The sequence below is a fragment of the Pan troglodytes genome, chromosome 1 (assembly GCF_028858775.2).
Source record: "Pan troglodytes isolate AG18354 chromosome 1, NHGRI_mPanTro3-v2.0_pri, whole genome shotgun sequence".
NCBI lineage: Eukaryota > Metazoa > Chordata > Mammalia > Primates > Hominidae > Pan > Pan troglodytes.
In genome coordinates, this window is record NC_072398.2 from 141,681,412 (window position 1) to 141,940,333 (window position 258,922).

Genomic DNA, 258,922 nt, shown 5'->3' on the forward strand with positions numbered 1-258,922 from the left:
TTGGTTATTTCTTGTCTTCTGCTAGCATTGGTGTTTGTTTGCTCTTAGTTCTCTAATTCTTTTAGTTGTGATGTTAGATTGTTAACTTGAGACCTTTCTAGCTTTTTGATGTGGGCAAAGCTTTTTGATGTCTCTGCATTTAGTGCTATAAATTTCCCTCTTAACGTTGCTCTATCTGTGTCCCAGGGATTCTGGTGTGCTGTCTCTTTGTTCTCATTGGTTTCAAAATCTTACTGATTTCTGCCTTAATTTCATCATTTACCAAAGAGTCATTCCAGAGTAGGTTGTTTAATATCCATGTAGTTGTGCTATTTTGAGGGAATTTCTTAATATTAGTTTCTAATTTGATTGTGCTGTGTCTGAAGGACTGTTTATGATTTCAATTCTTTTGCATTTGCTCAGGAGTATTTTACTTCTGATTATGTGATCAATGTTAGTGTACGTGCCATGTAGGGATGAGAAGAATGTGTATTCTGTTGTTTTTGGGTAAAGAGTTCTGTAGGCATCTATCAGGTCCACTTCATCCAGAGCTGAATTGAGGTCTTGAAAATCTTTGTTAATTTTCTGTCTCAATGATCTGTTTAATATTGTCAGTGGGGTGTTAAAGTCTCCTATTGTTATTGTGTGGGAGTGTAAGTCTCTATAAAAGCCTCTAAGAACTTGCTTTATGAATCTGGGTGCTCCTGTGTTGGGTGCATATATAGTTAAGATAGTTAGATTTTCTTGTTGAATTGAACCCTTTAACATTATGTAATGTCCTTCTTTGTCTTCTTTGATCTTTGTTTGTTTAATATCTGTTCAGAAACTAGGATTGCAACCCATGCTTTTTTCTGTTTGCCATTTGCTTGGTAGATTTTCCTCCATCCGTTTATTTTGAACCTATGTGTGTCTTTGCATGTGAGATGGGTCTCTTGAAGACAGCATGTTGATGGGTCTTGGCTCTTTATCCAGCTTGCCACTCTGGGTCTTTTAATTGAGGCATTTAGCCCATTTACATTTAAGGTTAGGATTGCTATGTGTGGATTTGATCCTATCATGTTGGTAGCTAGTTATTTATAGACATGCTTATGTGGTTGCTTCATAATGTCATTAGTCTGTGTACTTCAGTGTGTTTTTGTAGTCACTGGTAACAATTTTTCCTTTCCATATTTAGTGCTTCTTTCAGGAGCTCTTGCAAGGCAGGTCTGGTGGTAATGAACTCACTCAGCATTTGCTTGTCTGAAAAGGATCTTATTTCTCCTTCACTTATGGAGCTTAGTTTGGCTGGATATGAAATTCTGGGTTGGAAATTCTTTTCTTTATGAATTTCTTTAAGAATTCTTTAAGAATTGAAAGTCTTTCCCCAATCTCTTCTGGCTTGTGGGGTTTCCACCCAGAGGTCCACTCTTAGTCTGATGGGCTTCCCTTTGTAGGTGACCTGGCTTTTCTCTCTAGCTGCCCTTAACATTTTTTCTTTAATTTCGACCTTGGAGAATCTGATGATTATATGTCTTGGGGATGATCTTCTCATGGAGTATCTTACCGGGGTTCTCTGCATTTCCTGAATTTGAATGATGGCCTGACTTGCTAGGTCAGGGATGTTCTCCTGGATGGTATCCTGAAGTATGTTTTCCAACTTGGTTCCATTCTCCCTGTCCCTTTCAGGTACCCCAATCAGTTGTAGATTCAGTCTCTTTACATAATCCCATATTTCTCAGAAGTTTTGTTCATTCCTTTTCATCCTTTTTATGTATTTTTGTCTGCCTGTCTTATTTCAGAAAGATAGTCTTTAAGTTATGAGATTCTTTTCTCTGTTTTGTCTATTCTGATATTAATACTCATGATTTATTGCATTGTGAGGTTCTTGTAGTGTGTTTTTCAGCTCTAACAAGTCAGTTATATTCCTCTCTAAACTGGCTATTTTGGCTATCAGCTCACACATTATTTTGTCATGATTCTTAACCTCTTTACATTGAATTACAACATGCTCCTTTAGCTCAGTGAAGTTAGTTATTACCAACATTCTGAAGCCTACTTCTGTCATTTCAGCCATCTCAGCCTCAGCCCAATTCTGAGCCCTTGCTGGAGAAGTGTTGCAGTCATTTGGAACAAAAAGGGCCCTCTGGCTTTTTGAGTTTTCAGCATTTTTTCAATGATTCTTTCTCATCTTTGTGGGCTTATCTGCCTTTGATTTTTGAGGTTGCTGACTTTCAGATTTTTTTTTTTTTTTTTTTTTTGGTGGTGGTTATTGTTTTCTGTTTGTTTGTTTTTCTTCTAACAGTCTGGCCACTCTTCCATAGGTCTGCTGTGGTTTGCTGGGGTGCTACTCCTGACCCTAGTTGCCTTAGTTTTTCCCGTACCTGGGGGTATCACCAGTGAAGGCTGTAAAAAAGCAAAGATGGCAGCCTGCCCCTTCCTCTGGAAGCTCTGTTCCAGGTGAGACTGACCTATTGCTGGCCCAAGGGTGCCTGTAGGAAGTAGTTGGAGACCATGGTTGGCAGATCTCACCCAGTTAGGAGGAACAGGATTAGGGACTCCCTTAAAGAAGCAGACTGGCTGCATTTTAGTAGAGCAGCTGTGCTGTGTTGGGGATCCCTTCAGCTCCCAATTGGTTTGGGCTCTCCAAAGGACACAGGGTGGACTGGCTGAGAAGCCTGAATGGCCAAGGTGGCAGCCTGCCCTGACCCTCAGGCACTCTGTCCCAGGGAGAAATTAGGGCTCTGTTGGCTGGTAGAATATGGGTGAGGGTGGCTAGAGGCCCCAGCTGGGAGAACACCAGTGGGAGGGCCTGCCCTGTAAGAAGGAGTGAATCAAGGTCCCGATTAAGGAATCAGTCTTGTCACACCTCAACAAAACAGCTGTGTTGTGTTGGGGAACTTCCTCTGCTCCTGTCTTCTTGGATTCTCTAAAGCCCACAGGCTGGAATGGCTGAGTTGTTCAACCAACCCAGGTGGTGGCCCTCCCCTCCCCTGGGTACTCCATCTTATGGGGAGATCAGAGCTCTGTCCATAAGAGGTGAGGGCAGGCTGGCTGGAGGGCCTGGCTGTATGGTCCTGCCCATTGAGGAGGAATGGATTGGGCCCTACTTAAAGAAGCAGTCTGGCCATAATCTGGCAAAGCCAGTATGCTGTGCTGCTAGGGGGACCATTACTTGTCCCAACTGTTTGGACTCTCCAAAGCCTATGGGCTGGAACAGCTGTTGACCAAACAGCAGAGATGGTGCCCACCCTTCCCCCTGGGGCTCCATCTGGTCTCAGGCAAGCTCCACCCTGTTGCTGGTAGCTGGCTGGAATTCCAAGCCAGTGGGTCTTATCTTTTCAGGTGCCGTGGAAGTGTGGCCTGCAGAACAATGCTGCTCAGCTCCCTGGATTCTGACCACTTCCTAGGGGTATGTGCAGACCTCTTGCCTTGCCTGAGTTGCAAACATGTTTGTTGGAAATCCCAGTGCCGGAGTACGTAAAGCACCTGGGTCTCTGTGCATGCCTGAACAGCTGCTCTGCCAAGACTCCACATAGCTCAGTGTGTTGGACCTAAGGCCCTGGTGGTATGGGCTCACAAAGGGAATCTACTGATCCATGGGTTACAAAGATCCATGGGAGAAGCCTGGTTTCCTGGGGTTGCACAATCAGTCATGGCTTCCCTTGGCTAGGGATGGGGGTTCCCTTGGCAAGAACCTGGGTATTTCATTTGAAGGTGCTGTATTCACTCACCTTTTTTGTTACTCTCTGTGAGTGCTGTGGACCACAGTTGCTTCTAATTGGCCATCTTGGACCCTGCCTGATGTTCTACCTTCCAAATCTTTAAAAACAATTTTCTTAACCATATTCATCATGGTTTTTTAAAAAGTACATGTTTAGTAACCATTATTTGTATCTCATGTGGGTCTACTTTCTTATTTTGCGTATGTGTCTTGCCTCATGATATGTCTTATTACTTTCAATTATTGGTCATTCAAAATTGTATTTGAAAATTATAGAGATTGTTAGACGTTTAGAATGATGTCATGTTCTGCTAGAAATGATTTATGTTTACAAATCCAGATATATATTCAGGAATTAGTGTATTAAGCTGAATATCAGTCCCTGCAAAGCCCTGTCAATTTCTAGTATTACCTTCCTCCTACTGTAGTGCCCTTTAGGGTTCCAACAAAAGACCTGTAGTCCATCAGGATCCTCAATCCTTGGCAGGTCTTGAACCCCAATTTTGTCCTACTAACTATGAAATCTGTTTACATCCTTGCTTAGCTTCTCAGCCCCTCACTTGTGTCTCCTGGAATTGGCAGATATCCCTAGGGGAAAATCAGCCTGAGGTACCTGGTTTAACTCTGGGTTTCTCCCAGAATTTGGCCACCTAATTTTTCTCTATATTTTTAGTCCTTAGATGCTGTGAGATCCATGTTTGCATAAGCTTTTTCACTTCTTTTTATCTGTTCTCAGTGGAATGATTGGTCTGATTACTTTGTCATTACTAGATGAGTGTGTTTTACTTTTTTATTGAATGTCCAAAATATGGTATACTCTCTATAAAAAATCCATATTTATACCTATTCTGATTTTGAATAAGGGAAGACTATTGAATGAATTAATGAAATATGGGGGTTTCACATTTTATTTCTCTGGACAATGTTTTATTTACTTAATTAAAGGTCTCTTTTGTGTATAATGCTCTGCAAACAAACATTTTAATTGTACAGGTATGTTTTAATTTTTTCTATTCTATTTGTAGTTCAAGACTTGACAAAAATGTTATTTTCACCATGAACCTTTTTTTGATATCTCCAGGCAAAATAGTTGTTTTCTCTTTAGGATCTCCATATTTATTTTACAGTCTTGAAATCACTGTAACCATCTCTGTGGTTTATATCTGTTTTATTTCTGCTATACAATTAAGCTTAGGAAGAAGAAATTGTGTATTACCAAAATATACACATTCCAAAATACCTAACTTTTTTTTTTGCATAGAATGAGAACTTAGTATATATTTGGAAAATAAATAGATGGATGAATGAATAATAAATAAAGATGCTGGAGTGCAGTGAAAGGAATGTTAATTGGAATAAGAAGAGGTAGGTTTACTTGTTGTCTCTGCCTTTGGGCAAGTGTTTTAATGTTTTCTCAGTGCCGTTATTTGTGAAACTGAAGTAAATGGCTACCTCAAGGAGTGTTGATCTCTGCCCGTGGACAAGTATTTTAAATGTTTTCTCAGTGTCTTTATTTGTAAAATGGGAACAAATGACTACCTCAAGGAGATCTGAAACTTAAAAACATAAGTGCACATTTATCTTAATGTGCATTGTAGAATAATATACAAATATAAGGTAGCCACTTATATTTTAAAAACCTGTGGTGGTAGGGGTGGGGAATATATGCCTGTAAAGGCATAAAATATCTTGAGAAGAGTACATAAGCAACTGTAGGCAGAGAAACTGGATAGAGGGAAGACAGGTTAGAAATTTGACTTTTTATATTATATACCTTTTGAATTTTGAACCACATGCTTATGTTAACTACTAAAGATAAAACAAATTGGAATTTAAGAAAAATATAGTATATTATTATTTCATTTTGTATCAGAGAACTCCATTCAGCAAAATCACTTTTTGTGCTGATTGTAATGATTGAGATTCTTATCTAAATAATTAATTTTACAGATAAAGATTTATATAGTTGGCAAATTTCTTTGCTTTTCTTTATTTTTTAGAAAGTTCATTGTCTCATTTTTTTCTTTTTTTTTATTATTATACCTTAAGTTCTGGGATATATGTGCAGAATGTGCAGGTTAGTTACATAGGTAGACACATGCCATGATGGTTTGCTGCATCCAACAATCCGTCGTCTACATTACATATTTCTCCTAATAATATCCCTGCCCTAGACCCCCACCCCCCAACAGGCCCCAGTGTGTAATTTTCCCCTCCCTGTGTCCATGTTTTCTTTACTTTTAACATTTGTTTTCTAGCTCAGAGCTTAGGGCATACATTGATTATTTCTTAAATTTGTTATATCACTTAGGTTTGTTAGATTAATACATAAATAGATTTGGAAGGGTCAAAAAGCTAGAGATTTTTGGAATGTGAGGTTCCTTGTCATTTAATAGAATTTCAAGATATTTCCTGAATACTCTGATACAAATAGACCTTTTTTAGAGAAGAAAAGTTAGGGAACTGCAGTTACTCATGTATGCTTGGAGAGGAATATTGTCCTCATGGGTTGACCTTGTAGCACTGGCAGCAATACATGAGACTTAGAGGAGACAGCACTCTCAAACCATCCTAGTCAACCATCAGCTCTAAAGATAAATAGAGTGACATATGAGGCAGACAGAAGGCTTTTATTTCCAGAATTTCTGCAGAGGTTTTTGGAGTAAACATTTTGTGCATTTAAAATGTCTCTTAATATTCAGGAATCTTTCTTAGTCTTTGGTTTTGTCTATATTGTGGCCATTTCTAATTTCACCAGATGACCATGGAAGGTTGGTTGGAATTTGGAATGCAGCCCAGGGAAATACTGCTCACCTAAGTAGCTCTTGTTTAACTTTAGTGGAGGAGAAGGTAAAAATGAATGCCCACTCTGTGGATGAAGGTAGGTTTTGGAGCTCATTTATTCATCTCTTTCCCAGGTTGGCACGAATTAAAATAAAAAAATTAATCTCACTCTGTCTCCAGCTATTGTAAAACAATTTCTGATTTTTGTTTGTCTTTTCTTATTCTTTTTCTCAAACTCTGCAGCTTCACTAAATTTAATTTATGATGTTTTAAACTAAATAAACTGAAAAAGACTTCGAGATGAATCATTTTCTATTTATAATTTGTTTAGGTATCCCAGTTTTTCAATCATATCTCTTGAAAGACTCAGGATTTTTATCATAACCTTTTAAAATTTGGTATATTACCCTTGAGGGGTAAGTGCGATGTTTGCCTAGAATCCTGGAATTTATGAATTTAAACAGCAAAAATAAATAACTACCGGCATTATATTAACAAAAGATTTATAGTCACCACAAAGCTGCAAACAATAAGATGTTGTTATTTAGCTTCAACTTGATTAAAAAACTGAGCAAGTGATTATACATTCATGGCTTTTGCTCCTGTAGCTCAATGTGAAATATAGTATGGGAACCAGTTTTCTAGGTGTTTCGGTTACCTATTATATATAGTTTGGGGTGGTTTGTTACCACCCCATCAGCATTGTTCTGAAGCTGCAATGAGATGGGCAATATAAGGTCTATAAGCAATCAATTATTATGAACTATTATTATTATCTTCCCTTATGATTTCAAGCACATTTATAACATAATAGTTATTTTAACTTGTATTTTCCTAGGCTCCCTGTAGTTTAAACAGCCAGGTTGATGATGATGCCCTTTACTAAAATAGAAGGAATGAGACAAAAATATGTAATTTTGCAAGGAATGATTCTAGAGGCTGTTAAGAATGTGTATGAGCATATATTCAATTGTTCATGTATACATGCATAGATTTAATATATGCAGATGTATTACGAGAGAGAGGGAGAGAGAGAAAGAGAGAGGGAGATAATGAGAGAGAGGTAAGGGGTAAATAATTTCGGAGCCAACTATCCCAGCTGATAATGCATAACTAAGACCTTCATTACTCTTTTCTCTTGAAGACAGAAATTTTACCTTATTCATCTTTATGGTTTCTCTAACACACAACATTATCTGTCAACTTCATGTGGCAGGGCATTCATAATTTTTTTTGCTAAACTGTACTAACATATTCCAGCTAGAGTCAGCATGAGAAATAATCTGGAGACAATTTTTGAAGCTCCTCATTATTTCACAGATTCAGTTATTCCAGGTTAAACCATGCCTTTCATTTACTGAGTGTTCTAAATATTCTTCTTTGCTTTCTCAATATGGTAACAGAGCACAGAGAAATGTACAATGTGAGTATTCTCTTTGTTTTCTAAGGTCAATAACTTCTTTTAGAACTTGAAACAAACGTGTCTGTTTTGTCATTTATTAGTATTGTCCTAATTTATATTTATAATTCATAAAATGTTTTATTAGTCATTTCAGAATTTGATAAAAAAATAAACCTTTTAGGTATCACCATTATACTCATACAATCAGTAAGGAAGCATGCTCAGAGTTTAACCATTCAGCTAGTGCATGGTGGAAGTAGGACTTAAACTTTTGTCTTCCAACTTCAGGATGTGTGCATGGCAAGGGCTTGATCAGGAAAAAGCAACTTTGGGGATGTATATGAATTTAAATCATTCCTATTACCTTGAATAAGTTGAAATGATCCTGCATATTTCAAAATGTCTAATTAAAACACTTTAGAAACATCTTTTTTTTTTTTTTTTTTTTTTTTTTGAGGTGGAGTCTCGCTCTGTCACCCAGGCTGGAGTGCAGTGGCGCTATCTCGGCTCACTGCAAGCTCCGCCTCCCGGGTTCACGCCATTCTCCTGCCTCAGCCTCCCAAGTAGCTGGGACTACAGGCGCCCGCCACCACGCCCAACTAATTTTTTTTGTATTTTAAGTAGAGACGGGGTTTCACCGTGTTAGCCAGGATGGTCTCGATCTCCTGACCTCATGATCCGCCCGCCTCGGCCTCCCAAAGTGCTGGGATTACAGGTGTGAGCCACCGCTCCCGGCCAGAAACATCTTTTTAAATGTACCACCTGTGATTCTTCAGCAACATTTATGATTATTTTAAATACACAGGTTATTAATTCATAATCAAATTGAACTACAATGCTAGTATAAAAAATTGTCAACAAATAAATCTATCATTAAAGGAAATTTTTTTAAAGTTGTTCCTTTGGGGCTAGTTAATGTATAACATCTTGAAAGTAAAATAATTTTAATTCTAGCAAGCTAACAATACTATATCAGGTTAAGAAACTATTTTGACTACAATATTGTCTTTACTCATAAACACCTATCTTGGCATATAGAAAATTTCATTAAAAAGACTTTTTTTTTTCCTTCAGCAATTGATAACCACAGTACAAAGCTTTCTTCCACTGTTATTTTAAAATATAAACCTGGCTTGTAGCCAACACCAACTAACTTGAGACAGAGCGGGAGGTTATTAATGTTAAGCAAATGGAGATTCAATCCTGATTTTCAGAATTTGTTTCTATAAAGCAGAGAATTATACTCAGTATGAAAGTACCATGCTGTTTTTTTTTTTCAGCCAAGCAGAGGTATGCCCAGCATTTTAGAAACCACAAAATAAACACAGAGACTTTTGTACAAAATAAAGAAGGATATATCCATTTATCATTGCAAAGAAGGGTTCAAATATTTTTTAAGTTTCATCATGACTTCTTGTAACACATGGGTCATTTAAAATATATGTTTTTATTTCAAGCTCCTTTTCATTACTGATTTCTTAATTTATTGTGGCCAAATATATACTCTATATGACTTTGTCCCTTTGAAATTTGTTGAGAATTTATTTTGAGGCTCTGTTATTACATACATAACAATTTAGAGCCGGAGGAGAGAGGATCAAAAAACTACTTATCACGTACTATGCTTATTACCTGGGTGATGAAATAATCTGCACATAAAACCCCTGTGATAGGCAATTTACCACGTAATAAAACTGCACATGTACCCCGAAACCTAAAATAAAAGTTAAAAAAAATTTAGAAATATTTTGTCTTTCTCTTGAATTAAAACATTTATTTCACAATGGCCATTTTTATCTCATTTCCCTTTTGCTTATCTTCTTCCCCTTCCTGCTTCTCCTTTTCTCCCCTCTCCTTCTTCTCCTCCCACATACCATACATACATTGTTCTAAACAAACCAAAAGAAGTTGCATTTTACTTACAACAAAAGTTAATCCAATTGCTCTGAAAGAAAATTTAATGATTTATAAAACCCAGGTCAGTCTCAAACAAAAAAGAACCCATGTTACATTTCCACATGACCCACACGATAGGTGCATTCAGGTAGTAGAAGCTTAGTGGTATGGCCAGTTTGCTATGGCACACAGCTCTTTCTTTGTGGTTGATGATGTGTCTACTAACCACATAATATCTTCATTACCAGTATCACAGAGGTATCACCAGGAAAACTACTTGTGTGACCTGTCCTAACACAATAATTTTTATTTTTAATTGTTCTGGATTTATCCTTCTCACAGAAGTTTCGATATTATACTGAACTTCATTCAGGACAAAAGGATGCTTCCCTAGCACAGCAGGGATGTGGTTTTGTGGTTTTAACATGAGTTGATGGACTGGCTATTATTCTAGATGCTGTTATCCATGATCAGGATTTGCTACAGTTGTCATTCTGGACAGCTATTGATTAAAGCCTCTTTGCTTACCAAAAATAGAAAACACACGTTTATTGAGCGAGCCTTCATCCTGTGCCAGGCCTTATAGAAGTGTACATCACAGAGGTATTTAGTCCCCAATTTGTTTTGATAGTTCTGTCTAAACTTTTAAAGAAGAAGCCAATTTGGATAACACAAATGGTCATTGCTCAAGTAAAGCTGAAACACCCTGTCATTTATATGTTCATAAACACTTGCAAAATACTTTCTATGAGTTCCCTAACCCTCAGGATGATGCCAGGGGCAGGTATTATAATTGAGAGCTTCTAGTAAAGGGAGTTGAAGTTTAAAGATATTAAGTGATTTTTCCGAGATCCCTTTAGTGGTGGTAGAGTAGGGTGCTGAGGAATACTGGAAAGGGCATGGCATCAGAGAGACCTGAATTCAACTTCCACCGTCTCTGTCATTTCCTGCGTTACCTTAGACAGGTTCCTGAAATATATCTGATCCTGTTTTTCATATTCCTTGGCTTTGACATGGGGTTCTTGATGGGTTTAAATTAACTAATGAGTGTGGAAGTGTCTGCAACCTGAAAAGTGTTGTCAGAGTGTGAGTCACTCTTATTTAATCTTTAGGTAAGTGATTACAGTGTCACAGACCACATTTCAAGTCAGACAGAACTAGTTGTAACTAGCATGTGCTGCATGAATTTGAGTGTGTTACTTGAGCTCTCTGGGTATGTGTCTCCTCAGCTGTAAAATATGTGTCATAATGCAACCTTGTGTATTGTGAATATTGACCAAAGCCACAGAAGTGAAGCGTGGTGCACAGCTCACAGGAGGCACTTGGTGAATGTCAAGGCTTCTTTTTCTAGAATCAGCCCAGTGTCTGTATTGGGACAGCACCATCTCCTTAGGAGAGCACTGCCTGCATTAGTCTAGCACAGGAGATCTGTAATGGACTATGCGGGCCATTCCATGGATAAGTAATCTGACCTAGAGAGGTGAACTGACTTTTTCAGGTCATAGAGCTAATGGCAGAGTTGAGAGTTGAACTGCATTCTGATTTCAAATTCAGTAATTTTTTTAACATTATTAACATTTTCAAAATTCAATAATACATTTTAAAAATTGTCCTTGCCCTGTAAAAGTGATTTGTATTAAGAGCACATTCGTATATGTAGATAGCATTGCTAGTGCAGGTGAATCAAACCTGAATTGTTCTACATCACAAATAGCCAGTATAGAAGTTTAAGTGCAGAAAGATTTCTTTGTATATCTTGGGGTATTCTCTGTAACAGAACCACAGTGCTCCCTTGGAAACAAGGTGTCCACTTTTAATGTCTACATTTTACTTGATTTTAAATTCTCTATAGCTATTACTTCAGAGACTTATACTTGTTGACAGCTATGTGTAGTGGAAAGAGCCTAGCACTGAGGCGGTCAAGAGATCTGGATTCTAGTTCTGGATTTGGCATTACTTAGCTATTGTTCGCTGTTGGAAATGTAACTACTACTCCTATGACAGCTTGAAATATCTTGAAGTGAATCTGAATGATTTCTAAGTGTATTAGTTTCCTGTTGCCACTGTAACAAATTACCACAAATTTAGTGGTTTAAAGAACGCAATATAAACTCTTACAATTCTGGAGGGTGGTCAGAAGTCCAAAATGGGTTTCATTGGGCTAAAATCAAGGCATTGGATTCTTCTGGAGTCTCTAGGGAAAAATGCGTTTCCTCGCCATTTTCAGCCCTTAGAGGCCCCTGCACTCCTTGGTCATGGCCCCTTCCTGGGATCACTTCCACCTTTTGCTTCCATCATCATCATGTCTCCTACTCCTCTCTGACTTCTCCAATGTCTTTCGTGTAAATACCCTTTTGACTTTATTGTGCTTCCTTGCATAATGTAGGAGAATCCCCTCATCTCAAGATCCTTGACTGGATCACACCTGCAAAGTTTCTTTTACCATACAAGGAAACATTCAGAGGTTTTTGAGGTCAGGATGTGGGCACATCTAAGGGGCATCATTCAGCCTACCAAAGAAACCACAGTGGTCAATGATGGATGATTGGGGAATGCGGTCAGAAAGAATGAACTTATTTTTGGTACCTTCACTTATTTCTTGAATATATGAACAGATAGCAGATAATATAGTGTATGAGATTCAGAGTCATGTAGACCTGCATTAAAACCCCAGCTATACCACTTACTAGCTGTTTGACCTTAGGCAAAAAATATAATTTCTCTGAGTTTCTGCTTCTTCATCTGTAAAATGGGAATAATAATATGAATTCTATATGTCTGTGCGTGTTTTTGTGTGAGGATTAAAATAACATATGTGAAGCGATTAGTACAATAACTAGTACAGATCAAGGTCTCAGTAAATGAGGCTATCACAACTGAAGCTGAGCCTTGCTTCTAACTCAGTGTACTTCTCAGTATTTATCTGTGCAAGGGACCAGTTTTGTTTACTGTTACCTTAATTTTAATATTTTTATCTTTCCCCTCCAGTTATCATTCCCATTTCTTCCCCTGCCTTTTCAATAAGTCCTGTTTAACACACTTGCTATGTGCCTTTGAATGTACATATTTTATGTAAAATCATATAGCATTATTTTATATGTGTGTGTTTCTAATTAAATGGGATGTAAAATACATTTAATGTTTCTTATTTTTTTCCACTCACTTTTGTGTTGTTCAAGATTTGTCCATCCAGCATGTTAGTTTTCCTCTCTGGCTATGGTCATCTAGGGTGCTTCAGTATCCCCTGCCATAGGTGCCTATGCATTTACATGTCCCTGTAGAGAAGTTGGAAAGAGTTGCTCTGGGATATACATCCAGCAGTTGGAAGAAGGCTTATGGTACAAGTATTGCCAGATTGCTCTCTAGAAAGACTATACCATTTCTTCTTCTACCAGAAGAACAAATGTTCTTGTTTAGCATCGGTTTGCTGACATTTAGTGTTTTCTGACTCTGATTTTTTTTTTTACAGGTGATAGTTACAAAGTGGTGTCAGATTTATTTTTTAATTTTTTAACACTAGTAGGGTTGAGCACTATATATTTACTAGTTTTCAGGTTTTTCCATCCTATGGATACAAATAGTATGCATAATTTATATGGATATAAATTATTTGCTCATTATTGGCTTAACTAGCTTTTTGTTTTAGTTGCTTGTTAATTTGTTGGTATGTTTTGAATGTTCTAGATATTACTTCTTTATTGGGTTAATACATTTAAAATTTCTTGTTGAAACCTCTCAGGCTTTTGCTAACTTTATCACATATATATGTATATATATATATTATAATGTTATATATTCTACATATACCCAGATGTAGATATTACATCAATTTTAGGTGCTGTAACTAGCTTTGCCAAGTCATCTGTATTTTATGGATTTGAGGGTTCCCTTAATGAAAAGAAATTCAACGATTTTCCCTCTATGATGTGTAATTTTTTTTGGAGTCTTCTTAAAAAGATCTTTCCCACCCAAGATAAAAAAGATTCTTTCCTATATGGTCTCATTTGGCCTTTCTGAAAAGTAACCAGTTGCAGAAGATGCTCAATTAGGTGAAATTAGTAAATATAGAAGAAGCATCAGTTGATTACTGTAGCAGTTCAACACTAAGGAATATGATGGTTGGTTTGGTTAAATTTTACTTAAAGTGATTCAACTAAAACTTGGGGGGAAAAAATCTTAGGTCAACAATTAGTCGGTACTTAGTCTCTGCCAGGTGTGGACTGAACTATCCAAAGCGTGCTGCAGTCGGAAAGAGCCAATGGGAGAAATGAGGCAAGGGTCATGCTGAGTTCAGCCCAGAATTTGGGGCATGCTCTACAAAACCGTGCTGCCTAGGGCTGGCCACAGAGTCACTGGGGGCAAAAGGACTAACAAAACTGTAAAAGTGTGTGTTGGGGTAACAGCCATTTGAAAATGTTTTAATGGTGATAAGAATGCATGTGTCAATCATGGATTAAGAGAATGATAACACTTTGCAGCAGATTTTAGACACACACTGCTTGCTTATGGCGAAATTCCTAGAAAGTTACCTGTGGAGCTTAATAACTTCTAGTCACTTCCTAGTTACCTGGAACCTTTTTAAAGGAAGAGATCATGTATTACGTGTTTGACTTCCTAACATGCAGCACAACACCCAGCACAGAGTAAATGCTTAGCTAACATTTGCTAATGGGATAACAGCAGCAGATTAGTGCAGGGAGCACCTTCATCATCTGTCTATGCTGTAAGGCCACTCAGTCTGAAAGATTGTGTTGAAATAAGTTCACTGGAAAAAACCCAAAGCCTTCCAAAGAATACTCAGTCACTTTCATGGTTAAAACTGTAGAAAAGTGCAAAGCACCTAAAGCCATAGATGAGTTTTTGAGCCTAGGTAGCTGTCACCTAGCACTGGCTTCAAAGGAATGACATTATGTAAGACAGAGTACAAATTGGGGATGGGAGTGTGGGTGTAAGGGCAAAGGTAAAGGAAGGAGGTACCTTAAAGGAAAAAGAAATTAGAGTACCTTGAAGGACAAAATTAGAGTACCTTGAAGGACAAAATAGATGGTTCTGTATCAGTGGATATTCAGACTTCTGGGCCTCTTGGACTCTGAGAGTGTTTCCTTTACATTTATCGCATATGGCAGTTCAGAAGCAGTAAGTACATGATCTTTGTTGTTGTTTTTAATCAACTTTATTTTTAGAGCAGTTTTAGGTTCACAGCAGTACTGAGCAGAAGGTACCAAGATTTCCCATGTACCCACTGCTCCCACACAAGTATAACCTCCCCCACTATTCATATCCTCCTCTAGAGTGGCACTTGTGTGACAATTTATGGACCTCCATTGGCACATCATTATCACACAAAGTTCATAGTTTGCATAGGGCTACCCTTGGTGTTGTGCATTCTATGGGGAAATGCATAATGTCAGGTGTCCATCATTATGGCATCATACAGAATAGTTTCACTGCCTTGATAATCCTCTGTACTCTGCCTGTTCGTGCCTCCCTTCCTTTAACCCCTAGAAATCATTATTCTTTTACTGTCTCCATGGTTTTGTACTTTCCACAATGTCATATAGTTAGAATCACATATACCCAGCATTCTCAAATTGGCTTCTTTCACTTAGTAATATGCGGGTTCTGGTGGATTCGGATTTCCTTACCTCTTTCTTCTACTGCCTTTGGCTTATCTGCCCTGAATCTCTTCCTATAAACTTTCACCTTTGCAAACTTTTTTTCTCCAGGCAAAATCTTTCACCTCTGGAAGCACAGTGTGTTGCCTCTTGGAAATCCAGTCTTATTCCACAAAAGAGAAGTATGTAAACATAGCTGTTTATTAATTCTCTCTCTTTTTCTCTCTTTGTCTTCCTCCTCCCTCCCTCTCTCTGTCTCCCTCTGTACCTCTGTGTTTCTCTCTGTCAGTTCTGTAAGGATCAGTTCAACTCTCTTAAAATACCCCGGCTGTCCTCATGTGGACATCTGCTGAGAAGCACGATGTCTTCGAAATTGATGGCCAAGTGGTTAAAGAGGAATTGGTGGAATTATCACCTGGCTCCCACCAATGGGCTTCTTGTGAGTTGCCTTCATCTCTGGCTGCTGCCAGGACTTTGACCTACAGTCACAGCTTTACCAGGTCTTTGGTTTAATTTGATAGACTCAGCTCGTTTCCTGGTGCTGGTAGCATATGAGTAGTTCTTCCTTATTTTCTTGTCTCAGTACCAAGGTCTGTAGTCAAAGGAGAAAGTAAAAGCAATTTCTTCATTAAAGTGCATGAAGCTTCTCCATGTAGAGAGTTGATAGCTCTCTTTGGAATGGAAAGAGCTGCCACCTGTTGGATTGTTTCTAGATGGGATCAGGATGGTCCTTCTCTGGTGTCCAGATTGACCTTCATCCTGGGCACCAGAGAGTCTCTGTGGGCTCTTTCTGCTGTTGCTTTATTTTTCCTCTAGGACTGGCCAGAATTCATTTTTTGAAGTTAGAAAAATAACACGTGTTTATTTGTACAGCCTTTAAGAAAAGCAGATAGTGAAATAAAGAAAATAAAAGTGACCCATGAATTTCAACATACTGTCATACTGTTAATAGTTTGTGTTGTCATCCTATATGTGTATATACTTCTTAGAATCATTGTATCCCATTGTAGATTAGAAGTGGTTTTATACCACTCTTTACACAAAACAGCATATTGCAAGAATTTTTCTATGCTATGATGTATAATTGACATCATGTTTTTAATGTTATTCAGCATTTCTCATATTGGCATTGGTGCTTTTGCACTTGGATTTCCTTTTGTGAGGATAGGAGGATTTGAAAGGTCTTCCTTTGGTTGGTTTCTTGTTGTCATGCAATCCTCAGCCCAAATACCACCACCTTAGCATGGCCTTCCTTTGTCCTCAATCTAAAGAGTCTCTGCCACTTGTCATTTCCCATGCCATAAGTCACTCATCCTCTGAAATGATCTTGTTCACTTATTTGTTTGCTTGTGTTGGCTCTGCCCTGTGTAGAATATGGGCTTCCTGAGAGCTGAAACCTTCTCTATCTTTATTACTACACATCCTCGGGGATTAGAATAGTATGTGATGCAGATAATTTCCTCAGTAGATATTTGTAGAGTGACAGACTGAATCCACTCAGTTGCTGCACCAATGTACCAAATGCATTCAAGCAATTTCTTATTGCCAAGATCTCAATTGTACTGTTTTTTTCTGATTATTTTATCTGATTATTAGTGATATTGAGTGCCTTTTCAATATATTTTCAAAATATTTTATTTCTGGGTTCTCTATTATGTTTCATTGGGCTCTCTATTCTGTTTCATTGGTTTGTTTTCCAGAGACAAGGTTTTCCTCTGTCACCTAGGCTGGAGTGCAGTGCAGCAATCATAGCTCACTGCAGCCTCGAATTCCTGGACTCAAGCGATCCTCCCACCTCAGTCTCTCAAAGTGCTGGTATTACAGGAATGAGCCACCATGCCAGGCCCATTTATAATACTTTAACATTACAAGAATGTCTTTGTGCAGTAGGACAGATCTTTTTTTCCTCTCAACATTTTAAATTGAAACATTTTAAACATCCAGATAAGTAGAAAGAATACAGCAATGAACACCCACATAACTTTGATCAAAATTAAAAGTTGGTTAATATTTTGGCACACTTTCTCTCTGTACACTTTCTTTGATGAACCATTTAAAAGTAATTTGAAGACTTTGTAATACTTCATAATTAAATATGGTATTAAAAAGAGTTTGAACTTAGTTTGTCTTGCAGGCTGTGATTTAGTACAGTTCATCTATTTTGTGAACCATAGTACTCTTTTGTAAGTAATGGCTTTTATTTTAAGTATCAATTTCCCCATTTTGACCAGCTGCAAACAGGAATATTTATTTATTTTTAAAACAACTTCATTGAGGTGAAATTGATATATAACAACTGCACATATTTATTATATACAATTTGATAGGTTTCAATGTATGCATATACTTATAAAATCATCACCACAATCAATGCAATAGATATATCCACCCTTCCAGAAGTTTCCTTGTACCTCTTTGTTTGTTTTGTAGCAACATATAACATGACATCTAGCCTCTTAACAAATTTTTAAGTGTATGATACTGAAACTTTATACCCATTGAATAACCACTGCCAATTTTCCCTTCCCTCAACTCTTGGCAACCACCATTCTATTCTCTGCTTTTATGAGTTTCACGATTTTAGATTCCACATATAAGTGAGGCCATGCAGTATTTGTCGTCTGTAACTGGCTTTATTTGTTTAGCATAGTGTCTTCAGGTTTATCCCTATTGTTTCAGATGACAGAACATTCTTCTTTTTAAAAGCTAAATAATATTCACACACATTTTTATCCATTTTTGGATATTTATGTTATTTCCATATCTTGACTATTGTGAATAATGACTATTGTGAATAATGATTATTGTGAATAATGAACTTGGGAGTGCAGCTATCTCTCCAGGGTCCTGGTTTTTCTTCTTCTGAATGTATACCTAGAGGTGATATTGCTGGATCGTGTGGTAGTAATATTTTTAATTTTTTGAGGAAGCTTCATAATGTTTTGCATAGTAGCCACACCCTTGTACATTCTAATCAACAGTGTACAAGGGTTCCAATTTCTACAATCATTATCAACACCGTTATTTTTTAAAGTTTTTTTTTTTTTTGATGGGGTCTCACTCTGTCACCCAGGCTGGAGTGCAGTGGCATGATCTGGGCTCACCACAGCCTTGATCTCCCCAGACTCAGGTGGTCCTCCCACCTCATCCTCCTGAGCAGGTGGGACTATAGGTGCAAACCACCACACCCAGTTAATTTTTGTATTTTTAGTAGAGATAGGGTTTTGCCATGTTATGCAAGCTGGTCTTGAACTCCTGGGCTCAAGAGATCTGTCCACCTCGGCCTCTCCAGGAGCTAGGATTACAGGCATGAGCCACTGTGCCTGGCCTATTTTTTTTTTTTAATAGTAGCCATCCTAACAGGTGTGCGGTGATGTGTCACTGTGGTTTTAATTTGCATTTCTCTGATTATTAGTGATATTGAGTGCCTTTTCAATATATTTTCCAAATATTTTATTTCTGGGTTCTCTATTCTGTTTTATTGGGCTCTCTATTCTGTTTCATTGGTCTATATGTCTGTCTTTATGCCAGTTCCATACTGTCTTAATTACTGTAAATTTGTATTACATTTTCAAATCAGGAAGTGTGATGCCTCCAGCTTTGTTCTTCGTTCTCAGGTCACTTTGACTATTCTGGGTGTTTTGTGCTAAGCTCTTGGCTTGACTTCATGGACCATCCAAGATATGCAACCCCATAATTAACACATTTTCTAGTTTCCCTATTTAAAGCTTTAGACATCTTGGGGCTTTGCTGATCCTGGAGAGACTGATCCTCCCAGGGCTAGCCAGTTTTTAGAGATACTAAGGGATTCTCCTGCAAGTGTGCCTTTCATATGCAAACCAACCAACCTGGAGCCCACACCCCACCACTTTCTCTGTTGGCTCTCACACTCTGGGCCACTATCCATCTGCGCTACTCACCCAAAGGCCAAATACCGGAAAGTAAGAACAATTCCTCTGCCTCAGAGCCCACTGAAATTATTCCAGCTAGCCAATCCTAAACCTGCTTGCCCTGCTAGTTCTAGTTCACAGTTGCTCTGAATAGCATCCTTGACTGTAACTGGAACCACCTGGAGGTGGAGCAAGGCTTTAAAACACTCACACTCAGCCTCAACTCTAGACTTACTAAATCAGTCTCTGGTGATGGGTCAGAGCTTGAGTGTAAGGATTTTTAAGGAGAACCCCAGTTGATGTTTAAGAGCAGCAAGTATTAAGAATTACTTATTTAGTCTTTTGACTTCTAAAGGAGGCCTCCTACTAGACTCTTTACTTTAGAAAAGCTCTGGTCTTTGACCTCTGTCTGCTTACTTCATAAATGCCTTCAAAACTGAAGGTTGCCACCATGGCACATGTATACCTATGTAACAAACCTGCACATTCTGCACATGTATCTCAGAACTTAAAGTATAATAAAAATAAATAAATAAAATAAAAAGCAAAACAAACAAAAATCCCTGAAAGTTCATTCCCTTTGTTGGCAAATGCTATTAGGAAAAAAACAGCTTCAATAACTCCACTTAACTCTTTGGTCTCCCACCTTCCCTTGGAATTTGGTCTTTAAGATCACTCATGACAAATTAGTCCATTTTTAATACTGCTTTTAAAAATATTAAACATTTTTAAATCCAAAATTTTACATTTTTTTCAGCACAAATCTTTGTCTGCATAGATTATTCAGATTAGTCTACCACACTCCCCAAATCCTCAGCCTAAGTTATTGCCAAAACTCGTATCTGCTCATTCTGCCACTTGCTTCTATTCTCAAATCCATTTAGCAGTGCGGCCATAGCAGACAGTTCCAGCAGCTGCTATGTCCTCTGTTGAGAGTCTTTCTCCTTTACTTACTCAGGTTTTTGTTCAGGCTATGTAAGGCTGCCTCTTTTGCCCAAGCACAGCTTATAAATTCAGAGGAGCTAAAGTCCCTGAGGGGAACTCTCAACCAATGGAAACTGGGTTGTTAAATAAATACTCCACATTGTCCCTCAAAGAGACAATTATGAAATGCACTCTATATAATTCTTCAGAATATCCAGTTTGGGATTGATCTCCAGTTGCTCACAATAGTAACCAACTCATTAATTCGCCTTTTTAGCTTTGTCCATGTGTTACTCTCCCTTTCCCTGGCTTCCTGTCACCATTTCCCAAATAAACTATACACATCCAAGTCTTTCCTTGTTGGAGAGAGAAACCAAATAAAAACACATTATCCCCATGGGAACCTAAGACCTTACCATTTCTTTCATCATTTCAATTAACCTTTAAAAAACCTCCATCATAGTCATGTTTATGTTAGAAAATGCATACAGTGTTCTCAATGTATGAATTTGATTTATTTATATAGCTGGATTTCAACTTTATTATAACAAATTTTATTGTGAATTTTATATTTCAAATATATGTTTATTATTTATTTTATAATTAATATATTACCAAAATTCATTTTATAATAAATATTTATATTAATACCATTATTTATAACACATTTAATCAATATTTAATAAATAATACATATATAAAGTTTATATTTACAATAAATATTAATATAGTAAACTTTATATATAAAATTTATTTCAAATATTTGAAAAATAAATTTGATTTCACCATAATTTATAATTTATTATGAATTTCTATAAACTCTATATTGCCATCAATAAATTTCCATAAATTCTATACTGATATCTATATATTCTATATTGATATCACTTTCCACAGGAAAATTCATTCGTATATTACCAAATAAATTACCAAACATAGCCACATGATGGCAGTGCCTGCAAGCGCTTATCTCTTCAGTGTAGGCATGATACATCCATGATAACACTGCTGTTCCTTAATCTGTGTTTGAGGTGAACAGGCCGTATCTAGCAAATGCAAGCAGAAATATCTCTGCAAAATCTGTATTTATAACTTCATCATTGTCCACCCCGCTAGGACTAGCCGGAGTCATGACATACATCCAAATGTTAGGCTTTCTTGCTCACTCACAGGGGCCTGCAGACCTGGGCAGGTGTCCCCCTAGCCAGACCAGGTTCTTCCTCTTTACTACTGATTTTGTTCCATCACCAAGTATTACTCTGTGGCTTATGTAGGAGCTGTGGGCAGCGCTATGCTGTTGGGAGTTAGACAATTAATTGAGCATACATGTCAATTCATTGCTCAGGAATCCAGGCAGAAATTCACTTGACTGATAGTCAGATAGACAGAGTAAACACATTTTTTGTTGGTATCTCTGCTCCGATGAGAATTTTTATATGTTGTTTGATCCAAATCACCTTAGAAGTAGACACTTAGACTGAGAGCCTGGAACTGATCCACTAACTTGTAAGATACCTGGGCTGGTAATAATCCCTTGCATATTGTTCCATTAACTTTACCTAATCCAGGGGTCAGCAAACAAGAGATGGGCCAAATTTATCCCACTGCCTACTTTTGTAAATAAAGTTTTATTGGAACACAGCCACACTCATTTGTTACATATTGTCTATGGTTGCTCTGGAAGAATAGATTTGACAGAGACTTATGGTATGCAAATCCTAAAATATTACTATTTGGCTTTTAAATTTTTTCAGAGATGGAGTTGCCTACATCTGGAGGGTAGTGGATGGCCTCAAGCGATCTTCCTGCCTCAGCCTCTAGAGTAGCTATTACTCCTGGTGCATGATAACATGCTTGGCTTATTTAGCCTTTCATGAAAAAAGTGCAAGAGTTTGAGCAAAATGTTAAGGATGAGCCTCTCTAGATATGCAATTAAGGATTAGTCATTTTTGTCTTTACTTGTCTTTATTTTTTAATTATTTTGTTGTAAAATGATTACCTGCTGAACTAGACATATATATGAGTATATACATTCATATTTATATATTGGTATGTTATATATAATTAGCTCTTAACAAGAGAGTTCACTTGTCCCTTGAAGCTTTGAAGCCAGGCATTGACTTCTCTTCTCTACTTATGAAAGATCATATTTTATGTGTATATATATACATATATATATGTATATATGTATATATATATCCATAAAACACACACATACACACACAGAGTTTGGACTATATAGTTATTTTTAAGTAATAAGGATCAGCCAGATAGGGACTAATTTTATTTCTAATAGAGGCGTATACAGCTCTTACTCTGAAGCTTTCCAAAGTGTGACTACTAGAAAGATAGAAAAAAAACGCTCTCTTCAGGTTATGATTGCCTAGAAGCTCCTTGACAGCGACGGTCTTGCTTTCTGCATTTTTGGGCCTGCTGCAGGGCCTGATAGAGGTAGCCATGCAGGCGCCCACCATGGCTCTTTCCAGGCCAATCACTGCTGCCCTGAGATGATGTTTGGGGAGCAGCACATCCAGGGGGACGCAGCATGCCTGGCTGTCACCGCTCATCTGTCATTGGTTTAAGTGGAGAAGCTGAGCTTCCCCAGAACTAAAGCCAGCCACAGACTCCTGCAGGCCAGGCAGCAGGCACCCTGCCCTTCCTGCCCATTCCTCAGTTGCCACTCTTAATCAGAAACCAAGTCTTGAGTTAGGGACTAAGTTGCATTTAAAAGGAAGTGAACATACCTGCTCTACAGCACCGCAGGTGCAAGAACAGTTTTCAGTTGCCTCACTCACCCCTTGGTCTCTTTCCTCACTCTACTTTTCTTTGTTCCCCATTAAAGGAAGAAAAAATAAAAAAGCTGAGGGAGCTAGTTATTTCCACAAATGAGATGGTGCAACAAAACTAAACTTGAATGTAAAATTAATCCATGCTATTGTTGAAGAGTTTGCTAAGACATGCCTGAATCATCTGATGTGAGTTTGAGGATGGGTGTTGGGTGCAGGGGTGAGAGGAGGTCAGAAAAAGCCATAGATACTGCACAGTCACACCTTAGCAAGCACAGTCCTGTCAGATTGCTTTTGTCTTCTGTATCTTGGAAGGCTTCACGGGCTTTCTTCTTGATACCTCTCCCAGTTGGCTTTAGTTTTTTTAGTTTAGTTTTTTCTTTTTTTGGCACAGAAGATAAAATCCACAGTAGAAACATAAAGCTCTAGAAACCAATAATATTTTTAAGCATTTTCTTCTAGTTAGAATTCCTGGGTTTTTTTTTAGTGTACAGCTTTTGACATTTTAAATATGTTTCCCCCGTCTCCATGACTCCTACCTCCCACCACAGGCATACCTAAAGGTATTGCAGGTTTGTGCCAGACCACTGCAATTAAGTGAATATTGCAATAAAGTGAGTACACAAAACTTTGGTTTCCCAGTGCAACATGGAACTTACGTTCACACTATACTGTAGTCTACTAAGTGTGCAATAGCATTATGTCTAAAAACAAAATTACATACCTCAATTTAAAAATACTTTATTGCTGAAAAATGTTAATAATCGTCTGAGCCATCAGCAAATTGTAATCTTTTTGCTGGTGGAGAGTCTTGCCTCAATGTCAGTGGCTGCTGACTGGGGTGGTGGTCACTGAAGGTCAGGGTGGCTGTGGCAAATTGTTAAAATAAAATGACAGTGAAGTTTGATGCATTGACTTACTCTTCCATTACAAAATATTTATCTGTATCATGAGATGCTATTTGGTATTATTTTACCCAGTTTTAAAAAAAATGGTAGTCAGTCCTCTCAAACCCTGCCACTACTTTATCAACTAAGTTGATGTAATATTCTAAACCCTGGGTTGTTGTTGCCACATGTTCATACCATCTTCACCGGGAGTAGATTTCATCTCAAGAAACACTTTCTTTGCTCATCCATAAGAAGCAACTCCTCATCCATTCAAGTTTTCTAATGAGATGCAGCAATTCAGTCACTTCTTCGGGCTCTAGTTACAATTCTAGTTCTCTTGCTATTTCCGTCACATCTCCAGTTACTTCCTCCACTTGTGTCTTGAATCCCTCAAAGTCATCTATGGAGGTTGGAATCAACTTCTTCCAAGCTGCAGTTAACATTGATATTTTGACCTCCTCCCATGAATCAGAAATGTTCTTAAAGGCACCTGGATGGATAAGTTTTTTTCAGAAGGTTTTCAATTTACTTTGCCCAGATTTATCAGGGGAATTACTACTATCTATGTCAGCTATAACTTCACAAAATGTATTTGTTAAGTAATGAAAATTGAGAGTTGAAATTATTTCTTGATCCATGGGCTACAGAATGCATGTTGTGTTAATAGACATGAAAACAACATTAATTTCCCTGTACATCTCCATTAGAGCTCTCAGTTGACCAGGTACATGGTCAATGAGCAGTAATATTTTGAAAGATATATATTTTTTCTGAATTGTATGTCTTAACAGTGAGCTTCAAATATTCATAAACCATGCTGTACACAGATGTGCTGTCATACAGGCTTGGTTGCTCCATTTATAGACCATAGGCTGAGTACCTTTGGTATAATTTTTAGGAGGGGTCTTAGGATTTTCAAAATAGTAAACAAATGTTGGATTCAATTTAAAGTTACCAACTACATTAGCCCCTAACAAGAGAGTCAGCTTGTCCTTTGAAGCTTTGAAGCCAGGCATTGACTTCTCTCAACCTATGAAAGTCCTAGATGGCATCTTTTCCAATACAAGGCTGTTTCTTCTACTTTGAAAATCTGTTGTGTAGTGCAGCCACCTTCATCAATTATCTTAGTTAGATCTTCCGGATAACTTGCTGCAGCTTCTACATCAGCACTTGCTGCTTCATCTTGCACTTTTCTGTTATAGAAACAACTTCTTTTCTTAAACGTCATGAACCAATCTCTGCTAACTTCCAAGTTTTCTTCTGCAGCTTCCTCACCACTCTCAGCCTTCACAGAATTGAAAAAAGCTATAGCCTTGTTCTGGATTAGGGTTGGGCTTCAGGGAAACTTGTGGCTGCTTTGATCTATCACTAAACTTTCCACTGTTACTAAAGCTGTCTCCACTAAAATGTTAGTGATAAAAGACCACAAAAACTTTCTTGCTATTAGTCATTAGGATGTCTCACTTTCTCATCATTCATATGTTCACTGGAGTAGCACTTCTAATTTCCTTCAAGAACTTTTCTTTTTCATTCACAAGTTAGTAACAGCCACATGAGGCCTATCTCGGCTTTACATGCCTTCCTCACTAAACTTAATCATATCTAGCTTTTGATTTAAAGTAGGGGATTTGCAACTTTTTCTTTCACTTGAGCACTTGGAGGTCATTATAGACTTATTAACTATCCTAATTTCAATATTGTTGTGTCCTAGAAACTATGGTTGCCCAAGGAGAGGGAGAATAGCAGGGGAATAACTGGTGAGTAGAGCAGTGGGAACACACACATTTTTAAAGTTTCTGTTTGTGGTACACCAAAACAATTCCAATAGTAACGCCAGTGATCACTGGTTGCAGATCACCACAGCAGGTATAATAATAATGAAAACGTTTGAAATATTGTGATAATTACCAAAGTGTGACACAGAGACTTGAAGTGGACACATGCTGTTGGAAAGATGAAACTGATAGATTTGCTGTACACAGAGTTGCCACAAACCTTCAATCCGTAAATACACAAAGTCTGTAAAGTACAATAAAGTGAAGTGCAATAAAATGAGGTCTACTTGTACATATGTATGTATTCATATATATATATGAATACATACTATATATATATACACACTATATATATACTATATATACACACTATATATATACACACAACATATATATACACAACATATATATATATACACAACATATATACACACACACACACACACACACACACAAATCTGTGGCACAATGGATGTTTAGAGTTTAGAGTTTATTTGAGGAAGAAAACATGAATTGGAAAGCACCAAACCCAAGGAAGTTCAGCATTAGGATGACAAAGCATCAGAGGCAAGTATTTATAAGGCAACTGTGGAAGCAAAATAGAGAAATTACTTTAGCAGTTACAAGATTGCCTTTTTTAGTTTACCTTGTTGGAAAGTCTCTAGTCATGTAATCATACTTTATTTCACTGCTTATGACTGAGTCGGGGCAGAAAAACTTCTACCTCCATCCTTTTAGAGTCCTTGGTGGGAGAAAAATTGACATAAGTAAGATTAAGAGGAAAGACACATAAGATGTTTTACATGGCATGAGAGCCATGTAAAGAAATGAAGACCCAAAGAAGTGTTTAGAATTAGTTACTCGTATAGTGGATTAAACAAAGAACAATTGGCAGTGAAGAAGTAGCTAAATTATTTGGAGAGGCTTAAAAGATAAAACTATTTTAACAAGGTCTGTACAGAATTCTCTTGGTTTCAACTTCGCATCCTGAATACAAGGATATTGCCTTTCCTTCTAGTATAGAGAGTGTGTCTTTTACATGGGAGTTTCATATTCTGCTTTTAAGAAACAGCATTATGATCAAACCCTGCTTTTTTTCTAGTGTCTTTAGCTTAAACATTCAATATGGCAGAATAGCATATTTTAACTCTTTCAGTTGGCTGAGCTTAAGCTTTTTTTTCTAACATAAGCATTTGCCAGAAATTACCCAAGTTAACTTTTCACTTATGTTTGCAGTTTAAGTAAGGTTAAGGCTATTTTTAAGGCCCAGTTAATTTGTTTGCTCAGGGATTTTTCATGCTCAGTGTCCATTTTATTTTATTTTTTAAATTTATTTTTTAATTTTTGTAGGCATAGAACAGGTATGTATATTTATGGGGAACACGAGATACTTTGATACAAGCATGCAATGTGTAATAGTCACCTCTTGAAAAACTGGGTATCCATCTTCTCAAGCATTTATCATTTTTTGTTTCAAACAATCCAATTACATTCTTTTAGTTATTTTAAAATGTACAATTAATTATTGACTATAGTGCCTGTGCCTGTGGTGTATTACTCAAGAAATCTTTGCTCAGCCCAATGTCCTTCATAGTTTCCCCAGTGTTTTCTCTTAGTAGTTTTATAGTTTGAGGTTTTGAATTTAAATCTTAATCCATTTTGATCTGATTTTTATATAGAACAAGAGTAGGGGTCTAATTTCATTCTTCTGCATATGGATATCCAGTTTTTCCAGGACCATTTATAAAAGGGACTATCCTTTCCCCAGTGTATATTCTTGACACCTTTGCTGAAAATGGGTTCACTGGAGATGTATACACTTATTGCTAGGTTCTCTATTCTCTTCCATTGGTCTCTGTGTATGTTTTTATGCCAGTACCATGCTGTTTTGGTTATATAGCTCTGTAGTATAATTTGCAGTCAGGTAATGTGGTTCCTCCAGTTTTGTTCTTTTCACTCAGGATAGCTTGGTTTCTTTTGGATCTTTTGTTGTTTCATATAAATTTTAGGATTGTTTTTTCTATTTCTGTGAAGAATGTCCTTGATATTTTGATAGAGAGTCTATTGAATCTGTAAGTTTCTTTAGGGAGTATGGACAGTCGATTCTTCAAATCCGTGAACATGCAATATCTTTCTATTTTTTGAGTCCTCTTCAGTTTCTTGCATCAACGCTTTATGGTTTGTGTTGTAGAGATCTTTTACTTCTTTGATTAAGTTTATCCCTAGGTATATTATTTTATTTGTAGCTATTGTAAATGAAATTACTTTCTTAATTTCAGGTTTTTTGCTATTGGTACATACAAATGCTACAGATTTTTGTATGTTAATTTTGTGTTCTGCAAACTTATTAAATTTGTTTATTAGTTCTAAGAATGTTTTTGTGGAGTCTTTAGGTTTTTCCAAATATAAGAGCATATCAATTGCAAACAAAAATAACTTGACTTCTTCCTTTTCAATTCAAATGCTCTTTTTCTCTTTGCTTATCTGAATGCTCTAGCTAGGACTTCCAGTACTATGTTGAATAACAGTGGTAAAAGTGGATATGCTTTTCCAGTTCCAGGTATTGGAGGATAGGCTTTCAGTTTTTCCTGTTCAGTATGATACTAACTGTAAGTCTGTCATATATGGATTTTATTGTGTTATGTTCCATCTATACTCAGTTTTTTAAGATTTTTTTTATTGTGAAGGGAAGTTGAATTTCATCAAATGCTTTTTCAGCATCAATTGAAATGATTATTTGCTTTTTTCTTCATGTAATATATATGATGTTTCACATTGATTGATTTGCATATGTTGAAACATCCTTGCATCTCTGGGATAAATCCCACTTAGTCATGATAAATTATTTTTTTTGATATATTGTTGAATTTGGTTTACTAGTGTTTTGTTGAAGATTTTAGCATCAATTCATCAGGGTATTTAGAAAGTGACAGAGCAAGATGGCTGAATAAAACTCTCCACTGATTGTCCTCACTGCAGAAACAACCACATTTTAACAACTACACACAAAACCATCATCATAAGAACCAAATATCAGGTAAGCAATCACAATATCTGGTTTTAGCTTCATATCACTAAAAGAGGCACTGAAGAGGGTAGGAAAGACAGTCTTCAATCATCAGTCATCAATGCCTTACCTCCCCGATTCTGGAGAGAGAATCTGTGTATTTGGAAGAGGGCAAGCACAATGACTAAGGGACTTGGCATTGAACTCAGTGCTGCCTTGTCATAGTGGAAAGCAAAATCATGTTGAACTCAGCTGGTGGCTGCCCCATGGAGGGAGTATTTGGATAAACCCTATCCAGAGGGAAATTGCCCATCCCAGCAGTTGGAACTTTAGTTTCTTGGCAAGCCTCACCACTATGGGCTAAAGGGCTCTGGGGTCCTAGGAAAACTTGAAAGGCAGTCTAGGACACAAGGGCTACAATTCCTAGGCAAGTCTTAGTGCTAGGCTGGGCTTAGAGCAGGTGGACTAGAGTGGCATGTGATCCAAGGAGATACCAGCCAGGCGGCTAAGGGAGTGCTTGTACCTCCCCTCCTCCATCCCCAGGAAGCTCAGCTCACAGCAATGAAAGTGACTCCTTCCTTCTCCTTGAGGAGAGGAGAGTGAAAAGTAAAGATGGCTTCATTTTGCATCTTCAATACCAGGTCAGCACAATAGGATAGGACACAAGCAGAGTCTTGACCCCTATATTTCAGGCCCTAGCTCCCATACTACGTTTCTAGATATACCCTGGACTAGAAGGGAAACTGCTTCCCTGAAGAGTATGACCCAGTCCTGGCAGGATTCATCACCTGCTGACTAAAGAGCCCTTGGGACCTCAATAACCAAGGGTGATACTCAGGTAGTATGTTATGGGCCTTGGATAAGACTGGAGATGCCCTGGTTTTAGGTGAGACATAGCATATTCCCAGCTGTGGTGGCTATGGTGAAAGACTCCTGCTTGAGAAAAGCAGGGGGAAAAGCAAAGAGGACTTTGTCTTGTACCTGAAGTACAGCTTGACCCCAGTGAGGCAGAGCACCTAGTGGGCTGTTGGGATCCCTGAGTCCAGGCCTAAGCTTTTGGACAGTATTTCTGGACCTGCCCTAGACCAGATGGGAGTCCATTGCAGCGAAGGGTGAGTCTCAGGCCTGGCATTCACTACAAGCTGACTGAATAGCCCTTGGACTTTAAGTGAATATTGGCAGTGGCCTGGAAGAACTCCCCATGGGCTGGTAGTGGTGGTGGCTATTGAGAGAGGCTCTTTTGCCTATGGAAAGGGAGGGAATAGTGGGAGGGATTTTGTCTTGTGGGTTGAAGGCTAGCTTAGCCTCAGTAGACTAGAACACCAGGTGAATTTCTAAGATTTCTGATCCTAATCCCTGGCTCCCAGACAGCATCTCTGGACCCACCCAGGACCTGAGGGAACTTGTTGCCCTGAAAGGAAGAACAGAAATCAGACTGGCTTCACCACCTATTGACTGTAGAGCCCTAGGCCCTTAAGTGAACATAGATAGTTGCCAAGTAGTGGTTACAGTGGACCTTGGTCAAGACTCAGTGCTATTCTGGCTTCAGGTCTGACTCAGTGCAATCCCTGTGGTGGTAGCTACGGTGGTAGTTGTGTCACCTCACCCCTAGCTCCAGGTGGCTCAGCACAGAGAAAGACATACTCCATTTGTTTGGGTGAAAGTAAGGGGAAAGAACAAGATTATATTCCTGGCAATCCAGATAGTTCTTCTGGATCTAATCCATGACCATCAAGATGGTACCTTGGAGTATGAAAAAATCACAGCATTATTGGGGCTGAGGCCCAAATTCCTTTGAGTACCGGAAAAGCCTTCCAAAGAAATATGGGCACAAACAAGCCCAGACTGTGAAGACTAAAATAAGTACCTAACTCTTCAAAGCCCAGACACTGACAAACATCCACAAGCATCAAGACCATCTAGGAAAACATGGCCTTACCAAATGAACTATATAAGGCGCCAGGGACGAATCCTGGAGAAAGAGATATATGACTGTGGAGACAGAGAATAAAAAATAGCTGTTTTGAGAAAACTCAAATAAATTCAAGTTAACACAGAGAAGGAGTTCAGAATTCTATCAGATAAATTTAACAAAGAGGTTGAAATAATTAAAGGGGATCTAGCAGAAATTCTAGAGTTGAAGAAAAATGCAATTGACCTACTGAAGAATGTATCAGAATCTCTTAATCGCAGAACTGATCAAACAGAAGAATGAGTGAGCTTGAAGACATATTATTTGAAAATACACAGCCAGAGGAGACACAGGAAAAAGTAATGCCAAAGAATGAAGCATGCTTACTAAATCTAGAAAATAGCTTCAAAGAGGCACATCTGAGTTATTGGCCTTAAAGAGGAGGTAGAGAAAGAGATAGGAGTAGAAAGTTTATTTAAAGGGATAATATTTAAGAACTTTCCAAACCTAGAGAAAAATATCAAATTCAAGTACAAGAAGATTATAGAACACCAAGAAGATTTAGTCCAAACAGTACTACCTCAAGGTACTTAATAATCAAACTCCCGAAGGACAAAGATAAAGAAAGAATCCTAAAAGAAGCAAGAGAAAAGAAACAATGTACAGTAGAGCTCCAATACCTCAGTCAGCAGACTTTTCAGTGGAAATCTTTTCATTGGAAATCTTGTAGGCTAAGAGAGAGTGGCATGACATATTTAAAGTGCTGAGGGAAAAAAAATACTTTTACCCAAATTAGTATCTCCAGTAAAAATATCCTTCAAGCATGAAGGAGAAATACAAACTTTCCCAAAGAAACAAAAGCTGAGAGATTTCACCAACATCAGACCTGTCCTACAAGAAATGCTAAAGGGAGTTCTTCAATCTGAAAGAAAAGGATGTTATTGAGCAATAAGAAATTGTCTGATATTACAAAACTCACTAGTAATATGAGGTATACAGAAAAACACAGGATATTACCAATAAAAAATAAGAACTACAACAATTATTCAAGACATAGATAGTATACTAAGACATTAAGAGAAACAACAAAAGTTACAAAGTGGGGAGATAAAGTGTAGAGTTTTTATTAGTTTTCCTTTTGCTTCTTTGTTTATGCAATTAGTGTTAAGTAGTCATCAATTTAAAATAATGGGTTATAAGCTAGTACTAGCAAGCCTTATAGTAAGCTTAAATCAAAAAAATATACAATGGATACACAAAAAGTAAAGAACAAGAAATTAAATTGTACCATCAGAGAAAATCAATTTCAGTAAAAGGAAGACAGTAATAATCTAAGGAAGAAAAGAAAAGACTACAAAACACCAGAAAAAAATAACAAAATGCAGGAGTAGGTCCTTACTTATTAGTAACATTGAATGTAAATGGACTAAACTATCCAATCAAAAGAAAGAGTGCCTGAATGGATTAAAAAAAAAAAAAAAAAGAAGCAGGCTGAGCGTGGTGGCTTATGCCTGTAATCCCAGCACTTTGGGAGGCCAAGGCAGGCAGATCACGAGGTCAGGAGATCGAGACCATCCTGGCTAACACAGTGAAACCCTATCTCTACTAAAAATACAAAAAAATAGCCAGGTGTGGTGGCAGGTGCCTGTAGTCCCAGCTACTTGGGAGGCTGAGGCAGGAGAATGGCATGAACCTGGGAGGCGGAGCTTTCAGTGAGTGGAGATCGCGGCACTGCACTCCAGCCTGGGCGACAGAGTGAGACTCCGTCTCAAAAAAATAAAAAAATGAAAGACCCAGGCCAGGCGTGGTGGCTCACGCCTGAAATCCCAGCACTTTGGAAGGCCAAGGCTGGTGGATCATGAGGTCAGGAGTTCGAGACCAGCCTGGCCTACATGGTGAAACCTTATCTCTACTAAAAATACAAAAATTAGCTAGGTGTGGTAGCAGGTGCCTGTAATCCCAGCTACTCCAGAGGCTGAGGCGGGAGAATCGCTTGAAACTGGAAGGTGGAGGTTGCAGTGAGCCAAGCTTGTGCCACTGCACTCTAGCCTGGGCAACAAGAGTGAAACTCTGTCTCAAAAAAACAAACAAACAAAAAAACAAAACAAAACCCGATGATCTGTTGCCTATTGCCTACAAGAAACATACTTCACCTACAAAGACACACATAGAATGAGAATAAAGAAGTAGAAGAAGATATTCCATGCTAATGGAAACCAAAAAAGAGCAGGAATAGCTATACTTATTGTGATGGTTAACACTGACTGTCAACTTGATTGGACTGAAGAATGCAAAGTATTGATCCTGGGTGTGGCTGTGAGGGTGTTGTCAAGGGGGATTAACATTTGAGTCAGTGGGCTGGGAAAGGCAGACCCACTGTTAATCTGGTGGATACCATCTAATCAGCTGCCAGAATGGCCTAAGTATAAAGCAGGCAGAAAAATGTTAAAAGATTAGACTGGCCTAGGCTCCCAGCCTACATCTTTCTCCTGTGCTGGGTGCTTCCTGCCCTTCAACATCAGACTTTAAGTTTTTCAGCACTGGAAGTTTGACTGGCTTCCTTGCTGCTCAGCTTGCAGATGGCCTATTGTGGAACCTTGTGATTGTGTGAATTTAATACTCCTTTATAAACTCCCCTTCATATGCATATCCATCCTATTAGTTCTGTCCCTCTAGAGAACCCTGACTAATACAGATTTTGGTACTAGGAGTGGTTCTAAAGGAACAGAATATTAAGGATGGGGTTCTTTTTTGGTTTTGAGGTTTCTGGAGTTGGCTGCTTAATATGATTAGACCCCAAAATGCTAAGGACTCTACTTCTAATAGTATGGAGAACACTGATAGTCCTTGGCATGAACTGTTTAGAGAGTTATGCAAAATAAATGCATTTGATACTCCTGATTCATTCCTTATGAGAGGCAAGGAGTTTAGTGATTCTATGCATAATAACTTTGACCATTTGTGGAGAACCACAGAACATAATGAAGCTGGTTAGTTGCTCCTAAGTTTAGTGGACAAAGTGATGAAAGTAAATGATAAATTCAAGGCTTCTGTCTCCTGGATTCAGAAGCAGATACTGAGCCTCAAATCTGCTAAGACTTCCCTGAGTAAGAGAGTTATCTCCTATAAAGAAAGAGCTGAAACTGTGGAAAAACAGACAAAGCTCTTATCATGCAAGTGGCTGACCTGCAATGAAAGGTGCATGCACAGCCTCATGAGGTGTCTATTGTTAAAGTGAGGTCATTGATTGGAAAAGAATGGGAGCCTGCGACTTGGAATGGGGACATGTGGGTGAACCCTGATGAAGCTGGAGACACTGAATTTGTAAACACTGATGAAACATTTTTGCCAGAAGAAACAGCTTCCCCATCCCCAGTAGTGGCAACATCCCTTCCCGAACCCATGCTGCTATCAGCCTTTCCACATTTGTCTAAGGAGATGAACCTTGTGCTGCCTGAGGCAACAGTGATGGCCTTCCCTGAGGCAGTTGCCAGGCAAGATAATGTTGATTCTCCTCAGGAGCCTCTCCCAACACACCTGTTTGCTTCCAGACCTATAACTAGGTTAAAGTCCTGGCAGGCCCCTACACGTGAAGTTGGGATTGTGACCCATGAGGAGGTGTGCTACACTCGAAAAGAACTGCTTGAGTTTTCTAATTTATATAAACAAAAATCTGGAGAACAGCCATAGGAATTGTTATTAAGGGTATGGGATAATGGTGGAAGGAACATAGAGTTGGATCAGGCTGAATATATCGATTTGTGCCCACTAAGTCAAGACTCTGCATTTAATGTTGCAGCTTGGTGAGTTAAAAAAGGTCCTAATAGTTAATTTGCTTGGTTAGCTGAAATATAGATTAAAAGATGGCCCACTGTCAGTGAGCTGGAAATGCCTCATCTCCCTTGATTTAATGTATGGGAAGGGCTCCAAAGGCTTAGGGAGATTGGGATGGTGGAGGGGATTAGTCACTTTAGACCTACTCAACCAAGCTGGGAGGTTTCAGAAGATATACTCTTGATCAATGCCTTGCAAGATTTGTGAGGGCAGCACCTGCATCTTTGTAGAGCCTCATAATTGCTCTTCTCTGTCTGTCAGATATAACAATGGGAACTTCAGTCACTCAACTACAAAATTTAAATACAATGGGAATAATTGGATCCTGAGGTGGCAGGGGCCAAGTGGCAGGACTCAACCATCAAAGGCAAGGTGGGTGTAGCTACCGTAATGGACACAAGAGACAAAGTGGCAATCAGAATAGTCTGACTTATGTAGAGCTCTGGCATTGACTAATCACAGTGTTCCTAGATGTGAAATTAATAGGGAGCCTACTGCATTCCTACTTAATTTATATAAGCAGAAAACTTCTCACCAAATTATAAAGACTAATTTGAAGTATAAAAACAGAGAAGCATGGCCCATCGATCAATTTCCAGACTTGAGCCAGTTTACAGACCCAGAATTCCTTGAATAAAGGGGAGGCTGGGTCCCCTTGAGGAAGGACCCCATTACACTACTGACAATTTATGCAGTGAATCAATCTTTCATCCTTCTCCAAGGAGACCTCCAGCCTTTTACCAGGTTAAGTGTGCATTGAGATAAGGAAAATGGTCAGACATTTTGGGGACTACTGGACACTGGCTCTGAGCTGATATTGATTCCAAGGGACCCAAAATGTCACTGTGGTCCTCCAGTTAAAGTAGAGGTTTATGAAGGTCATGTAATTAATGAAGTTTTAGCTCAGGTCTGACTTACAGTGGGTCCGCTGAGTCTGCGGACTCATCCTGTGGTCATTTCCCCAGTGCCAGAATACATACTTGGCATAGACAGACTTAGCAGGTGGCAGAACTCCCGCTTTGGCTCCCTGACTGATAGGGGGGAGGGCTATTATGGTGGGAAAGGCCAAATGGAAGCCATTAGAGCTGCCTCTACCTAGAAAAATAGTAAATCAAAAACAATATTACATCCCCGGAGGGATTACAGATATTAATGCCACCATAAAAGACTTGAAAGACACAGGGGTGGTGATTCCCAACACATCCCCATTCAACTCTCCTATTTGGCCTGTGCAGAAGACAGATGGATCTTGGAGAATGACACTGGATGATTGTAAGCTTAACCAAGTGGTGACTCCAATTGCAGCTGCTGTACCAGATGTGGTTTTATTGCTTGAGAAAATTAACACATCTCCTGGTACCTGGCATGCAGCCATTGATTTGGCAAATGCCTTTTTCTCCATTCCTGTCCATAAGGCTCACCAGAAGCAATTTGCCTTCAGCTGGCAAGGCCAACAATATACTTTCACTGTCCTACCTCAGGGGTATATCAACTCTCCAGCTTTGTGTCAGAATCTTGTTTGAAGAGACCTTGATTGATTTTCACTTCCACAAGATATCACACTGGTCCTTTACATTGATGATATTATGCTGATTGGATCCAGTGAGCAAAAAGTAGCAAACACTTATTGGTGAGACATTTCATGCCAGAGGACAGGAACTAAATCTGATTAAAATTCGTGGACCTTGTACCTCAGTAAAATTTCTACAGGTCCAGTGGTGTGGGGCCTGTTGAGATATTCCTTCTAAGATGAAGGATAAGTTGCTGCATTTGACTCTTCCTACAACCAAGAAAGAGGCACAATTACTAGTGTGCCTATTTGGATTTTGGAGGCAACACATTTCTCATTTGGGTGTGTTACTCCAGCCCATTTATTGAATGACTCAAAAGGCTGACAGTTTTTTGTGGGGTCCAGAACAGGAGAAGGCTCTGCAACAGATCTAGGCTGCTGTGCAAGCTGCTCTGTCACTTGGGCCATAGGACCCAGCAGATCCAATGGTACTTGAAGTGTTAGTGGCAGATAGGGATGCTGATTGGAGCCTTTGGCAGGCCCTCATATGTGAATCACAGCAGAGACCTCTAGGATTTTGGAGCAAGGCCCTGCCATCTTCTGCAGATAATGACTCTCCTTTTGAGAGACAACTCTTGGCCTGTTACTGGACTTTGGTGGAAAATGAACCTGTGACTATGGGTCATCAAGTCACCATGCAACCTGAACTGCCTATTATGAACTGGGTGCTTTCTGACCTATCTGGCCACAAATTGGGTTGTGCACAGCAGCATTCCACCATCAAATGGAAGTGGTATATTCGTGATCAGTCTTGAGCAGGTCCTGAAGGCACAGGTAAGTTACATGAGGAAGTGGCTCAAATGCCCATGGTCTCCACTCCTGCCATCCTGCCTGCTTTCCCCCAGCCTGCACCGATGACTTCATGGGGAGTTCCCTATGATCAATTGACAGGAAGAGAAGCCTAGGGCCTGGTTCACAGATGGTTCTGCATGATATGCAGGCACCACCCAAAAGTGGATAGCTACAGCACTACATCCCCTTTCTAGGACATCCCTAAAGGACACTAGTGAAGGGAAATCTTCCCAGTGGGCAGAACTTCGAGCAGTGCACCTGGTTGTGCACTTTGCATGGAAGGAGAAATGGCCAGATGTGCGATTGTATACTGATTCATGGGGTGTAGCCAATGATTTGGCTGGATAATCAGTGACATGGAAGAAGCATGACTAGAAAATTGATGACAAAGAAATATGGGGAAGAGGTATATGGATGGACCTCTCTGAGTGGTCAGAAATTGTGAAGATATTTGTATTCCATGTGAGTGCTCACCAACAGGTGACCTCAGCAGAGGAGGATTTTAATAGCCAAGTGGATAGGATGATTCGTTCTATGGACACCACTCAGCCTCTTTCCCCAGCCACCCCTGTCATCATCCAATGGGCCCATGAACAAAGTGGCCATAGTGGCAGGGATGGAGGTTACGCATGGGCTCAGCAACATGGACTTCCACTCACCAAGGCTAATCTGGCTACAGCCACTGCTATTGGACCTCTTCTATCATGGAAAGGGTAGAGATTGGTCCTCACTGGAATAGACACTTACTCTGGTATCAGGGGAACCCACCCCCAATATTTCAACGTAGGTTCTTTCTATTTTCCATAAGTGTCAGCTGGCTGAGAAATAAAGAGAAAGAGTACAAAGAGAGGAATCTTACAGCTGGGCCTCCTGGGGTGGCATCACATATCGGTAGGACTGTGATGCCCACCTGAGCCACAAAACCAGCAGGTTTTTATTAAGGACTTCAAAAGGGGAGGGGGTGTATGAACAGGGAGTAGGTCACAAAGATCACGTGCTTCAAAGGGCAAAAAGGAGAATAAAGATCACATGCTTTTGAGGAAACAGGACCAGGGCAAAATCAGAAACTCCTGATAAGGGTCTATCTTCAGCAGTGCACGTATTGTCTTGATAAACAACAGAAAACAGGGTTCGAGAGCAGAGAACTGGTCTGACCTCAAATTCACCAGGGTGGGTTTTTTCCCCCACCCTAGTAAGTCTGAGGGTACTGCAGGAGACCAGGGCATATTTCAGTCCTTATCTCAACCGCATAAGACAGACACTCCCAGAGTGGCTGTTTATAGATCTCCCCCCAGGAATGCAATTATTTTCCTAGGGTCTTAATATTAATATTCCTTGCTAGGAAAAGAATTTAGCAATATCTCTCCTACTTGCACGTCCATTTATAGGCTCTTTGCAAGAAGAAAATATGGCTGTATTCTGCCCAACCCTGCAGGCAGTCAGACCTTATGGTTGTCTTCCCTTGTTCCCTAAAATCGCTGTTATTCTGTTCTTTTTCAAGGTGCACTGATTTCATATTGTTCAAACACGAATGTTTTACAATCAATTTGTACGGTTAACACAATAGTGGTCCTGAGGTGACGTACATCCTCAGCTTATGAAGATAACAGGATTAAGAGATTAAAGTAAGATAGGCATAAGAAGTTATGAAAGTATTAATTTTGGGAACTGATAAATGTCCATATTAAAATGAAATCTCCACAATTTATATTCAGAGATTGAAGTAAAGACAGGCATAAGAAATTATAAAAGTATTAATTTTGGGAACTGATATATGTCCATATCAAAATGAAATGAAATCTTCACAATTTATGTTCCTCTGCAGCAGCTCCAGCCGGTCCCTCCATTCAGGGTCCCTGACTTCCCACAACACTCTGAATATGGGTTTGCCTATCCTGCATGCAATACTTCTGCCAAGGCTACCATCTGTGGACTCACAGAATGCCTTATTCATCGTCGTGATATTCCACACAGCATTGTCTCTGACTAATGCACTGACATTACAGCTAAAGCAGTGTGGCAGTGGGCTCATGCTCATGGAATTCACTGGTCTTACCATGTTTCCCATCATTCTGAAGCAACTGGATTGATAAAATGGTAGAATGGCCTTTTGAAGTCACAGTTACAATGCCATCTAGGTAACAATACTTTGCAGGGCTGGGGCAAAGTTCTCCTGAAGGCCATCTACGCTCTGAATCAGCACTCAATATATGGTACTGTGTCTCCCATAGCCATGATTCATGGGTCCAGGAATCAAGTCGTGGAAATGGAAGTGGCACCACTCACCATCACCTCTAGTGATCCACTGGCAAAATTTTTGCTTCCTGTTCCCACAACATTATGTTCTGCCTTCCTAGAGATCTTAGTTCCAGAGGGAGGGAACTTTGCCTCAATTTTGCTCCAGATCAGATCAGGCACAGGAGCAGGGAGAGGCCAGACAGCAGGAACAGGCATTTCCAAGCCTGCAGGGGCAAGGGGGACTTGCTGGGCCCCCAGGAGTGCAGAGATTCTTGGGTGGCTGCAGCTGTGCCTGGAGCTCATGCCTGCTCCTGGTTCCCAAGAGCACAGGGATGTCCAGGCTTGGAGCCATTGCTGGGCATGTGCAGCTGTGCCCACGGAGCCTGAGGCTCCTGCCCAGCCAACTCAGAAGCGGGCAGGCCTTCCACCTGTTTCTGGTTCCCATCGGCTCTGTGGAGCATGCAGCCCCGGCCACACCTCCCCGGTGCAGCCAGTGTCATGGCAGCAGCCACTCTAGATGGGCCATGGCTGCCATCATTAGGGCTTTACTATACACATGTTAAAAAGTAATTAAACTTGGTTCCTACCCTCCTGACATTAAAAACCGATCAATTCCAGATGGGTTATAGATATAGTTGTGGAAGACAAAACAATCAAACTTTTAGAAAAAAATCAAAGACATTATTTTCATGTTTTCCCAGTTGGGAAATGTGATACAAAACTATTAAGTGTAAATAAAAAATCAATACATTTAACTATGTTAAAATTGAGAACTGCTATTTATCCAAAGATACAATGAAGAGACTGAAAGGCAAAGATTAAAAAAAGACTAAAGATTAAAAAAATTAAATATGTATATACACATGAATGGAATATGTAAAAATGTCTTCAAATAAAAAAAAAAGGACAATTCACTAGAAATAGAAGAAAAGTCTTAAACAGTCTCATCCCAAAGAAGATACCCTAATAAACAGTGGACATGAACAGGGGCTCAACTTCCCTAATTATCTCTCATTCTCAAGGAAAAGCAAATTAGACTGTGAATAAAATCTACATGTACCCACTAAGATGACTACAATTCAAAAGGCTGACATATCCAGGTGATAAGGACAGTGTGCAGCATCGGGAATTCTTACATATTGCTGGTGAGAGTATAAATTGTGACAATTATATTAAAAATCTATTTGATATTATCTACTATAAAGTGAAAAATGCATACTATATATTTTATAATTCCACTCCTAGTTATCTGTAGTGACATATTATTACAGAACGCAAAAGTTTGCATGAATTTCAACACATAATATTGAGTTAAGAAGTCAAACAAAAAACAAAACATGGTATATATTTCAGCTTATTTAAAGACAAAAAGCAGACAATAACAATCTGTGATGTTCCAAGTCAGGTAACATTTCTGTGTTAGTATCTACTATTGCATAAGAAATGTGCTCCCAAATGTAGTGACTTGAAACAGCACTGATTGTCTCATATTTTCTAAAGTTCACAAGAATCTTTTAGGTAAGGTTTAGCTGTGTCTTCTTGGTGGTTTCTCACAGGCTGCAATCAAAGTGCCTCCTGGGCTTTAGACATCTCAAGGCTTTTCTGGGGAAGAATCCACTCCCCAAACTCAGTCTCATGGTCATTGGCAGGATTCATTTTATCATTAAGTTGTTAGACTAAGGTCCTCAGTTCCTTTATGGCTGTCTACTAAAGGTCATCCTCAATTGCTAGCCATGTGAGCTTTCTGCCATGATAACTTCCTTCATCAGTATGAGCAAGCCATGAAAGAGAGGGAGAGAAAAAAAGAAAGGGGAGTAGAAAGAGAGAGTGAGAGAGTGTGTGAGCTAATGAGAGAGAGACACACACAGAGAGTAAGCAAGTGATAGAGCACATGGGCTAGCAAGATGGAAATTTGGATGATGCTATGACTAAGATTCTGAAGGTATTTGGCAAAATTTAGTTCCTTTATTTAGTTCCTTACACGATGGTGCGAGAACAGACATACTTCTCAAAAATCATCTACTGTAAGATTATAATTTGCATATTTTTCCTTATGTATGTTGTTTTTCATTTTATTTTTAAAAAGTAAAAGTCACTAAGACTGGAGTAGAACCAGAAGGACAAAAGTGAACACAGTTAGCAAATTAGGAATCTAGTATGGAATCCCAGGTGAATGACAATATGGACTTAGACTAGAAAGGGTGAGGTTTTATTCACCTCTAGGTGCATTTCCAATTTAGAGCTAACAGGATTTGCTGTTGGAGTGAATTTGAGGACAGAGAGGAAAATAGGGACCAAGGATGGGTTAAAGCAATTATATTTACCAAGATAGGGGAGACTGTGGGAGGATGAGGTTTAGGATCACAGGAGAAATCAGAGTTTTGCTTTGGATATGTAAAACTTGAGATTTTTATTGGACATCAATATGGGAATGCTAAACAGGCAGTGAAGTTAGAGCCATAAATTTGGACACGTTGAATAGAGATTTGCTGAAGCCAAGGCAGTGGATTAAAGAAAAAAAAGGCTCAAAAACTGAAGAGCTATAATATTTAGAAATTAAGAAGTAGGAAGAATTCAGAAAAGGAAATTGAAAAAGAATGGCCAATGAGATAGAGAAAAACAAAGACTGTGTGCTAGATAAGCAGCCCGAAATATGAAATGCCTGAAGAAGGAAGGGATGCTTATCTTTGTCGTATTGCTGAGACATAACATAAGATGAGAATGGAGAATCGACAATTTGACATATCGACATGGAGCAGGTAGGTCATGAGAGGGGCTGATTGTGTGGGATGCTTGACAGTGAGATTATGGAGGAGGTTTAGTTACTGTAAAGAAAAGGTTGAGGCTGAGGTGAGATGATAGTGAAGACTTCCTCGGAGGTCAAGTAGCTGAGATGCTGGGGTATTAGATCCTTGTCTACCACATGCGAAAGGCCCCGAAGATTAACAACAAGAGTAGTGGTAAAGAGAGGAAGAGGCAGGTGCTAAAATATTCAGTGAATAAAGGGGTTGGGAGATCCAGAATACCTAGAGCAAGGGAGTCGTGAGTAATATAGCCTGATGACATGTGTTTCACTTTATGTGTTTTGTTGTTTTGTGGGTTTCCAGGAGATTTAGAAGCTAAAGAAAGAGGACAAATGATTTGGAAGCAAAGATAAGAAGGAAGAAGGGTATATAATCTACATCACTTCGAGCTCTGTCACATTAGGAATATAGAGGAAAAGCAGGGCGTCGCCCCTAGAGGGAGGTGCTAGCATCTCTGCCACTCCTCAGTTTGTGAGCTTTCTATACCTTATTTCATCATCTTCTCAATGAGCACATCAATATCCAATTCATATTGTTTTGTGAGGCTGATTGAGATAATGTACACCGAAGTCTTACCTTATTTTGAACACTGAATATTTAATAACAGTTTCAATTAAGTATTAAATATCAGCACATTTCCTAAACATGATATTTAAATATACATTCTTTCTAAAAAGGTTTCCATGGCACAAAATTTGTAATAAGGTGTGAATGTGTGATCTTTTGTGTTGTTATCATTAATATTTTTCCCCATATTTTCTGATGGCATGTAGAGAATCTGATCTGTTTTCTCTTTAGCATCAAATGTCTCCTTTAGCATTTTTCAGAGAAACTCCTTTTTTTCATGTATCCTTCTCATCCAAAACTCTGGAGCTGAATCTGGGTTAGTATAAATGAGAATCAGCACACAGAATTTACCTAACGTGTTTTATTGGTGTATGTGTTTCAGGTTTGCCCCATTAGACAGAATGAGCACTTTATAGTCTACAGTTGGGAGAGATGTTTTCTTTCCTTCTCTGTGTGATTAAGTAAAGCCCATTGCCCCAGTTGTGCTTGCCATTAGGCATACCCACAGGGTGGGCCTGTCTCAGAAAGAAGGGAAAAGAAAGGGCAGCAGAGCAGAAAAATAAAAAGAGCTGTGTCCTTGTTAACATCACTAGGCTGCTGAATCAACGCCTAGACTTCCCCTAATGTAACATTTTTTTTTCTAATTGCTTACCCTGGTTTTAATTGGGGTTTCGGTTATTTTCAGCAGTCTTCCTGCTTTCCCTCCATAAAACCCACCAAATAAACAAAATGGGTATAAATACAGAAGGCAGTTCATTATGAACTTTTTTTGATCTTAGCTTTTTCATTGGAATTCTCTTTATTCTGTGTTTAAATCCAGCTCTGGACTAACGTGTTTTCTGGGAATTCCAGAGAAGCCATGGTGCTGCAGTTTCGTGTTGACAGGAAGAAGCAGAAACTGACACAAGACACTGGAGGCCTGGTTCTGCCAGTTGACGCTGTCATCTTGCCTGCTTTCCATATATGTTTACTCTGCTTGAGTTTTCAGTCCTGACAAATTAATGGGCACAGAGTTTGCCCTCATTTTCTAATCCAGTGTATTCTGTCAGTTCATTGCTATGTATTTTAATTGTATTAAAAGTCATAGTGCATTTGCATATTTTAATGAAAATACTAGCTTTCTTTTAAAATAGAGTAAAGCTTATTTCCATTATATTTTTGAGCCATTTTTTGGTCAGAACAAATGTATTACTAATTTTCTAATAAGGCTCAATGTGAAATCCAGCAAGGATCCAGAAATTATGTAATATGAGATATACCCACATATCTGCATAATAGAAGGTAAAAAAAAGATAGGAAATCTTTAGAATATCCACTATTTTCTGAGTCAAAGATCGCATGTTTTGTTAATTAAATCTTTATTGTTAATAGCTAATTAGCACCCATGCCCTTTATCAGTGTTTTTCAAAATTACGGTAGCACCGGAACATTTTTTGCAAATAAAACTGTGCATGAAATTCTAGTACAGGAAACAAATAAGAAGTGGAATTGCTCTGATTGAAGCAGGAGTTCCACTGACTTTACCTGTTTCTTGTTTTGTCACTGTTCCCACCATTGGGTGAAGTGTAGGGGACTTAAGAACCATTTGGAAACAATTGCCCCTAATTATTGCCAAATATCATGGAAGTAGCAAGAAACAGAGAGCTCTTGGAATTAAAATAATGTTGTCCACAATGCTAACCCTTTCTATGACTACTCAGATTCACATCCTTCCTAATATTAATTCACATTTTAAAAAATGTAGAAACCCCAGTCAAGAGAATTCCATTTAATAGAACATGATATGATTATCAAGAGAAGACTGCACTGTGAACCAAGTATAACATAGTAAACAATGTTCTTGTTGGAGCATATAATAAAAAAATTAATAGTGTGAGAAAATAGTGTTTCCTTTGCAGCTGCATTATTATACATTGTTTTGTAAGATTTTCCTGTTTCATCTAATCAATTATGTATTGAATATTAATTTTCTTGCAATTTAATTATGATTTTGCTCATCCAGTTGCTATTAGCAATCAGTACAAAATAATGCAATGCATTGTAACATATCCGTGTACAGTTAGTGTTATAGGAAATTCCAAATAAACCATTTGTTGAAATTATCAAAATTCTTTTTAACATAATAAAGAGTTGAGTTTAACAAATATTTTTCCTAATTTCTGTTTTGATTTTTTTTTTTTTTTTTTGAGACAGAGTCTGGGTCTGTCACCCAGGCTGGCGTGCAGTGGTGCCATCTGAGCTCTTTGCACCCTCTGTCTCCCCAGCTCAAGTGATCCTCCTGCCTAAGCCTTTCAAATAGCTGGGACCACAGGCATGCACTACAACATCTGACTATTTTTTTTTTTTTTTTTTTTTTGGTAAAGATGGGGTCTTGCCATGTTTCCCAGGCTGGTCTCAAACTCCTAGATTCAAGCGATCCACCTGCCTTGGTCTCCTAAAGTGCTGAATTATAGGCATGAGGCACCATGCCAGGCCTGTTTTGAAATTTCATACATATTTATAAAATGTGTGTTCAGGATGAGAGAGTATACAAAGAAGTTACATAGCATTGTGTATCTGTATAGAATAAAAATAGGCTAAATCAATGTTGTCAGACCACGGCTTTATAGACACCATCTTCTAGTCAAAACACTCATCTGTTTTTACCCAGTACTCATACTGTGGGAAAAGTGTAGGGGCACAGAACAGTGAACGCTTTTGGGAATGTTGGAATCATTCTCTATTAGAATTTTATTCTTATACAAAATGTTGGTGAATCAGTCTGGATTTGGTCATGGAAACAACACCACCTTCAATCCTTACAGAAAGAAGGTGTTTCATGTGGGAGTTTTAAGAATATAGGACAAACAGGATGTGGGAGAGATGGGGTTTCAACGTCTGATAAGGGAATATTTGGTGGGATAAAGAAATAGTGACCAAGCACATGAGCCTGAAGACTTCTTAGAAACCTATCAGGCCCATATTTCCTTCTACCAAAAGGCAAAAATAATATTTAGGTTATTCTCACAAGGAGATTTGGCTACAGAAATGAATAACCCAATTTTTAATCTATTCAGCTAGTCTCACCACTGCTACCCAAAGAGCTACCTGAGAGTCTTGGAGACACAACTGAACACCAGTGATAATCTTTAGATTATAGCTGGGGATATTACCAAAGATGTGATTTACCCAGAAGGATTAACTCTAGCAAAGCAGCTAGATCAGGAAGGTTACTGGGGTCCGGGTTTGGACTATGCCTTGCTTGGAATGAATATATGGTCAGAAATCTTTCTTGTACTGTTAATAGAATGACCTGCTCTACTGGCCAAACCATCAGAGCACAGCAGAAGTCCCAAACTCCCTTGCTCATGTGGTCCTAGACAACTACATTGTTTTCGACTATCTCCTTGCTGTACAGGGTGATGTTTGTGCTGTTGCTAACATTTGCTGCTGCACCTGGGTAAATACATCCAATTAGATTGAATTGGAAACATCTAAGATCCTAAAGTTAGCCAAATCTCTGAAAGGGAACCCTTCAAAAAGCCTGCTGGCTGGACTTCCTGGTTTAATGTACAATTTCCAGATATTTTAAGTTGGCTTTTGTCTCTAGTCTAGGATACCTTCTGTGTTCTATCCTACAGATCTGAAATGATCCTTCTATTTGGGCTAATCATTTGGGTACTCCTGAAATTGTTCTAGCCTGGTTTTTTGTTGTTCGTTTTTGTTTGTTTGTTTGTTTTGTTTTGTTTTTTTGAGATGTAGTTTTGCTCTTGTTGCCCAGGCTGCGGTGCAATGGTGGGATCTTGGCTCACTGCAACCTCCGCCTCCCGGGTTCAAGCGATTCTCCTGCCTCAGCCTCCAGAGTAGCTGGGATTACAGGCATGTGCCGCCACACCCGGCTAATTTTGTATTTTTCAGTAGAGATGGGGTTTCCCCACGTTGGTCAGGCTGGTCTCAAACTCCCGACCTCAGGTGATCTGCCCACTTCGGCCTCCCAGTGTGCTGGGATTACAGGTGGGAGCCACTGCGCCCAGCTCTTCTAGCCTGTTTTAACAGGTATCTTCAAGAGACTTGGATCATGCTGACCTAACCCATGAGACTTTAAATTTACTCCAGACAGGAACCAGAATCAACATAACCTATGAGACTTTGATTAGAATCTAACAGGTACCTGAGTGCCTTTTGTAAGTAAATGGCTCTAGTTGCTCAATTGGCCACTGCTTTGCCACCAGGATCCCTAGAAGAGACCAGATAAACCTGAAGCACGTAGCTAATCACTTCCATGCCGTAATGGAATGCAGTGCTGTCTGCCAACAAGTTTGAGCCAATCTTTCAAGATACATCCTGAGTGGCTAACTGGGCCTGCATTTCAAGTTGAGCCAAGGGGCCATTTGCTAATGAGGGGACACACACATGTTCTGAGTTCACCCAAAACACATACCTTATTATTTTGGGGCTCTTCAGCTCACCTGCCTGTGTCAATCAGGGCTCAGCTGTATTGACCCATTAGCACTCAGCTGGGTTGACCAATCAGAACTAAGTGAGTTTAGAGTTTTAATTCTCAATTGAATGAACGGACCTGATTGGGAACCTGTGTGGGAACTTTGGCTATAAAACCTGAGCATTCTTTCTGTTCTCTGGAAGAAAATGTTTAAGTTGCTAACACTTTATGCATTTTCCTAAAATCGAATCAAACAACTCCTTCTGAAACATTACCCTGATATCAGGGAAGTCGTACAACACCGTGCTAAACAATTTTATTCCTCTAACCAAGGTCTGTGCCCCAATCAGCCGGAAGTGCTAGACTGCTTGTCGCCCATTCTCCCTCAAGATTGAGAAATGAAAAACCAAAAAAAGGGGACTTGAAACTGCAGAACCAGCCCAATGTGGTTCAAGTTTGTGTAATAAAATAATGTGTTGTTTTACAGTTGCCATGGACACCTGGTTTCAAGTTATGTTACCTGAGCATGCCTAGATACACTCGGCATGCAACCACGGTGGAACCTAAGTACTTGGACCAAGGAGCAGGGCTGATTTAAGAAGGAGACACCTCAGGGCTTAATCTGTGATCTGATCAGATCCAGCCCTGACATCACCTCATGGCACGATGCAGTCAGATCGCACCTCATTATCCTCTGTCTATAAAACCTGCCCCAACCCCCAGATCTGAGAGACAAATTTGAACATTTCTCCCATCTACTTCCTAGTCGACTAAAAATAAACCTTTCCCTCTAAAAAACGCTTGTGCTTCCTTGTTTGGCTTTCCATTGCAATCAGGCAAACGGCCTGCATTGGTTTAGGTAACTGACACTCCCAAGACTCAAGGAGCTGCCGCGCAGCACTATTTTGAAAGCCCAGCCCCCATCAGACTGTATCTTGCTCTGGGGCGAACAGCCCCATCATCTCCACGTCCCTGGAACCCTGCAGACATCTCTTCATTTCCACCCAGAGGGCTGCAACTTTGTCCCGTGGGCTGAATCCAGTGGTGCAGTAAGGAACAGCAGTGCACCACACCTGGGCTGCCCCCAGGACAAAGGGAGCCTAAATGCACACTCCTCAGTTTCTGAAAGTCACTTGCCTGGGGCCACTGCCACCGACAGCAACCCTCTCAACCTTCCACCCGAAGCAGGGCCACCAAGCATCTGCATGTGCCTCCAATGGTCCTGGAGCTGGTCTGCCCAGACACTGTTCTGTGTCCTGAGGACAGGCTCTCACACCACCCACCATGCAAACGTGCTGCCCAGGGCCTGGGGATCATGCTGCCTCAACTGTAGCTGTGGGCATGTGCATGCAACATCAGGAAGTCTGACAGCAGGCCCAGGTCACCTGCCACTGGGACCCAAGCATGCCATCCAGGGGCCTGGTGATTTCCTGGCCCCACTCACCATAGCCTGCACCCTTGCACACCATTGGAGGGTCTAAGGGCAGGAAAGCAACATGCCTCCCTGGAGAGAGCTTGATTCTATTCTGGCATATGCTAGAGAAAAGTACTAAACCAAGTCAGATGCTTTGGAATGTGGTCTAAATATTAATGCTACCAAACTGGGGAGGAAGTAACTCAGTTTTGCTGATTTTTCATTTTCTTGTGCTTTATTGGTTAACAAAGAAACCATTATTTGCTTTTGAAGGCAGAGTTATTATTTTCTACCATGAAGTTACTTCAACTCATAAAAATGTATTTTATTTACACCTTTGTAGCAATGGAGCTTGGAAGAAAATATAAAGCTTACCTACATGAACATTTCATCTAGTATTCTGTGGTCTCACCTGGTCTTCTATGAAGTTTCAGTTCAAGTGAGGAAACAGCACCATGCTCTATTGTGAAAGGAGGCATTTGCCATGTGATTGGATCAGAGGTAGCTCAAGGTAATAAAAGGCCTCAAAGCAATTAGAAAAGACAGAATTATTAATGTGGATTTAATGGCATTAACTGCTTCCCTCCTTTTTTCTCACTGTGTTATTTTGAATAACCACATAGTTTTTTCAAGATTCTAATATATATAATCTAATCCATATGATTTTTATATGTGTGAGTTACACAAGGCCGGTATATAAAACTTTGACCAATGTGTCTGTAAATCAGAGTTCTGCAAACTATGGCTTATGGGTGCCATCCTGTTATTGAAAATAAAAATTGATTGGAACATAGCCACACCTATTGGTTTATGTATTTTCTATGGCTGCATTTGCACTACATGCAGAGCTGAGTACTTGAGACAGACTGTATGACCTGCGAAGTCATAAATAGTTACTATCTGGTATTTTCAGTGCCAACCATTGCTATAAAGACTAAAACCTTCTTTTCTGACAAAAATAACTGCAAAAAGAAAACTTAATCAGAAATAAGAAGCCTAGTGAAATACATTGTATTTACAGTTCAGAAATAATTTTTAATTGCTATAAGAAACATCAACCACTTTCCTAGGACTTTTGACACATGAGATAAAGTCTATGTATACTAAGTAAACACAAGAACATTATTAAATGGGTCAAAAATGTCAAAAAACATCCGATATTCTCTTCTGGGGAAACTCAGCAAGATTTCAAGTATGAGTGTTAAGAATTAGAAAAGACTAGCATAAGCTTTAGCATTCTAAATAATAAGTAATTGAATTAATTCAGTTCTGTTACACAGCATCTTTTAAAGTCAATCTTTGCAAATTATACATTGCCATAAATACAGTGTGTAATTGGCATTATGTGACTTTGTTTAATCCAGTGTCAACTGTCTAATGGTCTAAAGTGTCCCATTGAAGTTATAATCTGGATGAACTGAACAATAAGAAAAGTTTTCTTCTTTAGCCCATTTGTTTATCACTCAATTCCTGCTCCTGCTCATGGTTTCTTCCACCTACCTCTGGAGAACATAAAGGGATTCTAGATCTCTGTATAAGGTGGTTTGCTTTAGCTTGAAATCATCAGTGAGGACAATACATGGGCAATGTCCACAAATCACATTATTGCTCATAGACTGTGTAGCCCTGATCTAATGGATAACTGTACATTGTCTTCACTAAGAAGCCAGGGTGGTTGTCCTTGATATTGGGACATTGTAGACTTGGCCAGACCAATGCCCAAATATTTCCCAAGACTTTTACCTAAGACTCTCCTCAGTACCCATTTGTCTACTGCTGGTCTTCTGGAAGAATAAACTCCTGGGTGGTACCAGCTCATGAACCTTCCTGAGTTGGTACAGAGGTAAATGCATCTTTGTTGCGCAATTTACAGTCTTTTTTTTTTTTTTGGAAAAAACATGATTTTGATCATTGTACTGCATGCCTTTATAAATTTTGGTGTTATGATGCAAGATCTAATTATTATCAAATGTAGTGACGCTTGTTCCAAATTCTAAAATTGTTTCAATTATGCCTTGGGTAGGGGTGACAGGAAGGCTCTGGTCTTTAGTTTATGGTACATGTCCTTGGTTGTATCATTGTCCTCTGGAGATTCTGTATCTCATTTTGGATTCTTCTGCTTACGTTTTCAAATCTCTCTTTTAGTAGTCGCTGTTGTTCCTAAAGAGGGACAAACGGAGGCTGAATAAAGTGTGGCATCGGGAAAATTGAAATATTCTATCTGGTTTCCACATTCAATGATTTGTTATTTAATTTTCTCTTAAACTTTTCTCTAGCCTTTATTTTCATTATACTTTTGCTTGGGCATCCAGGCTCAGTGATTTCTTCTCCTGCGAATCCTTTAGCTAAGAGAGAGTTTCAGCCATACATTTTGCTATGTTTGATGAACCTAAATTACCCACCATTGATTTTCCCACCATTAATTGTATACAGCCTTGGTGGGCAATCTTGATCATGTTTGGCTTCAACTCTTATCTATGCATTATACATTCTTTTATATACCTACCTACACGTTTACTATTTGTCAGGCTCACAACTATGCCACAGATCATGTTGAGGTTGGGAGGGAATGGGCGGATGAGCCGAAAGAATACTCAGCGGGCCATGGGCAGGTGAATATGATTTTATTCAGCACCAGCTCTTAACAGCTTTCTCACACTAGCTGTCTACACTGTCTGCCTTGTCTTGGCTGCTTAGCCTGGCAGCCCCCCACACAGCTGTGCAGCCGGCTCTTCCCTGCCTTCAGGGTCAGCAGCTCAACTCTTTCTCTCTCTCTAGGCACGAATTGCCTGAGCTGTGTCCTGGTTCCTCTCTGTCTGTCTGCAAAGAGGGACAGCTTTGGCTTTCTCTTTGGGCACCAGCACCTGCACAGTGTCAACAGGGAATTATACCTTTTATAGACAATAGTGGCTTAGAGCCAAGTGATGGCCTTCCCTATGTTATGGCTATGGTGGTGAGCTTCTTTATGTTATGTCTGCATGGCTGTGATGACAAGTGGAGTTATACACCTGTGCTCTAGACTCGCTGAGTCATGCAAGATGTAAACATTGTACTTTGGCCTATCCTTGACCAAAGCACAGCCATGTTCCTTACACTAGTATGTATATAACATAACACAGAAATAAACAAAGTATCCTCAAAATCTCATAAGGTATATGAATCATGGATTAGGAAATTTGATCTAAGCTGCCACACCTTGGTGTCAGGGGTAGCAGAAGATAGGTAAGAAATCTGAGTGCCAGACTGACCATACTGAGTTTCTGCATATAGCTCACAACTCAAAACAAACTGGGAGCAGGACATAAAAAATCGTCAGAATTAGCAGAGTATCACACAGGTGTGAGGGTTAGGAGCCTTTCTGCTCATAAAGGTTTCCTTAAGTTTAATTTCATACTAGGTGTCACAGAAAAAAATAATCATTGTGGATTCCACTAAGTGATGAAGACAGCTTTGATACATTTACTAGCTGTGTGACTCTATTTATTATTTTTGGAAACTTTGTTTCTTCTCCTAAGTAACAAGAATATAGTTCTTGCTTCATATGGTATTAAGCAAGAGATACAGATACTTTAATGATGGCTAGCAGATAATAGCTGCCTTGAAATGAAGGATATATAGATAAAGCACTGAATGTGACACAACTGCAATATTTGCAGTTTAGTGACCAGACTTGGCAGTAGCCAGTTCAGGCTGGACAGACAGGAATTGAAAAGTACAAGTAAGCAAGCAGGGTTCTTCCCCTGGGCTTCATGTTCTCTCTGCCACAGTAAGTCTGTGATCAGGGAGAATGGAGAGAAAACAGAAAAACAGAAACCTCAAGGTGATGCAATTAGACACCTGAAGTTTAAGAGCGAGGGTCCTCTCTTGCTCTTCCAGCAACTGGGCCCTGTCCCTTTCCATCTTCTCAGTCAGTTGTTTCAAGTGTTCCTGATAACTCCTCTCCTTCTGTTCCATCATCTGCTCATTCTTTCTTTGCATTTGCTGCAACATTTTTGCTGAAGCCTGTGCAGACTCAGCTTTCACACATTCCACTGAGGAGGAAAAGGAAGAAGAAAAATTTGTGTGGGGTTATCTTGTTGCCTCATTCTTCCTTATACACTTACCTGTTGTTGTTGCTGACTGCATATGCCCTACTCAGAGATGACCTCAGCAAGTAAGACACGCCTTTGTGGATCTTGCTCTAGTTAAAGGGTCCCATGTTTATCCAGTCAAGTTATTTCAATTTTTGGAGCTTTTGAGGCCATCGAATCTCTTAACTCACTCCTCACCTTCAATCTCCTTTTCCTTTTCTGTGAGAGTCTGGTCTGTCTGGAGAATTGCATCAGTCATAGACTCCTTGGATTTCAAGTATGTCTGCAGAATCTCTTCAGCCTTAGGACCCAGAGAACACAAAGTGAGAAGTAGGAGACGGCTGTAAGTAGGTGTTCCTGTTTGTCTTCCTGCCATCCTTTCCTCTGGGAATTCTTTCCTTTGCCCTGTTGTCCTTGGTGGTCAAATTCCCTGTCAGAGCGAGAGGCACATGCTCCTGGCAAGCTGATCAGAGCATCCTACTTAGCAGTCATTTTTAGTAGGCTAATATAGATACTGGGAAAAGGAGAGTCTCTGTCCTGTTTAGATTAAGGGCTCTAAGTTTGGAACTGTTAATGCTGTGGTCCCATATGGGCTGAACCTGCTGGGGAATGAAGCCATCATTGAGAAAGCAAATATCAGAGTGACTCAGATAGAGGGAGGGTGGGAGGGAGAAAACTGTGGGGATGGGGGAACACTGGACAGAGAGACAGTTCATGACATTGCTTGAAACCTTAGACCCACCTGTCCTTTAAAGCCAGTTTGCAGCCTAAATCAATGAATTACATTTTTGTTTAAGCAGCCATCATTAGGTTCCTGTCTCTTGCAACAGGAAAAGCCCAGCTGTAATGATGACAATAATAACTTTGTGCTTCATCTGCTAATTGAATTTATAACTTAATAGTTAATTGACTGCACTCTCTTTGATGAGCACCTAGGGCATATCTGGAATAACAGACTGTTTGCATATGTTATTGAATAAAAGCATGAATGTTATGCAACAAAAAAGCACATCTGTGTGCAGTGAAGCTTGGTCACCTTGGTGTTTGTAGGAGGTAGGTCAGCAGGTTTCCATAATCGACAGATGAATCTTGGTTACCTGTGTCCCCTTCCTCGGTTCCTCATAGTACTTTTTCTCCAGGTCTTGTAACTTCTGAATAAAGAGATGATAGCCCCCTGGTTTCGAATAAATTCCCGCCTTCACTTCTTCTTCTAGAGGACTGAAAATGTCCTGAAGTAAAGCTGAGCAATGATCTGATGATGCTTCCTGATTCTGTTTACAAAAGTCATCCCGCTTTTTGTCTAGCTGGGCCTTTAATGTAAAAATAGGAAGTAAAAAGAGTAACAGGGAAAGGATGTTAGCTTGACCTCAGAATTTCGGGAATGACTTCTGAAAATAAAAGTCAATGATGCTGGAGAAACTGACAGGCTCCTCACCAGGACCACACTCTTCCTCCTGACCCCACTTTCTGCTGAAGTCACTTTCTTTTTGGAGGTGAGGTTGAGGACCGAGATTGATAGCTTTATGTCAACCGTTAGAGGAAAACTCTGGTTTTGCATATTGAACTAATGATTTCATATGGAATAAATGTGGCTGAACAGAAGCCTGCTCAAGATAAGCAGGATGAAAATTTTCTTTGTGTTTGGCTAGAATAGCAAATCAGTCTGAGAAGAGTGGGCAGGTAATTTTATTAGAAGCTCTGGTTGTCAGTTGTATGCATTTAGGTAAAGGGAAAATTATTCAGGAAAAAACGTTTTAAAACTTTGAGTCTGTAATAATACAGTTGGTCCTTTTGATTGATGTGATTACAAATCTGTTGTTGTCACCATTATGCAAGCTAGGAAGAATTACTTCTATCAAAATAATACTCGTTTTCTTTCTTTGTAGTACTTTGTCTTCCATGACCCTAAACCATATAAATTCGAGACAAAAATTACCGCTAACTCCTTTTGAAATAGATGGTCCACATCTTTGAAGGAACTCCTAATGAAAACTTCAGTGGCCTTGCTCTCACTGTCCCTGTGCAGGTCCAGCAGCTCCTGGAGGGTTTCCGTGGGCAGCTGCACCTTCTGGCCCATCTGCTTTTCATAGTGGGCAATAGCCTTTTGCACTGCGGCTGAGTTCTCTATCTGGGCCAAGGCCAGGACTGCGTTCTCCATGCAGGGTAGATCCCCACTGCTGATGGCATTGACGTAGGTCAGCACCAGGCTCTCTAGACCTGCATATGGAGAACAAATGCTAATGTTTCTTGTAGTAAAGAAAGTCTCTATTCCCTGTAATTCTCTTTTTATTTTTTATTTTTTTAGAAATACAGACTCTTAGACCCTGTCCAAGATCTATTGAATTAGACTTTTGTCTTTGGTAAGATCCTCAGAAGATACGTATGCATACCAACATTTGAGAGTTCTTGTACTAGATTACATAGACTTGTGTTAATTGAATGTTTGCATCCATTTTAACCCCAAGCAACATGAGGACAGGAACCATATCTATTTCATTTATATCTGTATCTTCAGTCTATTCATAGTAAGCATTTGATCAATATGTATGAAACAAATGACACTATTCCAATAAAAAAAGAGTCCTCCATTTAGTTTATTTTATCACAATTTTGTCCAAAAGCGCTTTCTGTAATGCTAGAAATCTCTCAGTGTCGACACAAAGTCTGGGAAGAAGCTCGCAAAGTCAGCTGAATCCTCATTCTCATTCTCATCAGGTGAAGATTTTGGTTGGACTCGATGTGTCAGCTCTGTCACATAGCTGAGTAGCTAACTAAAGATGTGACAAAATGAACATGGACCTCATCCCATATTAGTTCAACACATTCCCAAACCTTCCATTTTCCTTTGTTCTTAACCTAAGTGTCAAGTCTAAAGTGGATATATGGGATCACTCCTCTGTACTTTATGTATTTTATGTTTTCTCCTTTTGAGCTTGATTCATCAGGATTCACAGTCAGGCAGCTGGTTTATGAATACAGGTGACCTCTGACCTTGGTGCTGTTCTGGGTCACAAAGGATACTGCAGTTGGTCCATGGCCTGCTGGTTAATGGTTCCCATGCTATTGTACATGGAAGTGCTGTTCAGGAGGACGGCCAGGGCAAAGATCCAGGAGTCGTTCTGGTTGTCACCCTGGAAGTCAAGACACACTGGAGTCAGGAGCACGTTTCGTAGTCACAGCACTTTCCAGAGTAAGAGTAGTAAAACCATGTTCATATGTTGGAGGGTTTTTGGGTTTTTTTTGTTTGTTCTTTAGCACTAATGACCTATCAAAGAAGCCACATACAAAAAGTATTCTCAGTAGGATGTGGCTTTTGGGTAGTTTTTCGATGAATGATTTGGGTTACAATGATCCTTACTAGGTCTTCTAATGATCATCAACAGATAATTGTAAAATTAAAATTCAAGGTTGGTGGGCATTTTAAGGCCTGAGTACAATGTAAATTTAAAATTTTCTCTTCTTTTTTCAATAACAGAATTCACATATAAGATTGGTACTATTAGTTGCTGTTTTATCGAATAATTAATATACACCTGACATGTATTTTCTTATTAAATATTCAAAATTATACTATGTGGCCAACATAGGTCTTTTCCATACATTTTAAAGCTTAGAATGCTGAGGCTAAAATAAGTCAATTTTCTCAGGCTACTGAATTAGTGACAGAATTTAAATTTAAATACAAAGTCACGGGGCTTTAGCACCCAAATTCTTAACTAAAGTTCTGTGCAGGATAAGACTCATGACACTGGGATTATTTGTGCTCCCTTTATGCATCTGTGTTAACCCACACATATTACAGCCTGTAGTTAATGGTTAATAAACAATTAAACAGTGCATAAAATATTCAGAGAAGAGGGGCTCACTCCACAATTGGATCCTTGAGTCTCACCTTCTCTACATCTCCCAGACCCTCGGTGTCCAGCAGAACTAGGATGTGGCCTGGCTTCTTGGGATGGGGCATACACCACATCCAGATTCCTTTAGTGTGAGACTGCACTGTGGAGCCCAGAGAGAAGCCTGCAAGGGAGGGAGGAGACCAGAGATGGGGATTTAGTAACAGGCAGTTCTAGCAACTGAAGGAAAAGGTAGCGTATTTTAAGGTTAAGAGAGAGAACTGAAACAACAATCAGTATTCACCTTACTTAAAATCAAAGAAATAGGAAATTTGAATATCCAATGCATGGAAAAATTCAGGAGGCTTTCATGATAAAAATAATCAACAAAGTAGAAATAGAAAGACAATACCTCAACATAATAAAGGCCATATATTAAAAACCCACAGCTCACTTCACGTTTAATGATGAAGTGTCATAGCTTTTCCTGTAACATCAGGAACAAGAAAAGGATGCCTATTTTTGCCAATTGCGTTCCACAGAACACTGCAAATCCTATCCAGAGTAATTAGACAAGAAAAGCATAAAGGAGGCACCCTAATTGATAATGAAAAAGTAAAATTATCTCTGTCTGCCGACGGTAGTATCTAATTTGTGGAAAACATTAAATATTCCACAAAAAACTATTAGAACTATTAAAAGAATTCATCAAAGTTGCAGGATGCAAAGCCAATATGGAGAAATCAGTTGCTAGTGTATAAAAATAGAATTAGAACAGGAATTCTAATTTCCTTCCTAAACAAAAAGAAAAGGAAATTTTGAAAACAATCCCATTTAATAGCATCAAAAGAATAAATCACCTAGGAATAAGCTTAACCAAGCAGGCGCAAGAGTTGTTGAGTGAAAACTTCAAACACCCTTTAAAGAAATTGTAGATGACATAAGTCATTAGAAAAACATCCTGCGTTTATGAATTGGAAGACTTAATATTCTTAAGATGTCACTACTACCCAAAGTGATGTACAGGTTTGAGGTAATTCTACCAACATTCCAATTACTTTGTATAGATAGAAAAATCCACCATAACTTTCATATGAAATTTCCAGAGATCCCCTAATTATGAAAATAATCTTAAAAAGGAAGAGAGGAAGAGCAAAGTTGGAGTCTCACAGTTTCTGAGTTCTGAAACTTATTACAAAACCATGTGTGGTACTGGTATAAAGACTGACATATAAACCAATGGAATAGAAAAGACAGCCCATTAATAAACTCTGACATATATGGTCAGTGATTTCCAGTATGGGTGTCAAGATCATTTAATTAAGAAAGGAGAGTCTCTTTAACAAATGATGTTGAGGAAATGAGATATCTCCTTAAAAAAAAGTTGGGCTGTTACCTTATAACTTACAAATATGAACTCAAAATGGATCAAAGAACCAAACATTAGAGTTAAAACTATAAAATTTGTAGAAGAAAACAAAGGGTGAAAGTTATATAATATTGGATTTGGCAATGATTTTTTTAAATAAGAAACCAAAAGTATAGACAATAAAAGAAAAAATAGATTAGTTGACTTCATCAACATTTAAAACTTTTGTGTATTAACAGACACTATCAACAGAGTTAAAAAAAGCAACACACAGAATGTAAGAAAATATTTGTTAAACATGTATATGATAAGGGATTTATATCTAGAAAATATAAAAATATTTACAAAGCAACACAGATAAACAATCAGATTAATAAATGAATAAAGGACTTGAATAGACATTTTCCCAAAGAAGATATACAGGTGGCCAATAAGCACATGAAAAGATGCTCAGTATCACCAGTCATTAGGAAAATGAAAATCAAAACCATAGTGAGATACTACTTAACATCCATTCATATGGCCACTATCAAAAAAAAACACTGAAAATAAAAAATGTTGGTGAGGAGGTAGAGAAATTAGAGCCCTTGTGCATTTCTGTTGGGAATGTAAAACAGTACAGTCACTGTGGAAAATAGTATAGTGATTTCTTAAAAAAAAAAAAGTTAACATGGAATGACTGCATGAGCCAGCAATTACCCTTCTGGGTATATTCCCAAAAGAAGTGAAAGCAGGGACTTGAACAGATATTCAGACACCCATGTTCCTATTAGCATTATTTATAATAGACAAAAGGTGGAAGCAATCCAAGAGTCCATTGACAGATGAAGAGATAAACAAATTAGTATACACGTACAATTACTAAGCCTTAAAAAGGAAGAGTTTTGACACATGCTAACACACTGATGAACCTTGAAGACATATGAATTGAAATAAGCCAGTCATAAAAGGACAAATATTGAATGATTCCACTTACATGAGGTTTCTGTAGTAGTAAAATTCATAGAGATAGAATGTAGAATGATGGCAGGCAATGGGTTTATGTGGAGCTTTTGTTTAGTTAGTACAGACTTTGTTAGGCAAGATGAAAGATTTCTGGATATGGATGGAGGTGACAGCTGTATAACAATGTGAATTTAATTAATGCCACAGAGCTGTACACTTAAAAATGGTTATGAGGTTAAATTTTATGTTTTTTTTTTACAACAATAAAAAAGAATATCCACTACAGACAAACATTTTTTCAACCTTAAAGATCACTGTAAACTCGCTGTTATGGCATAAAAATTGTAATAAACATTGTATAGTTTATTATAGTTATTATTATGTACATTAATTATTTTTATTACAGTCTTACTCCTTTTAGGAAAGGCACAATTTGTGCTTTTGAAAGGGAAACTAATGTATCATGGGAATAATTAATGAATTTAAAATTATCCCTTAGAGCAGCGTGAAGATAAGGAGCCCGACTGAATGGAAAGTTAGCTTTCCATATTCATCCTCATCTCTTTCTCTCTTCACATCCTCGTGATGGAGGCTGACTGTGTAGATGGACAGAAGGGACTTGGCAGAGTTTTGCTCATGCCACTCACCCTTTTTCTTCTGAGCCAGCTTGTTAATCAGGTAGGATTTTCCTGTGCGCTAGCAGCCCACAGTCGCCACCACCACCACAGGCTGCATAATGGCAGAAAGGATCTTCAGAGCTTCTGGATTCGCCATCAGTCGCCCATTAGTGTTCTCAATGAGGCACATTGGGCCTGTCATGTGGATCTCTGATACCATGTCTGGGGTGTTCCCTTGTCTGCAAGAGAAGAGGTGAAATAAATGAGAGTTTCTAGTGTTTTGCAATTATAAGGGAGAATCATAAGATTCCCCATTATGGCCAAAAGTTTTGTGTGTGACAGCGAGAGAGATGAGGCAAAATCTGTATCATTTGAGAAAATTATGGAAGTATTGTCAAAGTAGCTCATTACAAAAATGTTAGCATGACAGTGACTTATCAATGTTGTGGGATCCAGGAGGACGAGAGAGAGACCTCGGGTTAAAACAGGAGAATTTTTATTGAGTACACTCAGGCCCCAGCACACTCACATGCAAAGACAGCACTTGACTTTTATACACACTTCACAAAAGCGGGTGGGCTAGCTTGAAGCAAGCTTACAGTGGCATGAAAGCAGGGATATAGAGGCGGGACAAACTCAGGATTACACATGACCATTGCCAAGCAACCCAGATGTCTGTTATCTACGTTTTGCTCTAAAGAGCCTTGCACTGGTTTATATTATAATCTTCACTATGGTGCCCAGGCAGCTGTAGTTCAGGCCTATTCAGGCTTCTCATGACCTTCACTCTACTTCTTAGATAAAACAGAATACTTGAAATCACTAGTTACAGAGAACAGGAATCTACAAACTTTTCCATAAAACAAAGGAAGATTTATTTTTCTTCTTCCTATGTTGAGGGAGTGCTGGGAGAGTCTCCAGAGCACCTTAGATAATATTATCAAGACTTTTCCTGGGTCTGGTCTGTGCCTGTTGCTGCCTCTGGGACAAGTCAGCCTAATACAGGAAAACTTATTTCTTTTTATTTTTAATTGTATTTTTCTTTAATTTCCTGCCTCATCAACACTCAACTATGCTCACAACTCAAATATTTCATTTAATTTATAGTGAAAAACTTTCTTTTTGGATTCTTATTAAATATTTTCACTAGTCAATTAATGGAAAATAGAATAGGATTTAGAGGATTTATTTTGCATCCTGGCTGTGTATAAGGAATTCAATATTGATTTACTTATTAATTCTTACAGTGAATAAATATATCTAATACAGTGAATCAGTATTCATAGTTTGATGTTTACCCTTAGAACAATTTCCAAAGATTTTTAAATGTGTTCCTTCCTCCATCTTCAAGTGGTTATGCTTATTTCACCGCAATGAGGATCGATAAAGCTTTTCATGGTGCCATTCTGGAAGTGGAAACAACGTAACATACTTTTTGCAAATTTTATAAAACTATACAAACATGTGAAACACATGGCTAAGGAACCTTCCAAGGGCTCTGAAGGGTCATGTCCAAGAGAAGGGTCATGTCCAAGAGAAGGGCCATGTCCAAGAGAAGGGCCCTGAAACTTAAGCTGCATTAGAGTAACAATAAGGTAGCCTCTAACTCAGTGAGGGTATGAATGCAAAATTGCAAATACTGAATGTTTCCCCCAGATAATGAAATAAGGATTAAAAGATCAAGAGGCAGATAAAGAGAGCTACCTAGGAAGTTGTTCAAATGAAATATATTTCCAGCAATACAGCTTTAGGATTTCTGTTTTGTTCTGTTTTCCATTTGGTAGGGTAGGAGAAAGAGAAATAGAGGAGGAATAGTAGGAGTGGAGAGGAGGAGGAGAAGGGGCTGGGAAGGTGTGTGTGTGTGTGTGTGTGTGTGTGAGAGAGAGAGAGAGAGAGAGCGAGAAAGAGCTATCAGACCAGAAGGCGATGAATGAGGCTAGTGTCTTGACAAGGAATTCAGGAGAGGACTTTCCAGAAGGCAGGATCAAAGTAGTCTGATTGCATGGAGAGGTTAAAATAAGCAAAGATATTTTCTCTAGAGATGCATTACAGGAGAATTAAAGAGGAAACACTTTAGGCCCCAGTCTCTACTAAAAGAAGACAAAATTGGAAGCACTTTAGTGAAGCAGTGGGGTTGAATTTCACTTCTAAGGGACAGGGATCAGTGGGCACTAGGAAATTAGTGAGTCTGGACTATTTCTAAAGAAAGTAATCCATTCTGAAACAAAGTTCACAAGTGTAATAAAAAGTATACTGTTTTCATGAATCTTCATCTTTCAGGCTGAGTTTCAGTTTTTTCTTTGTCTTTAACCATGTCAGTGGGCTGCTTACTCTGCATTACCTTTGCTGTTCTTTCCTTATGAAAAGAACCCATTTGTAGCTCTTTCCATTTGTTAGCTGCATAGGAGCAGGATTCAACAAGCTCCATCACTGACAATGGAAATGTAATCATGTCTCTAGTCAACACAGACAATGTCAACAAAGAGAAAGACTATCCTAGTGCATTTCAAACTCTCAGTTTAGCCCCTGTCTACTGGTGCCTAATTCAACACAAGCACTGTAGTGTCACTTAAGGCCATGCTGTCCCTGATAACACCAGGATTTCATCTGACCTGCGTCCCACTTCAGGCTCATCTGCAGCCTAATTTGGTTCTGATGATGTTTGAGAAAATGAACTGACCTTTATAAATTCCTTCCCATCCCTGCCACAACCTTATAGGTTCCATATCCCTGAGATGAGATCCTTTGGAGCTAAAGAGAAAGCTGCTTGATGAGAAGTAGTAAAAGTTCTTACCTGTTCTTTTTCTCCTTAGTTCATGAGGAGTGGCTTCTAGCACTTCTGTGTCTCTCACTGGATCCTTGGACTAATATTTTACTGTTCCAACGTTGTAGGGCTGGGATTTCTTCAGTGATGAAATATTTAGAGGTTAAGCAGATTTGTAATGGATTTAGAGTAATATGAAACTGAAAGTACTTCGTTCAAGTCCACTACCATTAATGAAATTACTGGAGTGTGTCAGTGGGAGGGTTTAATGATTTCTCAACCAGAAGCTTCAAAGTTTTTTGTTGGAAATCTTAGAGACCATTTGTTGTCTAACAAAATGCCCATTAGGTTTTGAATACAATGATACATGTCTCATGGATTGAGTCAGTTTGAGAAACCTAGAATGAGGAGGCATCATGTTAATTTTCAGCTACAATTTCCTAAAATAATAGACACACTCACAATGGAGCTGCCTATTCTTTTAGAGGTGCAGTACATAAGGAAAGGGCATATTTAACACATTGTCTGACATAAAAAGTCAGACAGCTGGAAAAAAATAAGTAGGGAATTTTTCATTTAGATGGTGGGGATGAGGAAGCATCATTTCCTCACTTTTCAGTTCACTTGGTTTGCAGTCTATGGAATCCTTCTAGTAGATAGTCACAGATAAAATTAATTCACAATTTAGTATTATTACATGATGCAATAATTAATGTATATATGCCTAGTGATTTCAAAGATTGTCTCGATATTAGCATCCAATGAACAGACTGAATTTCAGGTGTGGAATGTTTTGATAATAAGCTTATTTTCACACAAAGCTCTATGCAGCCGGCTGTAGAGTTCATAGCAAGAGGGATTCAGTGATTCAGCTGGGGTTACTGAGTCTCATATCAAATGGAAGCAAGACCTGCAAGCTAGAAAAACAATCAACCATATGCATGTGTGTGTATAGAGAGCAAATATACTGCATGCACAGCACTGTACTAGGTGCTGAGAAGTGTATGAAGATGAATTAAACACAGCCACTGCCCTTAACTGAACTTACTCTAGAGGGTAAGAATGACTTGCACTCAAAGCTTAAAAGCAAAGGCCTGGAGAGGAGTGGAAGAGTGGAGCACTGAACACTGAAATATGTAGCCCAAGATTGCACATTGGAAGACTTCAAACTTTTACCCATGAAGAATTTCCTTTCATGTCACTTATGTGAAATGGGTTGAGTTTTAGTTTTATAAAAAATGACCTGACAGTAAAAACAGACACATAGACCAATGGAACGGAATAGAGAATTCAGAAATAAATTCACATATTTTAAGTTGCCTTATTTTTGACACAGAGACCAGCAATATACATTGGGGAATGTATGTTTACAATTGGTCCTGGGAAACATGGATATTAATATGCCATATATCAATTCAGAATGGATTAAGTATTTAAAGGTAAGACCCCAAACAATAAAACTACTGGAGGAAAACATAGGGAAAACACTTGCAGACATCGTCCAGGCAAAAATTTGATGGGTAAAACTTCAATAGCACACTCAACAAAAGCAAAAATAGAGAAATGAGACTGTTAAATTAAAAGGCTTTTGTGCAGCAAAGGAAAAAAACCAACAGAATGGAGAGTCATCCTACGTAATGGGATAATGTATTTGCAAGCTATTCAACTTACAAAGGACTAATGTTCAGAATATACAAGAGTCTCAACTCAAAAACAAACAAATACTCTTATTAAAAAATGGGCAAAATATCTGAATAGACATTTCTCAAAAGAAGAGATACAACTGGCTAACAAGTATATAAAAAATGCTTAGCATGTCTTAGATCTGGCACGATGGCTGAATAGGAATAGCTCCGGTCTGCAGCTACCAGTGAGACCAATGCAGAAGGCAGGTGATTTCTGCATTTCCAACTGAGGTACCCTGTTCATCTCATTGGGACTGGTTAGGCAGTGGGTGCAGTCTTCTGCATTTCCGACTGAGGTACCCTGTTCATCTCATTGAGACTGGTTAGGCAGTGGTGCAGCCCACAGAGGGCGAGCAGAAGCAGGGTGGGGCATTGACTCACCTGTGAAGTGCAAGGAGCCAGGGACCTCCCTTCCCCAGCCAAGGGGAGCCCTGAGGGACTGTGCTACCCACCCAGATACTACGCTTTTCCCTGTGGTTTTTGCAATCTGCAGACCAGGATATTCCCTCTTGTGCCTACACCACCAGCACCCTGGGGTTTCAAGCACAAAACTGGGCAGCTGTTTGAGAAGACACCGAGCTGGCTGCAGGAATTTTTTTTTTCCCCTAGTGGTGGAATCCCAGCAAGACAGAAACATTCATTCTCATGGAAAGGGGGCTGAAGCCAGGGAGCCAAGTCGTCTCGCTCAGCGGGTCCCACTCCCACGGAGCCCAGCAAGCTAAGAAACACTGGCTTGAAATTCTCACTGCCAGCACAGCAGTCTGAAGTTGACCTGGGACAACTGAACCTGGTGGGGGGAGGGTCGTCCACCATTACTGAGGCTTGAGTAGGCGGTTTTCTCCTGACAGTGCTAAGGAGGCTGGGAAGTTTGGACTGGGTGGAACTCAACAGAGCACTGCAAAGCAGCTGTGGCCAGACTGCCTCTCTAGATTCCTCCTCACTGGGCAGAGCATCTCTGAAAGAAAGGCAGCAGCCCCAGTCAGGGGCTTATAGATAAAACTCCCATCCCCCTGGGTCAGAGACCTGAGGGAAGGGGCGGCTGTGGGCACAGCTTCAGCAGATTTAAATGTTACTGCCTACCAGCTCTGAAGAGAGCAGTTGATCCTGATGAGGAGGATTCTCCCAGCACAATGCTTGAGCTCTGCTAAAGGACAGACTGCCTCCTCAAGTGGGTCCCTGACTGGGAGAGACCTTCCAACAGGGGTTGACAGAGATCTCATACTGGAGAGTTCCAGCTGGCATCAAGCCGGTGCCCCCCTGGGACACAGCTTTTGGAGGAAGGAGCAGGCAGCAATCCTTGCTGTTCTGCAGCCTCTGCTGGTGATACCAGCAAACAGGGTCTGGAGTGGACCTCCAGCAAACTGCAACAGACCTGCAAAAGAGAGGCCTGACTGTGAGAAGAAAAACTAACAGAAAGCAAAAATACCAACATCAACAAAACGGACCCCCCCCACACACAAAAACCCTGTCCAAAGGTCATCAGCCTCAAAAATCAAAGGTAGACAAATCCACAAAGATGAGGAAAAACCAGCACAAAAATGCTGAAAATTCCAAAAAACAGAATGCCTCTTCTCCAAATGATCCCAACTCCTCTCCAGCAAGGGCACAAAACTGGACAGAGAATGAGTTTGACAAATTGACAGAAGTAGGCTTCAGAAGGTGGGTAGTAACAAACTCCTCTGAGCTAAAGGAGCATGTTCTAACCCAATGCAAGGAAGCTAAGAACCTTGATAAAAGATTACAGGAACTGCTAGCTAGAATATCCAGTTTAGAGAAGAGCATAAATGACCTGATGGAGCTGAAAAAAAAACCATGATAACTTCATGAAGCATTCGGAAGTATCAATATCCGAATCAATAGCAGAAGAAAGGATGTCAGAGATTGGAGATCAACTTACTGAAATAAGGCGTGAAGACAAGATTAGAGAAAAGAGAATAAAAAGGAACGAACAAAGCCTCCAAGAACTATGGGACTAAGTGAAAAGACCAAACCTACAATTGATTTGTGTACCCAGAAGTGATGGGGAGAACGGAACCAAGTTGGAAAACACACTGCAGGATATTCTCCAGGAGAACAGCAAGACAGGCCAACATTCAAATTCAGGAAATATAGAGAAGACCACTACAATACTCCTTGAGAAGAGCAACCCCAAGACACATAATCATCAGATTCTCCAAGGTTGAAACAAAGGAACACACATTAAGGGCAGTCAGAGAGAAAGCTCAGGTTACCTACAAAGGGAAGCCCATCAGAGTAACAGCAGATCTGTCTGTAGAAACCCTACAAGCCAGAAGAGAGTGGGGGCCAATATTCAATATTCTTAAAGAAAAGAATCTTCAATCCAGAATTTCATATCCAGCGAAACTAAGCTTCGTAAGTGAAGGAGAAATAAAATCCTTTCCAGACAAGCAAATGCTGAGAGATTTTGTCACCATGGGGCCTGCCTTACAAGAGCTCCTGAAGGATGCACTAAATATGAAAAGGAAAAACTGGTACCAGCCACTGCAAAAACATACCAAAATATAAAGACCATTGGCACCACGAAGAAACTGCATCAACTAATGTGCAAAATAACCAGGTAATATCATAATGACAGGATCAAATTCACATATAATAATATTAACCTTAAATGTAAATGGGCTAAATGCCCCAATTAAAGACACAGACTGGCAAACTGGATAAAGAGTCAAGACCCATCTGTGTGCTATATGCAGGAGACCCATCACACTTGCAAAGACACACATAGGCTCAAGATAAAGGGATGGAGAAATATTTGCCAAGCAAATGGAAAGCGAAAAAAAAAAAGGAGGGGTTGCAATCCTAATATCTGATAAAACAGAATTAAAACCAACAAAGATCAAAAAAGACAAAGAAGGGCATTACATAATGGTAAAGGGATCAATAAAATGAGAAGGGCTAACCATCCTAAATATATATGCTCTCAAAACAGGAGCACCTAGATTCATAAAACAAGTTCTTAGAGACATACAAAGAGACTTAGACTCCCACACAATATAGTTGGAGACTTTAACAGCCCACTGTCAATAGTGGACAGATCAAGGAGACAGAAAATTAACAAGGATACTCATGACTTGAACTCAGCTTTGGACAAAGCAGACCTAATAGACATCTACATAATTCTCCACCCAAGTCAACAGAATATACATTCTTCTCAGCATCACATAGCACTTATTCTAAAATTGACCATATAATTGGAAGTAAAACACTCCTCAGCAAGTGCAAAAGAACAGAAATCTTAACAAACAGTCACTCAGACCACAGTGCAAACAAATTAGAACTCAGGATTAAGAAACTCACTCAAAACCACACAACTACGTGGAAACTGAACAACCAGCTCCTGAATGAATACTGGGTAAATAACGAAATGAAGGCAGAAATAAAGATGTTCTTTGAAACCAATGAGAACAAAGACACAATGTACCAAAATCTCTGGGTCACATTTAAAGCAGTATTTAGAGGGAAATTTATAGCACTAAATGCCCACAAGAGAAAGCAGAAAAGATCCACAACTGAAACCCTAACATAAAAATTAAAATAACTAGGCCCAGCGTGGTGGCTTATATCTGTAATCCTCTCACTTTGTGAGGCCGAGGCAGGTGGATCATGAGGTCAGGAGATCGAGACTATTCTGGCTAACATGGTGAATCCCCATCTCTAATAAAAATACAAAAATTAGCCAGGCATGGGGGCATGCGCCTGTAGTCCCAGCTACTCGGGATGCTGAGGGAGGAGAATTGCTTGAACCCGGGAGGCGGAGGTTGCAGAGAGCTGAGATCGTGCCACTGCACTCCAGGCTGGGTGACAGAGGAAGACTCCATCTCAAAAAAAAAAAAAAAAAAAGTAGAACTAGAGAAGCAAGAGCAAACAAATTCAAAAGCTAACAGAAGACAAGAAATAACTAAGATCAGAGCAGAACTGAAAGAGATAGAGACACGAAAAACCCTTCAAATAATCAGTGAATACGGGAGCTGGTTTTTTGAAAAGATCAACAAAATAGACCACTAGCCAGACTAATAAAGAAGAAAAGAGAGAAGAATCAAATAGACGCAACAAAAAAATCATAAAGGGGATATCACCACTGATCCCACAAAAATACAAATTACCATCAGAGAATACTATAAACACCTCTACACAAATAAACTAGAAAATTTAGAAGAAATGGATGAATTCCTGGACACATACACCCTGCCAAGACTAAACCAGGAAGAAGTTGAATCCCTGAATAGACCAATAACAAGTTCTAAAATTGAGGCAGTAACTAATAGCCTACCAACGAAAAAGAGCCCAGGACCAGACGGATTCACAGCCAAATTCTACCAGAGGTAGAAATAGGAGCTGATACCATTCCTTCTGAAACTATTCCAAACAATAGAAAAAGAGAGAATCCTCCCTAACTCATTTTATGAGGCCAACATCATCCTAATACCAAAACCTGGCAGAGACACAACAAAAAAAGAAAATTTCAGGCCAATATCCCTAATGAACGTCTATGCGAAAACGCTCAATAAAATACTGGCAAACCGAATCCAGCAGCACATCAAAAATGATCAAGTTGGCTTCATACCTGGGATGCAAGGCTGGTTCAACATATGCAAATCAATAAACATTATCACATAAACAGAACCAATGACAAAAACCACATGATTATCCCAATAGATGCAGAAAAGGCCTTCGACAAAATTCAACACCCCTAATGCTGAAAACTCTCAATAAACTAGGTATTGATGGAACGTATCTCAAATTAATAAGAGCTATTTATGACAAACCCACAGCCAATATCATACTGAATGGGCAAAAACTGGAAGCATTGCCTTTAAAAACCAGCACAAGACAAGGATGCCCTCTTGCAGCACTCCTATTTAACATAGTATTGGATGTTCTGGCCAGGGCAATCAGGCAAGAGAAAGAAGTAAAGAGTACTCAAATAGGACAAGAGGAAGTCAAATTGTCTCTGTTTGCAGATGACATGATTGTGTATTTAGAAAACCCCACCGTTTCAGCCCAAAATTTCCTTAAGCTGATAAGCAAATTCAGCAAAGTCTCAGGAAATAAAATCAATGTGCGAAAATCACAACCATTCCTATACACCAATAATAGACAAAAAGAGAGCCAAATCATGAGTGAACTCCAATTCACAATTGCTACAAAGAGAATAAAATACCTAGGAATCCAACTTACAAGGGATGCGAAGGACCTCTTCAAGGAGAACTGCAAACCACTGCTCAAGGGAATAAGAGGTGACACAATAAATGGAAAAACATTTCACGCTCATGGATAAGAAGAAGCAATATTGTGAAAATGGCCATACTGCCCAAAGTCATTTATAGATTCAATGCCATCCCAACCAAACTGCCATTGACTTTCTTCACGGAATTGGAAAAAACTACTTTAAAGTTCATATGGAACCAAAAAAGAACCCACATAGCCAAGAAAATCCTAAGCCAAAAGAACAAAGCTGGAGGCATCACGCTACCTGACTTCAAACCATACTACAAGGCTACAGTAACCAAAATAGCATGGTACTGGTGCCAAAACAGATATATAGACCAATGGAACAGGACAGAGGCCTCAGAAATAACACCACACATCTACAACCATCTGATCTTTGACAAAGTTGACAAAAACAAGCAATGGGGAAGGATTCCCTATTAAATAAATGGTGTTGACTGGCTAGTCATATGTAGAAAACTGAAACTGGACCCCTTCCTTACACCTTGTACAAAAATTAACTCAAGATGGATTAAAGACTTAATGTAAGACCTAAAACCATAAAAATCCTTGAAGAAAACCTAGGCAATACTATTCAGAACATAGGCATGGGCAAAGACATCATGTCTAAACACCAAAACAATGGCAACAAAAGCCAAAATTGACAAATGGGATCTAATTAAACTAAAGAGCTTCTGCACAGCAAAAGAAACCATCATCAGACTGAACAGGAAACCTACAAAATGGGAGAAAATTTTTGAAATCTATCCATGTGACAGAGGGCTAATATCCAGAACCTACAAAAAACTTAAACAAATTTACAAGAAAAAAACAAACAACCCCATCAAAAAGTGGGTGAAGGATATGAACAGACACTTCTCAAAAGAAGACATTTTTGCAGCCAACAAACATATGAAAAAAAAGCTAATCATCACTAGTCATTAGAGAAATGCAAATCAAAACCACAGTGGGATACTATCTCATGCCAGTTAGAATGGCAATCATTAAAAAGTCAGGAAACAACAGATGCTGGAGATGATGTGGAGAAATAGGAAAGCTTGTACACTGTTGGTGGGAGTGTAAATTAGTTTAATCATTGTGGAAGACAGTGTGGTGATTCCTCAAGGATCTAGAACTAGAAATACCATTTGACCCTGCAATCCCATTACTGGGTATATACCCAAAGGATTATAAATCATTCTACTATAAAGACACACGCACACATATCTTTATTTTGGCACTTTTCACAACAGCAAAGACTTGGAACCAGCCCAAATGCCCATCAATGATAGACTGGATAAAGCAAATGTGGCACATATACACCATGGAATACTACGCAGCCATAAGAAAGGATGAGTTCATGTCCTTTGCAGGGACATGGATGATGCTGGAGACCATCATTCTCAGCAAACTAACACAAGAACAGAAAACCAAACACCACATGTTCTCATTCATAAGTGGGAGCTGAACAATGAGAATCATGGACACAGGGAGGAGAATATCACACACTGGGGCCTGTTAGGGGTGGGAGACTAGGGGAGGGATAGCATTAGGAGAAATACCTAAAGTAGTTGATGGGTTGATGGGTGCAGCAAACCACCATGGCACATGCATACTTATGTAACAAAACTGCACGTTCTGCATATGTACCCTACAACTTAAACTCTATTAAAAAAAAAACAACTACAGGCCAATATCTCTGATAAATATTGATGCAAAAATTTTCAACACTACATTACCATATCAAATTCAACAATACATTGAAAATAATTTATGACTAAGTCGGACTTATCCCAGGGATTTAAGGTTGTTTCCACATATGCAAATCAAACAATGTGATACATTATAGCAACATAATGGAGAACAAAAACCATTTGATCATTTCAATTGATGCTGAAAAAGTATGTGATAAAATTCAACATCCTTTCACAATAAAAACCCTAATAAAACTGGATATAGAAGGAACATACTTCAACACACTAAAAGCCATATGTGACAGACTCACAGCCAATATCATACTGAATGGGGGAACACTGAAAGCCCATTCTCTAATACTTGGAAGATAACAAGGATACCCACTTTACCACTGTTATTCAACATAGTACTAGAAGTTCTAGGTCGAGCAACTGGACAAGAGAATGTCATAAAGGGTATCCAAATTGGAAAGGAAGAAGTCAAATTATCTTTGTTTGCACATAATATGATCTTATATTTGGAAAAACCTAAAAACTCCACCAAAAACTATTAGAGCTGATAAATTCAGTAAAGTTTCAGGATACAAAAGTAATATACACAACTCATAGCATTTCTATATGCCAACAGTAAACAATCTGACATAGAAATAAAAAAGCAATCACATTTACAGTAGCTGCTAATAAAATTTTATATCTAGGAATTAACCAAAAGAATGGAAAGATCTCTACAACGAGGTCTGAGGCATGGTGGCTCAGCCTGTAATCCCAGCACTTTGGGAGACCAAGGTGGGCAGATCACCTGAGGTCAGGAGTTCAAGACCAGCCTGCCCAACATGGTGAAACTAACATGGTGAAACTCCATCTCTACTAAAAATACAAAAATTAACTGGCTCTGGTGGCAGGTACCTGTAATCCCAGCTACTTGGGGGGCTGAGGAAGGAGAATTGCTTGAACCTGGGAGGTGGAGGGTGCAATGAGCTAAGATTGTGCCATTGCACTCCAGCCTGGGTGACAAGAGCAAAATTCTGTCTCAAAACAAAAACAAAACAAAAACAAAATCTCTACAATGAAAACTACAAAACACTGAGGAAAGAAATCGAAGAGTATACAAAAAATGGAAAGTTATTCCATTTGCATGGATTTGAAGAATGAACATTTTAAAAATGTCCATACTACCCAAAGAAATCTACAGATTCAGTGAATTCCCTATCAAAATATCAATGACATTCTTCACAGAAATAGAGAAAACTATTTAAGTTCCACATAAATCCTACAATTTATATGGAACCACTGAAGACTCAGAATAGCCTAAGCTGTCCTGAGCAAAAAAGAACAAAATTGGAGGAATCATATTACCTGACTTCAAATTATACTACAGAGCTATGTAACCCAAACAGCATGTTACTGGCATAAAAACATACATGTAGATAATGAAACAGAATATGGAACCCAGAAACAAATCCATACACCTACAGAGCACTCATTTCTGACAAAGGTTCCGAGAACATACATGAGGGAAAGAAAAATCTCTTCAACAAATAGTGCTGGGAAAATGCATATTCATATGCAGAAGAATGAAAATAGACCCCTACCTATCACCATATACAAAAAATCAAATCAAAATGGATTAAAGTTTTAAATCTAAGACCTCAAACTATGAAACTACTACAAGAAAACATTAGGAAAACTCTTTACCTTGGAATGGAAAAAGATTTCCTGAGTGACCAAAGCAAAAATGGACAAGTCAAATCACATTAAGTTAAAAAGGAAAAAAATTTAAAAACTGAAGAGACAACCCACAGAATAAGAGAAAATACTTGCAAACTATCCATCTGACAAGGGATTAATAACCAGAATATATAAGGAGCTCAAATCACAAGGTTCCTTAAAAAACTAAAAATAGAGCTACCGTATGATCCGCAATTCTACTGCTGAGCATATACCACCCCAACAGGAAATAAGCATATCAAAGGGATATCTGCACTTCCACATTTGTTACAGCATTCTTCACAATAGCCAAGATTTGGAAACAACCTAAGTGTTAATCAACAGATGAATGGATAAGGAAAATGTGGTACATATACACAATGGAGTACTATTCAGTCATCAAAAAGAATGAGATTCTGTCATTTGCAACAACTTGGGTTGAATTCATGGTCATTACGTTAAGTGAAATAAGCCAGGGACAGAAAGACAAACTTCACATGTTCCCACTTACATGTAGGAGCCAATAGTTAAAACAGTTGAATTTATGGAAATAGAGAGTAGAAACATGGTTACCAGAGGCTAGGAAGGGTAGTGGGGTGGTGTGAGGGGAAGTGGGGATGACTAATGGGTAGAAAAAGTAGTTAGAAAAGATGAATAAGACCTAGTTTTTTATAGCACAAGACAGAGACTATAGTCAATAATAATTTAATTGTACATTTTAAAATAACTAAAAGAATGTAATTGGATTGTTTGCAAGACAAAGGACAAATGCTTGAGGGGATGGATACCACATTTACCATGATGTGATTATTATGTATTGCATGCGTATATTAAAGTATCCCATGTTCCCCATAAATATATACACCTACTTAGTACCCACAAAAGTTAAAAATAAAAATTAAAAATATATATTTCTCAGGGATAGTGGCCTGTAGTTTTCTATTTTTGATGTATGTTTCTCTTTCTATTTTTGATGTCTTTCATCTGGTATCATGATGTGTCATAATATCAGCCTTGTAGAATGAATTTGAAGTATTCCCATTTCTTCTATTTTGTTTGGAATAATTTGAGTAGGATTGGTATCAGTTTTTCTTTTAATGTTTGGTAAAATTAAGCAGTGAAGCTATTGAATGCCAGGCTTTATTTGCTGGGAGACTTTTTATTATGGCTTCAATCTCATTACTTGTTATTGGCTTATTTGGATTTCAGTTCTTCATCTTGGTAGGTTGTATTTGTCTAGGAATTTATCCATTTGTTCTAGGCTTTCCAAGTTACTGGTATATAGCTCCTCAGAGTAGTCTCTAATGATCTTTTGAATTTCTGTGGTGTCCATTATCATGTCTCTTTTTTCATGTCTAATTTCATTTATTTGCATCTTCTCTCTGTTTTTCTTAGGCTAATGGTTTGTCAATTTTATCTTTCAAGAAATCAAGTTTGTTTTGTTAATTTTTTGTATTCTTATTCATTTTCACTTCATTTATTTCTGCTCTGATCTTTCTTATTTCTTTATGTCTACTAATTTTGGATTTGGTTTGCTTTTGCTTTTCTAGTTTTTTAAGATGCATTATTAGGTTGTTTACTTGACATTTTTCTACTTTTTTGATATACATATGGTTTTCAATGATCACCTTATTATTCATTTTTTGTTATAATTTCAATGTTTTAGACTGTTTTGTGGCCTAACATATGGTCTATTCTTGAGAATGATACATGTGCTAAAGAGAAGAATGTGCATTGTACAGCTATTGGATGAAAAGTTTTTAAGTATCTGTTTGGTCTATACTGCGTTTGTTGTCTAGTGCAGATTAAATCTGATTTTTGTTGTTGTTAATTTTCTGTCTAGAAGATCTGTCCAATGCTGAAAGTGGGCTGTTGAAACCTCCAGCTATTATATCTTTAGAGGTGAAGACAGAGATAGACCCCAATACATTAATAGCTGTCAATGTTGGTGCATATATATTTACAGTTGTGCTATTCTTTTGCTGAATTGACTCCATTATTATTATATAATTACTATCTCTTTCTCTTCTTCCAGTTTTTGTGTTGAAATATGGAACATTTTTTCTATCCATTTATTTTAATTTTATGTGTATTTTTATAGGTGAAGTGTGTTTCTTGTAGGCAACAGATCATTGGGGCTTGGTTTTTAAAAATCCATTCAACCACTCTGTCTTCCTTCCTTCCTTCCTTCCTTCCTTCCTTGCTTGCTTCCTTCCTTCCTTCCTCCCTTCCTTCCATCCTTCCTCTCTCTCTCTCCCCTTCTTTTTCTCATATGTTTTTTCTTCTTCCTGGGCCTGGCAGGCTAGGAGCAGAATACAGACGAAACCACTGGAACATGTGGGACTGGAATAGCCTGATGTTCGACTGCTTGGGTGGTAACTGTGAATGGGTGGACCAGGGTGTGTAGGGAGCAGAGTCATCCTCCCAGAACTGAGAGAGGGCCCTTGGGGCATGCAAGCAATGCAAGTGTTGAGGTTGGCATAGATACAAGAGTGAGGTTATGGTGTGAGAGTGAGATGGGTATGGTGGGGTGGGGTGACTGTTGGAAGAGTGTTTTAGCATGTTTTAGAGTTGGGGCCAACTCAGGGCATGGCATGTCGAGGCACATTTGACCCTGGATCTTGACTGAGAAGCTGGGTGCCAAGGGCTGGAAGAACAAAAGGCCCATGGGTCAGCAGGACCCATGAAGATGTGACTGCAAATGGGATCAGCACTGGGAGAGGCTGAGGCTCCAAGGTGACTCCTATAGCAAGGCAGTGAAGGGGCAGGCCTGGGTTTCCCATTTAGAAATACATTGTCAGCTGCAGCCACTCTTGGATATTCACTTAGAATGGTCTAGTGTCATCTTTGTAAAGAGATTTCAAGGCATGAAATGAAGCATCTGGCCTGACCAAGCAGCTGATAAAGTTGCCAAAATCCATGTTCTCTCCTTCATGCAAGTAGTGTCAGAATATTATGTTGTAGAGTTGTTCATTGAGGTGGAACCCTGCTGCCTCAAAGGCCTCTGCAAGTTCACTGCTGCAAATGGTTCTGTATCAGTCAACATCAAACTGTTTGTATATTGTCTGTCACTTTTTGATGTTGTTCCACAGGTACTTGAATTCCTCAAAGTCCAGCTTGCCTGTGGTGTCACTATCCATCATGGCCACCATGCTTTGACATGTATCAATGCCAAAACCATGAGTCTTCAGTTCAGTCCTACTGATCACAACCTTGTTGACAACATTCATGAGTTCTGTGCTGCTGACCTCGATGTCATCTCCAGCCAACCGGGCAAAGAGCCTCCAGAAATGATGGACCTCCTCACTCTTGTTGGCCTCAGTGTTGGAGCAATGTGTGTGTTGAGGCAGGGGCTCCAGGTTGTGCTGTGTAGCCACCTCCATGATGGAGCTAATGATTCCACCTAGGAAGTACACGGCCACTCTGCCGCCTCTTCTGCCTCTGCTGAAGAACTGACTGCCAGACCTCTGGATGTGAGGAGACATGTTCCTAGTTAACTCATTCCTGAAGGGTGGAGGTGGCAGTGTCAGGAATAGGAGAGATGAAGACCTGGATAGGGGCCTGGGGAATGTGCTTGGAGGCCTGATCAGTGGGGGATCACTCTATGGCTTTTGATTGGAGAGTTTCATCCATTCACATTCAATGTAATCATTGATAAGTAAGGACTTAATCTTGTTATTTTATGTGTTTTCTAGTCATTTTGTGGTCTTCTTTTCTTTCCTGTCTTCCTTTTAGCAAAGGTAATTTCCTCTGGTGGTATGTTTTAATTTCTTGCTTTTTATTCTTTGTGTATCTATTGTATGTTTTTTGATTTGAGGTTACAATGAGGTTTGCAAATAATATTTTATAACCTATTATTTTAAACTGATGACAACTCTGATTGCATAAACAAATAACAAACAAGCAAAGAGAAAACTAATAAAAATTCTACACTTTAATTTCATCTCCCTGCTTTTCAAATTTTCGTTGTTTCTATTTATTATTATACTGTCTATGTCTTGAAAAGTTGTTATAGTTATTACTTTAGATAGGTTCATCTTTTAGTCTTTCTACTTGAGATATGAGGAGTTTACACACCACATTTATGGTGCTATAATATTCTTTTTTTCCCTGTGTACTTACTACCACCAGTGAGTTTTATACCTTCAGATGATTTTTTATTGCTCATTAATGTCCCTTTCTTTCAGATTGAAGGAGTTCCTTTAGCATTTCTTGTAAGACAGGTCTGTTATTGATGAAATCCTTCAGCTTTTGTTTGTCTGATATTATAAAATTGACTCATTGAAAAAATTATACATGGGATCATTTTATAGTATTATTTGCAATGAATCATTTCTCTTTATTATACATTTTCTAAATATAACTTGAAAGTAGTCCATGAATAGATCTTTGGCTTCCTATACTTTTAAAAAATGGATTTACCCAGTTTGAATTTTCAATAATAATCTCAGAAAGCACCCGTATGAATTCCTGATGTTAAAATAAATTGATTTTGTTGGACTAAGTCCTATTTTTGTTCGTTTTTTAATTTAAATTGATTAGGAATAATATAAAGGGATCTGGGAATATGATTTGTCCCCAAAATATAAGTTATTTCCAATCTTCCAGATAGAATCTATTAAGAATTTGATCAAAAAACCCCCAAATTATACCAAATTATAAACTCTTGATGGCAGTGAAACTATAGGCCAAATCTAGAATTGTGGTATGGTTTGAAGATGTCTAATTCTATTTTCCTGATCTTCAGGTCCCTTCTTGTCAGGCCCTAATCTCATTTCCAGTCTCATCTTTCATTTCAACACGCCTATTCAGTGCTTCAGTCAAATGGAATAATTCTACAGTACCTTTAGTAAGACCTACACTTTCTAACATATCTGACTTGGCTTATGCTGGTCTTTCCACTTGAATGGTCCCTTTATCTCTACAAGTACACCTTGTATAAATTTTTAAAAGACCAGCTATTTTAAGCCTAGGGCTATTTTTTATGGTCATAGTTTCTTGTTCTGAACTCACAGAGTACTTGTTCCCATTTATTGGAATTACCACATTTTCTTTTACATTGTAGCTTTTGATATCATTTCTGGCAAACATTATCACCCTGGTTGCATTTATATTTTTACTTGCTTATTTCCTTCACCAGAAAGTCATCTTTATGAGGGCAGAGACTGGTATATTGAGTTATACATAAAATAAAATGCAGTGCCTGGCATTTAGTGGATGAACAATAAAACACTTGTTGGGTTTAATTTATAGCATTTTTATCCTGAATACAGCCCATAACTGATAAAAATTTGCTAAAAAAATACTTATCCACATCTGAAGTTTGAACTTAAGACTGTCTTCAAAAATGTATGTCTCTTTGTCCTATTATCCAGTGTATATAGCCTAGCTGAAATAGCCAGAGAACAAATGAATGAATGAAGAGTAGATGCCTAAATCTCTTGCTGCCATATACTTTCTAGATTGATTGCAAGAATGACTTGTGGATTTTTGCCCTGATAGTGCTTTTGAGTGGCCACTTTGTCACAACACCATGGGCACCATCAATCACCAGGCTCAGGAGAAGCTGTGGCATCCTTCTAGGACCTGAACCACCATGATTTATTGATTTTACAGAAGTGGCAACTAAGGCTGTTCCTCTTTCTTATAACTCAAAATCAAGATTGGAGATAAGAGGATACAAGGCCAAAGGGAATGTTCATAAAACTTGTTTCTAAGTGATATTTGGAAATTGTGAGATAGGGTGCTTATCTTTCCTTAGATAAGGTCTATCTATGTGGTTGAACTAACAAAGCTAACCAGGGCACGATCCTCACTTAGAGTGAAGTAGAGAACTCCACTAAGTTTGGAATTTCTTTTTAGCTTAGTTTGAATTGTATGGGATTTTGTGCTGTAACTGAAGATAGTTGAATGCCCCACTACCAGAGATTAGTATCTGAAGCATATCTTTAAACTGATTCGAGGTGACAGAGCATGACCTTGGTGGTAGAAAATTCAGCAGGAGGTGGGAATCAACCTAAAAATTTGATGTCAATTTTTATTTAAGACTTGATCAAAGCCTGTTTCAGTGGTGATTTCTGGTTGTTGAAAGGTGATTGATAATTTATTTTCATGGGTTACTATTCCTTGAGAAACTCCAGCAGCTTGAGTTTGAGCATATTAAGGAAATTTAGGCCCAATGTTGGATCAAGTGATTGTAGGCCAATTAGTACCATAAAATTTGTACCATATCCAGATTACAATCAGTGCGATAACTTCTTAAGGCTCATATACATATATTCCTTATTAAATACTTTTTCTTTTTTATATCAAGAAAAATAACTACAGTCATCCCTCAGTATACATAGAGGATTGGTTCTAGGACCACTGTGGATAATCCATACAAAATCCTTGCATGCTCAAGTCCAGCAGTGGCCCTGCAGAATTCATGTATACCAAAATATGGCCCTCCATATATGTGGGTTTCACATTCCTCAATAGTGTATTTTCATACTGTGTCTAGTTGAAAAAAGTCCATGTTAAGTGAACTCAAAGTTCAAACCTGCACTGTTCAAGGGTCAACTGTAATCAGATTGGAAGTTGCTAAGCACAGAATAACAAGAAATAAAATAAACTACTTTTAAAAACATGTACTTACAGCATATTTTACTAGCGCCTAGACAGTTACGTCTTTCAGAGAAAGAATATTTATACTTTAAAAAGTCAAGAAAAAAATAGACATATTCTTCCAGTAAGACAATAAAAATCTTTATTTTGTCTTTCTCATGTTATCACCTTCTTCATTCTTTAACACTATCTAATAAAAGGTTAATTCTGTAAGAAAGGTCTGGCCCTCAACTTGTTCCTGGGACATAACAAGTAAGCCCTTAGAACAACTAGCCTTATAATAATGCTTTGGACATGTTGAGGGCTTGGTCGACACCAGGTACTTTATGCTAAAAATGTGATTTGTGGTGGAAGTCTTAAGTTATACCATACCAGTTTGACCTCTGAAGGGACAGGAGTCTGAGTAAATAAGATCAGCCACATGAGCACTCCATTCCTACATGACTTCCCTCTAATAAAAACACTAAAGTTTGTGTGACCATCCCTGGTTGACACATGTCACACATTATTTGTGAGAGAATTAGATAATGTCTGTGCAACTCTCAAGGGAGAAAACACAAATGCAAGCCTATCCTTCGTCTCAGACTCTGGTCCATGTCCCTTTTGCTTTTGTTGGTTTCAATTTGTACTGTTCGATGTAATAAGCTCTAACTGTGAGCATAAAATTTTTCTGAGTTCCATGTCTTCTAAAGAGTCATTGAACCTGAGGATGGCCTTGGGGTCTCTTGATCCCACTTTGTTGTCAAAATGGGATTCACTAGAATGTCTCTGAATCATTGAAACATGGCAAAAGCATGCTCAGAAAAGGAAGGATGAGTGGTGCTTATAAGGTGGTCTTATTGTGCCCCGACTGAATAGTGTCTTAGTCTTCTTGAACTATAGTCCTTAGATAACACTGAATGGGATTCTTGTTACAAGCATCAAAGATATCTGAAATAGATCTATCCAGTTTTGAAAGTGTCAGATTTGACCTGATATGCAATACAGGATATTGAAAGCTCTAAAATTGTCTTCATTTCTTTACAGATCTGGGTGAACCACTCTATAAAGCACAGAGAAAAATTCTTTCTTTGATATAGTTTTATAGAGACTGTGATACATGAAGTTACAGATTTGTGTGAGGTCATAGGTTTGTCTGAGTCACTGTATAAAGCACAGAAAAAAAATTATATCTTTGGCCCAGTTTCACAGAGACTGTAAGACATGAGGTCTAGAGAAGGACACTGTACCAGGAAAATTTCTTTTCTTCTCATAGCTTTAATTTAATTTAATTTAATTTAATTTTTTGAGACACAGCCTCACTCTGTTGCCCAGGCTCTGTTGCCCGGGCCGGAGTGCAATGGCACAATCTCGGCTCACTGCAACCTCCACCTCCCAGGTTCAAGTGATTTTCCTGCCTCAGCCTCCTGTGTAGCTGGGATCACAGGCGTGTGCCACCACACTTGGTTATTTTTTGTATTTTTAGTAAAGGCAGGGTTTCGCCGTGTTGGCCAGGCTGGTCTCAAACTTCTGACCTCAAGTGATCTGCCTGCTTCGGCCTCCCAAGTTGCTGAGATTATAGGCGTGAGACACTGCACCTGGCCTCATAGCCTTTAAACCACCTCAGAGACCTTAACCTGGTGTCGAAAATTCAAACAACTTATTACCACTGATCTCTGGAAAGTTCATGAGATTTTATCAATTGAAAATAATCACTCATGCATCAGCCTATTGTTTTTATAAAAGAAGCTTATTTAGCACAACCTATGCCTGAACATACTCCCAAGGAGATGTACAGAAAAATAAGGTATCTGTCTTCAAACAAACTTTACCTTTAAATTTCAAACAAATACTATATTGCAGTAAGTTCATGTGTGCCAAGACTATAATTACAACCTGGAGGTCCTAGTTCCCTATTTTAACAGGCATTTTATGATGACTTTCCATGATCTAGGTACCATGGGCAACTTGGATCCTGATTCCAAGGGTCCTTGAAATATTTGGGTGTTTGTATTTCCCTAGTATATGGGTATCTAGTAAATGGCTCCAGAGGTTTCCTAGGAGGAGAACTTGGGAAATCATTATCATTTATTTGGGTCCTGGAGTTGCAGTGTCCTTTCCTGGGGTACTGCCCTCCACTCCAGCTGAGTTCAGGGTCTGAAATTAGCTCAGATCAAGGCTATGGATGTGACACTTTATCGGGGCTACCTCTCAACATCCTGGTAGACAGCATTTACTTCACTTGATTGTTTTCTCCCCGTCCCATTTAACCCTATGGCTGGTCCATTGTATTGGCCATCTTCAGAATTATCTCCATCAGGCCTAGCAGTCTGCCACTCATTACTATAACTGAATCTTCTTAGATTCTAACAATTAAGGGTCAACACCAGGCCTCTATGTGTCTGGGTCTATCATCCCCCATCAGGGGGTTCAGTTCTGGAAAGGCACATTGTCCTTTCTATCTGAGGCTACCGCAAAAAGACCACTACTGACAAGGTTGGCAGGATCCTTCCTATCAGTGCTTAATCTTAATGTTTGGTAATTTATGCTTCTAACACCTTAAAACTTGAATTCAGAGAAAGGAAGTAGAGGCTACTGTAGCTGAGATTTCAAAGGCCACAGAAAAGTGTATGCCTTAGTCTCGAAACAAATAGAAGGGATCGAAAAACCAGGCCAAAATGAAAACAAGAATAGGATGCAAATTTTTTGCATTCTAGTACTCAGATCTTAGTCTTAGACCCCTCGTTGGGCTGGCTGATGTAATTCCTAGAAGCAACAAGCAATTTCATCATCTGATAGCCAATTTCACTATTTTTTTATTGTTATCATTATAAGTATTGTCTCTTACATTTTCTTATTTATTTCTGAATCGGTAAAATAAGATTTCTTTACAAAATTCAAGAGTATAAAGTGAAGAGTATGTGTTCCTTCAACCCCTACATTCACTTGGTTCTTCCCAGAAGGAGCCAATAATAACAGATTTTGATTAATCTTTCCAGAGATATATTTGCATGCTTCCATATAATCATTGCATTTTTTCCATGCTGATAAGATAATCTACATTGCTTTACAACTTGGCTTTTTTTTTTTTCATTTTACAATATCTCTTCAAGACCATTCTTTACTGGTACAAATAGAGCTTCATTGTCAATTTGTTTACTGGCTATATAATATTCCAGTACATGCACATACTAAAATTTATCTTACCAATCTAATGTGAAGGACATTCAAGTACATTCCAATATTTTGCCATTAAAAGCAATGCCTCAGTGGACCTCTTGTATGTAAATTATTTTTCAAAATTATATTTCCTAAAAGTGAACAAGGTTTTTCAAAGTGTGTTTGGATCTGTTCTCTCATGTGGGCCAGGCACTGATATCCTCTAATAAGCACTTTTTATGTTTAAAACTTTGCTAAATGAGGCCTGGGCATGGTGGCTCATGCCTGTAAACCCAGCACTTTGGGAGGCCGAGGCAGGTGGATCATTTGAGGTCAAGAGTTCGAGACCAGCCTGGCCAACATAGTGAAACCCCATCTCTACTAAAAATACAAAAATTAGCTGGGTGTGGTGGTGTGCACCTATAATCCCAGCTACTAGGGGGCTGAGGCAGGTGAATCTCTTGAACCCGGGAGGCAGAGGTTGCAGTGAGCTGAGATTGCACCACTGTACTCCAGCCTGGGCGACAGAGTAAGGCTCTGACAAAAAAAAAAAAAAAAACTTGCCGAATGAAAATGAAAAACATACAGATCAAAAATTGTCCAAAGCATATATGTGCAATCTATAATATCCTTAAAAGGGGAGCTTATGCTTTTTAAAGAGTGAGCTCACACCTTTGACACCATGACCAATTAATTTAGCAGGAGCAGACAATATTGCAGTTAGCTCATCGGCAAGGTTGTCCAAGGTTCGTGCAATCCAGGGAGTATCATCATTTTTTGTAGTATCAATCATACGTTTAAATTGACTTATCTCTGCATTCATCTCCTCATACTTCTTCTTAAATCCTTCATGAAGCCAATCATTTTGGACCTAAAGACAATGTAGGAAGGAAAGTAAATTTTTAAAAATCCCTATTCTTTTAAGACTTACATTTTGTATTTAAAACCTGTGTGAAACTTTCTTTATTTTACTTCTAAAAACATTTTCTCAATTATTAGAGGAGAATTTGGACCTAGACATTGTGAGGAAGCATAGTTTGTAACTTTACTAATATCCACCCGCCATTATGGTTTTGCTATGGTGCTAACCTAGGTATGAGGACAAATTCTACATGTTCCTGCCCAAAAGATGCCAGTTAGGAGGTAGCCATTGGTCTGATTGCATAAATTCTCAGTCCCAATTGGGCAGCATGGTCACCCATATTGTAGGAATACCAAAAACTTATAAGCTGATGTAGAAATCCCTTATGAGAGAACTTTCAGATGGACAATGCAAGAATTCTCCCTACACTGTGTGCTAATTTGGGCAGGCTACCTATACAGGGTGACAACTGCAGCAAGTTTAGAAACTGTCCCTTTCCTGTCCTTTTAAGTCTGGAAATTTCTAAGAGTTGTATGTCAGCATGGATCTACCTCAGGGTGTTTGGATGGTAGTAGAGCTCCTGGTAATATGTGGTCTTGGTGAAGGAAACCAGCTGCTGTTCACATCAAATACACTGTGTGGAATATATGTTTAACTTCTTGAGATTACTTTTAAAATCTCCCAAAACAGCAGCTTCAACCCTATTTATATTCCCCAAGGACTTGTAGGGATCATAGTCAACCTTACCTCTCCAGAATCTAAGTATAGAGAATATAGAGAAGAATTCCAAGTCTTACTGAAACAATTAAGAAAAAAAGGATTCAGGGCTTTTAGTGACTGCCAAGCAGCAAATGGTGATGTGCTTCCTTTCATGATATTGCTGTAACCTTCACCAGCCCTTCCTGAGGTACCTGGGTGAGGACCGTCTGGCCTGCTGAGGCCAAGGGCAGACTTACCTTCTGCGTGTGCTCCAACATCATAATCTGCTCTCTCAGTAGGTGTTCTCTCTCCATCTGCAGCTTCTCCTTCAGTTGGGCTATGTTTTCCTTGAGACTCTTATCTTGAGCCTCCATCTGTTGCTGCTGCTCCTGTAATTTCTGTTTTAAAAGTTCCTGTTCCTTCTCAGCTGCCTCCTTCTTGGCCCGATCCACTGCTCCATGAAGGTATTAGAAAGAGAAGAAAATAATAGGTGAAGATTCATCTCCACTTTTCTGAGCTGAGACTAAACCAAATCTGAAAGGCAGGGTGAGAAATCACAGAATTCACCCAGGTCCACACCATTAAGAGCGCATTTGAGAATGTGATGGGAAAGGCTCTGCCTGTCTGGCTGATGTACAATCATAGCTCCCCTTGTTATTTTCAGATTTAGCAGAGTGTGTGTTCCACAGAAGAGGAAATTCCTCATTTTGGGAAGGTTTTCCTGTTGGATCTGTTAGAGGGCATTGTATAAACGTACCCCTCCTATGTAAGCTGAGCCCTGCCCCATACCTGCTACTGCCTTCTCTCTATCAGTGAGGGCTTTATCTGACTGCAAGATGGATTCCTCTATCACCATCTGTGACTCCAGGAACCTCTGGAAGACCTCTTTTGCCTATGGAAGCAAGAAAAAGCACTTAGATTTCTTTGAAAATCTATGTTCTGGGTATTAGTGTTGCAAGAACAATTATGGTCTTGTAACTTTTGCTTTATGCCTAAAATTCTAAAGTGGCCCCCTACAAAGTGTGCGGGCTCTTTAGGGTGACCAGAGCCCCTCCTCAATTCCTGCTTCCTGTCTCCCTCCAGTGCCTTTCCCACTGCTATAATATCTCCCTGTACCTGTTTTGGGTTCCGGCCAGGCAGAACTATGTGCACAGGTGTACAAACTCCCAATCTCTGATGCTTATACATGTTTGTCTTCCAGTGTGCAATGCTGCCTCTAATCTATGCTGTTGCTTTCTCCTGCCACTTGCTGGCTAGAACTTTAGGCAAGTTATGTAATCATCCTTGGGTACTAAGTTCAGATCTGTAAAATTTCCAAAATAAAGGTGCGTCTTAAAGTCATTAGGAAGATGAAATTAAAATGTCTGGGGAAGAATTTAACAGTATACTGTAGGTAATAACAGCTCGTTGTGAGTTAGTTGTATTATTACTACTATTATGTTTATTACCACCACCTAGGTGGTAATTTTCATTCTGTCTCTCCTGGATTTCTGAATACTATACCCTTTGTTTTGGAATAAAAATGTTTATTCTAAGAAATAAATGTTAAGTAGTGGACATTGAAAGCTAAGGCGTTATGCTATCCCTCTGCTCTCTTATTACCCATGGCTGGTGCTGAAGACTCCATTCACTCTATCCTATAAACTTCCCCATGCTCTGCTTATTCCTCACCTTTACTCCTTTCCTGGGCACTTGCCAATAGTCCTGTTCAATCCTTTCCTTTGTTTCCATGTAGAGCTTGTGCCCTCCAGGAACAGAGAAACTTCCTGCTGAGATACTTTCCATTAGTCCCTTTGAGAGCTCATTGAGTTTAGCCTGGCAGTATTGAACAGATGACTCTTCATTCTGCAGCAAGAAATCCCCCTTCTTATTCATTGTGGTTTCCTGCAAGGGAAATGTAGAGAGATGTCACCAGAAGAAACATGGAGGAGATGAAATTCTAAAGAATCTGGTGGAAGAGTCAATCTAACTGTGGTCCTCATGAGAAAAACATTCTAGTGGAGTAGATGTGGAATCAGAAACACAAAACTTCATACATTTACAATGCTAGAAATTCTCTTCAAGGCTACGGAAAAGTTCATTAATCTTCCTGAGCTTCAGGTTCCTCATCTGTGACATGATGAGACTACATTCCATAATCTCTATGGTTTGTTGCAATGGTATCATCCTGTGTTCCTGTCCTCAATGGTACAAGGATACAAGAAGGAGCAATGTAAGTTGAACAATGGCCCGGAATTAAGATCTGGTAAGAGAATCTTTGTTTCCTGGGAAAGGTAAACTATGCACAGAAAAAGTGCACTGCTCAGGGATGACTTGTGCGTGTTCAGAGCAGGCCTGGAATCCTTAGAAGTGTTCACTTAAGGAGGATCTTAAGTGATCTGTGTTGATTTTACCTCAGTTATCAGAAGGTTTTCTAGTTAAGTGCTTAAGGTTTGGGGAGATAAAAGAGGGATATGTAGTCTTTTGAAACTCTATCCCTCATGAGAATCCACGATAAGTTATTCCTCAGTGACAGATGAGCATTGGTGACAATAAAGGCAACTATAGGCTTCATTCTTCAAGGGGAAGGATGATGAACAGTAATGACTAAGGCAAATTACCATGAACTTCTTCTGGAATTCCTGTTTTTCATCCTTGAAGGAGTGCTCCATGAAGATTGCAATGGCTTCCCTCTCACAGGCCGCATGCACGTCCAGCAGCTCCTGGAGCGTGTCTGTGGGGAACTTCACTCGCTGGGCCATCTGCTGGCTGTAGTAGTCAGCTGCCCTCTGCACGGCCGCTGAGTTCTCACGCTGGGCCAGAGTTATCACTGCATTCTCCAGACAAGGCACTGCTCCACTGTTGATGGCCTCTACATAAGTCACTGCCAGAGTTCCCAGACCTAAATGAACCAGGAGATTTAGGGGCTAAATATGAAATTAAAGCTCAATGGGATCCTAGGCTACATTTCTGAGCACACACATGCACTTACATACACACGCGTGCACACATGCAAACACATACACCCACATCCCTACCTCCTTCTGCTATTATCACTCCTATTTTCATAATGACTCTTCAATTTTATGGATCTCCAGTCCACAGTGCTAAAAAATTTAAATATCTACTTGTATCTAACATACTAGAGGGTATGCAGGAAGTACAATTTCTCATTTAAAAAATTACAAGAAAAGTAGTTTACACAGATAAAATGAGGCAGGGTAAATCATATCACATTTATTCCTAATTCTGAAGCTACCAATGTATTTTCAGGGAATTATGGGCTAATATTTATTTATTTCTAGACTTTTTTTTTTTTTTTTTTTTTTGAGGCCCAGGCTGGAGTGCAGTGGTGTGATCTCGGCTCACTACAACCTCCGCCTCCCAGACTCAAGTGATTCTCCTGCCTCAGCCTCCTAAGTAGCTGGGACTACAGATATGTGCCACCATGCCTAGCTAGTTTTTGTATTTTTTGTAGAGATGGGGTTTCACCATGTTGTCCAGGCTGGTCTCAAACTCCTGAGCTCAAGCGATCTGCGTGCCTCTGCCTCCCAAAGTACTGGGATTACAGGTGTGAACCACCACCCTCAGCCTTCTAGAGGTTTTTAAACTTGAACATATCTTTTCTATTCTCTTGGCAAAGAATACTGAACACATAGGACTTAGAAAATATTTCCCCTAAGAAAATATTATAGGTGTTTTTATATTCAGTTAGTTATTTTATCAGTGGGGGATTTTTTTTCAGATATGTGGAAGCCACAGATATCAGTGACAGAGTTTGCAATATTGGAGAGGAATTTGTAAATTGCAATAAGTGTGATAATTATACACATTTCTTCACTGAGTGTGAATACCTGTATACACGTAGTTTTTCTATATGGAATCTAACAAAAATTCTGAGAAACACATTATACAATATATTCAACACACATGAGGCCCCACAGAAAAGTAAAAAGGAGACTCACGATTCCCAGTGACTGTGATTCCCTCCCTGAGGGTCTTGGTTCTTGCATGAGTGAAGATGTAAGAACAGAAAATGTTTGTTTGTTCCTGGAATTTGGGATCCAGTTGCTTTTCTGACACCTTCTCAATATTGGCTAGAAGGTCTTTGTCATTTGTTGGCCGGTCAAAGATGAAACACTTCCGTTTTGGAAAGAAACGCCTGATGCACTCCCTGGGAAAATTGGATGTTTGAACTCTGGGATTATTGCCTGAGGGATAAGAAAAACAGAGAATATAGTGAAAACAGTCTTGGTATAAGGGAGCTAAAGGTATTTTTGATAGGGTGTATTGTCTTTTTGCCATCTTCTATGCTTACAGACCTCCTTTAACATAAAAATTAAATACTTCTGTGCACATTGATGCTAAAAGAATTTGTATAATGTTAGCTATTTTTTAGTAAAATCCTCTGAAGACTAAATGTAACAAGAATATAATCTTGTATTGTTTTGTTTTTTCGAAACGAGGTCTTGCTCTATTGCCCAGGCTAGAGGGCAGTGGCACAATCACGGCTTACTGCATCCTTGATTTCCTAGGCTCAAGTCATCCTTCCACCTTAGCCTCTTTAGTAGTTGAGACTACAGGTGTGCACCATGACACCAGCTGATTTGTTCTAGTTTTTATAGAGACAGGGTCTCACTATGTTGCCCAGTCTGGTCTCAAACTCCTGAGCTCAAATAATCCTTTCACTTTTTCCTTCCAAAGTGCTGACACTACAGGTGCGAGTCACCTTGCCCAGCCAAGAAGGTAGTTTTAAGATAATCATCACTTCTTTATAAACTCTTAAAAGACTGTATTCGATTTGATAGTATTGCTCTTCTGCCTATGAATTTTTAAGAAATGTTTCAAGAAAGCATAAATAGAAAAATGAAAGCAACAATGAGTTCACTGGAATTGATATTTCTCATAAGGTTTTATCAGATACACACTCAGATAAATGTAACCCATTAAAACAATTATTATGAAATTCTAGCATGGATACATATGTTGGGTTTAAGAGAAAAATCATAACATAGAAAGTAAAATGAATATTCCGACAATTATCAGAAATTTTGAAAAGGCACAGATTGTAAAGACGTGCTTCTTCAGGTTGCTTTAGAAAACAAAATCATTTTTGTAGATGATATAACTATATGGATATTGAAAAGTTATATCCCTCCATGAGAAGAATAATATCTGTGTAACATGTTGATGTATTTTGGATGTGTGTCCCCTCCAAATCTCATGTTGAAATATGACCCCCCCCCCAATGTTGGAGGTGGGCCTAGTGGGAGGTGTTTGGGTCACAGGGGCAGATTTCTCATGAATACCTTGTTACCATCCTTGTGGTAATGAGTTCACACAAGATCTGGTTGTTAAAAGTCTGAGACCACCCCCCTCTGTTGTTCCCTTTCTCACCATGTGACACACCAGCTGCCCCCTTCACCTTCCACCATTAGTAAAAGCTTCCTGGGGTCCTGACTAGAAGCAGATGCTGGTGCCATGCTTGTACAGCCTGCAGAACTATGAGCCAAATAAACTTCTTTTCTTTATAAATTACCCAGGCTCAGGCATTCCTTTATTGCAATGCAAAATGGACTAACACACACATTTGTATTTTTATTAGATAGGCTTTTCATTGTAATTTCATGTCTAACAATGATCTGGTCAATCATTTTCTAAACACAGAAAAGCAGAGGGCAAAACACAGATCACAAGCATCTTGTTATTAGAAAGTCTTAGCACCCATTGTAATCTGAATGCTAAGGTACTAATTGCACAAAGAACACATCTGTCTTGAATAATTTATCTGCACTTTAGACTCTACTTTTCTTAAGTGAACTAGGCTCCATTCCTAGAGCTCTTCAACATACCCCTCAGTACCCGTTTCTACAGACCTCAATCTAGTCTCAAATACAAATGAAACCCCGGAGATGATGGGCAGTGTTTAGCAGATCACACACCCAGTGGACCACCCACAACCCAGGCCACATTCTGATACCTTGAATCAGCTTCAAGGCATTCTCCAGGTATTCATCTTCTGTGATAGGGTGACCGTTCAACTTCAGCTCCAGAGTGAAATCCCGTACTGTCCAAATAAAGTCTGGGAAGAAACTCACAAACTCTGTGGAATCTTCTACTCCATCAGGCCTTGGGGAGGACTTTGCCTTAATTAGTTCTGTGAGCTCCGTCACATAACTAGGACTTAGGTAAGGAAAAGCAACTGTCTGCCCACAATTCACACATTTCTTTTATAAAAATATTATAAACACTCTCTTTTGTCTTGGGTTCCCTGTGCTGCACCACAGGTAATTACATTAAAGGGAAGGAGGAAATGACTTGATCTCCATTCCTATAAAGTCAGTGAAACCTGGTGGTTCTGTTCTATTCCTGGAAGGATACTGCAGCTGCTCCAGGGCCTGGTGGTTGATGGTGCTCATGCTGTTGTAGACAAAGGTGCTGCACAGGAGCACAGACAGGGCAAAGATCCAGGAGTCATTCTTAGGGTCACCCTAAAAAGCACATTAGAGCAAAGGACTTAGGAGTGTAGTCTTTAGAAATTCACTGAGACATTTATTTTGTCAGTCTTTCACTTATGATTTCAGCTAATGTACTTGCTGTACAAAGAAGATAGACATGAATGTAAACAACAGTTTGTTACAATATGTCTTCTAATAACAACTTCTTTACATATAAAAGGATTCTAATCTTCATAGGGTTTTTCTTTTCCTCAATTGGATGAAATAAGATGCATATATGGAAAAACTAGTACAATATCTGGTTTTCAGTTGGATATTCATGATGAGTGTTAACACTTCTTCAGTCTACACATATTTATTGGCCATGCATCACATACAAAAACCATACCATAGTATGCATAACTGGGGATTGTAATTATATTCAATTAAATTCAGCAAACACTTACAGGAAACTGAAGAATGTTTCTCACTGTTCTTATGTTTAGAAAAGCAAATTTAATAAATTTACTCTCAAGATGACTATTTCAAAGCTGTGACAAACATTCATAATGATGAATTCAATAAAAATGGCAATATTTATAGATAACATCTTAGTAATGTACATAAGAAGTGGAACCCATAGCTATAATGTTAAATTAAAAATTACAAGTCTATCCAGGAAGATAAGAGCTATTTAAATTGAAGAGTGTATGTGATAGGAAGGTTTCCTGGAAGTCATGAGCTGAATGTTAAAAAATTGATAGAATGTGGATTTGAAGAAATGAAGGTGATTCTGCAAGTAGAAAGACCCACAGAAACAAAATTAGAGATTGTAGATTTCAGGAGTCTTTGCAATAAGAATAGAGTTTATTGGCCTGACTGAGCAGAGGGTAAGTGCAGAAGATAAGACTGAATAGGGAGCTCCAGTACCTGGTTGATTAAGGACACTAAAGGTCAGGCTAAATTTGTTTTTATAAACTATAGCATGTCTAAATTATAGATAGTCCAGGAATTATTTCTATCCTAAAAAGCATGTGTAACTGGTTCCTAAAGCAAATATAAAAACTGAGATCTAGAGATTTCTACGTGATTCCAGGAGATTCTATATGAGATTTTGGAGGTAGGAAGAATAGCCTATTCATTTTTTTATGTCCCCTACTCCTTAATTTTTAAAAAAGTAATCAATGAGGATTCTCCTTAGAAGTGGGACTCGTGACAAACAATAAACTATTTAGACAGGAGTATATCACTGTTTGATAGATGACTTTAAAGTTTCTATAAAAATCCCAAAGGCATTTTGTTTATTATTATTCTTTTTTGTAGAGATGGGCTTTCACTATGTTGCCCACAGTGGTTTCTAACTCCTAGCCTCAAGCCACCTCCACTGTCTCAACCTGGCCCCAATAATATTCTTAAATAAATATAAAAAAATCCTAAAATTAATACAGAATCACAAAATGCTCTGAATAATCAAAGTAATCTTGAACCAGAAGAACAAAGCTGGGGGCATCATATTTCTTGATTTCAATATATATTGCAAAGCCACAGTAGTCAAAATAGTATGATACTGGCATAAAAACAGACATATAGATCCAATGGAACAGACTAGACAATGCAGAAATAAATATATACATCCACAGCGAACTCATTTTTGACTAATGTGCTGAGAACTTACATTGAAGAAAGGATGGTCCCCTCAATAAATGGTGCTGGGAAAACAGATATCCACATGTATGCAGAAGAGCAATATTTGATCCTATTGCACACCATACACAAAAACAACTGAAAATGGATTAAAGACTTAAATGGAAAACCAGAAACTGGATCCAGAAATCCCACTGCTGTGTATATATCCAAGGAAAATGAAATGACTATGTCAAAGAGATATCTGTTCTTTTGTATTTATTGCTGTACTATTCACAATAGCCAAGGCATGGAGTCAATCTGTTTCCATCAACAGATGAATGAATTTTAAAAAATGTGAAATCTATACACAATGAAATACTATTAAGCCTTCAAAAAGAAGGAAATCCTTTCATTGGCAACAACCTGGAGGAATCTAGAGGATGTTAAGCTAAGTTAAATAAACCAGGCACAGAAAGACAAACACTGCATGATTTTACTTATATGTGAAATCTAAAAGAGTTGAACTCATAGCAGTAGAAAGTAGAATGATGGTTACGAGGGGCTAGTGGAGAGGGGAACAGGAAGGTTGGAAAATGTTAGTCAAAGGATACAAAATTTTAGTTGGATAGAAGGGGAAAAAAAAGATACGAAGCTGTAAAAATACCAGAAGAATATACAAGGAAAAAACTTGACATTGGTTTGGGCAATGATGTTTTTGGATATGACACCAAAAGCACAGGTGACAAAAGCAAAATTAGACAAGTGAGACTGCATCAAATTAAAATGCTTCAGGTAACAAAGGAAACAATCAGCAGAGTGAAAATGCAACCAATGGAATAGGAGAAAAATATTTGCAAACCATATATTTGATAAGGGGCTAATATCCAAAATATATGAGGAACTTATATAACTCAATAGCAAAAAAAATCCTTATACCTCATTAAAAATGAGCAAAGGTGCTGCAATAACTTATGCATGCATGTGTCTTTATAATAGAATGATTTGCATTCCTTTGGGTATATACCCAGTAATGGGATTGCTGGGTTGAATGGTAGTTCTGTCTTTAGCTCTCTGAGGAATTGCCATACTGTCTTCCACAATGGTTGAACTAATTTACACTTCCACTAATGGTGTAAAAGCCCACAGCCTCACCAGTATCTGTAATTTTTTGACTTTTTATTAATACCCTATTCTGACTGGTGTGAGATGGTATCTTACTGTGGTTTCCATTTGGATTTCTGTAATGATCAGTGATGTTGAGCTTTTTTTTCATATGATTGTTGGCCATATGTATGTCTTGCTTTCATTACAGCACTGTTCATAAGAGCAAAGACATGGAATCAACCTAAATGCCCATCAATGATAGACTGGATACATAAAATGTGGTACATAAACACAATAAAATACTATGCAGCCGTAAAGAAGAACAAAATCATGTCCTTTTCAAGGACATGGATGGGCCTGGAGGGCATTATCCTTAGCAAACTAATGCAGGAACAGAAAACCAAACACTGCATGTTCTCACTTGTAAGTGGAAACTAAATGATAAGAACATACGGACATATAGAGGGGAACAACACACACTGGGGATTATGGGAGGGTGTGGGAGGGGAAGAGGGAGAGAAGCAGGAAAAATAACTAATGGATACTAGGCTTAATACCTGGGTGATAAAATAACCTGTACAACCAACCCCCATGACATATGTTTATCTATGTAACAAACCTGCACATCTTGCACATGTACCGCTGAAGTTAAAATAAACAGTAAAAAAATGAGTAAAGAACATGAATACACATTTCTCAAAAGAAGACGTACAAATGGCTAATATGTATATATAAAGGTGTACAAAATAGCTAATTATCAAGGAAATGCAAATTAAAACAAAAATAAGATATCACCTGACACATTTAAGATGGCTATTACCAAAGGAGTTAAAAATAACAATTGTCGGCAAGAATATAAAATAAGAGAACATTTGCTGTTTTTTGGAGTGTAAATTCATGCAGCTATTATGGAAAAAGTATGGAGGTCCCTCAAAAAATTAAAAATAGAACTACCATGTGATCCAACAATCTTACTTTTATGTATAAATCCAAATGAAATTAAATCAGTATTTTAAAGAGATATCTGTACTTTCATATTTATATTTATATTTAAATATGGAAGTATGAATATTTAAATATATCCATAATAATTGCAGCATTATTCACAATAGCCAAGATATGGAAACTACCCGAATGTCCATCAATGCACGAACAGAAAAAGAAAATGTAGAGTACATGTATGTGCGTTGCACTAGTCCGTTCTCATGCTGCCCAATAAAGACATACACGAGACCGGACAATTTACAAAGGAAAGAGGTTTGACTCACAGGTCAGCATGGCTAGGGAGGCCTCAGGAAACTTACAATCATGGTGGAAGGGGAAGCAAACACATCCTTCTTCACATGGTAGCAGGAGAGAGAAGAATGATAGCCAAGTAAAGGGCGAATCCCCTTATAAAATGATCAGCTCTCATGAGAACTTACTCACTATCACGAGAATAGCATGGGGAAACCACCCACATGATTCAATTACCTCCCACCAGGTCCCTCCCACGACATGCGGGGATTATGGGAACTATAATTCAAGATGAGATTTGGGTGAGGACACAGCCAAACTATCCATAGCATGCATATATATATTTATTGAATATATATATAATTTATATATTTTTTATTATACTTTAAGTTCTAGGGTACATGTGCACAACATGCAGGTTTGTTACATATGTATACATGTGCCATGTTGGTGTGCTGCACCCATTAACTCATCATTTACATTAGGTATATCTCCTAATGCTATCCCTCCCTGCTCCTGCCACCCCACGACAGGCCCTGGTGTGTGATGTACCCCACCCTGTGTCCAAGTGTTTTCATTGTTCAATTCCCACCTATGAGTGAGAACATGCGGTGTTTGGTTTTTGTCCTTGCGATAGTTTGCTGAGAATGATGGTTTCCAGCTTCATCCATGTGCCTACAAAGGACATGAACTCATCATTTTTTATGGCTGCATAGTATTCCATGGTGTATATGTGCCACATTTTCTTAATCCAGTCTATCATTGATGGACATCTGGGTTGGTTCCAAGTCTTTGCTACTGTGAATAGTGCCGCAATAAACATATGTGTGCATGTGTCTTTATAGCAGCATGATCTATAATCCTTTGGGTATATACCCAGTAATGAGATGGCTGGGTCAAATGGTATTTCTAGTTCTAGATCCTTGAGGAATCGCCACACTGTCTTCCACAATGGTTGAACTAGTTTGTGGTCCCACCAACAGTGTAAAAGTGTTCCTATTTCTCCACATCCTCTCCAGCACCTGTTGTTTACTGACTTTTTAATGATCGCCATTCTAACTGGTGTGAGATGGTATCTCATTGTGGTTTTGATTTGCATTTCTCTGATGGCCAGTGATGATGAGCATTTTTTCATGTGTCTGCTGGGTGCATAAATGTCTTCTTTTGAGAAGTGTCCGTTCATATCCTTTGCCCACTTTTTGATGGGGTTGTTTGTTTTTTTCTTGTAAATTTGTTTGAGTTCATTGTAGATTCTGGATATTAGCCCTTTGTCAGATGAGTCAATTGCAAAAATTTTCTCCCATTCTGTAGGTTGCCTGTTCACTCTGATGGTAGTTTCTTTTGCTGTGCAGAAGCTCTTTAGTTTAATTAGATCCCATTTGTCAATTTTGGCTTTTGTTGCCATTGCTTTTGGTGTTTTAGACATGAAGTCTTTGCCCATGCCTATGTCCTAAATGGTATTGCCTAGGTTCTCTTCTAGGGTTTTTATGGGTTTAGGCTTAACATTTAAGTCTTTAATCCATCTTGAATTAATTTTTGTATAAGGTGTAAGGAAGGGATCCAGTTTCAGCTTTCTATATATGGCTAGCCAGTTTTCCCAGCACCATTTATTAAATAGGGAATCCTTTCCCTATTTCTTGTTCTTGTCAGGTTTGTCAAAGATCAGATGGTTGTAGATGTGTGGTATTATTTCTGAGCACTCTGTCCTGTTCCATTGGTCTATATCTCTGTTTTTGTACCAGTACCATGCTATTTTGGTTACTGTGGCCTTGTAGTATAGTTTGAAGTCAGGTAGCATGATGCCTCCAACTTTGTTCTTTTGGCTTAGGACTGTCTTGGCAATGCGGGCTCTTTTTTGGTTCCATATGAACTTTAAAGTAGGTTTTCCAATTCTGTGAAGAAAGTCATTGGTAGTTTGATGGGGATGGCATTGAATCTATAAATTACCTTGGGCAGTATGGCCATTTCCACAATATTGATTCTTCCTATCCAGGAGCATGGAATGCTCTTCCATTTGTTTGTGTCCTCTTTTATTTCATTGCGCAGTGGTTTGTTGTTCTCCTTGAAGAGGTCCTTCACATCCCTTGTAAGTTGGATTCCTAGGTATTTCATTCTCTTTGAAGCAATTGTGAATGGGAGTTCATTCATGATTTGGCTCTCTGTTTGTCTGTTATTGGTGTATAAGAATGCTTGTGATTTTTGCACATTGATTTTGTATCCTGAGACTTTGCTGAAGTTGCTTATCAGCTTAAGGAGATTTTGGGCTGAGAAGATGTGGTTTTCTAGATATACAATCATGTCATCTGCAAACAGGGACAATTTGACTTCCTCTTTTCCTAATTGAATACCCTTTATTTCTTTCTCCTGCCTTATTGCCCTGGCCAGAACTTCCAACACTATGTTGAATAGGAGTGGTGAGAGAGGGCATCCCTGTCTTGTGCCAGTTTTCAAAGGGAATGCTTCCAGTTTTTGCCCATTCAGTATGATATTGGCTGTGGGTTTGACATAAATAGCTCTTATTATTTTGAGATACGTCCCATCAATACCTAATTTATTGAGAGTTTTTAGCATGAAGCATTGTTGAATTTTGTCAAAGGCCTTTTCTGCATCTATTGAGATAATCATGTGGTTTTTGTGTTTGGTTCTCTTTTTATGCTGGATTATGTTTATTGATTTGCATATGTTGAACCAGCCTTGCATCCCAGGGATGAAGCCCACTTGATCATGGTAGATAAGCTTTTTGATGTGCTGCTGGATTCGGTTTGCCAGTATTTTATTGAGGATTTTTGCATTGATATTCATCAGGGATATTGGTCCAAAATTCTCTTTTTTTGTTGTGTCTCTGCCAGGCTTTGGTATCAGGATGATGCTGGCCTCATAAAATGAGTTAGGGAGGATTCCATCTTTTTCTATTGATTGGAATAGTATCAGAAGGAATGGTACCAGTTCCTCCTTGTACCTGCAGTAGAATTCAGCTGTGAATCCGTCTATATATATTCAATATCAAAAAAGGGAATTTTGTCATTTGCAACAACATAGATGAACACTGAGGTCGTTATGCTAAGTGAAATAAGTCAGACATAGAAAGACAAATACTGCATGATCTCACCTATTTGTGGAATCTAAAATAGTCAAATAGTTAAACTCATAGCAGCAGAGTATAATAGTGGTTGCCAGGGGCTGGGGATGGGAGAAATGAAGAAATGTTGGTGAAAGAGTTCAAAATTTCAGTTATGAAAGATAAATAAACTCTGGAGATCTACTGTACAGCAGTGTGACTATAAGTAACAATACTATATTGATTGTGACCTTTACTTCCACTAAGAGGACAGATCTTAATTGTTCTTACCACACCAAAAAATAAAAAGAGAGCATAGAAAAAAGAAAATGGTAACTATGTGAGGTAACAGCTATATTATTGGCTGGATTGTGGTGATCATTTCACAGTGTATACACATACCAAAACATTAAGTTGTACAGCTTAATTATATATAATTTTTATTTGTCAATTATACAACACTAAAGCAGAAAAATAAACAGAATTTCTAACGCCTGTTTGGGCAAAAATAAAGTGTATAGAAATTTAGAACCCATTCCCAAATAAGTCTCAAAGTAAGACAATAAGAGAGAGAAATTATTTATTTCACCCATTCATAAGAAGCTAAATACCAAAAATTCATCTTATAATGTTTATTGTAAGAAGAACAAATACTTTTATATGATGAGCACAATCAGAAATGTCTCAAAGCCTTCCAGAATGCTCTGTGGGTAATTGATGAGCTTCATCATGAGAAATATAAACTGAACTCTCCTAATTCCAACCCTCAAATGTACTCTTCACATGGTAGCTCAGAAGGTGGGTGAGAGGCCTCTCCTCATCTCCTGAGATTGGAGTCAATACCTCTTCTCTTTCTTATCAAGGCACTGTTATACACAACTGTATGTGGTGAAAGCTGTGAGGTGCTGCCTGGATCACAGGTGTCAGCTCTCTTAATGAGAAAGTTTTCCAGGGCAGACTTCCAGTGATTGACCAGCACCAGGGATGAAGGCCTAGCACCCTTGTCCCAAAACATGATAACTCAAAAGGGCCATTCCAGCCACAGAGCTCCCTGTGGAATTGACAGAGGGCAGGGATTGCATTGCATTCCAATCTCCTCCCTCTCAGCAACCTGCTTCTTTCCCAGTCACACTACATCCTGAAGGCTCTTTGTGGGCAGGACCTTTACTTTGTTCACCAATGTCTATGCTACTCAGCCCAAAGGCCTGGAACTCAACTGCTTAACAACGTTTTATCAAATTGAATCAAATCATTCACCACTGTGCCAAGAAATAAAAGAATGTTTTACCTAATATACCATGAAATCTAACCTTGTCTAGAAGTGTGATTCAAACAGGTCAAAGATTGCCTTATTTGCTATAGTTGGATTTCTAGTTTGCACAAATAGATCACAACAGTTTAATTACAAGGATCACATCTGGAATAAAAGGAACCTGTCTATGACTCTCTGTCTTACCTTTTCCACATCGCCCAGACCTTCGGTGTCCAGAAGGACCAGGGTGTGGTTTGGCTTGGAGGGGTGGGGCACGCACCACATCCAGATGCCCTTGGTTTCAGACTGCACCGTGGAGCCCAGAGGGAAGCCTGCAGAGAAGAGGAGGAAGCTAAGCACAGGGACAGCAGAGCAGCCAAGCCACCCTGGGGCCACAGCATCAGACTGGTTGGATTGTAACTACCCCAATATACATGATGGTGCTTTCTGTATTTCCTCAAGAATGGCTTACTTCGTGAATAATCTATATAAAAAAGTGAGGGACATTAAATGTGAGAATGATGCCAAGTAACGGCTCAAAATGGAGACAAAGAGAAATCTATGAATCAGACAAAGAGGAGGTCACTGATAACAGGAACATGCTAAAAAGTGGTGGGGTTCAAAGTCAGAGAAGAGTGGGTTGAAGAAAGACACAAGAAGGAAAAAACTCAAAAAGGGAAATTGAGATCTTTTTTTGCATTGAAAAGTGATTAAAAACTAAAACAAACACAAAAACAAAACAGAAGTTGGTGGCCACATGGGATGTGGAATTCAGGAAGGGTTTTCAAGATTACATAGATTAAAACCTCTTCGTATGTTGATGGGAATATTACATGAGGAGAGCAAAATATGTTATAAGACAAAGGAGACACAATTACAGGAGCCCAGGACTTGAATACACAAGGGAAGGTAGGATTCTGGGCACTAGTAATGTAGAGTTTCCTTAATGGGAATGAGGGAAAAAATATGAGAATGGATTATCGTAAGGTAGTGGTTTGGTGGTAAGAATTGGAATGAGAAGGTTGGTTTATTGAAAGGAATTGGAGTCTACCTTCATGTGCTCTGGGGTAGAGAATCAAGAAGCTGAGATACAGCTGGAATCAAGCAACTGGCCTGTGTCCCAGGATACCACTTACCATGATTCTGTCCTGCCAGATGGTTCATCAAGTAGGATTTCCCTGTACGGTACAGTCCTACAATGGCCACCACCACCACTGGCTGAGAAATCTTTTCAAGAATCTGTATAGCTTGCTGGTTCACCAATAGCTGCTCATTGTTATTTTCCACCAGGCAAACGGGGGCCAACATTCTGGGTCCAGATTCCATGGCAACTGCCAACCTAGAAGAGCCTCCCAGTAGAAATAACGTTACATTGTCATTCTCTGTCTCAGTGTTTCCCAAGCACCCATCAACATAGGACTAATGAGACTTCTGTGTTTCTACTGGACAACATGTAATCTAGCATTAGCTGACTGCAGAAGGCTTCTTTTATCACTCTCCCAAATCTGTAATGATATTAAGTGATGAAACATGGAACATTATTTTCTTTAAAGTTTTACTTCAGTAGTACTATTAAAATCCAAGTAATTGTTACCATAATAGGGGGCCCACTAATACTCCAAGTCCTGTGATGCATGCCTTAAGTATCCAACCCCACTGACACAAAAATCTGCAAGTTATAGATTATTATAGCCACAAATACACAAATGATATCACGAGTCTTACAAAGGATGAATGCAGAAATCATAGAACCCGGCTTACAAACCTGGACAATTGATTAAAATAGCAGGCTAGGAAGTTCTAAGTCTTTCTCTCCTTGGAGACATCACAAAACAACTTTAAAAAAATGGCTAAAATGATCTTATAGGAGCTCTGGAAAACAGTCATAAGTCTATAGCAACCAGGCAAATGTCCAATATTTTTTAAAGGCACATTCAAAATGGTAGGCGATTTCATGGCATTTTGTTTGCCAGTTCTGCCCACTCCACTCAGTGACATGGTCTTAGTTTGGAGGAGGTGGTTTTTCACTTCCCAGTTCTCTCCCTTGAAGTGGAGGGAGAAAAGAAGACCTTATTTGTAACACACTAACCTGACTGGGAGCTACCTGTTCTGGTTTCTGTTCTGCCTGCCTTGGATTTCTGGTATGTCATACACAATGATTTCTTGTGTATGATATCAAAACCACTGGAAACAAGTGAAAAAAATCAGATACACCACACTTCATCATAATTAAAAACTTTTGTGCATCAAAGAACACTATCAACAGAGTAAAAAGGCAATCTATGGAAAGGGAGAAAATATTTGCAAATCACGTTTCTGATAGAATACATAAAGAACTCCTAAAACTCAATAGCAACAATAGCCAAAAATAAAAATTCAAAAATGGATAGAGTAGACTAGATGTTTCTCCAAAGAAGAAATGGCCAAGAAGCACATGAAAACAAATAGCCAATAAGCGCATGAAAACATGCTCAACATCATTAATCACTAGGTAAATGAAAATCAAAACTACAATGAGGTAACATGTTAGACCCACCCATTAGGACTATTATTTTTTTTTAAAAAAGCCCAAAACTTCAAAACTGAAAACAGGTGTTAGCTAGGATGTTGAGGATTTGGAACCTGTGTGCACTGTTCATGGAATGCAAACTGGTACTGTCACTATGAAAACAGTATGATGGTTCCTTGGAAAACCAAACATAGAATTAACATTTGATCAAGCTGTTCTACTTCTACATATACACTCCAAAAAATTAAAGGCAGGGACTCACACAGATATTTGTACATCAATGTTTATGGCAGCATTATGCACAATAGCCAAAAGATGAAAACAGCTCAAATGACTATAAACAGATGAATAGATGAACAAAATGTTGTATATACCTACAATCAGCTATTATTCAGCCATAAAAATGTAGGAAATTATGGCACATGCTACAACATGGATCACCTTGAAGACATTATGCCAAGTGAAATATGCCAGGCACAAAAGAACAAATGTTGTATGAGGTACTAGAATAATCAAATACATTGAGACAGAAAGTAGAAGTGTAGCTACCATGGGCTGGGGGAGGAGGGAATGCAGAATCATTGTTTAACAGTAGAGAGACTCAGTTTACAATGATGAAGTTCTGGAGATGGCTGCACAACTAATGTCACCGAAGTATTTTCTTAATTAGTAAAATAGTAATTTTATTATGTATATTTTACCAACAAAAAAGAGAGTAAAAGACAAAAGCCTGGATAATCAGGCAACCTATTCCTCTGTGTTATGCTACTGCAACCACTTATCTGTCAAAATAATCTACCTCAAAGACAGTGGTTATGCTATAAGGTTTTTGATCAACAACCTGCAGTAACTTTTTAATGATCATCATATACTGAAACTTGTTCTCTAATGCATCAGTGTGACCTTATATGTTTGTCTTTTATCTACAGGTTTGGAAGAGTGATGGGAATAGAAGGGAGAAGGGAAAGGATCCACTATGGGATGAGAAAACTCTAGAGAATACAGGCTATCTTTCCAAAAGGGAAGCAGGAGAATGTCCAGAATCTAAAGCATTCAAGTACAGGCTGAAATACTTAGCCTAGAAGGGTCAGGTTCTCTGCAATTTACTCCCACAGACAAGAATAAGAAAAAGAATAAGAATAACAATACATATAATATTGCATATTATTTATGGAGATAAATTATAGATATCTAGAGAGATAGATAAATTATGTACATACATATTAATAGATAAGTTAGAGAGATTTCTTTTTGAGAGATAAAGTCAATGTCACTTTTGGGTGAATCGAGGTGAAAGGCATATGGGATTTAATTGTAATATTTTTAGAGGTGAAGTTTAATTCCATAAATTTAGTATTGAAAGTACAATTATTCTGTAGGTCTCCTGGCACATTTTTATTGCCATTATATTAAAATGGTTTTCTATGATACCTGTATTTCCTTATAATTAGAAAAATGTAAACATAATATTGTCTTCAAATGCCTCAAATACTCAGTTTAGAATTGATATGTCAGACACTCAAGATGCATCTAATGCCACCAAAAATACCAGCTCTATCATTCACTACTTATGTGGCCTTGACCAAGGAGGTCAAGCTAGCTGAGCCTGTTAATTATAGGGGTCTGTGAGTTAAATCATACATCCAACCTGGAGGGTGTTTTGATAATAAAACGAGACATTATAAGTTTATATCTTTGCATAGCATGCACCACAAAATAGGATTTCAGTAAATGTTGAATTAAATGGAGGTTACTACAATAATTACAATAACAATTGGTCCATTAGATTATATATTTCAACAAAATATACAAACTATAAGTTACTAAGAAACAAAAGCTACAAATAAATTTTTCACGGAAGCAAAACTGTAAAGTTCAAGCACGCTGTTGCTGTACAACCTGCTCTTGTCTGATTCTTCACTGAGGGGAGTAAGGAAAATGGAGATCAAACACGAGGTCCTGATTTCCACAGTGAAATGCATTGTAATGTGATGTGTAACGTGTTCATCACATTACAGTGACTGCAACTGTACAGTCCCTTCTTTAAAGTGAACAATAAAGGCAGCTCTAGGAAGATGTGGCTGCTCCTGCAAACAACTTTATATAAACCAGGTCTCTGGTTTCTTAGCTGTGTGGGAACCACAGACCTTTTAACTTCTACTAAATGAAATACAGCTGTTCAATCCTATTCAGGACTGGTTTTCACACTCTGATGTACATAAGAATCACCTGATCACTCTGATGATCGTTTCTTTTGCTGTGCAGAAGCTCTTTAATTAGATCCCATTCTCAGCAAACTAACACAGGAACAGAAAACCAAAAACTGCATGTTCTAACTGGTAAGTGGGAGTTGAACAATGAGAACACATGGACACGGGCGGCGTGGGGGGCGCTGGGGGTGGGGGTGGGAAACTCACATACTGGGGCCTGTCAGTGGGTGGAGGGCAAGGGGAGGGAGCGCATTAGGACAAATACCTAATGCATGCGGGGCTTAAAACCTAGATGACGGATTCATAGGTGCAGCAAACCACCATGGGACATGGTGGTTTTTAAAAAAATCTTTTTTATTTTAAACATAGTTTCTATTCTTCATCTTTTTTTTTTTTAAAAAGAATCACCTGAGAGGATTGTTCAAACCCAGATTCCCAGGCCTAAGTATCCATCTGTTTAGCAAGAGCTACAAGAGACTCTGATGTTCCTATGGGAAACTAACACCCCCCTCCTCCCCCGCCCCCCCCCCACACACACAGAGTTTGGACTATATAATTATTTTTAAGTAATAAAGACCAGTGATGTGGGGCCTAAGTTTACTTCTACATAGAGATTTATAGAGGTCTTATTCTGAAGCTTTCCTAAGTGTGACCACTAGAAAGACAAGAAACTCTCCCTTCCGGTATAATTGCCTGGAAGCTCCTTGTTCTCTGCATTCTGGGGCTTGCTGCAGGACCTGAGAGAGATAGCCAGGCAGGCGCCCACCAGGGCTCATTCCAGGCCACTCACTGCTGTCCTGAGTTGATGATCAGGGAACAGCACATCCAGGGGGACGCGGCGTGCCCGGCTGTCATTGGTTCAAGTGGAGAAGCTGAGCTTCCCCAGAACTAAAGCCAGCCACAGACTCCTGCAGGCCAGGCAGCAGGCACCCTGCCCTTCCTGCCCATTCCTCAGTTGCCACTCTGAATCAGAAACCAAGTCTTGAGTTAGGAACTAAGTTGCATTTAAAAGAAAGTGAACATACCTGCTCAATAGCACCGCAGGTCCAAGAACAGTTTTCAGTTGCCTCACTCACCTCTTGTTTTCTTTCCTCCTTTTACTTTTCTGTTGTTTCCTTTATAAAAGGAAAAAAAAGCTGAGTAAGCTAGTTGTTTCCACAAATGGGATGGTGCAGTAAAAATAAACTTGGAAGTAAAGTTAATCCATGCTTTTAATAAAGTGTTAGCAGAGCCATGCCTGAATCATCCGATGTGAGTTTGATGATGGGTGTTGGGTGCAGGGGTGGGAGGAGGTCAGAAAAAGCCACAGATACTGCACAGTCACACCTTAGCAAGCACAATCCTGCCAGCTTTCTTTTGTCTTTCCCATCTTAGAAGGCTTCACAGGCTTTCTTCTTGATACCGTTCCCAGGTGGCTTTAGTTTCCTAGGCACACAAGAAAAACAGGAAATCTACAGTAGTCACATAAGCAAAGCCTTAGAAACCAAGAATATTTTAAGCATTTTTCTCTTAGTGGGAATTCTTGAGTTCTGGGGTCTTTTGCTAGTGAAGAACTTTTGATATTTTAAATGTGTTCACACATGCACACACACACACACAAGAGAGAGAGAGAAAGAGAGAGATCTGAAGATATTACTGGTTTAAAAAAAGAATGAACCATGTCTTTTACAGCAACATGGATGGAACTGGAGTTCATTATCTTAGGTGAAACAACTCAGAAACCGAAAGTCAAATACCACATTCTTACTCATAAGTGGAAGCTAAAAAATCTGCATACATGGACATAGAAGGTGGAATGTGCAGTGCATAACAGTGTACAAGCTCCTATGAGAATCTAATGCTGCTGCTGATCTGACAGGAGGCAGGTCTCAGGCCTTAGTGCTCTCTCCCTGCTCACCTCCTGTGTGGCCCAGTTTCTAACAGACCATGCTCTGGGGGTTTGGGACCCTTGATGTGGACTATTTATCCAACAACCCACAGTTTCCATTGGTTGAGACTTATCCCCAGGGACTTTAACTATTTTGAATTCACAAGCTGCCCTTGGGCAAAATAGACACCCTTTCACAGCTTGGAGAAACATCTGAGTGAGAAAAGGAGAAAGACTCTCTACAGAGGACATAGCAGCATGCTGGGACTGTCTACCATGGCTGCACTGCTAAATGGATTTGAGAACAGAAGCAAGAGGCAGAATGAGCAGACATGAGTTCTGGCAATAACTTAGGCTGAGGATTTGGGGAGTGTGGTAGACTAATCTGAATACTCTATTCAGACAAAGACTTCTGTTAAAAATGTAAAATTCTGGGCCGGGTGCGGTGGCTCATGCCTGTAATCCCAGCACTTTGGGAGGCCGAGGCGGGCGGATCATGAGGGCAGGAGATCAAGACCATCCTGGCTAACAGGGTGAAACCCTGTCTCTACTAGAAATACAAAAAAATTAGCCGGGTGTGGTGGTGGGCGCCTGTAGTCCCAGCTCCTCGGGAGATTGAGGCAGGAGAATGGTGTGAACCCGGGAGGCAGAGCTTGCAGTGAGCCGAGATTGTGCCACTGCACTCCAGCCTGGGCAACAGAGTGAGACTCCATCTCAAAAAAAAAAAAGGAAAATTCTGGATTAAAAAATGTTTAATATTTTCAAAAGCAATATTAAAAATTGACTAATTTGTCATGAATGATCTTAAAGACCAAATTCCAAGGGAAGGTGAACGCCCAAAGAGTTAAGTGGAGTATTGAAGCTGTTTTTTTTCTAATAGCATTTGCCAACCAAGGGAATGTGACCTTCAGTTTGGAAGGCATTTATGAAGAGGCCAGAAGTCAAAGACCAGAGCTTGTCTAAAGAGTCTAGTAGGAGGCCTCCTTTAGATGTTATAAGACTAAACCAGTGATTCTTAATACTTGCTGCACATAAACATCAATTGGGGTTCTCCTTAAAAACTTGAGCTCTGATCCATCACCAGAGACTCTGATTTAGTAAGTCTAGAGTTGAGGGTGAGTGTGAGTGTTTTTTTAAAGCCTCACCCCACCTCCAGGTGGTTCCAATTGCAGTCAAGGAGGCAAAGAACTGGAGTAAATGTCGAGAGCAACTGTGAACTAGAACTAGCAGGGCAAGCAGGTTTAGGACTGGCTAGCTGGAATAATTTCAGTGGGCTCTGGGGCAGAGGGATTGTGCTTACTTTTGGTATTTGGCCTTTTGGTGAGTAGGGCAGATGGACAGTGGCCCAGAGAATGAGAGCCAACAGAGAAAGTGGCGGGGTGTGGGCTCCAGGTTGGTTGGTTTGCATATGAAAGGCACACTTGCAGGAGAATCCTGTAGTGTCTCTAAGAACTGGCAAGCCCGGGGAGGGTCAGTCTCTCCAGGATCAGCAAAGCCCCAAGATGTCTAAAGCTTTAGATAGGGAAACTAGAAAATGTGGTAATTACAGGGTTACATATATTGGATGGTCCATGAAGTCAAGCCAGGAGCTTAGCACAAAACACCCAGAATAGTCAAAGTGACCTGAGAATGAAGAACAAAGCTGGAGGCATCACGCTTACTGATTTCAAAATGTATAACAAATCTACAGTAATTAAGACAGTATGGAACTGGCATAAAAATAGACACATAGATGAATGAAACAGAATAGAGAGCTCAGAAATAAAATACAATATTTTGAAAATATATTGAAAAGGTTCTCAACATCACTAATAATCAGAGAAATGCAAATCAAAACAACAGTGATATATCACCTCCTACCTGTTAGGATGGCTATTACAAAAAAATAGATGAGCATTGATAAGGATATAGAGAAATTGGAATCCTTTTACACTGTTGAGAATGTGAAATGGTGTGGCAACTCTGCAAAACAGTATGGAGGTTTCCCAAAAAATTACCTACTACATGATCCAGCAATACCACTCCTAGGAATATATTCAAAAGAATAAAAATCAGAATCTTGAAGAAATATCTGCACTCCCATGTTCACTGTAGCATTATTCGCAATGGCCAAGATATGAGAAAACACAAATGTCCATCAACAGATAAATAGATAAAGAAAATTTGGTGTATGTGTGTGTGTGTGTCTGTGAGAGAGAGAGAGAGTATTATTCAACTTTAAAAAACAAGTATGTTCTGTCATTTGAGACAACATGGATAAACCTGAAGGACATTATGCTAAACAAATAAAGCCAGTTACAGAGGACAAAAATTGCATGACCTCACTTATATGTGGAATCTAAAATAGACTCATAAAAGCAGAGAATAGAATGCTGATTGCCAAGAGTTCGGGGGGAGGGAAATGGGGAGTATATTCAATGGGTATAAGGTTTCAGTCATAAAGATAAGTAAATTCTAGAGATCTACTGTACAACATAAGAACCATAGGGCATAGCTATAGTTAAAAATACTGTATTATACACTTGAAAATGTGCTAAGAGGCTAGATCCATGTTATATGCTGTTACAAAACATAAGCAAATAGCAACAGCAACAACAAACAGGCACGAGGAAACTTGGAGGGGATGGGTATATCTATTACCTTGATTGTGGTGACAATTTTTTAAGTGTATGCAACTCATTAAATTATATATAATAAATTAATGCATTTAAAATATGTCAGTTATACCTCAGTGAAACTGTTTATAAAATAAATAGATAAATAAATATTCTTGTTTGCAGGTAGGGGAAATTGATAATTGAAATAAAAACCTTAACTTGCAAAACTGTTCTGCGGTTCACAAAACAAATAAACTGCGCCAAATCATAGCATGCAAAACAAATTGGCCAAGCTCAAACTTTTTTTAACACCAGCTCATTCAGCTACATAGCTTCTTGAAGAGCAGACAGGTCTACTGATCTAACAATTCATCAGGAACCCATGATTTCTAAAGGTGAAACTCCTGACTGTGGCAGTAACTCACTTAGTTTATAAATTCTGACCAGTTCCTGCCAAGATCATCCTATTTTAACCCCAAACCCCTGTATCCTTTCTACCTCCCCACTTTTGGATGCCCTGTGGTTCTCTATGGTTGCATTCTTCCTTGCTGCAGCAAGCAAAGACATCTAACTTTTTCCTCATGTATTTTGGTTTTTATATGTTTAAAATATAAATAGAAAACTAAAAGAAGAAGAAACCTTATAAATTTGAGTTGAAAAATAAAATTACGTCTATATCTATGTGGGTATAGATATAGATATTGGTTTAGACCACTAAAAGATTCTTGAAGAAATAGCACTCTAATATTAATGAGTAAATCCAGCATCTATATTTTTGTTTGCAAATAATTTTTACCCACTTTAAGAAAAAGAAAACAAAGCAGTGCTCCTTGGAGAAATCTCAGGTTCCAGGAATAGGGAGAAAACACAAGGTGTGGCTGTGACATATTCCTGTGACAGAAAGCAAAAGCGCACTCAGAGATTAACAGGATCACATGAAAAAGGGACAGAAGCTAGCTTACAGACACTCCCTGCAGACAAATTCCGGACAATGGGAACATCACAAAGAATCATGACTGTCAGTGATTATAATCACATAATCTGAGCAAGGTTCTAGATCCAGTTGCCAGTCTATGGCCAACAGAGGAGAAAGAAAAACAAGGCAAACTACACCATGTGGAAATAGGGAAGCAGATCCTGAGGGACATAAAAAAAACTGATCTGCATTTTTGAGACCATCGATGTGACTTGAAAATGAATAATAATTTTTAAACTAGCTTTCTGGATTGAATTCTAATAGATATGCAAATACAAAGTATAAACCTTGTTTTGATCCTGGTTCAAAACTATTAATATGTGTAAACCAAGTACCTACAAAAGTATCTTTAAAGACAAAAGGGAAATTTAAATATGGGCAGATTATTAAGTTATATTAGAGAATTATTATTATTACTAACTTTCCTAGGTATGCCAATAGCAATGTGTTTATTTAGGAAAATATACTCATCCTAAGAAGATGCATGCTGAAGTATTTAATAATGAAGTATGACAAAGTCTTCAAATTACTTTTAAATGGTTCATCATAGAAAGTGTGCAGAGACAGAATAAGTTTGCCAAAATATTAACACATTTTTAATCCTGATCAAAGTTATGTGGGTGTTCATCGCTCTATTCTTTTTACTGTACTGTATGATTAAAATATTTCTATTTACAATGTTGAAAGGGAGAAAAGAATTGTCCTACTGCACAAAGACATTCTTGCCATGTTAAAAATATTTAAGAGGGGACCTGGCATGGTGTCTCACACCTGGAGGAAAAATAAAGCAACAGCAGAAAGAGACCACAGGAACTCTCTCCTGCCCAGGATGAAGGTCAATCTGGACACCAGACAAGGACCGTCCTGATCCCAGCTAGAAACAGTCCAACAGGTGGCAGCTCTTTCCATTCCAAAGTGAGCTATCAACTATCTACATGGAGAAGCTTCATGCACTTTAATGAAGAAATTGCTTTTGCTTTCTCCTTTGACTCCAGACCTTGGTACTGAGACAAGAACATAAGGAAGAACTACTCATGTACTACCAGCACCCCAGGAAACGAGCTGAGTCTATCAAATTAAGCCAAAGACCTGGTAAAGCTGTGACTGTGGGTCAGAGTCCTGGCTGCAGCACCAGGAGCCCATTGGTGGGAGACAGGTGATAATTCCACCAATTCCCCCATTTGGCCTTCAGTTTCGAGGACATCGTGCTTCTCAGCAGATGTCCACATGAGGGCAGCAGAGGGATTTTAAGAGTTGAAGCGCTCTCTACAGAACTAACAGAAACACAGAGAGGGAGACAGACAGAGAGAGGGAGGAAGACAGAGAGAAAAAGAGAAAGAATTAATAAACAGCTATGTTTACATATTCTCGTTTTGGGACAAGACTGGATTTCCAAGAGGCAACACACAGTGAGTGCTTCCAGAGGTGAGTGGAAGTTATTTAGGGAAAACAAGTTTATAAACGTGAAAGTTTACAGGAAGAGATTCAGGGAAAATAATCCAAAGGCAGTAGAAGGAAGAGGTAAGGAAATCTGAATCCCCCAGAACCCGCATATTACTAAATGAAAGAAGCCAATTTGAGAAGGCTAGATATATGTGATTCCAACTATATGACATTGCAGAAAGGGCAAAACCATGGAGACAGTAAAAGGATAATGATTTCCAAGAGTTGAAGGGAGAACGGCGTGAACAGGCAGAGTAAAGATTATTAGAGCAGTGTAACTATTCTGTATGACGCTATAACAGTGGATACCTGACATTATGCATTTGCCCCGTGGAATGCACAACACCAAGGGTAAACCTAATGTAAACTATGAACTTTGTGTGATAATGATGTGTCAATGGAGTTCCGTAAATTGTCACACAAGTGCCACACTAGAGCAGGATATGAATAGTGGGAGAGGTTATACTTGCGTGGGAGCAGTGGGTACCTGAGAAATCTCTGTACCTTCTGCTTAGTATTACTGTGAACCTAAAACTGCTCTAAAAATAGTATGTTAAAAAACAACAACAAAGACCATTTACTTACTGCTTCTGAACTGCCGTACGCAATAGATACACAGGAAACGCTCTCATAGTCCAACAGGCCCAGAAGTCTGAATATCCACTGATACAGAACCATCTTTTTTGTCCTCCAAAAAAGTGCCCCTAAGGTACTCTAATTTCTTTTTCCTTTAACCTATCTCCTTCTTTTACCTTTGCCCTTAGGCCCACACCCTCATCCCCAATTTCTACTGTCTTATATAATGTCATTCCTTTGGAGCCAATGCTAGGTGACAGCTACCTAGGCTGATAAACTTATCTATGGCTTTAGGTGCTTTGCACTCTTCTCTGGTTTTTAAGCATGAAAGTGACTGACTATTCATTGGAAGACCTTAGGGTTTTTCCAGTGAACTTATGTCAACACAACCTTGCAGAATGAGGGGCCTTGCTGCATAGACAGATGATGAAGCTGCTCCCTGCACTAATCTGCTGCTGTTATCCCATTAGCAAATATTAGCTAAGCATTTACTCTGCACTGGGCACTGTGCTGCGTGTTAGGAAGTCAAACAAGTAATACATGATCTCTACCTTTAAAAAGGTTCCAGGTAACTAGATAGTTACAAAGTAGAAGCTGTTAAGCTCCGCAAGTAGCTTTCTAGGACTTTCACCACAAGCAAGCAGTGTGTGTCTAAGATCTGCTACAAAGTGTGATTCTTCTTCTCTTGATCCACGGTTGACACATGCATTCCTGTCACCATCAAAGCGTTTTTTAAAGTGGCTGTTTCCACAAGACACACTTTTACAGTTTTGTTGGTCATTTTGCCCCAGTGACTCTGTGGGCAGTCCGGACAGCAGGGTTTTGTAGAGCATGCCAAGAATCCTGAGTTGAACTCAGCATGACTCACGCTTCATTCCTCCCATTAGCTCTTTCCAACTCCAACATGGCTTTGGAGATTCAGTCCACACATGGCAGAGACTAGGTGCTGGGTAATTGTTGACCTAAACTTTTTATTTTCAAAGCTTAAGTTGAATCACTTTGAGTAAAATTTAACCAAAACAACCATCATATTCCTTAGTGTTGAGCTGCTGTAGTAATCAAATGATGCTTCTTCTGTATTTATTGATTTCTGCTGCCTTCTGTTTGGCTGTGCCCTGACCCCAGAGGTGGAGTCTACAGAGGTAGGCAGGCCTCCTTGAGCTGCAGTGGGCTCCACCCAGTTCGAGCTTCCTGGCTGCTTTACCTACTCAAGCCTCAGCAATGGTGGGCGCCCCTCCCCCAGCCTTGCTGCTGCCTTGCACTGTGATCTCAGACTGCTGTGCTAGCAATGAGCGAGACTCCGTGGGCATAGGACCCTCTGAGCCAGGCGCAGGATATAATCTCCTGGTGTGCCATTTGCTAAGACCATCAGAAAAATGCAGTATTAGGGTGGGAGTGACCCAATTTTCCAGATGCCATCTCACTATGTTTTTCAGACTGGTCTTGAACTCTTGGCTTCATGCAATCCTCCCACCTCATTCTCCCAAAGTAAATGAATTACAGGCATGAGCCACTGCATTTGGTAAGCTTCTATTATTCTTGTGATTTTTCTAAATGTCCAATGTCATATGCTCTTTATATCAAACCATAGTCATGGACTTAGTAGGATTTCAATATGCTAGTCTACAAGGTATTCTGCAACATCAAGGTACTGTGACCTAATTAGAATTTTCATTAAAGCTACACAAAGATATAAATGAGTTAAAAAAACACTCTGATTAATTTTTCCTTTATTCAAGCAAAAAAGCATGTATTATGTGCTACTAAGTTCTATACACTGTATTTGTTGCTGGAAATTAGGCATCAAATAAGGCAGATAGCTTCCTACTTTATAGGTATATATTTTGTTATAAGAAGACAAACAAGTAAAGATAAAAATAAACAAAATATGTTCTTATTGTGTTAAGTTCAGGGGCAACATGAGAAAGGAGAGTCAGGTAAAACCTTTTGGAGAGTGAACATTTATGCAGAGCCTTAAAGAAAATGAGCTGTGTGAAGAACCAGTAAGCACTGCAGGCAGAGTGAAGCACAAGTATAAATACCTGGGGACAGGTAGGGGCTTGTGATTTGGAAGAATATTAACAGGAGTGGTGAAAATATAAAATATGAGTTTGGATAAATAGAAAATAATAGATCATAATGAACCTACAAGAAGTATGGATTTTATATAAATCTAATGGAAGTTTAAGGAGGGTATTTAAAGAAGCTAGATTTAAGATCACTCTTGTTGCTTTGAAAAGAGTTGATTACAGAGTGAAAGCCAGAAAGTGGAAGCAAGAAAGATAGTATGCTAGTAAGTATTTTAAGCAAAAGATGAAGAAGACAGCTTAAGATGATACAATATCAATGGAGCAGAATAGATGGATTTGTGCTATACTGAGCAAGAAAAATAAGAGGAGGGGGAGATGGAACAAGATGGCCAAATAGAACCCTCCAGCGTTCATTCTCCAAGCAGGAACACAAAATTGAATAACTATCCCCAGAAGAACAACCTCCATAAGAACCAAAAATCAGGTGGCAATCACAATACCTGATTTTAACATCATATCAAGGAAAGAGGCACTGAAGAGGGTAGGAAAGACAGCCTTGAACTTCCTACAGCACCTCTCCTCAATCCCTAGGCAGCACAGCATGGCATGGAGAGAGAATCTGTGTGCTTGGGGGAGGGAGAGTGAAGTTATTGTGAGACTCTGCATGGGAACTCAGTGCTGTCCCATCACAGTGGAAAATAACACTGGGCAGAATTTGGCCAGCACCCATGGAGGAAGCATTTAAAGCAATCTTAGCCAAGGGGGAATAATTCATGTATCCCAGTGGTAGAATGTTGAACTACAGCCAGCCCCACCACCGTGGATGATACAATAGAAATAGAAAGAAACACATGGCTTTGTGCCATATTTAGTAAGAGAAATAAGAGGACCTAATATCTAAAGTGCTCTGGGGTTCTAAATAAACTAGAAATGCAGTCTAGGCTACAAGAACTGCAATTCCTGGGCAATTCTGTTGTTTTGGGGAAAGCAGGGAAAGAGAACAAAAGTTTGTGCCTAGTAATCCTGAGAATTCTACTGGATCTTACCCAAGAAAAAGGCAATAACTCTACAACTCTGCAAGAGTCACAGTGTCACTGGGCTTGGGGTGCCCACTAATGCATATATGGTTGCAATGACTAAAGACTTAGATGACAAGAATTATTTCCCCTTAAATACTTGGAAAGCCTTCTCAATAAGGATGGGTACAAACAGGCCCAGACCATGAAGATTAGAATAAATAACTAACTTCAATGCCCAGACATCAAGAAACATCCACAAACATCAAGACCATCTGGGAAAACATGACATCACCAAATGAACTAAATATGTTACCAGTGACCAATTCTGGAGTGACAGAGATATGTGACATTTCACACAGAGAATTCAAGATTGCTGTGTTGAGGAAGCTCAATAAAATCCAAGGTAACACAGAGAAGGAATTCAGAATCCCATCAGAAACATTTAACAAAGTGATTGAAATAATTTAAAAGAATTAAGCAGAAATGCTGGAGCTGAAGAAATTCAACTGACAAACTAAAACTAACGAATATATCAGAATCTCACAACAGCAATCCAGGAGAAGAAAAAATTAGTGATCTTGAAGACAGGCTATTTGAAAATACACAGTGATAGAAGTTAAAAGAATAAAAAAAGGAAGCATCTCTATAGGATCTAGAAAACAGCCTCAAAAAGGCAAATCTAAATGTTATTGGCCTTAATGAGGAGGTAAAGAGAGAGGCTGAGTTAGAAATCTTATTCATAGGGATAAAAATAGACATTACCAAACCTAGGGAAAGATAACAATATTCAAGAACACGAAGATTATAGGAGACCAGGCAGATTTAACACAAATAAGACTACCTCAATATGTTTAATAATCAAACTCCCAAAGGTCAAGGATAAATAAAGCATACTAAAAGCAAAAAGAGAAAAGAAAAAAAAAACATATAAAGGAGCTTCAATATGTCTAGCACATATTACTCAGTGGAAAGCTTACTAGCCAGGAGTAAGTGGTATCATATATTTAAACTGCTAAAAAAAAATCTTTTATCCTAGAATATCATACCAGTGAAAATATCCTTCAAACATAGAGGAAAAGTAAAGACTTTTCCAGCAAACAAAAGCTGAGGTAGTTCATCAACATAAGACCTGTCCTAAAAGAAATGCTAAAGAGAGTACTTCAATCTGAAAGGAAAGCATGTTAATGAGCAAAAAAAAAAAATCATCTGAGTACATAAAATTCACTGGTAACAGTGAGTATACCGACAAATATAAAATAATATGACACTGTAATTGTGGTATGTAAACTACTCATACCTTGCATAGGAAGACTAAAAGACAAATTTATCGAAAATAATAACCACAACAACTTTTTAAGACATAGTATAATATATAAATAGAAACAACAAATAGTTGAAAAGCAGAGAGGATGAAGTTAAAGTGTTGAATGTTATTAGTTTTCTCTTTGCTTGTCAGTTTTTTTTTGTAGATTTTAGCAATTAGAGTTTAACTGTCATCAGTGTAAAATAATGAGTTACAAGATATTAGTTGCAAGCCTTGTGGTAACCACAAATCAAAAAACCTACAACAGATACACAAAAAATGTATAGAGCAAGAACTTAAAACATACCAACAAGAAAATCACTTTCACAAAAAGAAAGGCATGAAGGAAGAAGAGAAGAAAGAGAAGACCACAAACAACCAGAAAACAAAACCAAATGGCAGGAGTAAGTTGTTATTTAGCAACAATAACATTGAATGCAAATGGACTATACTCTCCAATCAAAAGACACAGAGAGGCCGAATGGATTAAAAAAACAGAATCCAGTGATCTGTTGCCTACAAAAAACACACTTCACCTATAAAGACACACACAAACTGAAAATAAGAAGAAGGAAAAAGACATTCCATGCCAATGGAAACCAAAAAAAGAGCAGGAGTAGCTATACTTATATCAGATAAAAGCGATTTCAAGATAAAAACTATAAAAAAGACAAAGAATGTCACTATGTAACGAGTAAAAGGGATTAATATAGCAAGAGGATATAACCATTGTAAATATATATGCACCCAATACTGGAGCATCTAGATATATAAAGCAAATATTATTAGTTCAAAAGAGAGAGACAGACCCCAGTATAATAACAGCTGGAGATTTCAACACCTCACCTTCAGCATTGGACAGATCAGCCAAACAAAAATTACAAAGAAAATATCAGACCTAATCTATACTATAGACCAAAAGACCTAATAGATATTTACAGATTATTTCATCCAAGGGTTGAAAAATACACGTTCTTCTCCTCAGGAAATAGATCATCCTCAAGTATAGACTATACGTTAAGCCACAAAGTCAGTCTGAAAAATACAAAAAAGGTAAATATGATACTTGACACATATCAAGTATCTTCTCTGACCACAATGGAATAAAACTAGACATCAAGTATAAGAGACAACTTAAAAGGAACACAAACATTTGGAAATTAATCAATTTGCTCCTGAATGACCAGTGGGTCAAAAAACAAGAATCAAATTTAAGAATTCCTGAAACAAATGCAAATGGAAAGAAAACATACCAAAACTTATGGGATAAGCAAAAGTGGTACTAAGAGGAAAGTTTATAGCAATAAGCACCTACAACAAAGAGGGAGCAATACTTCAAATAATCTAATGATGCATCTTAAGGAACTAGAAAAGCAAGAGCAAATCAAACCTAACATTAGTAGAAGAAAAGACATAATAATGATCTGAGCAGGAAAAGAAAAGAAATTGAAATGAGAAAAGCAATACTAAACGTCATCAAAAAGAAAAGTTGGTTTTTTGAAAAGATAATGAAAATTGGCAAACTTTTAGCCAGACTAACTGATAAAGACAGAAGACCCAAATAAATAAAATCAGAGATGAAAAAGGAGACATTACAACTTATACTGCAGAAATGTAAAGAATCATTGGACTACTATGAACAACTGTATGTCCACAAATTGGAAAACCTAAAAGAAGTGGATAAATTCCTAGACATACACAACCTACCAAGATTGAACCATTAAGAAATCTGAAGCCTAAATAGAGCAATAAAAAGTAATGACATCAAAGCCATAATAAAAAGTCTCCCAGCAAAGAAAAGCCCAGGACCCAATGGTCTCAATGCTGAACTCTACCAGACATTTAAAAAAGAATACCAATCCAACTCAAACTATTCCCCCAAAAAAGAAGGAGAGGGAATACTATGAAACTTATTCTACAAGGCTGGTATTACCCTGATGCCAAAAGCAAAGAAACATCAAAAAAAGAAAACGACAGGCTAATATCTCTGGTTAATATTGATACAAATATCCTCAACAAAATACCAGCAAAGCAAATTCAACATCAAATTTGAAAGATCATTCATCATGACTGTGATTGCAACCCCTGCTTTTTTCTTCTTTTATTTCCATTTGCTTGGTAAATATTCCTTCATTCCTTTATTTTGAGCCTATGTGTGACTGCACATGAGATGGGTCTTCTGAATACAGCACACCAATGGATCTTGACTCTTTATTCAATTTGTCAGTCTGTGTCTTTTAATTGGGTCATTTGGCCCATTTACATTTAAGGTTAACATTGTTATGTGTGAATTTGATCCTGTCATCATGATGCTAGCTAGTTATTTTGCACATTTGTTGATGCAGTTTCTTCCTAGAGTCATTGGTCTTTATATTTTGGTCTGTTTTTGGTGTGGCTGGTATCAGTTTTTCCTTTCCATATTTAGTGCTTCCTTCAGGAGCTCTTGTAAGGCAGGCCTGGTGGTGACAAAATCCCTCAGCATTTGCTTGTCTGTAAAGAATTTTATTTCTCCTTTGCTTATGAAGCTTAGTTTGGCTGGATATGAAATTCTGGGTTGAAAATTCTTCTATTTAAGAATGTTGAATATTGACCCCCACTGTCTTCAGGCTTGTAGGGTTTCTGCAGAGAGATCTGCTATTAGTCTGATGAGCTTCCTTTTGTAGGTAACCTGACCTTTCTCTCTAGCAGCCCTCAACATTTTTCCGTCATTTCAACCTTGGAGAATCTGATGATTATGTGTCTTGGGGTTACTCTTCTCAAGGAGTATCTTAGTGAAGTTCTCTGTATTTCCTGAATTTGAATGTTGGCTTGTCTTGCTAGGTTGGGGAAGTTCTCCTGGATAATATCCTGAAGTATGTTTTTGAACTTCGTTGCATTCTCCCCATCACTTTCAGGGACCCCAATCAATTGTAGGCTTGGTCTTTTGACATAGTCCCATATTACTTGGAGGCTTTGTTCATTCCTTCCCATTCTTTTTTTTCTAATCTTATCTTCATGCCTTATTTCAGTAAGTTGATCTTTAATCTCTTCTATCCTTTCTTCCGCTTGATTGATTCATCTATTGATACTTGTGTATGCTTCACGAAGTTCTCATGCTGTGTTTTTCAGCTCCATCAGGTCATTTATGTTCTTCTCTAAACTGGTTATTCTAGTTAGCAGTTCCTGTATCCTTTTGTCAAGGTTCTTAGCTTCTTTGAATTGGGTTAGAACATGCTCCTTTAGCTCAGAGCAGTTTGTTATTACCTACTTCTGAAGCCTACTTCTGTCTATTCATCAAACTCATTCTCTGTCTAGTTTTGCGCCCTTGCTGGAAAGGAGATGTGATCATTTGGAAAAGAGGCATCCTGGTTTTTGGAATTTTCAGCATATTTGCACTGTTTTTTCCTCATTTTCTGTATTTATCTCCCTTTGATATTTGAGGCTGATGGCCTTTTGATGGGGTTTCTGTGTGCGGGTCCTTTTTGTTGATGTTGATGTTATTGCTTTCTCTTTGTTACTTTTTCTTCTAATGGTCAGGCCTCTCTTCTGCAGGTCTGTTGCAGTTTGCTGGAGCTCCACTCCAGACCCTATTTGCCTGGGTATCACCCATTGGGGCTGAAGAACAGCAGAGATTGCTGCTTGCTCCTTCCTCTGGAAGCTTCATCCCAGAGGGTTACCGGCCTGATCCTCGCCAGATCTCTCCTGTATGACTTGTCTGTGAACCCCTGTTGGGAGGTCTATCCCAGTAAGGAGGCATGGGGGTCAGGGACCCACTTGAGGAGGCAGTCTGTCCCTTAGCAGAGCTTGAGCACTGTGCTGGGAGAATTCTCCTTGTCAGGATCTGCTGCTCTCTGCAGAGCTGGCAGGCAGGAACATTTAAACCTGCTGAAGCTGTGCCCAAAGCTGCCCCTTCCACCAGGTGCTCTGTCCCAGGGAGATGGAGTTTTATCTATAAGCCCCTGACTGGGACTGCTGCCTTACTTTCAGAGATGCCCTGCCCAGTAAAAAGGAATCTAGAGAGGCAGTCTGGCCACAGCCACTTTGCCGCATTGTGTTGAGTTCCACCCAGTCTGAACTTCCAGGCCTCCTTAGTACTGTCAGGAGAAAACTACCTATCAAAGCCTCAGTAATGGCGGATGCCCCTCCCTGCACCAAGCTTGATCATCCCAGGTTGACTTTAGGCTGCTGTGCTGGCAGCAAGAATTTCAAGCCAGTAGTTCTTAGCTTCTTAGCTTCCTGGGCTCTGTGGGAGTGGGACCCACTGAATGAGACCACTTGGCCCCCTGGTTTCAGCCTCCATTCTAGGGGAGTGAACAGTTCTGTCTCTCTGGGGTTCTGGGTGCCACTGGGATATGAATAAAAAAAAAAACCCTCCTGCATCTAGCTCAGTATCTGCCCAAATAGCTGCACAGTTTTTTGCTTGAAACTCAGGGCCCTGGTGGTGTTGGCACATGAGGGAATCTCCTGGTCTGCAGATTTCCAAAACTATGGGAAAAGTGTAGTATCTGGGCTGGTTAGCATAGTCCCTCACAGCTTCCTTGCTTGGAAAACGGAGGCCCCCCACTCCTTACACTTCCTGGGTAAGGCAATATCCCACCTTGCTTCTGCTCACCCTCTGCACTGCACCCACTGCCTAACCAGTCCCAATGAGATGAACAGGGTACCTCAGTTGGAAATACAGAAATCACCCACCTGCTGTGTTGGTCTCAATGGGAGCTGCAGTGCAGAGCTGTTCCTATTTGGCCATCTTTCCAGATCCCCACAAGTTACTCTTAAGGACTATTCTGCCCTTTAACAAAATTATAAAAGGTTATCAAAAGTTTTTGCTGTTGTAAATTTCTAAGTCATAATCTTGGCAAAAAAATAACTTATGGTAACCTCATTTTTTTTTTGAGACAGTCTCCCTCTGTCACCCAGGCTGGAGTGCAGTGGCATGATCTCAGCTCACTGCAACCTCTGCCACCTGGGTTCAAGTAATTCTCTTGCCTTAGCCTCCCGAGTAGCTGGGATTACAGGTGCCCACCACCACGCCTGGCTAATTTTTGTATTTTTGTTATAGATGGGGTTTCACTATGTTGGCCAGGCTGGTCTCAAACTCCTGACCTCAGGTGACCTGCCTGCCGCCTCAGCCTCCCAAAGAGCTGGGATTACAGGTGTGAACCACCACACCTGACAACTCAATTCTATTTCATAACATCAAGGGTTTTAAACTTCTAACATATTTAATTGGCTTCCCAAACTCAAACTTCATTTTCAAAATTGTCTTTCCTGACACCTGGCTTTTGGATGCTGCAGAAGGCCCCTGAAGTATCCAAAAGAGAGGTAAACAGGATTATTTAACATGTTTAGTTACTTGGGATTGCCAAAATGGTGTTCAATCTTCTTTAGGTTATATTTTGGTGAATAATGCTAAAATATGTTCCAAAATTTTATGGGATTTCTAAAATTCTAATGTCTAAAATATATGCTATCAGTCATAATTAAGGTTATTATGTTAAGTTATTGTAAACCACAGAGATAACCGCACTTCTTTGTCAGATGTGTTTCTGACTGTAACTACCCTGAACATTTTGTTATTCACCAGCAATTGTTCTTCCCCCAGCATCTTTCCAATTTTTTCAAATGATGGTTTATAATCAGCTATAGAAAACTCTTGACAGATGCTCTCACATACAGCATTTTGATAAGTTTGGAGATTGTGACATTGGAATAAAGGAAAAACTTACAGAACTCATGAAGAGCTGAAATGTTAGTGAATATCAAGCAAAATGATAGTTAAATAAATGGACTGAACTCATAGAAAACTGAAGCAACTTTTTGACTTTTGCTTGGAATATTGCTGATCCTTGTTTTGTTTTTCAGAGTCAAGGAAACTTATTCTGAACTATTTACAACCCTTAATAACTGAGTAAGGTATACTCTTGTGAACAAAATTTGGAGCATATTTCTCTCTCTTTCTCCACCTGGCTTCTTCAGAATTTGGCAACAAGTTGTGAGCACTCTTAATTTATGGCAGTATGGTTGTTTGAATCAGTGCAATAAGAATCCATTATCTTTTGCAACAGGACACAATTGGAAAACCTGGTTGTTTTACCAAGGCTTTGGCTGGAAGGATATGCTTCCCTTTAAAGAGTCAAGCTCAACTTGCAGAACAAATAAAAGCCCCTTGGGGAAACTGGCCTCATACTCATATCTATGCAGTCCCTGTACAGGGTTCCTGACCTATGTTCAGTAAATAATGTCAATTTCTAACAGACCCAGGGGCTCCAAGTTTATCTTGGGACCTTAAGAGGAGAGGATCACTCAACTCACAGGTATTTGAGGATAAAAACTCATGTCTAGGCTTGGCTTTAAAAGGTTTTATCTGAGACTCCTTGTGGAACAGAGTTCTAGCAAAGCCAATCTAAATAGGCCTATTTAGAAATAATTATTCTTGCTGCACTTTATGCAAATAAACAGGCCAAGTATAAGGCTAAAGTCATCTCCAACTGCAGCTCAGAAGGAACAAGAGGGATGAATAATGTAATAATCTGGATCAGTATTCTAGTTCTGAGCAATTATCTTGCAAACCCTGCCAGGTGATGGGAATAATTAGGCTGCCCATCATATGGAGGTTTCCTTTTTGGGAAAGACCAATAATACTAAACCAAAGGGAGCTAACCAAAGCCAAGCCTCATCTTAGCAAACACAACTATAGCCAACAGTTATTTGGGCATTTCACAAGACATTCTTTTCTCTCCCTTGTTGGAAGAGGATTCAAGTCCACAGCTTCATCTTAATATTTGGCTTATGATAAGGAGCCCATGCAACCCCCCTGAGACACATTTTTATCCCAAACTCAATTCCAAGATTCAGGTCAAATCCCTAGGAAAGAAAACTGGATCTGAGGAATCCAGAGGCAGACAATGATGGAAGTTAAAAGGTGCAGCACAGGTGAGTATGACTGATTCCTATCGATTAAGCCAAGCCTCCCATTTCACGGATATAGGTCAAGTTAGTATTCATGGCATACATGAGGTCTAGAAAATTCAAAGGCTACTGACAGTAGGGGAGATAGGGCATACATGGGTAAAAGTGGATACCCCACACCCCCTAGGCCACCTGTTCACATGGGTGATAGCCACTTTGACAACCATGGGTGGCACACCGTCATGGTCAATGGAGCTCGAGGATACAATGATGGAGGAAAGAAAGAGGAACACTTTACTTTCCCTACCTTAGGTACACCAGGTATTTGCTAGGAAGGGAAGGGAACCAGGGATGCCTCACTCACCTCATTCTAGATGAGAAGCCATTCATCTTCAGCCTGTACCCCTTTTGAATGCATCCTGAACCCCTGGGACTCCTTTGAAAAAAAGACTCCTTTTTTTCCTTTTTCTCCCTCTGTTCTCTCTTAACTGATAATTGGGTCTCTGTACTATGGGACACTCCCCTCAACACATCCTACAAACTGGGAAAAGTTAATTTCCCAAACCTTAAGTTGGTTGGCTTAGGATTGGGCTCAGGGCATGGGAACCCAGCAACTCAACATGCCAGCAAAAGGGTAAAAGTTTTTTTTTTTTTTAACAATTGGGCTTTTGGACCCCGTCTCCCTATATAAGCTGGTAAAAGGCCTCAGGATTTTTTAGCTGTCCTCACCTCCCTTATTTCATTTTGATACATGTTTTCTAATAATCCAGTTTGTCTCTTCTCACCTTTAGGCCATCAAACACCAAATGATCATGCAACTGGAGCCCCGGATAATGGCCCCTTTTGCTGTGAACCCTCAGATATGTCTCTTGGGAAGATCTGACTGCCATTTTCCCAAAACAGCATCCCTTGTCATCAGGAAGCAGTCAAGATTGGTCTTTGTTCTTATCCTTATACTAAAGGCAATTAGATGTACTTCTTTAGACGGGGGAATGAGACAGCCAAGGGTTCACAGTGAAACCCTGCCTTCAAGTCTAAAACAGCCTGAAGGCTGAAAAACCAGACTGCTGGTCCCAGATGAAGCCCGTCTTTTCCCAATTAATTCTTTCTAAATGATGTCCACCTGTGAACTGGGAGGATGGGGTAGAGCCTTGGGAAGTTCATGCCATTTGCAGTGGGGAGGAGCCTGGCCCCTCCTGTTCCCATGTAGTGAACTGGGATTCAATCTGAGAGGTGAGAAACCTACTAGAAGGACTCTTCTCTCTTTGCTGAGAGTTATTTTTCCTTTTTCCTCTTTGTCCAATAAATTCTGTTTTCCTCACCCTTTTATGTGTCTGTGAGCCTAGTCTTTCCTGGCTGTGTGTCAAGAGACTAGTTTTAGCTGAACTAATGAGAAAGTTTTGCAACACTTGTGGTGTTAACCAACCCAGTTGTGACAACAGAATATGTCTTGAGATATTGACAAATGTCACTTGGGGGCAAAATCATCCCCCTTTTACTATTGGAAACCACTGAGATGGCATAATTAGAACCATCTCTATTCAATCACATGGCTAGTCTCAAAATAGGTATTCTGGAGTCTAGGCAGCCATAAAGGCTAGGAAAAAGGGTTGAGGGGAGAGCCACTTAAAAATGTCTAAGGACCATGTCTTCTTTATCGTAAAAAATGTTTAAATTGCTTAAATCTGTGTGGAGAAGATAAAGTTAATGTGATCTAATCCATTGTCTCATACGGTAATTTCCCAGTCTCTTGTTTGATGTTGCTTTATCAATGGGTAGGTAAGTGTATCTATTTTTATTAATCTTTTTCAATATTTTCTGGTTAGAACATTTTCATGTCATCTAATTCAAAGTGCTTCCAGATTCAGAAGTGTATTATAATTCTCCTTTTATTTTTATTCAGGATAATGTTAATAATTCAATAAATTATTTATTCAATTTATTCAGAATAAAATTCAAAACTCTAGTATGTAACAAAACAAATCTAAGAAAAGTTTCTAAAATTACTTGGTTTTATATAATACATTTTGTTAGGGTCACCCCAACCAGACTGTTCCCGTCCCTTCCAGTGGGTCTTATGATGCAGTCCTTTGTGACCTCTGCACAGCTCTCCCAGGGCTAAAGAAAAACCCTTCACTGACCCCTCCAGTAACTGTTTGTCCAGGCAGTTACAGGATGTGGTTAATGTGTCTGTTCACCTTGCATAACAAAGCTGGAAAAGCATTTCCAGGATGCAGTCAAGACACCTCCACACCCAACTCGGCTCCCCCACCCCGACTCAGCCCTTCTGTACACCCAACTCAACTCCCCTACCCTGACCCAGTTCCTTGCCCTATAAAGCCCTGCTGTAGTCTGTAAGTGGGGCTGCCTCCTCTGCTTTTGTCAGGAAGTAGCCCAGCAGGGCTGACAATAAATCAGCTTGCCTGAACTTAGGTCTACTGGCCTCATTCCTTTTTCAGCTGTCCTTCCAATTATCCCTTACACGTTTATCTCTTAGAAACAGAGATTTCTTTTGAGGCACAGAACAATAAAGGCAAACTCAAAGAGAGCACTTTTAAACTAATTGCATTGAGTCATTCAATAAATACATAGGTATGACCACTGACCATGGGTTGCTGGTCACTGTGAAAGGCATGGGAAGGCATTGAGTATAATGTGGTTTTCAGATTAGAAATAAAATATTAAACAAATTAAACACCAACAAATGAAATATTTGAATTTCTTATCTGCATTGTAAAGGACTAATACAGGGTGCCATGAGTAAGTGTAGAAAGGAGAAAAAGTGTTGGCCCAATTGAGATTAGCTGGCCAATGATCCTTCTCTCAGGAAATGAGAATTAAGATGAATTTTACTAAAAGCACAATTAGGAAATAAATGAAGGAAAATTATTGAGAAAGAGCTTGATGTGTTTGGTCCTGAATGAAGGTTCATGTGGTGAAGCTGAGATTATGTGGGATGAGGAGAGGGGTGAGCAAAAGCCAGATTGTGTAAGATCTTGCAGGCAATCAGAGAGGAAAGGATTTTACCCTACCTGCAGTAGGAAACTTCTATGACCTTTGTGCAGAAAAGGTGAATGGCTTAGTTTGTGTTTTTAAAAAAGCACACACCATGATTACTACACTGAAAATCAATTGAAGATGGCCAAAAACAATGATTCCTGGCCATGCCATCAGCCCCCAAAATAGACCCTGCTGCAGCTTTTTTAAATGGCCAGCTGTTTGTAGAAAGATTTAAAATGCTAAAAGCTATGTATTTATTCTGGAAAAGCAGCAATGAGAGGTGCTGAGGCTCTTAACTATAATGTTTCTCCCTTTATTCCCTCCAAATTGCACACATTTCCACTCATTATGTTTGAAAATCACTTTGTATAAAAGTTTTCCAGCCAGAAAAACAATCCCTTAGGTCATTCAAGGCTACTTGAAATGGCATTTCCTGTAAACATACTTCAGATTGAAACTGAAAGCAATGAAGAGCTACTTTTATAATTGGCTCATTTCTAAGAAGTCAGCTTCTGTTCTAGCAAAATAATGTTATATTTTGCCATAGAGTTTCCAAAGCGAAGGTGTCTGAGCTCTATTTGAATTCATTTTCCAAACATGGCCCCTTCTATCTTATAGCATAATAAATATAAGGACAAGATATTATAAAAAGATAAAACAAAGTTTTTTTTTTTTTAACATAGTATCCCCAATTCTTGATAGGGAGGAAAAGGTGCACATTTCTAAGTTCACTGATATGTCTGCTGGAACAGAAAGGGAGAATACAAGGATGTACATGTCAACAGAAATCTAAGTAATTAAAAAAAGATGCTAAATTGTTTTGATAGAGAAATTTTGATTCATTCTGGAAGCAAAGATAGTGAGTAGAGAAAAGAAAATAGAATAGGCAGAGGAGAGAGTAGTGCCAGGAAGATAGAAAGGGGGTGAGCTTCAGTGGAGTAAAGAGCTCTTGGTTCCCTTCAAAGCTGTGATGGGCAAATAAAACTTAGGAAAAAAGATACCCTCTCGTCCTCTGTAAAATCAACTACACTGACACATGGTTTTTTTTTTTTTTTGATAACTTGCATTTGAAAGTGGAGATTATAGAAGCTGCTATGACAATCTCTATCTCAGTTTGTATTACCATACAACAGGTGAGAGATCACTTCCATCATCATCATGACTGCAAAAGGATCAGACAATGACTCAGCATAGTCTTAGCCACCCTTTGAAAACCACCCAAATATTACAGAAAAATAATAGGAATCATTCCTTGATCTGCTGTTTTCTTTGTGAGGCCATGTAGTGTGAGATGATATGTTTGAATGAGATAAACAAATTTTTATTCTGATAAATGATCTAGCATAGTAAAGAAGTCCATCATGAACTAGCCTATGAAAGAGACTCTGAAAGTGAATTCCTAGGGAAGAAAATGGAGGCCGATGCTACATGCTCTGTTCATAAACTGTTCTAAGGTCTTTAACATGTCTCGTGGGCTAAGACAGAGTGTCCTGGAGACTGGGTTTGTGTATGAGTTTGGCTCTGAGATAAGTATTGAAGGATGAGCTACAGATTATGTGCTGTCGAAAGATAGGAATGGTCATAGAGATATTGAAAAATTGAAAACAACCTAAATGTCTTTCAATGGACAAATGCAAATATTATATCCATATTCATATAAGAAGCTATTCAAGAAAATGCAAACACACACACAGAGATCTTTAAAAAATCACTGTGACAAAAGATTGTTAAAAACAGTTACATACTTGAATGACAAAATAACAAAAGAGGATGTCCAAATGGCTAATAAACATATGAAAATCTGCTCAATTCTATGACATTAAAATCATAGTATGTTACCTCTACACATCTGCCAAATGAAAATGAGGCAAATAATATCAAAGTTTGATGAACCTGTGGAGCACCTGGAATGCTCATACACTGCTAGTGTGAATGTAAATTAGTTCAACTATGAAACCATTTTAAATATATTCTAACCCTGAACATATGCCTTTCCAGCAATACTTTTGTATTCATTTATACATGAAAATGTGTGCAACCAAAAGGTATGTGCAAGAATTTTCCTAACAGTTTTTTTCATAATAGCCAAAAACTAGACATTACCCAAATGTCCACCAACACTTGCCTGGATAAATAAATTATAGAGAAAATATTCCATTTATGGTAATTCCAATTGGGTAATGTCTAGTCTTTGGCTATTATGAGAAAAACTGTTATGAAAATTCTTGCACATATCTTTTGGTTGCACACATTTTCATTTATGGAATGGAATATTTTATACAATTTAATATAAATGAAAACTAATGATTTATAGCTACACACAAAAATATAGACCAATCTAACAAGCATAATATTGAAAAAAATTTACTGAAAGCTAAAAATTGCATTGTTTATTGTTTTATTTAAACGAAGTACTAAAGCAGAATAGCTGTTGTCCTTGATTGGGAGAGAAAGGAATTGGTAATGCCTGAATTGGAATATGAGGAATACTTTTGGAGTCCCATGATTTTTTTTTAAATTTGAATGCTGGCAATGTGGATGTGTTCAGTTTGTGAAAAATTATTGAGCTATAAATTTGTGAGGTGTGTACTTTTCTGTATGCATATTTGTGCTCAAGGGAGTTTACTTAAAATATATCTAGGAATAAATAAACACACATAAGGACTATACCTTGAAAACTAGAGTATTGCTGAGAGATTTTTAAAAATCTAATAAATGAAGGAACTTTTTTTTGTTTTTAAAATGCCATTTATCTTAGCCCCTCTTTTTTTGCTATAAAAGTATACCTGATGCTGAGTAATTTATAAAAAAAAAGAGGCTTATTCAGCTCACTGTTTTGAGGGCTGTACAGGAAGCATGGTGCCAGTATCTGCTTGTGGCTGTACAGGAAGCATGGTGTCAGGGTGCTTCCACTAGTGGTGGAAGGTAAAGGGAGCCAGTGTGTGCAGAGTACATGGTGAGTGAGGAAGGAAGAAAGAGAGGAGAAGGTGCTAGGCTGTTTTTCAGTCAGTTATCATGGGAACTAATAGAATGAGAACTCATTCATTACAATGAGGACACACGAAACTATTCATGAAGGATTCGATCTCATGACCCAAACACATCGCATTAGGCTTCACCTCCAACATTAGAGATCAGATTTCAACATGAGATTTGAACAGGACATATAACCAAATTACATCACCGTTTATCTATAGATCTGAGGTAATTCCAAGCAAAAGCCAAGTTGGGTATATTAATAATTTTAGGAAATGGCTAACTTATTCTAAAATTTATACGGAAAAGCAAAAAACTGAGAACAACCAAGGCAATTTTGAAGAAGAAAACCAAATGAAAAAACAGATGTCAAAACTTATTATAAAGCTAGTGTAATTGAGATAGCATGGTATTGGTGCATGCATGAAGTAATATATAGATGCAATAAACTAGAGGGCTCAGAAAGAGACTGACCTATGTATGGGGAGTTGATTCATGGTAACTATAGGGAAACAATAGTCTTTTCAATAAATGGCACTAGGCCAATGTTATAGGCATAAGAAAAAACAAAAACTTGTTCCTTGCATCCTGTCATCCACAAAAGTCAATTCCACATGGATTGTAGATTCAAATGTAAAAGACAAAACAATAAACATTTTTTAAAATGTCAGAGATGATTTTCATCTTTTTCAGGTTTGGAAACAGGACACAAAAGCACTAAGTGTAAACAACACATGGAAAAATTTCACTACTTAAAATGAAGAATTCTTGTTCCTCCAAACACACCATGAAATAATGAAAAGGCAAACTAAAGTTACCAGTATATACATAGACATGCATAGAACTACACACAAACTCAACCTCAGAATATATTTGGCAGTCATCAAGTCATGAAAAAAAGAGACAGACAAGCCATTAGGAAAATATTCAAGAATCTTGAATAGGCAAGTGAAAAAGAATATTCAAATAAGCAAAAGATATGAAAAGATGCCCAATTTCCCTGTTTATTACTATTTTCAAAGAAAGTCAAATTACATGTGAAATTAAAAATACATACTCATCAGAATGATTACAAATATACAGTCTGGGATTTTTGCATGGTAAGAATATGAAACATTTAAAATTTTTATGCATTTGTGCTGAGAATATAAATTGAGACATTTATATTTGAAAACTGTTGCATAGTATCTACTATTAAATGAATAAATGTATACAGTGGAGTTAACTAATTTCACTTCTACCTTTATGCCCGGCTAATATGCATACCTATGTGCTGAGTGCCAAAAACATCACAAATTCTTCTCAATAGTAGAATGAATAACACATTTATAGTATATTCATAAAATGAAGTGTTACACAGCAGTAAGCACAAATAAAATATCACTGAGACCAGCAACTTAAATGAATTGCAATCATAATGTTGAATAAAAGAAGCCAACACGAAACATCCTGTATAATTTGATTTATACTAAGGCACAAAACACACAGTAGTAATCTATGGTGTTAAAAGTCAGATAAAAGTTTCTGTAGTAGTTATCTATTACTGCTTATCAAATTTCCCTAAAATTTGGCGGCTTGAAACAACATTTATTAATTCATAGTTTCTGTAGGCCAGGAATCTGGGTGTGGTTTTAGCTCGGTCCTTTGCTTTGTGGGCTCTCACAAGTCACAATCACAGTGCTGACTGGGAACAGTCTAAACCTTTGAAGAAGAATTTTATTGTATCTTACACTGACACAATGAAGAACACAGGAACTTTGATCATCTGAATGTTCTATAGAACTTCCGATTCAGAGGCCAATACTCTAGGGCATGTCAGGACATATCCTCCAAAATAATGCACAAGTTGTTGCACAGAATCCATTCTACCAGTGCATACTGAGCCTTTTATGCTGGAATCTGCTGATAATATATTTGGGAAATGTTGCTACAACCCCTTTATTTGTTGCCTTGGAAAGCTTCCTATTTGAGTGAGTGGGCACTCTAAGCAGATCTAGCTGCAGTGACAGCTGCCTTTCTGCCTATGCCATATGACCCAAAATATCTGATGCATCTAGAAGAGTCTACCAAACCTTAACAAGAATATTGGCATAGTCTCCTGGGTTTTGGAGTAAGACTATGCCTTCTGCAGCAGAGAAATAGTTGCTAGTTAAAAAGCAGTTCCTGGGGAGGGGTGTGCGTGGTGGGTGGTGTAGAGGAAAGCTGGTAGGTAAGTGTTGAATCTGTGAATTCTCTTAACCTTCCCTCATTCCTGCACTACAAACCCCTGATCCCATCTGGTCACCTGGTTCAGACATGCTTTTCCTAAATTAAAAAAATATATACCATTAATTGTTTTTACTTTAGGGTTTTATTTTTCTGTCCCATTTTCTTTGTGGTAATGATAATTATCCCCAGTGCTTTCCAGCTTCCATAAAGCAGAGACAGAGATGTAGGAGGAAAGGAGGCAGGAGAGAGGCAATTGAGAGCTTGAAGTCACTGACCTGCAAATCCATGGAGCAAAACTGCTCACTCAGCAACTTTCTTCTACGTGCAACTTTGTCTTGAACTAAACTTCTCAGTTTCTGATTTAAAACAGCAGTGAAGAATTGGGGATATAAGAGGGAGGACTGCTTGATGACCTGGCCTGCAGGGGTCAGTCATTGGCTTTAGTTCTGGAGAAGCTCAACTTCTCCATGTAGACCAGAGGGAGCTGCAAGGTGACAGCCTCCTACCCCATCACCTCACTTGGGACAGCAGCAAGTGGAAAGGAAAGAACCCTGCATGAAGAGATTCATTTCTTCTCCGTTTTTTGTTTTGTTTTGGTTTGATTTTTAAGGGAGAGAGGGGCATTTTTATCCATGACCTCAACTTGTCTCACTGTAACATGCATTAGGAGAGACCTATTACTGGGTCTTAATCTGGCTGCATATTAAAGTCACCTCCCGAGATTTTAAGAAGTATTGATGATTCCTTCTTTCTTCGCTATCAGATTTAATTGGGTTGAAGGGTGGCCCACACATCTTTATTTTGTAAGAAAGCTCTCCTCTTTCCTGGTGACTCTAAAGTGCTGCCAGTGTTAGGAAATGCTAAATAAGACCAAAAAGACCATCTCCAAAGTTTTCTCATCTGCAAAGGCCTGTATGACTCAACTGAATGTAGTTCAGATGCAGCAACTTCAAAACCTATCCCACATTCTTCTTGGCCTCTCTGTGTGGCATTCTTCCCTCCAGGGTATGGGGCAGAATCCTTTCTGAAATAGAAGTCTTATGACCTACAATCAGATAAGGTAGATCACAGAATTTCCATATGGTCACAGCCAAGACAGAAAGATGGGGGCACATATATTTTTCATTTCTATGACTATGACCTGCTTTGTGGAGAAAGAACAAGGGGTATTGGAGTTATGACCCAGGAACCATAGACGAAAACAAATATATACATATTCGTGTGTGTGTGTGTGTGTGTGTGTGAGATAATATCACACTACCCTAAGGGCTCTACAGATTCAATGCAATTCTTATCAAAATACCAATGATATTCTTCACAGAAATAGAAAACAAAATTTGAAAATGTATATGGAACCACAAAATAACATGAATAGTCAAAGTAATCTTGAGCAAGAACAAAGCTGGAGGCATCACACTACCAGAGTTCAGTGTATACTATTTATTCAAAGCCCTAGTAGCCAAAGCACCTTGGTACTAGTATAAAACAGAAACACAGACTACACAATCGAAAATCCAAAAATAAATTCACACATTTACAGTTAACTTATTTTTGACAGCAATTCCAATAAAACATATTGGGGAAAAAGACAGTTTCTTCAATAAATGGTTCTGGGGAACTGAATGTCCATATGCACAATGGAACTAGACCCCTGTATTTCACCATATACAAAAATCAACTCAAAATATATTAAAGACTTAAATATAAGACTCAAAACTATAAAACTACTAGGAGAAGACATAGGGGAAATACTTCATGACACGGTTTGGGCAAGGAATTTTTGGATAGGACCTCAAAAGCATGTGCAACAAAAGCAAAAATAAACAAATGGGATTACATCAAATGAAAAAACTTCTGCGCAGCAAAGGCAACAGTTAACAAAGCAAAGAGGCAACCTACAGAATGGGAAAAAACATTAGCAAACTATGCACTCAACAAAATGTTACTATCCAAAATATACAAGCATAAGCAGGTATTCCCAGCCTCAAATGCATTTAAATTATTCTTTCTTGCTTGCTTCCAGCCTTGAAACATACTTTGAAACTCTGTCTCTCCCTTTCTCACCAGCCACTTCCATGAACAGTGCTCATTTATCTAATTATATGCTTGCTTAGATATTCCAGGAGCCAATTTTGAAATCAACCAGGTAGAGAGACCCAATGCTGGAATCCTCCCACTAAGGGGGTGTTAGGAACAGTTAGCCCACGCCTACTGGGCAGAAGTCAGGATAATGCAAACCAGACATCAAGACAAACAATCACTCAAGATAGCCATTGGAACAAGACGTGCAGATCTGCATCTTCCTGCACCATTGCCATCTATTTCCCACAACTTTTCCTTCTTAAACTCCTTCACTCAGCCCAAAAGGCAGAGACGACTTCTTTGAGGCTGAAGCCTGACCATCTCCCACCTGCTAGCACTGGATCAATAAAGTTGCTTTCCTTTCACCATGCCTTCTTTCTCATGTTTTCAGCCTCTGCAGCAAGCAGTTGGAGTTCACCCAGTTATATACAAAACTCAAACAACTCAATAAAACAAAAATACCTGATTTAAAAAAGGAAAAATATCCAATTAGACACTTCTCAAAAGAAAACATACAAATGGCCAGCAGGTATAGAACAAAATATTCAACTTGGCTAATCATAAGGGAAATGCAAATAAAAACTACATTTAGACACAAGCTAGCAGCCCTCGCTAGCTCTCGGTGCCTCCTCGGCCTCGGCGTCCACTTCAGCCCACTGCTGCACAGTGGGAGCCCCTCTCTGGGCTGGCAGAGGCTTCAGCCGGCTCCCTCTGCTTGCGGGGAGGTGTGGGGGGAGAGGCACGGGTGGGAACCAGGGCTGTGCACCCAGTGCTCAGGGACCAGCGTGAGTTCTGGGTGGGGACAGGCTCAGCTGGCCCTGCACTCGGAGCCGCCAGCTGGTGCCGCCAGCCTCTGCAGTGAGTGGCTTAGCACCCGGGCCAGCAGCTGTGGAGGGTGTGCTGGGTCCCCCAGCACTGCCGGCCTGCCCGTGCCACGCTCAAATTCTCGCCGGGCCTCTGCCACCTCTCTGCGGGGCAGGGCTGGAGACCTGCAGCCTGCCATGCCCAAGCCCTCCCTCCCTGGTGGGCTACCAGGAGGCCCAAGCCTCCCCTAGGGGCACCACCCCCTGCTCCATAGCACCAGGTCCCATCGACCACCCAAGGGCTGAGGAGTGCAGGCACTGGGCGTGGGACTGGTGGCCAGCTCAGCCTGCAGCCCTGGCGCAGGATCCACTAGGCAAAGCCAGCTGGACTCCTGAGTCTAGTGGGGACTTGGAGAACTTTTATGTCTAGCTGGAAGATTGTATATGCACCAATCAGCACTCTGTGTCTAGCTCCCGGTTTGTGGATGCACCAATCAGCACTCTGTATCTAGCTAATCTGGTGAGGACTTGGAGAACTTTTATGTCTAGCTAGACGATTGTAAATGCACCAATCAGCACTCTGTGTCTAGCTCAAGGTTTGTAAATGCACCAATCAGTGCCCTGTATCTAGCTCAAAGTTTGTAAACACACCAATCAGTGCTCTGTGTCTACCTAATCTAGAGGAGACTTGGAGAACTTTTATGTCTAGCTAAAGGATTGTAAATGCACCAATCAGCACCCTGTGTCTAGCTCAAGGTTTGTAAATGCACCAATCAGCACCCTATCAAAACGGACCAATCAGCTCTCTGTAAAATGGGCCAATTGGCTCTCTGTAAAATGGGCCAATCTGCTCTCTGCAAAATGGACCAATCAGCAAGATGTGGGTGGGGTCAGATAAGGGAATAAAAGCAGGCAGCCCGAGCCAGCACTGGCAACCTGCTGGAGTCCCCTTCCACGTGATGGAAGCTTTGTTCTTTCACTCTTCCTAATAAATCTTGCTGCTGCTTAGTCTTTGGGTCTGCACCACCTTTATGAGCTGTAACACTCACCACGAAGGTCTGCAGTTTCACTCCTGAGCCAGTAAGACCACGAACCTACCAGAAGGAAGAAACTCCAGACACATATGAACATCTGAAGGAACAAACTCTGGACACACCATCTTTAAGAACTGTAACACTCACTGGGAGGGTCCGCAGCTTTGTTCTTGAAGTCGGCAAGAACAGGAACCCACCAATTCCACACACTCTACCTCACCCCAGTTAGAATGGCTATTATCGAAATGACAACAACAACAAAATACTGGCAAGGATGCAGAGAATGGAGAACTCTTACACACTATTCACACAGTTAGTGGGAAGGAAAATTAGCATAGACATGATAGAAAATAGTATGGAAGTTCTACAGAAAATTAAAAATAGAGTGTCATAGAGTCCAAAATTCCACTATTGTGTATATATATCCAAAGGAATTAAAATCAGCATACTGTAGAGATATCTGCTCTTTAATGTTTAATGCAGCACTATTCACAATAACGAAGATACAGAATTAACCTAAGTGTCTATGGATGGATAAATGGATAAAGAAAATGTGGTACATATACACAATGGAACACTAGTCAGCCTTAAAAAAAGAATGAAATCCTTTATTTGTGGCAACATGGATCAAACTGGCGGATGTTGTGTTGAGTGAAATAAGCCCGGCCCAGAGAGGCAAATATTGCATGATTTCACTCATGTGGAATCTAAGAGAGTTGATCTCATAAAAGTAGAGAGTAGTGGTTACCAGAGCATGGGAAAGTGGGGAGAGGTGCGGAGGATGGCAAGAAGTTGGTCAATGGGTATAAAGTTACAGTTAGGAAGAATAACTTACATGTTCTATTACACAGTAGGGTGACTGTAGCTAATAACAATGTGTTGTATATTTCAGGATAGCTAGAATAAAGGATCTTTGAAAGTTATCATCACAAAGAAATGATAAAGGTTTGAGGCAATTGACATAACTACCCTGATTTTATCATTATATAATGCATACATGCATTGAAACATCACACTGTATCTTCAAAACATCTGCAATTATTGTGGTCTACTATAAATAAAATCTTAAAAATCTCAAAAAAAGTATAACTTAACAGAGCCACCAGCTGCTGCACATAGGAAGACATCAGACTGTACAGACTTAGTCTAGCCAAGACATCAAAGAAACTAAAGAACAAAGATACCAAGTAATTAACGTTAATACATTGTTCAAAGAATCAAAGCAAAATATGATGACATTGACTCATGATATAATAATTTCAATAAGGAGATAGAAGTTATAAAAAACAGAAACTCTGGCATTGAGAAGTTCAATCACACGTAAAAATAATTAAATGACCATAACTCCCAGAATTTGATTAAAAACATTAATCTACACCTTCAGGAATCTATATGAAGTCTAAAAATATAAACACAGCAAAATTCCCACTAAAATACACCGTACTCATCTGTTAATGGCAAGATGGGGTAATAACAAGAAAGCTAGTTGGACAACATGTACTAAGTTGTAACTGCAGTTACTGGAATTTTCTATATACTTGTATGTATATATTTTTACTTTAAGTTCCAGGATACATGTGCAGAATATGCAAGTTTGTTACATAGGTGTACATGTGCCATGGTGGTTTGCTGCACCTATCAACCTGTCATGTAGGTTTTAAGCCATGCATGCATTAGGTATTTGTCCTAATGCTCTCCCTCCTCTTGTCCCCCACCCCCTGATAGGTGCCAGGTGCCAGTGTGTGTTTTTCCCCTCCCTGTGTCCGTGTATTCTCACTGTTCAACTCCCACTTATGAGTGAGGACATGTGATGTTTGGTTTTCTGTTCCTGTTTTAGTTTGCTGAGAATGATGGTCTCCAGCTTCATCCACATCCCTGCAAAGGACATGATCTCATTCTTTCTATGGCTGCATAGTATTCCATGGTGTATATATGCCACATTTTCTTTATCCAGTCTATCATTGATGGGCATTTAGGTTGGTTCCAAGTCTTTGCTAATGTAAATAGTTACTGGAATTTTGTAACCTTCATTGCATCTATACTTTGTCATGTTCTAGATATTAACTCAGCATGCCTTTTCTAAATATTTAAAAACCCCACGAGCTAATTTTACTTTCAGCTTCAGTTTTCACTCCATTTCCTTTCTGGGAATGATTAACATTCTTAGTTTGTTTTCAGTGTTTATAAATTAGAAGCAAAACCTTAGAGGGAGGAAACAGAGCAAGGGTGAGTTGGCAGCTACGGAGAACTAGTTAGTACTGAGCACAGTCACCTGCAGTGCTGTGGAGCAAGTACACTCATTGTTTATAACTTATCCACTCTAAGGTATTTTGTTGGAGCAGTCAGAATAGACTAAGACAAGTCATACAACTAAAAGTGAAATAAAATAAATTAATAAATTAAAATTCACCCATGGTGATATTCTGCCATATATGTGGTTTTCTTCCTTTCTTTTTTTTTTTTCCACTCTATTGTCAGCTCACTGCAGCCTCTGTCTCCCGGATTCAAGTGATTCTCCTGCCTCAGCCTACTGAGTAGCTGGGATTACAGGCATGCGCCACCAAGCCTGGCTAATTTTATATTTTTAGTAGAGACTTTGTTTTGCCATGTTGCCCACGCTGGTCTCGAACTCCTGGGCTCAGGCAATCCACTCGCCTCGGCCTCCTAAAGTGCTGGGATTACAGGTGTGAGCCACTGTGCCCGGTTATATGTGTTCTATACGTATGGAGCTCTCCATTTACATTCAAAATAAAAGTTTCATTTCATACAGCTGAGTGTTAACAGTACAATTATTCCATGGGTCTACAGGCAAATACTTGACTCTCAATATATTTAAATGGTTCTCTATATCTCTATTTTTATAGCAAGATTATGTAAACATAACATGAAGGCTACCATAATTTCCGAGAAGAGATGTTGGATATGATAAGTGCCCTCTTCACTAAGAATGTGAAATATGGATATGGATATATCTTAATTCAAACTAAATTTCGAATAATTCATAAGCGGAATTTTAACAGGAAAAATAATCTAATTTACCCTGCCTACTTATTCACCTCTCTAGTCTAGTTTGTTTGTAATATGCTTCACCAGGAAATTGTTTTTCCAGGATATCTCAAGCATATTAACTAAAGAAAAAAATAATTAATTGTTTAAATACAGTGACCTGAGAAACACACAAGAGTGAATAGGAAGATAAAGGTGAATTTAGTAAGAAAAGATAGGACTTATGACGGTATTCACACTGTGTAGAGTTTGCTTGTGATTTTAGAACTGTAGTCCCAATATTTGAATCCCATTGATGTCCCAAGTTTCCTGCCTCTTTCAGGGCTGGGGATTCTGGTAGTGACTTATGTGAATATCATCAACAGTGGAATGGTTTCATTATTTGGAAAATGCAGAAACACCTCTGACTCAGAGTGAGAACACACTGGCCCTACAGAGTGATGTTCTCATAGACAAGTCCTGCAGATGCCTTACCTGGCTCATTTCAAAGCTTTCATATAGCATCCTTCTAGTATGACAAGCATTTCATGATACTTTGTCTTAGTAGTTGGCTCTGTTACCTTAATTTTAGAATAATAGCTAGTGGCCACTTTATAGGCAATAAGATTACCTATCATTCATAGGAGATTCTTCTGAGTAAGGAATTTATAGAGAACTGTATTACTCTATTTTATCTCTTTCTCCTCCAAACTTGGAGATAAAATAGAGTAACACAGTTCTCTGTAAATTCCAGATAATTTTTATCTGGAAATCTGTCTGACTTCTGAAGCAAATTCAGGACTGACCTTCTTATATCCTCCTTTAGTGAATACTTGAAAAGTCACCTTATGTGCTTGTAATTTTAGTTATTTTGAATTTGTCATGTTTTCTGTGTACTCTTTTCCATTCATAGCAACCCAAGTTTCTCTGGGAAGATTTTCTTACCAAGTCATTTTTTTTTTTTTTTTTTTTGAGACAGAGTCTCACTCTGTCACCCAGGCTGGAGTGCAGTGGTGTGATCTCAGCTCACTGCAACCTCCACCCCCCGGGTTCAAGCAATTCTCCTGCCTCAGCCTACCAAGTAGCTGAGACTACAGGTGCCCACAACCACACCCAGCTGATTTTTGTATTTTCAGTAGAGGTGGGGTTTCACCATGTTGACCAGGCTGGACTCGAACTCCTGACCTCAAATGATCCACCCACCTGAGTCTCCCAAAGTGCTGGGATTACAGGTGTGAGCCACTGCACCTGGCCTAGTCTTTCTTTATATTTATTTTGCTTTTAGTTATATCACTTGTCTTAGTCCATTCTGGCTGCTATAACAAAATACCTTAGACCAGGTAAATTGTAAACAGAAATTTGTTTCTTACAGTTCTAGAGGCTGGGCCATCCAAGACAGAGTGCTGGCAGATTTGGTGTCTGGTGAGAGCTGCTCTTGGCTTCAAAGATGGTGCCTTGTTGCTGTATCTGCACATGATGGAAGGAGAAGGGTCACTCCTTTCAACCTCTTTTATAAGTGCATTAATCCCATTCAAATCACTTTCTAAAAGCCCTGCCTCTTAATACTATCACATTGAATATTTGGTCCTAACATATAAATTTTAGGGGACACTAACCTTCAGACCATAACACCACTGTTATTTATCCTGTAGGTGGATTCCCAGGATGTTCCAGCAGCAAGATACCATAGAGATTATGTGCTGTAAAATCAACATTACACAGGGAGGCCCAAGTAAGTAAGAAACATATCAATAGTCTTATAGAGAGCACTTTTCCAAGTTGGGAGTGATTCGAATTTATTTTTGTTAGATTTTGCTTTATTTTAGTGACTTGGTTGAAATCTAATTTACACACTATATATTTTACCTATTTAAAGTGCACATTCAATTCTTGAAGGGAAGGCAGGCTAGGAAAACTTCCTGAAAGAGGAGTGTGATGTAAATTTTGAAGAATGTGTTCATGCTCTCCAAGTTTAGATGCTTTTTCTTTCCCAGGGTTTGTGCTGCTATTTTGAATTATTCCAGATTATCTCATGGAGCCATATTAAATGGGATTCCCAGGTTTACCATGTAGATATTGTAACTAGGGTTAAATATAAGCAGCAATTGGTTATTTTAAGGTTATCTTTGTGTGGTAGTATGTTTCCTAAAAACGGGAACCCTACCACCATACGGAGATCCTGACCTAGAATTAGCAGATATGTACACTCAGAAATGCAGGGAACTGACAGCTAATCTAGCTGCAGATGTTTTTCTGCCTCTTTAACTTCTAAAGAGAAGACCCATAGGCAGAAAAAAACATGTGAAAATATGAAAGCACCAGAAGTTATGCATTTATAAAGGTACGCATTTTTCTAAGTGGTGGAACCTAGCATTGATGGGGAGAAGCAACATTGGCAGGGGAGGTTGGAGGGGGAGCAATACAGGCAAGATCTTGAAAACTTGTGTGGGCAGGCAAAGAATAAGGAAACATTAATTGGAACAGAATTTCTCCTCAGAGTATTTCATTGGAAGTTTAAGTTTGACCTGCGTGATATGTCTTGGCCTTTTCTTGGTTCCTCAAAATAATTGAGCTCTCCAGCGCTTGCTGTGGTTGTAGCAGACGTGAATAGAATCCAACCTGTGGAAATCCAAGGCCTTACAAGGTACAGGGGCAGGTCTCAGCTTCCATCAGGGTGGGTAGTTTCCTGCAGGGCTGTTTGAGAGATCTGATGGGAGGATTTTCTGAAACAAGGAGCTTCCTAAATGTGAAAATAACAACAGAGTTGTGGTAGAGCGTCAGCCAGACAGCTGTGTCTTGCCCATCACATTCTGAAGTTTGCTCTTATTGTATGGCCACTGGATGAATTCAAATATTTCCCATCTGCCTTTTCAACAGCAGTTTGATATCTGAGAAGGGATATATGGCACTCACGTCTGACTTCTTTTTCTTCCCTCTCAAAAACCTTCACGGATCAGCAAAGCGAGCCAAAAAAAAAAAAAAAAAAAATCACCTGAAAAGGAAAAAAAATGCTTCTCAAGCAAAGGTGTAAAGAACAGCAGCAAAACTTGGAGGCTCAAGAGAGGAGCTTTGTGGAAATCAAAGCCCAACTGAGAAAGGAGTGAAAGAAAAGGAAAACCTACTGAGAGAGCAGGATCAGAAGACTCTGAAGCTTGAGGTGAGTCTGGCCTGGATCTAGGCAGTGCTTTCTGGGCAATGCCATGGTACTTCAGGACAGGATGGGTGAAAATTAAAGCAAAGTCATAGAGAGGACATCGTTGTCATGTATTATATTCAAACCTAAATAACTGGGTTTTTTTTTAATGGTTTATTCATGGCCTCTAAGTTCTGTTCACAGTGTGTCTTTGGAGAGTTCTGTTAAGATTCTGGTAACTCAAGCATTTATAAAATACTGTTATTTTATAAAGTTATTTATAAAATATAAATAACTTTCCCAGGGTTTGTGCTGTTTTGAATTACTCCAGATGATCTCATGGAGCCAATATTAAATGGGGTTCCCAGGTTTACCAGGTGGATATTCTAACTAGGGTTATCTAATATAAGCAGCAATTGGTTATCTTTACCAAGGTTATCTTTTTGTGGTAGTGTGTTTCCTAAAACCGGAAACCCTCCTACCACACAAAGATCCTAAGATAGGCCCACACTGACCTAAAATTAGCAGATATGCACACTCAGAAATGCAGGGAACTGACAGCTAATCTAGTGGCAGTTGTCTCCAGGTGAAGATAGCCTGCCCGAACAAGCACACAGCATAGAGAGAATTCTCTTTTTTCTTATCTGGAAGTGTTGATAGCTTCCTCTCACTTTCCAAGTCAAACCAGGATATATTCCTGCTGCAAACATCCTCTCATGATGAAAACACTTTTAAAAGAAAAATATAGACAGTGTTACAAGCTGTTAATATAAAGTCATATTTTTGAAAAAATGAAGATGTTAAGAATTTTACAATTTACTTTCCTATTGCTGTATTTTTATAACCAAGTTGAATAACTAAGAAAAGCGAGTGACGATGTGCAAAACACTTAAAACAATTGTACTTCAAAGTCAAAGGAAAAAATTTGTGAAAAACAACCACAATGACTTGCAATGTCTTAATTTTACTCTCTAATTGTTGATATTATAAAATGTATGTTGTTACTATTTGAATTTATTTCCTTTGAATAATAATTTAAAGCAATTTAAAACATTTTTGATACAGCTTTTTTGTTCTGACGTATTTTTATGTCTGTATGCATTTTTCTGTCCTTCACCAAAATTTTAATATGAAAATAGAAAAAGCATCTAATATGGGATATCAATACCTGGCAAACAAAAGATAGAATAAATGTTGGCTGGATTCATTAATTTAAAGTGAAATGTAAACAGTTGTTTAGAATACAGAGGAGAAGAAAAAAACAAATTTGCATTAATCTGAAAAACATTAAAATAAGCTTATAGGATACCCTTCTGAAAGTTATAGAAGAATAATTTTACAAATGAGAGTAAATAAGTAGCTGCTTTGCTAGAGAGGGGGCTGAATGGCCTGTATGGGATGCTCCCTCCTTTCCCTTAGCTAAATGTGGTCCTCAGTTTGAAGATGTTTCAGCTGATGATATGGCTTAATTAATGGATGGTTCCATGAAACTCAAATCTGCTAGAGTCCACTGGGCCACTGTGGCCATATGCCCCAAGGATGGCCATGTTTTGACAGACCAGAAAAGGATGCATGGCCTGATGGGCCAAGCTCTACATGGTAATAATACTTGTGTAGGTATTCCAACAGCAACTCCCTCCTACTTATTTACGTATGGTCCAGTGACTGGCAGATTAATGATTGGACCATTAAGAGCTTCTCTGCAGAAACCAGGAATGTAGAAGCAGCTTATGGACTGGAAAAGACACCTATTCATCACTTGTGTTGACACCTATGGCAGAGGACCATTCAAAAGGGAATGTGGATGGCACTCATGAGCTGACCCAGCATGAGCTCAGAAAATTGTCGCAGTTGCTCATTGGGTTCTCCATAGAATGTGACCCAGAGCCCACCTCAGATGCCAGAATGGGCTAGATCATAAGGACCTGCCCTAGGAAAAATAAAAGCCAAAGATAGAACACAGCAGCGTGATTTCTGTCAGTAACCCAGGCTGTGCAATGTGATAAACTAGCCTGAATTAACCAGGGTTTAGGACCCACATGAATATGGCAAAATGACCACATCAAACCACTAGTTTCCAGTCACTGATTCTGGTGGTGTTTCACCACTGTTGATGCATGTTCTGAATATGGGACCACCATTCCAGTGTAGCATGTAGACAAGAGAACTACTGCTGTAGCTTTATAAAAGCACCTTTGCATATGTTCAGCAAAATTTCAATCTGATGAAAGCACTGTGTTCACTGCTCAAGCTACAGAGCAATGGACATGTTCCCATGGCATAAGATGGATCTTGCATTTTCCCTATTTCACCCAGAGAAATGGGGTAATAAAATGATAAAATGTGTGGCTCAAGCAGTAACTAGACAAAGATCATCAGGAAGGACTACAGGATGACACTCCTGTCTAACTGATATGGTTTGGCTCTGTGTCCCCACCCAAATCTCACCTTGGATGGTAATAATCCCCACGTGTTGTGGGAGGAACCTGGTGGGAGGTAATTTAATTACGGGGTCAGGTTTTTCCCATGCTGATCTTGTGATAGCAAATACGTCTCATGAGACCTGATGGTTTTATAAAGGGGAGTTCCCCTGCACACGCTCTCTTGCTTGCCGCCATGTAAGATGTGCCTGTGCTTCTCCTTTGCCTTCTGCCATGATTTTGAGACCTCCCCAGCCATGTGGAACTGTGAGTCCATTAAACCTCTTTCCTTTATAAATTACCCACTCTCTGGTATGTCTTTATTAACAGCATGAGAACAGACTAATACACTAAGAAAATCCATTTTGACATTAAACGTGGCACTGCAATTCATGCTGGGAAATACTGAGCTGGGAGGAGGTGGGGGACCAGGGAGTTTCTTGATTGGGCTGCACCTTCAAAATCCCAATCTCAGTATATCCAATCATTCTTTATCTATTTTCCCACAGGAAAGTACTCCCCAAAGGTGGTTGTGATCTGGGCTACAATGGCACCATAATAGGGCCTCCCAATTCAAACCTGGAGGCAATGCTACCTTCTGGTGCCTCTCAATGTGGATGGAGAAAGGAGCAACAGAATGTTGAGGAACCAGCATTCCTCTGATCACACCTGGGATTCCAGGCCCCTCAATACAGCTGGGTGATATTATAGAATATAACAAATGTGTTCAACATGTGATCCTCTTCCTGAATTGGACAACCAAGGCCAAAGGATTTGGGTCAAGCAATAAGGGCAGCATGTCCCTGCAGAAGTTGTAACCTTAGGACTCAAATAGACAGCTTGAGTGGCTATCCCAGGCAATCCTCACCCAGATAATTGGATAAGAGCGTCTGCAGCCTTTGAAGGTTTGTGGATCAACAGTAGAGTGAGGAAGCACTAATCTTTCCTCATCTCATTGCTGCAGAAGCCTCTGCCCTGCCTGGCATAACAACACCCTGAAGAGAATCAGCACAGCTATGGAGAGAGGAGATAAACTCAAACAATGCTGGATTTGTCATCCCAGAGTGAAGACTGTCTTGTCCTACAATCTTGTTGTAAGAGAATGACTTGTACACAACAACTTGGATGTTCTTCATGCTTCAAGACCAGTAAGTCTCACTGAACTCACTCGCCACCATAGTGATAGATAACTGAATAGCCTTCAGTTATGTGCTGGCCAAACAGGTAGGTATTGCCAACACTTGTTGCTGTTTATACCTTAATAATTTAGGGAATGTAGAAACTGAATTGGAGAAGGTGGGGTGCTCAACTGGATGGTTATTAGCTGTACACCTGCATTCTCTCTACACTCATTTTTTTTAACCTCTTTAGTTGGCTTAATCCAAGCACTCATGTTGTTGGTTGAGGACCATATTCTAGGAAGGCCTGATTATCCTCCTGGGTCTGGTTCTTCCAGTGAACCTGATGAAGTGCTGTCTCAAAATGACAAGGAGGCTCTGAAAGCAAACTGCATGCATACAGGTTGTTCAGAGGCACAGCAGACTCAAACCCAGCTCCATCTTTCAATTTGAGGCAGGTAGTGGTCTTGTCAGATTTAATAGGTTTTATCTGTCATTACAGTGTCCCAGCAGGGGTCAGGGGAGGGGTGGACTATTGGGAAAGGTGGTCTCATGTGCACAGTCTTTCAACCCCTTCATGACCACATAAGAGTGGCTTTGGGCCTGGGACACTTCCTTACAGGGTGATAAGGAGCCCTCATAGCCTTTTGATGGGCATATCACTGTGTTCGGGAGTGTGTCTCTCTATTCTGGTCTTGATAGATGCTTTTTGTTCTACTTAAAGTGTGTATGTCATATAACACCTGGCCACCCTCACTGTTATATCTATTCCCAATAGGGACAGAATGGGGTGCTTTACCTGTAGCACAAGACGACTGTGTACAGACCCCATCTCCTTGTATGGGCTGTGGAACAAACCCACCGGCCATAGGCACTATTAAAGCTGATCTTGCACTATTTCTATGTGAGTGAAGAGTTGTTCCATCTAATACCTATGTGAGTCATGTGTCTCTTGGCAATTACAATACCTTGCAAACCAGGCAGTGGGAAGACATCTGGGGACTGCTGTTCCTGATGGTGGGCACTCTTATACACTTTTCTATCTTCCACTTAGTGGGACTCCTCCCCTGGAGGTGGTAACAGGTGTCATTTTCTTGACATTAATTTTATGTATCAACTTGGCTAGCTTAATGTGCCCAGTTCTTTGGTAAAACACCATCTAGATGGCACTATATAGGTAGCTTTTAGATGTAATTAATATTTAAACTCAAAGCAGACATTGAGTAATGCAAATTACCCTCTATAATGTGAATGCGACTCAACTCATCAGTTGAAGATCTTTAAAAAGACAAACGTTCTCTAAAGAAAAAGGTGTTCTTTTCAAGACTGAAATGTAAAAATCCACCCTGGGTTTCTAACGCGCTGCTTTGCGAATTTTGAACTGAAGACTGCAACATCAACTCTTACCTGAATGTCCAGCCTGCAGGCCTGCCCTCTGGATGTCAGACTTGCCAGCCCCACAGCTGATCCAATTCCTTAAAACAAATCTTTCTTTGTCTCTGTCTCTTTCTCTTTTTTTTCTGTCTGTCTGTCCCTCCTCACATGTACACACCTTCACACACACACTTCCTCGGGAGAACACTGATTAATATACCATAATTATCACAGAAATTAGGCACCTGTGTCATGGGAGAGGCAAGGATTTTGAGCATTCTCTATGCTGATGAAAATAAAAGACACAGCTGAAATATCTCCAGGAATTAGTAATCTGTAATCTGGAAACTTGAGGAAAGGCAATTCTCATTATAAAGTGGTAGAGGCCAGTCATGGTAGTTTATGCCTGTAATCCCAGCACTTTGGGAGGCTGAGGTGGGAGGATAGCTTGATACAGGAGTTTGAAACCACCCTGGGCAATATAGTCCCCCATTTCAAATAAAAACAGAACTTTAAAAAATAAATAAATATGTCCTTTGTAGGGACATGGATGAAGCTGGAAACCATAACTCTGAGCAAACTATTGCATGGACAGAAAGACAAACACTACATGTTTTCACTCATAGATACTGTGGCCTCGTGAATAGGAATGTGGGCTCATACATCAGGATTGAAAATAATGCATGAAGATCAATTAATCAAAGAAGTCTTGGATAAATTCCTTAATTGTCATGAGCAAACATATGATTAAGAATTTCTGAACACTTTTACTCATCTTTCACAAGAGGATCTTGTGTCCAAAAGGGGAGTGTTTGGAACTGATTCTTCAGAAAACATTTTTACCTAAGCAAAAGTTACTCATAAAAATGAAGCTAATGACTACCATCTTAGAAATAAAACCATTTTTCTTCGTACTTCATCACAATGTTTGGAAGAACAGGTAGAAAATTTCCTAGATTTGGAAGATTTGGACATGGATGAAGAGATTAAACCCCAAATAAGTGAGGATTTGCTGCTGCTCCCAGGAGAAGTGGAGTAGGATGTAAGCACCAGCATTCCTTCCTGTATCCTTCTGTGGCCCAGCCTCCCACCTGTGAAGTGAAGCCAAAGCCTACTGTAAAAAGAATGGACAAACAGATGGAAGAGATATGTGGAGATGAAGCTCAACCCTTCTCACTTGATGAGGAATTCGATTATGACAATGTGACGCTAACCTCCAAGTTTAGTCCTGCAGAGACACAGACCATCAAAGAGCTAGGCAAGCAGAAGAGAAAGGACACCAGACTTACAGGAACCCTGTGACTGATTCACAGAGGCATTTTTTTGTGTGTTTATTTTAATTTTGTTCTTATTCAAGTAACATTAGAATAAAAAATAATCCAACTATAAAAAAATAAAATAAATAAATAAAAGTGGCAGAGAACTTGGCCAAATTGTGTTCCAGTGTTTTGTGGAAATTAAACCTTTTGATGATATTTAGCTGAGGGGATTTCTAAACAAAGAATTAAAGGTACAGCCAGTTTTCTTCTTGCTACTGTGATAAAATGAAAGGAGACAGATAAATGGAAGAAGAAACAACTAAGCAACTAAAAAAAAGTAACACTTAATGATTTGGAAGATTCTCAGCCTATCCAGATAGCATGCTCTGGACACAGTGACAAGGGGGTGGCTGGACAATCATTTGCTAAAGATATTAGGCATGTGACTCATGAATCCAATCAATCGATCTCAGTAGAAGTCAGTAATAGAGATGTAGTTAGTCAGAAATGATCTGTAGAAGACTTTTTCTGATGGTGCAAACCCTTGTAAATTGCACAAGATTTTTGAGAATTTTACCCAAGCAGAAACATTGCTAGTCTCGAGGAAAAGAGACAGAGACAGGATGAAGTGAAGGAAGAATAACTTTGCAGAGCCACGAATGTAGAGTCCAGCTGGGCTGCCAACATGGGCCCAGAGGACACAGGCCCAGGAGATGGAGCTATCTTCTCCTTGGCTCCGGAAAGTGGAGCTACCACCCAGGCCTGAGAAGGTGGGGTTGTTGCCTGGGTGGGCCTGTAGGATCAGTCCACCACCCCAGTGTGGGCCCAGAGAACAGAGCAAGGTGGCAAAGAGGATGATTCTCAAGCGTCAAAATCTAATGGAATTTGTCATGCTATGTTTCTGACTTGCTTGGGATACAAGATCCCCTTCCTTCTAATTTCTTTCATCTGAAATGAGAATGTCTATCCTTTACCTGTCACCATTGTATTTTGGAAGCAGATAACTTGTCTGTTTTTCCAGGTTCACAGCTGGAGATGAACTTCTCCCCAGCATGATTCATACCTGTAATCTTACCCATTCTTGATTTAGATGAGATTTGGATTTCGAGTTGATGCTAGAATGGGTTAATACTTTTGAGGATGTTGGGTTTGGATGAATGTATTTCTTATGTGAGAAGGACATGACCTTTGTGGGGACTGAGGAAGGAATGTGGTATTTACTTGTGTCAGCCCTGGAAAACAATGAGAAAAGATGTTTGCCCTGTTTTATTAATTTTTCATTGTTTTATAATAAAGTTTTAACTAATCTAGTTCAAAATGCTGCCAGAATCAGAAGTCTCTTGTAATTATTTGTATTTTCTATTCAGAATAATAACAAGTAAATAATTGATATTAGAATGAAATCCAGTACCATTGCTAAAATTATGAAACAAGCCCAAGTGAAACCCCTAAGCTTACTGCCTCTTTATACAACACATTTATCTTATAGAAACAAGGATTTCTTTCAAGTCACAGAACCATCAAAATGAAACCTAACATGATAGAATGACAATGATGATGACAACAACAGTAACAAATACAAGAGTAACATGGGCTCATATTCACTAAATCATGTTTTGAGCATTTTGAGTTGGGATTTCCATAGTTGTTCTATGAGATCAAAAGGCTGCGATGCAAAGAACCAAACTCATATGTGCTGAATGACAACAAAGTAAGCACTTTTAAACATGGATTGCGTTCAATCATTCAATAAATGAACATTGACCACTGACCACATGCTGGACACTAGGGAAAGGTGATGCCATCAGCAAAACAGCTATGGTTCTTAGATGTTTTTAGTCCAGAAAACAGACATTAACAAGTTGTCATATCAACAAATATGTTTTAATTTCTGATAAGCATTGTAAAGGAATAGCACAGAATGTCACAAGTAAATGTAGAAAAGTGACCTAATTTAGATTAGCAGGTCAGAAATATTTCCCTGAGGAAAGCAGAGTTGAGGTTTTAGTGAGTACGGTTTAGTCAGGAAAGGAAAATGAGTGCCAGGCAGAGGGATTTTGTGCAAAGTTCCTGATTAGGGAATATCTTGGCATGTTTGATCCAGACTGAAAGTTCATGTAGTGAAGCTGAAATAGACTGGGTTTAGAGAGGGACAGGCAGGAACCAGATCATGTAGAATCTTGCAGGCCATAGTGTGGAGACAGGACTTTTTCCTAAGTGCAATAGGAATATTTTTAGACTTTTGTGCAAAAAAGTGACATAATTCAATTTATGTGTGTGTGTTTTAAATCACTGAGTCAAGCACATGGAGAATGAATTGAAGACCACCGAAAATGATGACCAAGTTATTAAGTCAACCCTGGGAAGAGGCCTGTCTTCAGCTTCTTATAATGATAAACTTGTTTGTACAAACATTTTTAAGGGCTGAGTGCATGGCACTTGAAAAACAACAACAAACAAGGAGGTGCTGGAAGTCTAAAATAATGATGTTTCTCCCTTATTCCCTCCAAATTGTATATGCTTTCAGACATTATGCTTTAAAATGACCTAGTGTAACGGTTTTGCAGCCAGAAAAGTAGCCTCTTGGGCCAATTCAAGTCTACTTAAAACATTTCCTGAAATATAATTCATATTGAAACTGAAAGCAACAAAGAGCTACCTACATACTAGGCTCGATTCTAGGAAATCAGTTGCTTTTCTGTTCTAGAAAAACAAAAACATGATTTTTTTAAAAAAATCTAAACTTGCAGCACACCACATAAAAAAATTATGCAAGGATAACTAAACCACTATTCTGTTGGGTGCTTCTGCAGACACTCTTTAGATATCACATTCTTCCATTGGGGCCACCTGTGCTTCAAGGTCCAGACAAATTTTATGGCATGTGCAGCTACTGCTTAGATAGGAACTTTCCTAGACGTCTCAAAATGTCTATTCAATTTAAACCCTATGCTTCTGTCTTCCTGTGGTACATTTTTCCACAGAGTTTCCAAAGTCCAGTGTCTGCACTATTTGCAACTGTCATTGTTTTGGCAGACAGTCTCCTCCTCTCCTGCAGCAAAATAGCTACTGAAATAACATATTATAAAAGGTAAAGCTGAGTTTTATTATTTGAACATTTGACCCCAACATGCTTAGACAGGGAAATGCTCATATTTGTAAAACCTCATGATGTGTCTATTGGAGCGGACAGAGAAAATATAAGGATTGAAGTACTAGAGGAAACCTAATAACAAATTATGCCAAATTGCTCTGTGGGAGAATTTTTATTTGCTCCTAAAAGCAAAGTAGTGGGTAGGAGGAAAGAAGATAGAATGAGGAAGAGGATAGAGTGAAGGTAGAAATGCGGAAAGGGGATATTCTTCAGTATAGTGAGAGCTTGAGGGTCCCCTCAATTTGTGATGGGCAAAGGAAACATAGGAAAAACACGGCTGCCCATATGCATATCTTCAGTAAAATCTATTACACCCATATGTGCTTTTTTGATTGTCTTCTATTTGAGAGTGAAGGCTACAGAAGGTGCTATATCCTGCTTTCTCAGATTAAATAATTACCCCAACCATCAGAAAATGAGGTCACTTTCATCATTACTACAATAGTCGTACAGCAAGAATCGGCAGTGGCCCAGCGTGGTCTCAGCATGCCCTTGAAACCACCCAAATATTACAGGAAAATAATGAGAATCAGTCCTCAATTTGCTTTTTTTTCCTTTGGGAGGGCATGCAGTTTGAGATGGTATGCTTGAGGTAGAAAATATGTTTTGTTTCAGTAGGTGACTGCTATGGTTTGGATGTGGTTTCTGTCTGTCAAAGCTCGTGTTAAAATTTGATCCCGCATGTGGTAGTGTTGGGAATTGAGGCTAGTGGGAGATGTTTAGGTCATGGGGGCAGATCCCTCATGAATAGATTAGTGACTTTCCACTGGGGCCAGTAAATTCTCACTCTTGCAGGAGTAGATTAGTTCCCAAGGACGCAGGTTGTTAAAAAGAGTTTACCTTCCTCAGTATTTCTTCCTTGCTTTCTCCCTCCCCATGTGATCTCTTTGCACACACTCACCCCTGCTTCTTCTTTCTTCCATGAATGGGCATAACACAAAGCTCTCATCAGATACATCTGCCCAACCTTGGCCTTTCTAGACATCAGAATCATTATCCAAGTAAACGTCTCTCAATTGTTTTTTAATAAAACAGGGATTCTGCTGTAGCAACACAAACAGACTAAGACAGTGACTATGTCTTAGTCACTAAGGCTGTGGAAACCTCACAATCATGGCAGAAGGCAAGGAGGAGCAAGTCACATGTTATGTGGATAGCGGCAGGCAAAGAGAGAGCTTGTGCAGAGAAACTCCCTTTTTAAAACCCCTCAGATCTCATAAGACCCATTCAACTATCATGAGAACAGCAAAGGAAAGGCCTGCCCTTATGATTCAATTATCTCTCACTGGGTCCCTCCCACAACACGTGGGAATTCAAAATGAGATTTGGGTGGGGGACACAGCCAAACCATATCATTTCACTGCAGCCCCTCCCAAATCCAGTCCTCACATTCAACACCAATTATGCCTTCCCAACAGTAGCCCAAAGTCTAAACTCATTTCAGCATTAACTCAAAAGTCCATAGTCCAAAGTCTCATCTAAGACAAAACAAGTCCCTTCCACCTATGAGCCTGTAAAATCAAAAGCAAGTTAGTTACTTCTGAGATACAATGGAGGTACAGGCATCGGGTAAATACAGCCATTCCAAATGGGAGAAATTGGCCTAAACAAAGGCGCTACAGGCCCCATGCAAGTCCAAAATCCAGCAGGGCAGTCAAATCTTAAAGTTCCAAAATGATAACCTTTGACTCCATATCTCACATCCAGGTCACGCTGATGCAAGAGGTGAGCTCCCATGGTCTTGGGCAGCTCTGTACCTGTGGTTTGGCAGGGTACAGCCTCCCTCTGAGCTGCCTTCAAGTGCTGGGATTGAGTGAAGCTTTTCCAGGCGCATGGTCCAAGCTATCAGTGTATCTACCATTCTGGGGTCTGGAGGATGGTAGCCCTCTTCTCACAGCTCCACTAGGCAGTGCTCCAGTAGGGACTCTGTGTAGAGGCTCTGACCCCACATTTCCCTTCCACACTGCCCTAGCAGATGTTCTCCATGAGAGCCCCACCCTTGCAGCAAACTTCTGCCCAGACGTCCAGGCATTTCCATACATCCTCTGAAATCTAGGCAGAGGTTCCCAAACCCCAATTCTTGACCTCTGTGCACTGGCAGGCTCAACACCACGTGGAAGTGGCCAAGGTTTGAGGCTTGCACCCTCTAAAGCCACAGCCTGAGCTCTACATTGGCGCCTTTTAGCTATGGCTGGAGCAGCTTGGAGGCAGGGCATCAAGTCCCTAGGCTGCACACAGCATGGGGACCCTGGGCCTGGCTCAGGAAACCACTTTTTCCTCCTAGGCCTCAGGGTCTGTGATGGGAGGGGCTGCTGAGAAGACCTCTGACATGCCCTGGAGACATTTTCCCCACTGTCTTGGGGATTAATATTAAATTCAAGCTGGCTTGAATTTCTTCTCAGAATACGGGATTTCCTTTTCTATCACATTGTCAGGCTGCAAATTTGCTGAACTTTTATGCTCTGCATCCCTTATAAAACTCAATGTTTTTAACAGCACCCAAGTCACCTCTGGAATGCTTCGCTGTTCAAAAATTTTATTCTGCCAGATACCTATATCATCTCTCTCGAGTTCAAAGTTCCAAAATCTCTAGGGCACGAGCAAAATGCCACCCATCTCTTTGCTAAAACATAACAAGAGTCACCTTTGCTCCAGTTCCCAATAAGTTCCTTATCTCCATCTGAGACCACCTCAGCCTGGATTTCATTGTCCGTATTGCTATCAGCATTTTGAGCAAAGCCATTCAACAAGTCTCTAGGAAGTTCCAAACTTGGTACAGCAATTAGAGCATTGTGTTCAGAGAAGAATTTATGGCCAGGGCTCCAGTGCCTCAGAGGTGGGCTATCATGAAACAAGCCAGGGCCAAGTACAAAGAGGTGGTGAGATGCTGAGATGCTATTAACAGTATATGGACTCAGAAATGGGGGACACAGAAGCCCATTCATAAGACATGGCTACTCAGTGGGTTATAGGAGCTCAGGAATTAGGTAGGAGTCAATTTGTTCATCTTGCAGAACTACAGTGTGTTGGTCTTCAGAGGCTGAAGTGTTGTCTACAAGTCACAGTGTACTTTGAGAACAAATAGTGGCCTGAGAAAGAGACTGGGGCCAACTGACCCAGCTAGAGAAAGTTCAGGTTGAGGAAGGGAACACAGCAGAGCAGGGCTTTGCAGTGAGATCACCTATTCAATATCCCCTTCTGCAGACAAGGAAACTTAAACACTAAATAGACATTTTCTAAGAAAAAAATATTTTTAGCATTTGTAATGTATTTCCAAATACATTACCAGGTGTTACTTAGGTTTTACCATACTTTTACTGCCATCAATAATGATCATATGTTTTTGTATTTCTCTGTCAAGAATGTCATGTATCATAAACTATACAAGTTCTTCATTATTAGGAAAAGTATTTATTTTGCATGTATCTATAAATGGCATTTTTTCTTTACATAAAATTCGACCAGGTGTGGTGGCTCACACCTGTAATCCCAGCACTTTGGGAGGCCGAGGTGGACGGATCACCTGAGGTCAGGAGTTTGAGACTAGCCTGGTGAACATGGCAAAACCCCAACTCTACTAAAAATACAAAAATTAGCCAGGCAAGGTGGTGTGCACCTGTAATCCTAGCTAGTAGGGAGGCTGAGGCAGGAGAATCACTTGAACACTGGAGGCAGAGGTTACAGTGAGCCAAGATAGCACCACTGCACTCCAGCCTGGGTGACAGAGCAAGACTCCATCTCAAAATAATGATGATAATAATAATAATAATAATAATAATAATAATAAAATTCTACATCACCAGATCATGTTTTCTATAGCATTAGGGATGAGAAGCTTGATACTCCTTACATTATAGGTAAATAATAGTCCATTGGAAAACTTTTAATTATTTTTGGACTTTGGAAACTGCACCAGGATAGATATAAATATCTGTCTTTTAAGATAATGTTCTTATGGTATTCTTTAATTATTTTTGGGAATCCTTTTGCTTCTATTCCTCCATCTGGAACTCCTATAATGCAGATAATGCACCTCCTGGATTTATTCTCTGTGTGTTTTCTTTCATGGTGGGTCTATATTCATTTACTATGCTTTTGAGGAGAATTTCTTGATCTAATTTTCTTAACATTAATCAGTTTTGAGCAGCATTCATTCTTCTCATTCAGTACCTGTTTTGATTTTATATCCAAATAATTGCATCTTTTCATTTTTGAGACCAGATGATATGGTTTGGCTGTGTCTCCATCCAAATCTCGTCTTGAATTACCACATGTTGTGGGAGGAACCTGGTGAGAGGTAATTGAATCATTGGGGTAGGTCTTTCCTATGCTGTTCTCATGATATGTGAATAAGTTTCATGAGATCTGATGATAATATAAGGGGCAGTTTCCCTGTACAGGCTCTTCTTTCGTCTGCCGTCATGTAAGATGTGACTTTCACCTTCTGCCATGATTGTGAGGCTTCCCTAGCCACATGGAACTGCAAGTCCAATAAACCTCTTTCTTTTGTAAATTGCACAGACTCAGGTATGTCTTTGTCAGCAGTGTGAAAACAAACTAATTCACCATGTTAGTGTTCACAAGATGTTCCTTTTATCAGGAGAGACTTCTCTTTTAATCAGAGCAAAGGTACATCTATTCTCATATAGGATATGACTTAAAACTCCTTAAATAGCTGTCCTGCTCCCAATATGATCTCTTCTTCAGTTTGGCAAATTTATCCTGATTGCTTAGCTTAGTCAGGATCTTCTGAACTACTGATTTACTACATGTGTCTAAGTATATATTTGTATGTTTGCTTGACCAGTCTTCTCATATCATTAAGAGTCCAAATCACTTGTCCTAAGTTGAGGAAGCACCACTATATTAGCTTGGTTTAGGTGCACACCATTGTACTAGTGAACTGTGATCAGCGGGGAGACGATCTGTTCGAGACTGTAACTGAGTTAAGTCTCTACCTTGAATTTGTGTCATATTTTACAAATATTGAATATACCACAGGTCATTTGTTTACTCACCTATTTGTTAATTCATTTAAACAGTATTTGTTAAGTATCTGTTTTATACTATGTAGTATTTGAAGTGCTAGAGATAATAGCAATGAACAAAACAGGTACAAAGACCCATCACATGAAACTTTCTAAAGGAGCTATAGAGGATATAAATAAATAAATAAATCAGCAAAATACATCAGATGATGATAAGTCCTATGGAAAAAAAGAGGGGAGAAATAAAAATTTGAGTCAGAGGAAGAGAGAAGTTTATGAATTTGAGTGTTCATACAAGATACCATACACCATTGATGGGAAAACGTTTGAAAGAAGAGAGCGAGTAGCAGTATATATCTGAAGGAAGAGTTTTGTAAGTACTATGAATAGCATGTGCAACATCTTGGACAGGACAAATCCTGTCAAGGAACAGCAAGAAGGCAGCAGCATGCAGTAGGAAGTGAGGTGCAGAAGAGGTCAGGAGAAAGATTTATTAAGCCAATATTAAGACTTTCGTTTTTAAGGATCTTTTAAAGATTTACATGTCATTGGGAAATTTGGGGCATTGCAATTACGTTATCTAACTTACGATGTAAAAAGAACCACACAAAATGCTGAAATAGAGAAGCAGAGAGTCATATTGGCGTTTCCTGTAATCATCTCAATGAGAGATAATGGTGACATACTGGAAAGGTGGCAGGAAAGGGGCCAAAAAGTGGTCAGAGTCTGGGTCTATTTTAAAAGTAGAGGTGTCACTTTATATATATTACATATATATAATTATATTATAAATAATATATTATAATTATATATATTATATATTAAAATTATATATATTATATATATAATTAGATAACTAAGTACATAGATGTCCAGTATGGAATCCAAATTGTTACTAGAAGTGAAATAAATTGCAAACAGAAAGTAGAGTAGGAATAAAAGAATACCATAAGTTCACTTTAATAAACTTGATTAATATTGGTATTCTGATATATAAAATAATAAATTCCTGGTTGTCTAGCTTTAATTTCCCTGAAAGCGTAGCCTGAAATGCCCATAATAAAGGCTTGCTTGTAGATGGCTTAATTGGGAATATGATTCTACGGAGTAGAAATGAGAAATAGAATGAAACAGGGAAGGAAGGAAAGTCAATCAAAGAATGGGTTATCAATTCAGCACTGCTGTGATAGAGATGTCAATTCAAATGGAGTCTTGAGAAATGTTACAGAACGCATTTCAGAACCATTCCCCCAACAAGTTGAGAAAGGAAAGAATTTATCCATCAGCTCTCATCTTTTATTGATAAAGTTTGGCTTATGTTTCAATTTTTGAGAGAATGAGTGCTAAGTGTGTTTTAGTGTGAGATCTGTGCTGCAGGATCTGAAAAGCCTCATGGCAAGAAACAAACGCCACAGGGCACTGGAGTGAAGGAAAGTGCTCATCAGCATGAAGCTTATCCCAGCCCATGTAGGACTGGTTCCAATAACAGAACCTGGAGTGTGAAGTAGATCCATGATACATTTGAAGTGGTATACAAGGAGTGCTAGTACAGTCCAACTCATAATACCATTCAATCCACTTGCCCTCTCCAGTGGGACAGCCCATCATAGAATCTCTTTCAAGGTCTTATCAGCTGGGAATTGTTGAGATTTAACAAAAGGTTAGTAGGAAAAACTATCTCCTGCTTACAAGAGCAGATTTTGAGACTTTGATTGATTGTTTTTATGAAGACATCTGAACTCTTTAATGATAGGGGTTTGAATATTTTTTATGGCATGTGTCATTGAAAAATTATTTACATAAGTTCTTGGGGAATAGGTGGTATTTGGTTACATGAGTAAGTTATTTAGTGGTGATTTGTGAGATTTTGGGGCACCCATCACCACAGCAGTATACACTGTATCCAATTTGTAGTCTTTTATCCCTTTTTCATCTGCCTCTTATACCACTTATCTTAGTCCTTCCATGCTGCTGTAACAAAATATCACAGACTAGGTCATTTATACATCAGAGAAATTTATTTTTCACAGTTTTAGAGGCTGGGGAGTCCAAGATCAAGGCACCAGCAGATCTGATGTCTGGTGAAGGCTCACTCTCTGCTTCCAAGATGGTGCAATGTATGTGTCCTGACATGAGGAAAAAGGCAAAAGGGATTAGGGCACCCCTTTCAACCTCTTTTATAAGAACACTAATCCTATTCGTGAGGGTGGTGTGCTCATGATGTAATCACTTCTTAAAAGGCCTACCTCTTAATACTATCACTTTCAGTATTAAGTTACAGTGTATAAATTTTGAAGGGACACATACATTCAAACCATAGCACCACTTATTTGAGATTTCTTTAATCCTCAGGCAGCACTTTGGATGTTGCAATTTGTTTGTAAACTGAGCCAAACCTCACCCTAAGAAGTTTAAACCCTTAAGTTACCTTCATTTTTTTTTTAACTGTGGTGGTTGCTGCTACTGTGGTTTCATCGTTTGAAAAACCAAGCGATGCCCTGTGGTTGCTGCTACCGTGGTTTCATCGCTTGAAAAAAACAAGCGATGCCCTGTGTTCCAAAAAATTAAAAACAACTCTAGTTCCTTATTGTGGTCGAGGTAAATTATACTTACCCATGCTCTGGTTACATATTGCTACTTATAAATACATCAAAATTTAGTGGCTTTAAATAAAAAATATTTTATTGCAGTTAACTACAATATTGTATAACACATACAATGATTTCATTACTATGCCAGTCAGAAACTCAGGTTAGGCTTGACTGGGTGACGCTTTAACTCCAAATGGTTCCAGCTGCAGATCCTGGGTATTTCGTTAACAGATGCACTGATTTTGTGGGCCGGGATGGCCTCACTCACATGTCTGTGGCCTTGTTGACAATGGTTAGAGGCTTGAGCCCATTTGTGAATATCAACTATAGTGCTTACATTTGGTCTTGTCTCTTCAGCATGACAGTCTTAGGGTAGTTGGACTTCTTACATGGCAGATTAGGGACCCCAAGGAACATTCATAGCTTATTATTTTCTTTTTCCATGGCTTTTTCAGGCAATTAACAAATGTCAGCTGACTCTAACATCCTTATAATTACCAAAGACCCATATACCGTTTAAGGGCCCACAGCCTAACCCAACACTTCATTTTCCACTTGCGTCTCATTCCAGTTCACCTACATGTAAGAAGTTACCATCTTTCCACTTATTACTGCCAGTATAGACTTTATGGATCTTTGGCCAATTAGTGATTCACTCTAAAATTCCAACCCTGTGGAGTTGCGTGCCAGGATCTCCATTACCATCTGTCTTATTCTATGTTCTCCCAAATTCAGAGCCTGGGAGAAAGGCCTGGCTAAAAAGAGTTTTCTTTAGAAAAATGACCCTAAAAGAAAATATAAAGAAACAGGAGAGAGGATCAGGGAAGTAAAACAGGAAAGGAGGATAGGCCAATGAAATAATGTTATTGATTTGGTCACCACTGTGGGTCACCGCTATTCCATTTCACCACTGTTCTCTAAAACATGTTATGAGAGGCACGTCAGAATGGAACACACAGAAAACAAGAAAGAAAGGCATTTCCTCATTGGCTTCTATCATGCATGATAACTTTCTCACAGTTCTGTGTTGTACATGAAAAGGTGTTGAGCAAGTTCTTGCTGGAATACTAGCTGCAGAAGCATCGAAAATATGAAGCACCAACCCAGTGATGCCTGTGCAAAGCTGCTGAAATGGTGATGTCAGCAGAGGATGTAGTAAGATATGAGGCCAGTGGAATTTTGAAAGTGTATACAAGAAGTTTTCAACATACCTGAGAACATAACTCCAGGCATAAAATTATCTGTTCTAATTCCAGTGTTTGGGTTTTCCTACTTTTTTGTCTGAAAATATCTTTACTTTTAGTTTTAATACTAATTAATTTTTACAATAGTTAGAATTTTAGTTGGATTAGTTTTTGTTTATTTTTATTCACAAAAATTTTATTAGTATAGATTTAGGGAGTACGAAGGCAGATTTCTTACATGCCTGTATTGTATAGCAGTGGAATCTTGGCTTTTACTGTATCCATCACCCATATAGTGAACATTGTACCTAATAGGTAACTTTTCAACCCTCTCCCCACTTCTACCTACCCATCTTCTGTAGTCTCCAGTGTCTATTATTTATAGAAACCAAATTGAAATACATTGCTGCTGCAGCTAGGGATGGCCCCCAAAAATATTGTTGTGAAATGTTCTCTGTGGACAGATTTTAAACAGTTAACAGGTAAGCAATTTTGTGTAAAGGAAGAAGTGGCCTGAAGTAAGGCTATATACAGAATCTTGAGCAGTGGAGAATGGTTTATGTAGTTGGCCTTGGCACAATTGTAGGATCAGAAATAAACAGGTCTGTAGGTAAATCTATAGGAATGAGTGCATAAAGTGTGTGGATCTTTATGTCTTAAGTCAATGTCAACCAGAGCATACAGGTTTTAGAGAGACACTGAACAAACCAGGTGGCTAAAATGACTTATCCAGTAGATTTGAGCCAGGCTTTATCCTCAGCTACCTAGTGTTTGCACAGAACAGATACGGTAGCAGGGATGAAATCTTTGCATGGACCCATCAACCTGGGCTTCCTCTCACCAAGGCCAATCTCACTACATGTTAAATATTGGCCCAAAGACAACAAAAATTGACACTGAGCCTTCAGTATAATACCACCCTTCAAGAAGACCAACCAGACCACTAGATGTCAAGGTGATCAAATCAGTCCTTTTGCACCTTGGAGGAGTCTGTGATTTTTTTTTTTTTTTTTTTTTTACTGAAATTGACATAAATTCTGGGTATGGATATTCCCCTGTTGAGAGTGGTTCAGCCAGCACCTATTCGAGGACTTGCAGTGTCTGTTTAAATGTCATGAAATCCTACTAAACATCAGCTTAGAGAAAGTTTTGAAAGTTTTACTTTACAATAAAGAGGCACAACAATGCGAAGGTAACCATGGAATCCACTAGTCCTTATACATCATCGAAAAGCTGCCAGCCTAACAAAACTGGAATGGCCAGTAGAGACCATTGTGGGGTTGGGGACTGTCATTCAATATGCAGTATATAATTGGATAACTAAAGGATATTATATGCTAGCTGGAATATATGAGCCTGGGAACCAAAGCGTTAAAGTAGGAGTATTCTCCGTTGAATTATTTGTGAATTTGTGATCCATTGTCTAGTCTGCTGGACTAGAGGGCCAGTTCTCAGGGTGAAGTTAAGCAGTTTTTCTACCAGGGGTCATAGTAAAGTTCTACTAAATCTGAAACTATAGCTGCCACCTGGTCATTTTATGAATTTCATGTTTGTAGACAAGCCAGCAGGCAATTAAAAGGATTGATCTACTGGCAAGCTTAAATGATTATGGTTTCTGTGAGGAAATAGTACATAATGGAAGCAGGGAGGAGTATGGCTGGCACTCAAAGGATTCCCTGGGATACTCTTGGTGCTTGCATGGCCTGTTAAGATGCACTGGAAGTAACTACAGCCTTATTAAAGCACAGAAATAGGTCTTCTGGTTTCTCAGAAATGAAGAAATGTTTCTCTCCACCGAGAAGGCAACCTAGACAAGGAGAACTCCTGATCAAGTATGAGCAAAACCTAGAATGGGTAATAGAGGAGAAGATCTTGAATATCAGTTAGGATCACAAAATCAGTTGCAGCAAAGAGGACTATAGCTTAGACTTTCCTATTGTGTGTGTGTGTGTGTGTGTGTATATACATATATTTAAACTAACGACCAGCCACAAAATTGAAGAAGCCATTAAGGAAAGGTTGATCTTTGCATAAGATAGGGGCAATATGGATGGGATACCCACAACATCTGTGAAGGCCATCTCCCTTTATCACTCACCTTGCACATTCCAATGTCATCTCACTGCAAACATCAGAGATCCTTCATCTAAGGATTTTTTCTCAGCCCACACGTGGGCCAGGTCAGGAGTGCAAGGGGGTTATGCTTTCAGGACCAGTCTTTATCCAGAAATGAAAGGAAGTTGGAAGAAAAGTACCCCAGGTTTCTAACCCACCCAAGAGGGAAATTGGAGGCAGATTTTACATTGTTTCCTAGAGTTACCTGAGGAGATCTAACTCCTGGTTCCCACAACAAAACCTGCTAGATATGTTCCCAGTCACTGGCTTCATTCCGTTCCAGTTTTCACTTTCCCACTGTCCTACCCCGTTTCTTATGAGCACCTTCAAAATAAATATCCCTTGCTCACAAATCCTTGTCTAGGAACTAAAGCTCCAAAACTACAGCCTAACAGCCACTCTGTTCATTGTAAAATAAAGATAGAAAAAAAAATTGTCTTGTAGGATTGAAATCAGGATAATATGAGATATTTAGTGTCCAGATCTTAGAATCCATTTATTAAAAAGGGACAATAATAATGATGATGATTATGATGATTCACTCAACAAACACAAAAGGACTACAATAAAGTGCTTGGGTTTCAGTCTTAAGATCCATTTATCAGTAGCTCTGTGATTTTGGGCAAGTTACTGAATCTCCCTGTGTCCTAGCTTTTGTAAAATTGGGAGAAAGCATTTGTTGGGAGAATTAAAATAGAATAATCCACACAAAGTAGTGAAACCTGTCCAGGGCATTACAAATGTCTAATAAATAATATCCTTGTTATCATTCATCATGTACTAAGTGCCAAAAACTTTGTCCTTGCCTGTGAGTGAAAGTTCTCAGCTACTGAACCTACTGCGAAAGTAATAAACTTAGTCCTGTGTGAGCAGCTCTAACATTTCACAACAATAGACCTCAAAAATCATATGAGCTCTTCCCCTGGCCTACTCCCAAACTGGAGATGAATGTCAACGTATTTCAAGCTAGGTTTGAAATACCACATACTTTGAACAACTGTGAAAGATCTCAAATTTCTCTTCTAGTAACAACAACAACGGAAGCAGGGAGGAGTATGGCTGGCACTCAAAGGATTCTCTGCAGTTTCTAGGAAACATGCAGTTTCAAAGAAGTCAGGTCAAATACATCCAGCCTATCTACACTAGGTAACAGTTGGGCAATTCCCTTTGTCATCTGGCTTAGTCACTGAATTTCCTTTTTGGTTTCTATTTCCTACAGAGAACTTTCAAAAATCCCCCTTTCTGTTATTCCATATTTTGTATTCAAATTGTCTCCTTTTTCGAGCAGGGAAAACGGGGTGGGAAGAACAAAAACGCCAGGACTGAGTGAAGAAAAAGTAAATGAGAAATCACCACAGTGAAAGTAAAAGACGAGAGTTCGAACTCAGCAAGTTCTCATCGAAGCAGCTTTCTTTTTTCTTTTCTTGTCTTTTTTTTTTTTTTTTTTTTTTTTTTTTTTTTTTGAGACAGAGTCTCGCTCTGTCGCCCAGGCTGAAGTGCAGTGGTGCAGTCTCGGCTCACTGCAAGCTCTGCCTCCCAGGTTCAAGCCATTCTCCTGCCTCAGCCTCCCGAGTAGCTGGGACCACAGGCGCCCGCCACCATGCCCAGGTAATTTTTTGTATATTTTTAGTAGAGACGGGGTTTCATCGTGTTAGCCAGGATGGTCTAGATCTCCTGACCTCGTCATCCACCCGCCTCGGCCTCCCAACATGCTGGGATTACAGGCGTGAGCCACCGTGCCCAGTCCCTCATGGAAGCAGTTTTCTTACTAGCTCTAAAATACCTCTTCTCCCGATTTTATAATCAAGGTAATGAGAGGTGATGGCGTGCTGGCAGCCCTCGCAGCCCTCCCTCGCTCTCGGTGCCTTCTCTGCCTGGGCACCCACTCTGGCGGCACTTGAGGAGCCCTTCAGCCCTCCGCTGCACTGTGGGAGCCCCTTCCTGGGCTGGCCGAGGCCAGAGCTGACTCCCTCAGCTTGCCGGGAGGTGTGGAGGGAGAGGCAGGGGTGGGAACTGGGGCTGTGCCCGGTGCTTGAGGGCCAGCGCGAGTTCTGGGTGGGCTTGGGCTCTGCGGGACCTGCACCCAGAGCGGCCCCAGGCAGTGAGGGGCTTAGCACCTGGGCCAGCAGCTGCTGTGCTCCACTTCTTGCAGGGCCTTAGCTGCCTCCCGGTGGGGCAGGGCTGGGGACCTGCAGCCTGCCATGCCTGAGCCTCCTCCCCTCTCCCCCTCCCCACCTCACCCCGCCATGGGCTCCTGCGCTGCCTGAGCCTCCCCGACGAGTGCCGACCCCTGCTCCACAGCACCCTGTCCCATCCATGGCCCAAGGACTGAGGAGTGCCAGTGCATGGAGCAGGACTGGCAGGCAGCTCCACCTGCCGCCCGGTGCAAGATCCACTGGGTGAAGCCAGCTGGGCTCCTGAGTCTAGTGGGAACTTGGAGAATCTTTATGTCTAGCTAAGGGATTGTAAATACACCAATCAGCACTCTGTATCTATTTAATCTGGTGGGGACTTGGAGAATCTTTATATCTAGCTAAGGGATTGTAAATGCACCAATCAGCACTCTGTATCTACCTCAAGGTTTGTAAATGCACCAATCAGCACTCTGTATCTAGCTCAAGGTTTGTAAATAGGCCAATCCACACTCTGTATCTAGCTAATCTAGTGGGGACATGAAGAACTTTTGTGTCCAGCTCAGGGATTGTAAACGCACCAATCAGCACCCTGTCAAAACAGACCAATCAGCTCTCTGTAAAATGGACCAATCGGCTCTCTGTAAAATGGACCAATCAGCAGGATGTGGGTGGGGCCAGATAAGAGAAGTAGCCAGCAGTGGCACCACTGGGGTCACCCTCCAGGCTGCGGAACCTTTGTTCTTTCACTCTTTGCAATAAATCTTGCTGCTGCTCACTCTTTGGGTCCACACTGCCTTTATGAGCTGTAACACTCACTGGGAATGTCTGCAGCTTCACTCCTGAAGCCAGCGAGACCACGAACCCACCAGGAGGAACAAACAGCTCCAGACGCGCAGCCTTAAGAGCTGTAACACTCACCGCGAAGGTCTTCAGCTTCACTCCTGAGCCAGCCAGACCACGAACCCACCAGAAGGAAGAAACTCCAAACACATCCGAACATCAGAAGGAGCAAACTCCTGACACGCCACCTTTAAGAACCGTGACACTCACTGCTAGGGTCCGCAGCTTCATTCTTGAAGTCAGTGAGACCAAGAACCCACCAATTCCGGACACAGTAAGACTGGGGCAAGAGGTGGAAGAGATTTGCAAGATTCAGTTGGTTTTAGAAACATTCTACAAAGGATAGGATGCAGCTTATCCTGATGTGGTATATCAGACCTCAGTAAAGAATAAATTGTATTCTTATCAGACAGGCAGCAGAATTCATTAAGTACCAGCTGTGTCTGCCTCTTGCTGAATTAGACATCAATGTGTGTAGTGACTAAACTAAGAGTTTGAAATGCCTTCAAATTATTTTTCTTCCTTTGCAATTTTATGACTTATTCAGGATCATAATTTCCACTTAAGTTACCTTCGTCCTTCATAAAATCTGATTAAACTGACTCGAACTTCAGCATGAAAGTTTCAAAAACTATGATAGTTATTATTTTCATGAGAAAGAACAATGAATATGATGCAATGTAAGTAGCTTGCAAACATTAAGGACAAGAAAAAAATGTTGAAACCCAGAGAGAAGTTTCATGAAAACAGTGATGTATTTTTAGTCATAGTCTTGTACTTTGTTTGAAAGTAGATTTCTTCCTTTAGCAATAACCCTGACTTAATTCATGTTGGTTTCTTGGCATCTACTCACTTAACTAACCCCTTTTGTGTTGGGTTCTGCTTCTACTACTCTATTGCCTTTACTATTATGAATCACCTAATTTAACAGTTGCCCAACTGGATCCCTCAATACTGTCTGGCAACTGTTCACTCGTTGAAATTCTCTCCTTTGAATTTCTTACCATGACACATACTTCAAGCATTTTGTACTAGTTTGATTTCCATTTATATCCTTAATAAGAGCCTTTTCCTTTTCCTTGAAATTCAAACCAGAAACTATGCAAAATAAGCAAAAGCAAGCAATAACAACTACATATACAAATGCAGGCGCAAAACCCAAACTAGAATCATATGGCCGAAAACAGATGTTTTCTTTCAGAAATCCTTCCACTACCACTTCTGAGCATTTTCTCTTAGTATTTTTTTTGGGCATTTTCCTTCTTTGCACTTTTTAAAATCTCCTGCAGCTCGCTCGCTCTCTTTCATAAGCCAGCAGTTATACTGATGTTAATAAATAGTTGTTTATTTACTTTTGCTTTTTTAGAAAACAAGCTGAAAGAATTGAGTGAAATGCCAGAGAGATACAGATAGCCAGTTGTAGGGCTGGGGTTGGAAATCAAGTCTAATTTAAGGCAAGGGCAGAATGTGCATTTTGTGTGTGTATTTTGAACCATTCTTGCATTGTTTTTATTTGCAAAGGTTATAGGGCTCAAGCAGTTAGGGAGAATGCATCCCAGAACACTAAGTTATGAATAACAGAGCAACAGTTATATTTGTGGCTTGAACACATTAAATCTGCAATAATGTTTTAGAAATTTGGCTTTACTAAAAGCATTAAAGATGCTATCCAGATGACATTAGGGGACAACATGTGAAATACTATTATTAATGTAGATATACAATGCTATTGTCATTCATAAGAAAGTCTGAACACTCAGACACATTCATTCCCTCTTCATTAGTGACATCATCCCAAATCATAAGATCTTGTAAGCTCTCAATATCTGCTTATAGATTTGGCTTATGTATCTTTTGTTTTTCTAGCTAATTGTTGTAGATCATCACTTCAAGGTGCCCATATCTTTCTAGTGGAAAAATTATTCTGGCCTCCGCTGCATACAAATCAGGCAACCAGAATTCTACATATATAAGGTACTAATACTACATTGAAAATAGATTAGAATGAGAAGAGACCTGCCATTTGAGTCTCTAAATTTATTGCAAAATTGCCTCTTTCTGGGTCAGGCTTGCACTAGGCATTTCCTGACTCCCATGTCCTAGTGCTACACCATTTGCAAATGGATATCCTATTTTCTGCTGCCAAGCAGTTTCTGTTTTAATTTATGTCAACATAATGATTTCCAGGGCATTAGCTATGAGGAAGCAGGGAGAATGGGTCTTCATAATTGTAAAATGACAGTTTTTGAAATTTGCTAGTAAAGAGATGGAGAATCCAAACCTTTTCATTGTAAGATTTTAGTGAAAGAACTCGTCAAGCGGATAGTGAAGTTTTAGCATCTTTAGTAAATAACCACCTTTAAAATGGAAGAAAACTATCCTTTATGATAAGGCAAAGTAGAAAAGCATATTTTTATGGCATTTGCTTTTTCTCATATAGCTCAAAAATTTTTTTTAACCAGAGACTCTTTAGGTTATAGGGATTGATGCTCAGAAGTTAGAAAAAAATAGGTTAAGTATTATTAAAGGAAGTTGTTTTACTCCTTCAGTCAATCATAAAATAATCATGCTTTGAAGTTTTGGTTTAATAAAGCACATTAGTAACTGTGTAAAAAATTTCAAGTATATCACTAAGAAGCAAACAACTATGATTTGTTAGATAATGCTGCATAATGACTTGGTAGTATTTAATGTAATGCAGTTTGACTGGACATAGATCTAACTGAAAAAAATGAAGTTGACACAAAGTAAAAAGAACAGCGTAATATATTAATAAAGAACATCATAAAGAATTAATATAGGAACCCAGGGAGGTAAAAACTAAAAAACATAACTAAGCCAAAAACCAATGGAATAAGAGTTAGATTCAAACTAGTAGGTTAGACGCAGGAAATGGATTTTCGTATGCCTATCAAATATTTAAGAACCAGTAGAATGGCCTATAGTAGACATATAAAGGGCCTAGGACTTACTTTCGTTTTAAAATAAAGTCTCTCTATTTTACAGGACTCTTTTTATTTTAAAACATTTTTTTTCCAGAAACTTAGGCAGTGCTGGGGAGTAGTATGTCCCCAGGTTCAGTAAGCAAAATGACTTCCTTTGCTTATTAAACAAACACTAGAAATTCCAGCCTATCCCATCTGTTCCCTTGCAGGCAAAGAAACATCCTAGACATGGCTTTAGAGATCCACATGTCAGACCCCATGTGCCTCATCGAGAACTTTAATGAGCAGCTGAAGGTTAATCAGGAAGCTTTGGAGATCCTGTCTGCCATTACGCAACCTGTAGTTGTGGTAGCGATTGTGGGCCTCTATCGCACTGGCAAATCCTACCTGATGAACAAGCTGGCTGGGAAGAACAAGGGTGAGTGGTACCAGCAAAGCTCTGCCAAACCCTTCTGTCCATTCACACAGTCACCATCCAGTACGAGGAAGCAAGGAGAGAGTAAGACATGAGGATGAATATTAAAAGCCAATGTTTAGGCTACAGCTGGTCTTTTTATCTTTTGGAAGATGAAGACCAGTTCTCTGTTCCTGACATATCACCTCTTTTTTTTTTCTTTGCCTTGATTTCTTCTTGTAAAATGTATAATATATTCTCCTTGTAAGGAGTAAGACATCAATGAAGTAATTCCCATATACATAATTATAAACTAGCAACATTTTAGTAGCATAATATTTTTTTAATATCAAAGTTCCAACCTATGGTATTTGATATTGTTTTTCCATTTCTGCATCATCATTCAAATCAATACTGGTTGTACATTCTGCTATCTCCTCATCTTGCTTTCCTTAAACTCTAGCTGAATGATCAAGCAAATCCCCAATTTCCAGAGTTTCTCTTCTATTACAACCTCTCACTCCCCCTGACAGGCTTCTCTGTTGCATCTACGGTGCAGTCTCACACCAAGGGAATTTGGATATGGTGTGTGCCTCATCCCAACTGGCCAAATCACACATTAGTTCTGCTTGACACCGAGGGCCTGGGAGATGTAGAGAAGGTAAGGAAGGATTCCTTTTTTTAACCTCCTAATCTCTGAACTGTCTTTTCACAGGGAGATTTTAGGTTTATTTTTCTAAATTTGTAGTTCCACTTGACCAATGTATACCCCCATTGTTTTCCTTTGTATTTTTAATATTCAGAGTTTGGAAGCCTGACATGAGAAAATACATTTATAAGCCAGAATCAGTATTAGAAGAGCAGTGTTGATGTTGAGCTAGGCAATTAACGCAAATGCATAAACATGATGCATATAAAATCACTGTTACAAGCCTGATCCTGTAGATTATACTAGTTAATAGTGGGTTCTGTTCTTAAATGAACCTGTGTTCCAATCAGAGCTCTAGCACTTGTAGCTTTCTGACTTTGATAAGAGAAGTAAGTCTCTCCAAATGTTTTATTTTTTCTTTGGTCTTTCTTATTCAACTCACTACTTAAAAACAGTAGATACATGGGCCTTTCCTTGTTATATGCTGGTAAGTACTTAACAACCAGCTCAAGGACAAAATAACAAAAACAAAAACAACCATGATTTGTAGCACTTGACTATTTTCTGAATACTCCCATCGTAATTGATTTCAAGCTACCAAAGTTAATTCACTAAACTCAGACTTGGGAAGACATGCACACAATTTGCTGTCATGAGTTGGTATGAATTGGCTCCAGCACACAACTGGATCTTTCTCTTGAACTTCCATTGTTTTTTTTCTGTGTGTGTGTTTTTTGTCTTTGTTTTTGATTTGCCAGGACTTAAAGATGACAAGCCACAATTTGAGCCTCAGTTTCCTTACCTACAAAATGGAGATAGTAACTATAAAACCATCTCACAGCACTATTTTTTAGAATTCGATAAGATCATTAATGTGAACTGCATTATTGATACTGGTTATTCAATAAAATAGGTATATGTACTGAGTATATAGGCCAATTTTGTTTTATGTGCTGGAAAATGTTGGTTTTAAGTACTCTGATCACCCCACTAATTTTAACTATCCATTTTGCAAATATGTAGAGGGACTGGTGAGTTAATAAGATATGGATGAGTATAAAATTATCAATGTTAACAAGAGAACTATTTAAAGTTAATATTTCTAACAATCTTTTTTTTTGTCTTGTTAAACATTTATGACAAGAGCCTATTTTTAAATATCGCTCATCTGGGAATCCCATGAGACATGACTTAAATTTGGTCTGACTTCTAGGCTGACAAGAAGAATGATATCCAGATCTTTGCACTGGCACTCTTACTGAGCAGCACCTTTGTGTACAATACTGTGAACAAAATTGATCAGGGTGCTATCGACCTACTGCAGTATCCTTTTGTGGTATAGGGTGGCACCAAAGTCCGACAGAACTCCTCTATTTACCAGCTGCGTGTCTGTGAGACCTTGTGAATCACAAAAATGGAAACGTGATAAACATTGAAAGTACAAAGAAAGGAGCCCTTATATTTACTGTTAAATGATGATTTGGTTAAGACTCATAGGGGAAAATAAAGGTTTGGGGGAAAATGGAATTAAGTATGGGTTTAGATGCGGTCCTATTTCTGCCAGTTTTCTTTAATTGCATCTCAGCAATGTGACAGAACTGACAGATCTGCTCAAGGCAAGAAACTCACCCGACCTTGACAGGGTTGAAGATCCTGCTGACTCTGCGAGCTTCTTCCCAGACTTAGTGTGGACTCTGAGAGATTTCTGCTTAGGCCTGGAAATAGATGGGCAACTTGTCACACCAGATGAATACCTGGAGAATTCCCTAAGGCCAAAGCAAGGTAACAGGGACTTCAGTTTTAGAAAGATTTTTTAGAAAGTAATCTAAGAAATTATCTCTTTTGTTTAGGTGGTTAAATTTATGGTTTTCTATATATATATTCACCCAGCTCTCCTAAAAAATAAATAATAAATATTTTTGTTTATAATGAACAAGTAGATTCAATATTAAATTGCATTTTTCCTCGTTCTTAGAATAAATTTTCTTTTTTAATTTCCCTGATTAGTTACCATTTTTCTTTTTACTTAGGGTTTATGAAGATATATTAATCTAAGTGACATCAGGTGGAAGGACATTTATTCGAGGTAAATAAATGAAAATGAGTGCAAAGTCTATGCTAAATAAATCCTATTTTTTATTCTCCAGGTAGTGATCAAAGAGTTCAAAATTTCAATTTGCCCCGTCTGTGTATACAGAAGTTCTTTCCAAAAAAGAAATGCTTTATCTTTGACTTACCTGCTCACCAAAAAAAGCTTGCCCAACTTGAAACACTGCCTGATGATGAGCTAGAGCCTGAATTTGTGCAACAAGTGACAGAATTCTGTTCCTACATCTTTAGCCATTCTATGACCAAGACTCTTCCAGGTGGCATCATGGTCAATGGATCTCGTGAGTATTATTTTTAGGATTTTCCTTCAATTTAATGTAAACTATAAGGGATACTTTTTATAAGATTATCCTTGCATTGTCGATGTTGACAAATGCATAGGCAATTGCTACTGTGAAAATCATATATATCATATTTATTGTTTCAGTGGGTATCACATATTACTAAGTGTGTGTAGTAATACCTTTAAAGTTACATAAAATAGGAACAAAACCTGAAGATAAGATAAAATTAAAGATCTTTTGAACTGGATTAATCCACATGGGCTGGCAGCATTTGTTCAACAAATACATTGGATTTTTATTATGTGTCACAGCATTTGATAGGCACAAGATGAATAAGACATACATGTTCCCTGTATAAGTGAAATGTGGTTGATAACAAACTTTAAACAAAGGCCCAAATTGTCTAAAACCCTAAATGAAATCTAAGCAGACTTTTGGGCCTAGTTTTTCTTAAGAACTCTGTGTAAATAATTGCTACATTATAGAAGGAAGTTGACTGGAAACAAAAGTGTGCAAATGACAAGGACGTAAAACAGGAAAGTTCAAACAAACATTAAGAGAAACCTGGTTTAAATTGCTTACTTTGCACTTTTTTTTTTTTTTTTTTTTTTGAGGTGGAGTCTCCCTCTGTTGCCCAGGCTGGAGTGCAGTGGCGTGATCTTGGTTCACTGCAAGCTCCGCCTGCTGGGTTCTCACCATTTTCCTGCCTCAGCCTCCTGAGTAGCTGGGACTACAGGCACCCACCACCACACCTGGCTAATTTTTTGTATTTTTAGTAGAGGTGGGGTTTCACCGTGTTAGCCAAGATGGTCTCGATCTCCTCACCTCGTGATCCGCCTGCCTCGGCCTCCCAAACTTTGCACTTTTTTAGAGGAGGGTAGCTCTCATACTAGCTTAACTATACTAAAGTGAAATAGAAAAAGGAATTCTGTATCCTAGAACTTAAAGTATAATAAATATATATATAAATAAAAAGAAAAAGGAATTCTGAAGAGAACAGAAAGCTGAGGGAAAAAGGGAAGATTGAAGAGACAGAAGCCGATAGCATTGTAGTCAAATGAATATGTTTGACTTTTATATGATCATATTCTCATTTCTCCATCAGAGAAGGATGAACTGTAGACTATCACAAACACCTTGAAATTTCCTCTATTTTCTTATTTGAACACAGTTTCCTTTCCCAAAGAATGAAAAACTTGGCTTCCTGATAGCACAGTTTCCCAAATAAACTTATTTGGGCCACTTGACTACTGTCCATAATGCTAAACAATTTCAGGCAATGCAACTATTAAATGTACATTCTCAGAAATTACTATATCGATCATGTCTTCTTCCTTTGCAAATAATATAAACGTTTCTTTCTTCCATAAAGGTCTAAAGAACCTGGTGCTGACCTATGTCAATGCCATCAGCAGTGGGGATCTGCCTTGCATAGAGAATGCAGTCCTGGCCTTGGCTCAGAGAGAGAACTCAGCTGCAGTGCAAAAGGCCATTGCCCACTATGACCAGCAAATGGGCCAGAAAGTGCAGCTGCCCATGGAAACCCTCCAGGAGCTGCTGGACCTGCACAGGACCAGTGAGAGGGAGGCCATTGAAGTCTTCATGAAAAACTCTTTCAAGGATGTAGACCAAAGTTTCCAGAAAGAATTGGAGGTGATATTTTTGTTTCTAGTTCATGGGGATTAAGGTCAAGAAGACAAAGTATTGCTTTGAATGATAAAATAGGACTTAGCTAAGAAAAAAATACTAGATTGGAAAATAATAATATATAGCCATGATACCACTTTTATTCTGAAAACAAATGAGCAAACATGTAATTACTCTGGACCTTGTAGATTCTGAAGTTTTCCCATATGCATACATTTACCATGTTATACCCATGAACTGAATTTTAATTAATTTTCTGTCTTTGGCCAATTGCATTTACAAAGTATTAAATTGTCTTTTTTATTAATCAAGCATATAGAATTACCAGTTTAATCCACTAAAATATGATGTATCCAGGATTAATAGAATAAGTTGATATCATTCCAGCCAACTATTCTGCTTCGAACTTTATCATTGGAAATCCCGAGTAAAACACTGAAATACTGGAAGGAATGTTGTAAACTAGTAGGCTGCATTTAAAATTAAAGCATGAAGCTAGAGGTCTGTGGCATGAAGATTACACCTAAAGCAGAAATAACAAGGGATTCAAACCCAAAAGTAAATGTCATTTTTCTATAGAGTATCATCCTTGGAATTTTTCCAGGTTTGGTGGGAAGGATATAGTCTTGCTTATATGTGTCTTGCTCTAAGTTTGTAGAAAAAAATATAGATTCTTTTTCAGAATTATTTCCAGAAATACTGAAGTATTGCTAACATCTTTTCCATGGGCTTTTGTCTCTTTGAAGACTCTACTAGATGCAAAACAGAATGACATTTGTAAACGGAACTCGGAAGCATCCTTGGATCATTGCTTGGCTTTACTTAAGGATATTTTTGGTCCTCTAGAAGAAGCAGTGAAGCAGGGAATTTATTTCAAGCCAGGAGGCCATAATCTCTTCATTCAGAAAACAGAAGAACTGAAGGCAAAGTACTATCGGGAGCCTCGGAAAGGAATACAGGTATCCCTAGTTCTACCTATTGTGGAGAATTGCTGAGGGACCTCTTTGTAAAACCAGTGAGAACAGGAAAATTGCCATGTATACAGGCACACAGATGAGGTTTATGTCTCTGTCTAGTAGTAATCCTTTTCTTGAATAAGCATTTATGGAAAAACAATGTGCCTGGTGTTGGTGTTCCTCGCACAGAATTTATATCTAATGGTAGCAGTGGGGTTAAACTGAACCATCACCATAATCACCAGACTTGCTTTGTGACCATCAACATTCATTGCAACAAAGAGGCCTTTTTGGTTACATTGGACAGAATGCCAATACTTGAAACTAACCTAAGAAACACCAGTAATTCATTGGCTTACACAAACTAAAAGCAAAAGATTTTAATTTAGTTTCAAGTATAGATGCATTCAGAATTTTAAACAATATTATCCCTTTTCCTCCTTCTTTCTGTCATTTTTCTGTTTCATTTTCCTGACTATTGGCTTCATTTCCAGGCAGGCTCACCCCACATGACAATAAAGGTGACACCAACAGGTCCAAGCTTAACTAGTCCTTACTGCCCTCAGTCTCAGGGGAAAGAGAGCATCTTTTCCCCAGCATATATCTGTCATTCAAACACAAAAGCATCATCAATTATCATACTCTTTGCAGTATTTTTCTCCCTGTGAACAAGTCCTTTGCATCTAGTGGACTTGCATGCTCTGACTGACCATGGAGTCATGGCCAAACTTGTGACAGGAGCAGGTGTTCCACAAGCCTCTCCAGTCTCAATTGGCAGTTCCACCAAGTGCAGGGTGGAAGCCTGTATAGGCTCCACCTCTCCTATGGAGCCTCTCCTATGGCAAGCCTCTCCTATGAGGAATAGATGCTGCTGGAAGGAACAAGACAAAGATGTTTACAACATTCCTAATCACCATTTCCTGCATCTAACTGCATGTTTTCCGGGTTGCTAGGCTGAAGAAGTTCTGCAGAAATATTTAAAGTCCAAGGAGTCTGTGAGTCATGCAATATTACAGACTGACCAGGCTCTCACAGAGAAGGAAAAACAGAAGAAAGGTGAGATTGGAAATTATGCGAGATAGAAAAAAATCTATAAATTTTAAATAAATTTGGCCTGGCCCTCATGGGATGTTAAACTAGAGCAAGAATGGCAAAGATGCTTATTAGCTCCTCAAGCATATCTGACTGGCATGATCCTGCATTGTGGTTACCTGGAAGGGAAAAACAACCCCTGGGAATTTTATCCAGGAAGTTGGAACAATCACAAACAAAAGTGGGAGGCAGAAGGAAGAGGCACATTAATCCTAGAGAAGTTTATCTTTTTCTCCTCAGAGGCACAAGTGAAAGCAGAAGCTGCAGAGGCTGAAGCGCAAAGGTTGGCGGCGATTCGAAGGCAGAACGAGCAAATGATGCAGGAGAGGGAGAGACTCCATCAGGAACAAGTGAGACAAATGGAGATAGCCCAACAAAATTGGCTGGCAGAGCAACAGAAAATGCAGCAACAACAGATGCAGGTATTCATCAATTGTTTCATCTCTCCCCTGCCTGTAACGATGAGAGTATGTAGCAGTGGCAAAGAGGGAGAGGCAGCAAGATCTTGTGGCTCTCAGCAGGGAGTCTGGAGCCAGAAAGCCTGGGTATGAATCCAAGCTCCACCTCTTAGTAAGTATATGGTTTAGGCAAGTTATCTATCACCTCTGTGCCTAATTTTCCTCTTGTGTAAAATGGACACAGTGATGATATCTATGTTATAGGGTTATTTTGATAATTAAATGAGTTAATATTTGTGTTTAAATGGTGCCCGATACAGAGAAAGCACTATATGTTGTTAAATAAAAACCAAGGCATTTCTGGGCTGCAGTAACTGGTCTTTCCTGTTGACTTGTTAATTGTCCTGGATGATCTTTTGCTTTGGTCATAGATACTTTGTTAATTTGATTTCATGTTACTGTGTCTATGCCCCTGTTCTTGCCTTGATCATCTCTGTTCTGAAGGCCTTTAATTTGCCAGTTTGTTTCATCCGGTCCTTCAGTTTTATTTACCAATCACTGTCAGTAGTTACCAAGCACTCTCCAGTAGTTATTATTTATCAGTCACTGTCATAGCACTTTACATGCATTATCTCATCTAATCCATTCACTGTAAAGCAGAACTACTGTGTCCTCATTTTTCAGATGAGATAAGTGGGGTTTCAAAGAGATAATCAATGCAAATATCACACAAGCCTAGCACATTAACAAAACTGCCTTCCAAATGAGTGGAATCTGCAGTGTTTTTGCTTCTGCAGACCTGGTGTAAAATTCCTATGTCAGCACCCTAATGAGACAAACGACATCCTAATTCTTCCCCTTGGCTTGCCAGTTTGTAGGTACTAGTTTTTCAGAAGTTGCTGTAAAATATTTCTGATTGCAGCTCCTTCCTAAAGAGCAGTATGAGCAGCATGTGGTTATTTATGTATTCACTCTTTTCTCCTACTTCTGTGGTGACCTGAAACAAATTCTCTTATGTAAAGATTGGACAGCCCACCTGATTCCGACATCACTTAGATACACTGTTTTTGTATCAGCCTCTTCTCTTAGAAATATATCTGACAGTCTCCTGTGTGTGTATGAGAATTGAAGTCAAGATGTGACTAAGATTGCCCAAGGAGATCGTGTGGTTTAAGGGGGAAGGGAGCTTTGGTTTGGAATCCTAGGGACACCAATATTCCAGGGATGAGAAATGACCATTTCTGGAGCTAGAGAAAGACAAGGAGGGTGAATAATTACAGAAATAGGTTAGATGCACGTGAATGGAAGAGAGATATTCAGGAACTGTTTATTGCTACTGTAGATGAAAAGAAGTAAGGACAAGTGAGTGATTTAGGCAATCAGTAAGAAGCTTGATCTTACTTTCTATTTATCACTCTTTAGGAACAGGCTGCACAGCTCAGCACAACATTCCAAGCTCAAAATAGAAGCCTTCTCAGTGAGCTCCAGCACGCCCAGAGGACTGTTAATAACGATGATCCATGTGTTTTACTCTAAAGTGCTAAATATGGGAGTTTCCTTTTTTTACTCTTTGTCACTGATGACACAACAGAAAAGAAACTGTAGACCTTGGGACAATCAACATTTAAATAAACTTTATAATTATTTTTTCAAACTTTCATATAGAGTTATAAGATTATGATGCTGGTATCTGGTAAAATGTACATCCCAGTAGTCCAATAGTTTAAATGATTATTGCTTCCTTTAAGAGATTATAAATTGTATAAGGGACATTGTATCACTGCCTTCATTTATGCGTGATATTGGGATGGTTTCATCAGGAGATGCTTTCCCTTGCATCTCAATGTCATCTGTCTAATTTCTCATAAGGGGATTATGTTACCTAGAGCAGGGCTTCCCAACCCTCAGGCCATAGACTAGCTCTGATCTGTGGCCTTTTAGGAACCCGGCCACACAGCAGGAGGTGAGCAGCAGGTAAGTGAGCATTACAGCCTGAGCTCCACCTCCTGTCAGATCAGCAGTGACATTAGATTCTCACAGGAGTGGGAACCCTATTGTGAACTGTGCATGCAAAAGATCTAGGTTGTGTGATCCTTGTGGAACAATATAAACCAGAAACCAATAACGCCACCCCACCTCCAACCCCCGCCAACCCTCTGTGGAAAAATTACCTTCCACGAAACTGGTCCCTGATGCCAAATAGGTTGGGGGACCGCTGACCTAGAGGGAGTTATGCACATGGGCTTATAAGGTTAGCCAAGAGAAAGGACAAGAAGACCCAAAGTCTGGCAAGCAAATTTATTAACCTGCTGGGCTGCTCCACAGAAATCTGAGGAGGCAGCCACCGGGCTTACAGGCTAAGGGGTATAAGTAGGTCTGCAGGGGTTTTGTGTGTGTGTGCGGGGGTGTCGGTGGGGCAAGGCCATTTGTGGAGACTTTTCCTCCCAGTATGGCCACATCCTGCAGTTTGTCAGTTTTTGCCCTCGCCTGGCTCAGGGTACCAGGATGTGGTTTAGCTTAGGGGTGGTTATAGTGGCACCTAAGTTCTGGGAACTTGCGGTGGGGGTGACCTTTTGGAAGAAAAATAAGCTGCAGGGCAGCTAGGGGAGGGGGCTTGTTATATTCCTCTGGGGGCAGGGTGTCCCTAACTGGGCTCAGTCGGAAGGAACTTGACCAAAGTCTGGGCTCAGTTGGGCATCACTCAGGTTAATGGTCGTGTGCTGGATGCCATCAGAGGGAAGTACCAATGGTAAAGTGGAAACAATGTGCAGCTTTCAACTGGGTGGAGGCTGCTATTCTATGGACAGTGAGATGATTCCTTGGCACTGTCAATAGACAATCTGCGTAGAGAAATTCCAAGCTGAAAGCCAATAATGTTATATAAAATAGAGATTCTTCAGAAGATGAAAGGAATTACCAGCATGGAAATTGTGTCATAGGCTTAAGGGCTAAAGAAGAAGCCTTTTCTTTTCTGTTCACCCTCACCAAGAGCACAACTCAAATAGGGCATTTTATAACCTGAAACAATTTATATTGGACTTAATTATTATGTGTAATATGTTTATAATCCTTTAGACCTTATAAATATGTGGTATAAGGAATGCCATATAATGTGCCAAAAATCTGAGTGCATTTAATTTAATGCTTGCTTATAGTGCTAAAGTTAAATGATCTTAATTCTTTGCAATTATATATGAAAAATGACTGATTTTTCTTAAAATATGTAACTTATATAAATATATCTATTTGTACAGATTTTAACCATAAAAACATTTTTGGAAAACCATAAATCAGTTCCTTTGTTTGTATTTTTCTCAAAGTTAAAAGTCTATAGAGAAAGACTGAATTTCCCTAAGGAGATTAAGAATTGCTTTAAGACTAGAATTAAAACACACTTTATTACATCTTTTTATGTACTTTTTGTTACTTTGTTTTGTACATCTCCAGTAAAAAATTTTTTTCTTTAAATTATAGAAACATTACACAAAGCTCTGTTTTTCTCCCTTATAAGTACTTACTCATATAAGGAATTTTCCACTTAGGTAGTATGATAGGAGCTTGAATTTTTTTAGTCACCCCAAATATGATTTACTTATATACAAAAAAAAGCCGAAAAATTTTAGTGTCTGCTCTTTTTACTGTTCTTTGAAGAGCTTTAATATGAGGAAATTTTCATATCAGATAGGATGTGGTGCTACTCAGCAGTATTTCTAGATTTGAACTGAAGTTCAGAAGGTACCAGCATATTCAACTGAGCATTTGTCTAGCAATACCCTACAATTACCTTTTCAAGCTGTGCAATTTATAAAGAAAAAAAATACATTTTATCATCCAAGGAAATGTTATCAGTAAAAAGAATAGCTCTATCTCCAAATTAAATATTGATATCTTTATTACCCATCTTAAAGAAATTTTTTAAAATCCTGAGACTCAGCAAAATTAAGTCATTTAAGGTTTCACACCTTGTTACTGTTAACCTAGACCATGTTACAAAGTGGTTGATTTCTAGTCTAATTTAACTTTTTCTATTATATCTCCCCCACCAAAAACCAGAGAGGCATGCTGCTTTCATTAGTGATCCACAGATATTCTTCCCCACCAGCTTCCCTGGATCCCACTCATCCCCAAATATTCTGATCTCATAGGTTAGAGATCTGTCACTGGGTGCAAAAGAACAAGAAAAGGCACTGTAAGGTAAACATTGATGATTTCTTGAAACTACCAGTAAGTAGCTTATATTTTCTGACTTTGTCTTACTGTTGTGAAATCAACTGATTTAGTTTTAAATGTAATGAAAAGCAAAGCAATAGATTCTCCCCTAAAGCCTGCAGATGGAATGCAGCCTTGTTAACATCTTGATTTAAGCTTCACAGACTTCTGATTTCCAAAACTGTAAGATAATAAGCTTCTGTTGTTTTAAGCCACAAAATTAGTAATAATTTGTTATAGCAGCAATAGGAAACAAGTACAAAATCTTTATTAGTTAATACTATGAACAGTTATTCATACCAGCTAAGAGATACTTGGAATTTATTATGTATCACTTTATTATGGTCACTGTAGTAATTCACCTGTTGCTCATAAAAACCTTATAAACATTTAGTATTGTTTTATGGCAACTGTTATTTTAAACAATATTATCAATGTATGTTAGTGTTATCATTATTAAAGTTATTATTGTTAAAGCATTGAAATTAAAAAAATTAAGGGCAGTACCACAGAAGGACTTTTGAATTTAGAACCCACATTAATAACCATCTTGTGGTACTTTCTTATCTTGCTTAGTGATACGGTTTGGCTGTGTCCACTCAAATCTCATCTTGAATTATAGCTCCCATAATGCCCACATGTTGTGGGAGGGACCAGGTGGGAGGTAATCAAATCATGGGGGTGGGTTTTCATGTGCTTTTTTCATGATAGTGAATAAGTCGCCTGAGATCTGATGGTTTCATAAAGGGCAATTCCCCTGCACATGCTCTCTTGCCTGACACCATGTAAGATGTGCCTTTGTTCCTCTTTCACCTTCTGCTGTGGTTGTGAGGCCTCCCCACCCATGTGAAACTACAAGTCCATTACATCTCTTTTCCTTTATAAATTACCCAGTCTTGAGTATTTCTTCATAGCAGTATGAAAATGGACTAATATACTTAGGAAAACATAGAAATACTGAATAATGTGTTAAAATTTAGAAGGAATTACTAAAGTAATTGAAATCAAAAGCATAGATTCAAAACAATGTGTAAGAATTCAGCACAAAATAAGCAGGTAAAGAAATTTCTAAAATGAAGTAGAGAAAATGTGGTAATGACTCTAGTGTATAACGATCACCAACAGAATAGAAAGTCCAAAAAATAGACTTTATAGGAATAATACAGGGTAAAGATAGACTTCTTAGTAGGTTGGGGCTACTGGATGGCCATATAGGAAAAGATCAAGTTGTAACCAGACCTCACACACAACACACTAAAATAAGAAAAAGGAACCACACCCAATTTGATAAAATATAAAATGTAAAACTATGAAAATGCATTTGAAGAAATCAAGGTTATGTTCTTCATAAACCTGTAGAGGAGAGGGCCTTTCTAAATGTGACTCAAAACTCTTGAAATCTCTCTTGACCCCATGTCTCAGTCAGTTTCAACACAATCTTTGTTCCCTTTCAAAGCAATATTTTAGTTAGTTACATCCCATTCTCTGTTTTTCAAAATTATTAAATGTGACACATACTGAAGAGTACAAAAAACATAAAATGTACAATATTCAATATAAATAAATTACAAAATGAACGCACAAGTAACAACCCAGGTACATACATTCAGCATTACTAAAACTCTATAGGTGTATATGACAACTTCTTACAACCCTGCTAGAGCCAACTAATATCACAACTTTCACAACTATTTTCTAGGATTTTATTATAAACGTGAGCTCCTAAGTAATGTAATTTTGTTTGGCCTGTTTTCAAACTTTATTTAAATGGAATTACATTGTTTGTATTCTTTTATGCCTTGCTTCATTTGTTAATAAAATCTTTATAAGATTCATCTAGTTCATTGTATGTAGTTGTAAGCTATATATATTCTACTGTTTAAAGATAACAATTCATTCTACTATTAATACATATCTGGATTTTCAGGTTTACCTTATGAAATGTTATTAAGGACATTCTTTTTTTTTTCTTTTTTTTTTTTATGAGACAGAGTCTCACTCTGTCACCCAGGCTGGAGTGAAGTGGCATGATCTCGGCTCACGGCAACTTCTGCCTCCCAGGTTCAAGAAATTCTCATGCCTCAGCCTCCCAACTAGCTGGGACTACAGGCACACACCACTATGCCTGGCTAATTTTTGCATTTTTAGTAGAGATAGCGTCTCACCATGTTGTACAGGCAGGTCTTGAACTCCTGGCCTCAGGTGATCCACCCACCTCGGCTCCCCAAAGTGCTGGGATTACAGGTATGAGCCACCGCGCCCGATCGGAACATTCTCGAACATATACACTTGTGCATGTATATATAAAATTCCCTCTGTAACCCTGAAGTCTTAGAGAATGGATATCCAGCTTTTCTTATTTATTAAATTTTTATTATTTTTAATTTTTGTGGGTACATAGTAGGAGTATATGTTTATGGGGTACATGAGATGCCTTGATACAGACATGCAGTGCATAATGATCAGATGGATAAGGGGTATCTATCTACTCAAGCATTTACCCTTTGTATTACAAACAATCCAATTATACACTTTCAGTAATTTTAAGAAGTACAATTAAATTATTATTGACTATAATCTTCCCTTTGTGCTATTAAATATTAGGTCTCATTCATTCTTTCTAACTATATTTTTTGTACTCGTTAAACATCCTCACCTCACCCCTATCACCCTACCCCACTACACTTCCCAGACTCTGGTAGAGATCCTCTACTCTCTACAGTTATGAATTCAATTGGTTTGATTTTTAGATCCTGCAAATAAGTGAGAACATGCAATGTTTGTTTTAATATGCTTGGCTTATTTCACTTAACATAATGATCTCCAGTTCCATCCAAGTTGTTGCGGATGACAGGATCTCATTATTTTTATGGCTGAATAGAACTCCATTGTGTAAAAGTACCACATTTTCTTTATGCATTCATGTGTCGATGGATACTTGGCTTGCTTCCAAATCTTGGCTATTGTGAAAAGCAATGCAACAAACATGGGAGTGGGAATATCTCTTCGGTATACTGATTTCTTTCTTTTGGGTATATACCTAGCAGTGGGATTGCTGGATCATATAGTAGCTTAATTTTTAAGTTTTCTGAGAACCCCAAACTGTTCTCCTTAGTGGTTGTACGAATTTACAATCCCACCAACAATGTACAAGGACTTCCTTTCCTCCACATCCTTGCCAGCATTTGCTACTGACTGTTTTTGGACATAAGCCATTTTAACTGGAGTGAGATGATGTCATTGTAATTTTGATTTGCATTTCTCTGATGATCCATGATGTTGAGCACCTTTTCATATGACTGTTTTCCATTCGTATGTCTTTTTTGAGAAATGTCTATTCAAATCTTTTGCCCATTTTTTGATCGGATAATTAGATTTTTTCCTATAGAGTTGTTTAAGCTTCTTATATTTTCTAGTTATTAATCCTTTGTCAGATGGGTAGTTTGCAAGTATCTTCTTGCATTCTCTATGTTGTGTCTTCACTTTGTTTATGGATTCCTTTGCTGTGCAGAACATTTTTAACTTGACATGATCCCATTTACCCATTTTTGCTTTTGTTCCCTGTGCTTGAGGGGTATTACCCAAACAATTTTTGCCCAGACCAATGTCCTGGAGAGTTTCCCCAATGTTTCTTGTAGTAGTTTTATAGTTTGAAGTCTTAGATGTAAGTATTTAATCCACTTCGATTTGATTTTTGTATATGTCAAGAGATAGGGGCCTAGTTTCATTCTTTTGCATATGAATATCCAGTTTTCCCAGCATCAATTGTTGAAGAGATTGTCTTTTCTTTGGTGTATGTCCTTGACATCTTTGTTGAATATGAGTTTACTAAAGGTGTGTGGATTTCTTTCTGGGTTCTCTTTTCTGTTCCACTGGTCTATGTGTCTGTTTTTGTTTTTGTTTTGTTTTGTTTTGTTTTGTTTTTCAGACGAGTCTCTCTCTGTCGCCCAGGCTGGAGTGCAGTGGCGCGAACTCAGCTCACTGCAAGCTCCGCCTCCCGGGTTCACGCCGTTCTTCTGCCTCAGCCTCCCCAGTAGCTGGGACTACAGGCGCCCGCCAACATGCCCGGCTAATTTTTATTTTTTATTTTTTTAGTAGAGACGGTTTTTCACCGTGTTAGCCAGGATGGTCTCTATCTCCTGACCTCATGATCCGCCCGCCTTGGCCTCCCAAAGTGCTGGGATTACAGGCGTCGGCCACCGCGCCCGGCCTATGTGTCTGTTTTTATGCCACTACCATGCTGTTTTGGTTGCTATTGATCTGTAATTTGAAGTTAGGTAATGTGATTCCTCCAGTTTTGTTCTTTTTGCTCAGGATAGCTGTGGCTATTCTGGGTCTTTTGTGGTTTCAAATAAATTTTGGGATAGCTTTATTTTTTTCTATTTCTGTGAAGAATGTCATTAGTATTTTGATGGAGATTGCATTGAATCTGTAGATTGCTCTGAGCAGTATGAACATTTTAACAATATTGATTCTTCCAATCCATGAAGATGGAATATCTTTCCATATTTTTCTGTCCTCTTCAATTTCCTTCATCAGTGTCTTATAATTTTCATTATAGAGATCTTTCACTTTTTTAGTTAATTCTTGAGTATTTAATTTTATTTGTGGCTGTCGGAAATGGGATTACTTTTATTTTTCACATTGTTCACTGTAGGCATACAGAAATGTTACTGATGTTTGTATGTTGATTTTATATCCTACAACTTCACTAAATTGGCTTATCAGTTTTCATTGTTTTTTTTGGTGTCTTTAAGTTTTTTGAAATATAAGATCATATAATCTGCAAATAATGATAAATTGACTTCTTGCTTTCCAATTTGGATGCCCTTTATATCTTTCTCTTGTCTGATTGCTCTAGTTAGGGCATCCAATACTATGTTGAGTTACAGTGGTGAAAGTGGGCATCCTTGTCATGTTCCAGTTCTTAAAGGCTTTCAGGTTTTTTTCCAATTCAGTGTCATAAAAACTGTGGGTTTGTTGTATATGGCTTTTATTATCTTAAGATATGTTTCTTTCTTACCCAGTTTTTTTAGGGTTTTTATCATGGAGGGATGTTGAATTTTATCAAATGCTTTTACAGCATTAGCTGAAATGACCATATGGCTTTTGTCCTCCATTCTGTTGATATGAAGTATCACATTGACTAATTTTCGTAGGTTGAACCGTACTTGAATCCCAGAGATAAATCCCACTTGGTCATGGTGAATGGTCTTTTTAATGTACTGTTGAATTTGGTTTGCTAGTATTTTCTTGAGAGTTTTTACATCAATACTCATCAGAGATATAAGCCTGTAGCTTTCTTCTTTTTTATGTGTCATTGTCTGATTTTGATCAAGGTAATACAGGCCTCATTAACTGAGGTTGAAAGTATTCCTCCCTACTCTATTTTTCAGGATAGTTTGAATATAATTGGTATAACCTCTTCTTTAAATTAAACAGTGAAGTCATTGCGTCCCAGGCTTTTCTCTACTGGGAGACTTTTTCTTATGGCTTCACTATCATTACTTGTTATTGGTCTGTTCAGGTTTTGGATTTCTTCGTTGTCCAATCTTGGTAGGTTGTATGTGTCTAGGAATTTTTCCATTTCTTCCAGATTTTTCAATGTATTGGCATGTAGTTTTTCATAGTAGCCACTAATGATCCTTTGAACTTCTGCAGTACCCATTATAATGTCTCCTTTTTCATCTCTGATTTTGTTTATTTGAATACTTTCTCTTTTTTTTCTTAGTCTGACTGAAGGTTTGTTAATTTTAATTTTTTAAAAAACAACTTTTGTTTAGTTGATATTTTGTATTGTTACTTTCATTTCAATTTCATTTATTTCTGCTCTGCTCTTTATTATTTATTTTCTTCTAATTTTAGGTTTGGTTTGCTCTTTTCTACTTCTTTAAGATTAGTCATTAGGTTGTTTCTTTGAAGTTTTTCTTTTTTTTTAATGTAGGCACTTATAGCCATAAATTTCCCTGCTAGTACTGCTTTTGCTGTATCTCATAGGTTTTGCTATGTTGTATTTTCATTATCATTTGTCTCAAAAAGTTTTTCAATTTCCTTTGTAATTTTTTCATTGACACACTAGTCATTCAGGACCACATTGTTTAATTTTCATGTATTCTTATAGTTTCCAAAAACTGTCTTGTTAATTTCTAGTTTTATTCCATTGTGGTTAGGGAAGATGCTTGATATTATTTTAATTTTTTAGATGTGTTAAGACTTGTTTTGTTACCTAACATATGGTCTATTCTTGAGAATAATCCATGAGCTGAGGAAAAGGATGTGTATTCTGCAGCCACTGGATGCAATATTTTGTAAATATCTATTCGATCCATTTGGTCTATAGTGCAGATTAAGCCCAATGATTCTTTGTTGCTTTTCTGTCTGGAAGATCTGTTCAATGCTGAAAGTGGGGTATTGAAGTCTCCAGCCATTATTGTATTGCAGTCTCTCTCTCTAGCTCTAATAATATTTGCTTTATGTATCTGGATGCTCCAGTGTTTGGTGCATATATACTTAAAATTGTTATATTCTCTTGTTAAATTGACCCCTTTATCATGATATACTCACTGGCTTTGTTTTTCCTTATAGTTTTTGTCTTGAAATCTATTTTGGCCTGATATGAGTATAGCTACTCCTGCTTGTTTTGTTGTTTCCATTGGCATGGAATACCTTTGTCCATCTCTTTGTTTTCAGATTATGAGTGTCTTTATAGGTGAAGTGTGTTTCTTGTAGCAGCACATCAGTGGGTCTTGTGCATTTAGCCACATCTTTTGATTGGCAGGTTTAGTCCATTTTCATTCAATGTTATTATTGATAAGTAGTACTCCTGCCATTTCATTGTTTTCTGGTTGTTTTGTGGTCTTCTCTTACTTCTTTCTTTCCTTCCTGTCTTTCTATAGTGACAGTGATTTTCTTTGGTTATATGATTTAGTTTTTTGCTGTTTCTTTTTTGTGTTATCTGTTGTATGTTTTTTGGTTTGAGGTTACCATAAGTCTTGCAAATATTGTCTTATAATCTCCTATTTTAAGCTCATAACAAAACTTTTGCATAAACAAACTACAAACAAGCAAAAAGAAAACTAATAAAAACTCTATGCTTTAACTTTGTCCCCCCACTTTTTAACTTTTTATTGTTTCTATTTATATCTTTTCATACTGACTATGTCCTGAAAAGTTGTTGTAGTTAATTATTTTGGATTAGTTTATCAGTTAGTCTTTCTACTTGGGATAAGAGTAGTTTATACACCACAGTTACAGTGTAATCATATTCTGTGTTTTTCTGTATTTCTGTATACTGACTATTATCAGTGAGTTTTGTACCTTCAGATGATTACTTACTACTTGTTAATGTCCTTTTCTTTCTGATTGAAGTAATCCCTTTAGCATTTCTTTTTATACAGGTCTGATGTTCATGAACTCCCTCAACTTTTGTTTGTCTGGGAAAGTCTTTATTTCTTCTTGATGTTTGAAAGATATTTTCACCAGATATACTATTCTAGGGTAAAAGTATCTTTTTTCCTTAGCACTTTGAATACATTAGGCCACTCTCTCATGGCCTCTAAGATTTCCACTGAAAGGTCTGCTGCCAAATGTATCTGGAGCTCCATTGTATGTTATTTGTTTAGGTTCTCTTGCTGCTTTAAGGATCCTTTCTTTATCCTTAATTTTTGGGACTTTGAGAATTAAAAGCTTTGAGGTAGTCTTCTTCAGGTTAAATTGGCTTGGTGTTCTATGATCTTCTTGTACTTGAATATTGATATCTTTCTCTAGGTTTGGGAAATTCCCTGTTATTATCCCTTTAAATAAGCTTTCTACCTCTGTCTCTTTCTCTACCTCCTCTTTGAAGTAAATGAATCTTAAATTTGCCTTTTAAGGTAATTTTCTAGATCCTGTAGGAATGGTTCATTGTTTTTTATTCTTTTTTCTTCTGTGTTCTCTGACTGTGTATTTTCATTAGCCTGTCTTCAAGCTCACTAATTCTTTATTCTGCTTGTGCAGTTCTGCTAGGGAAAGACTTTCATGCATTCTTAGCATGCCAATTGCATTTTTTTCAGCTCCAGAATTTCTGCTTGATTCTTTTTAATTATTTTAAACTCTGTGAAATTTATCGGATAGAATTCTTAATTCTTTCTCTGTGTTATCTTGAATTTCTTTGAGTTTCTTCAACATAGGCATTTTGAATTCTCTGTCTGAAAGATCGCACATCTCTATTTCTCCAGGACTGGTCCTTGGTACCTTATTTTGTTCGTTTGGTAAGATTATGTTTTCCTGGATTGTCTGGATACTTGCAGATGTTTGTTTCTGGGAAATTGAAGAGTTAGGTATTTATAGCAGTCTTCACCATCTGGACTTGTTTATACTCATCCTTCTATGGAAGGCTTTCCAGATATTTCAAAAAAAATATGGGTGCTGTAGAAAAAAATGTGGAACAACCCAATAATTCTGTGGTTCTTCCAGACTTGTAGAGGTAGTGCCTTGATGATCTTGGACAAGATCTAGAATTCTCTGAATGACCAGGCAGAGACCCTTGTTCTTTTCCCCCACTTTTTCCCAAACAAATAGAGTCTCTCTGTCTGTTATGAGCCAACTGAAGCTCAAGGTGGAATGACACAGCGCCACTGCGCCCACTACCACTATTACTGCAATGGTCAGGTCTGAAGCCAGCACAGCATGGGCCTGCTACTCTTGGGCTACTGTCTATGTTTGCTCAGGACCCTGGTGTTCTACAGTCAACAGGTGGCAAAGTCAACTAGGCCTGTGTTTTTTCCTTCTAGGAAGTGAGTTCCCCCAGGCTTCCAGGCAGGTTTGAAGGTACAGTCCAGGAGCCAGGGACTAGAATCAAGAATCTTAGGAGTCTAATTGGTGTTCTATCATACTGCAGCTGAGCTAGCACTCAACCCACAGGACACAGTCATTCCTACTCTTGCTTCATATATCCAAAGGCAGATGAGCCTCACCACATGGCTGCCACCACCACAGGCCTACAGGGAGGACTGCTAGACTACTGCTAATATTCCCTTAAGGCCCAAGGGCTCTTTCATCAGCTTATGGTGAATGCTGCCTGCCCTGGGACTCACCATTCAAGGCAACGGGTGCCCCTTTGGCCCAGGGCAGATCCAAAAATGCCATCCAAGAACCATGTCCTTGAATCGGGGACCCCAAGAACCTTCCTGGTGCTCTTCCCTCCTGTTGCTGACCTGGTACCTAAAGTTCAAGACAAAGTCTCTGGTACTCTTCTCTCAGTCTTTCTCAAGCAGAAGAAGTCTTGTCTCTTAGCCACTAAAGCTGTGAATGTGCTGAGTCTCACATAAAGCCAGCAAGTCTCAGTCTTCTGAGGCCCTTGACGTAGTACCTGGGCATAGCTACTAGTTATTCAGGGTCCAAAGGCTCTTAAATTAGCAGGTGATGAATCCTGCAAGGACTTCCCTTCACAGAAGTGGTTTTCCTTCTGGCCCATGATGTGTCTAGAAATGCTATCTGGGAGTTAGGGCCTGGAAAAGGGTCCTCACAACTCTACTCAATGTCCTATTCTGCTATGGCTGAGTTGGTATCTGGGATGCAAGACAAAGTCCTCCCTATTTTTTCCTCTCCTCTTTTTAACTGGAAAGAAGGGGTCCCTTTTGTTGCCATGAGCTGTGTGCAGACTAGGGTTAGGGAAGGGGTGATGCCAGAACTCCTTTAGCCACCTTAGCTGGTATCTCAGTAGGTCACATGCCCCACAAGTCTACTGGCTCTGGGTCCAGTTCAGCACTAAAATGCAGGGAAGTCCTGGCAGGATTCAGTAAACTATTCAAGAGTTGAAAGATAAAATAGCCGTTTTCAAAGAGAACAAAATTGATCTCAGAGAACTGAAAACTCACTACAAAAATTTCATAATACACCTTGAATTAACTTTTCTATAAGGTGTAAGGAAGGGATCCAGTTTCAGCTTTCTACATATGGCTAGCCAGTTTCCCCAGCACCATTTATTAAATAGGGAATCCTTTCCCCATTTCTTGTTTTTGTCAGGTTTGTCAAAGATCAGATGGTTGTAGATGTGTGGTGTTATTTCTGAGGGCTCTGTTATGTTCCATTGGTCTATATCTCTGTTTTGATACCAGTACCATGCTGTTTTGGTTACTGTAGCCTTGTAGTAAAGTTTGAAGTCAGGTAGCATGATGCCTTCAGCTTTGTTCTTTTTGTTTAGGATTGTCTTGGCAATGTGGTCTCCTTTTGGTTCCATATGAACTTTAAAATAGTTTTTTTCCAATTCTGTGAAGAAAGTCATTGGTAGCTTGATGGGGATGGCATTGAATCTATAAATTACCTTGGGCAATATGGCCATTTTCATGATATTGATTCTTCCTATCCATGAGCATGGAATGTTCTTCCATTTGTTTGTGTCCTCTTTTATTTCATTGAGCAGTGGTTTGTAGTTTTCCTTGAAGATGTCCTTCACATCCTTTGTAAGTTGGATTCCTAGGTATTTTATTTTTTGTAACAGTTGTGAATGGGAGTTCACTCATGATTTGGCTTTCTGCTTGTCTGTTCTTGGTGTATAGGAATGCTTGTGATTTTTGCTATTGATTTTGTATCCTGAGATTTGGCTGAAGTTGCTTATCAGCTTAAGGAGATTTTGGGCTGAGACGATGGGGTTTTCTAAATATACAATCATGTCATCTGCAAATAGGGACAATTTTACTTCCTCTTTTCCTAATTGAATACCCTTTATTTCTTTCTCTTCCCTGATTGCCCCTGCCAGAACTTCCAACACTATGTTGAATAAGAGTGATGAGCGTGGGCATCCTTGTATTGTGCTGGTTTTCAAAGGGAATGCTTCCAGTCTTTGCCCATTCAGTATGATATTGGCTGTGGGACTGTCATAAATAGCTCTTATTTTTTTGAGATACGTTCCATCAGTACCTAGTTTACTGAGGTTTTTAGCATGAAGTGCTGTTGAATTTTGTCAAAAGCCTTTTCTGCATCTATTGAGATAATCATGTGGTTTTTGTCGTTGGTTTTGTTTATGTGATGGATTGTGTTTATTGATTTGTGTATGTTGAACCAGCCTTGCATCCCAGGGATGAAGCCGACTCGATTGTGGTGGATAAGCTTTTGGATGTACTGCTGGATTCAGTTTGCCAGTATTTTATTGAGGATTTTTGCATCGATGTTTATCAGGGATACTGGTCTAAAACTTTCTTTTTTTGTTCTGTCTCTGTCAGGCTTTGGTATGAGGATGATGCTGGCTTCATAAAATGAGTTAGGGAGGATTCCCTCTTTTTCTATTGATTGGAATGGTTTCAGAAGGAATGGTGCCAGCTCCTCTTTGTACCTCTGGTAGAATTTGGCTGTGCATCTGTCTGGTCCTGGACTTTTTGGTTGGTAGGCTGTTAATTATTGCCTCAATTTCAGAGCCTGTTATTGGTCTATTCAGAGATTCAACTTCTTCCTGGTTTAGTCTTGGGAGGGTGTATGTGTCAAGGAATTTATTCATTTCTTCTAGATTTTCTAGTTTATTTGTGTAGAGGTGTTTATAGTATTCTCTGATGGTAGTTTGTATTTCTGTGGGATCGGTGGTGATATCCCCTTTATTATTTTTTATTGCATCTATTTGATTCTTCTCTCTTTTCTTCTTTATTAGTCTTGCTAGGGGTCTATCAATTTTGTTGATCTTTTCAAAAAACCAGCTCCTGGATTCATTGATTTTTTGAAGGGTTTTTTTGTGTCTCTATTTCCTTCATTTCTGCTCTGATCTTAGTTATTTCTGCTCTGATCTTAGTTATTTCTTGCCTTCTGCTAGCTTTTGAATTTGTTTGCTCTTGCTTCTCTAGTTCTCTTAATTGTGTTGTTAGGGTGTCGATTTTAGATCTTTCTTGCTCTCTCTTGTGGGCATTTAGTGCTAAAATTTCCCTCTACACACTGCTTTGAATGTGTCCAAGAGATTCTGGTCTGTTGTGTCTTTGTTCTCCTTGGTTTCAAAGAGCATCTTTATTTCTGCCTTCATTTTGTTATTTACCCTGTAGTCATTCAGGAGCAGGTTGTTCAGTTTCCATGTAGTTGTGCAGTTTTGAGTGAGTTTCTTAATCCCGAGTTCTAATTTGATTGCACTGTGGTCTGAGAGATAGTTTGTTGTGATTTCTGTTCTTTTATATTTGCTGAGGAGTGCTTTACTTCCAATTATGTGTCAATTCTAGAACAAGTGCAATGTGGTGCTGAGAAGAATGTATATTCTGTTGATTTGGGGTGGAGAGTTCTGTACATGTCTATTAGCTCCACTTGGTGCAGAGCTGAGTTCAAGTCCTGGATATCCTTGTTAACCTTCTGTCTCATTGATCTGTTTAATATTCACAGTGGGGTATTAAAGTCTTCCATTATTATTGTGTGGGAGTCTAAGTCTCTTTGTAGATCTCTAAGGACTTGCTTTATGAATCTGGGTGCTCCTGTATTGGGTGCATGTATATTTAGGATAGTTAACTTTTCTTGTTGAATTGATCCCTTTACCATTATGTAATGGCCGTCTTTGTCTCTTTTGATCTTTGTCGGTTTAAAGTCTGTTTTATCAGAGACTAGAATTGCAACCCCTGCTTTTTTTTTCCTTTCCATTTGCTTGGTAGATCTTCCTCCATCCCTTTATTTTGAGCCTATGTGTGTCTCTGCACGTGAGATGGGAGTCCTGATTACAGCACACTGATGGGTCTTCACTCTTTATCCAATTTGCCAGTCTGTGTGTTTTAATTGGGGCATTTAACCCATTTACATTTAAGGTTAATATTGTTATGTGTGAATTTGATCCTGTCGTTATGATGTTAGCTGGTTACTTTGCCCATTAATTGATGCAGTTTCTGCATAGCATCTATGGTCTTTACCATTTGGCATGTTTTTGCAGTGGCTGGTACCAGTTGTTCCTTTCCATGTTTAGTGCTTCCTTCAGGAGCTCCTGTAAGGCAGGCGTGGTGGTGAGAAAATCTGTCAGCATTTGCTTGTCTGTAAAGGGTTTTATTTCTCCTTCACTTATGAACCTTAGTTTGGCTGGATATGAAATTCTGGGTTGAAAATTCTTTTCTTTGAGAATGTTGAATATTGGCACCCACTCTCTCTCTTTTTTTTTTTTTTTTGAGGCAGAGTCTCACACTGTCGCCCAGGCTGGAGTGAAGTGGCATGATCTCGGCTCACTGCAAGCTCTGCCTCCCAGGTTCATGCCATTCTCCTGCCTCAGCCTCCTGAGTAGCTGGGACTACAGGTGCCTGCCACCATGCCCAGCTAATTTTTTATATTTTAGTAGAAACAGGGTTTCACCATGTTAGCCAGGATGGTCTCAATCTCCTGACCTTGTGATCTACCCACCCCAGCCTCCCAAAGTGCTGGGATTATAGGCGTGAGCCACCATGCCCGGCCCCCACTCTCATCTTAAATCTTACACCTAAAACCATAAAACCCCTAGAGGAAAACCTAGGCAATACCATTCAGAACATAGGCATGGGCAAGGACTTCATAACTAAAACACCAAAAGCAATGGCAATAAAAGCCAAAATAGACAAATGGGATCTAATTAAACTAAAGCACTTCTGCATGGCAAAAGAAACTACCATCATAGTGAACAGGCAACCTGCAGAATGGGAGAAAATTTTTGCAATCTACCCATCTGACAAAGGGCTGGTGTGCTGAATCCACAAAGAACTCGAACAAATTTACAAGAAAAAAACAAACAAACCCCATCAAAAAGTGGGCAAAGGATGCGAAGAGACACTTCTCAAAAGAAGACATTTATGCAGCCTGTGGACACATGAGAAAAAGCTCATCTGGTCATTAGAGAAATGCAAATCAAAACCACAATGAGATACCATCTCACACCAGTTAGAATAGCAATCATTAAAAAGTCAGGAAACAGCAGATGCTGGAGAGGATGTGGAGAAATAGGAGTGCTTTTACACTCTTGGTGGCAGTGTAAATTAGTTCAACCATTGTGGAAGACAGTGTGATGATTCCTCAAAGATCTAGAACTAGAAATACCATTTGACCCAGCAATGTCATTACTGGGTACATACCCAAAGGATTATAAATTATGCTACTATAAAGACATATGCATACATATGTTTATTGAGGCACTATTCACAATAGCAAAGTCTTGGAACCAACCCAAATGTCCATCAATGATAGACTGGATTAAGAAAATGTGTCACATATACACCATGGAATACTATGCAGCCACATAAAAGGATGAGTTCATGTCCTTTGCAGGGACGTGGATGAAGCTGGAAATCATCATTCTCAGAAAACTATCACAAGGACAGAACACCAAACACCGCATGTTCTCACTCATAGATGGGAATCGAACAATGAGAACATTTGGACATAGGGTGGGGAACATCACACACCCGGGCTTGTTGGGGGATAGGGGGCTCGGGGAGGGATAGCATTAGGAGAAATACCTAATGTAAATGACGAGTTGATGGGTGCAGCAAACCAACATGGCACATGTATACCTATGTATCAAACCTCCATGTTAAGCACATGTACCCTAGAACTTAAAGTATATAAAAATATTCATAATATAATTGGAAGCATTAACAGCAGAATACACCCAGCTGATGAAAGAATCTTAGAGCTCAAAAACCAGTTCTTCGCATCAACTCGGTCAGACTAAAATAAAGAAAAAATAATTTGAAAAGTGAACAGAGCCTCTGAGAAATATGTGATTATGTAAGGAGACTAAACATATGACTCATTGGCATCCCCAAAATAGAGGGTGAGAAAGCAAGCAACTTGGAAAACATATATGAGGATATTGTTTATTAATATTTTCCCAACCTCACCATTCAGAGGTCAACATTCAAATTCAGGAAATTCAGGGAACCCTTGTGAAATACTATACATGATTAACATCCCCAAGACACATAGTCATAAGAGTCTCATAGGTCAATGTGAAAGAAAAAAAATCAAAGGCAGCTAAAGAGAAGAGGCAGGTAAAAAACAAAACAAAAAACGGATAAGGCCAACAGTGGACCTTTCAGCAGAAATCCTACAAGCTAGAAGAGATTGGAGACCTATATTCAGCATCCTTAAAGGAAAGAAATTCCATCCAATAATTTAATATTCTGTCAAAGTAAACTTCATAAGCAAAGGAGAAATAACATCCTTTTCAGATAAGCAAATGTTAAGGGATTTTTTACCACCAGACCTGCCTTACAGGAGCTCTTTAAGGAACTGCCAAGCATGGAAATGAAAAACCAGTACCAGCAACCGCAAAAACACTCTTAAGTAAATAGACCATTGACACTATAAAACAATTACACAATAAATTCTACATAACAGCAAACTAACAACATGATGACAGGATAAAATCCACAGATATCAGTATTAATCTTGAAAGTAAATGGGCTAAACATCTCACTTAAAGACACAGAGTGGCAAGTTGGATAAAGAGGAAAGATCCAGGCTGGGCGCAGTGGCTCACACCTGTAATCCCAGTACTTTGGGAGGCCAAGTCGGGCAGATCTCGAGGTCAGGGGATTGAGACCATCCTGGCTAACATGGTGAAACCCCATATCAACCAAAAATACAGAAAATTAGCTGGGCATGGTGGCAGGTGCCCGTAGTCCTAGCTACTCGGGAGGCTGAGGCAGGAGAATGGCGTGAATCTGGGAGGCAGAGCTCGCAATGAGCCGAGATCATGCCGCTGCACTTCAGCCTGGGCGACAGAGCGAGACTCCATCTCAAAAAAAAAAAAAAAAAAAAAAAAAAAGAGGCAATATCCAACTGTGTATTGTCTTCAAGAGAACCATCTCACATGCAATGACACCCATAGGCTCAAAGTAAAGGAATGGAGAAAAATGTATGAAGCAAATGGAAAACAAAAAAAATAGCAGGTGTATTAGTCTGCTCTCACATTGCTATGAAGAAATACCTGAGACTGGGTAATTTACAAAGAAAAGACGTGTAATTGGCTTACAGTTCTGCAGTCTGTATGGGAAGTATAATTCTGGCAGCATCTGCTTCGCTTCAGGGGAGACCTCAGGAAACATACAATTATGGCAGAAAGTGAAGAGGAAGCTGGCACATCTTACAAGGCCAGAGCAGGAGGAAGAGAGAGAGAAGGAGGAGGTGCCACACACTTTTAAAGAAACATATCTCATGAGAACTCATTCACTATACAGTACCAAGGGAGTATAGTGCTAAACCATGCTTGAGAACTCCACCCCCAGGATCCAGTCACCTTCCACCAGACCCCACCTTCAACACTCGGGATGACAATTTGACATGAGATTTGGGTGATGACACATTTCCAAACCATATCAGTAGGGTTTGCTACTCTTATTTCTGACAAAACAAATTTTAAACCAACAATGATCAAAAAGGACAAGAAAGGCATTACATAATGATAAAGTGTCCTATTCAACAAGAAAACTTAACTATCCTAAATACATATTCACCCAACACTAGGGCACTCAGAGTCATAAAATAAGTTCTAAGAGATCTACAAAGAGATTGAGATAACCACACAATTATAGTGAGAGACTTCAACATCCAATGAACAGTATTACATCATTGAGGTAGAAAACTAATGACGATATTTGAGACAAACTCGACACTTGACCAATAAGGGCTAACAGATCTCTACAGAACACTCCAACCAACAATAAGAGAACATACATTCTTCTCATTCGCACAAGGCACACATTTAAAGTGGACCACACACTCAACCATAAAGCAATTCTCAACAAAGAAAAGAAAAACAATATCATACCTACCACACTATTGAACCACAGTGCAATAAAAATAAAAACCAATACAAAGAAGATCTACCAAAACTATACAAGTAGATAGAAATTTAACAATCTTCTCCTGAAGGGTTTTTGGGTAAACAATGAAACTAAAGAAGAAATCGAAATATTATTTGAAACCAATAAAAACAAAGATACAACATACCAGAATCTTTGCAAACCAGCTAAAGCAATGTTAACAGGAAAGTTCATAGCACTGAAGGCCCACATCAAAAAGTTAGAAAGCTCTCAAATTAACAACCTACAAATTAAAAACATAATGACAGGACAAAATCCACACATAACAATGTTAATCTTGAAAGTAAATGGGATAAACACCCCATTTAAAGGCACAGAGTGGCAAGTTGAATGAAGAGGCAACATCCAAGTGTAGGATGTCTTTAAGAGACACATCTAGAAGAACTAGAAAAACAAAGGCAAACCAATCACAGAGCTGATGGAAGAAAAAAACCAAAATCAGACCTGACTGAACAAAATGGAGATGAGAAAAGCCATACAAAAGATCAATGAAACCAAAAGTTGGTTCTTTAAAGAATAAATAAGATAAATTGAGTGATAACTAGGCTAATAAAGAAAAAATGAGAGAAGATCCAAATACACACAATCAGAAATGACAAAGATGACATTACCATAGAACCAACATGTATGTAAAAGAAAAAAACAAACCTGGAGACTGCTATGAACACTTTTATGCACACAAACTAGAAAACCTAGAAGAAATAGATAAATTCCTGGAAATATACAACCACCCAAGAGTGAACAGGGAAAAAACTGAAACCCTGAACAGACCAATAATGAGTTCCAAAATTGAATTAGTAGTAAAAAACCTACCAAACAGAAAAAGCCCTGGACTAAAAGGATTCATACCTGAGTTCTACCAGCTGTATAAAAAAGAGCTGATACTAATCCTACTGACACTCTTCCAAAAAGTTGAGGAGACGGGACTCCTCCCTAACTCATTCTATGAGGTCAGCATTATTCTGATACCAAAACCTAGCAGAGGCAAATGAAAAAATAAAACTTCAGGTCAATATCCCTAATACACACAGATACAAAATTCCTCAAACCAAATCCAGCAGCACATAATAATGCTAATCCACAATGATTACGTAGTCTTTATTCCTTGAATATAAGGTTGGTTTAACATACACAAATCAGTAAAAGTGTTTTATCACATAAAAAGATCTAAAAACCACATGATCATCTCAATAGACATAGAAAAGTCTTTCAACATGCCTTCATGTTAAAAATCTTCAACAAACTAAGGATCAAAAGTACATACCTAAAAATAACTAGAGCTGTCTATGACAAATCCGTTCCCAAGATCATACTGAATGGGCAAAAGCTAGAAGTATTTTCCTTGAGAACCAGAACAAGACAAAGATGCCTACTCTCACCGCTTCTATTCAACATAGTACTGGAAGTACTAGCCAGAGTAATCAGGCAAGGTTGGGGGTGGGGGTGGGGGGACACACATCCAAACAGGAAGAGAGGAAGTCAAACTATGTCTCTTTGCAAATGATTTGATTTTATACCTAGAAAACCTCATAGTCTGTGGCCCAAATATTCCTAGAACTGATAAACAACTTTGATAAAGCTTTAGGACACATAATTGACATGCAAAAATCAGTATAATTTCTATATACCTATAACATCTAAGCTGATAGCCAAATCAGGAATGCAGTCTCATTCACAATAGCCACAAAAAGAATAAATTAACTATGAATACAGCTAACCAGGGAGGTGAAAGATCTCTACAATGAGAATTACAAAACACTGATGAAAGAAATCTGAGACTACACCAACACATGAAAAAACATTTCATGCCTATGGGTAGGAAGACTCAATATTGTTAAATAGCCACACTGCCCAAAGCAATTTACACATCCAATGCTATTTCCATCAAACTACTAATGTCATTTTTCACAGAAGCAGAAAAATCTATTCTAAAATTTCTATGTAACCAGAAAAGAGCCCAAATCACCAAAGCAATCCTAAACAAAAAGAACAAAGCAGAGGTATCACACCACCCAAAATTGAACTATACTACAAGGCTCAGTAACCAAAACAACATGGTAAAGATACAAAAACAGACACGTAGACCAATGGAACAGGATAGAGAACCGAGAAACAACATTGCATACCTACAACCACCTGCTCTTCAACAAAGTCAAAGTGTGATACCATATCGAACTAGTTAGAATAGTTTTTATTAAAAAGTCAAAAACAGCAGATCAGCCAGTCAAGGGGCTGAGGATTTTCATTTGCAGATTTTTGCATCTTTGTACCTCCTTTTCCTGTAAATCTCCTTTAATCCAATAATGTCATACCTCATTGCAAATCAATGTCGTGCCATTCGTCTAAGGCAAGCAAAATCCATTTCTGTTCAGAGACAACAGACAAGAAGGTAATTTTGGAAAACAAAAGGGGTATCTATCCAATGTGGTGTGGGGAATCAACTTATGTTTGGTTTCCTCAGTAGTTGTATAGACTTCACGGATTAAGTATTTGACAAACATTTATTGAATGATTCACTAATGAAGAAAAAGGGTTAGAAGTACTTTTCTGGTCTTATTGTATCTTTGTAAGAAATAAGAGGTAGGACTTTAAAAAGAGATACCAAAAAAGGATAGGATACTGTTGGACAAAATTACAGTAAAAGGACAGATGATACCCAACTTCATTAAGAAAAACTTTTATAAATATCAGCCCCAACAGGCACACACCATAAATATTCCTTTACCTGAAAATTCTAAAGAGTAATGTTAACTTCTAAAATTCTATAACTAATAGAATTATAGAGTAATGTTAATTATTAAAATTCTGAAGAGTCAGATGTAATTTGAAGACCTCTTTGCTTTCCAATATCAGAGCTTTTTAGATTTGACAGAAACTTACAGAGTGATCCAGGGGCAAACAAAAGTATTCAGTAAATATTTGTTGAATGATTGAATAAATGAATGGATAAAGAAAAAATTGATATTTTCTTTAGATCCTATCAGTTATCCATGTTGCTAAATAACAGTATATATAAGAAATGTAAAATAGTAAAATGATTACCTAGTACGTAAGGCTGTAGAATAAAAAGGGAGATATTATGAGAAAGGTAAAATGAATGATTTGACAATCTAACTGAAAAGATATGTCAATATTTTTTCTTGATTATTTATTGTATAAATATCCTTTGTTTCAAGGATATAACTAACCAGGTACTACTAAAATATATTGTGTAAAATGTGTTTTAAAAATTAGGTCATTTTATTTCATATGATTCTATGTTTATACACTTCAAATTTGCTAAGATATTTTTCTCAACAAAGAACAGGAGAAGCACTTAATAAGGAAAACAGTATCTGGGCCTTAGGAAATTATAGCATATATTATAATCTGGATATATTTTTCATGGTACAAATTGGTCTAAGATTGTTGAATAGAACATTGAGTCTTAAACTTCCTCAGTGAATTTAAACCCCAGTCACTGGAGATTTTCAAGTATTAACGACCACTAAAATCATGGCCATCTGTCAATTACAAACCACCACTACTATGAGCCTCGATCCAGGCTCATACAAACATATACGTCAGGTGCCGAATTGCAGGTCTTTGTTTATTCCACACTCCTGCTAAACTTTTCACCACCCAGTCCATGCTAATATCTGGAATCAGCTTCAAGACATTCTCCAGATACTCATCTTCTGTTGTGGAGTGTCAATCTAACTTCAGCTCCAGCATGACATCTCATACAGCCCAAGCAAAGTCTGGAAAGACCACAAACCCTGTGAAGTGATCTACTTAATCAGGGGTCAAAGAGAATTTTGCCCGGATTAGAGCTTTTACTTGAGTAACATAGCTAGGATCTTACCCAAGGAATGAGAAATGCCCTTCACCACAATTTCCAAGACTCACTTAGAAAAACCTTTTTATTTGTATTTATTTATTTATTTATTTATTTATTTATTTATTTATTTGAGACAGAGTTTCACTCTGTCACCCAGGCTGGAGTGCAGTGGCGCGATCTTGGCTCACTGCAACCTCCGCCTCCCAGGTTCAAGTGATTCTCCTGCCTCAACTCCCCAGTAGCTGGGACTACAGGTGCATGCCACCACGCCTGGCTAATTTTTTTTGTATTTTTAGTAGAGATGGGGTTTCACCCTGTTAAACCAGTATAGTCTCGACCTCCTGACCTCATGATCTGCCCACCTCAGCCTCCCAAAGTGCTGGGATTACAGGCATGAGCCACCATGCTCATCCAGAAACACGTTTTTAAACATCAACTTTTGCCATCTATCTTCTTCTTTTCAACTATGACAATTGGGTAGAAGGAAAGAAGAAACACTCTTGGTTGAAATTTCTGTAAATTCAATGAGATGTGGTGGTTTGGTTCTTGGAAACATACTATACACCTGCTCCAGGGCCTGATGGTTGATGGTACTTGTGCTGGAATTTTGCATTTGTGCTCATCAGGGATATTGACCTGAAGTCCTTTTTTTCATGGTCTCTGCCAGGTTTTGGTATTAGAATGATGCTGCCAAGGTAGGGCCAAGATGAGCAACTAGAAGCAGCTATGGTTGAAGGCTCCCACCAAGAAGAACCAAAACACCCCACGAATCCTGCACCGGCAACCAAGGTATCCAGCTTCTATCATCAGGACTGACTAGGCAGTTGGCATGACCCAAGAAAAAGCAGGGTGGTGCATCAGCCCACCTGAGAGCCACATGGAGCAAGGGGAGCCCCCACCCCCAGCCAAAGGAGGCGTTGAGTGAGCATGCTACCCAGCCTGGAAAACCATGCTTTTTCTATGAATCTTTGTAACCCATGTATCAGGAGATCCCACTAGTGAGCCCATGCCACCAGGGCCTTGGGTCCCAATCACAGAGCTGCACAGATTCTCAACAGCCACTCATTTGGAGTCTGCGTAAGACTACCAAGTTCCCAGGGGGACGGGCGGCCATCATCACTGCAGCTGTCTGCTGCCTAAGACAACTGAGTTCCCCAAGGGAGGAGTGGCCATCATCACTGCAGCTACCTGTAACCTAAGAAAACTGACCTCCCCAGGCGAGGGACGGCAGCCATCACTGTGGCCGCTAGCTGCCTTAGATGCTGAACTCCTGGCGTGGGGCTAGGGTGGCAGCCATCACTACAGCTCCAGGCCACCTTTTTTACCCTGCTGGTGCTGGGGAGACTGGCCAGCTTGGTCCCAAGAAGTATTCCACATAAGGCAGCACACCAGCTGTGGCAGATTGTGGCCAGACTACCTCTTTAGGTCAGCCCATGGCCCTTTTCTCCTCACTGGGCAGGGCCTCCATGCAGGAACTCCAGCAACTTCAGCCAAGGGCTTAGGGACAGAACTCTGATTGCCCTGAGCCTGAGCCCCTAGAGGGAAGAGTGACCATGGTTTCCAACAGACTTAGTCTTTCCTCCTGCTGACACTAAAGAATGTGGGCAGCCCAGACAAATGGGTCTCCCTGCAGTGTAGCACACCTCTTTCACCAAGAAACAGCCAATGTGCTTTGGTAAGTGGATCCCAGATCCCATACCCCCAAACTGGGTGACACCTCCCAATAGAGGTCGCCAGACACCTTATACAAGAACGTTCCTACTGGCATCAAGACAGTGACCCTCGAGGACAGAGATACCAAAGGAAGGAGCAAGTATCCATTTTTGCTGTTCTCCAGCCTCCTTGGGTAACATCTCCAGGTGCAAAGGGGCCCAGATGAATAGGTCCTGAAGTGACCCCCAGCAAACTGCATCAGCCCTGCAGAAGAGTGTCCAGACTGTTGAACAAAACAAACAAACAAACAAACAAATGGAAAGCCACAACAACAGCGTCAACCAAAAATTCCCAACTAAAACACCATCCAAAGGTCAGCAGCCTCAAAGACTGAAACTAAACAAACTCATGAAGATGAGAAAGAATCAATGAAAAAACACTGGAAACTCAAAAGGCCAGAGTGCCTCTTCTCCAGATGATCACAAGACTCTCCCAGCAAGGGCACAAAACTGGCCAGAGGCTGAGATGTATAAACTGACAAGAGTAGGCTTCAGAAAGCAGGTAATAACAAATTTTGCTGAGCTAGACGAGCATGTTCTAACCCAATACAAAGAAGCTAAGAACCATGATAAAAGATTACATGAGCTGCTAACTAGAATAACCAGCTTAAAGAGAAACATAAATAACCTGATGGAGCTGAAAAACACAGCACAAGAACTTCATGATGCAAACACAAGTATCAATAGCAAAACTGATCAAGAGGAAGACAGAATATAAGAGTTTGAAGACTGTCTTGCTGAAATAAGGCAGGTAAACACGATTAGAGAAAAAAGAATAAAAAGGAATGAACAAAACCTCCAAGACCTATGGGACTATGTAAAAAGACCAAACCCATGATTGATTGGAATACCTGAAAGAGATGAGGAGAATGGAACCAAGCTGGAAAACACACTTCAGGATATCATCCAGAAGAACTTCCCTAACCTAGCAAGACAGGCCAACATTCAAATTCAGGAAATACAGAGAACCCCAGTAAGATATTCCACAAGAAGTTCAACCCCAAGACACATAATCGTCAGATTCTCAAAGGTCGAAATGAAGGAAAATATGTTAAGGGCAGAGAGAAAAGCCAGGTCACCTACCAAGGGAAGTCTATCCGGCTAATAGTGGACCTCTCAGCAGAAACCTTACAAGGCAGAAGAAAGTGGGGGGAAATATTGAACATTCATAAAGGAAAGAATTTCCAACCCAGATTTTCATATCCAGCCAAACTAAGCTTCATAAGCAAAGGAGAAATAAAATCCTTTTCCAGACAAGTAAATGCTGAGGGAATTCATCACCACCAGGCCTGCCTTGCAAAAGCTCCTGAAAGCAGCATTAAATATGGGAAGGAAACACCAGTACCAGCCACTGCAAAAATACACTGATGTACAAAGACCAATGACACTATGAAGAAACTGCATCAGCTAGTATGCAAATAACCAGCTAGCATCATGATGACAGGATTAAATTCACACATAACAATATTAACCTTAAATGTAAATGGGCCAAATGCCCCAGTCAAAAGACACAGACTGGCAAATTGGATAAAGAGTCAATATCCATGGGTGTGCTGTATTCAAGAGACTCATCTCATGTGCAAAGACACACATAGATTCAAAATAAAGAGATGGAGGAAAATCTACCAAGCAAATGGAAAGCAGAAAAAAGCAGGGGTTGCAATCTAGTTTTGACAACACAGACTTTAAACCAACAAAGGTCAAAAAAGAAAAAGAAGGGCATCACATAATGGTAAAGGAATGAATTCAACAAGAAGAGCCAACTATCCTAAATATATATGCACCCAATACAGGAGCACTCAGAATCATAAAACGAGTTCTTAGAGACCTACAAAGAGACTTAAACTCCCACACAATAATAGTGGGAGACTTTAACACCCCATCTTCAATACTATACAGACCATCAAGAGAGAAAATTAACAAAGATATTCAGGACTTGAACTCAGATCTGGATCAAGTGGACCCAACAGATATCTACAGAACTCTCCTCCCTAAAACAACAGAATATACTTTCTTCTCAGTTCCACATGGCACTTACTAAAAAATTGATCACATAATTGGAAGTAAAACACTCCTCAGAAAATGCAAAAGAACTGAAATAATAACAAACAGTCCCTCAGACCACAGTGCAATCAAATTAGGACTCAAAATTAAGAAACTCACTCAAAATCACATAACTACATGGAAATTGAACAATCTGCTCCTGAATGACTCCTGGGTAAATAATGAAATTAAGGCAGAAATCAAGTTCTTTGAAACCAATGAGAACAAAGAGACAATGTATCAGAATCTCTGGACACAGCTAAAACAGTGTTAAGAGGGAAATTTATAGCACTAAATGTCCACATCAGAAAGCTAGAAAGATCTCAAATCAAAACCCTCACATCATAACTAAAAGAACTAGAGAAGCAAGAGCAAACAAATCCAAAAGCTAGCAGAAGACAAGAAATAACAAAGATCAGAGTGGAACTGAAAGAGATAGAGACAGAAAAAAACCCTTAAAAAATCAATGAATCCCAGAGCTGGTTTTCTGAAAAAATTAATAAAATAGATAAAACACTAGCTAGACCAATAATGAAGAAAAGTGATAAGAATCAAATAGACAGAATAAAAAATGAAATGCAAACAACCATCCAAGAATACTATAAACATCTCTACACACAAAAAAACTAGAAAATATAGAAGAAATGGATAAATTCCTGGATGCATACAACCTCCCAAGACTAAACCAGGAAGATCAAATTCCTTACTAGACCAATAACACGTTCTGAAACTGAGACAGTAATTAACAGCCTACCAACCAGAAAAGTCCAGGACCAGATGGATTTACAGTCAAATTCTACCAGAGGCACAAAGAGAAGCTAGCACCATTCATTCTGTAACTATTCCAAACAATTGAAAAGGTGGGACTTCTCCCTAACTCATTTGATAAGGCCAGCATCATCATCAAAACCTGGCAGAGACACAACGAAAAAAGAAAACTTCAGACCAATATCCCTGATGAACACTGATGCAAAATTTCTCAATAAAACACAGACAAACCAAATCCAGCAGCACATCAAAAAGCTTATCCACCATGATAAATTTGGCTTTATCCCTGGGATGCAAAGCTGGTTGAACATATGCAAACCAATAAACGTAACTCATCACACAAAAAAACTAATGAAAAAATCACTGATTATCTCAATAGACACAGAAAAGGCCTTTGATAAAATTCAACATGACTTTATGTTAAAATAAACTAGGTGCTGATTGAACATAACTCAAAACAATAAGAACCATTTATGACAAATTCACTAAATGGACAAAAGCTGGAGGCATTCCATTTGAAAACAAGCACAAGACAAAGATGCTGTCTCTCACCACTCCTATTCAACATAGTATCGGAATTTCTTGCCAGGGCAACCAGGCAAGAGAAAGAAATAAAGAGTATTTGAATAGGAAGAAAGAAAGTCAAATTATCTCAGTTTGCAGACAACATGATCCTATATCTAGAAAACCCCATCATCTCAGCCCAAAAGGTCCTTAAGTTGATAAGCAACTTCAGCAAAGTCTCAGTATACAAAATCAATGTGCAAAAATCACAAGCATTCTTATATACCAACAATAGACAGAGAGCCAAATCTTGAACGAACTCCCATTCACAATTGTTCATAATTGCTACAAAGAGAATAAAATACCTAGGAATGCAGCCAACAAGGGATGTGAAGGACATCTTCAAGGAGAACTACAAACCACTGCTCAAGGAAATAAGAGAGGACACAACCAAATGGAAAAACATTCTGTGCTCACGGATAGGAAGAAGAAATATCATGAAAATGGCCATACAGCCCAAAGTAATTTATAGATTCAATGCTGTTCCCATTAAACTACCATTAACATTCTTCACAGAAATAGAAAAAACTACTATAAAATTCATCTAGAACCAAAAAAGTTCCTGTATAGCCAAGATAATCCTAAGCAAAAAGAACAAAGCTGGAGACATCACACTACCCAAGTTCAAACTATACTACAAGGCTACAGTAACCAAAACATCATGGTACTGGTACCAAAACAGACACATAGACCAATGAAACAGGCTAGATATATAAGAAATCAGACCACACATTTACAACCATCTGATTTTCAACAAACCTGACAAAAACAAGCCATGGGGAAAGGACTCTCTATTTAATAAATGGTGCTGGGAAAACTCACTGACCATATGTTCAAAACTAAAATTCGACCCTTTCCTTACACTTTATACAAAACTTAACTTAAGATGGATTAAAGACTTAAATGTAAAACCCAAAACCATAAAAACCCTAAAAGAAAATCTAGGCAATACCATTCAGGACATAGGCATGGGCAAATATTTTATGATTAAATTGCCAAAAGCAATTGCAACAAAAGCCAAAATTGACAAATTGTATCTATTAAACTAAAGAGCTTCTGCACAGCAAAATAAACTATCATCAGAGTGAACAGACAACCTACAGAATGGGAGAAAATATTTGCAATCTACCCATCTTACAAAGGTTTAATATCCAGAATCTACAAGGAATTTAAACAAATTTACAAGAAAAAAACAACCTCATCAAAAAGTGGTCAAAGGACATGAACAGAGACTTCTCAAAAGAAGACTTTTATGTGGCCAACAAATGTATGAAATAAAGCTCAATATCACTGATAATTAGAGAAATGCAAATAAAAACTACAATGAGGTATCATCTCAGGCCAGTCAGAATGGCAATTATCAAAAAGACAACAAACAACAGATGCTGGCCAAGCTGTGGAGAAATAGAAATGCTTTTGGAGGGTCCGTTCCAAGATGGCCGAATAGGAACAGCTCTGATATGCAGCTCCAGCAAGATCATCACAGAAGACAGGTGATTTCTGCATTTCCAACTGATGTACCAGGTTCATCTCAATGGGACTGGTTGGACAGTGGGTGCAGCCCACAGAGGGTAAGCTGAAGCAGGGCAGGGCATTGCCTTGCCCAGAAAGGACAAGGGGTTAGGGGATTTCCCTTTCCTAGCCAAGGGAAACCATGACAGACTGTACCTGGAAAAATGGGACACTCCTGCCCAAATACTGCACTTTTCCAATGGTCTTAGCAAACGACAGACCAGGAGATTCTATCCCATGCCTGGATCAGCAGGTCCCATGCCCATGGAGTGTTGCTCACTACCAGCACAGCAGTCTGAGATTGACCTGCGAGGCAGCAGCCTGGCAGGGGGAGGGGCATGAGCCATTGCCGAGGCTTGAGTAGGTAAACAAAGTGGCCAGGAAGTTTGAACTGGGCAGAGCCCACCACAGCTCAGCAAGAGCTGATGCCCATATGGAACCCACCCTCGGGGGAAGGGCATAGCTGAACAAAAGGCAACAGAAACTTCTGCAGAATTAAACATCCCTGTCTGACAGCTCTGAAGAGAGCAGTGGTTCTCCAAGTACAGCATTTGAGCTCTGAGAATGGACTGCCTCCTCAAGTGGGTCCCTGACCCCTGTGTAGCCTAACTGGGAGACACCTCCCAGTAGGGGCTGACTAACACCTAATACAGGCAGGTGCCCCTCTGGGATGAAGCTTCAAGAGAGAAGGATCAGGCAGCAATATTTGCTGTTCTGCAATATTTGCTGTTGTGCAGCCTTCCAAGGTGATACCCCGGCAAACATGGTCTGGAGTGGACCTCCAGCAAACTCCAACAGATCTGCAGCTGAGGGACCTGACTGTTAGAAGGAAAACTAACAAAAAGAAAGGAATAGCATCAGCATCAAGAAAAAAGACATCCACACGGAAACCCCATCTGTAGGTCACCAACATCACACTAAAGGTAGATAAACCCACAAAAATGGGGAGAAACCAGAGAAGAAAAGCTGAAAATTCTAAAAACCGTAGCACCTCTTCTCTGCCAAAGAATCTCAGCTCCTCAACAGCAATGGAACAAAACTGGATGGAGAATGAATCTGATGAGTTCACAGAAGAAGGTTTCAGAAGGTCGATAGTAACAAACTTCTCCAAGCTAAAGGAGCATGTTCGAACACATCGCAAGGAAGCTAAAAACTTTGAAAAAAGATTAGACGAATGTCTAACTAGAATAAACAGTGTAGAGAAGACCTTAAATGACCTGATGGAGCTGAAAACCATGGCATGAGAACTTCGTGATGCATGCACAAGCTTCAGTAGCCAATTCAATCAAGTTGAAGAATGAGTATCAGTGATTGAAGTTCAAATTAATGAAATAAAGTGAGAAGAGAGGTTTAGAGAAAAAAGAGTAAAATGAAATGAACAAAGCCTCCAAGAAATATGGGACTATGTGAAAAGACTAAACCTACGTTTGATTGGTGTACCTGAAAGTGACGGGCAGAATGGAACGAAGTTGGAAAACACTCTTCATGATATTATCCAGAAGAACTTCCCCAACCTAGCAAGGCAGGCTAACATTCAAATTCAGGAACTACAGAGAACACCACAAAGATACTCCTCGAGAACAGCAACCCCAAGACACATAATTGTCAGATTCACCAAGGTTGAAATGAAGAAAAAAATGTTAAGGGCAGCCAGAGAGAAAGGTCGGGTTACCCACAAAGGGAAGCCCATCAGACTAACAGTGGATCTCTCAGCAGAAACTACAAGCCAGAAGAGAGTTGGGGCCAATATTCAACATTCTTAAAGAAAAGAATTTTCAACCCAGAATTTCATATCCAGCCAAGCTAAGCTTCATAAGTGAAGAGAGACAAAATCCTTTACAGACAAGTGAACGCTGAAAGATTTTGCCTGCCTTGCAAGAGCTCCTGAAGGAAGCACTAAACATGGAAAGGAACAACCGGTACCATCCACTGCAAAAACATGCCAAATCGTAAAAACCATTGATGCTAGGAAGAAACTGCATCAACTAACAAGAAAAATAACCAGCTAACATCATAATAACAGGATCAAATTCACACATAACAATATTAACCTTAAATGCAAATGGGCTAAAGGCCCCAATTAAAAGACACAGACTGGCAAAGTGGATAAAGAGTCAAGACCCATCAGTGTGCTGTATTCAGGAGACCCATCTCAACTGCAGAGACACACATAGGCTCAAAATAAAGGGATGGGGGGAGATCTACCTAGCAAATGGAAAGCAAAAAAAAAAAAAAAGCAGGGGTTGCAATCTTAGTCTCTGATAAAACAGACTTTAAACCAAAAAAGATCAAAAGACACAAAGAAGGCCATTACATAATGGTAAACAGATCAATTCGACAAGAAGAGCTAACTATCCTAAATATATATGCACTCAATACAGGAGCACCCAGATTCATAAAGCATGTCCTTAGAGACCTACAAAGAGATTTAGACTCCCACACAGTAATAATGGGAGACTTTAACATCCCACTGTCAATATTAGACAGATCAATGAGACAGAAGGTTAACAAGGATATCCAGGACATGAATTCTTCCCTGCACCAAGTGGACCTAATAGACATCTACAGAACTCTCCACCCCAAATCAACAGAATATACATTCTTCTCAGCACCATATTGCACTTATTCTAAACTTGACCACATAATTGGAAGGAAAGCACTTCTCAGCAAATATAAAAGAACAGAAATCACAAGAAACTCTCTCAGACCACAGTGCTATCAAATTAGAACTCAGGATTAAGAAACTCACTCAAAACCACACAGCTACCTGGAAACTGAACAACCTGCTCCTGAATGACTACTGGGTACATAATAAAATGAAGACAGAAATAAAGATGTTCTTTGAAACCAGTGAGAACAAAGACACAGCAGACCAGAATCTCTGGGACATATTTAAAGCAGTGTGTAGAGACAAATTTATAGCACTAAATGCCCACAAGAGAAAGCAGGAAAGATCTGAAGTTGACACCCAACATCACAATTAAAAGAACTAGAGAAGCAAGAGCAAACAAATTCAAAAGCTAGCAGAAGGCAAGAAAGAACTAAGATCAGAGCAGAACTGAAAGAGATAGAGACACAAAAAAAACCTTCAAAAAGTCAATGAATCCAGGAACTGGCTTTTTGAAAAGATCAATAAAATTAATAAACCACAAGTAAGACTAATGAAGAAGAAAAGAGAGAAGAATCAAATAGATGCAATAAAAAATGATAAAGGGGATATCACCACCGATCCCACAGAAATACAAACTACCATCAGAGAATACTATAAACCCCACTACACAAATAAACTAGAAAATGTAGAAGAAATGGATAAATTCCTGGACATATACAGCCTGCCAAGACTAAACCAGGAAGAAATTGAATCTCTGAATACCAAATAAGGTCAAATACCAACCAAATAAAGTCCAGGACCAGAAGGATTCACAGCCGAATTCTACCAGAGGTACAAAGAGAAGCTGGCACCACTCCTTCTGAAACTATTCCAATCAATAGAAAAACAGGGAATCCTCCCTAACTCATTTTATGAGGCCAACATCATTCAGATACCAAAGCCTAGCAGGGACACAACAGCAACAAAAAAGAATTTTAGGCCAATATCCCTGATGAACATTGATGTGAAAATCCTCAATAAGTTACTGGCAAGCCAAATCCAGCAGCACATCAAAAAGCTTATACACCACGATCAAGTTGGCTTCATCCCTGGGATGCAAGCCCGGTTCAACATACACAAATCAATAAACATAATCCACCACATAAACAAAACCAATGACAAAGTCTCAGGATACAAAGTCAATGTGCAATAATCACAAGCATTCCTGTACACCAATAACAGGCAAACAGAGAGCCAAATCATGAGTGAACTCCCATTCACAATAGCTAGAAAGAGAATAAAATATCCAGAATAAAATATCTAGGAATCCAACTTACAAGGGATGTGAAGGACATCTACAAACCACTGCTCAATGAAATAAAAGAGGACACAAACAAATGGAAGAACATTCCATGCTCATGGATAGGAAGAATCAATACCATGAAAATGGCCTTACTGCCCAAGGTAATATAGATTCAATGCCATCCCCATCAAGTTACCAATGACTTTCTTCACAGAATTGGAAAAAACTACTTTAAAGTTGATATGGAACCAAAAAATAGCCCACATTGCCAAGACAATCCTAAGCAAAAAGAACAAAAGTGGAGGCATCACGCTACCTGACTTCAAACTATACTACAAGGCTAAATTAACCAAAACAGTATGGTACTGGTACCAAAACAGATATATAGACCAATGGGACAAAACAGAGGCCTCAGAAATAACCCCACACATCTATAACCATCTGATCTTTGACAAACCTGACAAAAACAAGAAATGGGGAAAGGATTCCCTATTTAATAAATGGTGCTGGGAAAACTGGCTGGCCATATGTAGAAAGCTGAAACTGGATCCCTTCCTTACAACTTATACTAAAATTAATTCAGGATGGATTAAAGACTTAAATGTTAGACCTAAAACCATAAACACCCTAGAAGAAAACCTAGGCAATACCATTCAGGACATAGGCATGGGCAAGGATTTCATGACTAAAACACCAAAAGCAATGGCAACAAAAGCCAAAATAGACAAATGGGATCTAATTAAACTAAAGAGCTTCTGCACAGCAAAAGAAACTACCATCAGAGTGAACAGGCAACCTACAGAATGGGAGAAAATTTTTGAAATCTATCCATCTGAAAAAGGGCTAATGTCCAGAGTCTACAAACAACTTAAACAAATTTACAAGAAAAAAGCAAACAACCCCATCAAAAAGTTACCAAAGGATATGAACAGACACTTCTCAAAAGAAGACATCTATGCAGCCAACAGACACATGAAAAAGAGGGAATCCTCCCTAACTCATTTTATGAGGCCAACATCATTCTGATACCAAAGCCTGGCAGGGACATAACAACAACCAAAAAGAATTTTAGACAAATATCCCTGATGAACATCGATGCGAAAATTCTCAATAAGTTACTGGCAAACCGAATCCAGCAACATATCAAAAAGCTTATACAGCACGATCAAGTTGGCTTCATCCCTGGGATGCAAGACTGGTTCAACATACACAAATCAATAAACGTAATCCATCACATAAACAGAACCAACGACAAAAACCTCCTGATTATCTCAATAGATTCAGAAAAGGCCTTTGACAAAATTCAACAGCCCTTCATGCTAAAAAGTCTCAGTAAACTAGGTATTGATGGAACGTATCTCAAAATACTAAGAGCTTAAGAGCTATTTATGACAAACCCACAGCCAATATCATACTGAATGGGCAAAAATGTGAAAAAATATTCATCATCACTGGCCGTCAGAGAAATGCAAAAGAAAACCACAATGAGATACCATCTCACACCAGTTAGAATGGTGATCATTAAAAAGTCAGGAAACAACAGATGCTGGAGAGGATGTGGAGAAACAGGAGCGCTTTTACCCTGTTGGTGGGAGTGTAAATTAGTTCAACCATTGTGCAAGATAGTGTGGTGATTCCTCAAGGATCTAAAACTAGAAATACCATTTGACCCAGAGATCACATTACTGGGTATATACACAAAGAATTATAAATCATGCTGCTATAAAGACACATGCACACATATGTTTATTGCAGCACTATTCACAAGAGCAAAGGCTGGGAACCAACTCAAATGTCCATCAATGATAGATTGGACTAAGACCATGTGGCACATATACCATGGAATATTATGCAGCCATAAAAAAGGATGAGTTCATGTCCTTTGCAGGGACATGAATGAAGCTGGAAACCATCATTCTTAGCAAACTATCACAAGGACAGAAAACCAGACACCGCCTGTTCTCACTCATAGATGGGAATTGAACAACGAGAACACTTGGACACAGGGCAGGGAACATCACACACTGGGGTGTGTCATGGGTTGGGGGGCTGGAGGAGGGATAGCATTAGGAGAAATACCTAATGTAAATGATGAGTTGATGGGTGCAGCAAACCAACATGGCACATGTATGCCTGTGTAACAAACCTGCATGTTGTGCACATGTACTCTAGAACTTAAAGCATAATAAAAAAAATAATAAAAGAAATGCTTTTATACTGTTGGTGGTAATGTAAATTAGTTCAACCATTGTGGAAGACTGTGGCAATTCCTCAAGGATCTACAACCAGAAACACCATTTGACCCAGCAATACCATTACTGGGTGTATAACCAAAGGAATATAATTCATTCTATTATAAAGATACACGCATGTATATATTTATTGCAGCGCTATTCACAACAGCAAAGACATGGAATCAACCCAAATACTCATCAATGATATACTGGATAAAGAAATGGAATACTATGCAGTCATAAAAAGGAATGAGATCATGTCCTTCACAGGGATATTGATGGATCTGGAAGCCATTATCCTCAGCAAATTAACAGGAACAGAAAACCAAACACTGCATGTTCTCTCTCATAAGTGGGAGCTGAACAATGAGAAAACATAGACATACAGAGGGGAACAACACACACCGGGGCCTGTCAGTTTCATGGTGGGAGGGAGAGCATCAGGATAAATAGCTAATGCATGTGGAGCTCAATATCCAGGTGATGGGTTGATAGGTGCAGCAAACCACCATGGCAAGCATTTACCCATGTAAGAAATCTGCACATCTTGCACACGTATCCTCAGAACTTAAAATAAAATTAAATGTTTTTTAAAAGAATGATGCTGGCTTCACAGAATGAGTTAGGGAAGAATCTATCCTCCTTGATCTTTTGGAATAATTTCAGGAGGATTGGTACTAGTCCTTCTTTGTATGTCTGGCAGAATTTGGCTGTGACTCTGCCTGGTTGAGGGCTTTTTTGATCAGTAGTCTTTATTACTTAATCAATTTCAAAACTCCTTATTCGGCCTAATAATTTAATTTCTTTCTGGTTCAATCTTGAGAGGCTGTGTGTTTTCAGGAATTTACCTATTTCTTCTAGGTTTTCTCATTTGTGTGCAGAAAGGTGTTTGTAATAGTCTCTGATAATTTTTTGTATTTTTGTGGGGTTGGATGTAATTTTAGCTTTGTTGTTTCTGATTGCATTTGGATCTTCTCTCTTTACTAATCTACCTATTGCTCTATCAATCTTGTTTAATCTTTCAAAGAACCAACTTTTGGTTTTATTGATCCTTTGTATGAATTTTTCATCTTAATTTCATTCAGTTCAGGTCTGATTTTGGTTATTTCTTATCTGCTAGATTCGGGGTTGATTTACTTTTGTTTTTTTCATTTCTCTAGGTGCGACATTAGGTCGCTAATTTGATATCATTTTCACTGCTTGATGTAGGTATCTAGTGGTATAAACTTTCCTCTTAACACTGCTTTAACTGTGTTGCAAAGAATCTGGCATATTGGGTCTCTGTTTTTGTTAGTTTCAAATCATTTTTTGAATTCTACCTTAATTTCATTCTTTATCCAAAAGTCATTCAGAAGCAGGTTGCTTAACTTCCATGTACTTGTATTGTTTTGGTAGATCTTCTTTGTATTTATTTCTAATTTTATTGCACTGTGGTCCAATAATATAGTTAGTATGATTTTGATTTTCTTGAATTTGTTTAAATATGCCTTAGGATCAAGCATGTGGTCATTTTTAGAGCATGTGCCATGTGCAGAGAAGAAAAATATATATTCTGTTGTTGTTGAGTAGAGTGTTCTGTAGATGTCTGTTAGGTCCAATTGGTCAAGGGTCGAATTTAAGTACAGGATATCTTTGTTAGTTTTCTGCCTTAATGATCTTATCTAACACCATCAGTGGAGTGTTGATGCTTCCCACTATTATTGTGTGCTTGTCTACATCTCTTCATAGATCTTTAAGAACTTGTTTTACAAATCTGGGTGCTCCAATGGTGGGTGTATTTATATTTAAGACATGTACATCTTGTTAGATTGAAGTCTTTATAATTATTTAATGTCCTTCTTTGTCCTTTTTGTTTGTTTTTGGTTTATAGTCTGATTTGTCTGATATAAGAATATATTAGATCTTCTTTTTTGTTTTCCATTTGCCTAATAGATTTTTATTCATCCCCTTACTTCTAGCCAGTGTGCGTCATTACTCATGAGATGGATCTCTCAAATACAGCATAGAATTGGGTCTTGCTTCTTTATCCAACTTACCACTCTGTGCCTTTTATGTTAGGCGGTTAGCCCATTTACAGTCAAAATCATTATTGTATATAAGGATTTGATCCTGTCATCATGCTGTTAGCTGGTTGCTATGTAAACTTGATTGTATTTTTGCTTTATAGTGTCAATGGCCTATGTACTTAAGCGTGTTTTTTTAGGTGCCAGGTATTGTTCTTTCACTTCCATGGTTAGCACTCCCTGTAGGGCTTCTTGTAAGGCAGGTCTAGTTGTAAAAAATTCCCTTAATGTTTGCTTGTTTGAAAAGGATTTCATTTCTCCTTTGCTTTTAAAACTTACTTTGATGGAATATTACATTCTTGTTTAGAATTTTATTTCTTTAAGGATGTTGATAATGCACCCCCAATCTCATCTGGCTTGTAAGGTTTCTGCTGAAAGGTCCACTGTTAGCTCCATAGAGTTTCCTTTGAAAGTGACCTGCCCCTTATCTCTAGCTGCCTTTAAGATTTTTTATTTTACATTAACCTTGGGCAATCTGATGACTCTCTGTCTTGAGGATGGTTGTCCAGTGTAGTTTTAATGGACACAAAGACTCCCACACACAAGATACAATATTAATGTCTATAAACTTTGAATATGTAAAGTCTTTGATAACCCCCCAACTCCTGCAAATGGTAAAAGGAAATGTTAAGCAAGGAATAACTTTTTGCTTTTATAAATAGAATCTGAGGAGGTTTAGTCTGAGCACTGTTAGTGCAAAGTGAGGGTTTAGTTTGAGCACTGTTGGTGGGAAGTGAGACCTGACTCCCAAGTAACAAATCTAAAATAGATAATCTCTGACAAGTGTTGTGTGTTAAAGGGGGTAGTTTTTGACGTATGGCCTAAAAACAATGTACATACATATGTCTTCCCTATACTAAACTGGAGGTGTTGAGAGTCAGAAGGGACCAAACCAGCTAACTCTTGTTAAGGTATTTCCCTCTGGTTAAGGTATTTCCCAATTGGATCTCCAGAAGAAGAATGACATGCTTTTTCCCAAGAGTCTCCTTTGCAAGTCACTGGACCTTTTCTCTAAGGGAGCCAGAGCAATGAATATGTAATGAGATAAAAGCAATGAGATAAATAAACAAACGTCTAAAGCTATAACTTGAGTGGTGTCTGTAGTCTCTATCTGTGATGTGTCACAAAGCTAACACTTACTTCCTGGAAGGGTGGAAGTATGAAGTGAGGCAGCATAGCCTGAACCAACTTGGACATGAGGCACAGAAGACTAGCCTTTGTCTCTCCAAAAGCAGCCTGAGACACTGTAGACTTTTATAAACTCATAAATATGCTATACTAGGATTGCAATATAATAGCCTAACTTGAGACAATTTCTTCCCATTGATCTATTCTGCAAATTAAAAGATCTGTTAAATTCAGTTTTCCCTTTAAGCTCCATGTTCCAGGTATAATAAGACTGAATTGAGGGTATACTTTTCTCAAGTGATGCATCTCCAATTTCTTGAAAAAGTGACATCACAGCCAACTCAACAAGTGAGTTCCATTGCCTGACTTTTTGGGTAGTTCTAAAAGCCTTGTCTTTATCCTGTCTATTTCTATGCCCAATAATATCCTAGGTGGTTTTAGTTTGCCTTATTTTTACTGGTTTTCACAGTGACTATACTCTCCTATTCTAGAATTCCCCAAGGCTATGAATCTTATCTTTAAAAGACCATTGTTTCTTTGTCTCTACATTTTTCCTGACTGAAGAATTTGTAATGAACAAGTTGTTCCAAATCACTGGTTCTGGAGTTAAATTAGTAGAATACTTAAAAAGTCATTTTCATTAAATCAAGGCTCATTAAACTCCTTTATTGTAAGAAACCATTTTAATAGTTATTCTTTTACCTGTTCATATTTTTTGGATTAGACTTATGGAATATGATTTTAAAAGATTTTTTTCCTTGTGGCATTTACAAGTCATGGAAGCTGGAAGTAGGACTCCAAATTTATTTATTTTTCCTCCATTGAAAATAACATAAATCATGTTTTGGAGCAAAAAACTAACTGGCTTTACATTCTGGGTCTCTAGACTCACATCTTTATACACTCATTTTTAAAAAATGAGACAGATGAGAGAAAAAGGAAGTTATCTAGAATAAGAGAAAGAGTGAGAGGGAGAGAGGGAGAAACTTTTTGGATCTAGGTAACTGAAGAAGGACTGCTTTTATTTGGTCTTAGGTCATATGCTCATTCTTCCTCTAAATCAATCTTTATGACTCAGAAAGTATGGGACCACTATACTTATCTCAGATTAGGTTTGTGTCTTGAGTCTGCCAAGTTTAATTACAAGATTTCAAAAAAATTCTAATATTATTGCACGTACTTTTAGAGTTATAATGTATCTTTCAGGTCTAAATATTGTATGATTAAATTTTACTAGATAAACCACTGGCAATTTAGCTAAGGTTTATATTTATCTAGCTGCTTTTGCTGTTATATTGAAACAGGAATTAAAAGAAATTAAAGAATGTGTAAGCAAAAACTCAGTTGTATGTAAGAAAACCCAATTCCCCCTGAGGAAGAGAAAGAGATGAAGTCCTTTAAAACTTAACTGCCTGTTTTTCTGTGGCTAGTGAGCCTTAACTCTCCCTTTCCCAGGCATTGTGAAGACCCTGTTTTTCTAGCTGTGCAGCTGCAAGGCCACTAGGCAGATAAACTCAAGTTGTAAAACATGTTTTTCCTTGAAAAGTAAGAAATGATGTAATGCATGTCTCAATTAAATAACTGTCTTTGTTTCTTGCTTCTGTAATATGCTTCCCCCTGCACAGATCTCCCCCACCCCACAAAATGCTTAAAAGGTAACCAGACTCTTTGTTTGGAGCTCAGTTTTTTTGGATGTTAATCTGACTGGGCCAGTGCACCTAAATAATAAATAATAAGTATCCTCTTCAACTCCTCAGTCTCTCTGATTCCTAAATTATCCCGCTGCAATATATGGCCATGAAGTTAAGTATGCACATAGAAAAATATACATGAATGTGTACATGCAAACACACATATGAGTATTTTGATTGCTAGTGAAAATAACATTGTGTTAAATATATATTCAAAAAAAGAAGATAAAAAGAAAAAATGAGGAATTAAAAAAAATTTTAATTTAAAAAACAAGCTTCTTCCCTCACAGAATTACTCCTGAGCCAGGATGTTTTATGTTTTCAGCATACCATTGCTTTGTTTACATTCCCACTGTAAGGGGAATGCACTGTGTTTCTTGGGATCATCAAGGAAACCTTTACCAATGCTAAAGGAGGGGCAAATCTTGGTTTCTAAAGCCCAGTGTGGAAGAAGCTTTCTTCCTGTTGAGAGGTGAAGCCAGCTGGGCTTCTGGGTCAGGTGGGGACTTGGAGAACTTTTCTGTCTAGCTAAAGGATTGTAAACACACCAATCAGCGCCCTGTGTCTAGCTAAAGGTTTGCAAATGCACCAATCAGCATTCTGTAAAAATGCACCAATCATCACTCTGTGTCTACCTAAAGGTTTATAAACACACCATCAGCACTCTGTAAAAATGGACCAATCAGCGCTCTGTGTCTACCTAAAGGTCTATAAATGCACCATCAGCACTCTGTAAAAATGGACCAATCAGCACTCTGTAAAATGGACCAATCAGTGCTCTATAAAATGTACCAATCAGCAGGACATGGGCGGGGCCAAATAAGGGAATAAAAGCTGGCCACATCCAAGCCAGCAACAGCAAACTGCTCGGGTCCCCTTCCACACTGTGGATGTTTTATTCTTTCACTCTTCTCAAAAAATCTTGCTGCTGCTCACCCTTTGGGTCCACACTACCTTTATGAGCTGTAACACCACGAAGATCTGTGGCTTCACTCCTGAAGTCAGCGAGACCGTGAACCCACCAGAAGGAAGAAACTCTGGACACATCTGAACATCTGAAGGAACACACCATCTTTAAGGAACTGTAACACTCACTGCAACGGTCCGCGGCTTCATTCTTCAAGTCAGCGAGACCAAGAACCCACTGGAAGGAACCAATTCTGGACACACTGTCTCATGCCACACAACCTCCTGCTTCAGCAAAAACAGTGAAAATGTGAACAGAAAAATCCACAAGAAATGTATGTCTTTTCAATTTCAGTTTTCCTCATTGGATTCTTAATTGGATGGCTTATATTGAAACCAACCCAATAATCTCATAGACAGTTTTTTCTTACAAACATAGAGGTTGGCACTTGTGGTCTTAGGGCTTGAAACTTACATTTGCTTTATCTGAGTTCCTTCCTCAAGAAAGGACCCCCAGTCCTCTCAAAGAGTATCAAAGAACTGAAACTCACCAGATCATCATATCCAGTCAATAGGATACCATGACCCTCATTAATTATGATTGTTTCTTTACTCTTCCCTAGTTCCTGTTTCTCCACACATAGTTACATTTCTTCCCTGCCATGTAAACCCTTAATTTTAGTTGGTCAGTGAGATGGATCTGAGACTGAGCTCTCATTTCCTCAGCTGGAGCACCCAATTAAAGCCTTCTTCCCTGGCAATCCTCATCATCTTGGTGATTGGTTTTATGTGCAGTGAGCATCAGGGCTTAGAACAAACCCCTGGTATTTTGGTAACAATATCTGGTTTGATTTTCAGCTACTAAAAAGAACATTTCATTTGCAGGGAGCCAGACACAGGAGAGCTGAAGGGCTCAGCAAGGGCGGCTAGGAACTTGTCCCCTGGCTGCAGGGCCCACACCAGGTAAATTCACTCCTAAGCTTTACCTTTCATGTACATTTGGGTTAACAAACAACAATGAATTCCCAAACACAGACTGCACTAGAGGGTGGGCTAAGTTAGCTGGAGGACCATGCAGGTGGCCCTGTGCTGTATGGCTTGTGGAGTGCTTTGCTTCTAGAGAACCAGTATGTCCATTTAGTCCAGAGTTGGCTTTGAGGTGACGGTGCACTCCCAACATCCCCAGGATGCACTGCTCCTCCTCCTCCTTGGGTATCCACTCAGGGCTGTAGCAAAGAACCCTACCTAGGACATGGAAGAATGCATCCTACCCTTCTCTGTGCAACAAGAGCTGTAGTCACTTCTCAAACAAAGAGACCAAATCCAGCCCCCTCACAGAGGCTCTGGGTGGAATAGCTTTCTCCACCCTACCCCCAGCCTGCTTCATCTCTCTTCCTTAGACATTGCCTGACTGTCTTTTGCCATCGCATTGGAGAAACAACAACAACAACAAAATGGTCCTTACCTTAAGAAAATTTAAATACTAAAACAGAGGCTCAATTATTTTTTAATTATCCACAATGAATAATATTCTGTAGATACTACAAAGCTGTATTATATGGAATAATTCAATGTCACACTTACAAATTGTTAAAAATAACAATAAGGTATAAGCATATTTGTTTATGGAGCACTGTTCATAAATGTGTGGTCCATGACTAAAGTGCATCAGAATAACTTGTGACACTTTTTGAAACTACAGGTTTGGAGCATTTGTAACCGTCACTCCAGATAATTCTCATGGACAGTAAGTTTTGGAAGCCACTGATGGTCTACCCTCAGCTAACAGAGCTATCTAATTTTACTTGTTTCCTTTAGAGTTAAAAGCTTCTTACCTTGGATACCTTCATCCTGCTTTGCAGAAAAGAAAAAAGAAAAAAAAACTTTGTAAGCGCGTCTACTCCCTCTTAAAGCTTTTTTAGATATATTTAAAAAACCTCTACAATTTCTCCTGTCCACAGCAATAAAAGAAAAGAAATTGGAAAAAGGAGTCTGTTAAAACAATCCCATCAAAAAGTGGGCAAAGGATATGAACAAATACTTCTCAAAAGAAGACATTTACGCAGCTAACAAACATGAAAAAAATCTCAACATCATTGATCATCAGAGAAATGCAAATCAAAGCCACAATGAGACATTTCACACCAGTCAGAATGGTGATGATTAAAAAGTCAGGAAATAATAGATGCTGGTGAGGCTGTGGAGAAATAGGAACACTTTTACACTGTTGGTGGGAATGTAAATTAGTTCAACCATTGAGGAAGACAGTATGGCAACTCCTCAAGGATCTAAAACCAGAAATACCATTTGACCCAGCAATCCCATTACTGGGTATATACCCAAAGGAATATAAATCATTCTATTATAAAGATACATGCACATGTACATTTATTGCAGTAGTATTTACAATAGTAAAGAAAAGAAGTAAAGACATGGAACCAACCAAATGCCCATCATCGATAGACTGGATAAAGAAAATGTGATACATATACACCATGGAATATTATGCAGCCATAAAATGAGATCATGTCCTTTGCAGGGATATGGATGAAGCTGGAAGCCATCATCCTCAGCAACCTAACACAGGAACAGAAAACCAAACACAGCATATTCTCATTCGTAAATGGGACTTGAACATTGAGAACACATGGACACAGAGAGGAGAACAACAAACCCCAGGGTCTGTTGGGGGCGTGGGGGGTGAGGGGAAGAAACTTAGAGGATGGGTCAATAGGCGCAGCCAACCACCATGGCACACGTATTCCTATGTAGCAAACCTGCACTTTCTGCACATGTATCTAGTTGTTTTTTTTTTTTTAGAAGAAATAAAGAAAAAAAAGAGAGTCTGTTAAAAGCCCAATTGAGAGTTTTTTCCCCTAAAAAAATTTTTCTTGGTAATGTACCCCTTACAGAATGTATTAACTCATTACCCAACTTGGCCATTCTAGAAACAGTATATTAATACTGGCAAAGTAAGGAAAACTTATTGAGAGCCCACTTCTTATTAACCTGTATAGTAATAAATCAGGCAATCATTACTGCTTACCAATAACATTGATTAGAAAATTGAGGCTTAGAGAGGTAAGCTCAGCTCCATGGTCTTATAGGAAATAGGAGATTTTAACCCAAGGGTTTGAATTCTGGCAGTCTCCAGAATCTGTGCTGTAACATCCTATTACAGAAACGTAGGTCCTGCTGCTCACCACACAGAAAGCCAATCATTGAGACAATGATTAGTGCCAAGGAAAAAAGCTTTACCGGGGTGCTGAAGCCAAGGAGAGGGGAAATCAGTCCCAAATCCATCTCCCTGACTAACTAAAATTAGGGTTTTATATAGCAGGGAAGGATGTAACTATGTGTGAGAAAACAAGAACTCGAAAGGAGTAAGGAGGCAATCAGGATAAATGAGGGGCCTGGTGTCTCATTGTCTCGATGCCATGATTTGCTGAGTTTCAGTTCTTTGATACTTTTTGAGAGGTCTTGGGATCCTTTCCAGTGGAACAAACTCAGATAAAACATGTAAGTTTCGAGCTTTAAGAACAGAAGGATCAATTTCTATGTTTATCATAAAAACCTGTCTATGGGACTATTAGGCCAGTTTCAGTCCCCCCTTTCTATTTATCAGTTCCCCAATCATGGGGAATCTGGTCATTGATCTTTCTGGCTGCTTCCTGCTGAGGAGGGGCATCATAGACAGCTCCCTATTCAGGGTGACTACGTGGCCACCCAAGAATCAAAGATTAACTCAATACTATAATTTTCTTCTAAAACACATTTTTTTCTCTCTCCAGTCCCCTATTTTCACTAAAGACAAATCACGGCAGGACCAACCTACCTGCAAAATAAACTTCAGGCTCATATACTGGGTCTGATTACCCACACAAAGTACAGCAAGAATCATTGACCACATAGGCTCTCCTAAATTAGCTTTGCTGAAACCTCTCACAAGGCCATTTCAGTCAAAGCTCTGGGAAAATAACCAGTTCCTCCAACTGTGTCCCATTATAAAACAGGTTCTTACTAAACATATCCAAACTAACACATTGCCATAAATTAAGAAAATTTACAGTTTGCAAATTCTTGAGAAATTGGGCAGAGAGAGAAATATGTCTCAAATTTGGTTTACAAAAGTATACTCTACTCAATATACATAAAAGTATGTTTGAAGGCCATAAATAGTGCAAAAGAAAAAATTCTCCAGACTGAAAAACAAAAGAAAAAGAATTGGTAATATTTCAAACAAAAAAATCCATAAAATTATTTCAGTCTTCCCTTTATTCTGCCCGTGCAATCAACTCTTGCTCTGCTTCATATTATGTTAGCAAACTTTTTGAACATATTAGCCTTTTAATTAGAGTCCAGCAAGTTTTCTCTCTAATCCGGTGGCACCATCTCCAAAACTATCAGAAACCTGCATTCAAGAGTCATTTTCATGAACTCCCCCAAAGAAGCAAGGCCCAGACTGCAGCTAATTATAAGTCACTTTTTGAGAAGAATCAAAGTAAAACAATTGTGGATGACAAAAGCCTTAGGACAACCATAGTGAGACACACAGTTGACATGGAACTTTGGTTATTTCTGTGGTGTACAATAATCTAACATAATAATCATAATTATTACTGACAACATATATTAATATATATAAGAATTTCAGGAATGTCATACAATCTTGGAACACATATTAACAATATTTCTATATAAATAAAACCCAAAGTTAAATACCACTTCAAATTTGACAATGCTTCCTGTATAATTCTAACATAAATAAACCTAATATGTCTTTCTTGGACTTCAGGAAACCTAATATCCAAAAAAAGTTAGTTTAAGGTCAAAAAGACTTAATTTGAACATGAAATTTTGCTGTTGGAAAGTCTGTCAAATATCAAAGGTTTAAAACACTTGATATCACAAAATAGGATCACAAGATACCATAAAACAGTCATTCATTTTGCCAAATTATGATACAAAAATGTTTTCTCTTTGATAGGAGACTCAGTTTCCTAAACAATAAGACCCAAGAAAGACAGCATGAGGCCAACTAAATCTGTCTTTCTCCCACCATTTTTTTCTTCTGTAGTTTTACTCAAAAGGCAAACAAAACTCTCTTATCTTTTACATGAAAATTTTGTTCAAAAGAGAAAGCCATATTTTACCTTTGTATGGTGTATTTTTAATGTTAAAGCTAACTTTAATAAAACCTTATCAACAAATCTATCTAATTTTAATTTTTTTGACCATAGGGTATTTCCATAAGTATTTTATAGCCTATTACAATTTTCTATTAAAGAGCAGATCAATGCTCCAAGAAAACCTCTGTTAGTCTGATGCAAGGCCCAGATGCTTGCATTAACGTGCTTTTGATATTAATGTTTAACTTACAGAAAACCTCTGAACTAATCTTACCCCTCAAAATCAGCCCTTACAATCTCACTTGCCAACCTCTTCTGCAATAGTCCCTGGGCCTAGGGGGATACCACAGTTTTAATTTCTGGTCCTGTGTCTCATGAAGGCAGTTCATTTTGATTGTCACCTTCTCCCAGGTCTGAAAATGAGGCTTTGAGTGATGTCAAAGCTTAAGATTCGGCAGAAGTCAGTGCCTTTTTCAGACCCAGGGGTCAAAGGCCTATAAGATAACAGCACAAGGATTAGTTAATAGAATATTTATACTATGGAAAGTTCTATCATTCTCTCTAACATATTACAAATTAAAACACTGTGATTTGGTATCTAAGAGCTACTGCCTGTAGCACTTCAAACCACTGTATTAGAGTAGTTAGGTTACTCACTGCATATGTCTAATTGCTAGCACTCTAGTAACATAACTGTGACCAAAGGCATCAGAAATGTGATAAGCTCTATGCCAAACTTATCAAAGTAAGACAAGTAACTTTCCTCTCCATCATTTAAAAGAATGGTAAGGCAAAAAAATCAGTTTGGGAAATTCAATATGAGGATGAATAAACAAACTGTTTGCATTTAAATATTATACAACAAAATATAAACAAAGTAAGGGTAAGCACACAGTAATGTCTCCTTCAGCTCTTTTAAAAGGGCATCATCACATATTTCCATGATTGCTTTCTAGATACAGTACTGACAAATGATTAGGTGACTTTGACCAATAAAATCTTCAAATCAGTGGAACACTAGTACATATTTTGTTTTCAAGTACACACATCAAGGCCCATGATAAATGGCTTGAGATCAAAGATCATTAGAAAGTCTCACATTGTTTTACTACTTCATCCAAGTGACTGTCACTTAATTTTAATAATGGTAAACACAACTAAGAGAGAAATTCCAATCAATATAATTTCCTTAAGGACAAAGCCAATCTTTCCTAAAACTTTGTACCCATATCACAGTTTTTCTTCATTAACTAAAGGAAAAGATCTGAAACCAACTCAATTTATTGGTTGAATTGAATTACCTTGAAAATAAACACCATTTAAACATTTTTATTCTCACCTACTTTTTCAAATAACAAAATTAATAAAGTACACTTACTGCTCAGAACTTATAAAATTAAGTATTTTTTTTTCCAGGAACCTTAAAGCTCCTGTAGCTCTCTAGATCATTAGAGGTAAGCAAATCTACCAAATTTTAAATGGCTGGTATGCTTTATCAATATTTGCTCGACAAAGGCAGCTTAGGAATTCTAGATAAATAGATAAATAGAACAAATGATGATTTGTTAGAAATGTATAGGAAACAAAATGCATGGTCATAGAGCCAAATAAAAGCCTTCCATTAGAAACCAAAAAGCATCAATGGTTTTATATGTGTGTGTATATAAGTACAACCCAAAGGAGAACAAACAAAAATAAGTGAAAATTAAAAGCAAAAGCAAATAAACTGGAAACTAACCCCAAAGTTCTCTCCTACTCAGTTAACCTTGAAGGCTAAAGTGTTACTCAGAGCCAAAAATGAACGCATAATAGGTATTTTGTTTCTGGTACACAAATTAATATCTTTAAGTCCACCAATACCACTATACATTGTGTGCAATTGAGAAGTTCACTTTAGGTGGCTGGGCATGGTGAGTCATGCCTGTAATCCCAGCACTTTGGGAGGCCGAGGTGGGAGAATCACGAGGTCAGGAGATTGAGACCACTCTGGCTAACATGGTGAAACTCTGTCTCTACTAAAAATACAAAAAATTAGCTAGGTGTGGTGGCGGGTGCCTGTAGTCCCAGCTACTCAGGAGGCTGAGGCAGGAGAATGGCCTGAACCCAAGAGGCAGAGCTTGCAGTGAGCCAAGATCGCACCACTGCACTCCAGCCTGGGTGACAGAGCGAGACTCCATCTCAAAAAAAAAAAAAAAAACAACAGGTTCACTTTAGGCACCATGACCAGTAAGTATTTTAGTGCTAGTATATTCTATGCAGAAGAGCAAACACGGTATAAAACAAAGCAATGCAAGCATTTATGTAAAATTTGGCTCTATGTTAAATCTGGGCTCATGCTTAACTATACTAAAAAGAATTACCAAACTACTAATATATTTCATTACAGTATTTCTTAAGTTATCTTCACCAAGTTTAAGAGCTTTGACCATGAGCAATGTTAATTAGCCAAATTTCTTCAAGTTTCTATCAGGTTTTAAAGAATATTTTACTATCTAAATTTTTTCAACTTTCTGTTTTCCCTGTATATGCATGAAGGTAGACACACAGAGAAACAGGGAAGAAATGACATGTGACTTACCTAGATCATCTATGGCATGCTTAGACTTTCTGTTCTGTCCTAAATTTTCCTTTCTTTTTAAATAACCAGTCATTTCATTTTAGGACAAAAATACACCATATAAGATCCATTTTCATATAAAATTATTATCTTTTCTTTATAACCTTCATTATCAAAAATATATCCTCACATCCATAGCTTTCTTCACATCTCTCTCTGCTACTTACTAGTTCCTTTCTACCTTGTTTCATAAATAACTGTTTTAAGTCTATAAATTAGTCTTTAGATAACTTCTGAATGTGACAAAATAATTTTTTCTCAATAAGAGCTCAGCTTCTTTGGCATATTTTATATACAGAATTATATATTAACCATAATTCTTATCCTTAGTAACCTTAAATTTTAGTGAAACCCTAGGAAACAAGAAATCCTGAACTATCAGATATTAGCAATTTATAGATGAAAACAATTCCACAATCTTGGGAAACATATTTCCCATATCATAACCCTTTCTTAACTGGAAATTACTCAGGCATCTAATGAGCATCAAAAATAATTTTAAGATTTTACATTGCACAAGAAGTTCACCCAAGGTACTTATTCTTTATATTTTACTTTATTATTTTACTTTACTTATTTTTAGCATATCTAGATTATTTATGCATCACTTATTTCCTTGTTTACCATTTTATAACCTGTGAATATCAGGTGTTCACTTAAAGAAGAACCTTAAAGTTAACTGCATGGACATTTTAAGACATTTCTATTTTTATTTTACCTACAATTTTAAAGCCAACTTGTTCAGTAAAGATTCACTTAAGTCACATGAACTTGACAATTGCTTGGACTTATTTACTTAATTTATGAGTACTCTATTATTTATAAGTTAATTTGGTAGACACCATATACAACATAATAAATGTACATACACATAAACGCATCTAGACATGTATACATGCACACAAATATCCAATACCTCTTACCTTGGTACTCTAGCCATGAGATAACAAAGAAACTCACCAGTCTACAAACATGTTCACATGGCTGAACTTTGTTAGCCCTGACCTGAGAGGTAATCCAATGAAAGCTATGAACCAAAATTTTGGGTAAGCAGTTTCTATGGCAGTTTGACTTTTAAAGGCCAAACCTCCCTAGACTCCAAAGAGCACTGAGGCCAAACAGCCCCACAGACAAACAACACCACAGACGAACAGCACCTGGAACCTACTAACCAGCCCAATCCTGCTTCAAACAGCAATATAAAAGCCTGAATACATGGAACGCCATCTTGCTTTCCCATTTAACATCAAACTTCAGATTCCAAAGAACACTGGGGCTAAACAGTATTAGAAAAGAATATCAGTTTATCAATTTCTAATTTCCCATGACTATGTCAAACCCACACTATCACCAAAATACAATCCAACTGCTGCAGCAACAAACAAGCCACAAGAGTGTCCATAATGAAAGAGTCAGAGTGTTTCCCTCTCCCAGGCAGTTGGATTTGCTCAACCTGCAAATGGAAATACCCTTTAAAATTTTCCCTAGGTGAGAGGAGGAGATCCTGCTGTCTGGGCCCTCAAAGGACACTCACCTATCTGGATGCAGATGTCAAATTTCAGAGGCAATTCTTCCTAGACAATCAGGAACTTGGTTGGGGCTGGCTGTGGCAGGACCAGAGAGAAACCAAAACTCACTTCCAGCCAGAAATGGGCAGGCAGCTGCTTAGCAGGGCTTCTGAGACTCATAGCCTTCAGCAGTGGAGCCACAAGCAAGGTGTTCCCAGTCAGGGAACCAAATTCTGTTATGGAAACACCATGGGTTCAGTCTAGGTTCTGCTGCTCATCACACAGAAAGCCAATCACTGACACAACAAGGAACAGTCTTCCTTGGCAATAATCATCTGATGATTGGCTTTCTGTGCAGCAATCAGCAAGACTGAGACCAAACCCCTGGTGTTTCTGTAACAATCCCAGGACAGCTCTGGGCTCCTCTTGCCTGACACCATCCATGTGTTCCCTCCCTATCACCTCTTCCCATTGGGTCAGCTCTTGCCTATTTGTCCTCTTTATGGGATATGCCCTGCACTTGCTTGCATCCATGAGAACAGTGTCACTGTTTCTGTCCGAAGTCAGTCTTTAATCTTCATTTGGAATTCCATCCTCCCTGTCTTCTTAGACAGCTGATTTTTAAAAAATCAAATACTCATATATCACTTAGTATGTAAAAGTATATGTGTTAGATGTTGGTAAGAGTTGTGGGGAAAAATAAGTGGGAGATGGGGATATAGAGTGTTGGGGGTTGCATTTATATATAGGATGGTCAGGGAAGGTGTCTTTGAGAGATGCAATGGAGGGATCAGTGACCTTGATGAGAATAGATTTCATGTATTGTTGGGAGCAGGAACCAGTGCAGGAGTGACAGTGAGAGAAGCAAGAGAGATAAAAAACGTAGCTCTCTCTCAATACAGAGCCGAACCTGTCTTTACAGTGCCTAGACAGAGATTTTTGTTCAGGAATTAATGTATCTAACTGGAAGAAAAGTATACTGTTTTTAGGCTGGCAAAGAAGAAAGCTGGTAGTGAGGGAGTATGATGATCTGTCTAAATGGCATAGAGCCCTACATTTGGGAAAAGCTCTACTTTGATTGTTTTCATCTCAGTGGGTAGGCTGTTTCTTGACACCAAGACACATATAGGCTTATTGTTTTCATCTCAATGGGTAGAGTGTTTCTTGATACCAAGAGATGGATAACCTTCAAAACACTTTGTCTGTTCATTTTCCCTAAAATATGCTAAGCATCTTTCATGTGTCCTCAAACTGCTTCCAGCCTTCTGCCTAAGGTGGGGTTGCTTTGTACAGTCATTCAGGCCATCCTGGTGCTTAATGAGAAGGGATCTGAGCAGAGTCTTCCTACAAGTCAAAGCCGAGGTCTCTAGGAACATCTGAGCTTCTTCTACTTCACCAGAGGGAGGTGTATTCACTATAGAGGGAGGTGTCATTGTTGTGAGTCTGTGTAATATCTAAGTAGAGCTCTGTATCACCTGGAGCAAGTGAATGGTAGTATGCATACCAACCCTCTTACCTCATTTGAAACACTGAATGAAATATTTAACAGTAACCAAGCATAACTTTTGGATAAAGAATGGCTCCCTGCATAATTTTTCGGCATTATATTTTCTCTCCACATTTTGTTAGAATAAACAATATGGTCCATCTTTTTTTCTTTTAAGGAACTAATTTTTTCATTACATGCTTAACATTGAGATACTTTTGCGCCTGTATTTTTTATTTTTTGACATCTACTCAGCTACACAAGATGAAATACTGGAAGTCTTTCTTGATATTTCTTTTTCACTTTAATAATAATAATTGTATATTATGTTTTTCTCACTTTTAACACTCTCCTTGAAACATTTTTACTTAGCCTGCTTCTGCTTATTCTTATCTCTATCTTCTGCTTCTGTGCCACTTTAGAAACTTCTGTTGACTCATTCTTCCTTCAATCTATATTAGTTCACCATTCTTTTTACTTTGACACCATATTATGCATATATCTATCATGGCACTTTTCCTGCTTATAAGGCAACCAATGATTTATTGTCTTTTTTGTCCAATATACCATAAGTTCTTGAGATATTATTTGCTACCATGGCAAAAGCTGGCATTGACCTTCCAGTATCCATCTTTTTCTTCTATTGTGATAGAAAACCTGATTTTTACATGGATATATGGCAACCCATTAGAGACAGAAAATGCTTCAGACTTCTTTGCATTAGGGCAGCCATCAGATGTAATTCTAGAAACCTGAATGTGAGCTGAAGTGATGTGTGCATGATCAGTATCCAGGAGATGCCCTTTTAAGGACCTAGCCTCTTCCCTCCATTCTTCTGCCGGACGGAAAGTCCATGTGATGGGAAGCCATCTGGGACAGTGAGGTGGCACGTTAAAGGATGGCTGAAGCAGGAAATAGAGAGAACCATTATTCTAATAACTTTGTGAAAGGGAACAAAGGACTCTTTATCTCAGTACTTATATAAGAAAGGACAATAAACTTTCAGCTTTTTAAGCCACCATTTACTTAGGTTTTTCTATTACTCATAGATTAACTAAATCCAGCTAATGCAGACTCTATGGCATTTTGAAGGTTGTCATTCTGTCTTATTAATTCACATTGCCAACAGTGGGCATAGCATTGGGCTCATAAAATATATAATGAATAAAAAATAAGGATAACAACTGAATGTCAAGATTATGCATGTCATAATATATAAGATGTACTGAAGTTTCCAATTAGACTCATATCTGTAAATAGATGGGTTGGTCTGAAAACAGATCAGTGGTTTGACGATCCTGCAGGAATAACAGATCCATTCAAATAATACTATGAATTATAATAAGTTTACATGTGATTAGTCAATAGAGAACATTTGTAGGTTGTCTATCAAGAACTTTGTTGTATTAGTCCATTCCACACTGCTATAAAGAGCTACCTGAGCCTGGGTAATTTATGAAGAAAAGAGGTTTAATTGATTCACAGTTCTACGGGCTTATCAGGAAGCATGACTAGGAGGCCTCAAGAAACTTACAATCATGGCAGAAGGCAAAGGGGAAGCAAGCACCTTCTTCACATGGTGACAGCGGAGAGAGAGAAAGAGAAAGGGGAAGTGCCACACCCTTTTAAGCCATCAGACCTCATAAGTGCCCATTCAATGTCATGAGAATAGCAAGGAGGAAATTGTCCCCCATGAACCAATCACCTCCCACCAGGCATCTCCTCCAATTTAACATGAGATGGGTGGGGACACAAATTCAAACCATACCATTCTGCCCCTGGTCCCTCCCAAATTTCATGTCCTTTTCACATTGAAAAATACAATTATGCCTTCTTAACACTCACCAGTCTTTTTATTATTATTATTATTATTATACTTTAAGTTTTAGGGTACATGTGCACAATGTGCAGGTTTGTTACATATACACGTGCCATGTTGGTGTGCTACACCCATTAACTCGTCATTTAGCATTAGGTATATATCCTAATGCTATTCCTCCCCCCTCCCCCGACCCCACAACAGTCCCCGGAGAGTGATGTTCCCCTTCCTGTGTCCATGTATTCTCATTGTTCAATTCCCACCTATGAGTGAGAACATGTGGTGTTTGGTTTTTTGTCCTTGCGATAGTTTGCTGAGAATGATGGTTTCCAGTTTCATCCATGTCCCTACAAAGGACATGAACTCATCATTTTTTATGGCTGCATAATATTCCATGGTGTATATGTGCCACATTTTCTTAATCCAGTCTATCGTTGTTGGACATTTGGGTTGGTTCCAAGTCTTTGCTATTGAACACTCACCAGTCTTAACTCATTGCAGTATTAACTCAAAAGTTCACAGTCCAAAGTTTCATCTGAGACATGGTAAGTCCCTTCCACCAACAAACCTGTAAAATCAAAAACAAGTTAGTTATTTCCAAGATAAAATGAGGTACAGGCAGTGGGTAAATGCTCCCATTCCAAATGGGAGAAATTGACCAAAACAAAGGGGCTACATGCCCCATGCAAATCTGAAATACAGCATGAAGTCATTAAATCCTAAAGCCCAAAATAATCTCCTTTGACTCCATGTCTCACATCCAGGATGTGCTGATGCATGAGGTGGGCTACCAAGGCCTTGGGCAGCTCTGCCCTCATCACTCTGCAGGGTAAAGCCTCTACGGCTGCTTTCACAGTCTGATGTTGAGTGCCTGCATCTTTTCAAGGTGCACAGTGCAAGCTGTTAGTGAATCTACCATTCTGGGAGCTGGAGAACAGTGGCCCTTTTCTCCCAGCTCCACTAGGCAGTGCCCCAGTGGAGACTCTGTATGGGAGCTCCAACTCCACTTTTTCCCTCTGCATTGCCCTATTAGAGGTTCTCCATGAGGGCTCTGCTCCTTCAGCTGACTTCTGCCTGGACATCTAGGCATTTCCATTAATCTTCTGAAATCTGGGCAGAGGTTCCAAAACCTCAACTCTTGCCTTCTGGGCATGCATAGGCCCAACACCACATGGAAGCTGCCAAGGCGTGTGGCTTGCACCCTCTGAAGCAGTGGCCTGAGCTGTACATTGGCCCCTCTTAACCATGACCGGAACTAAAGCAGCTGAGACACAGGGCACCATGTCCCAAGACTGTACAGAGCAGCTGGACCCTGGACCTGGCCCACAAAACCATTCTTCCCTCCTAGGTTTCTGGGCCTGGGATGAAAGGGGCTGCCATAAAATTCTCTGAAATGCCCTGGAGACATTTTACCCATTGTCTTAGCTATTAACATTCAGCTTCTCTTTACTGATGCAAATTTCTGAAGCAGGCTTCAATTTCTCCTCAGAAAATGGGATTTTATTTTCTACCACATGGCTGGGCTGCAATTCTCCAAACTTTTATGCTCTGTTTCCCTTTTAAATATAAGTTCCAGTTTCAGATTATCTTTCTTCATGCATATGAAAGTACACTTTTAGAAACAGCCAGGTTACATCTTGAATGTCTTGCTGCTTAGAAATTTCTCCTGCCAGATACCCTAAATCATCTCTCTCAAATTCAAAGTTCTAGGGCAAGGGCAAAATGGCACCAGTCCCTTTGCTAAACCATAGCAAGAGTGACATTTACTCTAGTTCCCAATAAGTTCCTCCTCTCCATCTGAGACCACACAGCCTGGACTTCATTGTTTATATCACTATCAGCATTTTGGTCAAAACCATTCAACAAGTCTCTAGGAATATCCAAACTTTCCCACATCTTCCTGTCTTCTTCTGAGCCCTCCAAACTGTTCCAACCTCTGTGTTACCCTATTCCAAAGTGACTTCTGCATTTTCAGGTATAGCAGTACCCTACTCTTGGTACCAATTTTCTGTATTTCCATTCTCACACTGCTATAAAGAATTACTTGAGACCAGGTAATTTATGAAGAAAAGAGATTTAATTGACTCATAGTTCCACAGGCTTAACAGGAAGCATGAATGGGAGGTCTCAGGAAACTTAAAATCATGGCAGAAGGCAAAGAGGAAGCAAGCACCTTCTTCACACGGTGGCAGGAGAGAGAGAGAGAGGAAAGGGGGAATTGCCACACACTTTTAAACCATCAGATCTCATGATAACTCAATCACTATCATGAGAATAGCAAGGAGGAAATCTGCCCCCATGATCCAATCACCTCCCACCAGGCCCCTCCTCCAATTCGACATTAGATTTGGACAGGGACACAAATCCAAACCATATCACTTATTATATATGTAAAAGAGTTTATTTTAGGAAGTTGATTCTGACGGGTTAGTTTTTTGCAAGTAATACAGTGAGAAAAATAGATCACCGTTCAATTCTTGCTTCAACCACTGACTATGAAATATGTAACCAATCATTTTGCCTATATCTTTACTGCCTTTATTTCATCTAGTAGAAGAGATTAAATACTTTAATTTATGGTTCTTTTAAGGATCAATGCATAATGTACATAAAGCATCTGCACCAGGCATTGATATAGAGAGGAATTCACTAGCTAGAATATTATTTTTAGAAGAATGAGACTTTAGACACCAATTATATCCTATTATCATCAATTTTACCAACAGTAATGGGCATACTGGAGAAAGAGCTCTATGATCTGTCAGTGCAAGTCTACATACTTTTCCCTTGGAAGTTGATACAAAGGCTCCACAAGCAGGAAGCTGATATGCTCATGCCTTGACAACCATTAGAAATGACTTTGGAATCTTATCCACTGAGAGACTCTTCTGATTGCAGCTTACCATGGCCCCTGTTTGTCTAGTGGAAAACCAGAGAGAGCAGCTGATGGTTAATCTGACACAGTAAAGATTATTTACAAGATATTTCAGCCTGTGGTGATGGTGACTATTGTAAGGCTACAGTGTGTAGGGAAATCCTACCTGATGAATCATCTTGCAGCATAGAACCATAGTGAGTCTGGTCTTGAGACAGAGACCATTAGTTTGGAATCATAATAATGCACCTGATCACACCAACTCTAAGGTTATTATAAGAAAGAGACCAACTCTTCTCTATAAAATAATTTCCAATTCCTACAACCAAATTTATACCTGGGGCTGCCTGTCCTATCTGCTGTCACTGTACTGTTGCTTTGTCTTCTTCCTTAGCAGGCTTCTGTGTGGGTTCTGCTATGAGGTCTGGAACCCGGGGTTCTGGATGTAGGACTCTCTCCAAGCAGAACCACACTGAGGGTCTGGGTTATGCAGGAAGGTTAAGGCAGAGTCATGAAGAAATCTTCTTTACTCTTGATTCTCAACATTTAATTGGCTACCTTGATTCAGCTTATCTGTAATATTTCTGCAAAATGTGAATATGAATCATGAAGAATGAGATTAAGTTCTGTTTCCCTGAACTTTTCTCCTTGGTAAGCTCAAATACTTTGGAATATTAAGATAAGATCTTATTTTAACACTGGGGTGAACAATAGAATTAATAAATATTTATTGAGCAGCTGAATTCCAGGGCTCTGTGCTAAATACTATAAAAGGGCAGTAAACAAGATAAAAGCCTAAAGCCTCATTAGGGAGACCACACATACAGTGTGATCACGACAGGGTGCCATAGATGCAGAGAAGTAGGGATCTAGTTCAGTTGTATAAACCAAATAAAGTCTCTTGGAGGAAATAACATCTGGACCGTAACTAGTGGAATCACTGGGAGCTATCAGTTAAAGCACACGAGAGTGATCGATTTGGAAACATAAGCCTCAGAAAACAGGGTTTCATTGAAGTTATGTATTTAAATAATCTCCATAAAAGCTTCAGCTACATCAGGAACATCATAAAGGTTTTGTTCCAAGTCTAAGGGCTTTGGAGATTAACTCTTCACTGACTTCTCTGAAAGCATGAACTTAACCTATGTAAAATACTGTAAATAAGATAATTTTAGGTATTCGATCTTCACAGTATTAAGGGCAATGTATGATTTCTCCTAATTTTACATTACTCTGAGTCTAAATCAAAATTAACAACAGATCTTTGGCATTATTGCAAATGAAAGAAGGAAAAAGAGGAAAAGAGAAAAGGAAAGAGGAAAAAGAGAGAAAAGAGTGTTTTTCAGAAAAAAAAATCTTATGTATAGTTCTGTCTTCATGGATAAGCAAATTATTCAGTCATGTAGTACCATAGCCTCAGAAAAGTCAATGCTTGATTTGAAATTATTATATTGAATTTCTTGATGATTTTTTTAACGACCAGCCCCACATTTTCATTTGAATGCTTTAGTTCATCTTTCTAATATACTCTCTTTTATTTAATTTCAAAGAAAATGTGTTGTTCCTGGGTACTACTGAGTAGATTGGCTTTGATCAGTAATTAAATAGTAATGTGAAGCGTTATAGAATCATTTTTAAAAGTGTGAAATGCCCCTTGTGGTTAGAACTCAGAGAAGTCATAAATCCCCATCCCCCAAAACTTGATACCATTTTTGTTTCAGTTACATGACACTAAAAAAATCCTGGATTAAATTGTGTCAAAAATTCAATAGCAAGTAGCTGCAAATAGTCATGTAATGTGTTCTTAGCCTATGGACGCTGCTCCTTTGAAGCCAGAGTTCATTCCAAGTTGAATATGGTGAGGCTCTGTGACTGGCCTTGAAGTTAGACCAAGTGGCAAAATCCTCTATGGAGTGTGAAAAGCAGGGCTCTTCAACTGGAACCCTGCACAGATGGCATAGGCCTGGAGGCTTGTCTGATTTTATTCATTCTTACTGTGGTCTGAATGTTTGCACCTCCCCATCACCCCAAAGTATATTGACACCTAATCACCAATGTTGACACCTAATCACCAATGTGATAGTATTAGACAGTGGGTCATTTAGGAAGTGAGAATGAACTTAGGTCATGAGAATGAAACTGGTGAGACTAGTGCCCTTATAAATGAGACTCCAGAGACCTGCCTTGCCCTTCACCATGTGAGTACACATCAAGGGGCCACCAACCATGAACCAGGAAGCATACCCTTATCAGACCCCCAATCTGCCCATGCCTTGATCGTGTGTTTCTCAGCCTTCAAGAATGTGAGAAGTAAATTTCTGTTGTGTATAACTTACCCAATTTACTTATTTTTTATAGATGCCCAAACAGACAAAGATACTTCTTCATGCTTATTTTTTGAACCAATCACCTCTGTTAAACAACAATGGTGTTATTATTACTTCTACATCCTTTATGCCAGTTGATAAGAATTTGGTGTTGACACAGAACAGGGTACCTCTTCTTCAGGAGATCATTCCAGATTGGGCCATTCATATGCTTATCGCTACCTCCAGAATGTCAATTTGTAAAAACACAGACACACACGACACTGACTATTGTGAACTATATTAAAGGAAGTACACACAGATAACATTATCACTTGCCCTGTATGATCTACTAACGTCATAACTTTCTGTCTCCTTGCCTTGCTCAGTGAGATTAAAAACATCTGCAACTCATTTCCTCCAGTTTCCTTCCAAAATCAGTGAGCCAGTAAAACACCCTCATTTCAAAAAACTGTTTTATTTGATACATCTTGTAAATGAATTACCAGTTAACCACAAAATACAAAAACATATAGATATTGCACTTTAAATATTCAAAAAATGTATAAATAAGAAGCTCAAAATCTGATATGGAAAAATATTCAAAAAATGTTCAGAGTCTTTTTATCAAAATAAAAGTTATTTCCTTTTTATGAGTATGTGTGTGCATATCTGTGATTATAAAAAAGTCTTTAAAAATTCATATAATTCAGAAAGACATTTTAAAAAATCACCTGAGCTAGAAGTACTAATTTTAAGGAGGTAGTGGTTGGGGGAACACTTATAGACTTTTATCTGTGTAACACAGACATATTGCTATGTATATTTTCTATGTGCATAGACATATTGCTATGTGCAATCATTATACATACAACTGTGAATTAACAATTTTTTTTGAGACAGTATCTCACTCTGTTGCCCAGGTTGGAGTGCAGTGGGACCACCATGGCTCATTGCAGCCTTGACCTCCTGGGCTCAGGTCATCCTCCCACCTCAGACTCCCAGGTAACTAGGACTATTATAACAGGCACATGCCATTATGCCCAGCTAATTTATTATTATTATTATTATTATTTGTAGAGATGGGGTTTCCCCATATTGCCCAGGCTGGTTTCCAATTCCTGGACTCAAGTGATCTGCCCACCTTGGCCTCCCAAAATGGTTGGATTGCAGGAGTGAGCCACCACACCCAGCCTAAATTTCTTCTTGATTAACATTTCCATGATTATCTGAAGTCAGTAACGTTGGATTATCTGGAAAGGGGTGCCACTGGTGAAATTCAGGTGTTTCAAACACATTTACCTGGATTCAGTCATCCCTGTACTTTTTCTTCTTCTTCTTTTTTTTTTTTTTTTAAGAGAGAGAGACTTCCTGACATTAAAAAATGGTAAGAGAAAAAAGCACCTGATTTCTTATTACTGGTCCTATTTAAAACTTGACTTAGCTTTATTTTCACTTTCAATATTGCTTATAGGAAATAAATGTTAAGTTTTGAATCAAAATCGGCACCAGTAATTTTACCTGATTAAGTGCCTAAAATTTTGGACTTATTAATTTGCAAATGTTTAATCAGACATTACTAAACAAATAGGAAGATCTAAGGGATAGGCACAAATGGGGAATCATTACCCATTTATTTCAGATAGATTTCCCAAACTCTGTTAACAAACTGGCTAGTCATTTTAGGAACTGAGTCCATTTTTCTGGTAGCCTGGGTAAGACTCCTAATTATAAATTATGCTTTTTATGGTCCAATCATCCTCCTGTCCTCCAAAAGATCCAGTTTCAATGAGATGTTTGTGTTTTGAAAGAGAAGTATTTACTTGCCACCACTGCACCTCTGGGCAACAACATTAGAGGATACATAGATATCCATAGACACACACACAAACACACACACATTTTATAGTTAATGAAAAAATAACTTAAAGAAAAGAGATGAGAAACAAAAACATATAAGCATGTAAAAAAAAATAAAAGCAAACAAAAACTCAAATTTCTTCCCTGACAAAATTACCCCTGAGAGACAGGTAGATGAAACAACATTCATGTCTGCTGCTCTATATTCATTTTGGAGGCGAAAGATACCTAAGCTAACGGTGGAAGAGGGACAAACAAACCTGAGTTTCAGGAGTCTGGTGTGGAGGAACCAGCACTTTCAAGCTCCTTTAGTTTCCTGTCTTGATAAACAGGAAAATCCCCAACAGTCAACTCCCCACAAAGTGCATGTCCTTTCAATTTCGGTTCTCACAGACTCTTACTTGGATGTCTGTAAATCCGGCTGGACTTTCAGCTTCTAAGAACAGTCCGTTTCTCGAGGATCCAGGCGCAGGAGGACAGAGCAATGGGTGAGAGAACTCTTCACGCTGCAGTGCCCACACCAGGTAAGTTTGCTCTTAAGCTTTACCTTTCAGGTATATTTGGGTTATAACAAACAACAACAAATTCCCAAGCGCAGACTGCACACGGGGAGGGTTGGAGACTTCACACTGGCTGGTGACAAAGGCAGTGGAGGAACCTCGCGGGGAAGTCTGATGCTGCTTGAACCCCTGAGTGCTTTGCTCCGTGTGGCCCAGCGTCTCTAGGCGGTCCACAGGCGGCGACCAGAGGCGCACCGGTGTCTCCAGGATGCGCTGCTCCTCCTCGGGCTTCCTCCCAGAGCTGTGGCATTTTCTCCTGCGAAATACCATCATCTAGTATACATATACACATTTTTTGCTTGTTTGTTTTATTAATTTTCTGTCCCCCACTAGAATATGTGATACCCTACCTTGTTTTAACCTGAGTTGACTCTCCCTTAGCTAAGAGAGCCAGACAGTCTCCATCTCGGCTCCTTCACTTGCAGCCCCTTACCCCCCCGCTTCCTCAGGGACTTAACTTGTGCAAGCTGACTCCCAGCACATCCAAGAATGCAATTAACTGATAAGGTACTGTGGCAAGCCATACCCGCAGTTCCCAGGAATTCGCTCGGTTAATAGCACCCAGAGCCCCCGCGTTTGTGCCTGGTTGATAAAGCCCAAAGCCCCGCTTCTATCACCTTGTGATAGAATTAAAGCCCCTGCACCTAGTACTGTTTACTTTCCTGTAACCATTTATCCTTTTAACTTTTTGCTTACTTTACTTCTGTAGGATTGTTTTAACTAGACCCCTCTCCCCAACCTCTCCTTTCTAAACCAAAGTATAGAAGAAAATCTAGCCCCTTCTTCGGGCCGAGAGAATTTTGAGCACTAGCCGTCTCTCGGTCGCCGGACTCCTGAATTCGTCTCAGAGTGTGGCATTTCTCTGTAACTCGCTGGGTTACAACAAATAGAGCTCCAAGAGGCAGAAGTTTGTATCAATTATGTTCCTTGCTTGTTGCTGAGAATCTAGAATGGTGTTAATTAGCACATGGTAGGTACGCAATACTCTTTATTAAATTAATGAGAGAGCAAATTCTTCTGGAATGCCTGGAGCCTTTTCTAACCACTCCTCATCTCCTTTTTGTAACATCCTGCCCCTATTTATTCCAGGAGTGGAATTATTCTGCCATCAGTGCCTTGATTTTCTAATTCTGTTTATTTTATGCATCACCTTGACAAGGCATTTTTAGCGTTCTTGTAAGAATCATAAATAATGTACATAACAGATCTGTACTAGTCTTTGACATGCTAAACTAAATATTTTTCCATTAGAAATGTACAAATTTTATATACGTAGAAATTTTATATACCATTAAATGTAGAAATATATTTATATACCATTAAAACGTAGAAATTTTATATACCATTCCACAAGCAAAAAGCTAATATGTATGTGCCTTAGGTAGCCCTTAGGGATGACTTCAAGATCTTGTATTCTACTGAGTTTTTTTTTCTGGGTTACAGGTTATCCAGAATCTGAATCCATCATGATGGCCCCCATTTGTCTAGTGGAAAACCAGGAAGAGCAGCTGACAGTGAATTCAAAGGCATTAGAGATTCTTGACAAGATTTCTCAGCCCGTGGTGGTGGTGGCCATTGTAGGGCTATACCGCACAGGAAAATCCTATCTCATGAATCGTCTGGCAGGAAAGCGCAATGGTGAGTGTGGTCCTAGGACAGGAGCCATTTACTTGGAACCAGTGATAACACAGCTGATCACACCCCCTCTAGGGTCATCCTAAAGAAGGGCATGACTTCTCCCAATGAAGAAAACTTCTAATTCTCACCACTAAATTTACAATCTCAAATATATATCGCTCTTTAGTCCAATAGTAAAGAATCATCTCAACCCTATCGAAAGATCCGTTCCATGGGTCTTCTTCATCCCATCTATGCTCACCTCTTCAGGGGCTCAGCCCCAGCAATTATTCCCTTTCTTTCTCATTCATCACTTTTGTGTAGGATACCTGGTCACTTCAAATAGCACACAAATATAGTTTAATAGATCCTGTTTTAAAAAATAAATATGAAGAAGGACAGGCATTATAATTTTTGTGTATCCTCTATTTAAATTGGGCTACCATTTCTAATTTTTTGCTTCATTTCATGGCAAAACTCTGATAAATTATATTCCCTTCTGGTTAGTCTTTCTAATATGTGAACTATGACACATAAAGAAGAGTATGTACAACATACCTTTACAGTGAAGTTAATAAATATAAAGTGAATACATGAGAAATCACTATCCAGATCAAGAAATAAAACATTACCAAACCTAAACATCCAAAAATCATACCCTGTCATACCTTCACTAGAACTCACCAGTGTTTTTGTTTTCAGGGCACACTTCTTTGACTCTTGGTTTTTAAAAATGGTTCTACATAATATATATGCATTCTAAAAAATAGTTTAGTTTGGTCTGCTTTTAAACTTTACATAAAGGAAATTATATTGTGTGTATTTTTGGATGTCTTGCTTCTTTTGCTCAATAAGAAGTTTATAAGTTTTCTATAGTTACTATGTGTACCCATTATTTATACCCTCAGACAGTATGCCACTACCTAAGGACAGTACATTTATTTATTATTGAAAGTTGGTATTTTTCCAGTTTTTATCTTTAATGAATAAGGCTGTCATTAATACTCTATTATTTATATCCTGGTGCATATGTACAAAATCTTCCTTTGTGTAATATTCTCAGAAGTGGGATTTCTGAATCAGAGAGTGCATAAAATTTCTAGATAAAGTCGAATAGCTTTTCAAAATTCAAATGCAATTTACATGCTTATTAGCAGTGACTGAGAATTTTACATCCTGCGAAAAATTCAGTAACATAAAGCCTTTTAACTTGTGCTTCCCTGTAGAATGTATTGTTGCATGCCATTTATTTCACTATGAATAAGTTTAAGTACCTTTTCACATATTAATTGCCATTTTCATTTCTTATTTTGTGAAGGCTTTTTTTTTTTTAATTATTTTTTCCTACCAGGTTTCTCTTTTGGTCTTACTGACTTTTAAGACAATCTACCTATGGCTCTGTTAGGTGTTTCTGTTTTTAAAGAAAGACCATGCAGCCATTTCTTCCCCCTAATGTCCTACTTCCTCTCTGGCTCAGCAGCTCGGTACCATTAGGGACTGAACCGCTGTCTACTAAACAAGTTTAAGAAAGAAAACAAGTTTGAGAAAATTCTTAATACATATAAAGGTCAGATTAGTTGTCCTGCCTGAGATGGAAACAACCCTTTTCCCCTGTCAGCCACTTAAACATTCCTACAAGTTTAACCGGTGTAATCCCAGGACATCCTGGTCTATCCACTGTTACTGTTTGTTATTTTTCCTCTTCCCTGCAGGCTTCCCTCTGGGCTCCACAGTGCAGTCTGAAACTAAGGGCATCTGGATGTGGTGTGTGCCCCACCCCTCTAGGCCAAACCACACCCTGGTCCTTCTGGACACCGAGGGCCTGGGCGATGTAGAAAAGGTAAGGCAGAGAAACTTCACTGCTCATGGTTGACCTCTCATCTTTTAATTTTTTCAGCTCCCTTCAACTTCTGTACATATCTCTGTAAACTCAAATCTAATTATGAATAATGAGGCTAAATTCTGTTTCCTCAGACTTCCTTATTAATTTCAAGTATTGAGGCATATTTAAGAGTAGATCTTCTTATTTTTAACACTGGAGTGAATGATATAATTTAATAAATATGTATTGAAGAGATGAATTCCAGGGCTCTGTACTGAGTACTACAGATAAAACAGTAAACAAGGTAAAGGCCAAGAGCCTAGTTGTGAAGACAAGAAATATGGGGTATGATAAGTACAGGGTTTCACAGATGCAAAAAGTGAGAAGCTAGTTCAGTCATTCAACTTAGAGAAGGCTTGTTGGAGAAAATTGTAACCCATGGGAACAATGGGATCTACTATTTAAGGCGTGTGGGGTTGGAGGAGGGGACCATGAAAAAGTAGGGTTTTAGTGAAGGAATCTATTTCAGTAGTTTTCAGAAAAGCATTAATTTTATCACTAACATTTTGGTTCAACTCTCTGAGCTTTGGAGCTTAATTCTCCACTGACTTCTTTAATAGCATGAATTAGACCCACAAAGAATATTGTAAGTGAGATAACTTTAGGTATTTTGTCTAAAGTGTTAGGTGCAATCAGTCCATTCTTCTTATTTGCATTAGTCTTACGTCTGAATTGAAAGTAGCAGCAGTAGATCCTTGGCTTCCACTATTGAAAAAAGGGAGTTGAGGGAAGGAAGCACCAACTTAGCAATTCTGAACTTTAAATTTCAGTATTAAAGGTCTGAATTATTCTCTTAGTGTAATATCAAAGTGAAACATTTATTCTTAATATGTTGTAGTTTTCATAAACTTCTTTTTGTCTAATTACATTTGTCAAGCGATCAAAACATATCAAAATATAAACTGATGGCAGCAGCAGAACTACTAGCTGACCTTAGAACTTGTAATGTGATTTGGGGACCATCTAAATTTTTTTAAAAACCCTTTCATGTCTTGCCATGAATCTTGTTTCCAGCCTCCTCTTCCACTTCACCAACATGCATACTCACTGCTTCAGGCAAATGAAATAACTGTGTAATGCCCTTTTATGACCATGCTGTGACAATTCTGACTTGGCTTCTATTGATCTTTCCACCTGCTTTACCCGTCCTTCTTCACAAGTCCACACTCTATCAACTTTTTGAAGTGCAACTATTTTCAAACTGCTGCCTTCATATGCCTGTCAAACATAATCACTTCTTGCTCCTGAATTCACAGAGTAACTATTCACATTTATGTGCCTCCCCCTCCCTTCTTTTTATTTGTTTTATACTTTATAACTTTGGGTTTTCCTCCCCCAGCAGTGATTATTATTCTGATTGAATTTGTATATTGACATGTTTATCTGCTGCACCAGAAAGTCATCTTCTTGAAGGCAGGGACTGTCGTGAGGAACTTTGTATCCACAAAACCAAATGCAGGGTCTGCATTTTGTCAGATACACAATGTAAAGTTTTTGAACTTAACTGAATAGCATTTGTGGCCTTAATATGCCATGAGTGAGAACAAAATTGCAATGGAATAATTGCACGCTGATTACTTGGCACCTATTATGTTCTAGGCACTTTATTGAATGTTACTCACATTGACAATGTCATTCATTTCTGCTAAATGAACCGATAGCCTGAAAAGGATTAATGTAAAAATCTAAATATGAAGTTTGAATTCAGCATTGGCTTCAAAATTTGTTATTTACCCTATTATTCAACTATCATACAGCTGAAATAGCTAATGAACAACCAGATGAATGAATGAATGAATGAATGAATGAAGAGAATACTCCTAAGTCTTTTGCTTTATATGCTTTCTAGAGTAACCCTAAGAATGACTCGTGGATCTTTGCCCTGGCTGTGCTTCTAAGCAGCAGCTTTGTCTATAACAGCGTGAGCACCATCAACCACCAGGCCCTGGAGCAGCTGCAGTATCCTTCTGGGAAGTGAAGAGCAGGTTTTATGGGGTTTAGGGGAATGGGAATTGATACTGTGTCTTCTTTGCTGTGACTCAGTTGTCCTGGCTGAGTAAGAAAAGACAGAGTGCAAAAGGGAACGTGTATAAAACTTGTTTCTAAGTGAGATGTGCAAATGATGGTGTAGGGTGCTATCCTTCCTTAGCTGAGATCCCAGCTATGTGACTGAGCTAGCAGAGCTAATCAGGGCAAAATCTTGCCCCAGACCTAATGAAGCTGAGGACTCCAGCGAGTTTGCGAGTTTCTTTCCAGGCTTTATTTGGACTGTTCGGGATTTTACCCTGGAGCTAAAGTTAGATGGACACCCCATCACAGAAGATGAGTACCTGGAGAATGCCTTGAAGCTGATTCCAGGTATCAGAGCATGGCCTGGATGTGGGAAGGTTCAGTAGGGGATAGGATCAACTAAGACCTGCTATTCAGCACCTGACACAAATGTTTACATTAGACTGGATTGATTTGAGGCCCATGCTCATGGTGGTTGGTGATTGACAAGTGATTATGATTTTTGTGGTTATTTTTACTTGAAATTTCCCAGAGGCTGAGGTTCAAATTCATTGAGGAAATTTAAAACTCGAAGTTCTATCAAATCATTTTAGACCAATAAGTATCATGAAAAATATATTGAGGATTACAATTAATATTATCACATCCTAAGACTCATATATTTGTGTTACTTATTAGCTTCAAATGCTCCTCCTATTCTATTTGGAGAAATTAACTAATAAGCTTGGAAGCTGGTAAACACAGAATCACAAGAAGTCAAATGATCTAACTTTGGAAATATATTTCACCCTATCTATTTCATTAGCCTGGATAGTTACATCCTTTAGAGAAAAAGGAGATTTACACAGCAAAAGATTCAGGAAGTTAAAAAAAAAACACATATGCTTCCAGTAAGACTGTCAAATCCTTCATTTTACTATTTTCATAACATCACCTACTTCATTCTACAGCTTCATAAAATATGCTGTCAATCTATTATACGTTTGTTTAACAGACTATATTTAGCAGAGTGGATACCTGTTGGCACCTACAATCAATATCCATCTTTGTTCATTTATTCATCCTTTCAACAAACATTTGTTTTGAATAACTGATATATGCCACAGAATCCCTCTGCAAGACAATGTGAGACCTAATATAATCTGACATTGAAAGGTGGTGAGGTCTCCAAGTTATATCTGGATTAAATTTACTCTGGATTTTTCAGATAAAGGAATCTCTAAACATATTTATGGTGTTTATAATTTGGGGTTCTGGTTTTGAAATACTTTTTATTTTTATTACTGACTTGGGTATCATTCACCTTCATGATGTTTTTCTAAGAAACATATTTTTCTTATTTCTAGCGTTGCTTTAATTTAGGGCCCATGTTTCACTTCTGACATAGGACTGTAATATCAGAAAGTATTTCTGACAACTGCTCCATTTAATTAATCATTCAAAAACATTTAATACATAGTCTACTGGCTAGCACACAAAAGCCAAGGAAACCAGTCATAAGTTTCTTCATTTTGTGGTAGATGTCTTCCCTTCCTCTCCAAGAGTTCTTTCCTGACTCTCGCTCCTGTACAAAAATGGATTTTCCATGCCTTCATTGGATTAGCACAAGGCTGTTTTGTATGATTGCATAAAACAAGATTTACAAGGCAGGGGAGCTGCAGGGATGCAAAGATCCCTGGAAAAGTCCTCAGCCCCCTTGCCTGCAGGCTGTCTCTTCAATGAGCACTCTTTTTTTACAATTCCACAGGCAAGAATCCCAAAATTCAAAATTCGAACATGCCTAGAGAGTGTATCAGGCATTTCTTCCGAAAACGGAAGTGCTTTGTCTTTGACCGGCCTACAAATGACAAACAATATTTAAATCATATGGACGAAGTGCCAGAAGAAAATCTGGAAAGGCATTTCCTTATGCAATCAGACAACTTCTGTTCTTATATCTTCACCCATGCAAAGACCAAGACCCTGAGAGAGGGAATCATTGTCACTGGAAAGCGTGAGTCTTTTTTTGTCCCAAAGCATGTCTGTCTGTGGTCCAGGATGTGTTGAAGCTGTAATGACTGCAAGTTTTTCAATAATATTGTTTGCTTCTGTATAGGAATACAGAGAAGGAGATGTTCATTGCACACATAGAAATGAATGTTTCTCAATTAAAGTTTACTCATGTGAAACTTTCTTGAGGCCTAATATATCTCACAAAATTAATACACTAATGGCATAAACACAAACTCCTAAGGAGAGAAATCTGCATGATGAGGAAAAGTCCTATAGGATTAGTGTTTCTCAGTGAAGATATATAATATATTTTATAAATTTACATTAGTCAGGAAATCAACATCAGGCCATGAGTTCCACGCAAGCTCATTGAGAGTTTGAGAAACAAATTTAAATGTCATATTAAGTACGGGGCTAGCTTCATGGCATGCAACCTGTGTAGTCGTCCACTCCCTATGGTGAGATGGGCCTGTGCTTGGTTCAATGGTTTATGTTACTGTCTTCAAATAAAAATTTCTTGTCTCCAAATAAAAATGCAAGTTCCCTTGTAAAGAATAAGAAATGAGGGGACTTGCATTTTTATTTGGAAGTAGGACTCACAAATTATATAACTTACTTTCCCTGCTAACAAACTCATTTATATGGTATTTAAATGGAAATGTATTTTTCCATAAAACACAAAAACATATTGGTTGCAATGAGTAATTTAATTTTGTAATGTGAATCCAAGAGCCATAAAAAAGAGTGAATAGGAAAAATAGGGATGTTATTATAAAGAGTTGAATTCATAGAGGAAGATGAAAAAGGAGGAGGAAGAGAATAAAGGAGTGATAAGAAATTTCAAGATAATTAGAATTTTTGTAATTTTTAGAATGCTGACTCTTAAAACTTGTATAAATAATGAGTAAGAACTGTAAATTTTCCCTAAATATATGTGATTCAGGGCTGGGGACTCTGGTGGTGACTTATGTAGATGCCATCAACAGTGGAGCAGTACCTTGTCTGGAGAATGCAGTGACAGCACTGGCCCAGCTTGAGAACCCAGCGGCTGTGCAGAGGGCAGCCGACCACTATAGCCAGCAGATGGCCCAGCAACTGAGGCTCCCCACAGACACGCTCCAGGAGCTGCTGGACGTGCATGCAGCCTGTGAGAGGGAAGCCATTGCAGTCTTCATGGAGCACTCCTTCAAGGATGAAAACCATGAATTCCAGAAGAAGCTTGTGGTACTTTTAGCATTTATCCTTCCTGATTTCTGCCCTTCCGAAATGATGCATAAAGTGTAGCTTTTTGACCCCATGGTTCATCTCCTTACCACTGTGGTTTCTTGTGAATAACAGGGCTCTATGGGCTATAGGTCACCCTTCTTCTAGAGGATTGTCACTTTTTTTTTCTATTGCTGCAAAAGAAATTATCATGAGTTTAGCAGCTTAAAACAATACACGTTATTAGCTCATAGTTATGTAGGTCAGAAGTCCTTGTCAGGGTGTCTGGGTACTCTGCTCAGTGTGCCACAGGCTGAAAACAAGGTGTCAAAGAGGCTTAGATTTCATATAGAGGCTCTGGGTAAACCCATCCATCTTCAAGTCAGCAATGATGCATGAAATCCTTATGTTTCTAATTTCACTGAATTCCTCTTCTCACACCAGCTAGAGAAAACCACTTTTAAGGGGCTCATGTGATTAGGTCATGCCCAACAGGGCACACTCCATTTCTCAAAGTCAACTTGTGCTACACAACATAATCTAATCACAGGATTAGTATCTATCATATTCATAGGCCCAGGAACTATGCAGGTGTGGGTACCAAGGAGTGAGAAACCTTATGGGACATCTTAAATCTACTTACCATAGGCATATTTACTGAAAGTTTGTCTTTCAGTCTGTCTCAGACTGACCTAAAAGTGACAATAATCTCTTAATTCATAATGATAAAATGCAACTGGATTGTAACTTACAGATACAAACAAAAGAAAATTCTGTTCCTGTATCCTCACATATTCAAACTCTCATTGAAGAAATACACAGATGGTTCATTTTTCTCATCAGAATATGCTTAATTCATTACTGTGAAGTTGATTTGCCATATGTTTATTTTTTATACATAGCAACCTATGTTTTCTGGGGAAATTTTGCTTCCAGCCAGAATTCAACTTTTTACTGCTCATTACTGGAGGCTGGATCCCTATTAATCATACTATACCTAAAAGAACCATAGAGTTTATGTCTTCTAACCACATAAATTTACAGATATTGAGCCTGACCCCTGGGGGGTTAAAGGGCTTTCCACAGGTCACACAGATCACATAGTTGGGAACAAAATCATTCTTGTGACTCTTGGTCTACACCATATCCCAGTCCACTCTGAGGCCTTCAGACTACTTCTTCCAAGAGGATCACAGTTGGACCTTCCCTTCTAATGGCTTCTTTCTACTGTTTTCCCCACATTTTTCTGGCAGGACACCATAGAGAAAAAGAAGGGAGACTTTGTGCTGCAGAATGAAGAGGCATCTGCCAAATATTGCCAGGCTGAGCTTAAGCGGCTTTCAGAGCACCTGACAGAAAGCATTTTGAGAGGAATTTTCTCTGTTCCTGGAGGACACAATCTCTACTTAGAAGAAAAGAAACAGGTTGAGCGGGACTATAAGCTAGTGCCCAGAAAAGGAGTTAAGGTGAGGAAAAGGGGAATGGGGGATGGATAACAGAGGATCGTCAGAGGGTTTTTGTTGCCCCTTCTGAAAATCTAAGAATATAGCACCATTTGTGGAGAGGAAGCAGAACATGATGCTATTTTGAGTTTTTTAGTATTTAAATCCACAATTAGTTAGACACTCTTAAGAAATCAGAAATATTTCTTCTACAAGAGGATTTAACATCATGAATCCAGATGAAATAACCCATTTATTATATTTATTAATTAATGGGATAGTTTTTGTGCTAAGTACAGAGGATACCTTATGAAGCAAACAACTATGTTTTCAGAAGTGTATTATTTTACCTGAGATGGACAAATTAATATTTGACTGGATAGGGTACAATTATGGTTATCGTACTGGTATGTACTAATATGATGATGATGATGATGATCTTGATGATTCACTTCCTATATCAGAGGAAGTGATATTGTTGGATTATCAGTTTGATTCTCGGAATAATGTAAATTAGGTATCACTATCGTCCACATAGGCAGTTGAGAAACGTAATGCATGGAGAGGTTAATAAAGTGCCTAAGACAACACAGCCAGCAAGTGGTGGAGCTGATAGGGCTGACCCATGTACTTGACAGCCATTGGAAACTCAGAATTTTTCCTTTTGAGGAAACTTTTGTCCTGTGTTCCATGAGGACTATACCAATTTCTGTTCCTACAAACAGTTTCCAAGAATTCCCTTTTCTCCATATCTTTGCCAACACTTGCTATCTTTTGACTATTGGATAATTATCATTCTAAAATGTGTGAGATAAAATGTCACTGTGGTTTTGATTTGCATTTCCCTGATGATTAGTGATGTTGACCATGCTTTCACATACCTGTTGGCCAGGCCTTCTTTTGACAAAAGTCTATTTAGGTTCTTTGCTCATTTTTTAATATATTTATTGGTTTTTCGAGTGTTTATTTTTGCTATTTAGTTATATGATTTCCTTTTGTATTTTAGATATTAACCCATTATCAGATTTATGGTGTGCAAGTGTTTTCTTCCATTCTGTATGGAAGAAAATTCTTTTTCATTTTATTGATTATTTTCTTTGCAGAAATTTTTAGTTTGATGTAGTCCCACTTATTTTTGCACTTGTTGCCTGTGCTTTTGATGTCAAATCAAAAACTGAGAATGTGTATTTGTAGAACTGCCCATTTATGTTGTCGGGTTGTCTGCACCCTGGGGTGGGTGGTGAGCAGCATCCCTGGGAGAGGAGGCTGGACAGGCAGGAGGGAGGCTGCTGCACAGGGTTTTTATGTCTTAACAAAGAGCTTGGACTTCTTGTGGCTGTGGAAGAAAAGAAACCACTGGATCTTAAGAATTATGCAAAGTTTACAGGGTTAGATTTGTGACTTTATTGAACAATAATTTCGCCATCATAAGATGAGATCTTTGCTGCCTGACAGGTCTTTGCTCTTTCTTGGTTCCTCAGGCAAACGAGGTCCTCCAGAACTTCCTGCAGTCACAGGTGGTTGTAGAGGAATCCATCCTGCAGTCAGACAAAGCCCTCACTGCTGGAGAGAAGGCCATAGCAGGTACAGGGGCAGGGCTCAGCTATCAGAGGGATTGGGAGTTTCCTGCAATGCCTTCTTGCTGATCACACCGAAAGATATTCCAGTTAAAAGGAGCTTCAAAAGTCACAAACATTGAATTAAAATATTAATAAGTTCTGGATACCAAATGTACAGGACAGCGACTATAGTTAAAAAATATGTTGTATACTTGGAATTTGCTTTCTCTTACTATAGAGGAGGGAGCTTCCTCCCACTATAGAACATATAATCTGCTAAATCTCAAAATCGCAAGGAGATTGGGGTTGAACCTCCAGCCAGTGCCTTCGCATCACATTATTCAACATTCTTTTCCAGACATGGCTAGTGAGATAATTCAGATTCCCAATCCCTCACCTTTGTGCTTTTCTCTGAGTCGGTTTGATCTGAGCTCAGGAGGGTAGAACTCAGGAATAACTGTCATTTTCTTCCCTCTCTAAAACCTTTGTGGAATAGCGGAGCGGGCCATGAAGGAAGCAGCTGAGAAGGAACAGGAGCTGCTAAGAGAAAAACAGAAGGAGCAGCAGCAAATGATGGAGGCTCAAGAGAGAAGCTTCCAGGAATACATGGCCCAAATGGAGAAGAAGTTGGAGGAGGAAAGGGAAAACCTTCTCAGAGAGCATGAAAGGCTGCTAAAACACAAGCTGAAGGTGAGTCTCCGTGAAGAATGGCAGTGCCTGAGGGACAATGCCCTGCTTCTTTAGGAAAGGAAGGACCAAAATTTTAGGCACAGTCATGATTCCAGAAGGAAACACAAAAGTTGTATGTTTCACTAAAATCTCAAATGCATCTAAATTCTACTGAAGCCCGAAAGTCTACAAGAATCCAGCATCTTCTTCTTGTTAGACTTTGGAGAGTACACATGACATCTCCCAGGGTCCCGGGCTGCTGTTTGTGGTGACTACAGGATGGTCTCACTGTGCCCCAATGAAATAGGACTTTAGTCCACCAATCCTTGGGATTTTTGGCACAACCATCTAAAGTACCTGAAATAGATCCATCTGGATGAAAGTATCAGATTTGGCTTGATATGAAATGATACTGAAAGATCACAAATTGCTCCATTTGTTTCTGTATCTGCCTGATTCATCCTATACAACTAGAGTAAAACATATTCCTTGTCCCAACCTGAAGCTTGACAACCAATGTTTTATACAGGGTCAGCAGTCCCCGTTATTTGCTAGATGAGCGTGGCCTTGCTACACCAGTGGAAATTAGAATTAATTAGAATTAAACCTGCATTCCCTCTCGAAGGGCATTCTTTGTGCTGGAACAAAATTTCTTTCTACCTCCAGTGAGATGTTGCTTAGGGAATGTCACAAAAGGTAAACCATGTATACTCCCATGATTCAGGTCCAATCTGGAAATGTTACACAAATTCATCAAAGAGTTTTCTAAGATAATAGAGAAACAGACACATATGCTTAAACGTTGAATTAGTTAAATACAAAACTCTGACTCCTGAAGAAAATTGGAGATTTTCAAAAGTGGACTATTTCCCTTTCATAGGTACAAGAAGAAATGCTTAAGGAAGAGTTTCAAAAGAAATCTGAGCAGTTAAATAAAGAGATTAATCAACTGAAAGAAAAAATTGAAAGCACTAAAAATGAACAGTTAAGGCTTTTAAAGATCCTTGACATGGCTAGCAACATAATGATTGTCACTCTACCTGGGGCTTCTAAGCTACTTGGAGTAGGGACAAAATATCTCGGCTCACGTATTTAAGAGCCTGAATATTCCAGGTAAGAAAATATAAAATGAGGTTTATTTTATTTTAATAACATAACACCTTTGCTCATTTTGTAAGTATATGTGTTATAGCAGTTTCATTCAAGAAAAGTTTAAAATTAAAAAGTGATTATCAAAGAATATCAGGGCCTGACATCCACAAAAAACAAACAATTTTGATTGAACTAATAATTTATAAACATGGGAAACAAGTCAGAAGTAGTGACATTATTCCTAGAAAAGATTTAAGTAAAGCAAAAAGACAACTGGTAAGATTAAGAAGCCATTAACCATTTGCAATTTATATTATAGTTACAGAAATAATTTCAGTTATGATTAGCTCTTGCCAATTAATGAGAAGAGAGCAGCACCACAATTTTTAATTTTTTTAACTTTTATTTTAGATTCAGGGGTATATGTGCAGGTTTGTTACATAGGTAAACTGCATGTCATGGGGGTTTGGTGTGCAGATAATTTTATCACACAATTATTAATCATAATACCCAGTAGGTTTTTTTCTGATCTTCTCCCTCCTCCCAACCTCCACCCTCAAGTAGACCCCAGTGTCTCTTGTTCTCCTCTTAGTATCCATGTGTTCTCTTTGTTTGGCCCCCATTTATAAGTGAGAACATGTGGTATTTGGGTTTCTGTTCCTGTGTTAGTTTGCTTATGATAATGGCTTCCAGCTCCATCCATATTGCTAGAGGACATGATCTTGCTGTTTTTTATGGATGCATAGTATTCCGTGGTGTTTGTATATACATTTTCATTATCCAGCCTATTATTAATGCACATTTAGGTTGATTCCTTATCTTTGCTATTGTGAACAGTGCTGCAATGGACATACACGTGCATGTGCCTTTATGGTACAATGATTTATATTTCCTTGGGAATATGCATTCCTTTGGGAATAATGGGATTGCTGAGTTGAATGGTAATTCTGAGTTCTTTGAGGAATCACCAACCTGCTTTCCACAGTGGCTAAACTAATTTACACTCCCACCAACAGTGTATGTGTTCCATTTTCTCCACAACCTTGCCAGCGTCTGTTATTTATTGACTTTCTAGTAACAGCCATTCTGTCTGGTGTGAGATGGTATGCATTTCTGTAGTGATTAGTGATGTTGAGTGATTTTTATATGCTTTTTAAATGCATATATGTCTTCTTTTGAAATGTGTTCATGTTCTTTGCCCACTTTCTTTTTAATGGGGTTGCTTGTTTTTCGCTTGTAAATTTTTTGAAGCTTCTTATAGATTCTGGATATTAGATCTTTGTTGGATGCATAGTTGGCAAATATTTTCTACCATTCTGTAGGTTGTCTGTTACTTTGTTAATTGTTTTGTTTTGTTTTGTTTTTGTTTTTTGAAACAGGGTCTCACTTTGACACCCAGGCTGGAGTGCAGTAGCACAAACATGGGTCATTGTAGCCTCAACCTCCCAGGCTCAAGCAGTCCTTTCACCTCAACCCCCCACGTAGCTGGGACTACAGGTGCTTACACCCAAGACCAGTTAATTTTTTGTATTTGTTTGTAGAGATGGGTTTTTCCATGTTGCCCAAGCTGGTCTTGAACTACTGGGCTCAAGTAATCTGCCTGCTTCAGCCTCCCAAACTACTGGGATTTAGGCATGAGCCACCACATCTGGCCAAATTTCTTTTGATGTGCAGAAGCTCTTTAATTTAATTAGATCTCCTTTGTCAGTTTTTGTTTTTGCTGCAATTGCTTATGTTATCTTCATCACGAAATCTTAGCCAAGTCTTATGTCCAGAATGGTATTTCTTAGGTTATTTTCCAGAGTTTTTATAGTTTAATGTTTTATATTTAAGTCTTTAATCCTTCTTAAGTTGATTTTTGTATGCGGAGTAAGCTGGGGCCCAGTTTCAATCTTCTGCACATGGCTAGCCAGTAATCACAGCACCATTTATTAAATGGGGACTTCTTTCCCCATTGCTTGTTTTTGTCAGCTTTGTCCAAGATCAGATGATTGTAGGTGTACAGCATTATTTCTGGACTCTCTGTTATGTTCCATTTATCTGTGTGTCTGTTTTGTACTAATACCATGCTGTTTTGGTTACTGTAGCTCTGTAGTATGATCTGAGGTTTGGTAACTTGATGCCTCCCCTTTTGTTCTTTTTGTTTAGGATTGCCTTGGCTAGGCTCTTTTTTGGTTCCATATGAATTTTAAAGTAGTTTCTAATTCTGTGAAGAAGGTCATTGGTAGTTTGATAGGGATAGCATTGAACTATTTGCTCAACTCAACATTTTAGGAATTTATTTCTGCTGTCTAGTGCTCAAAACTTGCAGCTAGAATTGAGGGAAGAGAGAGATCTTCTTATATTGTTTTATATTGTTTGATACTCAGTACCTGTTTTAAGAAAAAACAACAAGGAAGTAAAACCAAAGACAGGCAGCCCAGCGCCAGGCCCGAAACCAGGCCTGGGCCTGCCTGGCCTAAACCCAGTAGTTAAAAATCAACTCATAAGTTAGAAACCGATGTTATTCATAGATTCCAGACATTGTATAGAAGAACATTTGGAAACTCACTGCCTTCTTCTGTTTCTCTCTGACCACCAGTGCATGCAGCCCCTGTCATGTACCGCCTGTTTGCTCAAATCAATCATGACCCTTTCATGTGAAATCTTTAGTGTTGTGAGCCCTTAAAAGGGACAGAAATTGTGCATTCAAGGAGCTCGGATTTTAAGGCAGCAGCCTGCCGATGCCACCAGCTGAAAAAAGCCCTTCCTTCTACAACTCGGTGTCTGAGAAGTTTCGTCTGCAGCTCATCCTGCTACAGAATGAACTCCTTGTAATTCTACAAGATATGCCGTGGGCCTTTTCACAGGGGACACAGGCTTCTTAAAACAACCCGGCTTCCTCACCCTATGTCCTTTATTTACAAAGCTGTGCTCCTATTCATGAGCATGGAATGTTTTTCCATTTGTTTGTGACATCTCTTATTTCTTTCAGGGGTATCTTGTAATTCTCATTATATATATCTTTTGCCTCCTTGGTTAGCTGTATTTTTAGGTATTTTATTCTTCTTATGGCAATTGTGAATGGGATTGCATTCCTGATTTGGCTCTCGGCTTGAATGTTATTAATGCCACATTTTTTAAATAGACAAAAATATGAGATTAAAAATGTTGAATTTTACTAACAATAAAAGTTGTTCAAAGGAAAACTATAAGGTTCTTGTTTCAACTCTGTCATAGGAATGGAAGAACAGGACACTGAGCTGGCATAGAGTTAGGAAAATTGACTGTGTCTCATATTGGCTAGTGAGAGTGATCTGTTGGAATTGTATATCAAAATTTTAATGTACATACATTTTGTCTAGCAATTCTACTATTGGGTATTTATATAGTACATATAAATATAAATGTATATGTTTAGTAAATATATACTTATAGTGAGTAAATATATATCTATTTAGTAAATATACTAAATGTCAGGCCTCTGAGCCCAAGCTAAGCCATCATATCCCCTGTGACCTGCATGTACATACGTCCAGATGGCCTGAAACAAGTGAAGAATCACAAAAGAAGTGAAAATGGCCTGTTCCTGCCTTAACTGATGACATTACCTTGTGAAATTCCTTCTCCTGGCTCATCCTGGCTCAAAAGCTCCCCCACTAAGCAACTTGTGACACCCACCTCTGCCCGCCAGAGAACAACCCCCTTTGACTGTAATTTTCCTTTACCAACCCAAATCCTGTAAAACGGTTCCAACCCTATCTCCCTTCGCTGACTGTCTTTTCGGACTCAGCCGGCCTGCACCCAGGTGATTAAAAAGCTTTATTGCTCACACAAAGCCTGTTTGGTGGTCTCTTCACACAGACACGAGTGAAACTAAATATATATATTTTATTTTTATATTTGGTATATAAATATAAATATATCTGGTATATATTTGGTATATAAATATATATATATCTGTCACTTACCGATGAGGCAAATTTTGGGACATACTTTCAAAGGAATATTCTACAGTCACTAAAATGGAAAAGGAAGCTTTATTTGTACTATGAGAAAGTATCCAAGATACATCATTAGAAAAAAAAAGATGCAGAAAGTATGCTGCTACCACTTAATTTAGGAACTAATGAATATGTGTGTACATTATTAGTTCCCTCTGGAAAAATAAAAAATATACTAGTATCCTGGTCATACCAGGAATGCAACTGAATAGTTAAGGTGAGAAATGAGAGGATAACTCTACATCATATATGTCTTCAACATTTTATGTAAATTCATCATGTATTCAAAAATGGATAAATACAATTATTCGAATTAAAAATTGAAATCATAATACATGGATGGGAGAGGTCCCACAACAGGATGAAAGTAATTAATATTACTAGAAATAGCATAAGTCTGCTCAACAGGAAACATCTTCTCTTTGGAACAGAGAACTAGAAAGGGCACAAAACATGCATCCTGATTTTGTTTTTATTATGGCCTTTCAACAAGATTTCAAAGTTTATCCCCAAATATATGGTCAAATACAACGTTCCCTGGGTTGTCAACTAGTATTCTCTTGACTGAGGGCCTTTTTGCAGGGGACAAAGACTTCTTAAAACAACCCTGCTTCCTCACCTTCTATCCTTTGTCTACCAAATCCTGCTCATCCTTAAGATGTCCTAGTTCCTGACTTTCTGAGGCTTGGTGAGATGCCCCTTTTGGGTTGCCATGGCACCAACTTGTTACTCCTACCATTGAACTTTTTATATAACTGTGAAATTGAAAATGCTTATTTACTTCTCTCTACCACCTCTTGATCTCAGGTGCTTCATTTTCCTCATCAACTTATCTTTAGTTCCAACTACAAAAGCCAGCACAGAGGCTCAAGTTTGGGTTGATTAAGTACATATTCTACCCTCCAGTAGGTCCCCAATTTACCATATCTTTACTGTATTCCCAATCTCTAGAGCTCTCAACATAAAATATACAATCTTAGGAAGTCATGCAGAAAAGACTCACTGAGTCAGAAAGAATATGCCCAGTTGTCTTAATCTGCCACCCTGTTCTCTCGGAGGGACTGGACACTCCATTGACTTTATGTTCCTCAAGCTTATTGTTACCAGTGGAGGGTGTCCAGGTTCTTGGTATCTTGAACAAAGGATTGGACAAAACACACAAAGAAAGGAAAGAATGAAGCAACAAAAGCAGAGATTTATTGAAAATGAAAGTACACTCCACAGTGTGGGAGTGGGCCCAAGCATAGGGGCTCAAGGGTCCTGTTACAGAATTTTGGGGGATTTAAATACCCTCTAGAGGTTTCCATTGGTTACTTTGTGTATGCCCTATGTAAATGGAGATAATATTTCCCAGCATAGCTGAAGTGTGAATAGGCCTTATGTTCTATGCCTCCAGATCCTATTTTCCTGCCTCATTTCCTCCCTGAGAGATGTCATCCCCATAAATCTTTATGGGAGGTGGGGTGACTAATGATCTTTCTTCTGTAACTGCTTCATGCTGGCTTGAAGCAAAGTCCCTACCTATTGGGGATCACGGAACTCTCACCCTGCTCTGTCTAGTGGAGGCAGAGTAGCTTCTTGATGGCCAGGGGTGGTGTCTTCAACTGGAACTGGCTGGAACATTTGTCACATGATCTTCTGAAGCTTGATGGTCTCTAGGTGAGAGAAAGTGAATTTGGTTAAAAGATTTAACTGGAACTTCAGGAGGTGGATACCTATGCTGTTAAGAATGCTCATTACAGACATTTGCAAGAGGAAAAACAAAACCTGGTTATTCAATTAATTTTTTTGTTCTACTTAGATTAGTAGCTTTATACAAGGAAATTTGGTTATTTATGTGGTCTACTATAACTTAATATAATAACTATAATTATAATTGACAGCATGTACTTAGACATTAAAAATTTTAGAAATCTCATACAATTTTGGGACATATATTAGCATTATTCACAAAAATATAACCTAAATAAGATTGAACAACATTTTGGCAATACTATGTACCTAAATATGTTAAATAATCCTGTTTACCTCTTCTCTGGGTGATTCAGGGGCCCCCTGATCCTTCCAAAAAGCCAGGCATCGGGAAAGACAATTTTGAAACTGAAGTTTGATTTTGGGAAGGCTGTTAAATATGTTCAGAGTTTAAAACACTTGATATTATGAAATAGAATTCCAGATTACCATGAATGATTTATTTTGCCAAAAGGTTGACTCAGAAATATTAAAGAAGCAAAAACCTTTTATAACCCTTTACAAATTTTGCCGAAGAGCAAATTAGTGCCTTAAGAAAACCTTATTGTACTTTTAATGCTCAGTTTACAGAAAAACAATATAATACCTTTTTGAATTTAGTCAATATGTTCACACAGAGAATTTCCTTTGCAAGATTTTTAGAAACCTTCCACCACTTATTTGAACTTTTAGCTTTATCTTATCTAATTTAAAACAATTGTTTAACCCTAGGCAATAATTTACTTTTCCATGCCTTCTTATAACCTTTTACAAAAAAAAAAAAAAACACATTCTATTCTTCTTACACAATTTGCATGTAAAACTATTTTAGTAGTCTCAATTACATGTAATAATGGTGACTGTTAGTCATTTTAATTTTAATTTTAATGTCTTTTCTTATTCATGTTTTATAAAATAATTTTTTGAGAGAGACTGTCACTCTGTCACCCAGGCTGAAGTGCAGAGGTGCTATCTCGGCTCACTGCAACCTCTGCCTCCCAGGTTCAAGCGATTCTCCTGCTTCAGCTTCCCTAGTAGCTGGGAGTACAGGCATGTACCACCACACCTGGCTAATTTTTTTGTATTTTTGCAGAGTCGGGGTTTCACTGTGTTGACCAGGCTGGTCTCAAGCTCCTGACCTCAAGTGATCCACCCACCTCAGTCTCCCAAAGTGCTGGGATTACAGGTGTGAGCCACCTCGCCCAGCATTTACACTGCACTATTTTTAGCTGGTTTATATAACATGTTTCCCTAGGATCAATGCCATCCTGTTTTCCCATTAGAGAATTGACAACACAATTTGCTGGTACATCCTGAACTTTGCTATACCTTCCTTGTATTCTTCATCCTATGCTCACCTTGGAAATGTGGTAGCCATTTGCTTATCTGAAAGAATATTAAAATTTATCTCCCTTGGAAGAAATGGCTACAGACAGGATAGGCACCGGGCTTAAGCTCCCAAAGTGTCAGGAAGCCTGGGTCTCTGTCTTTCTGGATATTTCCATTTCAAAAGGCATGGAGCCCAGACTCTTGAAGACATCTCTGGGTTGTAAAGCTGGCAATGATATTTAGCCCCTAGAAAGCTCTATTTGTATTCAAAAGGTTAAAGAAAGGACTCTGGACCACTTGTCTCTAAAGAAACACTCTAAAAACAAGCTGGGGTCTGGCATGGTGGCTCACACCTGTAATTCCAACACTTTGGGAGGCTGAGGCGGGTGGATCACCTGAGATTGGGAGTTTGAGATCAGCCTGACCAACATAGAGAAACTCCATCTCTACTAAAAATACAAAATTAGCCGGGCTTGGTGGCTCATGCCTGTAATCCTAGCTACTCAGGAGGCTGAGACAGGAGAATTGCTTGAACCCAGGAGGTGGAGGTTGCAGTGAGCCAAGATTGTGCCATTGCACTCCAGCCTGGGCAACAAGAGAGAAACTCTGTCTCAAAAAAAAAAAAAAAACACAAGTTGGGAAAGTGGGATCTTTTTTTCTTATAAATTTATGTACCCTTAAATTATACATGATTCACAAAGATTCAGTTTTGCCTGGGGCTATTTTTTGTTTGCATGATATAAACAATAGATTTTATTACTTAGAAGAAGCAGGCGATTTCCTAGCAATAGTTCTGTTTTGAAATAACCCTGCCTTACTTTCACTTTAAATCTCATCAATATTCACACACACACACAGAGGTCTTACTCTCTGCTCTCCATTTCTCTCTCTTCCCCGCTTCCCACCTTCCTCTCTTTTAGAGACAATGTGCAGTAGAGAATCAATGTGGTTTTAACCAAATGGATTTTCAAGTTTGAATCTCACTCAATTACTTGCTACTTTGGTGTGTAGCTCAATGGCTTTAGTTAGACATATTAATGACCCGTTTTCTGATTATTTTTCCCCCTTGGACAATGGGGATAATAAACAACCTTTATCTTGAGGTATTTTGATATTTAAAATGGTATGTGTAAAGAATATGGCCTAGAATGGAACTGATAAGGAGAAAACATTGTTATTGTACACTCAGCAAACACAGAGATATTTTAATGAAGTGGTTGACAGCAAGACTTCTTGGGCCTAAATCTTATTTAGTAGCTCTGTAATTGTAACAAATTATTAAGTCCCTCTTTTAACATTGTGGTAAAAGTATTTGTGATAAGAATACAATGGGATAATCTATGTAAACAAAACGGGTACTATCTTCATTATTATTTATTAAATGTTAAGTGCCAAGACCTGAGTTAGGTGCTAATAATTCAAACATGTATTAAGACGTGGACATTCCTTCAGGGCACTTAGAGTCCTCATTATTAAACACAAATAATGAGTTCCATTTTAAAAGAGTCTAATATTCAAGCCAATTGAAC

General features: G+C 38.8%; 3 protein-coding genes, 2 long non-coding RNA genes and 3 pseudogenes across 19 annotated transcripts; 4 read left to right on the forward strand and 4 right to left on the reverse strand.

Annotated features, from left to right (window-relative positions):
- The first annotated feature begins 2,279 nt into the window (after positions 1-2,279).
- Positions 2,280-47,577, forward strand: LOC129144045 (uncharacterized). The gene is made up of 3 exons (XR_008548141.2): positions 2,280-2,415; positions 3,301-3,367; positions 47,273-47,577. It is a non-coding gene; the product is annotated as an uncharacterized LOC129144045 (long non-coding RNA).
- An 875-nt stretch (positions 47,578-48,452) lies between these two features.
- On the reverse strand, positions 48,453-62,041 carry LOC743562 (guanylate-binding protein 1-like; annotated as a pseudogene).
- A 12,857-nt stretch (positions 62,042-74,898) lies between these two features.
- Positions 74,899-75,600, reverse strand: LOC743520 (calpain small subunit 1-like; annotated as a pseudogene).
- Positions 75,601-81,686: 6,086 nt separating this feature from the next.
- On the reverse strand, positions 81,687-130,076 carry GBP6 (guanylate binding protein family member 6). Of its 4 annotated transcripts, none has more exons than XM_063816844.1 (12): positions 129,990-130,076; positions 103,857-103,946; positions 99,249-99,461; positions 98,317-98,444; positions 89,781-89,890; positions 89,380-89,576; positions 87,365-87,610; positions 86,021-86,301; positions 85,092-85,304; positions 84,210-84,312; positions 83,678-83,871; positions 81,687-82,730 (listed from the first exon to the last, which is right to left on the reverse strand). In XM_063816844.1, the coding sequence occupies exons 3-12, from the start codon at positions 99,436-99,438 to the stop codon at positions 82,491-82,493; spliced, it is 1,902 nt and encodes a 633-aa protein (XP_063672914.1). In that variant the 5' UTR covers positions 99,439-99,461; positions 103,857-103,946; positions 129,990-130,076; the 3' UTR covers positions 81,687-82,490. The 4 variants fall into 4 exon arrangements, with proteins under 4 accessions (XP_063672914.1, XP_063672907.1, XP_063672915.1 ...); XM_063816837.1 differs by lacking the exon at positions 129,990-130,076 and adding an exon at positions 104,069-104,282; XM_063816845.1 differs by lacking the exon at positions 129,990-130,076 and adding an exon at positions 104,156-104,251.
- Positions 130,077-144,559: 14,483 nt separating this feature from the next.
- LOC100611613 (intraflagellar transport-associated protein-like) lies at positions 144,560-145,969 on the forward strand (annotated as a pseudogene).
- A 15,223-nt stretch (positions 145,970-161,192) lies between these two features.
- Positions 161,193-175,061, forward strand: GBP5 (guanylate binding protein 5). 11 transcript variants are annotated; one of them, XM_063816871.1, is made up of 13 exons: positions 161,214-161,562; positions 162,921-163,203; positions 164,796-164,903; positions 166,084-166,292; positions 166,802-166,929; positions 168,131-168,240; positions 168,503-168,699; positions 169,065-169,307; positions 170,683-170,963; positions 171,704-171,916; positions 172,867-172,969; positions 173,246-173,427; positions 174,826-175,061. In XM_063816871.1, exons 4-13 carry the CDS (start codon positions 166,103-166,105, stop codon positions 174,937-174,939), a joined length of 1,761 nt encoding a protein of 586 aa, XP_063672941.1. In that variant the 5' UTR covers positions 161,214-161,562; positions 162,921-163,203; positions 164,796-164,903; positions 166,084-166,102; the 3' UTR covers positions 174,940-175,061. The 11 variants fall into 11 exon arrangements, 9 of the variants coding, with proteins under 9 accessions (XP_063672929.1, XP_063672937.1, XP_063672941.1 ...); XM_063816867.1 differs by lacking the exon at positions 162,921-163,203 and having other exon boundaries at positions 161,194-161,562; XM_063816857.1 differs by lacking the exon at positions 164,796-164,903 and having other exon boundaries at positions 161,461-161,562; positions 162,921-163,609.
- Positions 175,062-225,003: 49,942 nt separating this feature from the next.
- LOC107967232 (uncharacterized) lies at positions 225,004-236,654 on the reverse strand. Its single transcript, XR_001707573.3, has 3 exons — positions 236,585-236,654; positions 229,766-229,851; positions 225,004-226,211 (listed from the first exon to the last, which is right to left on the reverse strand). It is a non-coding gene; the product is annotated as an uncharacterized LOC107967232 (long non-coding RNA).
- On the forward strand, positions 236,581-253,538 carry GBP4 (guanylate binding protein 4). 2 transcript variants are annotated; one of them, XM_009424862.5, is made up of 12 exons: positions 236,581-236,848; positions 238,328-238,522; positions 240,214-240,341; positions 242,233-242,342; positions 242,545-242,741; positions 244,141-244,386; positions 245,329-245,609; positions 246,842-247,054; positions 248,512-248,614; positions 249,086-249,279; positions 250,139-250,371; positions 252,932-253,538. In XM_009424862.5, the coding sequence occupies exons 1-11, from the start codon at positions 236,809-236,811 to the stop codon at positions 250,352-250,354; spliced, it is 1,923 nt and encodes a 640-aa protein (XP_009423137.2). In that variant the 5' UTR covers positions 236,581-236,808; the 3' UTR covers positions 250,355-250,371; positions 252,932-253,538. The 2 variants fall into 2 exon arrangements, with proteins under 2 accessions (XP_009423137.2, XP_009423129.2); XM_009424854.5 differs by having other exon boundaries at positions 236,607-236,848; positions 251,730-253,538.
- The last annotated feature ends 5,384 nt before the right edge of the window (positions 253,539-258,922 follow it).

Excerpts from the sequence above, each read along its gene's own strand:
- GBP6 (XM_063816844.1), bottom strand. The coding sequence starts at position 99,438 with ATGGAATCTGGACCCAGAATGTTGGCCCCCGTTTGCCTGGTGGAAAAT. Across the intron at positions 89,577-89,780 it reads CAGGCCCTGGAGCAGCTGCA|TTATGTGACGGAGCTCACAG; the intron begins GTATCCTTCCAG and ends CCTAAGTCCTAG. Across the intron at positions 87,611-89,379 it reads TGCCTTGAAGCTGATTCAAG|GCAATAATCCCAGAGTTCAA; the intron begins GTATCAGAATGT and ends CTTATCCCTCAG.
- GBP5 (XM_063816857.1), top strand. The coding sequence starts at position 163,545 with ATGAAAGTTTCAAAAACTATGATAGTTATTATTTTCATGAGAAAGAAC. Across the intron at positions 168,241-168,502 it reads GGTGCTATCGACCTACTGCA|CAATGTGACAGAACTGACAG; the intron begins GTATCCTTTTGT and ends ATTGCATCTCAG. Across the intron at positions 173,428-174,825 it reads TGCAGCAACAACAGATGCAG|GAACAGGCTGCACAGCTCAG; the intron begins GTATTCATCAAT and ends ATCACTCTTTAG.
- GBP4 (XM_009424862.5), top strand. The coding sequence starts at position 236,809 with ATGGGTGAGAGAACTCTTCACGCTGCAGTGCCCACACCAG. Across the intron at positions 240,342-242,232 it reads GCCTGGGCGATGTAGAAAAG|AGTAACCCTAAGAATGACTC; the intron begins GTAAGGCAGAGA and ends TATGCTTTCTAG. Across the intron at positions 242,343-242,544 it reads CAGGCCCTGGAGCAGCTGCA|CTATGTGACTGAGCTAGCAG; the intron begins GTATCCTTCTGG and ends CTGAGATCCCAG.